Source organism: Antechinus flavipes, chromosome 3 (genome assembly GCF_016432865.1).
Source record: "Antechinus flavipes isolate AdamAnt ecotype Samford, QLD, Australia chromosome 3, AdamAnt_v2, whole genome shotgun sequence".
In the NCBI taxonomy this organism is placed as follows: Eukaryota; Metazoa; Chordata; class Mammalia; order Dasyuromorphia; family Dasyuridae; genus Antechinus; species Antechinus flavipes.
This window is the reverse complement of record NC_067400.1, coordinates 590,443,674-590,692,238: the sequence shown is the minus strand read 5'-3', so window position 1 is coordinate 590,692,238 and position 248,565 is coordinate 590,443,674. Positions and strand designations below refer to the sequence as shown.

Below are 248,565 nucleotides of genomic sequence, written 5' to 3'. Positions count from 1 at the left end.
GAGTATTAAGAGACTTGCCCGTAGTCACATAATTCATACATATGACTTGAACTCAGGTGTTCCTTACTCTGAGGTTCTCTACTACATCAGTGCCTCCTTCTCTCCTAAACTTTTAAGAATAATAAAAATATTTCATTTTTTAAAAATTAAATGAGCAAACATTCCCTTTTAGACCGTCAACCTTAAGATCCTAGGATTCCATTCTTTGTGATCAACTCGCTCAGGAAAGCTCAGAAGACATTGGCACCAAATGTAATAATATTGACACATGGGACAATCATGAGAATCTGTTTCCTAAAAACCAGAGAATACAGAATTTTAGAGCTGGAAGTGCCTTTGGCTGAGCTGGATGAAAGCCTTGGGGAACAGGAGGAGTTCTAGCCTGGGGTCAATGCACTTTAAAATATGAACTGATATTTTGATAATTGTATATCAATATAATTATTTTCCTCTGTAATCTTAAAGTTAGAGAAACTATTCCAAATGTTCATAGGGACTATTTGTATCCAACCAGCGGCAGAGCATTCTGAGCTCATATTGATCCGATCAGCCACAAATACACTATAACTCAATTCTAACATAGTGATGTCATTTTGGTCTTTGAGAACAAAGGACAACAATCAACCATACATTTATCTATGAATTTGAATCGTTGTTCTGAAAAAGGGGTCACAGGCTTCCTGAGAGCATGACACAAAAATGATTAAGACCTGGAGCCATCCTCCTGCCCTCTTAGAAAATGAGAAGAAAGAGAATAACAGTAATCTTAATTTTCTGTACCAAGTTATGGTTTATAAAATACCCTCTCAAAAAGGCCTGTGAAGTCAGTGGTACAAATATCATCCCCATTCTACAGATTCAATCACAGACTCAAAAGAGGCTGGTTACCCTAGCTGGTAATTATCAAAGCCAAATTTGAAACCATCTCTAGGATATTTTCTACTGTCTCTCACCGCCTTTCTTAAAATACCAAGAATTCATGTTTTTCTAGGACTTTTAAGGTTTACAAATCACAATTACTCTTTGAGGTAGGGAAGGACCATTGTCCCCATTTCATATATAAAAAAACTGAGGCTTAGTTGTAATGGCTCACCCAAGGTCACACAGATAGGAAATACCGAATCCCTGACCTCATGGCATAATGGATAAATTGCTGGGTTCGAATCTTGCCCTCTGACACCTACTTGCTCTGTGATCCCGAGCTTCAGTTTGCTGTGTGTATTAGATAGTGCAATGGATAGAATGTTGAATCAGGGGTTAGGGGAACCTGAGCTCAAGAACTCACTAGCTGGGTGACCATTACAAAATGGGATGCTAGCGACACTTAGCTCCAGGTTGCTGCAAGTATAAAATGATATAATATTTATAAAGCCCTTTGCAAACTTTAAAGCACAGTATGGATGCTAATTATTGATTATTATTATAATTCCTTGAGCCTATGACCCACGCTCAGCTTATAACCCTTTCCTTGATAATATTTATGGTCCATGAGTGGGGTTTTGTTAGGCTAGTAAATCCTAATAGAAAAGGAAAGGGGAAAACTAACTTGGGAGCTTATGAAAGCAATTAGAATTATCCAGAAAATGCCTGGGGTTAATAGGATTCTGTGAGTAGGACAAGTGAGAAAAATAGAACTACAAACAGTTTCTTGGCATAGAACTCAGACAGGGAAATCAGAAACTAAATTAGAGAGGTTCCCTGCTGGCTAAGAGAGATTTTATTAAATAGAGCAGCCACTGAGATCTCAGTGAGTAGCCCATATGAACAGCAACTTTAAAAAAAAAAAAAGTCCTTTCAGTGCCTTTTTCTTTTACATCATAATTATTTTTATATACACTGCCTACTCCTTCATCCCATCCTCAATCAAACTCTCTATTCCTACAAAGAAAAAGTTACCCAAAATCCACCAACCCATTGATGATGCATGCAATATTCTTTCCCAATTATCCTCCACTCTAAAGAAGAGGAAGGAGTTGTTTCATCTTCTGGTCCTCTGGATCATGATTGGACATTGCAATTTACTTTTTCTTTAGTTTCTGGATTTTGTCTTCACCTACTGTGTTTATGTTTTTGTCTCATTGTTTCTCCTGGCTCTACTTATTTCACTTTGTAGCAGTTCAAACAAACCTTCCCATGGTTCTCTGAATTCACACATACTTCTTATAGTGCAGAAATGTTCTATTATTTTTATATTCTGCAATTTATTGAGCTATCTCCCCAAATCAATAGATACTCACTTCATTTCCAATTTTTTGCTTCTACAAAGTTGTTCGGTTTGGGGGGAGTCTTTTGGAGGTAATTGGATTTATGTGACTTGTCTAGGGTCACACTATGACAGATTTGAATTTAGGTTCTCGTGCCTCCAGGATCAGTGGGCTGAGTCACCCACTTGTCCCACTTCCACAAAGTGTTACTATGCATATTTTGATATGTATGGGGCCTTTCTGCCTTATACCTCATTGGTGTCTACTCCCAGCCATGGGATTTCCCTTCTATTATGAACAATTGAGTCAATAATGACTTTTACAGGTAGAAAACGTTGACTAAGAAGCACCCCAAGAAGCCATTTTGTGTAGATTGAGGGTAGGTGAGATCTTCTCCCTGGTTCTGTAACTTTAGACAAGTCACCCCTCAGAGCCTTACTTATAAGGCTACACTGGACTTCGGTTGCCCCTTCCAGCTCTGTGATACTGGATCTCCCATGATGCAGGGTCCATGGAATCCCAGCATATTCCTAAGAATGGTCCAAATCTTTCTTAAGGAGCTGGGATCTCACCTCCAGCGAAGTAAGGTGTATCCCTTCAGGCATTTTCTGGATAATTCTAGCTATCACAGGCTTCCTCCTTAGTCATTTTCCCTTGTATGATGATTTCCCTACGTGCCTTTCCTTTCCTTTCCTGACTCCTCATCCATGTCCTGTAGGTTGACGTCAAGGGTTCCACCCAACATTTTCCAGGAAACCAGTGGAATGGCCATCTAGCTATCAAACCTCACCATATGATCAACCTATTTTTTCTTCCCATCATACATCTTGATAATATTTTACCTCTAATCTACCCATAATTTGATAATACTGTGATCTCAACCACCATTTATTAACTATAACATTGAGTAAGATACTTCTTGCTGTCTCAGTTTATTCATTTGTAAAATGATAGGGTGGGATTGGATGGTTTCTGAGATCCATTCCCACTCTGTGATCCCATTCTCAGATATTCTGCAGTCTGTTCATATTTACCATTTGCTTCTTCATTTCCCTCTTGAAGACTATAGATTAATCCTAGTAGGTTTTTTAGCATTTAAATTTTTATAAAGCTCCTTTTCTCTAAGGACCCTGTGAGGTGGAGAGTATTATCTTCTCTTGGATGAGGAAATGGAAACTCAGAAAAAAGTAGCTTATCTAGAGTCACACATCAGAGATTCGGAAACTAGAATTCAAATCCAGGACTCCTGAATTCCTTATTCCCAGTCTAGAGCTCTCCCCACTCCCTTATGCTGCCTTTTTTTGTATTTTCTGATGAGTTCTCATAAGGATGAAGGAGTAAGTAAATTGTAACCCAGCAAAAATCTCTCTTCTCCTGTATAAAGAAATCTTTAAACAACAGAGACCTCATACCATTGAATTCTACTTCCTACCTGTGTGGAATCTCCCCACCCCATAAAATGAGGAGGTTGGGCTCTACAGATGGGGAAACCAAGGCCCAGAAAATGGAAGTGATTTAGCCAAGATCGTACAGGTCAAAAGTGGCTGAGCAAGGGTTGGAATGCTGGGCCTTGTCTCTTGACCTCTGCAATAATCCAGTGATGAAATACAGGTAAAAAATGAATTTTTCCAAGTGATAGGACTGAAGGAGTCAGAAGCCCTAGGATGGTTTTCCTATGGGTGCCATAATGCAATTCAAGCATCGCTCCACACAAGATGAAGCATCAGAGGGCCTGACCTTACTCCCTGGCCCACTGAACTTGAAGAAAAACCAGTTTGTAAAAATTTGACCTTGGGCAAATTGGAGTTCGGTCACATAGCAAAAGGAATCTTCTAGTTAAAGCAAATGATTCAACACAATTTCTTGCGGTGGTAAGCTGAGCTTTCATCTACTCTGACCTGGAGTCAAATAATTCAGCTTAGAATTGGGGAAATAAAAATAGCCCTGTAGAGAGGTATTCTAGGTGAGGAAGATAAGCTGAAGAAGCCATATTTGAAAAGGAGCATTGCTGCTTGTTATGTGTCGTTAAGCAAACCATTTTATCTCGGCAGGTGTCAGTTTCCCCATCTGTAAAATGGGTATATCTAAGATCCCTATTTCAAGCAGGAAAGGCTTCTATAAGTCTTCAAACCCAAGCCAATTGGAAGTAAGCCTTCTGTTTCCTGTTATCTTCAGGACCTTCCTTAACTTGGGATCCATAAAGATATTTTAAGTACTTCAGTTTCCCCTGATTTGAAATGGGGTGATCCTGATTTCATACTTCCTTTAGAGAAGGATATTGAGTGGATAAAATGAAAACACAGCTTGTATCAACTGGGAAGTAAATCACGGGAGGGAAGAATTTCTTTCTTTCTTTTATATTATAGCTTTTTATTGACAAAACATATGCATAATTTTTCAACATTGACCTTTGCAAACACTTCTGTTCCAACTTTTCCCCTCCTTGAGGGAAGAATTTCTAAGAAGGATTGTTTAATCTGACCCAACCCTGCCCACTGAACTTCATTTCCCCAATGTTGCCAATAATAGCTGCCTTTCCCCACCCTCCAAGTACACGAACATTCCCACTTTCTGGCTTTGTTCTTGCTGTCCTCTGCCCTCTCAGAACTTCCTTCTCCTCCCCTTAATCTGAATATTCATTTCCCACATCATGACCGATATAAACATCTACTTGCTCCATCTAGCATCAAAATTGAAGCTTCAATGATTCTGTTATCTCTAGAACAAAATAGAAAATCATCTTTTTAGCAGTTGAAACTCCAGGGTGCTCGTAACACATTTCAGACAAATTAACTGTCCTTCATACTTGGTACCAGCCTTCCTCATCTTCGCCCCCTGGGAGAAACGGGCTCTGGCCTCCAATTCAGAGGATTTACCTGATTCCCATCCACCACTAACCCACCTCCCAAAATGATTTTTATATATTCTGTATTTTCTTATCTGTGTGCATATGTGAGACTTGTACTGTTTTTGTCTGGATCTTTGGAATCTCCGACAATACCTGGCACATAGTAGACCCTCAATTAAAGGTTTATTGGATTGACTTAAACGTCTGAAGTTAATCAGCCCCACACAATTAAAGATTTAATTGGGTGCTTTCATGTCCCAGTAGGAACCACATCTTCCTTGCTTCCATTTCCCAAAAAGCATCTAGTTTCCTGGTCTGGGAACACTCTCAAGAAATATTATTTGAGGGTTTTTTATTTGGCCCTCTGCCCAGATATTGCTTACTTGGTTTTGATGCCCAAGAAATAACAAGAAAAGTTCATATAATAGAATCCCACTCCCATTTCCTTGATCAAATCTTTTTCAGAAACAGCATGGTATACAAAATTCCCTTCATGGCATGGGGGTTGATGGGGTGCTGAATTTGGAGTCAGAAATGATGGGTTCAAATCTGACTATATATACTTATCAGATGCACAGTTATGGAAAAGTCATTTAATCTTTGTCCCTCACAACTTCCTCATCTGCAAAATGGGGGGATAGTGTAGTTCCAGTGGGGATCTATAGCCTCTAAGATCCCTTTCCGTTCTAAATTTGTGATATGATGATAAACAATTAACAAGTGTTTATTAAGCACCTACTATGTGCTAGGTCATTTGCTAAGCACTGGGAAATCAAAGAAAGGGGAAAAACAAGATCTCTGTCCTCTAGGAGTTTGCATGCTAGTTAACACTTATATACTACCTACTATGTGCCAAGCACTGTGTTAAGCAGTTAACAATTTGATCCTTACAATAACCCTGTAAGGGATGCTATCATAACCTTCATTTTATAAATGAGGAACCAGAAGCAAACTGAGGTTGTGACTTGTCCGAGATCACACAGGCAGTGAGACTGGATTGGAACTCATCTTAACACAGGGACACATAGTAGGTGCTATATAAAAGTTATTGTTATATTATTCCTGAATCTAGGCCCAGTGTTCTATCTGATACAAGACCCAGGTATTTATTTCCACTCTTGAGATTGCTCTAGTAATTGTTAAGAATTTGTCAGAAATTTTCAGCCTGGCTATGACCTTAAATCTAACTCTCTTGTTATGAGCTCTAGGCAGAATAGAGTAAATCCAAGCCATCTCTCAGTAGGAGATTTACAAGAGGGACTATTTTTCCCTCACCCACACTAGGCTGCTTAACAAATATTTCTTGGATTAAATAAGATTAAATCGAATTCCCTAATTTCAAATCCTTGAAGACAGCTCTCTTGTCCCATGACACTCAGCTGCTGGGAGGTCCCTTGTCTGGAAGGACAGACCCTCCCTCTGAGACCCAATACCTGGATGAACTGTACTAGCCTTAACGTTACCTTGGCCCTGTTCCCCCGGCTGATAGAAATCACTGAGCAAATATGGCCCCATAAGACCAAACCAGTTCTGCGCTGCATAACTGGAAAGGTGAGAAGGGACAAAGCTAGACCTGGAAATAGAAAATCAATAGGACCACAAACCTAATAAAGGCAGTAGGTGAAGTGCCCTTGTACGAATCAGTCCATGAGTTTGTTGTTACATTAAAAGTGCTAACAAGGCCCATTCAGCCTAGACCAAGCCTGTGTTCCCCATCTGTCTCTTCCTAGGCAAACAACCACCATTCTCATTCATGCGCTCATCCCTTACCTGGACCGTTGACTCCTAACTGGTCTCCTGCTTCCAGTCTCCCTTCTCTGATCTTTGCTCAATGGAGCAGCTACATTTATATTGCTATAGCACCACTCCCCTGCTCAAAAAGCTTCAGTGGCTCCCTACTACAAGGCCAAAATAAAACTACTCAGTTCACCATTCAGAGCCCTTTACGGTCTGTTTCTACTCTATGTTTCTGAGCTGTTAGCTCATTATTCCTCCTCCTCATTCATTTTATATTTCAGCCAAACTGGCCCATTTACCATTCCCTACACAATATTTCATCTCCTATTTTCTGATCTTCAAAGAGGCTTTCACCAACATCCTCCTTCCTCATTTCTGCTTCTTGTTATCCCTAATTGTAAGCACTATTTATTATATGTTGTGGGTATTAAATCATTTTTCAGTCATGTCAGATTATGACCCAACCCATGTAACATTACACATACATACATATATAAAAATACATGTTCTGTATCCTCCTGGAAATCTGCCAGCCCAACCCACTTGGAAATACCTTCTGTTTCCCATTATCTTCAGGATCTTCCTTAACTTGGGATCCTTAAAACCTATGAGAACATATGAGCCTAGCACATAGTAGGTGCTTAATAAATGCTTGGTAACTGTTTATCACAAATTTAGAGCAGAATGGGATCTTAGAGGCTATAGATCCCAACTGGAACTACCCTCCTCCTCCATTTTGCAGATGAGGAAGTTGTGAGGGACAAAGGATAAATCTGTGCTTCAATTTCCCCAGATTATAATTAGGACTATTATTCCTAATCCTGGTAGCCATTAGTGCTCCCCACCCCCCTCAGCACATTACTTTCAGTCAATTTATAAATAAGCAAACTCATTTATAGAATTCACAGTAGGCATTTTACTTGGCACTCAGGAAACAAAGGTAAAGACCAAAATCTAGTTATTCTCTCCACCTTTCACCTTTATTATAACCTTTAGAGCCAAATAGAGCGAGTCTAATCCACTTTCCAATAGGAGGTATTGAGTCATTTTTTTGGTCATGTCCAATTCTTTGTTTTGTTCACAAATTTTGCCATTTCTGTCTCTAGCTCACTTTATAGATGAGAAAACTGAGGTAAATAAGGTAAAATAGTCCAATCACACAGTCTTCCTGAGTCCAGGCTCGGTACTCTGTCCATTATGCCCTCTAGCTGCCCTAATTATGTTGTTATTGATAATAAAGATCCAAGGAGATTTGTACATCAACTTCACGTAGCCCTCTAGGTTCCCCATTTTTGCCTAGCCTGGGAAAGTGAAACTGCTCCCAGAAGAATAACTATAGACAATACAGACCTGGTACCACTTCCCTACTCCCTATAGCTCACAGATATTAGGGGCTTGTAATTTTATACTGAGATATGGAGATAGATGCTCCAACATAGAGTAAATATGTTTCTATTATCAGGTAGCGTAGTAGATGGATTACTGGAGGTCCAGCCAAGAAAACATGAGTTCAAATCCAGCCTCAGATGCTTTCTCAGTGTCTGACTCTGGACAAGTCACCCAATGTTTGTCTGCTTCCATTTTCTCACTTGCAAAATGGTGATAATGATAGCACTTCCCTCCCAGGGCTGTTATGAGAATTAAATGAGACAATATTTGTAAAGTGCTTTGTAAGTCTTAAAATGACATGGAAATGCTAGTTGTGTTTATTATTAATACACCAATCATGAATAAGTCAAATAAATCTAATCAGAGAACTTGATCCATGAATATTCATCAATCACTCCAGCCATCTCCATCTGCCTATTCTTTTTCTCAGATGGATAAGGGTCCTTATCTAACTGGCCAGGATGGGATGTTAAAACAAAAAGTTAAAATTGAAAAAGATCTTGAAATATTGAAATATAGCTTTACTATGGGCTGGAAGAGACCTTAAAGATGGTCTAATCCCACCCAAACAGATGTGACCAAGCTCACATGACTGGTTATGAATGGAGGATGGAGAATCCTGGCCTTCTAACATAGGACCCATGCTTTTTCCATAACATATCATCCATCTAAGGATTTATGGGCAGGATGGAAATTCAAATTAAGACCCAGCTCAGGGGGTTGGTGATCTTTGTGCTTCAAATTTCCAAAACTAATCAGTCCTTGCTGAGGTCAAAAAACCTTTGCTAAGAAAAGAAAAAAGGAAAAGGGAAAAAAAAAAGTTCTCTTATAGAGAACTCTGAAAAAGCTAAGAAGAACTTGGCAAAAGAGAAAGAGACTATCTTAGGGACAGTGTGGGAGAAGAAAATAACTGAAAATATTTAGGCTAATGAAATGTTTCCATGGAAAGAACATTGGTTCATCAAAGAGCCAGGATATAAAATAAGCCCACATAAATAATCTGTGATTCTGTATTTACTAATAAAAACCCAACAGAAAAAGAAAGAAAGAAAAATTATATTCAAAATAATTATAGAACATACAAAATATTTGAGACTCTACCCTCCAAGACACCCAGGAACTATATAGATATAACTACAAAACACTCCTTATACAAATAAAGATAGAGCCAAATAGAGAAATATTAATTGTTCATATCTTGATTGAACCAATATAATAAAAATGACCATACCAACTTAACTTTATTTATTTAGTGCCATCCCAATCAAACTACCAAAGAATGACATTGTAGTTAGAAAAAATAATAAAATTTATCTGCAAAAATAAAAGATCAAGAATATTAAAGGAAAAAGGACTACCTAGGGCTATCAGATATCAAGTTATTCTACATAGCTGCAATCATCAAAACAATTTCATTCTGGTTAGGAAATAGAAAGTGGATCGGGATTCAAATTCCAATATATTACTCACTACTTATGTCAACATAAGTGAATCAATCATCTCATCTCTCTCTATCTCAATTTACTCATCTGTAAAATGAGAGAATTGAACTAAATAAACTCTGAGGGCCTTCTTGGGAATCTATGGTTTCCTATCTAAATCTAAATGATATATAAAAATTAAGTTTTAAAAAACAAACATTTTTGAATGGAAAACACAAGAGTACCTAGGATGTTTGTGTGGCAAGTTTTCACACCATGTCTCCTAGGATTTCCTTTCACTTTTCCTGGCTGTTTCCAAACTTTGACTCCATATATATTAATTTTTCTAGCTTTTCTTTATGGACTGTCATCCCCCTTTCTGTTGTAAACACCTTGAGGTAGATACTGACTTGTTGGCTTATTTTTGGATCCCCACACTAAATATGGTGTCCAGGACACAATAAGTGCTTAATACATGTTTTAAATGCAATCATAATTGCCTGGTTGAGACATTTAAGGTCAGTTGCAAATATTGCTCTGTAAAAACTGCTAATAAAATAGAAGGAGGCACTATAGTTTTTGCTTTATGTGTGGGCCATTTAACAGCTTGCTGCTTAGGGCTACAGGTATGCCTCATTATAAGAAATACTTGTTATTGTTCAGTCATTCCAGTCATGCCTTATGCTCTATGACCCCATTTGGGGTTTTCTTGGCAGAGGCACTGGAATGGTTTGCCATTTCCTCCTCCAGCTCATTTTACAGATGAGGAAACTGAGGCAGAGTGAAGTGACTTGCTCAGGGAGAAAAATACTAACCTACAAAAATCTGAACTTGGACAAATTTCTAGGTAATTATTGATTTGTCTAATTATTAGGTGATTTGACATAAAATTACATTCATGGTGAGCTGTATAATTCTTCATTACTTTCTAATCAACAAAGATTTTAGTTTAAATAGAATCATTAAAATCTGAAACATGAAAATTGCATTTTCATGAAAAAGTATGAAAACTATGACAAATATAGTCATTGCTAGAGAAGCTGCTGGTGAGGACTCTCAGGAGCTGACATCCAATTGACCCCTGGTTACTTGCTACCTCTGTGACTTTGGGCTAATCACCTCACCTCTCTTCAGGTGTTTTAATTAGTAAGAAGAGGAGACTTGACTAGAATTCTTAGGTCCCTGCAGGAAAGGAGGAGAGACCCATGGGCCTTGGTAGAGAGAAATAATGGAAAGAGGGAGAATGGAAAGGACACTAAATTTGGGGTCTAAGAAGTTCTATTCAAATCCCAATTCTGCTGCTTTCTACTTGTGTTGCCTTGAATAAGTCCCTTCATACCTCTGGCCTTCAAGGGTAAAATTAGGAGGCTGACCTCCAAAATCCCTCTTGGCTTTAAATGCATAACCCTGAGATTCAAATGAGAAAAAATCATGGCAGGCAGCAAGTGACCCAGAAACCCCAGGAAGATGGAAGAAGCCCAGGATGAATAAAAAAGGGGTCTGGACATCAAAGGAGCTTCTCCAAAGGGGAGATTCCTGCTGATCCATCAATCAGACAGGCAATGAACCAAAAGGCATTTATTAAGCGCTTACTGTGTACCAGGCACTGTGCTGAGCCTGAAGATACAAAGAAAAAAAGTCAAAAACATGGTCCCTGTCCTCAAGTAGATCATATTCTAATAGGATAAACACACATGCACATGCATACAGAGATGCACACACAGAAACACAAGCACACACATGTATAAATTTAATATGCCTAAATATATATGTACAAGATATACATATATGTGTATATTGTATATATACAGGCACATAAATTTAATATGCCTAAATAAATATATTTATGTACAAGATATATATATAGTACATATATGTATGCAGGTATATGTGTATATGCATATAAATAAATTTAATATGCCTAAATATAGGTACAAGATATGGATATACACAAACTTATATGTATTATATTGTATATATACAGACACATAAATTTAATAGGTCTAAACATATATGTGTGTACAAAATATATATGCTACATATATATATGCATATATGTAAATTTAATATGCCTAAATATATATGCATACAAGATATAGATATACACTATACACAACATATATAAATATGGATATATATACATATGTAGATATACACACATATGTAAAATAATATGCCTAAATATATATGTATAAAATATAGGAATACATAAATATATAAATCTCTCTATATCTTTAAACTTCTCTATATTTTCTTATCTATATCTATATAAATTTAAAATCTCCATTTCTATATAAATAGATCCACTATGTATAAATATAAATCTCTGTACATATAGATTATATAGACTATCTCTGCATCTTTCTATATAGATATGTATCTCAGTATATATTCATCTATACATTCATATTTTTATATTTAGATATATCTATATCTCTTTATATAGAACTATCAACATATCTATATCTATATATCCGCATCTCTATGTAGATTTATTTCTTTCTAAATTTATCTCTTTATCTCTATAAATAGGTCTAGCTATATTTCTATAGATACCTCCATCAGAGTTAGATCTATATGTTTATTTATAGGTCTATTTATATATCTATAATTTTCTATCTAGATATATATGTATCTATTTCTATGTATGTGTATTTCTATTTCTACGTATTCTTTCTATGTAGATATTTCTATATGGATATATATCAATGTTTCTGTATTTCTATATAAAAAACTAAAGATCTATCTACCTACCTGTTTCTGTGTAGATAGGTCTCTTTATCTCTCGCTCTATCACTGGATAAATCTGTCAAAAGATAGATGGGAAGTAAGTAATCCCGTATGGAAGACACTAGGTCCTGGGGTGAGGGGGAGGGCATTTGAGCTAAGTCTCCAAGGTAGCAAGGATCTGAAGAAGGATGGCATTCCCAATTAAGGCCTTTGTGGCCTTGGAGAATAGGTTTCTTAACTACCAGGTTATAGACTGGGGAGTTCAGGAAACTAACGGAGTTACCAAGCAAATGAGGAAAGAGTCCAAAGTGCGTCAGAGAGCAAAATTAATGAGCACGTGAGCTAGAGTAAGGACACAGCACTGGCCCTTCCAGCCCCCCAAGATCTCTCCGGCATCCCTGTTAACTGTTCCCCAGGATGCCTTTCCCACAATCAGAGTCTGCTTCTTTTTGCTATAAAAGCGCCAAAGCTCAGCCTCGAGACATAAATAGGACTTTAAAACCAGTGGAATGATTCAGGAAATTCTCAATGTTTTCTATCGAGTGAATTCATGGCAGCCTCTGTAGATTAGGAAGGAAGACAAGAAGAAATGGGGAATTATGGAAGTCAAACTAAGTGGTCAGTCAGTCAACAAGCATTTTATCTAAGAGCCTACGAAATGCCAGGCACTGTGCAGAGTGCCGGGGACGCAAAAGAAAAATTAATTCCTGTAGTCTAGTAGAAGAGACAGCATACAAATATCTATGTACGAGCAAGCCATGGACATGATACATGGAAGGTAATCAATAGAGGGAACACACTAGGACTAAGGGAGATTGGGAAAGGGTTTGTGCACAAGGTAGATTTTAGCAGAAGGAAGCCAGAAGGGAGACCATTTCAGGACTGTGAAAATGTCCAGGGTCAGAGAATTTCCAAGAGACCAGTTTCCTCCCAAGAAGCCCCATCCAATCCATCATTTAATTCAATCCAATTCAATAAGCCTTACAAAAAGATCAAAAGAGCTCTCAAGGGGCTTCCATTCTAGCCTAGGTATAAGTAAGTAAATGTTTTTCATTCGTTCATAAGATCATAGCTGGGGACCTCGGAAGCCGTATAGATCAACCTTCTCGTACACAGGAGGAAAACATGGGCTTACAGGCTGTGATATACTAAAGTTAACATAGGTATGTTAGTATAAGGGGCAGAATTTGAACTTGGGCCTTCTAACCTTGGAGCTATCTTCTTTCCATTATTCCACTCATTCATTCACTCACTCATCCTTTCCTTCCCTCCCTTCCTCTTTCTTTTTTCTTCCTTTTTTTCCCCTGAGGTAATTGGGATTAAGTGACTTGCCCAGGGTCACCCAGCTAGGACGTGTTAAGAGTCTGAGATCAGATTTGAACTCAGGTCCTCCTTTCTTCAAGACTGGTGCTCTATCCACTAAGCCACCTAGCTGCCTCTCTCCTTTCTTTTTTCTTTCTCTTTCCTCCCTTATTTCTATCATTCACTCTCTACTTATTTAAATTCCTAGTTTCAATACTACATAGGAAGAGATCATCTGAGTAGTCCAACAGCCTCTCTACTACTCTATCCACTGTCCACTATGCTTCCCTGGTAGACAGTGCATTGGTTACAATGCTAGACCTGGAATCCCAAAGATCTGATTTCAAACCCAGCTCCAGCCATTTATTAGCTGGGTGACATTAAGCAAGTCATGTGTTTGCCTCAGTTTCCTCATCTTTAAAATGGGAATAATAGCATCTAGCTCCTAGTGTTATTATAAGAATTAAATGAGATATCTGTGCTATATAAGTGTCAGTCACTGTTAACTTTTATCCTGGTTGCCCTTGATTTTCATAGATGTGGAGATTCTCTCCAATCCAATGGTTCAGAGCACAGCTCTTCTTGACCTGAATGGCTCTTATGCACATCCTCCCACCAGTTTGCTAGGTGAGGACCATTTAAAGTGATGCAGCCCTTCCATTCTGTTGACAAATGCACAGATAACAATGGACACACAGCTGGTCTACCAGCTGTCCCTTATCTTCACTCCTCGAGCAATCCATCTCTTTTCTAGTTGCACATTTCTCTGATGACAACTTTTGTACCTCTTGTATTATTTCCCATCAGTAAAGTTCCATGGACCCTCCAAGCCCTTCCTATCACAACTTTGAGTCTTTGATAACTGAGGTGTTTCATAGAGCATTCATGTTAATGCTTGATGGTTTAAACAAACAAACAAAAAAATGAATAAATGAATGAATGGATAAAAAGAACAGAAATAAAGCAGGACTAATTTTTTTTTAATTAAAAGCTGGACTTTTGTTTCAGTAACCATGAAAACATCTGTGCAGTTTCCTAAAAGCAATCTAACCTTTGCTCCTTCTCAAGTTCCATCTTGTCACTTTCGAAGGAAGAAAGAAAAATTACACAGTTATTGAACCTCTCTGTGTGCTCTGCTGGCATGGCAATGAATCGGAAATATGTGTAGACCTCATCTGCAGTGCACTAGACCATGAATAAAGAGGGGGAAATTTCTCTCCTTGGGGTGTAATTTTAAGATGGGATGGATGAGCAAAACCCAGGAATAGAAATTCAAACTTGAAGATAGTCTGGGTGGGAGAATTGTTATTATTATCATTATTTTCATTATTTCATAATCAATATCATCATTATTTTGAAAGTAATTGACTTTACTTGCCTTTTGGTTATCTCAGTGAATTTCTCTGTGTGTATACATATTTATTTATTTATAATTATACAGTATGTAGTTGTATATTAATTAAAATAAAAATTCTTATTGAATATGTATGTATATACACATATTTGTATATATCATATAAAATACATGCATATTAACTAAAATAAAATTAAGATCTTTTCTCTCATATATTAATTAAAATAAAATAAAGGATTCTCTCTCTCTCTCTCTCTCTCTCTCTCTCTCTCTCTCTCTCTCTCTCTCGCTTTCTCTTTTCTGTGTGTCTGTATATGTGTATGTATCACAAGGTCTTTATTTCCTAAACTTATATGGTCAGGTTATTAATAGACCTGAGGGTCCCAAGTGAGCAGTTAAGTTCCATAAATACTCGGCTCTCCATCACTGGCTCCTTCTCAGTAGCTCTGAATCTTGCTATTTCTTGCCTGTTTTCTTTTCCAGAACCACAGAGGTGGAGGGGAGTGGAGGTACTTTGCATTTGGCTGGGCTGAGACTCTGGGGAAGAGAATGTTGAGCCCTGGATGAATTTTAAGATAGAACGTGTGAAGAAAAAGGAGGAATGTATATATTGGGGAGGCGCTGCCTCCCCTACTGATCTGGCGTACAGAGAATTTCCCTGTAACAAGAATATTCTGTCTTAGGAAAAATGAAGCATGTACTATAGTGTAATAAGAGGAGAAATGTGAGGGGAATGTTCAGCATATTGGATCTGGAATCACAAGACCTGGACTGGTGCCCCAGATCTCACATTTATATGAGGGGAAAGGACCTCACCTTGTTAAAGCTCCATTTTCTCACCTCTAACATAATCCTTGATTTAACTAAGAAGATGGAGATCAAAATATGGCCTCTGACCCTGAGTATGTCATATTGAGCAAGTTCCTTCCTATAGCCAAAGGCAACACTCAAATCAGACACCATGTTAGAGACCGGCCACAATCTATATTGGTGAAAGAAAATCCTCTCCTTGGAGTTCTTTACTAAACCAATGAAATTATAGGTCCTCGATAGAGTTGACAACGTGTCTCATGGGGCTGTGGTGAAGAAACTTTTTATACCTTCAGCACTAGACAAATGGAAATTAATGATGAAAGCTCAAATTTCCTAAAAGATAAATAGTAAAAAAGTATGCACAACCAGTTCTCAAAAGAATTCAAGTTATTAGCAGTCATAAAAGACTACTCCAAATCACTCATAGGATGAATGATCATCATCATTATTATAATTATTATTATTATGTCATTGCTTTCTTGCATGAAGAAAGCTCTTTGGACATCTTAAAGCATTTATCTTTATTATCATATAATCACAGACTTTCTGAATTAGAAAAGCCCCAGAGGCCATCTGATTCACCCTACATTTGAATAAGAATCTTGTCTGTTTCATATGCTACAAGGCTTTCCTAGAAAACCTTCAGTAAAGAATTTTACATAGTAGCTGATTTCGTTTTAAAATAACTACAATGGTTGGAAGTTTATCCTAATACCAAAGCCTATCAGAAACTTAGCATTCCTGACACCATTTCCTCCCAATTTTTGGTCATTTTTTATTTAAAGTTTTGAGTGCCAAATTCTATCCCTTTTCCCTCCCTGAGATAGTAGGCAATCAGATGCAAATTTTACATAGGCAATCATGCAAAACATTTCTATATTAGTCATTTTGTACAAGAAGACTCAAATAAAACAAAAAGAGTAGAAAATAGCATGTTTCAGTGTGTATTCAGATAATATCGATTCTTTCAGAAAAAAAAAAAAAAAGAAAAGGACCTATATGTACAAAAATATTTATAGCAGTTCTTTACTGGGGCAAAGAACTAGAAATTGAGGGGATGCTCATTAATTAGGGAATAGTTGAACAAATTGTGGTATGTGATTATGATGGAATACTTGTGCTATAAGAAATGATAAGCAGGATGCTCTCAGCAAAATCTGGAAAGACTTCCATGAATTCATACAAAGTGAAAGATATTGCATACAAATGTATTGTAAGATGATCAGGTGTGAAAGAAGAAATACAATGATCCCAGACAACTTTGAAGGACTTATGATGACAAATGTTGTCCATTCCCAGAGAAAGAACTGATGGTGTTTGAATACATATTGAAGCATACTTTTGGAATTTTCTTAATTTTTCTTGAGGTTTTTTTTGGAGGGGGTCTATGTTTTTTTTTCATAACATAACTATTATGGAAATGTTTTGCCTGACTCTCTATGTATAACCTATATCAAATCACTTGCCTTCTCAATGAAGGGGTTTGGGGAGGGAGGAAGGGAGAGACTTTGGAACTCAAAAGTTTCTTTTTCTTTTTCCCCCAATTAATTGTATTTTTTTTCAATTATATGTAAAAGACAGTTTTCAACATTCATTTTTTTTTTTTTTTTGCTGAGGCAATGGGGTTAAGTGACTTGCCTAGGATCATACAACTAGGAAGTGTTAAGTGACTGAGCTAAGATTTGAACTCATGTCTTCCTGACTTCAGAGCTGGTGCTCTATCCATTGCACCATCTAGCTGCCCCTCAACATTCATTTTTGTAAGATTTTAAGTTCCAGATTTTTCTTTCTCTTTCTTCCTTCCTTACCTTTCTCTCCTCCCCAAGAAAGCACACAATCTTATGTTTTACATGTACAATAATTTTAACCATGTTTCCATATTATCATGTTGTGAAAGAAAAATTAGAACATAAAAGCAAGCAAGAAAAAGCAAACAACAACAAAAAGGCAAAAATATTATGCTTTGATCTGCATTAAATCTCTATAGTTCTCTCTATGTATGCAAATGACATTTTCCATCCAAAGTATATTGGAATCGTTTTGGGCCAATGTGTTGTTGAAAAGAGCTAAATCCATCATAGTTGATCATTGCACAATCTTGTCATTGCTAAAGAGCTAAATCCATCATAGCTGATCATTGAACAATCTTGTTATTGCTATGTACGATGTTCTCCTGAGTCTGGTCACTTCACTCAGAATCATTTCATTTAAGTCATTTCAAGTGTTTTTTTTTTAATCAGCTTGCTCATCATTTCTTATAGAACAAATATATTCCATTACATCCACATACCATAATTTATTCAGCCATTCATCAACTGATGGGAATCCACTAGTTTCCATTTCCTTGCCACTACAAAGAGGGCTGCCACAAACATTTTTGCCCATGTGGATCCTTTTCCTTTTTTCATGATCTCTCTGGGATACAAGCCCAGTAGAAACACTGCTGGATCAAAGAGCGTGCACAGTTTGATAGGCCTTCGGGCACAGTTCCAAATTGCTCTCCAGAAGGTTTGGATCAGTTCACAATTCAACCAACTGTGCATTAAGTCCCAGTTTCCCAATATTCCTCTAACAAACAATATATTTCTTTTTTCACATTAGCCACTCTGATGGGTATGAGATGGCACCTCAGAGTTGGTTTTAACATGGTCTTTGATTTGGACATTTTTTCATATGACTATAAATAGCTTGAATTCCGTTGTCTAAAATTGCTTGTTCATATCTTTTGACCATTTAGCAACTGAGGAATTACAAATTTAATTTGGTTCTCTATCTTTGAGAAATAAGGTTTTTATGAGAGATATTTGTTGCAAACTTTTTTCTCAATTTTCCTGCTGCCACGCTTAAAGGAATGCTCTGAAATTCTTGCTCTAGATGTAAGCTTTTGCTTCCATCTTCTGGATGTCTTTTATAAATTTAACTTGATCAGTGAGTGCTTTGTGTATCAACATCAGTTTTTTTTTTTCAGAAGACTCCCATTTTAGTCAACATTGGCAACATTTTCCTTTGAATTTTTCCAAAATCCATTATCGAAGATTTCTCATTTATTCTAAATTAATATTTCTGGAAGAATTTTAGTCCATGGTATCCCATCTATACTTCCTCTGAATTCTCTGAAATCTTTCTCTCCCAAATCTAGGATAGCTGTCGTACGATTCCTCTATCATAAATCCTCAGACAGGCTTAGATGGACTGGTTGTAAATTGCAAAAAGAAAATATTTTTAGTTTTATCTTTGTTTTTTCATTGCCTTATATATAATGGGCATTCGAAATTGTTCATTAAATGAATGAATGAAAGTCACTTTCTCCCAAGGTTCTAATCATTTCCACTCCACTAACCAGTTCAATTTTATTGATGAGAAACAGATACAAAATAGAATATTCCCCCCTGATGGTTCTTCTACTTTCTGAAGGATTAAATTATCTTTAAGGCATGTCAAGAAATTATTGTCTTTTTTTTTTTTTTAGCAGAGAGAGCCCTAGCAGACACCTAAATCATTGAAGTTTCCATCATTTTTATATACCATGTGTGTGATTTTTCCTAAACTCATTTATTTCTGTCTCCACTGATCTTCATCTAAATCCTTTCAGCCATTTCTTCTCCCTTATTAGATTTCCTTACATGAAAATATACATATAAACACGTATAGAGAATATATATACATATATGAAAATTATGTTTACATAAATATACTTGTATACATGTAGAATCCTGTAGGGCCGTGAATTCCTCTCCGAGGGAAATTTGGAGGCCCCTCCTGCCCCATCAAAGGGATATTTCTCCAGCAAGGGAGAAAATTTGATACCAAAGAATGAGACTGGGAGCTCCAATATAATTTAAAAAGTCATTTAATAATTATCTGGGTTACTTTCATAGGGGCTGTCTGGGGTGGTAGCCAGACTATTGAGTGGTTCCCTGGAAAGACCCTGAAAAAGTCCCATGGTAATTATAGAAATCAGACAAAGGGAGGACAAACTATAGAGCATCATTGTATACATTATTGTGGTTTTGCTGATGTTTTGATTTGCTGCTTGGGAACTGAGCTTGATTCCCAGAACCCAAGTACAAGGTTAGTGCCGGTGGTTAGATCTTCAGACACTCAAGATCATGTGCTGCTTGATTTGAGTGGGTTCCCAGATACACATAAGGGTATTTGCTGGAAACTATGACCTTTAATGTGCCTTTCACCCCGATCGGGACCCCACATTTCACTCTGAAGTCCTTGTTATGACTTTCACCAATCAAAACCCCACAATACCTATTTAAGTCCTGAGTGAAATATCTCGAGGTAGACACTCCTCCTCCCCCCACCATTCAATCTCTGGGTTGTCCCCCTGACCGCAAACTACTCTCACACAAACAAGTCTGAAATCCTAATGAAATTATACTGAGACTTTCTCAAAGTTCCAAGAGCAATCTTGTGGAAAAATACACTCTTTCTACTAATCACTATAGTTCCCAAGTCCCTACCAGAATGCTTATTTATTTGTTTTATTTACCCCAAATTTATTATTTACCTCAAATCACCCACTCACAGTGATAATGTTTTAGTTTTTTTTTTTTTTTATTCAGTCAGTCACACAGCTAGTAAGCATCCAAGGCCAGTTTTGAACTCGGCTCCTCCTGATTCCAAGGCTGGTGCTTTATTCACTGTACCACCTTGTTGCCCCTTTGTCTATCTTAAATATGATTATTTACTTAGCAATAAGGTAAAAGCAATAATTCTATCACAGTCACTCATAATAGAAAAAAGGCAGGAATAATAAATAGATCATAGTCCACAAATAAGCCTGGGTCATACACTGTCACCAGTATCATGGGTATTTCAGGGAGACAATGGGCAAATAGAAACCTGGCGGAGAAGCACAGATGTGCAGAAAATCCATTTGCTCAGGGTGACTCACAGCATGGAAATGCAAATTTTGATATCCCTTTTCTGTGTCAGTAACTGTTTTTATAAAAGTTCCTTCGTGATCATAATATCTATTGAATAGATGTTTTCACCGTTCAGCAGAGTTGATACATGCTGTGCTTGACTAACCCTTCACTGGTCATTCCATCCCCACCAAACTAGTCAATGTACTGGGAGACTTCTCTGATGTTCTGCTTTTTAGTTGTTCCTCTACTTAGTGAATTTACTCCTCAAGCAGCAACATAGAATCCACTACTTCCAATTTTAGCTTTAGCTTTTGCCTATAGATGCCATGATATTAATCTTTTTTGGGGAAAAAAGGTGATGATTTATATTCTAAAGTTTACACAATCCACTCCAACTCTGTTCCTGTTAATGTTGAACACTGTACATAAAGTCACTGATGTGATGGATAATTGCAGAATTGTTTTTTTTCCCACCTTTTTATTTTTTGCTATAAGGGATGGCTCTCTGAAAAGGAATAGAGATTGTGAATAGAAACTGATATAGAAACAGAAGATATCAATGATTTTTCAAAAAGAAAGCACACACAAAAAAACAAATTTGCTCCAGAAAAAAAAATAGGAAAACATGCCTCCCTCTGTTCTTTGCAAAGATGACAGGCCACTGGTATGGAATATGTATTTACTTACACATTCTACTGCTGTATTGGTTAGTTTCATAAAATTACTATTTTTTATTTTTTATCTGTTGTCACCAGAGATGACTAACTAGGTAAAAAGAAGGCATGAAGTTAGAGGGGAGTAAAATGAAAGAGATAGAGACAGAATCAGACAGACAGATGGGCACAGAGAGACAGAGACAGAGAGAGACAGAGAGAAGGAGAGAGGGAGGGAGAGAGAGAGACAGATAGAGAAACAGATAAAAAAAGAAAGAAAATAAGAAAATAAAAAAGAAAGAAAGAAAGAAAGAAAGAAAGAAAGAAAGAAAGAAAGAAAGAAAGAAAGAAAGAAAGGAAGGAAGGAAGGAAGGAAGGAAGGAAGGAAGGAAGGAAGGAAGGAAGGAAGGAAGGAAGGAAGGAAGGAAGGAAGGAAGGAAGGAAAGAAGAAAGAAAGAAAGAAAGAAAGAAAGAAAGAAAGAAAGAAAGAAAGAAAGAAAGAAAGAAAGAAAGAAAGAAAGAAAGAAAGAAAGAAAGAAAGAAAGAAAGAAGGGAGATTTGGAGAGAAAGAGAGAAAGAGGAGGAAGAAAGAAAGATCAGCTAAAAAAGATTTTTTAAAGAAAAAAATGACTTTTTAAGTATCTTCCAGCTCTAATCCCTATGGATTTTAGCTTCTTTTTAGCTGTTAATACCTAATACCCTTATAATTTGCAGAGAAAAGAAATGCAGTGTAACATAACTTGAAAACTTTTTATGTTGTGTTAACATAACATTTTGAAAAAGTGACTCAAATGACCTCCCTACTGTCCTTCTCTAATTCAGAAAGATTACTGACCCTGGAGTCAAAGGACCTGATTTCAAATCCTTCCTCTGGTATTTGTGGCCTCTGTGATCTTGAGAAAGGATTCTGTTCTCCAAGCCTCAATCTTTTCATCAGTAAAATGAAAGAATTGGCATAAAATTATAAAACCTTATACAACATCTGACCAGTGCCTTTCTTTTACAGATTTGGAAACTAAGACTCAGAGATTTAATGACTTGCCCAGAGTCACACAGCCAATAAACATCAGAGGTGAATTTGAACCCACGTCACCCCGATTAGAATACAAGTCTAGCTTGCTGTCCGTTATGGCTCACCCATTATATCTCTAAAGTCAATGACTTATGAGGCTATTTCCCATCATACAACTATGCTCCCATCACCCTTGAGCATCTTTATGACAAGGTCATGACACTGAGCTTTCCGAAGCTCTGCTAGAAGAGGGAGGTTCTGGCTGATCGTACCAGGCTGGAGAGGTTTTAGTTCTCAACCCAACAGTTGCTCTAGAAGAGTGTGGGACTATCCACACTGATGAAATTACAAATCTTGGAAGAAGCGAAGAAGAATCAACTTTTCTCGAGAATTTGTCAGATTTGGAGCTGAATGGGACTACACAAGCCATCTGGCACAATTCTCTTACTTTACAGATGGGGAAACTGAGACCAAGAGTGATTTTAAATAATTTACCTAAAGTCACTTGGGTAAGAAGTTGAAGAACTAGGATTTTAATTCAGAGCTAGCATTCATTCTGTTGGACCTTCCTCTGCTCCCTATCTTATTTCAGGATACATCTTCAAAAAAAATTGATGACATCTTGAGAAGTTCTGAACCAGAATTGAGACTCCACATGGAGAAACAACCTAGAATTGTTCTGGAACCAGGAAGCTTTGGACTGACATCTTGGATATGAAATCAATCCATCAGTTACTCAACAAGCATCATTTCTGGGGATACACAGAAGACAAAAGACAATCCCTGCTCACCAAGAGCTTGAGATTTTAAAACATCAATTATTTACAAACAAAATAGATGATGTAGAAACTGGAGATATTCAATAGTGAGAAAGCACTGGCATTAGGAGGGCTAGGGAAAGGCTTACTGGAGAAAGTAGGTCTTTAGCTGGGACTTGAAGGCAGCCAGAGAAAGCAGGAAATATATGAATGCTATGGAATATTATTGTTCTATAAGAAACGACCAGCAGAATGATTTCAGAAAGGGCTGGAGAGACTTGCATGGACTGATGCTGAGTGAAGTGAATAGAACCAAGAGAACTCCTTTAAAACAACAAGATTATGTGTTGATCAACTCTGGTGGACTTGGCTCTTTTCAACAATGAGGTGATTCAGGCCAGTTCCAATAGACTTGTGATGGAGAGAGTAATCTGCATTCAGAAACTATGGGGGCTGAATGTAGATCATAATGTTGTATTTTCACTTTTTTGTTGTTGCTGTTTCCTTGCTTTTTTTTTTTTTTCCTTTTTTGAGGCAATTGGGGTTAAGTGACACAGCTAGGAAGTGTTAAGTGTTTGAGGTCACATTTGAACCCAGGTCCTCCTGACTTCAGGGCTGGTGCTCTCTCCACTACACCAACTAATTGCCCCATTTTCCTCCTTTTTGATCTGATTTTTCTTGTGTAGCATAATTGTGGAAATATGTATAGAAGAACTGCACATATTTAACATATAGTGGAATCCTTGCCATCTAGGGAGGGAGTGGGGGGAAGAGAGAAAAAAAATTGGAACCCGAAGTTTTGCAAGGGTGAATGTTGAAAACTATCTTTGCATGTAATTGGAAAATAAAAAGCTATTATTTTTTAAAGCATTTATAGGCAGGTTACTCTCACTATCTTAGCCACAAACTCCAGGACGGCCTGCCTACGCTCAGCTGCCTCCTTGGACACCGGAGATCCGTGTTTGTGTCTTGGTTGCTTTGGGTAAAGCACCCCAGAGACCTGAAATCCCCGAAGTGAGCCGGAGGCAGGCGGGATCTGAGGACTCTGCTCAGAGGGTGCGGCAGGGGCAGGCCCACAGAGAGCTGAGCGGGAAGAAGGAGCTGAGGGGCAGGTGGACCACAGGTTTGCAGTCTCGGGGAGTTCGCTGCAAAGGGCAGCGTCTGCTGGAGTCAGGGCGATCGCAGCTCCCCCTTCCCCCCGACTTTCTAGCCTCAGAAGAGCAAAGTTTAGCGCTCGAAGGACAGCGATCAGTAAGCTGGAATTGTTGGGGCACTTAGAGACATCGCTTGAGGTTCAGAGAGGTCGCGGACTTGGCCGAGGTCGCCCTAACACAGGGTTCCGAGTGGGGTTCCAGCCCAGCCGCCCGCCCTCCCAAGCCCAGCGCTCTCCCCCCTGCCCGGAGCTGGGGCTGGTATTGTCGGCCCCGCCTTTCCCCGAGCCAGGCGCTGCCGGGGCGCCCTGGGCTCTGGCCTTGGAGCCGGGGCCCGGCTCCGCGCTGCCTTCAGCGAATCTCCCGGCTGGAGCAGCAGAGCCGGCTCCCCTCCCTGCCTTCTTCCTTTGGAAGCCTGGACTGGCCGGTCTTCAGCCAGTTGCCATGGAGACCGCCGTACACAGGACAGCGGCACGCGGGGCTCGCGGCTGGTCATCTGCCTCTGAACCTGAGCAGCGCCCCTCAGTCCGGCTCCCCTTCTCCTCTCCACGGAGGGTGAGACGCCTCCTCCAGCCCCGTGAGTAGAGGGCGGACGGGGGAGGGGAAAGGAGGGCTGGAAGGGGCGCAGGAAGCGTCGGAGGAGAGAGGCCCGGTCCACCCCTCGGGGACCCCTGCACCTCGACCAGGTCCGGGCCCTTCCGTACACACGGAGGATCCCCAGCCACCCCACCCAGTCCCACCTCTCCCCGGGGCTCGGGGCTCGCCAGCGTTCTCCAACGGACCCTGCAGCGGGAAGCTTAATCTTTGGCCCAATCGGACTGGTGTTTCCCATCCGCCCTAAATTTGGTTCATTCATTCATTCTTTCCTGTCATTCTCTGTCAGTGGTCAATAAACGTCTACTAAGCACCTTCTATGTGCCAGGCACTGTGCTAAATGCTGGGATCACAAAGAAAGACAAAACCAGCTTTCCTTCCCTCAAAGAGCTTACACTCTAATGGAGGAGATAGTGAATAATTAAGCAACATTTATTAAGCACCTACTATGTGCCAAGCACTGTGCTAAATGCTGGGGATACAAAGAAGGGGAAAGCCAGCTTTCCTTCCCTCAAAGACCTTACATTCTAATGGAGGAGATAGTGAATAATTAAGCAACATTTATTAAGCACCTACTGTGTGCCAGGCACTGTGCTAAATGCTGGAATTACAAAGAAAGGCAAAACCAGCTTTCCTTCCTTCAAAGAGCTTACACTCTAATGGAGGAGATAATGAATAATAAAGCAATATTTATTAAACACCTACTATGTGCCAGGCACTGTACTAAATGCTGGGGATACAAAGAAGGGGAAAGCCAGCTTTCCTTCTCTCAAAGACCTTACACTCTAATGGAGGAGATAATGAATAATAAAGCAATATTTATTAAGCACCTACTGTGTGCCAGGCACTGTGCTAAGTGCTAGGGATACTAAGAAGGGGAAAGCCAGCTTTCCTTCCCTCAAAGAGCTTACACTGGAGATAATGAATAATAAAGCAATATTTATTAAGCACCTACTATGTGCCAAGCACTGTGCTAAATGGGATACAAAGAAGGGGAAAGCCAGCTTTCCTTCCCTCAAAGACCTTACATTCTAATGGAGGAGATAGTGAATAATTAAGCAACATTTATTAAGCACCTACTGTGTGCCAGGCACTGTGCTAAGGGCTGGGGATACAAAGAAAGGCAAAGCTAGCTTTCCTTCCTTCAAAGACCTTACATTCTAATGGAGGAGATAATGAATAATAAAGCAATATTTATTAAACACCTACTATGTGCCAGGCACTGTGCTGGGGATACAAAGAAAGACAAAGCCAGCCTTCCTTCCTTCAAAGAGCTTACATTCTAATAGAGAAGATAATGAGTAAATAAGCAATATTTATTAAGCACCTACTATGTGCCAGGCACTGTGCTAAGTGTTGGGGATACAAAGAAAGACACAAATCAGTTCCAATCTTTCTGGAGCTCAGAGTTTACTGGAGGAGAAAATACAAACTCTAAACAGACAAAATATAGTCAATATGAAATGAAAATGTTCAAGGTAGGGAGGTTAGACTCTAAGCTTTTGGGAGGCAAGCATTTTATCATTTTCCATCTTTATGTTCCCAAAACCTAGTAGAGTGCCCAGTTTGAGAGGTGATAGAGGAAGAGGAGGGAGATTATTTGGGATCCTGGATTTAAACTGAAAAACTCTTTGTATAGTGAGAACAGTGCTGGATTTGGAGACACTGGGTTCAAAATCCCAGCTCTGCCTCCTTGCTAGTTGGACAAAGGATTTCTCCTCCCTGGGCCTCAATTTTCTCAATTGTAAAATAAGGGAGTTGGCCTAAATGATCCTTAAGGTTATTTTTTCAGCTGTGAATTTATAGTTGTATATTCTGGGCTCCAGCAACAACGATCAGCCGCTCTTCTGTGATGTATAATTTTAGAGACTCACCCTGAGGGCACTGAGAGGATACGTTCCATCCATCATCACCTAGCCAGTATAGACAGGGGGAGGAGGAGGGAAACAGAATTCGAACTCAGTATATATAGTGTATGTTTAATAAATGTTTGCTAACTTGAATGTTTGACATGAGCAAACATTTATTACTAAGCACCTACCTGCTCCAGATACAGTACCCATGGGAGACGGGTGTAAAGTTTGCATTGTGTAGTTGATAGGATTCAAGGGCTTCTGATTCTAGGCTGTTTACCTTCAGCCTCAATCTGTGCTTAAATTACTGTATTTTTCTTTCCCTTTCATCCTTCCTTGAAAACAAGCTTGACTGTTTGGAAATTAAATAACACCTCTTTAGTCCCCTTCTGGGGAAATGTGAAATGAATCCATTCACTTGGCTTGGCATAGCAAGTGGGCCATATGGTCTGGAAGATAATTTGTGTAAAAACTATTTCCATTTGTTGTCTTTAGGTAAAAACTGGCAAACACTATTTAGTTTATGGATTCTATTTCACAATATTTTGAGGTAGGCTATTGCTCAATACAAAACAGAATTCCAACCTATTAATAGTATGGACAACTCATTTCTAAGATACTTACTAAGTGAGTTTTTCATTAGTCAAGATTCATTTTTATTGTAAATATTTAGTCATTGTCTGAATCTTTGTGACCCTATTTGGGGTTTTCTTGGCAAAGGTGCTGCAATGATTTACCTTTTTTTTCTCTAGCTCATTTGACAGACAAAGAAACTGAGGCAAACAGGACTAAGTGACTTGTCCAGAGTCATACAGCTAGTAGTGTCTGAAGTTGGATTTGAACTCAGGTCCTCCCGACTCCAGGCCCAAAGCTGAATCACCTCACTTTCCAAACTCTACTTTTACAGTTGAGGATTTTGACTGGACCAAATGCTTCTGAGTCAAGTTCCATTTCCTTTCCTAGAATTTATTAAATACTTACTTTGTACCAGATTTTTGGTTTAGTTTTTTTCCATTTCCAGTCCAATTTTTCCAGATCCCACTTGGGATCATGAGAGAAAACTCTTGGAAAAATACTAGAAAATTGGTTTGCCGATTCCTTCTCCAACTTTGTGCCAGACACTGCATAAAGCGTAACCTGATTATAATCAGTGTTCAAACCCTAATTCCAACATAGGTTCCATTGGACCACTTATAGTCGTGGAGTAGCTTAGCATGCGGAAATTACAAATTATAGATCCCCATAAGATCCTTTCAAAATCATCTATACCAGAGCTTTTTCCACTCTCTTTTTGCCCCAGAAACTTTTATTTGACCCTGGGTATATAAGTATATAAAGTAGGTATACAAATCAAACATTTACTCATAATAAACTATAATTTCATGATACCCACATTCAATTATGAGACTCCATCTGGTGCCATAGTCCTCAGTTTAAGAAGCTGGGATCTAGTCTAACCCCCTCAGCTATAATACAGATGAGATTGATATAGAGAGAGAGTTGAAATAATTTACTGGAATCTGAACCCAGAGCCTTTGACTCCTTGGTGGTATAATCCATTGAACCATTGGAATTAGGAATTAAATCCTGGAGTTAGGAACACCAGAATAGACGCTTACTAACTGTGTGAATCTGGAAAATCATTAAATCTCTGTTTGCCTCCATGAACTCATCAGTAAAATGGAGATAATAATAGCATCTGCCTCCCAGGGTTGTTGTGAGGATCGAATGAGAAAATTTTGATGTGCCTTGTGAATCTTGAAGCACTGTATAAAAGCTAGTTATTATTATTGCCCAGGGTCACATAAGCAATAAGTAATAAGTATTTTACTTTAAATGTACTATCCTTTCCCCTTTACTGTAATGAAGTTAAACCAGCTTCCCATCTTCACAAAGCTGACATGTGTCTTCCTGTATTGAAGGCTGGCACTCTATACAGTCCACTACATAATTATACTTCTCTTTCTTTTTCCTTTTTCTTTCTTTCTTTCTTTCTTTCTTTCTTTTTTTTCTGAGGCAATTGGGTTTAAATGATTTACCCAGGTCACACAGCCAGGAAGTGTTAAGTGTCTGAGACCAGATTTGAACTGGGTCCTCCTGACTTCAGGGCTGGTGCTCTATCCACTTCACCACCTAGCTTCCCTACTTCTCTTTCAATAGAACAGTAAAGGAGAGAAACCCCATGAGAACACTGGCTTTTCAGCAAATGTAGAATCCAGGATTTGCACTGAAAAAATAGAAATTGGGTTTACTTCAGAAGCATGGTTTGGGGATTGATTTTAATGGGCATTTCAGAGGCAAGCAATAGAAAGATAACATCAGACACTGCCTTTTTCTTCCCTCTGATCCTGGTTAGCTGTCACTTCCCCCTTTCTCACGCCTGGTTTTCTAGCATGTGGCAATGAACAGCATAATCCTGACCATCATTCAGTCTTAAGGATTAAAGAAGGGCCTTTCAGAAGTTACAGAAACTTAGTCCTAAAATTCTGAGAGCCTTGATCAAGCTCAGAAAGGCCGAGATTCATTGTCATTAAGCTAGGAAATTTCACAATGGGGAATCAAACCAAATGACTTGCAGAACTAGCATCCTTCAGCTTCAATTAAAATACGAATTTCAGTACATTGTTTGAAAAGCCCTAGAATGAGGAACATGAAGTTTGAGAACATTCTGAGGTATAGAACTCAATACAGTCAAATAGCCCTAAACAAAGCATCTTGGAACACGTCTCTCCCCTCAAAGAATGTGCATTCTACTGAGGAATAGGATCTTTTCAAGTCTAGGTGCTTAATTTTGTTGTTCAGTCATGGCTGACTCTTCCTGACCCATTTGGGGTTTTCTCAGGAAAGATACTGAATGGTTTGCCATTTCCTCCTTCAGCTCATTTGACAGATGAGGAACCTGAGGCAAACAGGATTAAGTGACTTGCCCAGCTAGTCTGAAGCCCGATTTAAACCAGGAAGGTAATTCTTCCTGGCTCTAGATTGTGGCACTATTATCTAGACCTGACACTACTATCTACTGGGACACCTAGATGTCCAATAGACATCTTAAACTTAACATGTCCAAAATAGAACTCATTAGCTTTTCCCATAAAGCTTCCCTCTCCTCCTACCTCCTCTATTACTATTTTTTCTTTTTGGAGGAAATCAAAGTTTAGTGACTTGCCTCAAAGCTTCCCCCTCCTCCTACCTTCTCTATCATTAATTTTTTTGGAGGAAATCAAAGTTAAGTAATTTGCCCAAGATCACACAGCTAGTAAGAATAAGTGTCTAGGGCAAGATTTGAAATCAGGACTCTGTCTTCAGACCCAGTGTTCCATCCACGTGTCATGTAGCTGCCCCTTTAAGTTCTAACTAAAATCCCATCTTCCACAGGAAGTCTTCCCCAATCCCTTTTAATTCTAGGGCCTTCCCTCTGTTAATTATCATATATTTATCCTGATTTGCTTTATATATGTATATATGTATACATATGTATATATGTATATGTATATAACATGTATTTGTTTACATATTGTCTCCTCCATTAGATTGTAAGGGCAGGAACTGTTTTTTTTTGTTTCATTTTGTATTTCTGACAGCTTAGCATGGTGTCTCGCACAGAGTAGGTGCTTAATAAATATTTTATTGATTGATCTCATAATTGACTTAATAAAAAAAAGCTGGATTCTCTAATCTGCTTCTTTTTTCAAAATGTTGTGATAGATTATTTTGGTTGAGGAAAATCTGAACTCATCCAGATAGGTAGCTGAAAAGGGCAAAAGGATTTTAACAGATAAATAATGTATTTATAATGACACATAAGTAATAATAATAAAGGGCAGGTATTATTATGAAGACCAATTATGTGTTGCAGTGAATAGAGTGCCAGGCCTGGAGTCAGGAGTTCCAATCTAACCTCAAACACTTATTAACTGAATGATCCTGGGTATGTTACTTAAAAGTGCCTCAGTTTCTTGCCCTGCAAAACTGGCTGGAGAAAGAAATAGCAAGCCACTCCAATACCTTTGCCAAGAAAAGCCCAAAATGTGGTTACAAAGAGTCAGGCACAACTGAAAAATGACTCAAATCAAATTATTATGAAATTGGTTAAGACCTCTCAGAACCCCTGAAAGGATTTCAGGGACTGCCAGAGGTCTATAGACCACATTTTGAGTACCTCTGCCCTATCTTATATTATACCAAGAAAACTAAGTCACAAATTCCCCCTTCCTTAACAACTTCAATAAATATTAAACTCTGCTCTAGACTCATAAATATTACTGTACAGTAGCTTCCATTTAGCCCAAGTAGTATATTACTGAGTAATTTCAAGACTTCTTTTTTCTAACTAAATTAATTTTTTAATGAAAATTTTGTAGGAAGAACAGCAATCATGAAAGCTTTTTTAAAATGTTCCGAAGGCTTTATTTTCCTGAGAAGATACACTACCATTGGAAGGCATGAAAATTCTGACATTGTTTTAAAGGTAAGACACCCTTCCCACCCACCTCCCAAAAAGTTTCCATACAGTATATATTCCCTTAGAAATAACCCCTTTCCTTTAGGGATTTAGTCCCTAACCTACTAATTAATTCCTGAATTTAACCATTTTTAATTGGAACATTTGCATCTTTTCTGATTGTGATGGGTAGCCTGGCCAATAAGGGTCAAGTCATTAGTCCTCCATTATATTAGTAAGCTCTGTGAGCATGGATGGAGAATAGGGGAGATGGGGACCTTTGATTTAATCAATATGGAGACCTTGGATTCTCATAGATTTAGAACTAGGAGAAACCTTAGTGAGGGTCAGTTCTAAGCTCTTCATTTTATAGCAGAGACTGAATGAGAGACAGTCAAGGATTTGGATTAAACCAGAATTGAGATTTAAGCACTGGCTCTCTGACCCCAAATGGATCCCTCAGGCTACTGAAGGACCTTGGACAATGGGAGGCCGTAGAAGTCATTAAATCCAAACTCACTTTTTGGATAAAGAAACTAAGGCCCAGAAAAGGGCCAATTGGGTCAATTTACCATCCAAGGTGCCATAGCTAGAAAGGGGCAGATCTGAGATCTGAACACAGGTTCCTTCACTCCAAATCCAATGTTCTTCCCACTATAATACGCTGCCTCTCAGTTGCTTTGATCTATTCACTTTTCCTAAATTCATTTTTTTTGGAAGCACCATTACTAGGACAGTGAGGTGGTACAGAGCACCAGGAATCAGGAGGATGTGAGTTCAACTCCAGCCTCAGACACTTACTATCTGTGTCACCCTGAAGGAGAACTTAACCCAATTCCCTTGCAAAAATTACAACACACCTTTACCTACTATCTCCATAATCCTAACTGGTATAGAGATTTATTCCTTACAGATTGGAGCCAAAACCAGATCCATCTTATTTTATTTATAATAATTCACATGCCTGTGGTACCTTAAAAAGCCTACAAAACATTTTCCCACAACAACCATAGGAGGTTGGAATGCAACATGTTCACTTTCCTCATCTATAAAATGGGAATAATCATAGCATCTAGTTCCCAGGGTTTTTCTGAGGATCAAATGAGAAGAAGGCTTTGTAAATCTTAAAGCATTTATACAAATGCTGGATAGATATGCCAACATATATTATAAATATATAATGAAATATATGATATGTGATACAACAATATATTTTGTGACATGATATAATGTAGTATAAAATAATATGATACCCATTTTATAGATAAACAATGAGGCTAAATTGGATTGAGCCTTATTCAAGTTTCCATAGTTTGTAAGAGAAGAGACTTGAATCCAGGTCTTCTGACTTTTAAGCCCATTTCTCATTCTATCACCCCATGATGCTTCATTTATTAAAGGGAGATAGGGAGTTCAGATTTTTTTATTTCACTGGTCTAGGGAATTCTGGAGTTGGGAATTTTCTCAGTCACTGCAGATCTGCATTTTATCTCTGTGTTTTTCTGTTAGAGACCATTCAGAAGTGTTGAGAGGGTAAGTGATTACATTCAGAGTCTGCAGCCAGTATTGTGAGCAGAATTAAAACTCAGGGCCTTCCTGACTTCATAACAGCTGTCTATTCATTTCTATACCTTCATTTCTATACCTATTCCAAGACTTCCTCTCTTATTTCTAGTTTCTAAAGTATTAAAAGAACCTCAGGCAAAAGCTATCTCATTTCCACGAGGGTTTCAATAACAAGAACCAGTTAAACAGGCAATGATGCATTCCAGAACAAAAAATTTTAAAAGGAGTGTTCTATTAAAAAAAAAGAAAAAGAAAAAGAAATGAGGGAGCAATTTTTGTCTTTTCTCCTTTTCATAGCAGGTGATAGTTTTTAAGTAAAATGGTAGACCAGACTGGGGAGCCATACCCCTTTTGAAAAATAAAGATTAGTCACTTGTCGCTTAGGAGATGGTGACGGCGGAGAAATCTCAGGGGCATTCAGGATGGTGGCAGCCACCTAGGGATGTTAATGAGATGTTTTGAAATGGCAGCTATTAGGGGAAATCTTTCCACTAAACATGGGAAATTGAGACGTACTCAGTACAAGAAAAGGTAAAACAGCATCCGGCCCCATGTTTCTAGTGTGGGAAGCAGGGGCCAGCACCAGCCACAAAAACACTGCTTCAAGAAAAAGGGGAGTTTGCATTTTTGGGAGGAGGCAGATGATGATAGATGTGACATGGCCCTCTTGATTCCAGACAGTGTTTTTTCTTTTCAAATATCTTCCAAAGAGAGTATTCATGGCCTCGCAGGTCCGCCCTGGGACAGCTCTTTTCTCGAAGTAGAAATGGATTGGAAAAAGAAGATGCTGTTCACAACAGTGGATTTGTTTGGCAAATTAGTAGCTGTATTTCTATCAGGGTTCTCGTGCTCCTCTCAGAATAGCCAGGTGAAAGGTATCTTATATAGATTTCAATAAAGGTGTCCTGCTTGTCTCCCTTGAGAGAAAGTAAGCTCTTTGAGGGCAAGAACGGGTTCATTTTTGTTTTTGTTTCTCCAGAGCAGTTCCTGGAAGAGAGGACCAACCAGCTGATGTGTTGGTTTATAAAAAATCTTTTCCTGAATCCTCTTCTTCTGTCTCTGTCTCTATCTCTGTCTCTCTCTTGTTCTCTGTCTCTGTCTGTTTCTGTCTCTGTTTCTCTATCTGTCTGTCTGTCGTTGTCTTTGTCTCTTTTGCTGATAGTTTTCTTCTTTCTATTATCTCTAGTCTGTCATATATATACATATATACACATACGTATATATATGTGTGTTTTTTGTATATAGCTGTTCAGATTTTGTCTCCATAATTATACTATTAATTTGATTTGGTTTTGGCATTTGTTTATTTGGAGGGTTTTTTTTTTTTTTTTTTGCTTTTCCTTGTATCCCCAGCCCTTAGAACTGTCCAGCACAAAGGAAGTCCTTAAAGATGCTTGTGGACTTGATCGGACTTATTCTCTCCTCTGACAGATCATAACCTGACTACAATTTACTCATTAAATCATAGAATTGGAAGGGAACTGAGAGGCCAGCTAGTCCAACTCTGTTATTTAAAGATGAAGAAACCAAGGTTCAGGGAAGTTTTTACTTTCTCAGGATCATATAGGGAGTAAGCATCAGAGGCAGGATTTGAACTCAGGTCTTTTGCTTGGACACAATATGTTTTCTCTCAGGCTGTGCTGTAGAGAAGGCTGGAAAGCATCTTAGCGGGAGCATATGGTCCCACTACCTCATTTTATAGCTGAGGAATAAAGTGTAAATGACTTGCCCGTGATCATTTAGCTAATAAGTTTCTGAGGTCAAGTCTTTTTTATTCCAGACATCACCTTATCTACTGTACCCCACCAGCTCTGGATATTACTGTTATTGTCATAAAACTAGCTGTATGTATCTATATGGCAACTTAAGGCTTACAAAACACTTTACAAACATTATCTCATGATTCAGGCCAGTTCCAATGATCTTGTGATAAAAAGAGCCATCTGCACCCAGAGAAAGGATTATGGGAACTGAGTGTGCATCACAGCAATTCTTTTTGTTGTTCGCTTGCATCTTGTTTTCTTTTTCATTTTTTTCCTTTTTGATCTGATTTTTCTTGTGCAGCAGGATAAATGTGGAGATACATATAGAAGAATTGCCCACATTTAACATATATTGGATTACTTACTGTCTAGGGAAGGGAATAGGGGAAAGGAAGAAAAATTTAGAACACAACATTTTGTAAGGGTGAATGTTGAAAATTATCCATGTATATATTTTGAAAATAAAAAGCTTTAATTAAAAAAAAAGTTATGTCATCTGATTCTCACAACAGACTTTAAGAGGGAGTTACAGCACAAGTTACTACCTTCATTTTACAGATGAGGAAATTGAGACTCAGATACCCCAAATCCCTCATTGCAAATCTTTCCCGATTTCAAATCAGAGCTTGAATTCTTTCCTGAGGTCAAATCCGAACTTGAATTCTTTCCATTACATCATTTTGCTCGTCATCTTGTATTCATACAAATAGTCATGCTTCCTTTCAAGGATTTTGTGTGATAAATGTGATGAGATATGAACACAGATAAGCAGAACACAAATTGGAATATGCTGAGTTCATAAAAGGAAGTTTGTCATTATTCAATCATGTTTGACTCTGTGACCCCATTGGGGGTTCTCGTGGCAAAGATACTAGAGTGATTTGTCACTTTCTTCTCCAGCTCATTTTACAGATGAGGAAACTGAGGCACACAAGAGGAAGTGGCTTGTACGCTACTACATGTCTGAGATTGGATTTGAACTTGGGTCTTGTGTGTGACCCTAGGCAAGTCATGTGCCCAGAGCACCTGGTGCTCTATCTACTATGCCATCTAGCCACCCTATATAAAAGGCATAAAAGGAAAACCAAATAGTAAATAATCCAATGAAAGCAAGATCACTTCCACCTAGGACAGGGAAATCTTTGGGGGAGGAGTCTGTATTTGGGCTTCTCTTTAATCCCATATTGGGTTTTTTTTTTCCTTGCAAGGATAATTAGGAACCTACTCAAGTGTTCTGAAGGCTCAGAAAAGCTGTTTGTTAAATTTTCATTGTGATAATTTACAGCTCAGAAATTAGCAAATGCTACAAACCATGGTTTAATTTATTAGAGGGGTTTTTTAATTATTGTCTAAACTTAAGAAAATGATGGAGAAAAAGCTAATAAAGCCAACAAACTGGAAAAGGTGGCCAGCCTATTTGGAGAGCCAGTTGTTAACATTTACTGAAATACCCCTGGGCCTTCTGCAAACAACCATCATCACAGTGTCTCTTTTTCACCATTCTTTTTGAAGTCTAAAATCCATTAGGGATTCACTTTTTTCTATAAAGGTTGTTGATCATTCTAATCTTCCAGGTTTTTCTTGTATTGTTGAAATTATGAAGAAATAGGTAATGTTTTATTCAGGATTTCTCTGATGATATAACTTCTTAGGGACTCTATTTTTCCTTTGAAAAGAATCACCGATTGTTAGATCTGGGAGAGACCTTAGAATGTAGACTTGGGGGCAGCTGGGTGGCTCAGAGGCTAGAGCACTGGCCCTGGATCAGGACGACCTGAATTCAAACCCTGCCACCTATACTTAACACTTATTAGGCTGGGTGACCCTGGGCAAGTCACTTAACCCTGACTGCCTCACAGAACCCAAAAAAAAACACAGACTTGGGAACAGAAAGGGTCTTTAGAACATAGAATTTCAAAGTAGGAAGGGGCCTTAGAACTTGGGACATCACAACAGGGAGTTTAGCAGTGGTCTAGTTCAACTCTCTCATTTCACAAATGTAAAGTTGAAAAACCCAGAGGAGAGCTATATAGTAACTGGCTCTTCTGATGGTTACCCAGGACCTCCTGACAATAAGTGACAGAGTGAGCTGGAAATCAGCTCTCGTGGGCTCCCAGGCTAGTTCTCTCTCTACTGTCCAGAACATCCCCCTCCATGTTTTAGCACATGGACCAGAACCTAATCCTCCCAAAGAACCCAAGATCAAATCCCACTTCAGACATGTACCTGTTAATGTCATGTTAAGTAACTTTGGGCAAATCACGTCATCTCAGCCTGCCTGTGTTTCCTTTACATAGTCCTCTTTCTCCTTCATATTTCTTTTCTTTCTCCTCCTCCTCCTCTTCCTCTTCCTCCTCTTCCTCTTCCTCCTCTTCCTCTTCTTCCTCCTCTTCCTCTTCCTCCTCCTCCTCTTCCTCCTCCTCCTCCTCTTTCTTCTTCTTCTTCTTCTTCTTCTTCTCCTTCTTCTTCTTCTTCTTCTTCTTCTTCTTCTTCTTCTTCTTCTTTTTCTTCTTTTTCTTCTTTCTCCTTCTCCTCCACTTCTTCTTCTGCTCCTTCCCTTCTCTTTGAGAGAATATATTCTTCTACTAAGATTCTCATTTCTGAAAATTTTTGGAATTTCTCTTTGGAAATTTCCTCTAGAGGCCTTAATGCATTTTTTAAAAAATCTGCAGTACAGACAAATTTCAAAATCATTATCCAAGTGGAACTCATTATCTTCCTCCTCCCTTCCTCCTCTCTTCTGAGCTTACTTGCTACTCTTGGGAACATCACTTACCACTCTGTCAATCATCCTTATGGATTCTTCTTTCTTGCTTACTCCCCATAACCAGACAGATTTCATCTCTCAGCATCATTTTCCCTGCATTTCTTTCCCAAATAATTTCTCTCTACTTATCAGAGGGTCCATAGTTCAGACCCTCAAACCCTCTCGTCAGGACCATTAAAACAGCTTCCTCAGTGCTCTTCCTGCTTCCAGCCTTTCCCCGACTCTAAACCATCCTTCCATCAGCAGCCAAAGAGACTTCCTAAAACACGGGGCAGATCATGTTACTATGCCCATTCTCAATAAACTAATGGCTCCCTATTGACTCTTAGCTCAAATGTCACTTTATATGTAACTCATCCTTTTAAAATTTCTATTTTCTGTGTAGGTTTTAAAATAGACACAATCAGTAGTCCAATAATTTGTTATTGTTGTTCAGCCATTGTTCAATTGGGTCCAATTCTTCGTGACCCCATTTAGGGTTTTCTTGGCAAAGATATTGGAGTGGTTTGCCATTTCCTTCTTTGGCTCATTTTACAGATGAGGAAACCAAGGCAAACAGGGTGGAGCCATTTGCCCAGAGTCACACAGCTAGTAAGTGTCTGAGGTCAGATTTGAACTCAAGTCTTCCTGACTCTGCCCATTGTGCCGCTCAGCTGCCCCATGTCCAATAAAACATATGGAACTAAGTAAATAGACATATATTAGGGATGCATGTCCACAATGGGTTTTTTTTAATTGTCAGTGAGTCAGTCAACAAATATTGTTTTAAGTATTTATTATGTGCCAGACACTGGGTTGAGTGCTGGGAATACAAAGAAAAGGAAAATATGGTTCTAGTCTTCAAGGAACTAATGTTCTAAAAGGGCTAAGATTCCTACTGTTAGACAGTCAGCCAAGTGCTAACTATGTGCCAGTCACTGGACTAAAGAAGGAAGGAAGGGAGAGAGAAGGATAGAAGGAAGAAAGGAAGGAAGGGAGGAAGGAGGGAGGGAAGGAAGAAAGAGAGGAAGGAGGGAGGGAGGGAGGGAAGAAGAGAAAGAGGGAGAGAAAGGAGGGAGGGAGGGAGGGAAGAAGGGAAAGAGGGAGAGAAGGAAGGAGGGAGGGAGGGAAGAAGGAAGGAAGGAAGGGAAGGAGGGAGGGAAAGAAGGAAGGAAAGGAGGAAGGAAGGAAAGAAGGAAGGAAGGAAGGAAGGAAGGAAGAAAGGAAGGAAGGAAGGAAGGAAGGAAGAAAGGAAGGAAGGAAAAAGGAAGGAGGGAGGGAGGGAAGGAGGGGAGAGAAAGAGAGGGAGGGAGGGAGGAAGGAAGGGAGGGAAGGAAGAAGGAAGGAAGGAAGGGAAGAAAGAGGGAGGGAGGAAGGAAGGAAGGAATGGAAGAAAAAGGAAAGAGAGAAGGAAAGGAGGGAAAGAGAAAGGAAGCAAGCTTTATTAAGTGATCACTATGTGCCAGGCATTGTGCTAAGTTCTTTCCAAATATTATCCTGCTTTTTTTTTGTTTGTGTTTGTTTTTTGCTGAGGCAACTGGGGTTAAGTGACTTGCCCAGGATCACCCAGCAAGGAAGTGTTAAGTGTCTGAGGTCAGATTTGAACTCAGGTCCTCCTGACTTCAGGGCTGGTGCTCTATCCACTGCGCCACCTGACTAGCAGGCAAAACAGTTTGAATGTTAATCAGGGGCAATAGGGAGCCCTCTGAAAATTGTTGAGGAGAGGAATGATGTGATCAGATCTATGCATAAGAAAACTAATTCTAGGGCTAGATGATGCAGAAAATAAAGTGCTGGCCCTAAAGTCAAGAGGACCTGAGTTCAAATCCAGCCTCAGATACTTAGCACTTCCTAACTGTGTGATCCTGGGCAAGTCACTTAACCCCAATTGCCTCAGCAAAAATAAATAAATAAATAAATGAATAAATAAATAAATAAATAAATAAATAAATAAATAAATAAAAGAAAAATAATTCTAGTGCCTTCGCTCTGTTAATTATTTCCTATTTATCATGTACATACTTTGTTTTATAGATTTATTTGCATATTTTCTCCGCCATTAGAATGTAAATTTCTTGAGGTCAGGGATTGGTTTTGTATACTTCTCACTTCAAAGAGTGTCTGGCATACAGTAGGCACTTAATAAATGTTTGTTTTATTTATTATTTCTGGCAGTAAGATGAGAAATGGATTAGAGGGGAGAGAGAAAATATTGGAAGGTCAATTAGGTCAATTGGAGGTGAGCAATTAGAACCTGCACTGGAGAGATGATCGTGGGACTAGACAGGAAGGAATGGATACCAGCAGTAATGTCCTGGTAAATGTACAGCTCAACATAGTTTAATCTTTATTATTACTATTTTCTCTGTCACTTCCTTAAGCCTAAACAATAGACAAAACAATCAATTTGTAACATTTGCTACTCTCCCAGGTGTAAATGCCCATATTGAAGATTTGCCAATCTCCATATTGGAAATTTAACAATCAGCCCTTGGAAACGCCTTTGAGCTGGCTGTATAATAATAGTCCCTATATCAAGGACACTGCAGAAATGGCACTGGCAATACTTGGTGACTGACTGTATAGGAAGAGTCGATTATAATCCCAAATCAGTCTCAGGGTCTTTCAATCAGACCTTACATTTTAAACCATTTCTAATTCAGCGCGTTTAAAAATGAAGCCGCCTTTTATAATGAGATTATGAATGCTTCCTTCTCTTCCCTGAGAACTCCTAACTGTCCTCCATCTTCTCGTTAGTGAGAAACTCATGTTTGAAACCGGAAACACCTCAGCAGGAAAGGCAAACTCCCCCAGGGGGCTTTGGGGTGTGTTCCCAGGGGACCTATGGGGCCATTTCAAGTATCTGCAGTCATTGAATTTGAGGAAGAAACAGTGGTAGGAACCGTGCTCCCCCTGGAAAATGGGATCGCCGGCCTAGTCTTGTGGCATTAGCTCAGCCAACTTTGTTATGGGCAGTTACTGAAATGGAGCCTCCAAGTATGATAGCAACCATGTGGAGGCAGCACAGGTATGAAAAGGTGGCAGGGGCAGGGATGGAAATATCAGGAGTCAGGAGATGGGCCACCAGAAGAACCGAGAGGGCCCTGGGAACACAGAATGTCAGAGCTGGGAAGGCCCTTAGAACCCAGGAGGTCAGAGCTGGGAGGGCCCTTAGAACCCAAGATGTCAGAGCTGGGAGGGCCCTTAGAACCCAGGAGGTCAGAGCTGGGAGGGCCCTTAGAACCCAGGAAGTCAGAGCTGGGAGGGCCCTTAGAACCCAGGAGGTCAGAGCTGGGAAGGCCCTTAGAACCCAGGAGGTCAGAGCTGAGAGGGCCCTTAGAACCCAAGAGGTCAGAGCTGGGAGGGCTCTTAGAACACAGAATGTCAGAACTAGGAGGGCTCTTAGAACACAGAATGTCAGAGCTGGAAGGAATCTTAGAACACGGGATGTAAGAGCTTAGAACCCAGAATGCAAGGCAATAACAGAGCTGGGCCCTAGGACTCACACATCCCACTATCCATATCCAGTCCCTTTGGCGTCCTTCCCATGTATTCCAGAGCTCTGGTTTGACAGTTTTAGAAGAGACAGAACCAAATAGTACCTTTCAGAGCAGGGATCTATTGTTGCTAAAATATCGTGTCTCCAGGGAATACGTAACCATAACTTTCAGGAAATGAAATTTCTGATGCCCTCCAGAAAACTGTTTAATCATTATTAGGGCTCCTGATAGGAAAATGGTTCATGATGATAATTTGGTTTTGTGACTTATTCCATTGTGTCTGGAGCTGCCCAGGAAGAGTCTTTATTGCTGGTGTCTTTTACCTATAAGGGAAGATCAGAAGCTTAAGGTGCAGGGACGCAGGGGTGACTGTAGCCGTCTTAGTGCAGGGAGAAGGAAGGAGAAGGCGGTGGACGTTGGTCTTCTAGCTTTAGCTCTCTGGCTAATCTCCATTGCTGTGGGAGCAACAAGCAAGCTTGGGACCCATCTTCTTTACTACATCAGCTACCGATTGGCCCAGCTGGGGCCAGGACCAGCCATCGACCTTGGGCAGTTGCCAACACTTCCAAGACTGAGCTAAGCAAAAACCGGTGCTCACTCTTTGGAACCCAAGGGGCAAACATGCAGGCTATGTAGAAGGGTACCCTAAGGAAACATCATCTCCAATTTCCAGATAAATTCTTCAATAGGCAGAACTTTCCAGGTAACTCTTTAAAACGAGAATGAGATGGAATGAGATAAGATATGGATATCGTTTTGCAAAACTAAAAATATTCCAGAAATTCCAGCTGGGGATATGGTGGGTGATTGGTGGCAGAGAAGTGTCAGTGTTTGGGGGAGGGAGTTTTGATACCGGGAGTTCCCTAGGATGTTGAAGTCATGGTTCCCAAGGCCCCACTTCCCCATCCCTCCAGAAACAATCCTGAAAACCAAGATTCGAAGACTCAAATTTGGAGTTTCTAAATATACACCTCTGTTCCCAAACCAAGTGCTTTCCCCTAGCATAGGAAGTCTTTTTTGTGTCAAGGAACCTTCCTTTGGCAGTATCTGCTGAAGCCCATGCACCCCTCCTCAGAAAAATTTTGAAAAGCATCAAATGTATAAAGAAACCAATTATATTGAAATAAAGGTATCAAAATATTTTTAAATTCATACCCCCTGATGATCAACTATGTTTTAGCTTTTCTCAGCAATACAATGATCCAAGACAATTCCAAAAGCCCCATGATAGAAAATGCCATCCACATCCAGAGAAAGAACTTTGGAGTCTGAAGGCAGATCGAAGCACACTATTTTCACTTCCTTTTGTTTTTCTTTTCCCCTGTGGTTTCTTTCCCTTTTTGTTCCAATTTTTCTTTCACAACATGACTAATGGGAAATACATTTAACATGATTGTATATGTATAACTATATCAGATTGTCTGCCATTTTAGGAAGGGGGGAAGGAATGGAAAGAGGGAGAAAATTTTGAAATTCAACATCTTACAAAACTCAATGTTGAAAACTAGTAATTGGGGAAAATACTATTTAGTGCAAAAAAAATCTCATGTATCCCCTGAAATATGTGGGAAACCCATGGACCCCCAAGTTAAGAACCCATAGCATAGTGAGAATGTGCGGAGAAGTCAAGAGATAAGACTTCCTTTTACTCATCCTGGAATGGATGCTAAACATCCATTTTCCCAAAGAAAGACAGTTCTTTTTCTCCTTCAAATGAAAATACTGCAAAAGCCAAGATATAAGCACAGCCATTGGTTCCATGTGGAAGTCACCATAATTGAAAAACTAATATCCATGAAATCCATCACTCAATGCTCCTTCTCCAAGGTTAGGTCAGGGGATCCACAATCCAGGGCTGGAAGGGGCTTCAGAAGCCACTCAATCCAAGACCCCAGTGTAATACAATGAGGGAATTGAAGGCCCAGGAGAATAAGGGGCCTGCTCAAGATTCCCATAAATAGTTAGCATCCAGAGACAAAATTTCAATCCATATCCTTTGAAGAAATCAGTCTCTCTCCTCTGTCCTGTTGCTGTTCAGTCATTTTGGTGATGTCTGACACGTCATGACTCTATTTGGGATTTTCTTGGCAGAGATACAGGATTACGCTATCATTTCCTTCTCCCACTCATTTTACAGATGGGGAAACTGAGGCAAACAGAGTGAAGTGACTTGACCAGCTTATATTGTTAGGAAGTGTCTAAGCTCAAATTTGAACTCAGGTACTCCTGACTACCAGCGATCTATCCATTGTTCCACCTAGATGTTCTCTCTCCTAAGCTGCTTCAAATTGAATCTGAGCTTTTCCTTCTTTTTATAAAGTGATTCCTGGTTTTCTGGCTAATAGTCTGTGTTCTCTCACTCACTGGCACCTGCTCAAAATGTCCATTTGGAATCAAAGAACATTAGATTTGGAGAGGCCCTTGGGGCATAGAATGTCGGAGCTGGAAAGGGAGCTTGGAATAAGAAATGTCCAAGGGGGAAGGGACCTTAATGATAACAAGAGCTGGCATTTTTATAGCCCTGAAGCTTTGCAAAATACACTGTACAGACATGATCTCATCGGAGCCCCAAGGCCACCCCATGAGAGGGGTTCTATGGGCGGGAAGATTATCTCCATTTCAGAAATGAAAAAACCAAAGCTCCAAATGGTTAGGAGGCTTGAATAATATCTATATCTATATCTATCTATCCATCTGGATAGAAATGGAGATATATAGATATGTATCTAGATGGATAGATAGATAGATAGATAGATAGATAGATAGATAGATAGATAGATAGATAGATAGATAGATATACAGAGCTTATAAATGTTTAGTCTAAGTGGGAGTTGGAGAGTTCCTTACTCCAGGGTGCTTTAGAATACAGATGAAACCTAGAATACAGAATGTTAGCAGAGTTAGAATGCAAAATGTCAGCAGAGATGAAGCCCCTAGAACACAGAATGTCAGCAGAGCTAGAACACAGAATTTTGGCAGAAATGAAGCCCCCAAACACAGACTGTTAGCAGAGTTAGGCTATAGAACATCAGCAAAGCTGGAGAGATACCTAGAACATAGAATTTTCAAGATTAAAAGAACTTTTGGATGGAAAATGTTAGACTTGAGAAAGGCCTTGGAACCTGGATGGGTAGAAGGAAACCCTAGATTGCATGGTTTAGAACTGGAAAATGATTTTAGCCCAATCCTCTTCTCTAACAGATGAGGAGAGAGAGAGAGAGTAAATCTCCAGATTCACCTAATGAATATCAAAGCCAGAGACCACATCTCCTGTCCCCATTCCCCATTCTAGTCTGCCACATTAATGTTTCTTATGATCCATCAACAAACACTTACTAAACACCTGCTGTGTGCTTATTTATAGACAGACATCATTTGTCACACAGAAAGTGTGCTATAGCCTTGGTCCAGCAAGTCATTAAGCTCCCTGGGCTTCATTTTCCTGAGATGGTCCCTTCCAGTTTTAACTCTAGGATTGATACCAGGCACTATTCAATCAACTAATCAGCATTTATTAACCACCTCATATGTACCTGAAACTGTGCCAGGTGATTGTTCCGTCATGTCTGACTCTTCCTGATCCCCTCTGGGTTTTTCTTGGCAGAGATACTGAGTGGTTTACCATTTCTTTCTCCAGCTCATTTTTCAGATAAGGAAATTGAGGCAAACAGGGTTAAATGACTTGACCAGTATCATACTGCTACAAAGTGTGGGGCTATGTTTGAACTCCACTGTACCACTCAGCTGTCTCAAGTTATAATTTATTAATAATCCCAAATCACATTTATGTTACACTTTTAGTGTTTGTAATGCCCTTTGCATGCAAGGATTCCATTGGTATCTCACAATCACTCTGTGAAGTCAGTACCAATAATATCCCCATTTCACAGATGGATAATATAGTGCCATAGAACATGGCCAGTTCTGGGCCAAATGCTCCTATGATTGTGTCTTTTTCTGGTTCCCCAGTTTTTGGTCGCTCTGTTACCAGTCCCCTCTCCTTCACACCCATCTCCCCTCAGCATTATTGGTTTCCTTGTTTTCTGACCTAATTTTTCTCTTTCAGACCCCAGATATTGACAACCACCATGCCCTCATTGAGTTCAATGAAGAGGAAGGCAGCTTCATTCTTCAGGATTTCAATTCCCTCAGTGGGACCTTTGTCAACAACTGCCACATTCAGAACGTAGCGGTGAAACTGAAACCAGGGGATGTCCTGCGGTTTGGATCCAGGGGGCTCACCTATGAACTGGTCGTGGAGTTCCTAACCTCAGTAAGCTTTGCCTCAGCCCCTCCTCCCCTTGCACTGGAAGGATGGATGGATGGATGGATGAATAAGTGAATGAATGAAAAAATGTATTCATCCCTACTATGTGCCAAGCACTTTACTAAGTATGTGAGAATACTAACACAAAAATAAATGCTATTTCTGCTCTCAATGAGCTTGCATTCTTATAAAAGAGGGAGAGAGATGGGGCGGCTAGGTGACACAATGGATGGAGCACCAGTCCTAAAGTCAGGAGGACCTGAGTTCAACTCTGTCCTCAGACACTTAACACTTCCTGGCTGTGTGACCCTAAGCAAGTCACTTAACCCAATTGTCTCAGCAAAAAAAAAAAAAAAAAAAAAAAAAAGAGAGAGACGGAGAGGGAGAAAGGAAGCAGTACATATAGGGGAGTGGTGGCCAGTGGCTAAATTATTTTGGTTGGGAAAGTTACAGGGATGAGGAAAAGACCCACAGAGAGGTTGATTACACAACTCTTCCAGAAGCAATGATAGAATTGATTTGATTATGATTACAAAATTAGAAAGAGGTGAGGGCAGAGCAGAAGGGAGTTTCAAGGCTGAATATGGGGGTAAAAAGTTTGCTTTCGGATCCTGGAGGCATTTTAGCTGTTGAATGAAATGAAACTTAGCAGGAGCTGGAATCTCCATGTAGTAGCTCAACTGAGTCATTTCAGCCATGTCTGACTCTTTATGATCCCATTTGAAGTTTTCTTAGTTTTCAAGATAACTGGAGTAGTTGGCTGTTTCCTTCTCCAGTTCATTTTACAAATGAGGAAACTGAGGCACAAGGAGTGGAATGACTTGTCCAGGGTCATATAGCTAGTAAGTGTCTGAGGCTGGATTAGCACTCATGAAGATGAGTTTTCCTGATTCCAAATCTAGTGCTTTGTGCACTGTGGCTCTCCCAACTGGCCTTGGTTAAGACTATGTAACATCCTTTGTTGTGGACTCGGTATCACCAAATCTAATTGAGTCTTCCTTCTCCCAGGACAGGTACTCTCTCCAATGTACCACCTAACTGCCAATCAAAATATCTAGGAAATAATAAGAGGCAACAGTTGTATGGGAGGAGTGTAAAAGGAAGAGAGTGTCTAAGGAGTCATCAAGTTATGGGATCATGAGTGGATCTGTAAGATTGTTAATTGACACACCCTATGCAGGAACAATGGTACCATGGATTTGATTACTGAGCCCAGGGAAAGAAGTAGAAAGGGAGTTATTGCGAGGGGAGAAGGGAAGAAGTGGTGGATAGCTGTATCCCCTGCAGAGTGCATGACCTTGATGTAGATGGACAACTGGAAGGCAGATGAACACGGGCTTGTGTGCTGGTCAGACGGCTAACTGACAGATTGCCCTTTCTCACTGATCCAGACAATTTGTTCACAAAGCAAAAGATTCTATATTTCCTTCCATTAGTATTCACAACCTGATAAGGTTTCCATGAATAGCATTATAGTTTCTCAAGACACTGGCAGCCACATATCCCAGCTTCTGAGCTGGAAAAGATCTTGGAGGCCATTTAGTCCAATCTTCCCCACCCACCCACTCATCTTACAGAATACTGTAATCAACCAATCAAGAAAAGAAGATAAACCTACTGTTAGAAATTGGTACATCAAGCCACAAATGGGGCGGTCAGATAGCAGGAGTAGGAGGAAGCGATGATAAAGCCTGGAGAAGAGAGAGTTATCCAAAAGGAGAGAGGGGTCAGCAGTGTCAACGACTTGGAGAAATCAAGAAAAATGAGGATTAAGTTGGCAATTGAAGGAGCCCTGGCAGCTTTGGAGAGAGCAATTTTAGTTTAGTTTAGGACAGCTGGGGGGGTGAATCAGGAAAGAGGGAGAAGAGGCAGTTACTATGGGTAGTTTTTTCTTTTTCTTTCTTTTTAAAATTATTTTTTAATTAAAGCCTTTTATTAACAAAACATATGCATGGGTAATTTTTCAACATTGTCTCTTGCAAAACCTTGTATTCCAAATTTTCCCCTCCTTCACCCCCCCTTCCCCTAGATAGCCAGGTCCAATACATTCAATATGTTAAAATATATGTTAAATCCAATATATGAATACATATTTATGCACAAGAAAAATAGGATCAAGAAGGAAAAAAAACTAAGAAAGAAAATAAAATGCAAGCAAACAATAACAAAAAGTGAGAAAATGCTAGGTTGTGGTTCACACTCAGTAATGGGTGTGGACAGCTTTTTCAAGGAGCTTGGCTGAGATAAGAGGGAGATTCCCAGAACTCTAACTTGAGGAGGGTAGTAGGATTAAAAGAACTATTTTAAAAACTGAGGAGACTTGTACATGGTTGTAGATAGCAAGGAAAGAAATAAAGATTGAAAATAAGGAAGAGGATAGAAGAGATAGGAGGTGATGTAATTAAAGGGTATTGGCAAAGAGAGCTCATTGGACAACAAGAAGGGATATTTCTTCATTAGAGACTGGAATAAAAGGGGAGAGTATGAGAGATGGTGTAAGATGTAGAAAAGGGGACCAGGGGAACTCATAAAGTAAATGGCTTTTGTTTTCTCAATAAAGTAGAAGGTGAGGATCTTAGCTGTAGAGATCGGCAGAAGATATTCTGAGACACTTGAAGCAAAAAGAAGGGAACAGCATATAGAATTGTCATTGAGTCATTTCAGTTTTGTACACCTCTTCATGACTCCATTTGGGGTTTTCTTGCCAGAGATAATGGAGTGGTTTGCCATTTCCTTCTCCAGATCATTTTACAGAAGAGGAAACTAAGGCAAATAGGGTGAAGTGACTTGCCCAGAATCACATAATTAATAAGTGCCTGAGTTTGGATTGAACTCATAAAGATGAATCTTCCAGATACAAAGCCCAGTGTTCTGTGCACTATGGCACCATCTAGCTGAATCAATTAGAATCAATTAGATCTGGGTAAGATTAGATAAAATATTTCATTGTAGACCAGTTAGCATCATAAAATCTGATGGGCTTTTATCAATCCTCATCTTTCTTGACTCTGTTGACATCACCAATCACCTTCTTTCTGATCTTTCTTCTCTCTGGGTTTTTGTGACACTTCTCTCCTTTGGTTCTCATACCTACAGGTTGGACAGTTCTTTCTTAGTCTCTTGAGCTGGAGCTTCATTGAGGTCATCCCTACTAATTAAGCATATTCCCTAAAAGTCTGTGATGGGCTTGTCTCTCTGCTCCCTCACTCAACAATCTCATCAGTTTCCATGGTTTTAAACTCTAACCTCAATGCAGAAGGGGAAGTTAGGTGGCACATTGGATAGAATGCTAGAACTTGAGTCAGAAAGACCTGAATTCACATCTAGCCTCAGACACTTACTGACTGTGTGACCCTGGACCAGTTACTTAACCCTGTTTGCCTCAGTTTCCTCATATGTAAAATAAAAAAGATGGAGAAGGAAATGGCAAACCACTCTTTGATATTTTGCTATCTTTGTCAAGAAAAACCCAAATGGGGTCACAAAGAGCAGGACATGACTGAAAACTATGGAGATTCTTGGATTTATTTGTCCAGTCCTGACCTCTCCAGTCTCTCACCTCCAACTGCCTAATGAATATTTTAGACTGGGTATGTGATAGATATCTTAAATTCAATCTATCCAAAACTGAGCTCATTATCTTGACCACCACAACTCCTTCCCCTAGAAAATCCCCCTTTCCTTCTAACTTTCTTATTAAAATCAAAGATGTCACCATCCTCCCATTTAGATCCACAACCTAAGTCATCCTCACACTCTCACCATCACCCCCATATACAATTTGTCAGATCCTCTTACTCCAAAGCCAATTCTTTTCCCTTTTTCTTTCACACTGCATAAAGACAAATCAATTGTATTTAATGGCTCTTTCAATGGTTAGTTAACTCAGGTTTGTGTGCTATATAAAGTGGACTTGCTTTTTCTCAAGTCTGGCCACAAATCTGTGCCTCTGAACGCCACCCAAAGATGGGAAGGCATCATAATGCTCTAGCTCCCTCTTCTGATCATTTCTCAGTGTTTCACTCAATTAACAAAATCCCTTTGTAGTTTAGGTAGGTCCTTTCCTAGGAACACACCATGATAGTATGTCAGAGCTGGAAAGGACCTTAGAGATCACCTATTCTGAGAGGGAAACTGAGGAATAGGGAGAAGGAGGATCCTGTCCAAAGTCACAGGTAGTTGCAGGAGGACTAAAATCCAGGTCATTTGCCACTTCAGAGAATCATATCTCTAAAGCTGAAAGCCCATCCCTCCCTATGATTGACTTGTGCAGAAATGTTGAATGTGATTGGGTAAATGTATAACTGGATCCCTGCCCTCCTGAAGTGTACATATGACACACCTTTTAAAATAGTAATTTATTTCTCCAAATACATGCAAAGATAGTTTTCAATATTCACCTTTGCAAAATCTTATGTTCCAAATTTTTTTCACTCTTTTTTCCCATTCCTCCTCTCCAAGATAGCAATCTGATAAAAGTTAAACATGTGCAATTATTTTATATATATTTCCATATTCATCATGCTGTGCAAGAATTAAAAAATCATATCAAAAGGGAAAAAACACAAGAAAGGAAAAAAACACGCAAATAACAACAACAACAAAATGAAAATACTATGCTTTGATCCACATTCAGTCTCCATAGTTCTCTCTCCATGATGGTACTTTCCATCACAAGATATGACACATTTTTAAATTTAATTTGCAATATTAACATTTCTCCATTAATATCTTAATCAATAAACATTTATTAAGCACCTACTATGTGCTAGATATTGTTCTAAGCCTTAGGGATGCAAAAAGAGACAAAAGCCAGTCTTAAGTCTGGACAAATATCAGAACAATAAATCAAACCCTGATCTGCATATTTGACAGTTTTACAGGGGTAAATGCTCACACTAAAGTTTACTAATAAGCTCTGAGTTTGTCAAGAGCTGGCTCCAGCTCAGTCCTGGATGTTTTCCCAACCTTCATGTGGTTGCTGAACAGATATCCCTTGGGTTCATGTTTTAAGCATCATTTTGGAAAATATTGAGTTTTCTGTTGGCAGGATTCTTGTTCAAATCTGGGTTAAACTAGCTCTCTTTTGCGGTGCTTTCCTACTTTGAGAATATAATAGAATATAAGCTCCTTGAGGCAGGCACTTTTTATTGTCAACCAGTGGATAACACATAATAGGTGATAATTAAACGAAATAGATGAAGGATTAGGTGAATGAATGGGATTCTGGGATTCTCTCCATCCCCTAGCCCAAGTGGCACTACTGGTTCTGGAGTTATTATTTCAATAAGGTCACCAACTTAAATGAACCTAGACTTAAATGAACTCAAATCTTTGGGTTTCTTTCAAGTGCTATAGTTCTTTTTTTTTTTTTTTTTTACATGTTCATATTTTTTTTATTTTTTTTAATTTAATGATTACTTTATAATGACAACATTATTCCTTGCACTCGTTTCTTTTCCGATTTTTTCCCCCTCCCTCCCTCCACCCCCTCCCCTAGATGGCAAGCAGTCCTTTATATGTTGGATATGTTGCAGTATATCCTAGATACAATATATGTTTGCAGAACCGAACAGTTCTCTTGTTGCGTAGGGAGAATTGGATTCAGAAGGTATAAATAATCCGGGAAGAAAAACAAAAATGCAGATAGTTTACATTCGTTTCCCAGTGTTCTTTCTTTGGGTGTAGCTGCTTTTGTCCGTCATTTATCAATTGAAACTCAGGTCTCTTTGTCAAAGAAATCCACTTCCATCAAACTATGTCCTCATACAATATCGTTGTCGAAGTGTATAATGATCTCCTGGTTCTGCTCATTTCACTTAGCATCAGTTCATGTAAGTCTCGCCAGTCCTCTCTGTATTCATCCTGTTGGTCATTTCTTACAGAACAATAATATTCCATAACATTCATATACCACAATTTACCCAGCCATTCTCCAATTGATGGGCATCCATTCATTTTCCAGTTTCTAGCCACTACAAACAGGGCTGCTACAAACATTTTGGCACATACAGGTCCCTTTCCCTTCTTTAGTATTTCTTTGGGATATAAGCCCAATAGAAACACTGCTGGATCAAAGGGTATGCACAATTTGATAATTTTTTGGGCATAATTCCAGATTGCTCTCCAGAATGGTTGGATTCGTTCACAACTCCAATGCATTACTGTCCCAGTTTTCCCGCATCCCCTCCAACATTCATCATTATTTTTTCCTGTCATCTTAGCCAATCTGACAGGTGTGTAGTGGTATCTCAGAGTTGTCTTCATTTGCATTTCTCTGATCAATAATGATTTGGAACACTCTTTCATATGAGTGGTAATAGTTTCAATTTCATCCTCTGAAAATTGTCTGTTCATATCCTTTGACCACTTATCAATTGGAGAATGGCTTGATTTCTTATAAATTTGAGTCAGTTCTCTATATATTTTAGAAATGAGGCCTTTATCAGAACCTTTAACTGTGAAGATGTTTTCCCAGTTTGTTGCTTCCCTTCTAATCTTGTTTGCATTAGTTTTGTTTGTACAAAGGCTTTTTAATTTGATGTAATCAAAATTTTCTATTTTGTGATCAGTAATGGTCTCTAGTTCATCTTTGGTCACAAATTTCTTTCTCCTCCACAAGTCTGAGAGATAAACTATTCTATGTTCCTCTAATTTATTTATAATCTCGTTCTTTATGCCTAGGTCATGGACCCATTTTGATCTTATCTTGGTACATGGTGTTAGGTGTGGGTCCATGCCTAATTTCTGCCATACTAATTTCCAATTATCCCAGCAGTTTTTATCAAATAATGAATTCTTTTCCCAGAAGTTAGGGGCTTTGGGTTTGTCAAACACTAGATTGCTATAGTTGACTATTCTGTCTTGTGAACCTAACCTTTTCCACTGATCCACTAATCTATTTCTTAGCCAATACCAAATGGTTTTGGTGACTGCTGCTTTATAATATAATTTTAGATCAGGTACAGCTAGGCCACCTTCATTTGATTTTTTTTTTCATTAATTCCCTTGAGATTCTCAACTTTTTATTGTTCCATATGAATTTTGTTGTTATTTTTTTCTAGATCATTAAAATATTTTCTTGGAAGTCTGATTGGTATAGCACTAAATAAATAGATTAGTTTAGGGAGTATTGTCATCTTTATTATGTTCGCTCGGCCAATCCAAGAGCACTTAATATTTTTCCAATTATTTAAATCTGACTTTATTTGTGTGGATACTTTTTTATAATTTTGCTCATATAATTCCTGACTTTCCTTTGGTAGATAGATTCCCAAATATTTTATGGTATCAACAGTTATTCTGAATGGAATTTCTCTTTGTATCTCTTGCTGTTGAGTTTTGTTGGAGATGTATAAAAATGCTGAGGATTTATGGGGATTTATTTTGTAGCCAGCTACTTTGCTAAAATTATGAATTATTTCTAATAGCTTTTTAGTAGAATCTCTGGGGTTCTCTAGGTATACCATCATATCATCTGCAAAGAGTGATAGTTTGGTTTCTTCATTGCCTACTCTAATTCCTTTAATATCTTTCTCGACTCTTATTGCTAGGCTAGTGTTTCTAATACGATATTAAATAATAATGGTGATAGAGGGCAACCTTGCTTCACTCCAGATCTTACTGGGAAAGGTTCCAGTTTTTCTCCATTGCATATGATGCTTACTGATGGTTTTAAATATATACTCCTGACTATTTTAAGGAAAAGTCCATTTATTCCTATGCTCTCAAGTGTTTTTATTAGGAATGGATGTTGGATTTTATCAAATGCTTTTTCTGCATCTATTGAGATGATCATATGGTTTTTGTTTGTTTGGTTATTGATATAGTCAATTATGCTAATAGTTTTCCTAATATTGAACCAGCCCTGCATTCCTGGTATAAATCCTACTTGGTCATAGTGTATTATCCTGGGGATGATTTTCTGTAATCTTTTTGCTAATATTTTACTTAAGATTTTAGCATCAATATTCATTAGGAAGATTGGTCTATAATTTTCTTTCTCTGTTTTCAGCCTACCTGGTTTAGGTATCAGTATCATGTCTGTGTCATAAAAGGAGTTTGGTAGGACTCCTTCGATCCCTATTTTTTCAAATAGTTTATTTAGCATTGGAGTTAATTGTTCTTTAAATGTTTGGTAGAATTCACATGTAAATCCATCTGGTCCTGGGGATTTTTTCTTAGGGAGTTGATTGATAGTTTGTTCTATTTCTTTTTCTGAGATGGGACTGTTTAGGATATTTACTTTTTCCTCTGTTAGTTTGGGCAAGCTATATTTTTGGAGGTATTTTTCTATTTCATTTAAGTTGTCGAATTTATTGGCATAAAGTTGAGCAAAGTAACTCCTAATTATTGCTCTAATTTCCTCTTCGTTACTGGTGAGTTCTCCCTTTTCATTTTTAAGACTAACAATTTGATTTTCCTCTTTCCTTTTTTTAATCAGATTTACTAAGGGTTTGTCTATTTTGTTGGTTTTTTCATAGAACCAACTCTTAGTTTTATTAATCATTTCAATAGTTTTTTTTTTACTTTCAATTTTATTGATCTCTCCTTTTATTTTTAGAATTTCAAGTTTAGTGTTTGACTGGGGGTTTTTAATTTGTTCCTTTTCTAGCATTTTTAGTTGCTAACCCAATTCATTGATCTTCTCTTTCTCTATTTTATACAAATAGGCCTCTAGAGATATGAAATTTCCCCTTATTACCGCTTTGGCTGCATCCCATACATTTTGGTATGATGTCTCATTATTATCGTTTTCTTGTGTGAAGTTATTAATTATGTCTATGATTTGCTGTTTCACCCAATCATTCTTTAGCATGAGATTATTTAGTTTCCAATTATTTTTTGGTCTAATTCCCCCTGGTTTTTTGTTGAATGTAATTTTCATTGCATCGTGGTCTGAAAAGGATGCATTTACTATTTCTGCCTTACTGCATTTGAGTTTGAGGTTTTTATGTCCTAATATATGGTCAATTTTTGTATAGGTTCCATGAACTGCTGAAAAGAAAGTGTATTCCTTTCTGTCTCCATTACATTTTCTCCAGAGATCTATCATATCTAACTTTCAAGTGCTATAGTTCTGAGGATATCATTTTAGTAAGGTCACCAATTTAAATGAACCTAAAGTTAAATGAACCCGAATTTTTGTGTTTCCTTCAAGCGCTCTGGTTCTAGAGTTATCATTTCAGTAAGGTCACTGATTTAAATGAACCTAGAGTTAAATGAACCTGAATCTTTGTGTTTCCTTCAAGCGCTCTGGTTCTGGAGTTACCATTTCAGTAAGGTCACCGATTTAAATGAACCTAGAGTTAAATGAACCCGAATCTTTGTGTTTCCTTCAAGCACTATGGTCCTGGAGACCAAGTGCTATGGTTCTAGAGTTAACCATTTCAGTAATGTCACTGATTTAAATGAACTTAGAGCATCAACACAAAATTTTGGAAAGTAAATAATTGGACTCATGAAAGGAAGCAAAAGACTTCATCCTACTCAAAACATACCTAAAGAACACACACAAGTGAATCTTAGTACATTCAACAGTTTTTTAGATTACGGCTCTTGTTTCCACACAGATGGACAGAGTCCTGTATAACAAACATAGATGGCTCAATGGAAAAAGCACTGGATTCAAAGCCTGAGGATCTTGGTTCAAATCCTTCTCATATCACTTTCCCCCTGAATCACTTAGTTCCTGTGGACCTCAGTTTTGACCTGTAAAATGAGCAGGTTGAAGTAGATGGCCTTTGGGTTTCCTTCACTGCTATTATTTATGAGCCCATGATCATTTATTTGACTTTGAAAAGTATAAGTTTCTTGGCTTGTTTTGTAGCTTCATTATATTTCTAATTATTATTAGGTTAGTAAAGTCAAAGAATTTAGCTTCAGAGAACCTAAGACAGAGCAAGAAATAGTGTGGGTAACTGGGGCTGGGGCCCTGGCTCTCATGGATGGGGAGGGAGAGAGGAGAGGGAACAATTCCTCTCTCAGAATCTCAGAAGTTAGCCTTCACCGTGCCTCTACTCTCTCCCAGTCTGGGCTGTTATCCCTCTAGAATCCTACAGCTGTCCTTCTCAAGGCTTCCTTGGTCGGGGCTGGTGCAATGAGCCAAGTGGAGCACTAGCTAGGTGGGACTTCACTCCCTGCCCAGAATGTGCTGCCTTACCAAGGATCCTCTGCCAAATGAGACACCTGGGGTCAGTGGGGAGACTGGCCCCAAATTCAACTTGCCAGTCCTGCTAATATCCTCAGGACCCACCGTTAATTCCCTACCTACTCTTTCTCCTATTTTACTGCTCTCTCTGACAAACTTTTTCTGTTAAAGAGGGTTATTGGGGTTTTTTGGGGGGAGGGTCAATTTCATAAACCTTCATTTCTGTCTACACTTGACTTCAACCATGCACAAGAATATATATATATATATATATATATATATATATATATATAATATATATATATATATATATATATATATATGTATTGCACTGAGGCAATTGGGACTTGTCTAGGGTCACATAGGTAGAAAGTGTTAAGTGTCGGAGACCAGATTTGAACTCAGGTCTTCCTGACTTCAGGGCTGGTGCTCTATCCACTGCCCCAAAAGTTAATATATCTAACACAATCTTTTCCCCACAACAAGCTGAAGTCCAGTTGCCACAGAGGTCAGAGGTTTTAGATGTGGCCTTAGATAAAGGACTTTAAAACAGAGAATGCAAGAACTGGAAAAGTGATCTTAGGAAATAATATATCAGAGCTAGAAAGGACTTTCAAATTCAGAATATTGGAGCTAGGAGAAAGCTTGGAATATGGAAAGTAGGAGCTGGGAGGGACCTTAGGACAGAGAATGCCAGAGCTGGAAGGGAAGGACCTTAGAACACAGTCAGAAACATGAGGCACTTTAGAATACAGGATGACAGAGCTGGGAAGAGACTTAGAGCTCAGTTAATTCCTCCCATCTCATTGTACAGATGTGGTTCCTGAGGCCCAGACTAGAGGTATGGCTTGCCCAAGACTACACATCTTAAAATTCGTAATTAAATTGCACATGCAGAAAACTGAAAGTGGGCCTGAGCTGAGGATGTTTTGTAGTATTTTAAGAATTTTAAAGAGTCCGGTAAATTAGAACCACAACTGAAAAATCTAAAAGTAAGATTCTTTAAATACAGGTCCTGGGTTTTTAAATGACCTGACTGGAGCTAGAGAAAAGGGCCCTGTAGAAGAAAGACACAGAGACAGACACTCACTTGTTAGAGCTTCACTCCCTTCCCTGATATTGTTGTTGTTCAGTCATATTTCAATAGTGTCTGACTCTTATTTTTTTTTTATTTTTGCTGAGGCAATTGGGATGAAGTCACTTACCCAGGGTCACACAGCTAGAAAGTGTTAAGTGTCTGAGACCAGATTTGAACTCAGGTCCTCCTGACTTCAGGGCTAAAGCTCTATCCACTGCACCACAGTGTCTGACTCTTCTGACTCCATTTGGCATTTTCTTAGCAGAGATACTGAACTGATTTGCCATTTCTTTCTCCAAGTGAGGAAACTGAGGCAAACAAGTTAAAGTCACTCAGACACAGTTAATGTGTCTGAGGCTGGATTTGAATTCAGGAATTGGTGAGATCTTCTTGACTCCAGGTCTAGCACTTTGTGCACTAAAGTGCTCCCTAACTTTCCCAGGATCCTTTATACTCTTAAAATTATTGAGAAAACTCTAAAAAGTTTTTGTGTATATGAATGCTATCCACCAATATTTACAGTATTAGAAATTTAAACTTATGGATTTTAAAGTATTGATTTTTAAAGTCATTCTAAGTAATAATAACAATCGCGTTAAATGTTAACATAAACAACAAGTCTTTAATAAAAACAACTATTTTCCAAACAAAATTATAAGTGAGAAAAGCATTGTTTTACATATTTTTGCAAACCTCCTTAAAGTCTGGCATAAGAGAAGGCAGCTGGATCCTCAGAGCTACTCCGGCTGCATCCAATCTGTTGCAATATGTTGTTTTGGTTGAAGTATATGGAGAAATCAGGCCTCACACAGGTAGTTGGGGAAAAGAATATTTTAATAGACAAATAATGTGTCAGTACTTTATGAAAATAATTTTGACCTCATGGACTTTTTGAATAGGTATGGGGAACTCCTAAGTATTTCTTCATTGCATTTGAAAACCACTGCTCTAGCCCTTCTCCCTCCTCCATTTGTTTTTGTTTTTTGTTTTACAGAAGTGGAAACTGAGGCCTTGAGAGGGAAAATGGCTTACCCAAAGGTGGTAAACATCAGAGTTAGGGTCTTTGGGAAGGTGTGCAAAATGGCCCCTTAGATGAGAAACAGCCCATTTCTCATTTCTCATTCATCTTTTCTGCCATTTTGCTGTTGAGAACTATATACCTATGTTGGTCCATTCTGTAAAATTCACCAGTTTTTAATATATCCTTCAAGAACTAGAAAAATATAAATGTTAATTATATGGTTCTTTCCACATGGTGTCCCTGAGAGGAACCAATCTCTTCCAAAATATTCTTCTTTGAGTTTCTTTTCTTTTCTTTAAATACTTGCTTTCTTGTCATATCTGAACAGCTTAGTCCATGAGCTTGAATCAAGGCTTCTAGGACCAACTTTTTTTCTTTTAACTTCTTATCATTTATCTAGTCTGAATGAATACTATCTAAATCTTGTTTCCCTACAAGTAGAGTGGTTAACCAAACTTTTCCATTTGTTGAACAAAGGACCTAGAGGGTCTTTATGTTTTTTGTATTCTTCATACTTTTGGAAGTCTGGGGAAGCCCATGCACACCTTCTCAGAACAGTGTCTTTAAATAGTAGAAGAAAGTATCACAATTCAGATGGAGGTCAGGGCAGTATTTTTCCCCATTTAACTATGACTTTGGGAGGAAGCAGCCCCAAAGGAAGCTTGGTCTTTCTGAGCTTCGGGTTCTTTATGAGTTCATAAATGAGAGCTTAAAATAACTAGCTGTTGACCTAATCCTGAGCCAGTACTCTTAGGCTTCTTTAAGGTTTAACTTCTCTGGGCCTAGTGGGAAAGAGGACTTTGCAAGCAGATTTGGATAAAGGAGAAAACACAATTTTTTTTCTCCCCAAAGCATTTTATGTGATTAAAAAAAAAACCTTCTGGCAATCATAATGGCAGGGAGAAAAGCCCATGGGGACATAGAGTCTCTCCTTGATGACTCGGGGCTTTCCCATCTTAGAAGCTGTCACTGTACAAGGCGAAAACATTCCATTTTTCTTGCTCTCAAACCTGGGATGTGTAAGAAATGATGTTTGCCACAACAAGCAAGCCGTAAAATTATAATTGTTGTTTTTTTAATGCTTTGTGAACTTTTGAAGAAGGAAGCTACAAAAGAACAAGCTTTATTAGGAGCTACTGACCTCCCTTTATGAAGTTCTTGGTGTACACATAGCAATTACACCAACAAGTGAATCATATTCTTCTCTTTTAAAAATAAATGGTAAACATAAATGGAACGCCAACAAAACACAAGCTATCAAAGGAAAGCATGGGCACTAAAGGAGGGGGCAGAGGAGCTGTTATGTAAATGAAATCACGAATCCATGGCAACCAATTCAGTCAACAAATTAAGAGGCATTTATGAAATGCCTACTGCGTGCCCAATGAGCAAAAAGAGAAACAGTCCCTGCCCTCAGAGAGCTTATATTCTAATGGGAAGGGAATGTGCCCACTATGTGCTGGGTACTATGCTAAGCACCTTACAGAAATATTTAATGGAGAGAGAAAATTTAAAATCAGGAAGCTGAAAAGCAAAGTGGAGAAAGTTGTTAGGGATGGTACAGGGTGTCAAAGTCCAGAAAGGCAGAAGCTGTTCTGGTAGGGGGAAAAAATGATGGCCCTCGGTTCCATTTGGTGGCAAAAATTAGAGATAATGTGCTAGCCTGGAGATGAGAGGCTGAATCAGAGAATTTCAGAGTTGGAAGGGGAATCCAACCCAAATCAGAAAAGGAATCCCCTTCAGCACTACAGATTGAGAAGCATCTAGCTTTTGTGTAAAAGTTTTCAACAAAGGGGCTCCATCACATATCAAGGAAGCTATCCCACTTTTAGCCAGCTTTAGTTTTTAGCAGCAGCAGCAAGAGGAGGAAGAGGAGGGAGGAAGAAGAAGAGGAGGAGGAAGAGGAAAAGGAGGAGAAATGGTCAAAAGACCCTTTTCTGGCATGGTTGCTCTCCTTTGGAAGTGCTCATTGGTGTCCTTCCTCAGTTGTAATACCAAGAACTCACTAAAGAGTTCTAGGTGAGATCTGAGGAGAGCAGAGGACATAGACACTTGCTTTGTTCTTGAAAACGAATATTCTCTTCTTGCAGTCTAAGAACATACTAGTTTTTTGGCTGCCATATCACACAGTTGGTTCATTTTCATCTTAGAACCTGTTAAAACCTCCAGATCTTGCTCAGTCCGATTGCTAGCCATAGTACCTTTGACTTACCATCTTGTGCTTGTGAAGTAAAATTTGAAGTCCAAGTGTAAGGCCATATTTTCCCCATAAAATTTCATCTTAGGAGATGCGGTCTATCAAGCCTTTTGTGGAATTTTGACTCTCTCCTTCTTGGTTTGCATCATTTTCTGTCTATTTCATTGTGGCTGTTTTTCAATCATGTGTGACTCTGCACCCCTATTTGGGGTTTTCTTGGCAGAGATCCTGGAGTAGTTGCCATTTCTTTCTCCAGCTCATTTTACAGATGAGGAAACTGAGGCAGAGTGAAGTGACTTGCCCAGGATCACACATCTACAAAGTGTCTAAAGCCAGATTTTAATTCTAGAAAAGAAGTGTTCCTGACTGCAGGCTTGGTCCTCTATCCATTCTGCCATCCAGCTGCTCCTATAATTTAATTGTACTATCATCTGATTCTCATTAATTCATAAATTATGCAACCAATTGACTAAATCAAGTGCCTGTGTTCTTGAGACGGTTTCTTGGAGAAATATTTTTTTAAGTACCTTGGTCTTTTATATAAAGCTAATAGAATCATAGAATATCTGAGTTTGAAAGTCCTTAGAACACAGAATATCAGAGCTGAAAGAACATTAATAATAATAACATTTATCTAGGTTCAAGTTTTCCAAAGCACATTATAAATATTATTTTGTTTTATCTAATTTATCTAATTGTTTATTTATTTGGAACATAGAATTTTGGAACTGGAAGATAGTCTAACCTAAAGGGTCTTTATGTTTTTTGTGTCTTCCACACTTTTGGCAGTCTGGGGAAGCGAGGGACCCTTTCTCAGAACAATGTTTTTAAATAATTGAAGAAAGTACTACATTTCAAATGGAGATCAGGGCAGCATTTTTCCCCATTTAACTTCATAGACTCCCTAAAGTCTATCCCTTAGGTTCCCAGGTTAAGAACACCTGATCTAAATTCCAATAGACGTGAGATAGAAAAAGCCATAAGCCATATGCATCTGTTATGGGACAGAACTCTGAACTTGAAACAAAGGCTTCTTACAAAGTACTAAGTCAGTGGAATTGATAGAGACAACAGTTATCTAATTTAGCATGGTTCTGTATGATTGATTTAATCCTACAAGGAGATGTTATGGGCCAGAACTTGAAACAAGGTACTAAGTGGAATTGAAGAGACAATGGTTAAATCTAGTTTAGAATTGATTTAATCCTACAACAAATAATGGTTTCCTAGTGATATAATGATTGGTGTGTGCTCAGTGTGGGGTATATAAGCGAGAAGCTCTCAGGGCCAAAAGAGACAAGTGCACTAGAAGCTCTTGGAGGCTGAGACAGATGCAGTCCATCTTCCACTTTTAGTGTAGCTGGAGGCTGAAGCACAAACCTTTGGATTCAGGGAGATTCAGAAGCCAGAGAAGGCAGGCGGGAACTCAAGCTCTCGGAACCATGGAGAGAGAAAGGACTCTAAGAAAGCTAACCGGGCCCCAGGAAAGGAGACAAGACTTTGAAAGAAAGAATAAAGGATTTGGACTTTAGCCCCTGGCTGCACTCGTGGTGATTACTGAACTGAAACAAAGACTGCCTCCAGAGACCCCAAGAAAACCTCAGCAGAGAACATTACATTTTAGAGAGAATATTACATGCATCCAGAGACAAAACTATGAAAATCAAATGTGAATCGAAGAATAGTTTTTCTTTTTTTTTTTTTGTTATTTGTTTGCTTTTTCTTTCTCATGTTTTTTTGCTTTTGTTCTAATTTTTCTTTCACAACATGACACATATGGAAATACGTTTAAAAATATTATACATGTATAACCTAGATCAGATTGCTTCCTATCTTGGGGAAGAGGAAAGGAGGGAGAAAAAATTTTGGAACATAAAATCTCACAGAAATAAATGCTGAAAACTATTTTTATATGTATTTGGAAAAATAAAATACTTTTGAGAAAAAAATTTTTAAACACCTGATCTAATCTAATTCTTTTACTTTAATTCAAGAGAAAACTGAAAAGGCCTCATTGAAGATAAAGTTGCACAGCTGACTGGTAGAGAGTCAGGGACAGGGGCTGCTGGGTCTCCTGACTGCCATTTCCTTTCTTTCTGCCCTTTGACACAAACTTGGCTTTTGAGGCAAAACTCCAGATGGAACATGAAGAGCAGATTGGCTCAATCTGTATATTTGTTTCACCTGAGAGCAAGATCTAGCCTCTGCAGTATTGATTTGCCAGATTGTCTCCTTTCCATAGGACCACACAACCCATTGCGTTTTCTAGAGGTAGAAATGGCTACGGGAGGTTGACAGAGGAGGGCATTAACATCAGCACCAGCAATTTGAGGTGACAGCTCCTTTTGACCTCCTCTCAGCTATACATGCTGATGAAGGAGGCTGGGAGAGTGGGGTGGGAGGGCAGGAAAGCTCTGAAAGGAATCTCCCAGATGTTCACTAGTCCTTAGTCCAGCTCTGACTTTTGACCTTTACTAAGCTTTGACTAGAGCTGTTTGACCAGAAATCTTGGCAGAATTGACCCTTTCAGTGTCAGCTCCTCTTTCTGTTCCTTCTCTGCTAAAAGGAACTAAAACTCAGTAAAAAGGTAGAAGAGGAAATGAGGCATGAGGAAGAGATAGTTTGGATGCTGATCAAGCTGTATCATCTAATAACAATTCTTTTCTCTTCCTCGCCCTCCTTCCTCTTCCTCTTGTCCCTCCTTTCTTCACGTTCCTTCCCTCTTTCCATGCTTTTCCTTCCTTCTCCTCCTCCCCATTATCTCATTCTTCTGCCACCACCCTCTTCTTTTCTCTATCTCCATCACCTTCCTTCTCTTCCCTCCCTCTTTTTTCCTCTCCCCTCCCAATTCTGTAATCTAGTTACTGGTTTCCCCTGGAACTGAATTTTTATGATCCCTGGGACTTTCATGGCTGGCTTACTTAATAACTATCAGAGCCGGGACTAAAACAAAAGCCTTCTGGTTCAAGGATAGTTGTCTTCAAGTATTTGAAGAGCTGTTATGTAGGAAAGAGCAGGAAGACTCATCTCCCTGAGTTCAAATCCCACCATCAGACACACTATCTATGGCTCGATCCTAGCATAGTGATGGTATTTTGGTCCACTTCAAGAACAAAGGATAGGAGGGAAGAGTAGGAAATAAGCCAATATATAGCACCTACTATGTGCCAGGCACTGTGCTAAGCACTTTACAATTACATCTCATTTGATCCTCCCAAAAACCCTGGGAAATAGGCTATTATTATCCCCATTTTACAGATGAAAGGGAGACAGAGTCTGGCAGACTTACCCAGAGCCATCTGGTAAGTGTGTAAGGCTTGGTTTTGAACCAAGTCCTTCCTGACTCCAGGCCAGTGTTCTACATACCGAGCCCTCTGGCTACCTCATATTTCTGTTATAGGACATATTCTATGGGACCTCAGGAAATGTCTCTGAGCTCTGTAATAATTCCCCCTCTTTTCTCCCCCACAGGGGCGGTACACATCCTGGCCCAGGATGTTGGAGCAATACCCCAGCCCGGCATTCACCACACAGCTCCCCATCCTCCAAAACCGTCCAGTGAGTGCTCACAGAAGCTTGTCCCAAGAAGTGATGGAAGGCACACAGCCTCGTCCGCCTGTGGAAAAGAGGCCGACTAGTGCCGGAGGAAGAAGGATAGTGACTGTTCCTTCAGATTCTGTTGGCAGATCTCCTGTTAAACAAGGTATCTGATGAAGCTTTCCTGTTCAATGAAGACATTCGCAGCCATTTTTGTGGGTTAATATATATAGGGTGACCCAAAAGTCTTTGTGTACTATGAAGCTCAAATTTTCACAAAGATTTTGGGGTATTTGGTAGTGAGGTTGTGATGATGATTGGATCAGAGAGCCAGCCTTGGAGCCAGAGAGTCCTGGTTTCCTGGTCTGTGTCTGACATCTTCAATGACTCTGTGACTGTGAACATGTGGACACAACCTCTCAGTGTCCCAAGCAGTATTGTAAAAATGCACATTACTGAATAGCGTCAGGTCTGCATTTTCCTTTTGGCCATTTCCCTCCTTCCACTGATAAAACTGCAAATGTGGGTCTAAATGTATATTTTTAACTTGTCATATTGTAATGGAGCCCAGTCCTGACTCTTGTTTCATGACTTCTCCCAGATCTGACATTCAGGCTCTGAATTCCCTCCAAACTCTAACAACTTGTGTTCTGAGTCAGTTCTAACAATGTTGGAGATAAGTTCCTGTCTTGGCCTTCTGATAAGCTACTTAACTATGTTCTAAAGTCTCTCCCAGCTCTAACATCCAATGTTCTGTTTCCTCCCTGTTCTGACCTTCTGTGTTCTAACATCCCTCCCAGTTCTGAGTAGTCCCTGTTTTAAGGATCCCCTCAGCTCTGACATTCAGGGTTCTTAAGGACCCTTGCAATTCTGACATCCAGTATTCTAAGGTTTCTCCCAGCTGTGATATTCTGTGTTCTAAGGGCCCTCCCAGCCCTGGAATTCTCTGTTCTGAGGCCCTCCCAATTCTGACATTCTGTGTTCTAAGGGCATTTCCAACTCTAACACTGTGTTCTAAAGTCTCTCCCAGCTCTGATATTCCCTGTTTGAAGGAACCCTCTAGCTCTGACATTCAGGGTTCTTAGGACCTTTGCAGTTCTGAAGTCCTGTGTTTTAAGGTTCCTCTCAGCTCTAATATCCTATATTCTAAGATCCCCCCAGTTCTGACATCCTGTGTTCTAAGGGCCCTCCCAGCTCTGACATCCTGGGTTCTAAGAGCCCTCCCAGCTCTGACATTCTGGGTTCTAAGTGCCCTCCCAGCTCTAATATTCTGTGTTCTAAGGGCCCTCCCCGCTCTGACATCCTGTGTACTTTCTGACATCCTTTGTTCTGAGATTCCTCTGTGTCCTAAGGGCACTCCCAATTCTAACACTCAGTGTTCTAAAGTCCCTCCCAGTTCTGATACTCCCTGTTTTAAGAATCCCCCCGATTCTGACATTCAGGGTTTTTAAGGCCCTCCTGGTTCTGACATCCTGTGTTCTAAGGGCCCTCTCAGCACTGACACTGTTCTAAAGTCCCTCTTGGCTCTGAACTTCTGTTTTAGGGCCCTCTTAGTTTTGACATTTTTTGTTCTAAGGTCCCTTCCAACCTTAATATTCTATGTTCAAATAATGAGAGTATACCTTTTTTCCTGACTTTCTTTCCTGCTTACTATGGTGTGAAAGAAAATCACCCACATTCTACATTTTAACTAAAATATGTCAAACACACATTTTTATTAGTGTGCAAGCATGTTGTTTTGAGAAACAGTAAGACCAGCATTTTCCCTTAAGGACAACTCTCTAAGCCAAGCAATTTCTAGCTTACATTTTACAGTAACTATGAAACAAAAGAAGATGAAGAAATTCTGCAGCCAGGAAAAATTACATCATTTTCAGGTAGAGTTTCAATTGAATTATTCACCAGAGGGAGCCATGATCATGTGAATGTCAGCTTGGCTCATGGGAAAGGCATTTTGAAATAAATAGACATCTCTTCTCTGGTTTGGCTTACAATAAACTAAGGAATAAAATTTTCTCTGTTTGGTTAACAAAAGGACATTCCCTCCATTGATCTACACACTAATTCTGACTTTCAGGGGAAATAAGTGCAATTCCTGTTTTGAGATGGTTAAGGTAGTAAAGGGCCCTGAAGAATACCAGACTATAAACCCTGTTACAACATCATCTCTTAATAGCCCCACAGAGGACTTATTGTTGCAGGCTTCTCCTATGGTCAGGATAGAGAGAAGAGGCTCCACCAGTGAGGAGCTCAACACCATTACTAGGCAACCCTGGCTGTTAAGAGTTTTCTTTCTGTGCTAAAATCCCAGCTTTCTCTCTCTCTCTCTCTCTCTCTCTCTCTCTCTCTCTCTCTCTCTCTCTCTCTCTCTCTCTCTCTCTCTCTCTCTCTCTCTCTCTCTCTCTCCTTTGTTCCCCTCTCTCTCCCTGCCCCCTCCCAAGAATTTTCTTTCTTTCTGCAAGAATTAAGGTTAATTTCTCATTAACCTCAACAAAGTTGCCCAAAGTCGAATAGTTAGGAAGTGTTAAATTTCTGAGGCTGGGTTTGAACCCAAGTCCTCCTGACTCCAGGACCTATAATCTTGTATTATTATTATTATTATTATTATTATTATTATTATTATAGCTTTTTATTTACAAGATATATGCATGGGTAATTTTTTAGCACTGACAATTGCAAAATCTTTTGTTCCAATTTTTCCCTTCCTTCCCTCCACCCCTACCCCAGATGGCAGGTAAGATCGATGCATGTTAAATATGTTAAAGTATATGTTAAATACAATATATGTATACATGTCCATACAGTTGTTTTGCTGTACAAGAAGAATCAGACTCTGAAATAGTGTACAATTAGCCTGTGAAGGAAATCAAAAATGCAGATGGACAAAAATAGAAGGATTGGGAATTCAATGTAATGGTTCTTAGTCATCTCCCAGAGTTCTTTCGCTGGGTGTAGCTGGTTCAGTTCATTCCTGCTCCATTGAAACTGATTGTTGAAGATGGCCAGGTCCATCAGAATTGATCATCATGGACAGAAGCAGCTACACCCAAAGAAAGAACACTGGGAAATGAATGTAAACTGTTTGCAGTTTTGTTTTTCTTCCCGGGTTATTTTTACCTTCTGAATCCAATTCTTCCTGTGCAACAAGAGAACTGTTCGGCCCTGTACACATATATTGTATCTAGGATATACTGTGACATATCTAACATATATAAGACTGCTTGCCATCTGGGGGAGGGGGTGGAGGAAGGGAGGGAAAGAGTCGGAACAGAAACGAGTGCAAGGGATAATGTTGTAAAGAAGTTTTTTTCAAAATAAAAAAAATTAAAAAAAAGAATTGATCATCATATAGTATCGTTGTTGAAGTATATAATGATCTCCTGGTTCTATTCATTTCACTCAGCATCAGTTCATGTAAGTCTCTCCAGACCTCTCTGTATTCATCCTGCTGTTCATTCCTTACAGAACAATAATATTCCATAACGTTCATATACCGCAATTTACTCAACCATTCTCCAATTGATGGGCATCCCCTCAGTTTCCAGTTTCTGGCCACTACAAACAGGGCTGCTACAAACATCTGTGCACATACAGGTCCCTTTCCCTTCTTTAAGATCTCTCTGGGATATAAGCCCAGTAGTAACACTGCTGGATCAAAGGGTATGTATGGTTTGATAACTTTTTGAGCATAGTTCCAAATCGCTCTCCAGAATGGCTGGATGTGTTCACAATTCCACCAACAATGTATTAGTGTCCCTGTTTTCCCACATCCCCTCCAACATTCCGCATTATCTTTCCCTGTCATTCTAGCCAGTCTGACAGGTGTGTAGTGGTATCTCACAGTTGTCTTAATTTGCATTTCTCTGATTAATAATGACTTGGAGCATCTTTTCATATGGCTAGAAATAGTTTCTATTTCTTCGTCTGAAAATTGTCTGTTCTATCCTTTGACCATTTATCAATTGGAGAAAGGCTTGATTTCGTATAAATTAGAGTCAATTCTCTATATATTTTGGAAATGAGGGAGGGCCTATAATCTATCCACTGCAGCGCCATCTAGTTGCTCCCGGGCAAAGATATTCTTGCATAAGTCCTAGGAGATATACTCCATTCCTACATAGAAGATCATCATTCTTGTGTATAAACTCAAATTCTGTTCTCAATTTTATCTACTTGGCCTGATGCTCACTCCCTTATCCTCATTTCCCATCCAAAGTCCCAACCTTTAACATAAAGGAAAAATGAAAACATCACCTATTCCCCCAAGTTCCTTAGTTTTCTGCCTGGGAGTTTACAGATGCTAGGGAGATTTCCAGGGTTTTTTTTTTTTTTCGTGGTATCATTTGATCTCATATGAATCATCAGAAGTGGGTTGGGGTGGGCGGGCTTGAGAAGGCTTGGCAAGCTGTCTTTGTCATGCTGTGGATTCATGCTCCAGGAAGAAAACGTGCTCCCTATTTGGCTATGTCACATATACATATGGTTGCCTCTTCTGATCATAGGACTTCAGAGTCGGAAGGTCCCTTAAAACAGAAAATATCAGATCTAAAAGGGACCTTAGAACTGATAATGTCAGAAATGGAAGAAACATTGAAGACCATCTATCTAGTTTTCATTTTTGAGATAAACTGATCTCAGATTTCTTTATATCTGTTTATGCCCATTGACCATTCTCATTGCTCTATGGCTCAGGAGATGTCAGCTTTTCTTCATAAAATTAACCTCCAAAGGAAGTTCCACACTTATTGAGGGCATAATGTAGTGTAGCCTTGGATTTGCAGGTTTATGCTCCATTCTGCTATATTTTACCTCAATAATATTAGACAAGTCATGTTCCTCTCTGAGTCAGTTGGTAAATCAATAAACATTTATTAAGCATTTACTATGTGCTGAGCACTATGCTAAGCACTGGAGCTTAAATTTTCTCATTCCTAAAATAAGGTGACTAAAATAGATCAGGAATTCTTAAACTAGGGTTGAAAACTTGTTTATTTTTTTCTTTTTTTAATAATAGCTTTTTATTTTCAAAATACATACAAAAATAGTTTTCAACATTCATCCTTACAAAATCTGTGTTCCAAATTTTTCTCCCTGTCTTCCCCCCACCTCCTCCCTAGCCAACAAGTAATTCAATATAAGTTAAGCATGTGCAATTCTTCTATACATAGTTCCATATTTGTTATGCCACATAAGAAAAATCAAATCAAAAAGGGGAAAAATGAGAAAGAAAAACAAACAAGCAAACAACAACAACAACAAAAGGTGAAAATACTATGTTGTGATCCACATTCAGTCACCACAATCCCTTTTCTGGATGCAGATGGCTTTTTCCATCACAAGACAATTGTAATTGAAGAGATTGTTTAAAAATATTTGGTGACTATTTTAATATAATTGGCTTCCATTGTAACATATATTTTGTTTTGCGCATTTGAGAACATTTGTTTAAGAAGGGATCCATAGGCTTCCCAAGACTGTCAAAGGAGTCCAAGATACAAAAAAGAAGAACCTTTAAAAGAACCTTTAAGCTCTGGGCAGGGGGGCACCCATGAGGTTCCCCTTAAACTTGTAGCTATTCTTCTGAGCTCCTGGTAGGGTTCTAAAGCTGCTTTCTCGTAGTAACCTTCACTCCTGCTGAAGGATACTACTGCCAACTATTGCAGTTCTGGGGATATAGATTTTCTTTAAAAGGCCCAAGACCTCCATTACTCCAAAGTTGACAATGTCCTCCTCTGGTCAAAGTTGAGGGGTGTGGAAAATGGATTCTGAAGTGTCCCTCCCTTTCTGCTCTCCCCTTCCTCACCATTACCAAGCAATTCCCACTTGGGAGCTTGGCAGGAGCCGTTCAGCATTAAGCTACCAGATGCCTGAATGCCTGATTCCAAATTGGCTTACTGGTTTTATACAACCTTTTTCCATAATGACCAAGTCTCCTCAGCTAATCCAAATATGCTTCTGCTTTAATATTACTCCCTTCCAACCAAATATCTGCAAAGATTTCTTTTTTAAAAATTTTTAATAGCTTTTTATTTACAAGTTATATGCATGGGTAATTTTACAGCACTGACAACTGCCAAACTTTTTGTTCCAATTTTTCCCCTCCTTCCTCCTACCCCCTTCCCTAGATGGCAGGATGACCAATACATCTTAAATATATTAATGCATAAATTAAATACAAAATAAGTATACATGACCAAACCATTATTTTTCTGAAAGGATTTCTAAACTGAACAAGGTCTTTTTGTACTGAGCCTAAAATTTTTGTTAGTTGATTGCTTCAATAGAGATCTTGTTCACACTTACTGTATTGGTTCAGTGAAAGTTTTCTTACCTGATAAAGGATGCAGAGATAAGTAGGATGAGGTAGTTGATTGGCTAATTCAGTTGACCTTGCCAAGTTCTGAAACAAATCAAAGCCATGAGCTGAGGAATAAATCTCTACCCCTAGTAGAGAATGGCTTGGAGAGAATAAAGCAAGGGAAATAAATTAGGAAGTTACTGTAATATTCCACTCTGGAGGATGATGGGTGATGGCAGTGTGAGCAGAAGGAAGGGGAGGTAGCCAGGAGATGTTGGAGAGTAAAATCAATAGAACTTGGTAACTGATTAGATGTGGGAAGAGTAAGAGGGAATAGACTCAAGCATTATTCTAAGGCTGGGATAATAGGAGAGCAAACCTGCTACCCTGGGGGAGGTCCAGTGGATTTCCCAACCAGAGAGACCCATGAAAAAGTTTTTATATTTTAGAAGGAAAGATGAAGGAAACAGATGAGGTCATGAGTTGTCAGTGTCCCTTGGTAATCCAGGCACTAAAAGCCATTTCATTCTGGCTCTTTTGCCTTCGTGCCATGGATTCTAATGCAAGGAGGTAAGGACACAAGAAGCTTAAGTCCAGTTTGAGCTAAAATCTCCACAAAGCAGCATCCCTGGATAGGGAATCCTAGAGGTTGCTTTAACTCAACTTAATCAAGAATAATTATCTTAAGAGTAGAAATGTAAGGACATTACTGAAATAATGACATTATAAGGATCATTTAAGGGAGTGACAGTCCATATTATATTTAGTATTAACAATTAATGCCACTATATTCTCTCAATTTTTCCCCTAATTTTTCCTCTATCTCTCTTACTTGATTTTCCAAGTGCCTTTTGAGCTCTTCCATGGCCTGAATTCAATTCTTATTTTTCTTGGAGATTTTAGGATATAGGCGCTTCAACTTTGTCATCAAATTCTGAGTGTGTTTTTTGATACTTTTTGTCACCATAATAAGTTCCAATGGTCAGAAACTTTTTTGTTTGTTTTCTGCTCATTTTCTTAGGCTATTACTTGGCTTTTAACTCTTAAAGTAGGACTCTGTTTCCAAGGTAGAGGGTATACTTTCCCAACTTTAGGGATTTTATGCAGATGTTTTCAGAAACCCTTCTAGGAGTATGACCACAAGCACTCTTTTCTGCCCTGGAGGTGTTAGGTATGTCTCTTCCCTGCCCCCTGCCCTTCACCCCAGCTACTATAGTTGTAAGAGCTAGTGTGCTGGCTGCAGCTGGGGCTCCAATGACAGGGACTTCCCTGGGATTCCCACCCCTTTGCCACAGACCCTCTCCACTGACCTTCTGAGTCCTCTCTGGTGTCCCCCAGCTGAAGTACAGAAACCTCCAGCATTGATGCTAATTCAGAGGTCCCACATCACTGATGCTGGGGTCCAGGCCAGTGCTGGGATCCAGACCGGTTCTGGGGTCCAGGCCAGTGCTGGAGCCAGGGCCAGTCCTGTACTGGGATTGCATGTTGGGTTCCTACTCTGGTTCCATAGACTTTTTCTGCTGATCTTCCAGCTCCTGTTTGGTGGCTCTGAGCTGAGAGATCTGGAAGCCACTAGTAGTTTCCTTGATTCAAGGGCCTGGGCTGGGGCTGGGGCTGGGTTCAGGTCCAGGGCTTCAGGCTGGACTCTCATCTTTTCTGCTGAACTTCTAAGTTGCCTTCAGTTGGAAAATGGTCTGTTATATCTTTTGAAGCATTCTGATGCTCTAAAAAAAATTTTAGAGTCATTATTTAAAAGAATTTAAAACAGTTTTGGGGGAGAGAGAATATGAAGCAATTTGGGCAAGTTCCTGTTTTTCTCCACCATCTTGGCTCCGCTCTTCTGTCATTATATTAACAATAATATTAATAATTTTCTATCAGCCTCTACTCTCATTACTCATGGATTCAACTAGCTTTTGCTGCTTACCTACTGCTTAAGAGAAGGATACTATGTTAGGTATCAGGAATACAAATTTTTTAAATGATACATTCCATGCCCTTTGGAAACATATATTTTCCTAGAAAGAAAAACAACATATACACCTGTTACCTAATTAGGAAACAAAGAATCCAACCATGACTTCTTGGTAAGAGGCAGATACTGAGAGGCAAGCAAATTAGAAGGGTTTCAGATACTCTTAGAAATGTCAGGAACTGATGAGTATTCCACACTGTAGAGAAGGAAGGAAGAGTAAGAATATTTTCAGTGGCATTTAGGGGATAAGGTAGATAGAGCATTGCTTTTGGAGTTAAGAAAACTTGAGTCCAAATCCTACCTTAAGCACTTATTAGCTGTGTGACACTAAATAAATTCTTTAACTTCTATCTGTCTCAGTTTCCTCCTTTATAAAATGAGCAGGAGAAGGAAATGGCAAACCACTCCAGTATCTGGACCAAGAAAACCCCAAATGGGGTCACAAAGAGTCAGATGAGACTGAACAACAAGTGTATTTTTAATTATTGGGTTAAACATTTACATTTTAATCTCATCCCAGAGCATAGTGGTTTTATAGGACATGCAAGTTTGGCACCCCTGGTAGAAAATGGGTTTGGATAGAGAAAGGGAAATTGATTAGGAAGCTACTGTAATATTCCACTCTGGAGGATGATGGGTGATGATGGTATAAGCAGAGGGAAGGGGAGATAGCCAAGAGATGTTGGAGAGTAAATTCAGTAGGACTTGGTAACTAATTAGATGTTGGGACAATAAAAGGGAGTAAAGATTTGAGAATGATTTTGAGATTGGGAAACTAAGAAATTAGGAAATGGGTCGTATTTTTCAGGGAAGAGTATGGCAATATTTGGACATAAGATCATAGGATCATAAATTTAGAACTGAAAGGGACCTTATGATCATTGAATCCAAACTTCTCATTAAAAATGAGGAAATAAAAAATAGAGAAAGGCTTGCCTGTGGCTCCAGAGTTTATTTAGTATGTGAGATAGGATTTGAATTCAGGACATCATGGCTTCAAGTCAGGTGTCCTGTCTATTATGTCATCTTCCTTTCGAGTTTGATGCTGTCTCTTTATGTTGAGTTTGAGATGCTCATGGACCATATGTCTGAGCAGAGATATCCAGCAGATAGCTGACAATGTGGCTTTAGATGCCAGGAGAGGCAAGTGGTTCTTCGTGTTTAATCTCTCTAACACCTAGAACGATGTTTGGTATATAGCGAATGTTTAATAAATGCTTGTTGATTGATACATGGATGGATATAGTGAACTTTCATGATGCAAAAACTAATTACATTTTTGTTTGTCCTTTATGAATTGCCATATATCAGTCTGGACAACTGGAGAGTCGATCTGGTCATCTGATGAAGGTTTCTTGAACCCAGAACAATGCTCTACAACACCCCATGAAAAGGTGAGGCTCCTGAGAGAAAGGTTCTGCTGAGCATTGGTTGAAGCTCCATAGAAAATGCCCCCCTCTGCTCCAATGGGCATATCATAGTTGTACCACCTTTTTTTGATGTAGATAAGAGACTATGTGAGAGAAAGCAAGAGAGAAAAAAGACAAGAAAATGAGAGATGGAAGGAAGAAGGGAAATGGAAGGAGAGAGAGTAAGATGGAAAAAAGTGAAGGGAGGGGGAAAAAGAGAAGGAGAGAGGAAAGAAAAGGAGGCAGGGGAAAAAGGATAAGAAGAAGGGATAGAGGAAAAGAGATAGAGACAGAAGTACAACAGCAAGTCCCAGTGATATTCATTTCATGTTGACAATAATAGAGCATTATAAAATACTGGAATATAGGAGGATTGAGGGGTTGCAAGAAGGCAAATTTAGGCTCAATATGAATTTTTTTCATCCCTAAACTTTGAGAGATAGTGAGCTCCTTGGGGTAATGATGACAATGATGATTGTGATAGGAGTAGTGATATTTATATAACGCTTTAAAGTTTGCAAAACTTCCATAGTTTTCTCCCTCGATCCAAACATTGAGTGACCACTGAAGAGTGATACATGTTCTAGTCCTCTTCAACCAGAAGGCTAAAAAAAATACTAAAGCTCTCCCTTTGAAGTCCTGAAGATTTCACAAGACTCAGCAGGGGAGGGAAGAGGGAGGAAAGACTCACTAGAATGGTCAACAGCAGTATGCTGAAAATAGAGTTTGGACCAATCCTGGGAACCCTGGACAGAGATGATGGCAACCAGCCAAAGTCCAGCAGCTATCTGGAGGCCCTTAAAGTCTTGATAGAGCTAAGAGATGGATGTAAAGTCGTAGTATGTTCCAGGGATGAGGTGGAAGGAACATAGTAATGGAGTCTTTGGGAAAACATGGAGATAAAAAATGAAATGCCATTTCTAAGAGATAGCTATTGGTTCAGTTGGAGTGTAAAAAGCGTGAATAAGAATAATCCATTCAATCAGTCTTTTATAGTAAGAATGATGTCAAAGTGAGTTTAGGAAGGTTTGAAGATAGATTGGGGGGAGGCTTATATTTCTAGTACAAGGCTTTAGGGGCTGTGAAGAAAAGATTTAGGATTATGACTTTCAAAACCAGATAACATCTTAGCCAGGGGATTGTACCCAGAGAAGAGACCAGAAAAAAGTTTTCTATACTCAAGGATTGGGGGCTGAAGGAGATGATTCAAATGCTTGGGAAGTAAAGCCAAGAAGCCAGACATGTCGGCTACATTCTGGGATGGTGGTGTATGCTGATAATTTTCCTAATTATCCTAATGGGTCAAGCCTAAATGGTTTGTGCCCCAATCCCTCTCCTATCACTATAATAAATCATTTGAGTTGTAAAATTCCCTATGGAGGAGGAACATGCAGAATCAAGTCATCCATCCCAAATGTGGTCAAAGGAGCATAATAGTTTTTACCTCTTCCATCTCTTCCTAGGCAGTGACATTGGAAATGAGCAGCAGTGAAGCTAAGGGGCCTTTGGGCAGAGGATTATGGACTTCTGAGCTAAAAGGCAATTTAGAGGCCATTTAGCCCAACAGTGTCATTTAATTGATAGGAGGGGGGAAGTAATAATGATAATAATAATGATGATGATGATGATAACTAACAAAGCACTCTACAAACATGATCTCATGTGATGCTCATAACATTATTATTGTCCCAGTTTTACAGATAAGAAAATAGAAGTAGACAGCAGTTAAATGACATTGCCCAAGATCATACAGGTGATTTGAAATCACATCTTTTTGGCTTCAGACCAGCCTTTATATTCTCTATGGTGATCACCTAGCAAGGGAAGTGATTTCCTCAAAATCACTCTGGAATCCAAGCTCAGGCTACACAAATTCAGCATTCTTCTTACTACACAATTTAGTAGCTAGGTGGTGCAATGGAAAGGCTCTGGGCTGAATTCAAATTCAGCACCGGGCACTTTGTGTAATCATAGACAGACAAGTCAATAAAAACAGAAACAAAAGACTGTCTGCCTCAGTTTTCTCAACTGTAAAATGGGGATAATAATAATACCTTCTTCCCAGAGTTGTTGGAAAGATCAGATAAGATAACAATTGTAAAACCCTTAATGCTGTGCCTGATACACAGCAGGCATTATATAAATATTAGCTATTAGGTAACATATTGGATAGAGTGCTGGGTCTGGAGTCAGGAAAACCTGAGTTCAAAGACAGTCTCAGACATTTACTAACTTTGTGACTCTGGGCAAGTCACTTTACCCAGTTTGCCTTAATTTTTTCAATTGTCAAACGAGCTAGAAAAGGCAATGGCAAACTATTTCAGTATCTTTGCCAAGAAAATTCCAAATGAGGTCATGAATAGTTGAACAAGACTGAAAAAAAATGGGAAAAAAATATCATTTGACTCCTAGGATTTTTGTCTCAAGTCCCTTTAAGAAAAGGATACTAGCAATGGTTAACAAGGGAGAGCTCTGATCTTCCTGACAGAAACCAGGGGTTTATTGATGGCAGAGACCTAGCAGGATCTAATTCTAATATTGGCCAAGGTGCTGATGCTTTCATCTGACCATAGAGGGCAGCCAAATATTCTCCTTCAGACCAAAAGGGAACTTGTTTAGACTGGAATGATCTCTGTGAAAATGGCTGCTACATGTTACACAACAGATTTTGGCAAAGGTATAGGGTTTTTTGGTTTGTTTTTTCATTGTCTAAACTTTGCTGATAATTTCTGGTCAGATTTTATTTTGTTGTTGCTTTGGAAACCTACCAGATTAATAGGTTAGAGATAAAATGGGATGCTGTGGGTGGGACACATTTAATCAGGCAGTTAAATGGCTTAATGGGTAGATGGTAGATGGTAGGATCAGGAAAACCTTAAGATCAGGGTACGTACGCATTCTGATATTACAAACTGAGTGGCTCTAGACAAGTCATTTACTTCTCTCAAAGCATTAACTTTCTCATCTGTAAATTGGAGATAAGAATAATTCTTCACTCTGTGCCTTACTGCTTATATGAGATTGAACAAATCATTTCCCCCAAAAAGGAGGCTTTATTATTATTTTTTTTTTTTTACATAAAATGGTGGAGCAGGAGCAGATGGTTGTCAAGGTCACTTCTAGTTCTAAAACTATGATCTCGTTATCCTGTGTCTACTTCAAGATTCCTTCTGGTTCTAAATTTTTGAGCCCAATAATCTATATGTAATAAAGGGATGAGGCAAGGGTTGGGAACAACATATAAGTGTCAAAGTAGATAGAGAGCAGGACTTGGAGTCAGGAAGAAACATCTTCCTGAGTTGAAATCTGGCTTCAGACACTCCCTGGCTGTGTGGTTCTGAGCAAATCACTTCACCCTGTTTGTTTCAGCTTCCTCATCTGTCAAATGAGCTAGAGAAAGAAATGGCAAACTTTGTGGCTGTGTGATCCTAGGCAAGTAACTTAACCCTGTTTGCCCCAATTTTCTAATCTATCAAATGAGTTAGAGAAGGAAATGGCAAACCACTCTAGGATCTTTGTCAAGAAAAACCCAAATGGGATCACCAAGAGTCAGACATAACTGACTACCAGGGGAGGATAAAAATGAGATAATAATAGTAATAATAATAATAATAATAATAATATATGGTGCTCTGCAAATTTTAAAGTACTATATAATTGTCAGTAATTATAATATAATTATTATTATATTCTTGTTTTCCTTTCAGTGACTAGTCAGATGCCTTATGAGGTAAAAAGCATTTATTAAGCACTTACAATGTGCCCTGCAGGTATTGTGCTCATCCTTTCCCCAATTTCCTGCAGGTTCCCAACCTCACCCTTCCTCATAATGAATCAGTTACCAAGTCCTTTGCATACTACTCTACAGCATCTCTTAGGTAGTGCCCCTTCTGTTCACTCACATGACCGTCACCCATCATTCTTAGGTTTGGACTCATCCTACCATAACCTTCCAATTACTCTCTCTTATTTTGTTTTCTCAGTCTTCCAAGCCATCCTCTACCAGAGGTCCTACATGGGTAAAACTTCCATGCTCTGGGACTGGATTAAAATGGGAATGTTTAACAAAATAAATAAAAATACAACATAGATAAATGGGGGCCCAAATATAAGCAAAAAGACAGTCCCTATTCTCAAGGAAATTACATTCTAATGAGGAAGATACACAAAAGAAAGCTGAAAAATAGTTGGGGAAGCTCATAGTTTTGAAGTTGAGAAAGTCAGTGGCAGAGTCAGGAAGGTAATGAAGGCTGGCCAACCTGGGCCTCTCTCCAAAATGGAGGCCCCAAGAAGAACTCATTAATGAAGAGAACCAGATTAGTCTTAATATATATTTGGGCTAATAATATTAATAGCTAGTAATTATATAGCACCTACTATGTGTTAGGCATTATGCTAAGCACTTTACAGTTATTACATTTGATTTTTGTAACAACCTTGAGAGGTGTTATTATTATTTCCATTTACAGTTGAGGAAACTGAGGCAAACAAAGGTTAAGTAATTTGCTTAAGTGCCTGAGGCTAGATTTGTACTCATGTTTTTCCGACTCTGGGTCCTGTTGCTGTCATTGCATCCATGGTTTAAATCTTGAAAGTAAATAGCAAACCAAATCTTCTCTGATCCTTTTAACTTTCTTAAAACCTCTTTAGGGTCAAGTCATGCAAGTGAGTCAATCCCACGTGGCCAAAATACCCCATCTGGAAACCCAACTCATTGACCTCTCACACCTGGATCAGTCCCACCAGATCAATTTGTCATCCCTGGATCAGACTCAGCTGGTCACCATTGCCAATGAACTCAGCACCCAAGATGACATCATTCAGCACCTGGGAGAAGAAGTCAGTCGCCTCTCGAGCTTCGAGATGGAATCCAAACACAAAGACGCCATGATCGCCAATCTCCAAAATGAAGTGGCTACCATGTCTCAGAGGCTGATGAAAGTACAGGCAGCACGCAACCGAAATGACAAGGAGATGGGTCAGAAGCTAGAGCGCCTGGATCAGGACATTGATAACAAAAAGTCTGAGATTGAATCCTTGAAAGAGCAGGTATTTTATAAGGATGGCCACACTTAGAGGAGTGGGTATTAACTTGTTTGTTTTTAAGTCCAGATATATAGAAATGTTTCCATAGTGAAAGCAAAGCAGAGTGTTAAGGCCAGATAACTTAAGTCCATCAAAACTCATAATTATTACGTCATTTAGATGAAAACTTTCCCCTCCCCTCCCCGCAAGTGTTTGCCTCATCCCTTTCCTTTGACACATAAATGCAGAGCTGAAAAACCATTGAGAAGATACCATCTAGATCAGCAAGGGGGTGACTAGATCCTATTAAGAAACCCTATAGACACAGAGTGGTTCAGAAAGCCACATAACTAAATGATCTAAGCTCATATTATATTTGTATTTATTTTCTCAATTAGTTCCCAATTACATTTTAATCTGGTTCTTCAAATGTCGCAGGTCACATGGCCATCAGCTACATGTTTGATTTTATTGTTCTTGTCTAGTCATTTTTCGGTCATGTTCAACTCTTGATGACCACACTTGGGGTTTTCTTGACAAACATACTGGAGTAGCTTGCCGTTTTTCTCCAGTTCATTTTACAGATGAGGAAACTGAGTAAAATGACTTGCCCAGGTTCACACAGCTAGTAAGAGTCTGAGGTTAAATTTGAACTCAGCTCTCCCTGACTCCAGGTATAGTGTTCGCTCTACTATGGCGCCACCTAGTGGCATGTTTGTCATCTCTGCTTTAGTTCTATCTCTTCTTGATACCTAGCCTTAATCACTGATGGGTGTTGCCTCAGTCAGACTAAGACCTGTCCAAGATTTTAGCTGAAAAAGTCTGCATCCGAGGCCATCTCCAGTCATCTTGATCTATATCTGATCACTGGACCTAGATGGCTCTGAAGGAGAAAGTGAAGCAGGTGACCTTGCACAGCCCTCCCTCACTTAAATCTAATTCACTCGTATGTCATGGTATCACCTCCCTGATGTCATGGTCCTCTTCCAGAACAAAACAAGCAACAACAATAAGTTCTATTTATTCATTTTACAGATGAGTAAAGTAAGCCATTGAGGGATTAAATTGTTTTCTTGTGGTCACACAATTTGCAAATAGCACAGCCAACATTCAAGCCCAGATTCTGAAACTTAAATGCAATGCTTGTTCCATAAAACTAAAGCCTGGCTTTGCATCTCAGTCCTGCTACTTATTAGCTATGTGATCTTGGGTGAATTTTCTCTCTCTAAACATCAACATTTTTATCTCTAAAATGAGGGTGAAATATTTGCATTATTGATTTGACAAGGTTGTTCAATTTAATCATCATTTATTAAGCACCTACTATATACTAAAAGACAGAGGCAGCTGGATGCCATAGTACATAGAGGGTCAGTCCTGGAATTGGGAAGATCCATCATCCTGAGTTCAAATCTGGCCTCAGAAACTTCCTAGCTATGTGACCCTGGGTAAGTCACGTCACTCTGTTTGCCTCAGTTTCCTTATCTGTAAAATGAACTGGAGGAGAAAGTGGAAAACCACTGCAGTACTTTTGACAAGAAAACTGCAAAGTGGTCCATAAAGAGTTGGACACAACTGAACAACAATAATGTAACATAGTCCTGACATTACTTTTATATGTTTTATATGTTCAGAATGAGCAGAGTATGGTTAAGAGAGCTAAAGAAAAACAAAAAGGGCTTTTTAGATGTTGCAGTTTTTAGCTACATCAGAAGAAAAAGGAGGAACATAAAAAAGATGGGCCTGCCGCTTGAGTTGGATAAAATGATGACAGTTGACAACCAGTTGAGATTAGATTTGCTCAATTCCAATTTTCATTTTCCCTAGCATAGAGAATTACCTTTTCCCTGGAAATGACAGAACAAAAATGGTCAATAGGGAACTGATTGCCAAGCTAAATAAGGAGAACAAGGAGCTCCTGACCTCCCTTGATGAATTTAGGTCATCTTTTTGAAATAAATTACATCCTTGGGTTCTAATAAAACTTAAAGTTGTGATTACTGAGTCATTGAAAGTAATCTCCAAGAGATCATGGAAAATAGGAGAAATATAGCAAGATTAGAGAAAATTGCATGTTGCTTTTCTTCAGGAAGAAAGAGAACAGGTTTACACTGGTAAAACAGTTAGCTTAATTTTGATTCCTATGGAAACTCTAGAACAAATCATTAAAGGATTAGTTAAGGAACATATTGACTAGGAATACATAATTACAGATGGCCTTCAACAATGAATGATCATGGCAGACTAACTTCATTTCCGGTTATGACAGGATTTACTGAAGTGGTTAATCAAGTGAAGACTATAGATATAGATTTTTTCAATTTTCAGCAAAATTTGATAAAGTATTTCATACTATCATTGTGAGAAATTTGGAGAGATAAAGCATGGGTGATAATGCAATCAGATAGATTTGGAACTAGTTGAATGCTTAAACTCAAAGAATGGTTATTGGATGCAATATCGACTGGGCAAGAGATCTCCATTGGAATGTCCCAGGGATCTGTGTTTGGCCCCATGCTAACATTTTTATTCATGATTTGAATAAAGTCATAGATGGCATGCTCATTCAATTTGCAGATGGCACCAAAAGATGAGATAATGAACACACTGTATGACAGAGTCAGGAGCCAAAAAGATCTTGATTGTTAAGGCACTGGGTTGAATCTAATTAAAAGAAATTCAGTGGGGATTAATATAACTTTTATATTTGAATTTTAAAAATTAACATCATAGTACAGAGTGGGGGAGATAAATGTGTGATCTTGGGTTTCATCGAGAAATAGAGCTTCCAGGAATAAGGACTGAACATAGCTGTATGACCATGGGCAAGTCACTTCACCCTGTTTGCCTCCGTTTCCTCATCTGTCAATTGAGCTGGAAAAGGAAATGGCAAAATACTCCAGTATCTTTGCCAAGAAAACCCAAGATTATTTGCCAAGATTATTCAGAGTCATACATGACTAAAACAATTGAACAACAATAAGATCCATCAATACTATGGCCTATTCAAATCAGGGAATTGTGTTCAGTTCTGAAAGCCACAGATTTAGAAGAACATTACTAAGGTAGAGTAGTAGTTTTTAAACTTTTTGTCTTATACTTTTAAACATTGAGAACTCCAAAGAGCTTTATTTTTTACTTTATTTTTATGAGTTCTGTCTGTTGACATTTACTATATAACAATATTATTGTGAAAATAGTTCATGGAAGCACTGAAAAGGTCTTCAGGGTCCCCATGGATCCTCAGATCACACTCTAGAAACACTGAGCTAGAGAACATGTAGAGGAGTTCATTTAGGATGGTGAAAGCCCTCAAACCATGCCATGTAAAAAATGCTAAAGGATGTAGGGGTTCTTAACCCCTAAAGACTTGGGGGAGTCATCATAATTTTCTTCAAGTATTTGAAGGGTTGATATGGGGAGGAAGTATTTTACTTGTTCCATTTAGCACCAGAAGGAGAAATCAGAAGCAGTGAGCAGAAACTGAAGAGTCTAGTTTAGCCTTAACAGTAGGGAAAAAAGTTCCTAAATTCAACATTGTCCAAAAGTGGAATGGATTGCCTGGAAAGTGGTGGGTTCTCCCTCACTGGAGGTTTTCATACAGGGAATGGATTTCATTCTTCAGCTAAGTTACAACAGAGATTCCTTTCTGTAGATTGGAGGCGATAGCTTCAGTGGTTCCTTCTAACTCTCAAATTCGATGGTTCTATGATTTTGGGATCCCCCTTCTTGTTAGTACAGTCTCCTTAGCAGGGGTCCTCAAACTACGGCCCACAGGCCAAATGCGGCAGCTGAGGACGATTATCCCCCTCACCCAGGATTATGAAATTTCTTTATTTAAAGGCCCACAAAACAAAGTTTTTGTTTTTACTATAGTCCGGCTCTCCAACAGTCTGAGGGACAGTGAACTGGCCCCCTATTTAAAAAGTTTGAGCACCCCTGCCTTAGGGTATCATGTGTGAGACACTTAATATAATGCACGGACATTTCCAGGTTTCCAGGCAGAGGTTCACTCTGCCATGTCAGCAGTCTAATTCCATTCATGGTTGCCTTAAAGTCTATATAAGATGGCCATATGTCCCTATATTACTCATCCAGCAAGAGTTAAAAAGCTGTTATCCACAAGATGGCGTCCTCTATGACCCTCCTCAGCTATTCTCTTATGAGAACAGTCCAAAGTACTACAATTTTTCGACTGGTCACCAGAGGACACCCAGATATAAATATCTAGCTTTGGTTGACTAAGATAGAGAGATTGGACTGCTTGAGGACGGAATGTAATATTACCAAGAGTATATTTTAAAATGGAATCTACAGCTCTAAAGTCTGAGCTTTCCTTGCTTTGGTCACGATCCTCTGCCCTTGTAGGACTAAGTCCACAAAATACCATGAGCATGTAGCATATTAAACATAATAAAAATGGAAAGGGGTTAAAGAATCCTGCGTGAAATTATCCCTCTCTTCATTATTGTTCAGTCATTTCAGTCGTGCCTGATTCTTTGTAGTTTTGGGTTTTTCTAGGTAAAGAAACTGGAGTGGTTTGTCATATTCATTGAACAGCTCATTTGATAGATGAGGAAATTGAGGCAAACTAGGCAAAGTGACTTATTCGGGTTCATGTAACTTGTGTCCGAGGACAAATTTGAGCTCTGGAAGATGAGTCTTCCTTACACTTGATGCACTATGGCTTCACCTTGCTGCTCTGTCCAGCTCTAGCCATCTTCCAGACTTTACCAGTCGCACCTTCTGAGCTTCAGGAAAAGTCACTGAACCATCAACACTTGAAGCTGATGGAAGAGAATGAGGAGATAAATGTTTGTGTATGTAACGTCACCTCCAATTCCTGGATCATAGCTGGAAGATCTTAGGGAAAGCAGAACAATGAATGAAAATAACAATGAATGAAAGGGGTTACCTTGCTCCCCCATCAATATGGTGCTTAATTGATTCCAGTTTTGAGACTTAGGATTCATGCTTCTCTCTTCTGTGTTTGAGAATTTGGGAATCTAAACTAATCCCTCGCAGCCCCGGTGGCCGACCAATTTAATCTTGGACCTCAGCTTCAGAGACCACCGTAACCAACATAATCCCAGTTCCAGAAGCTCTGGGTCACCTTATGGACGACCAACAGTTCGAGAGCAACAACCGCTGCTTCCCAGGCTCCATCACACCTGAAGACCAGGAAGTTCAAATCTCAAAGAAATTGAAAGAGAAGAAAACTCCATTTGTGGACCCCGAATATAGACCTCATACTTCTCTCTTCAATCATGACTGGTACAAATTTCCATTGCCCAAGTGTCCTGGTGAGAGGAGAAGGACAAACTTAAGAAATTGTTTTATTGCTTTCTTTCTTCCCAAATCTTCATAGTCCTTCACTTAGTGACCATTTAAGAAGGTTAGGTGTGAAAACAGGAATATCTATCTGCACACACACACACACACACACACACACTCATGCACACACATACACATATATAGATATAAATACTTATTTATGTACAGATCATATCCCCCTAATAGAATATAAGCTCCATAAGGGCAGGAACTTTCTTTTCCCTAGAAGATAACATGGCACAGTAGATGAAATGATGACTTAAAACCATAAAGACTCAATTTCAGATCCCAGCTCACATACAGTAACTATATAATCCTGGGTAAAACTAACCTCCTTAAGCCTCAGTTTCTTCATCTGTAAAATGGAAGTAGTGGAATTTCTCATAGCTACCTTAGAAGGTTATTGAGGGAATTAAATGACTTGATGATATATGTAAATTTTAAAACCCTATGTAAATTCCATTATAGTATTATTTCATTTTTATATACCTAGCACAAAGAAGTGCTTACTGAATGTTTGTGGGGTTCCATGATTCTTTCAGGGAATATTTTCCATATAATGTCCCCTAATTGTGGGCATCCCCCAAGACTCTTTTTCTGCATCCTCTTTTCTCTTAATATCTTCTCAATGATTCTGACAGCTCTCATGGGTTGCAAATTACTAATCTCCCTGCTGAGCTTCAGAGACATGAATTACAAACTGCCTGCTGAATATCTTTTTCCCCCTGAGGCAATTGGGGTTAAGTGACTTGCCCAGGGTCACCCCACTAGGAAGTGTTAAGTGTCTGAGGCCAGATTTGAACTCAGGTCCTCCTGACTTCAGGGCTAGTGCTCTACCCACTACACCACCTAGCTGCCCCTGACTGCTGACTATCTTAAACTGTTTCCCATAAGCCTCTCAAGCTCACCTTATCCAAAATAAACATCTCTGCCTCAGTTTCCTCATTAGTAAAAATGAGAATAATTGTACCTCTCTCCCAGAGTTGCTATGAGAAGCAAATGAGAAAATATTTGTCAAGCCTTTGCAAACTTGAAAAGCCCTATATATGTTAGCAATTATTATCATTATTATTAGCCAAATTGGTATTTTTCCTGTTTTTCATACATGATACTCCATCTTCTGAATCTATACCTTTATACTAGCTATCCCCCCTCACCTCTACCACTTACTTTCAAAATTTAGTTCAAGAGATACGTTCTTCTTAAAGGATTTTTTCCTGATTCTCTCAGCAACTAATACCTCCCCCATCAAAAAGAAAAAACTACCTTGGATGCCCACATAAGCACTATATTATATGTGTACTACACACATACATACATACATCTATACACACACATATATGTAGGTAAACATACTCTCCATTCTTAGAATGTAATTTCTTTGAAGTCAAGGATTATTTATTTTTGTCTTTAAATCTACAGTGCCTGACTCAGCAACCACAAAGCACACAATCAGTATTTAATAAATGCTTATTTATTGATTAATCCAATGATTGATTAGATTAGATTGGAGTGGAATGAGATGAAAATCGCTGCTGCCATCCAGGTCAAAAAGAGCCTTAACAACAAAACCCAGATCCAACCTTCCCTGAATCCTTTTATTCTCTGAAAATTCTTTAGAACCAAAGTATATTAGTGCACATGGAGCTGTCCCAACCTGTTGGTAACTCACAGCCCGAGCAGCCACAGCTGGTCAGCGACCCCAGTGGAGTCAGCACCCAAGATGACATCATCCAGCATGTGGAACAAGAAACCAGCAGCCACTGGGGCTGCAAAATGGAACCCAAACACAAAGACACCATGATGGCCAATCTCCAAAATGAAGTGGCTGCCGTGTCTCAGAAGCCAAAGTCATTACAGACATTACAGACCAGAATGAAGTCAAGTTATGTCTCATTCTCCTCGAATGGGACAAGGATGACAAAAAGGCTGAGAGCTAATCCTTGAAAGTACAAGGATTTTGTAAGGATGGAAAGAATTGGAGGATTGGGCTGTTAGGGTTATCTATTTAAATCCAGGTAACAAAGGCATGTCATATTTAAAACCAGAGAGGGATGTTAGGGTCGGTCATTCAGATAATTTAGGCTTCTTGAAATTCTGAAGCAGTTAGACAATTCAGGTAAGAGCCAATATTTCCCCACACCGAACCATTTTGATCATTGTTCCCACCCTGTCTTTTGGAACATAGATTTAGAGCAGCTGAAAAAGAAATGTAATTCTGTCCATCCATTTTACAGATGGGGGGAAAAAGACCTAATGATGAAATCAATAAAATGTGATATTTTAAATCTTAGTCAAAAGGCTGAGAAACCTTTGGAGTTTAAGCACCAATACCCAGTGGATTGACTATGATCACTTAGTATTTTTTGTTTTCGGTTTAAAAAGTACTGATATTCTGAACCTTTTGGAAAGGGACATTTCCTGGGTTTATTTATATGAAAGATGCAGAGCTGGAAAAGGGCCCTAAAATTCATATAATTATAGCTAGAAGGACATTAAAGGTCAAGAATTTAATTTCTTCATTCTACCAGAGAGGAAACAGATCCAGAAAAATGACTTGTCCACAGTTATATAGATAGCAAACAGCAGAGATAGGGTCCTCTCAAGTTGGTACTGGTACCAACTCACTGCACCATACTGCCTTTGCTTTGGGTGGTGGGGAATAATCCAAGTGTTTGACCTAAGTAAGGATTTCACTTTGGTTTCTTTATAAAAACTTTTTATAAATTTAATTTCTTCTTAGGGTCTCCTTGCCACCTAGTTGACTCAGTAAAGCTGATAAGATCTATTATTTGATGATGGCAAGATCAGCAGTGTTCAGAGCAGAATACTGAATATTCAAGGGCAGCTGGACGGTGCAGTATATAGAATGGGGTCCTGGAATCAAGAGGAGTTGAGTTCATTTATGACCTCAGACACTTATTAGTTGTATAACCCTACAGAAGTTACTATCCTGTTTGCCTCAGTTTCCTCATGTGCCAAATAGGCTAAAGAAAGAAATTGCAATCACTCTAGTATCTTTGTCAAGAAAACCCCTCATGGGGTCACAAAGAGTCAGACACGACTGAACAACAAATCTCCTGATTGCACATTGAGTTCAATCCAATATACATGCTAGTTATTAAGTGCAAGGCACATAATGAATATTCAGTAAATATTTTGAGTTGGCTTTGAACTGCATCCCTTCATTTCCTCCCCAAAGTTCTGAGTCTCAGCTAGGAACAGCGCTGGCCCTCGATGGCAAGAGTAGTAAGCAAAGGATTCTCTCCATTTCAAGCTGCTAGATTATACATCTGGCCACTGGACCCAGATGGCTTTGGAGGGGAAAGTGAGGCAGGTGACCTTGCCCAGCCTCCCTCCCTCAAATCCAATTCATTTGCATGTCATGGCAGCCCCTTCCTGATGTCATGGTGCTCTTTGATAAGGAAGGACAATTAGATAATAGGATGTAGCAGCTAAATGGCGCCATAGAACACAAAGTGCTGGGCCTGGAGTCAGGAAATCTCATCTTCCTGAGTTCCAATTCAGCCTCAGATATTTCCTAACCATGTGACTCATCTTGTTTGCCTCAGTTTCCTCATTTGTCAAATGAGCTAGAGAAGTAAATGGCAAACCCTTCCAGCATCTCTGCCAGGAAAACCTCAGTTGATATCATAGAGTCAGACTTGACTGAAAGAGCTAAATAATAACTAAAGGTAATATAATGAATTCTGAAGATTATTGCTAATGGGATTTCTTAAGACAAGTTTCCTTAGTGTGGAGTCCTTGAGGAAGATCTAGAACTAACTAGTTTAGGACTTGGTACAAGAGGGTGAAACAGCATCCAGGATAAACAGTACTGCTCAAACGTCTCAAATCAGTTATGGGCAAGGGCAAGGCCTTGGCTCTGGCCAAGGTGGGGAAATGCTCCGGACATAACCTATGGTGGAGAGACAGAGGCCATAACACTCATCATACCCCTGCTGGGGAAGCCAGAGAAAGGACAGAGCCAGGAACTCAGTTTTCACGCTGACTAAATTTTAGCATCCTGTTATAATTATCCAGCCTCCACACCCTAGTTATAACTATGCCCTGAATCTAAAAGAGACTCTCCTTCTTAAAATTTAGATATTTATTTGCATCAATTTAGATTAAAATTTAGATCAAATTATTTTGATGTAAATAATTTAGATGTAGATTAGATATGTTTGCTTTGTTTTATTTTTCTTTTTAAAATTGCCATTTTTAAATACATCCATTGGTAGGAGATATTTTTACCTCTGAGTGTGACATTGCACATCTGCTTTAAGTGAGGGGAAGGGAGGGACAAGATTGTGCCTATGTCTGTGCCTCTGTCCTCTGGTTCTCAAAATTTCTCCTTCCCACTGCATAATTTAAAGGATTGTGCGCATCCTGTGTCCTAGAAATGCACAAGCCCAGTCTATTACACATTACCTTTCCTGACATCACAGCTGTCTGGTTTAAAAGAAAAAAGAAAAGAAAAGAAAAGGGCTTGAGAGGGAGATGACACAGGATCAGTTTCTGTAATCAGATATAGCAAAATTTGCCAGATCATCCCACCCCACATCCTCCCCTTCCTCCTTTCCTCCCCTTCCCCATCCTCCACCACTGCCCTCAGCAAATCAAAGGGGAAAGAGAAGTTTCTATTGTTTGTATCTATTAGAGTCTCTTCTAAAATGAACAGAACATCTCCCAATGATTAAAAGTCAGACTGGAGAGTGTCCTTAGCCTTTATTGAAAGGACACTCACTAGTGCCACCTCCAAGAAAGGAGACAAGAAGACCCTGATTCAAGGAATTCATATTTTGCTTATTAGACTTTTACTGCCTCTGTGACCTAGGACAAGTCAGCCTCTGTCAGCCTCAGTTTTCTCATTTGTAAAATGGGGATAATAATAGCACAATAATCCACCTTGCTGGGATTGTTGTAAGGATCAAGTAGATCAACATTTGCAAAATGCAAGTCTTTACATGTAAAGAAACACTAGCTTTTAATTATCTCTGCCTCAGTTTCCTCATCTGTAAAATAGGGATAATACTAGTACCTCCCTCCTGAGGTTATTGTAAGGATCAAATGAGTCAATATTTGAAAAGTGCAAGCCTTAACATGTAAAGCACACTTGCTATTAATCACCTTGTCTCCGTTTCTTCATCTGTAAAATAGGGATAATAATAGCATCTCTCTCCTGTTGTGAGGATCAAATGAATTGATATTACCCCATGCCATTTAGGGCTGTAGAGATGAAAACAAGATTTCTTAGAACTAGTATCCACAGTTGGTTTATAATTTAAGGCTATTTATATGACCGCATACCATTACCATCTCATATGGCACTAGCTCAGTGTCTGGAGCAAGACAGTCTACTGAACAGAAGCTCATTCTTCCTGAAATAACAAACATGTGTTACATGGACTTGAATTTTAGACTTAATGTTTTCTAGGTGAGGTCCCCGTGAAAGTGTTTACAGAATGATGTTTTGTTCCAGATCTTCCAGTGATAAACGAGTTTTCATTTGTTTGTACATCTTAAGTAATTCAGTCTCCTGAATCTCAATTTTCTCATCTTAAAAAAAAAAAAAAAAGATTAGATTAGGGGTTCTTAGTTTTTTTTTTTTTTGTCCTGGACCCCTTTGGTAAGGTTTAGTGAAACTTTTGGACTCTTTCTCAGAATCATGTTTTTTTTAAATATATATATATATATTCCACATGATTGCAAAGGAAGTCAAATATATTAAAATATAATCATTTAAAATTTCTTTTTAAAACCAAGGTCACCGATATCAACCTGGACTAGAAGAGCTCTGAGGTTCCTTTCAGTTCTAAATCTATGGTCCTATGATTTCTCTATTTAATCTCTGAGAGAAACATGAAATGAATTTTGATCATTTTCCTGGCTTGGGTTGTCAGCCCTTGTGGGTGAGTGAGCAAAGAGCTATTTGCAAGCTTGGTTCTAGGAAAAGTGAATTTATATTACCTGTCACCTAATCTTGAACTTGTCTTTGACTCAGACAATGTCAGTATTATTCCAGAGACTAACAGCTGGACTTTTGTTGAAAGATCAATGGTACTGTGGGGATAGATTCCAGAGTAAAACAGCCGCAGTGACAGCTGTGCTTGTATCCCTCTGAGGACATAAAGAAATGACTCATGTGTCAATTAAATATAGAATGGAAAAGTTCTCTGTAGGAAAAAGAGGAGAAAAATAGAGAATCATAGACTCTCAAAGTTAAAGGAACAGAGGTCATGTTATCCCTGAATATAGCTCGCCTCAATGGTATATCTAAGAAATAGATATTGTAGTGTTGGATTTACTCCATGGGTAGTCATTGTAGTGTTAGGTGTACCTAACAGGTAGTCATTGTAGTGTTGGGTGTATCTAACAGGTAGTTATTATAGTATTAGGTGTACCCAACAGGTAGTCATTGTAGTGTTGGATGTATCTAACAGGTAGTTATTATAGTATTAGGTGTACCCAACAGGTAGTCATTGTAGTGCTGGGTGTATCCTACAGGTAGTTATTATAGTATTAGGTGTACCCAACAGGTAGTCATTGTAGTGTTGGATATATCTAACAGGTAGTTGTTATAGTATTATGTGTACCCAACAGGTAGTCATTGTAGTGCTGGGTGTATCCTACAGGTAGTTATTATAGTATTAGGTGTACCCAACAGGTAGTCATTGTAGTGTTGGATATATCTAACAGGTAGTTGTTATAGTATTATGTGTACCCAACAGGTAGTCATTATAGTGGTGGGTTTATCCTACAGGTAGTTATTATAGTATTATGTGTACCCAACAGGTAGTCATTATAGTGGTGGGTATATCCTACAGGTAGTTATTGTAGTATTATGTGTACCCAAAAGGTAGTCATTGTTGTGTTGGGTGTATCCTACAGGTAGTTATTTTAGTATTATGTGTACCTAACAGGTAGTCATTGTAGTGTTGGATGTATCTAGCAGGTAGTTGTTATAGTATTACGTGTACCCAACAGGTAGTCATTGTAGTGTTGGATGTATCTAACAGGTAGTTGTCATAGTATTACATGTACCCAACAGGTAGTCATTGTAGTGCTGGGTATATCCTATAGGCAGTTATTATAGCATTAGATGTACCCAACAGATAGTCACTGTAATGTTGGATATACTCCATGGGTAGTCATTATAGTATTAGGTGTACCTAACAGGTAGTCATTGTTGGATGTATCTAACAGGTAGTTGTTATAGTATTACATGTACCCAACAGGTAGTCATTGTGATGTTGGGTATATCCAGTAGGTAGTTATTGTAGTGCTAGGTATACTAAGTAGTAGTCAGCCTCTGACTGAGGACCTCCAGTGAGTAGGGAATCCACTTTCTCCCAAAACATCCATTCTACTTTTGTGATAGCTTGAAATTATTTGGAAGTTCTTCCTTTTGAGATGAAATTGACTATTTGGCATCTTCTAACCCTTTCCTGGTTCTGCCCCCAAGACCAAACAGGACCAATATAATCCCTCTTCTACATGACAGCCTTCAAACATTTGAAGACAAGTATCATGTGATCCCTACACCACCTCCTCTCCAGATGAACTCTACCTATTTCCTTCAACTAACGCTCATGGCACAACCTTTCACCATCCCAGTTGCCCAGTTCTCTAGCTTATCAATACCCTTTCAAACATATGATTCTCAGAATTCCAATAATATTCCAGATGTAGCCTGACTAGGGCAGAAGATAGCACCGTATAAATTCCCTCTTTCTGGATGCTACGGTGCTATTCATGAGCCCTAGGATGTCACTAACCAAGAGGCAGCAATAGAGACTTGACCTTGGAATCAGAAAGACCTGGAGAAAAATGTTCAGACAATACTCTTTAAGACTTAAGTTGCGGAATATAGACAGTTCTTTCTTCATATAAATTTGCCTTATGCAAAGTTGATCTTACATAAAGAATTCTAAAAGAAATCTGCTTTCCCCCAAAACACCTATGTTAACATCACTGTACAATACTGTGCTCTCTACTCCTGTCCGTCTGCTCAGGGCTTTATAGCTTCCCGTCCTTCACCAAAATAAAATTTCGTATATATGTCCACACACATATACATGTGTATATATGCAGATATTTGTGTGTACATATGAGAACATATATATGTATATATAATGTGTGTGAATAAGTTTTCCACATGAAAGCAGATGATGAGCTGAGAGAGTGTCAGTACCTGAGCTGCCATTTGGAGACTTGACTTGAGACATCAGAAGCTGAGAAGAGACCCTTTGCCCTGCTCCATCCATTCCCCAACATGCCCACTCCCAGTGTCTTGCTTTTGTGGGTCTGTGTGTGGTACTGTGTCTTTCCCCACCTCCGCTATCACACGTCCTCTCCATGTCCTATCTCCACTTCTCCCCTCCTCTCACTCCATGTTCTTTCTCTCAGTTCTGACCAGGCCCACCCATGGCTGGCCCTCTCCTGCTCTCTCCTTGAAGACATCCAATCCCTGTGCTGATATAGGACAAATTCAAATTATATAAAAAATCACTTTATGTAAAAATCTACAGAATGATCCACTTAGGTAAAGGCAGAACTGTCTATAGTTATTCATCTGCATTTGTAGAAGGATTTTTGAGTTCCCTGCATCAATGAAATCCCAGGAGTGGATAAAAAGAAATTAACTTATTTTAAAAGCACATTAAAAGCATATAATAATTTATATACAATAGTGTCTTGAAGTTTGCCAAGTATTTCAAAATATTATTTCCTTTTATCTTCACCATGATTCTGAGAAATAATGGCTATTATTAGAATAATAATATCATATAAACTTGCTCAGAGTCACGCAGCTAATTAGTATTTGAGACAGAAATTAAACTCAGTTCTCTCCAACTCTAGGTCTGGCCTCCTGGCCATTGTACCATCTAAATGTCATATCTGTTGATTTATTATCTGAAATAGAAAAATCTATGATGCAAAGTTTCCGAGTAAAATGATTTATTTGCGAGGCTAGAAAGTGCCAACAAATCAAGTCTACCAACTCCTCAGTAGTCAGAGACAACTGACAGATTTACAGAGCTCATTATTATAATAGAAAAAGAGAAGTTACAAGTCTCAGAAATCTTGGGAAATTTATTATAAACATAATTCAATTGGACAAGGCAGGTCACTTGCCTTGTGGTTAGGCTAGGTACCTTTTGAAGCAAATTGCGTGTATTGTGGTTTTTGTTGTTCAGTCACTTCAATCTTGTTCCACTCTTTATGACCCATTTGGGGTTTTCCTGGCAAAAATCCTAGTGTGATATTCCATTTCCTTCTCTAGTGAATCAATCCATTTTGTCAGGCAATCAGAGGTTAAGTGATTTGCCCGGGATGGCAGAGCTAGGAAGTGTCTGAGTCTGTATTTTGATATACCCCTGCCAACATTTGGAGTGTGGGCGTGTTGGGGGGGTGTAGCAGGTGTGACAACTACTAAATCTAGTATTTTCTAACAGATTAGAATTTCTGTCTATCATCCTGCCTGTCAGAGTGAGATTGCCTTAGAAATCTTGTTCTGTAGCCAGACATTTGTGGTTAGGAATGCTGCTTTTATGGTACGTGTGGATTAACTAATATTATTTCTGCAGCTGTTGGAAAGAGGAACTTACTTTAGGGAACTAAAGAAAGGAGGAACTTGTCCACTTAAACAAAAAAAAAGATCTTAGTCTTTAGAAAAAATCATTTAAAAACTACTTTAAAATATGTATATTTTACATTATCTACTAATAACTAATAATAAAACCTATTAATCTATTAATTTCTTCATATCAAAGTATAGACTCATATTTAGCTTGCAGTTCATTCATACCCCCAGTTCTCATTCTCAAGAACTATTGTTTAACACGCTATTTGTCCTCTGTTCTCACAGACAACCATGACATCAGGAAGGTGATACTGGAGGCCTAGATTTAGGAAGGTTCATCTTCCTGAATTCAAATCTAACCTCAGATATTTACTAGTTATGTAACCCCTGGCTAATCATTTTACCCTGTTTGCCTCAGTTTCCTCATTTGTAAAAATGAGTTGGAGAAGGAAATGGCAAACTACCCCAGTGTCTCTGTCACGAAAACTTTACATGGGATCTCAAAGAGTTGGGCACAACTAAAAATGACCAAATAACAACACATTTCTACATTTTCAAGAAATAACCTATTAGGAGGGACGTTGACAAGCTAAGGTCCAACTAGCTGAAAGAAATCATGATATTGTGTGTATATATATCAAATGGCTTACCATTATAGGAAGAGGAGAGAAGGAAAGGAAGGAGAAAATTGGAAACTCTAAATTTTGTAAAAATGAATGTAATTAATGTAATTACATATAATTGAAAAAATTAGGTTTTTTTTTCAAATTATGATTGAGAAAAACTCAAAACTTGTAATAAAAATATATTGTTAGAAATAAGATAATTAGCCTAAATAAGAGGAGACTTGGGGAAAGATTTTCAATATTTCCAAGCACTTAAAAAGCTATCACATGGAAAGAGGAACAGATTTGTTCTGGTTGGTTTTGAGGAAGAAAAGCTAGGAGCATGGAGGAAAGTTTTGGGGACCCAGATTTTGGCTGAAATTCCCAATATTCAGGACATTCCAAAAATAGAAAGGATTGAATTCCTCATCACTGGAAGTATTCAAGCAAAGACTGGATGAATCATCAGGGATGGTCCAGAGGACATTTATCCAGGGCTTACAGAGCTGGACTAGGTGTACTTTACAACCCTTTCCAACTCTGTGATTCTCAATACATTTATAATAGCGTGACTTATGAAAACCTTGCCTGTTTCTACTCCCCACTGGCTGGATCTGAGAAACTCAACCTCTTCTCCCCAACTGGAGAATAATTACCCCAAGCTGTGGTAAGTCTGGGAGCAGGACAGGCAGGGATGAGGTCAGCAGCCCCGTTTCTGACTTTGTGTTGACTCCCACAGATCAACGGCCTCCAAAAAGGATACAGTGGTATATTGTATCAGACCCTCACTGAGAGAAACGTGGAGATTGCAAATCTGAAAGCCGAAGGGGAGAATTTAAAGAAAGAACAAGCATTGCATGCAGGTAAATTTAGTCTGAAGACAAGGAGGTGGGGGAAGAATAGTAGAAGAGACCAGGCTGTCTCAACCCATTGATATGTCTCACCACTGCAGTCATGGACTGAGAAGAGGCAGAATTGTAACAAGGGTGAGGCAACAAGAACTTTTCCCCAGGGCTGAAAAATTTTAGGAGGACTGACTGTACTTTTACCCTAGAAGGTAGAAACAACTGAGTTTCGAACCTAGTTGGCAGGAGTAATTAGTTAAAGTAGCAAACTGTTAAATGATGCTTTCTTTCTTGCAGCACTTAACCCAGGTTGGGCTGCTTCCCAATTTAACCCAGTTTTGCTCTTTTATATAACAAGTGTCCTCTCCAGAATGTGTACAGTCCAATGTCCTGCAGTCTCATTTTCTTCCACCATGAGCCCAACCTAGAAATCCCAGAGCTCACTGAGCCTCACAATGGCCCTGACAGGTAGATAAGACAAACATTTTAAGGATGAAGTGGTCAAGTAACTTGGCCATGTCTAAAAAGCTAATACAAAGATGTGATTCAAACCCATTTCTTCCAGCAAAGTAACTTGTCTGAGATCTCATCAAGTTAGTGCTAGAGTCCAGGTCTCCTGACTTCTAACTGGGTCTCCTACAAAGTAAGCAAGGCTGCCTCTATCTCAGGCTTTCAGAGCTCACGGATTTCTCCCTTCTCCTTTGGGGCTGGCCCTTCTCTACTGCAGAGCAGCTCAGGTGAGCATTGACCTAGCAGAAGAAACCTCAAGTATATATGGAATATACTTTTAAATGCCTCGGCTGGTTTCCAGGATGCTCTCACTGGACATCTAACAATTGGCTCTCAAAAGCCAGCATGAGCCAGTACCAGGATGCCTCTGAGAAAGGCTGTGTGAATGGAGAGGAGACAGATGGGAAAGCTGATAAAGAATCAGCAACATTTGGTCACTTGCATGTAACCTGATGCTTTTGATCATGGTCCTTTCTTAAGTGTTCCCCAGAGCCTGGCGCAGTGACCCGTACTTAGGCAGCTGCTTAAGAAATCGCTGTTGGGTCAGCTGTTGATTTCTCCCTAACCCAAGCCCCCTTGATCCTTTTGTGGCTAGGTTCCAGCTCACCCTTTGACTCTGGGTCAAGAATACCCCTCTTTCAAATTCTCTGATTCAGAAATACCTTCCTTGCCTCCTTCCCTTTTTATACCAAACAGAAGGGATTCTTTGTTTACCCTCTTCTCTGTTGCCTACTGACAGCCATCTGTTCAGCTCCCCTCAGCTGTCCTTGTGATTTCTACTGTCCTATTACCCAAACTGCCTCTGCAGAGCCAAGGTAAAAAAAAAAGAATTCCTATACTGGTAGTAGTTAGGCTGCTAGGTGGTGCGGTGAATAGAGCTCTAGCTTGGACTTCATTCATCATGTCCAACTCTTCATGACCCCATTTGGAGATTTGGGGGGTTGGGTTTTTTTTGGGGGGGGCAAAGAAACTGCCATTTCCTTCTCCAACTGGATGAAGAACTGAGGCAGACAGGTTTAAGTGACATGACCAGGGTCACACAGCTAGAAAATATATGAGGTTCTTCCTAAAGGAAGAGGAGTCTTCCTACAGTCTTGCCAGCTAGCTATCTCCTGGAGTCATGAAGACTTGAGTTGAAATCCAGCTTCAGACACTAAACTAGCCGTGTGAACCTCTGTTTGCCTCATTTTTCTATATAAGAGTGGAGTAATATCATAGCACCTACCTTATAGGGTTATTGTGATTATCAAATGAGATGATATTTGTAAAGTGCTTAGCCAGTGCCTGGCACATAGTAGGTACTACACCAATGCAGCAGAAGTAACAGCAGCAGCAGCAGTAGTAGTAAGAGAGTTCTAGATCTGGAAGGAAAGAATCTAAGTTCAAATCTTGGCTCTCTACCCTATGTAACTTCCAAAAAAGTATCTGACTTTCCCAAGCCTCAGTTTCCTCATCTATAAAATTCAGAGATTAGATCAAATGATCTCTTAAACTCTTTCTGGTGCAACATCTATATTCCTATGAAATATCACCCACATCCTTAAACTGAAATGGATTCAAAAAGGAAAACATAAATAAAAGTATATGGGAAAAATACTACTGATTAGAAGTCACCTTGAGTGGTTTATTATACAAACATACTTTGGGAAGAAAGTGAAATTTATTTGCAAATCAATGAGATTTCCCTTCAAAGTCTTAAATTAAGGGGATTTTGTTTGTTGGTTAGTTTACATTCCCACTCACCCCCTCACTTCCTGAGCATTAGGGGAACATGGTGGGAAAAATACAGGATTTGGACCGGGAAGACTTGGACTTCAATCACAGCTTTTTCATTTACCTTGATCCTCACCTGTGATTTAGGATAGGGAACTCCCGGTGAGAAAACTTCCTTTACCAATGTGAAGCAGCACTTACTCTGAGGCTGATCATCTTAGAGTGTTTCCTGGGACAATGAGAAGTTAAATGACTTGCAAGAGTAGTTAGCCAGCAAGTAGTAAAAGCAGGACTTACATCCAAATCATCCTAACACTGAAGTCAGTTTTTTCTCCACTATACTTCAGTGCCTCCTCACTGAGTAAGAATTAAAGAATTGGGAAAAAGCATTTCCTTTTTCTGGGCCTCAGTTTCCTTCTCTGTAAGAATAAGAGAACTAGTAAAAAAAAAATGTCTGGTTAAAAAAAAGAGAGCTCTAAGATCCTACAAGACCCTAAATCTAGTGATTTAGTGATCGTTTAGTGATTTAGGATTATTAGAATTTACAATATCTCTATGCCTGTCTTCCTCCTTCTGTCTGCCCATCACCCATCTTTCTCCCACCACAGCACCTAGCCGCCCCTAAAATTTTTAAAAGTTCACAGCTTGGGACAGCTAGGTGGTGCAGTAGATAGAGCAGCAGCCCTGAAGTCAGGAGGACCTGACTTCAAATCTGGCCTCAGACATTTAACACTTCCAAGGCAGGTCACTTAACCCCAAGTGCCTCAGGAAAAAAAAAAAGTTCACAGATGGTAGAACATTAACCTTGAAGTAAGGAAGATCTGAATTCAAATGTGGTCTCAGACATGTGACATTTCCTCTGGGCAAGTCACTTAATCCCAATTGCCTTCCCCCAACCCCCGAAAAGTTCACAGATGTTTAGACTGCCAGTTGCCCAGCAAATGCTAAGCTATATTAGCAGTTTCTTGACTAGGAGTCCTGGCTTTGAAGGCCCACCACTCACAAAGTACTTGAGATCACTGTATTCTGTCTCCGAGGAAGTGCCCTTGATTACCCAGAGAACAAAATGAGCAGGACAGAAATTCCTTGTATTACTAACCTAGTACTCCCAGGCACTGTGTCTGAACATCTGGCCAGATGTTTAGACTGAGGGGAGTAGGGGTTCATATCTCCAGAATGGGACCTGTTATAATCAACTTGGACTTGGAGGAATCGTTCTGGGCGGGGTCTCCTGAGATTATCCCCAGGGAGCCCAAATCAGGTTCTAACTAGCTTCTAAATGGCCTTCACCCTGGTGTGGGAGAGCCACAAAACCCTCTCTGCCACACACAGCCACCTGCTGCCAGCCCAGCCAATGCTCTCTGCCATAGAACCCTGGCTCTGCAGGAGAAGCTCTGCCCTAGAAGGCCATGCCAGCTCCTCTCAAGAAAGGGACAGAATGGTCATAGATAATTTCATGGTCTCCTTCTGCATTCTCCATCTAGAAGGAGACAAGGCAGCAACCAAGGGCAAATGAATGCTTCAGGGCTTCTGCTATAGCAAGGCTATAATTCCCTTTTACATCATCTTAACTTTATCATGAACCGAGAATCTGAGCCCTTGGAAAGATAATAATATCAACAACAATAATAATAACTAACATTTATATAATGCTTACCATGTGCCAGGCACAACAATACTGAGAAGTAGGTTCTATTATTATCATTCCCATTTTACAGAGGAGGAAACTGAGGCAAACAGTGGATGAGTGACTTGCCTAGGGCAGCTAATAAGTTTACAAGGGTGAATTTGAAAACAGGTCTTCAGACTCAAGGGCTAGTATTGTATCCATTCCACTTTATCACCTTTGGGACCAGTCTCTCCACCAAAGTAGAATACAGCTTGTCTATAACTTGGTAAAGAAGTCTTAAGATCATGCATTTAGCCCTAGAAGGAACCCCAAATGGAGAAACTGAGGCTCAGCAAGCGAAAATGACTTGTTGAGGTCAGTGAGTGGCCAAACTGGGATTCACACCTACTTCTTCTAACTCTGCTATCTCCAGGTGAGACTGTTTGCGCTCTCCCTTCTGGCCAAATGAATGTCTGTTTTATTATTAGACATCTTCCTTGGGAAAGTTTACCATCTGTTCTGGTAATCTGATGTGGAATCGGTTGATCTCCATCTCTCAGGCTGTGATTGTGGGGGCAACCTCATGCTTGATTGTCAGGAGACACTGATTTTCCAGTATTTGGAGCTTCGGAAATCCAGTAAGCCTGAATAATGCTCTGAGCGCATAAACATTTAAAATTCATGCTCTGGAGGAGCAAATGTGCTAAAAGCAAGGGCTGTCTTAGGGATCTGTGGGAAGTGAGAGTAAGTAGGGTCTGAAGGAAGAGGTCCAATGGACAGAAGGGGTGTGAGATCTGCAGAGCAGGACAACAAGCTGAAGGGGAAGCCGGATAGGGACAGTGTCCCATGATTTGCCATGTCTGGTGAGCTGGGAGGATATGGGGACTCTCAAGGATAGACATTCTGGACAGTCCTATTCATTGGGTCTTTCCACAAGGCTTCTGCTAGGAAGGACGGCTCATCCAATTTACTCAAACTCAGTCAGGGCCAGAGCAGAGAAGGCTCAAACTAAGCTATCCGAGGGTGAGATTCAGATCTTATTTTTATTCTGTTTTTATTGTTCGGATGTGTCCAACTCTTCATGACCTTATATGGGGTTTTCTTGGCAAAGCTATTGGAGGGGTTTGCCATTTCTTTCTTCAATGGATTAAGACAGTGGTTAAGTGACTTGCCCAGAGTCATATAGCTAGTGGCCAAATTTGAATTCAGGTCTTCCTGACTCCAAATCAGAGCTCTATCCACTGAGCCATCTACCTGCCTCCACTTACTGGGTAATCTTCCCTCAAACTCCTCTTCTGCCTCTCCAATCATTCATTTATCCATTCATTAAACAAACATTAAAACAAAGCATGTACTTTGATGATGGAAGCAAACATTAGTCATTACTAAGATGATTGGAGTTGTGCTATATACTAGAGGTGGGAAAAAAAAAGAAAGCACAGGAAAGGGGAATAATTGACACAAAGGCACAGAGAATGGAAATTCAATGAGTACAATTCAAATTTTCCAGTAATGGAGTAGGTTGCCTTAGGAGATGTTGGGTTCCTTCATCTAAGAGATCTCCAAAGGAAGGCTCAAAGACCTCTTGCAAGATGTGCCACCGAGGATCACTTTTATATGTGAGTTGGACTAATGGCAACCATGATGTCTTCAATCTCTCAAATTTTGTGACTCTCATACTGAAAGCCAAAATAAATAGTCTGGATTTTAGAATTGTGAAAGAAACTAAAATAGGGAGAAGCCAAATTGTGAAGGATTTTAAGTGTCAAAATAAGAGTTTGGATTTTTTTCTTACTGGCAAGAGGAGCCATTGGAGATTCTTGAGGAAAGGAGATTAGTAACTGGTCAGTTACTAATCCTGTTGAAGAGAACACAGAACTAGACCCATAAGGGCACTTAATAAATATTAGAGGTATCAATCTTAAAGCATCATTCATACAAGTATGTGTTGATGTAAGTTATCACATTCTTATTATTTATTGAAATGATTTGGGTCTCGGTTCAATTTAACAAATATTTAATAAATTACTCACTATACACAGTGCATTGTCCAAGGTCCTGGTGGGGAGACTCAAAGCTTTGTTTGAACAAAGGCCTTGCTCTCAAAGAGCTTAGATTCTCAAAAAGGGATGACACAAGAGATAATTCTAATACCCAATATTACATTATCAGTGCATTAGAAAATGAGGAAAAGGTCTGAAATACTTCAGTAGCCTCCCAACTGATCTTCTTGCCCCAAATTTCTCTCCACTCAGCTGCCAAAGTGATCTTCCTGAAGTTTACATCTGACCAGATTTCTCTCCTACTCCATAAATTCTCCTGGTCCCCAACTGCCTTCAAGATCAAAAACATGCTCTCTTAAAATCCTTCACATCCTTCTCAGTCTTCATAGACATTATTTCCCTTCCTAAACCCAACAGGACAATTCAACTGACAATACCATTCCTCAAACACTACATCTTTGCACTAGTAGACTATCTTCCATTCTCCACCATCTCTTAGAATCCCTTACTTCAAGACTCAGCCTGTGATTCTACTTCTCCATATATAGCCTTTCTTGAAACTAGGAGTCTCACTCCCAGAACTACCTCCTACTTGTTCTGCATATACTTATTTGCATACATATTATCTCTTCTAATGGACCATAAGCCCTTGCTTCTGAAAGCAAGGGCTATTCTGTTTTGATCTTTATATATCCGACACCTAGCAAAGTACCTGGACAGAGACATTTAATAAATGCTTACTGATTGACTGGGGGTGGGAAGGAGATTTGCAGTTACTGACTCAGGCAGGTAGGGTCAGGGAAGTCCCAGGGAAGGGACATTTGAGCCGGGATTTCACAGAACTATAGAAATTCATTATTGGGTAGGACCATAGCAGATGACTGGTAGAATTCATATCCAAACAAGGATCCTCACTGCCATAATACCTGAGAAGGACTCATTCAGCCTGTAATTTGAAGATCCAATGGGAATCCCATTACTTCCTGAGACAGCCTATTCCACTAATTGTTAGGGGGGAAAAAATCTTCCAACATTTAACTTAAATATGCTTTTCCATATTTTTTACCTGTTACCTTTTATAAGAGGATCCTGGCTTTTCACTCAGAGTTCATTAAGTCTAACCTATTTTACAGATAAGAAAACTGAGTCACAAAAAAAGTTAAGTGATTTGACTGGGCTCATAGGGCTAATAAGTGTTGAAGGCAGGATTTGAACCCAGATTCCAAAAAGGATATATGGGAATTCAACGGGCAAATGGGGAGAGGAGGAATTCCAGGCACAATGTGAGCTGAAGCATGAGGTTATCCCAGAGGACTAGAGGTAGTCAGGAGACTCTAGGTCTTTTTAGAAGTCTTCTAGTTCAATCCCACTTTATAGATGAGGAAAATGAAGCATAGAGAGGTGAAGTGACCCAGCCAAGATCACCCAGAGATTATTTGGCAGAGTCAGAATGTTAACTTCCTAAGCTATAAAATAAATAGGAATCCCTTGAGTGTCATTGACTGGAAGAGTAACATGATCCAATCTCTGCCCAAGGAAGATGAGTATGATAAAGGGATGAAGCTTGGAGAAAGACAAACCTATTATAAAAGTCTAGCAGGTGGTCATGAAGGGCAATCCTAAAAGGAGGGTATTAGATACTAGGACTGGAAAAGAGGGGATCGAGGAGACATCGGAAGGGCAAAATCTCAGCAGCAACACTTTGACTCCAGCCACTCTCTTTCACAGAGCTGGTAGCCAATTTGCAAAACGACATCGGATTAAAGGACAGCATGGTCCACAAACTAAGGCAGGAGGTGGACAAACTGAAGAGTGAAAACCAAGAAAAGGAGTATCAGCTTTCGGCCATCAATTCCAGGGTGAATGAATAGATGGGTGGATGGATGGATGGATGGATGAAGTGCTGTTATCACTTCATTAACTGGGTTGTGGGAAAAAATGTAGCCTGAGTCTGCCAGAGGTAGAACCATCTTGATCCCTCTTTCTTAAGTGCGAAGGTTTAATTGGCAGGTTGGGTAATGTTACCACTGGTCAGATGATGCAAGCTCCAACTTACCCTGATGAATAATTCCCTGATAAGAGAGAGACTCCTAACTGAACTCTTCTGTCCCAACATGTTCTTCATGCCCCAGAATTGGTCCTCCCAAAGCAGATAGCCATTCCCTTTCTGGTTTGGGCGGGGGGCAGAATTTTTTCTTTAATTTGTTTTGTTTTGGGTTTTTGAGTGGCAAAGCCACTCTCATAAACAAGACATATAGAAATGTCAGATCTGAGGAGGATCTTAAATAGGGAGTATTAGGGCTGGAAGGAACCTTAGAACACAGACTGCCAGAGCTGGGAGGAGGCTCATCAGGACTTCAATGAACTTGGACATAGAATGCCAGGAACAAACGGGCTTCAGAACACAAAATGTCAGAGCTGGGAGGGTCAATAGAACATGTCAGGGTTGGAGGGACCTTAGAACACAGAGCACCAGAAATGGAAGATGCTTTAGGACACAGAATGTCAGGAGTGAGAGGAGTCTTAGAACATGCAATGTCAGGGAGAGGAGGAACCCTAGAACAACATCTAGTCCAAACCACTCCTTTTACAAAGAAGGAAACCAAGACCAGAGAAAGGGAAGGGGATAGCTTTTATAATCTATAAGTGGAAGAAACACAATCTGAACCTTGATTTTTCTGACTCTAAATCCTATGTTCTTCCATTGGACCCCATTGCCTCTTTGGCAATGTTCAGATTGCAGGATTTGATAGGTGGCTTGTTATTTTTCCCATTACTGCGTTTTCCCTACCTTTCCTTGTACTTCATCCTCTCCTGAAGTCCTACTCTCATGATCCTTTGAGGTGAGAACTTGTTTCTGAACCCTCCAAACCTATACAATTTCTACCAAGCTGGAACACCTTTGAGTATAGATCCAGTAATGGAGTATATGTTTGTCCTTCAAAGACTAGACCAGCACAGAACAGAGGCTCATCATTAGATGACTTTTTTTGTCACTAGGATCTCAATTCAAATCCTGGCTTTCCCACTTACCAGCTGTTTGACCCGGGGGAATCACTTAACTAGTGTTTGCCTCAGTTCCCCCACCTATAAAATGGGGGTGAATAGCACCTATCTTCCAAGTTTGTTGTGAAGATCAAATAAGAATATCTGTTAAATACTTACCACAGTGGCAGCACATAATAGGTGCTTAACAAATATTTGTTTCCTCCTCAATCACCTAATCTCTTTGGTCTTGGTTTCCTCATCTGTAAAATGAGAGTCATTGGACTAGGTACCTTCCAGCTCTGTTTGTGATACTGTGATTCAGAGGTGGGATATAACTATGAGCCACTACTACTTATACAGATGTTCAAGGGAGACATGGAGAAGCTAGGAGCTGCATAGACCACCCATGAGATCAGCAGCTTTTAAAATGTTGAAGGGTGAAAGTATCAATCCTCCCATCTCTCCGATCCCCCTGAATTGGGCAGGATGCTTCATTTCCTTTGATCTAGAATTGCCCTTTCCTGGATAAATAAGCTCTGAATGGAGCATGAGTCATGCTTTTTTTTTAATCCAGCACCATGGAGAGGGAAATTTATTGTTCAGTCCTTTCAGACATATCTAAGTCTTTGTGACCCCATTTCGGCTTTTCTTGGCAGAGATAATGGACTGGTTTAATCATTTCCTTCTTCAGCTCATTTTGTAGATAAGGAAACTGAGGCAAGCAGGGTTAAGTGACTTCCATAGGGTCATACAACTAGTAAATGTCTCAAGCCAGATTCGAATTTAGGAAGAGCCTTCCTGACTCCAGGCCCAGCACTATGGCTCTACCCAACTGCCTTGGAGAGAGGAATACTCAATCAATACGGCCCTCTCCCTGCCATTTTTCCTGAAGTCTATCCTAATAAGCCCATCTGCTGCCCTTGTGTCCCGAACAACCTTCCACTCCAACATAAACATGCAGAGAAAATTTCCCTTTGTCTGAGACAGGCCTGAGGGAAGTCATTGAGTCATAAGATTTATACTCGGAGGAGGCCCTCAGAGACTCACAAAATCACAGAATATGAGAATGGGAAGGAAGCTTAGCTGCCATTGAATCCAACCCCTCAGCAAAAACAGTTCCCCCAACATCCCTGATGGGTGGGCATCCAATCTTTGATCGAAGGTGTCCAAAGGGACTTACTGAAGCTCATGTGGCTAGTAAATTGGAGAGCCCATCACCTGGCCAAGCAGCCCATTGCATTCTGGAACAGTCTCGATTGTTAGAAATCTTTTCCAAACCTAAATTACCCTTTTTGTAACTTTCTTCCATGGCACTTAGGTCTGCCCTCCAGGGGAAAGCAGGAAAAGCTGAGTCCTTCTTCCACATGACTACCTGGCAAATACTCTCTTTCCTCATGGGATCCTAAATCTCGACTGAGAGAGGGGACCTCAGAGGCCATTCAGTCCCAATTCTTTCATTTTATAGAGAAGGAAACAAAGGCCCAGAGAAAGAAAATTCTCCTAAGATCATGTAGGTAGTAAGAAGACCTGGAATTTGAACACAGTTCTTCAGAGTCCAAATCTAGTATTCTCCTTCCCTAGATAATAGTGCCTGAGGCTGCCCTCAGATCCAGCATTTCTATAGTGCTCTAAGGTATCCAGAGCATTGTATTTATGGTAACTCATTCGACCCTCACTACAACATTGAGAGGTTAATACTATTATCATTCCCATTGTACAGATGAAGAAATTGAGCCCAAGAGAAGTCAAATGGCTGACTGTAGCTTACTCAGCTAGTGAGTGTCTAAAGCCAAAGATTAGACACTCAGGTCCAGACTGAGCATTCTATCCCCTGTGCCTCCTGGCTGCCTTAGGAATACCCCTCCTGGATTTAGAGACAAAGGAACTGTGTCAAATCCTAACTTGACTACACATGAATCACATGACCTTGTGGAAGTCATTTCACCTCAAAGTAATCCCCAGTTTCCTTATCTGTGAAATAAACAGGCTGGACTAATTGATGTGGCGCAGTAGAACTAGCTGTAGAATTTAAGAACCTGAGTCCATGGAATCATGTAAATTTAAAGCCAAAAGTCTAGTTCAACCCTCCACTCCTTTTCCAGATTAGTAAACTGGGGCCCAGAAAGATTAAGTGATGTGAGATCAAGAGTGTGCTGGTAAATATTTAACAACCAATTCTCAGTGAGTTTGGAGGTAGTATATTTGGATACATTTTTAAGCTTAATCTTCGTTATTAACATTTTTATCACAACTCTTTCTTAAGTTTAGATAATTTTTTAAAAACAGCACCATTAAGTCAAGCTCTGATTTGTAGCATGAGCTAATTTCCAAGGTATCACTTGTCCCTTATAAGCCAGGTCCAGCACACGCTAGCTTTGGATCATACAGTCACAGCTTTAAGGCAAGAAGAAACTTCCCAGGTCATCTCCAAATGTCCTCATTTACTGAGGCACAGAAAGATAAACTAATTTGCTCAAAGTCGCACAAGGGCTAAGTAGCAGGCCTGGGATTTGAATGCAGCTCCTCAGACCTGCCCTGATACTTTCTTTCTGTATGGCCATAGCCAAGTCCCTCCAAATCCAGGATTCCTTCTACTTTGACACAAGGAGAGGGAAGCCCAAAGCCCTGTTTGCTCTTTATGATGAAAGGGGAGCCTGAGGCAGATTTTTTTTGTATATCTCAACTTTTTGGACTTGGGTGAAAGAAGCTGGATGATGATGCTTGGCCAATTGGGCTTGAGGTGACAGCAAAAATGCAGGATTGGGGCAGGTAGTTGGTGCTGTGGACAGAGCACCAGCCCTGAAGTCAAGAGGATCTGAGTTCAAATGTGACCTCAGACACTTAACACTTCCTGGCTGTGTGACCCTGGGCAAGTCACTGAACCCCAATTGCCTCAGCAAAAAAAAAAAAAAAAAAAAAATTTGCAGGACTTCCTTAGCTAAGCATAAGGGATCTTGAGTCCAGGAGTCACCATTTATTTGCTTAAGGAATCCTTTTTAGGAGCGAAAGAGAGAGGGAAAGAGAAGTCAAAATCAAGAAGTAGCCCTGATACTTTCTTCCTTGTTTTCTCTCTGCCACAGTATACACAACTGAAAGAGGACTTGAAGGAAGATGAGCTGGAAGCCAAAGACAAAGAACTAAAAGCATGCAAAAGTGTGAGTTGAGTCTCCTGGCTTGCTGAATAGTGATGGTTATGTCAATCAATCAGTCAATAGCATTTACTAAATTTCTACTATGTGCCAAGCACCACGCTAGTCATGGTAAACATGTATTAAATGATTACTATGTCATTGTAGTGGTCAATCAATAAATATTAATGCGCCTACTATGTGCGCTCATCATACTAATCATTTAACAAATATTAAGCACTACTACATGCAGGCATTGTATCCATATACATTTATTAAATGCCAATTTTGTGCCTCTGCACCAGTCTATCAGTAAACATTTATTAAGCACCTACTATGTGTTGGGCAGTGTGACAAGCATTGGAAAATACCAAAAAAATCAAAAGATGGCCCTGTTCTCGAGTTCTTAATTTAATAGAGAAGACAAGCAAACAATTGTGTGCAAACAAATGTAAAGGGTTAATGTAGAAAGGATCATCAGAAGGAAAGTACCAGAGTTGAAAGGAATGAGGAAAGTGAGGATGATCTTAGTGGCTGCTTCACAGCTGGAGAATATCTAGAGAAAAGTAAGTTGTATGACAAATGACCTTAAGATCCTGTCCCCTGAGAACAGGATTGTTAGGGAAGACAGATTTATATGAATGTTAAACTCTTGATGCTAGATGAATGTCAGCTATAATTATCATTATGCAAATCTGAAGTAGGAAATCATGGTTAGTTTAGTATTTTGATTCACTTCCTTAGTCCTTCTTCTGTTCAATTTAATTTAACAAATAATTATCATTTACTAGTATTAATATCACCTACTATACACAGGATCCTAGGACCAGCAATATGTATACAAAAATGAAAAATAAGAGAGCCCCTGTCCTTGTGAAATTTCACTATAATTTTACAAGCTTTAATCAAGTTCCTATTACGGGCTTCTGGGTTCTGGGATAGGAGCTAGGAGTAGATAATGAGAAAAAAAATTGAATATCTCCTCTAAATAGGGTCTGACCCAAGGAGGCTCTGAAGAAGTTATCATCTCTTTATTCATGGAAGACAGTCCCCAAGATCTTATCAGTGTAGAATGTCAGATTCAGTGAATTGTTGGGTTTTTTTTAAATTGATAATTATTTTTCAATATAACTGGTTGGTTTCTATGTTTTAAAACCTTGATTCTGAGAAGGAACAAATAAATAAAAGCTACTGCCTTTAGGAATCCAGGATACAATAAAAATGTTAAGACCCTCTGAATCCGCTTTTTTGTGAGCTTCTACATCATCTTGTTATTTCCAGATCCCTTTTAGACAATCTACCACAAAGCAATGTCTCTCCCATCTTTATTTGTCAAGTCAATTTTGGGGAACCAAATATATGACTTTACAATTATCCTTATGGTATTTCATCCTATTAGATTCAGCTCAAGTTTATAGTTTAGTGAGATCATTTCAGGTCCTGACTCTTGTCATCCAATGCATTGCTTCTTCCTCTCAGTTTTATGTCATTCATATGTTCAATAAAAATATTCTCCATGTCTTTATCCAAGTCATTAAAAGATACTAATTGATTATAGAGCAAGTCACTTGATCATTATGGGTCTCAGTTTCCTCATCTGCAACAAGAAAGCTTTGAATATGATGGTTAAGATTACCTCTAACTCTATGATAAATGGTGCTAGGTTAGACTTAACACCTTTGAAACTTGCCTCCACAGAACACTTTCCAACATTAAATCATTAATGAATATTTTTTGAGGCCAGATATTCATCCAAATTCTGAAATATGACTAACTATTCAGCCACAAAGCCTGTGCTCTGCATCTTGGGTAGGGGCAAATGAAGAAGTTTCATTTATTAAGCACCTATTATAGACCAGGCACTGTGCTAAGCAATTCTATCTTACAAATTCTATCTCATTTGATCCTCACAATAATCCAAGGAAGTAGATGGTATTATAATTGCACTTTTACAGCTGAAGAAACTGAGGCAGAGAGAAATTAAATGAGTATTGCTCAGCATCATACAGCTAGGTAAGTGTAAGAAGTGGGACTTGAACTCAAGTCCCTTACTTCCTTCAGGCACAGCATTTTATCCACCTTGCCACTTTGCTATTTAGAATTAGGCTATCCTTCAGCACCAGGATAGCAACAGACTGTAAAAATCTGCCTCAGATGATCCTCATATGTCTTGGTCTCAAGTCTGGCCATTCACTTCTACACACTCTTCAATTTAGCAATGAGCTTTTGACACTGTTTTCTCAGCATGTTTTCTCACTAGAGTAGAAAACAATAAAAACCATAATCCCTTGTGTTTTGGAAACCATGCTTTTGTAATTTCAACTCAACACTCTGTTAGGTTTCCCTCATCATGCCTATTGAGATTATGGTCCACTAAACCCTCTAGATTTTTCTTGTGCAAACCTATATCTAGCCATCTTGCAATAAGAAGTTAGCATTTTGAAAGCAAGTGTGAGACTTTTTATTCATCTCTATTAAATTCCATATTATTTGATTGAGTTTATAATTCCATTTTCTAAAAAGTTTTTGGATCTCCATCCTGTCACGTAAAGTAACTATTATTCCCAGCTTCTTGCCATTGCCATAATCAATTTTCTCATCCAAGTCATAGATCAAAATGTTGATGACAACAGGTCCTAAGATGTTGGGATGTGGGGTGAACTCTCCTGCTTGCACCCTAGAAATCTGTTTCAGATGCTGTTGCATCCAACTGAAAGCACGACTCCTAAAGTTGCATAGCTTATTTTTTCCATCATCAGGACATAGGCCAACAGGAAGAAGTTGGGGAAATCTATGCATGATCAGGGAAAAACAAACAAACAAAAAACTGTCTTCTCTTTCTTGAAAAATTAAAAGACAATGGATATCATGGAAAGAGCCCTAAATTTGGCATTTAAGAGAATCTGGACTCAAATCCTCTCTCACTCTCTTATTACTTCACTTCATTTTCCCTAAATGTAAAATGAGGGGAACTAGAATAGCTCTAAATTTGGGATCCTCTTTTTCATAGCTTGTGGTAGTTCCCAGCTTCAAAGGAAGAATGGAACCTATGAATTATAAGGTCAATAGATTTTAGAATTAGAAGATGCTTCCATCTTCTATCAACCAGATTTGGAGTTAGAATGGCTTCAACCCTGGTTCTGACATTTATTGCATATGTGTAATTGAGCAACAGCTCAGTTTCTTCATCTGTAAGATGGGAATAATAGCATCTGCCTCCTAGAGTTTATGTGAGGTTCAAATGAGATAATAATTATAAATACTTAGCATAATGCTGGGCATAGTATATGCTTACTAAATGTTTTTGTTGTTCAGTCTTTTTTCATTTGTATCTGACTCTTTGTGACCCTTTTGATGTTTTCTCAGCAAAGATACTGGGGTGGTTTACTATTTCCCTCTCCAGCTCATTTGGCAGATAAGGAAACTGAGGAAAACAGGGCTAAGTGACTGATGAAATTATTTCCCATGAACAGCTCCTAAATGTCAGAATTGGAATTCAAAGCCAAGTTTTCCTGACTTCAGGTCCAAGGCCTTTTCCACTGCCTTGAGCCTCTGCAAAAATTCAAGCACTGTGAGATGACTTAGCTATTACCATCATGACTTTGATAAAACTTTTGGTCTTGAATTTAAGTAATGCAACAAGACTGGCTTTCTCCAGTTATGCCTAAGGGAATATATCACCTTATATATAAGGTAGAATGCCTTTATTTATACGGAGTCAAATTGGAAGACACTTATTTTGTATGGGGTCAAACTTGAAGATGAATTTGGGTTTGCAAGGGTCAAGTCAACAAACATTTATTAAATGCTCACTAAATGTCAGGCAGGATGCTAAGCAGTAGGGATACAAATACAAGCAGGAATAAAGACTCTGCCCACAATAAATTTATACTCTAATGGAGGAAGACAACACAGGAAGGTGAAGAAGAGGAGGAGAAATCACATTGGAAGGTGATTCCATCTTTATGGAATCAAATAGGAAGCTATTTTCTGTGTGGTCTAGGATTAAATTTGATGATTCTTTTGTGTCATACAGGGCTAACCTGGAAGATAGGGGTGCTTCCCTTCACTCCTCTCTTTTCTCATCTCTTTCAGCAAATCAAAGACCTTGAGCAGCAAATGAAAGACCTGGGGGAACAGCTCCAAAAGAGCTGCGATGAGCAAAACCTCATCTCCAAGACACTGAAAGAAAAGAACAAGGTAACTTCTTTTCCCCCTCATCCCATGGAAACCAAGCTTTCTTCCCTTCTCATTTTATGCCTTCTACCTAGAATGGAAGAGAGCTGGGGATAGAGGCTCCATCTCTGGCTCCATAATTGACTACCTCAATAACGCCAGAAAAAAAAATCCTTATCCGTTGACTAGCTTGAGTCTCCGTGCTATCAGTGGGAGCCCTGGAAAATGGCCCCTGTGGGGGTGAAAAAATTCTAGGGCAGGGGATGGTTTAGAATGTTCCAAAAGGGTCTTTTTTTGTTGGGAACAATTGCTGGCTTCAATTGTTCCCCAGCCCATGATACAACCCTCTGGGTTGATCTTAACTTAGCCTGGTTCTGATTCCCTTTTTGGATATGGACTCTCCATTGTGAAAAAACTCTCAAGTCCTACTTCCATCACCCGGATCTTTTTGAAATTAAATCCCATAGCATAGTATGATATGGGATGGTATGAGTAGAGTTTGGCATGGTATAATAGAGTATTATAAGGCAATCTGGTATGGTATAGTATAGTATAATTATAACATATAGGGAACTACATGATGAAGTGGATAGAATACTAACCCTGGAGTCAGGAAAACTTCCCTTTGTGGGTTCAAATCTGGCCTCAGAGACTTACTAATAGTGTCACTTAAGCAAGTCACTTCTCTCTGTTCGCCTTAGTTTCCTCAACTCTATAATAAGCTGAAGAAGGAATTGGCAAATCACTCTATTATCTTGGCCAAGAAAACCCCAAATAGGGTCATGCAGAATCAGACATGACTGAAAATGAACAACAACATTATATTATATTGTGTGATACTGTAAAGTATAATACAGTATAGTTATGGTATGTTATAGTATTGGTATAGTATACTTATGGCATGATATAGTACATCTGGTATAATAAAGTACAATTTAACATAATGATAATTAAATATTTCTTGGAAATTTCTCTTAAGAATCTCCCAAACTTATTATGGATAATAGCCTTTACAATGTGTCCTCCATATAGATAGAAAAATATCATCCTCTGTAGGATTTAGGAGTAGCTCTCCTTAATCTCTAGCACCATTCCAGTTCTAACAATTATGTTCTAATTTTTTTCTGGATCTAATATTCTATAAAATTCTAATCCTAAATTCTATGAAGTTACCTCCCAGCTCAAACATCCTGTTTTCTAAAGCCTTCCCAGCTCTGATATTCTATGTCCTCTGGTCCTTTTCAGCTCTCACTTTCTGTTTTCTAAAATTCCTTCCAATTCTAACCATCAATATTCTAAAATCCTTCCTAACTCTGGCATCCTATCCCATGTTCTAGTGTTTCCTCCAGTTGTAGCATTCTGCTCTGGAGATTCTGGAGTCAGAGGATCTGAGTTCAATGGCCACCTCTGATGTCAATTTAGACAGCTCACATCCAAAGAAAGAACACTGGGAAACGAATGTGAACTATTTGCATTTTTGTTTTTCTTCCCGGGTTATTTTTACCTTCTGAATCCAATTCTCCCTGTGCAACAAGAGAACTGTTCGGTTCTGTGCACATATACTGTATCTAGGATATACTGCAACATATTTAACATCTATAGGACTGCTTGCCATCTAGGGGAGGGGGTGGAGGAGGGAGGAGAAAAATCAGAACAGAAGCGAGTGCAAGGGATAATGTTGTAAAAAAATTACTCTGGCATGGATTCTGTCAATAAAAAGTTATAATAAAATAAAATAAAATAATTTAGACAGCTCCTTTCATTTCCTTGAGCCTCATTTTGAGATCTATAAAATGAGAGAATTGGCTTCTGAGGTCTTTTTTTCAGTTCTTGATTCCAGAATCCTATGATCTGTTTTTCTGGCTCAGATATTCAGACAACTTACTAAAACTCTCTGGGCCTCAGTTTCCCCATTTTTGAAGTGAGAAGTGTTCAAGTGGGTTGTGTTGGACAGATAACTGGATTTGAAATCAGAGAACCTGATCTTGGCGAAGTAATTTCCTTTCACGGGTCCGCTCTGTTTTCCTATACTTAGAACGAGTGGGTTGGACTAATGATTGTCTACAGGCTCTCAGTCTAATGATGGATGCCCTTCCACTTAGAAATCAAAGGTTCCATGGTAGCGGAGTCCAGTCTGCATGAGCCAGAGAATGATCAGCAGAGGGCAGCATCACACACCACCTTAGGACACCATTGGCAAGAAGCTTTGGGAACCATTTATTTCAGATTAAAGATATGGCTGGTTCAATCTGAGTCTTCTTTGTGGCTCATGAGATGGAAGATAACCAACAACCAAACATTTGATTGTTAAAATCCTACTTTGCTGTCTAGATTGTTTAATAAGCCATATGTTCTTAGAGATCTAAGAGCAAAGGACTTGGGGGAGGTTGGGAAAGGGAAGGAGAGCAGGGTTCAAGTCTAAGCTTCACTTTTCCACAAGTCAGAGTGACCTAAAGTTACGTTACCCCTGTGGGCTTCAGTTGCTTCCCCAGTAAAATGAAACCAAGATTTATGCACCATGGCTCCCCGATGTCCGCTATTAGGGAAAAAATCTCCTTAAACCATGATAAAAATAGGAACTGGTAGAAACAATGATTAGCTTACACGAATTTTTTAAGTTATCCAGAATGAAGCCATAGTTAGTGATTACCCCAAAGAGGAAAGCTGGGAAGGGGAAAGGCAAGGGCAAGGTCCTGTTTCCAAAAGGTCCTGTTTGTAGGCACCAGAGAAGGAATCAATAGAGAAGGAGAGGTTGGGCAAGTTTATAAATTGTTCTAGTCTCAGTTTCCTCCTCTTTGAAATGAGAGGGGAGTAAAACTCAGTGACCCCAGAGTAGTGAGATGGGAAGAGACCTGGGTTTGGAATCAAGAGCTGATCTCTGGCACTTTCTCCCTGTGTGACATTGGGCAAATCAGTTTCATTCTCTGGGTCTTAGTTTCTCCATATAGAAAATGGATTTCAGGCTACCTCATCCATGTATATTCACCCCTGACTCCAAGAAGCCGCGTATTAGAAAATCCTTTCATCATTTCAGGCTGAAGAGAAGCTGCAGGATGATTCCAAGAAGAAATTAATGCAGCTTCGAGAGATGGGGTGCAGAGAGCGCCTTATTAAAGACAATTTGGACAAAGCAGTGTGTCAGGTAGGGAGGTGCCAGGATACCAGGCATTCACCTGGCAGTGTTAAATATTTAAATTTTTCTGAATATAGATACTCTACAGAACAGCTGGTGAGAAGCATGTTTGTGAGAAAGAACAGAGTGAATGAATCATAGATGAGTCATGCTGAATCACGGGATGTCAGAACAAAAAAGTCCTTCGAACAGAGAATGTTAAACCTGGGAGGGATCTCAGTGCACAGAATGTTAGAGCTGGAGGCAGCATGGCACAAGTGCACAAGAATGTCACATTTGAGATCAGAAGCCCTAGGTTCAAATCTCTGTCCTGCTACTTACTAGCTGCATGAATCACCTGGCTTCCCTGGATTTCCCCATCTCTAAAATAAAGGGGTTAAAGTAGATGGCATCTGACCAAAATTGGTTCTAGCTCTATTGATAATGTCCGTGTTAAGGGGACCTTAGAACCCAGGATGTCAGAGCTGAGAGGGCCTTTGGAACCCAGGAGGTCAGAGCTGGGAGGGTCCTTAGAACCCAGGAGGTCAGAGCTGGGAGGGTCCTTAGAACCCAGGAGGTCAGAGCTGGAAGATCCCTTAGAACCCAGGAGGTCAGAGCTGGGAGGGCCCTTAGAACCCAGAATGTCAGAGCTGGGTGGGTCCTTAGAACCCAGAATGTCAGAGCTGGGAGGGTCCTTAGAACCCAGGAGGTCAGAGCTGGAAGATCCCTTAGAACCCAGGAGGTCAGAGCTGGGAGGGCCCTTAGAACCCAGAAAGTCAGAGCTGGGAGGGCCCTTAGAACCCAGGAGGTCAGAGCTGGGAGGGTCCTTAGAACCCAGGAGGTCAGAGCTGGGAGGGCCCTTAGAACCCAGGAGGTCAGAGCTGGGAGGGTCCTTAGAACCCAGGAGGTCAGAGCTGAGAGGGCCCTTAGAACCCAGGAGGTCAGAGCTGGGAGGGTCCTTAGAACCCAGGAGATCAGAACTAGGAATGACCTTAGAACACAGGATGTGAGAGCTGCGAAAGCCCTGAGAACCTAGAATGTCAGATCTGGGAGGGACTTTAGAGCAGAGAGTGTCAGAACAGAGATCTGAGCTAGAAGAAATCTTAGATCATAGAATGTTAGATTGTAAGGAAACTTGAGATCATGCAGACTCATTTTACCTATAATCCATGGCTTAGTGTTTTCCTAAGAAGATTGAGTCCAAACCTGATAATTATTGAAAGGATAATTTTCTCTTTTGTTCTATTACCCTCGAGACGGAGTTACTACTGAAAAATCTCCAAATATAGCTCATGGCTAGGTTTCCATAAATTTGAATAAAGAGTTCTCAGATCCTATATGAGTATTCAAGGAAACAAATGCATATGGGGAGAAGGCCATCTTTATTTCATCCTTTAGGAGGTAAAATTGCAGACAAAGGTGAGCCAGTAAACAGGTATGGGGAAAAAACGCAAGGCGCTCACAAGTAATCCATTAACTCCCCTCATCCAGAAACAAAATTTGGAGTCACCACGAATGCAAACCTCAGAGATTGTCCCTCGTTCCTTCAGAGTCCCCAGACTCATATTGCTATTACGTGGTTTAGACTCTCTCCCAATCACAAACTTACTTTGAGACTTTGTTGAGCAAGTAGCCTACACCCCAACCCTCCCTAGGAAAAGCAGCACAGTTAGGCAAACATTAATTTCTTAGTTTCATTCTTGTAGTCAAAATTTTGAATGCAATATAAGGCCTTCTTTTCAGTAGAGGCCGATACAGGCGTCAATTTTTCCTAAGGGTTCTTAGGACAGTAAATGGCCTTCTCCAAAAGAAACTCTTAAATCATGTTGAGAGTCTAGGTACTGGGGACACTTGCAAAAAGTCTTCTCTGACGAAATAACAGGTTATCTCGAATCCTCTGCCTCAGCGCTCCCATGACTAATAAGACACATTCATTTCCAGAGAATGGAAGCTAAGCGATTATGTCACTCAGTGCGAGGTTTCTCTTGGCTATGTCTCACTTCCTGATATAAGATATAGTCACAATCACATTCATGATAATCAACATTTACGTAGTGTCTAGTATGGCAAGGCATTGTGAGAAATGCTTTATGATTACTATTTCATTTGATCCTCTGAGATAAAACTCTGGGAGGTAGATGCTATTATTATCCCCTCTTACAGATGAGGAAACTGAGGAAAGCATGGTTATGTGACTTGACTAGGATAACACAGCTAAGGCCAGATTGATGAGGGTCAGGAATGGAGGTAAAAGTAGGAGGTCAGCCAAACTTAAAGGGACCTAATCACCAACTACTTCTCCCTCCATGACAAGAGTCTTAGAATTATAAGAGGTTCAGTTCTCAAGAAATCAAATTAATAGAGACTTAAGCATCTGAGTAGCTTGAATGTGCTTGAATGGAGGTTCTAAACCCTTTGGTGCTTTAGATGGCCACCTTGGAAGGAGACTAGAGTCCAGAAGAAGTTGCTGAGGGCTGTCTCCTGGGATGATACTTCAGAATGGCTCAAGGGACATAATCACCTTGGGGAGACCATAGGCCACCAGAGTCTAGGAACCTTAGAATATCTCAAATATCTTGACGTCAGAGTCAGTGGTGGCCAGCATTAACTTCTTGCTCAATCATCAAAGGACTGGGTGCCTGCTAACGTCAACTCTTGAAAGTCTTGAAAGTCTAGCTTCCCTGGATTTCCCCATCTCTAAAATGAGGGGGTCGAAGTAGATGGCATCTGACCAAAACTGGTTCTAGCTCTATTGAAAATGTTAGTGTTGAGGGGGCCTTAGAACACAGGATGTCAGAGATGGGAAAACCCTTAGAACAGATTATGTCAGGATTGGGAGGGTCCTGAGAACTTAGAATGTCAGAAACTAAGAAATAGGGAATGTGAGAGCTAGGCAAATAGCTAGCTCTAACTCAAGTTCTGAGACTCCTATTTCTTCTGGTCCTCCCATCCTACACACCTCAATCTTACTCACTCAAATTAAGTCTACAATTCTCTAGAGATTCTCTTCCATTATACTCCACCTTTTAAAATCTTCATTACTGTTAATAAATTCCCCTTGATCTTAGAGATTCCCACTTCTCTCTTTTTCTAATTTCTTGAGCTATTGAGATCAAGTGAAAACAAATTAAGATCAAATAAATAATTATTTATAAAATCCTTAGCATAGTACCTGGCACATAGTAGGTGCTTAACAAATACTTAAAAAAAAAAAATGGAACCTTGGTTTTGCCCCGAAGATGTTGAATCTATGACTTAAGACCAAATGTTTTTTGAATCATGGCCCTCAACACAGTAGGCTAAGGATTGTATTATATTTCCTAAATTTTTCATCTATTTCCTCCACTGGTCCATATAATCTGTAGCAGTGTATCAAACTTAGAAAGAAACAGAAACCACTAAATTATGAATAAGGAACCCTGGGATCCATATATTGACTTGGAAAACCACTTATCAATCTTAACTATGCTTTATTGTATTCTTAATTATATCGTTGAACATTTGCCAGTGACATTTTAATTTGGTTTGGGCAACACTTGGGAGTTTTGCAGGTCAGATGGAGTCCATGAGTTACATGTTTGACGCATCTGGTCTGTAATATATTTCTATAGCAAGATAGCTTTTTCCTCTCAGTCAGTCAGGTAGTATTTATTAAGCACCAGCCATGCTGCATAATGGAGATACAAAGAAATGCAAAAATAAATAAATAAATAAAAATAAAGAAGCAGTTTCTAGTCTCAAGAATCTCAAGTTCCTGTTCACAATCTGGTGAGGAAAACAACTAATTACAAAGGAGATATATACAGGGAAAATTGGAGGTGGTCTCTAAGGGAAGGCACGAAGAATAAGGAGGCCTGGGAAAGACTTCTTGAAGAAGGTGGGATTTTAGCTGTGAACTGAAGGAAACCAAGAGATGGAGATGAAAAAAAAGCATTCTAGGCCTGGGGGACAGCCTAGAATCAGAACATGTGGTGTTTCACCCAAAGCATAACAAAGAGATTAGTGTCCCTGGACTACAGTGTGTATATGGAAGGAAGTAAGCTATAATAAGATCGGAAAGTAGAGGAGCCAGGTTAAAAGCCAAACAGAGAATTTTTATTTGGTCATAGTAGGACCATAAGGAGCCCCTGAAGTTTATTGAGTGGGAGTTATAAGATCTGGTCTACATTTTTGTAGTTGGTCAGTCATTTCAGAATCTTCCTGATCCCATTTGGGGTTTTAAAGGGGCAAAAATGCTGGAGTGGTTTGCCATTTCCTTCTCTGGTTCATTTTTACAGATAAAGAAACTGAGGCAAACAAGGTTAAGTTTTTCCTCAAGATCACGTTAGTTGGCGTTTGAAACTAGATTTGAACTCGGGGTCCTTCTGCCTTCAGGTCTGCCTCTCTATCTACTTAACTGCATTAAGGCTTACCTTTAGTAAAATTTAGTAAAATTAATTTGACAGCTCACTGGAGTATGGGGGAAGACTTGAGGCAGACAGACCCACCTGCAGGCTTTTACAGTAATTCAGTCATGAAGTGATGGAGACAGTGTCAGAAGAGACAAGGGAGTATTCAATAGATGTCACAAAGGTAAAGTTGACAGGCTTGACAACAAATTAGTTGTATTGATCTTCACCCAAATGTTCTTTTTATCCTACAATTGTATTCTATAGTCCCTCTCCACACTTTTGTTTTTACCTGCCCATTTTTTTTCAGTCAGCTAGACATGACTGAAATGACAATAAAACTGTCCACTCATGGGTCATCCCCCCTCCCTCCATCAAGCTTCAGTGAAACCTATGAAACCAAATTTACCTTTTTGAATTAAGACTTTTAGCTTACTTTCTTTGTTAGTTGACATTTGGTGTAATTGTGGATGGATGGATGGGTGGATGGGTGGATGGGTGGATGGATGAGTGCGTGGATGGATGGATGGATAGATAGATAGATAAATGGATGACTGCAGTAGATGGATATGGATAAGTGGATGATAGATATAGATATATACATATATAAATATATATGATATATACATATATTTAAAACTATTGATTTTATTACTGTTTTTTTCCTTAGATTTTCATTTTCTTTGCATTACCAGATCTCTCTCTCTTTTATTCTTCTTCCCATATTTTAACTATATGACATCTTACTCAGCAGGAAACTTTGCTTTTCAATCTAAACCACTTTTGATTATATTTATAAGGCACCAGGCATGTATATTTTTAGCACTCATTTAGGTTCAGCACATTTCTAGCCAAGAGACCACAGTAATTTCTGTTTATTAAATCATAGTACAGAAATCTGAATTGTGTCCTTAGATGCCATTTTCTTTAGCAGCTTTTCCCTTCCATCCTGTAGCAGGTAAACCAACTGAGTGACTAGGAGAAGGAGAAGTTCTAGGAGGGTAGAGAGGAGGTCACCTGAATGCCTCCCTCTCGATTGCTTAGTCTGGGACAAAAGCTGTTTTGCCCATCCCTCATGAGTGAATCACTCATGTCCTGATGAATTTTTTTAAAGGCATAAGCAGCAGAAACTGGATGTATAGGACAACTGTCCTGGGCATTCATTTTTTAATTCCTGTTTAATTTGTCTACCTTTCCTGCCTTATATATGGCTGCAGTTCTTGCTGAGATAAAATGTTATAGGAAGAAATAGTACTAGTCCTACTTACAGATGGGAAAACTGAGGTTCACCTAGCCAGCGAGTACCAGACCTGGGATTCAGCTTCAGGCCCCCTGATTTCGAGGCAAGTGCCCTTTCAGTTGGTGTCCTCTCCCTCACACTTCTGCCCCATCCTAAACATGAAAGCAGCCCCAGAGACTGCCTGGCAACGCAGCTGAATGAGTGGCTCCAGACCTCCATGCTTATTACCCGACTCACTATAGCGAACAGCTTAGTCTTTTGGCTGACAAGGTCATGGACATCTCCAGTGAATAATTGCCTGGAAGTCCCATTCACAGCCATTGTTCCCATCTCAGAACACGTCTGGCAGTCCCATGGGACAATTAAGTCAGGCAGAAGGGCCTCCCAGTCAATTAAGGCCGGCTTTCTGTTTCCTTCTGGGGTCCCCGCCTTCTCACAGTGGGCAGCCCGAGATTTTTCCGAGGCCTTGCCCCGGGCTTGCGCAAGGGGAGACGGCAGATTGTGGACAGCTGACTGTCTCCAGCCTGATGGTCACTCTTTCTGCTTCAGCTGGAACATTTCCGAAGTCAAATCATCGAAGCCATTTATGGCCGAGGGAAACTTCCCCAGTCCAGGATCGTCACCAATCAGCAGGTGAGTCCCACTTCTCAACCGCCTCTCCTTCGCAGCTTGTCAAGCGTGAGTGACTGCAGATCCCATCCTGACAGCATATGTCCCCGTCTGTGAGGCTGGCACATCACTTTCTCCCTGTCACCACAGTGAAAAGATTTGTTTTGATTTTGTGAAATTTCTGGTATTAAAGCAAAAGCCTGGATGTTCTCACAACATTTCCATGAAGTACTCATCTGATTCCTTTGAGACCAGGTGTCAATCACATGTGATTCACCTAAGTAATTTTCCTTCAAGGAAACGCCTTGATATAAGATTTTTTTTGAAGAAGGGAAGTGCAGGGAAGAGGTCTCAGATCTTCTATTTCATTGGGATAGGAAACTTCCAAAGTAGAAACTCACTCTACCAATTCAGGTGGGCATTTGAAAAATAATCTTTTTTATTTGTTATTTTATTCATATGTGTGTGTGCATTATTTATTAGTCTTTGTCACATATTTTATTTTTCCCCAATTACATGTAAAAACAATTTTTAACATTTGTTTTTAAATTTGGGGATTCCAAATTCTCCCCCTTCCTTCCCAACTCCCTCATTGAGAAGGCAAACAATTTATACATGTATAGTCATGCAAACAATTCTCTGTATTTGTCTTATGAAACTTGTAATCTTAGAGCAGGGATTCTTTACTCCTTGGACAATCTAGTGAACTTGATTTCTCAAAATGCTTTCAAATGCTTAACATAAAAATATATAAATCTTTGAAGGAAATCAATTAAACTGAAATACATTTATAATTTTTTTTAAATTCATGGGCCCCAAATTAAGAATCCCTCTTTTATTAACTGCTACGATGGGGTTAGGTGACTTGTAGAGGATCACATAGTTGTCACTGCATAACAGTTTGGATTTGAACACGTTTTCTTAATTCTGGGGCCTTTAAAAGTCTGCATCTCTTAATACTTCAACCAGATCTGGTCTTCTCACTTAGTTTATCCTTGGGATTTATGGTGTGGCTGGTTGACCACAATTCCAGCTGTTATTTACTCCTATTCTCCTGTCCCATCTCTGTAGGTTCTAATGGCATATTCTCCTCTCCTAGTAGTTTAGGCCGGAAAGTTCCCCACAATCCAAAAAAAGAACTATGGAGATTGAAAGTAAATCAGCACATGCTACGTTCACATCTTTTTTCTGATTTTTTTTCCTCTTCCATGACTTTTCCCTTTTGTTCTGATTTTTCTCATCCAACATGATTCATAAAGAAATGTATTTTTTTCTTTTTTTTTTTTAGAAATGTATATTTAAAAATAAAGTTACACATTAAAAAGAAAGTTCACCACACTCAAGTCCTGTCCAAAGAACTGGGCCTTAGGGCAGAGATGCTGTATACAATTCCCTATGTGCACATGGATTCTAGTTGCTGCCTTCTAACTGTCTGACCACTGATCATGTCTGTGATCACTCATGTTCTGTCCTGCCATTGAGTTTTATGGCTCCAATAAACATCCTACTAACTCTGCAATAAGGCAAAGATAGACAGAGGTCAAATATAAGGCAGTGAGCTTTCGTAAGGCTAGAAATCTCCTGGTGTTATTCCAGGCGCCAACATGCTTCAGCCAGACATGCTCCATTTGGAGCCAGAGGTTCTGGGTTCTGACTCAGGCTGTGGGACTGTGGGCAGGTCGCTTATCTCTGGGCCTCAGTTTCCTTCCCTGCAACAAGGAAGCAACTAGATTTATCGGTCAAATAGCACTGACGTATGGCCTCCTGAGATCGGAAGATCTCAAACCCTCCACAGGATTCTATGAAACGCCACCTTTAGAATCTCCTGCAAAACCTACCTCCATTGTCTTCTTGAATCTTGTACTCCTACCATTACTAATAACTGACCCCCACCCAAATATTTCTTTGTAACAGATAAAAGTAGCTCATTCAAATACGGCTAGGCACAATGGGGCAGCTAGGGGGCACCATAGTGCATCATGCTCCCAACCTGCCATTATGAAAACTGATCTTCCTGAGTTCAAATCTGACCTCAGACACTTACTAGCTGTGTGATTCAGGGCAAGTCACAACCCTGTCTGCCTCCATTTCTTCCTCTGTAAAATGATCCGGAGAAGGAAATGGCTAACCAATCCAATATCTTTGACGAGATATTGACAAATGGGGTCATAAAGAGTGAGAAATAACTGAACGACATCAAGAGCAGTCTTGATTCCAAAGGACCAGTGGTGATCAGTATCTCTCGCTCCTCTTGTTGGAGAGATAGTGGGTTATATGTAGCATTTGCAGGCTGTTGCATATACTGTCAGATGTGGTCATTCTGATAGCCTGCCACTTTGTATTTCTGAGAAGTGATCATTATTAGTCTTCTGGAATCAAGGTTAGTCTTGACATGTAATCTCAACTCTGGTGTCATTTCATGTTGCCTCTCCAATAATAACTCATCAGAATATTTCTATAGTTTTTCAATCTACCCAGTAGCCTCCTCTTCATATTAACTCCATGTGAAGTATATAGTAGAAGAATTGTTCCCATTTTCCAAGAGAGGAAACAGGCTCAGAAAAATTATGGGATCATCGACCCAGATCTGGACGGGACTTCCAAAAACATCAAATCCAACTTGCTCATTTTACAAAGAAGAAAAAAAAAACTCAAGAAGACTCATAATGTTAGATCTAGAACAGGAAGAAAACTTAAAAGCCATTGTTGGGTATGTTTCAGTAAAGCGTGTACGTGGCGGAAAATTGTAAATAATTATATGTAAATACTACTTTGTCTAACATACTTTGGGTTAAACGACCCTTTGGCCTACCCCATGTATTCTTCTCCTTTGCCCTGCCACGTTGCAGGCTACTCCGAACTAGTTATCAATCTTTTAAGTAAACATCCTGTCCTTCCGGCCATTTTTCTGCCATGTACACACTTTACTGACATGTACCCAACAAGCCATCAAAGCCAATTCCTTCATTTTACAGAAGAGGAAACTGAGGCTGAGGAAATAAGGAAAAGTGAATCATCTAAGTTAATGCAGGTAGTATCAAAAATAGTGGTCAAACATAATAAAAAATTTAGAACAGGAAGGAATGTTTCCTCCAATGTCAGTGATGAGCAAACTGAGGCCTAGTGAAGCCATGTAAATGGCCTAATAGCTGGTAAATAACAGAGCCATAATTGGAACCCAAATCCTCTGAGCCTCCATCTAGAACTCTTTTTACTATATACATTACCTTTCAACAGATAATTCATTTGTTATCTCTTTAGAGTTTATAAGATACTTTCACAACTATCTTCCTAGGAGGGATAGAGTGAAAATATTATTCTCATTTTATAGAGATAGAAATTAAGCTTCAAAAGGGAAAGGGACTTGCCCATGAATACATAAGTTGATTAATCAGTATGAGAGCCCAGTCTACGGTTTTTCCAGTGATGAGTCATGAATCCATGCCAAGCCATGGGATTGAAATTACCTTTTCCCCAGCATTCCTCAGTTTTCACACTTGCTTTCACACTTCTATCAGAGCTGCTCCAACTTAGCCCATTTTTTTGATGGTTGTTTGTTCTTTCCCACAACCAGCTGGTAGAAACCATCTCCCATGTCATCGAGGACAACTTCAAATTGCAGAAGAAAAATATCACCACGAATAAGAGCAGCTGGTCCAATGACATCAGTAAGGAGGAGCTCTTGGTCCAACTGGGAAAGCTGAAGGCCTTCTTGGAGGACTGCCAGGTCACTTGTGCACTTTAGTAAATGCCAAGTTAGTTTAGTTTTTGCTCTTCTTGTTTTGAAAATCATCCTGCTCTAGAGTAGGAGGGATTTGTGGGACATATTGTGCAGTTCTTATATAAGCTTATTGCCCCTAGAGCAATTAAAAATGTCAGAACTGGGAGGGAGCTTAGAACACAGAATATCAGAGCTGGGGAAAACACTAGAACATAGAATATAAGAACTAGGAAGGAGCATGGAACACAGAAAATCAAAACTAAGAAGACTCTTAAAACACTAAGGTCAAAGTTGGAAAGGAACTTAGAACACAGAATGTCAGAGCTGGAAAAGACCTTACTTAGAACACAGAATATTAGAGGAAAATGACAGAGAATGTCAGAACTATTAGAGGCCTTAGAACAGAAAATATCTGAGAAAGACCTTAGAACACAGAATATCTGTGCTGGGAGGGAGCTTAGAATACAGAATATCAAAGTTGGAAGGGCTCTTAAAACACAGGATGTCAGTGCTGGAGGGCCCTTAGACCCAAGATTATAAGAGCTATAAGGACTCTTAGGACACAGAATGTCAATGCTGGAGAGCCCTTAGAACACAGATTATAAGAGCTAGAAGGACCCTTAGAACACAGAATGTCAGAGTGAGGAGAGCTTAGAAAATAAGACATCAGGAAAATATAGGGAAGAAGCATTTATATAGTACCCACTATATAAATATAGTGCCAGGTACTATGCTAAGTGCTTTTACGAATGTTACCTCATTTGATCCTCACAACAACTCTGAAAAGTAGGGAATGTTATTATCCTGATGTTATAGCTGAGGAAATTGAGGCAGAAGTAAAGTGACCTGCCCAAGGTTATATGGCTAGCTAGTACATATCTGTGACTCTAATAGAACTCCAGCCTTCCTGACTCCAAAAACAACTACTGATGTTTATACAGTATTCTAAGGATTACAAAGGGCTTTGCTTAGATCATACAGTCCTCCCTGGCACTTTCCTTTTATAGAAAAGGAAACTGATACCCATAAAGGGATAATTATTTGCAAAATTTTATAGTAAGTAACAGAACCAATACTTATGCCCAGACCTTCTAACTCTCAATCTCATATTCTTTATGCTATGGCACATTATATGTGTTTGAGACAAATTGCCCAAAGTCAGGCCTGACCTGACCCTACTGTATGAGGTTGTTCTCTACCCCAACAGCTTCCATTTCTGGCCCCCATCCCCAGCCAGCCCTCAAGTCTCACCTTTGCCAAGGCTCAACACATTTCCTTGAGCTAACCGCTGCTGATAATATTTCACTCAAACATCATTTTCTTCACCTGAATAACAACTTATTAAGAAAAGTGGTAAGAACAGAAAAAGATAATATTTGGAGTCAAGTTCACAGTCCCATGATGATCTCTGTACCTTTAACTGGGCTTCTTCCCCTGTAAAGTGATGGAGTTAGACTTAAATGATCATTAAGACTCCTTTCAATTCTTAAATCCCATGCTTGCATTCCCCAGCTATTCAGACATGATCTGCCCTCAAATGGTCACTGTGACCCAGAATAACCCTGAGACTCTGCTGCTATTATATGTATTTTCCCTCATCAGATGGATTTGTCTGGAAAGAGAAAATGAAAGTGCCTTCCAAAAATCTACAATCCCTGCATTAAGTGGATTTGTCTGTCGTACAGATGGGTCGGTGCCACCTTGGCAAAGTTTTGATATCTTACAGCGGTGGAAGGGCAGCTTATGTGAGTTCACTCTGAAAGCCAGAATGTGTGACTACCCAAACAGGGTGAAGGCACACTCTCATCCTGCCCTTGATTTTATTTTTGGCACCAATCCCCGCAGTGGTCTGCCTCAGCAGCAAAAAATTGAGAATTTTCCAATTATGCCAAATTGGCATCATGTTCGCAAGTCTAGGAACTAGGCTGAACTTTCTGTCAATGGGCATTTTGATGTAGCAGCTGGTAGACCACTGGATAGAGAGCTGATGTCTCTGATGTCAACTAATTTTGTGATCTTGAGCAAGTTCCTTTAATCTCCCTTAGACCTCTGTTTCCTTATTTAGAATGTGATGGGAAGATGGGAAGAGAGAAGAATAATAATTCACAGGGTTATTGTGAGGATTGAATGAGGTAATATTTACAGTGTCTCCAAAATGTTTTAGTTCATAAAACTATCAAAGATTAATAACAAAAACTTTGTAAAAACTAAACTATATATGTTAGTGGTGGGGGGATGTTGTTGATAATAATGATATACAAAAATGATAAGATTTGGTCCTAGTTTTTGAAACCAAATCTAGTATGGAAATTGATTTTGGAAATCCCTAACTTCCCTTAACCTTCCTGGATTTCAGTTTCCTGATCTGTATAATGAGGCATTTAAATCAGATAACCTATGAGATCCCTTTCATCTCTCAAGCTATGAGCCCATAAGCTTTTTATATATTCTGTGTTCCTGGCAACCTGGTCCCTTCTGCATGGCCCAAGCATTTACTCATTCTCTTATCTTTGCCCAAGTTACTGCATGTGCTTAGAGTGGCCTCCCTTTCTCCCCCTTTGCCCCTAATATCCTTATTATTACTATGTTATGATTATGATTATCACTATTGTTGTTATTGAAAATAACAATAATTATATTATACAGTTATATAATTTGTTATATTAAAGTATGTAAAATAACATATAACATAATAATATGACTATAACCTATGTTTTATTATGTGACATGAATTATTGTTTGTTATATAGTATGTTATAATACATTGTTATTATGGATTAGTATATAGTATATAAAAATGGTATGTTATAATACAATGTTATTATGGATTAGTATATATATATATATATATATATATATAGTATATAGTATATAGTAAATGTTATGTTATAATACATTGTTATTATTTAATAATAATGGCCAGAATGTACACGATGCTCAGAAATTTGCAAAGCATTATACAATGTCATCTGACTAACTTCACACTGGTCCTTCAAGAAGGGTGCAGGTGTCATTGTCCCCATTTGGCCAAGTATAGAATCTGAGACTTAGTAAAGTTAAATGATTTGCCCACGGCTACACAGTTAATAAGGCCTAACAAAGTGTTGTGTGGGCCCAGCTCATGCTCCTTCTCCAGGAAATCTTTCCTGATTGCCCCCTGGTCATTTATAACACCCCTCCCTCAGAACATACCTAACATTTTCTTACTACTGTCTCTGCACTTCTCATAAAATGCTGAGTATTAAAAATTATAGCATTCAGTGAGGGCAAGGCTGTGTCTTACCTGAAACGAGAGCATCCCCTAAGACCTTTGTATAAAACAGACATTTAAGAAATGGTTTTTTGTATGAATAAATGTGTTCAAGGGAGGTGGTCTAATATGACCATCATAAGCTAAAACCCAGCATGGATAAAGGACAAGAAAGTCATAGAGAAATTTAATATAATTAGTCAGGGATCGCCCTCCCACGCCCCTTAACCAGACTGCATATTTGCCACCGTTATAGGTAGAGGAAGGGTGAGCAAAATGGAGAAGGCCATTCTCCAGGAATTCTTTGGGGGTCCTTTGAGTCCTGTCCCATCCATAACTTCTGCTGTCTCTCATCATCTTACCTTTTTCAGATTTGCTTGAGATTGTCTTGCTGTAGCAATGACTTGAGAAAGCAGCTCATTCACCTTCAGAAGTTCTCCGTGGATGCCTCTGTGATGTGGCTGCACAAAGTGATTGTGGAGATCCTGCAGGTGGTGGTGCTCTGGGTGGAGAAGTTTGAGCATCTCCTGAAGGATGTGGGCATTGAGCTGTCTCACTCCGACAAAGGTCCTTGAGCCTGCTGGATCTGCTGGCTTTTCTTCCCTATCTTTATTTCATCCTATCAGTTCTAATTTTGATGAATCACTAAAGTGAACCAATCAATCAATCAGTAGCACCTCCTATGTGCCAGGCACTGGAGCTACAAAAACAAAAATGAAACTATCCCCAGATCAAGAGGACATAGAATGACCATAGGATCATGGATTTAGAACTGAAAGCTACTGGGTCCAGTCTCCTCATTTTTATCAAGCATTTATTCCACTCCCTCCTGCTTTTCCACCTGTCCCAAGAAAGAAAAACAAAATCCTTGAAACAAATCAAGCAAAAAAAAAAAAAATTCCAGTATTGTCCATGTCCAGAAATGTCTCATTCTGCATGTTTACTCCACTCTATCATCTCCAGCTCTGACATCTTCTGTTCTAAGGACCCTCCCAGCTCTGGCAATTTTTGATCTAAGAGCCCTCCCAGCTCTGACATCCTGTGTTCTATCCAAGTTCTGATATTCTGTCTTCTAAGGGTCCTCCCAGCTCTGACAGTTTTTGTTCTAAGAGCCCTCCCAGCTCTGACATCTTGTGTTCTAAGGGCCCTTCCTGCTCTGACATTTTTTTGTTCTAAGAATCCTTCCACTCTGACATACTGCGTTCTAGGGCCCTCCCAGCTCTGATATTCTGTGTTCCAAGGTTCCTTCCAGCTCTGACATTTTTTGTTCTAAGAGCCCTCCCAACTCTGACATTCTGGGTTCTAGGGGCTCTCTCAGCTGACATTCTGGGTTCTATCCCAATTCTGATATTCTGTGTTCCAAGGCCCTTTCCAGCTCTGACACTTTTTGTCCTAAGAGCCCTCCCAACTCTGACATTCTGGGTTCTAGGGGCTCTCTCAGCTCTGACATTCTGGGTTCTATCCCAATTCTGATATTCTGTGTTTCCAACTCTGACAGTTTTTGTTCAAAGAGCCCTTCCAGCTCTGACATTCTGGGATCTAGAGGCCCTCCAAGCTCTGACATTTTGTATTCTAAGGATTTTTCTAGTTCTAACATTCTATATTTTCTAAGATATATCCTATTTATAATAGTCTATATCCCTCACAGCTTTACCATTCTGTGCTCTACAGTTACAGCTGGAACATTCAATGATCTAAGGCCACCTTCCAAATCTAAAGTATTATATTCTAAGATCTCTTCCAGTTCTAGTGACATTCTTTAGTCCCATGAAATCCTATTGGGAAAGGAAAGACTTTGGCAGCATATTCTACACAATCTCTTTCTCTTATCTCATTTTGCTTCTATAGTCTATTGTACTTTCCAATCCCTGGTTTTCCCTAATACTTTTGGAAATCTAAAATCATTTTAATGGTTAGAGTGAAATTCTCCTGCATTTCCCCAAAGGAACCTAGTTCAAACTGAATCCAATTGAAATAACTACGTGTCACCCATACCTGTAAAGAAAAGCTAGTGATGTTGAGTTTTAACATTAAAGCATCAGAATTCCAGTAGGGTTAGAATTATGAGAGACTATATTATCTTCTTATAATTGCTTAACTCTGAGAAGGCACAAGATAAAAGACTGAGGATAATGGAGATAACAAGCTGAGCTTAATGTTCCATTACTCTTTATTTCATCAGCCTAGACAGAATATTGGTGTCCAAATAAGATTTATTTTCCAGGATTGGTTATTATTATGCCAAATTCCCAACCTAGAAAAGAGAAATAAGCCATAAAGTGCCCTCTAGAATGGATGAGTCTACTTTGGCTCAAATAAGGAAAAACTTCCCAACATTGAGCTGCCCCAAAATGGAAGAGGCTGCCTTGGGGAAGAGCAACTTTCTCTTCACTAAATGACCCCTTGTAAGGACAAGACAGTTGTTTCATAAGTTAGTATAGATGCCTCTTTGAACTCCTTATCTAGTCAGTCTCCCCAGAAGTAGTCCCTCCAAACTTGAATCTCTCAGGCTGCTCTGTTTAATCTCCTGCACATACTTTGATGAAATCATAAAAATCAAAGGATGTTAAATCTGGGCAGGAGTTGAAGGAACATTTAGTTCAGTTCTCTCACATTATCGAGGAGAAAATTGAGACCCAGAGAGAAGTGACTTTCCCAAGAAGTGACTCATAGAAAGTGAGGGACAGAATGCCCATCGCATGAATCTTAAGTCATATTCTCTTGCCTGCTCTACTACCATCTCTCAAAGTCATTTTTATTTATACCCATGCTTTCTCTGTAGGAGACCAGAAATCCCTTGTGGTTAGGAAGCAGTATCATCTTTACCTTGTGTCTCCAGTGCCTTGTACATACACTCAGAGCTTCCTAAATGTATTTTTAACTTAGCTGAATTGATCAGGGACTGACTCTTGTAACATACTTCCTGTTAAAGAGAGCAGCAGCAGAGGAGTTCACCAGCACCAATACTAATAAGCACTTACTGAGTTTCTGCCATATGAAAAACCTTGTGAAAGTTTCTGGTGACACAAAGAGAGCTCAATCATAGGAAATACATTCTGGAGATGCTTGGAGTAAGCTCATGTAAAACTTATTCCCAACCCAAAAATACATTAAGTAGCTGCTGGTCTTCCTTTAAAAAAAATTTTTTTTTCAATTCAGAAAAAAAAAAATCTCTTTGGGGGAAGCTAGGTGGTGCAGTAGATAGAGCACCAGCCCTGTAGTTAGGAGGACCTGAGTTCAAATCAGGTCTCAGACACTTAACACTTCCTAGCTGTGTGACCTAGGCAAGTCACTTAGCCCCAAATGCCTCAGCAAAAATATACATACATATATATTTCCTTCTCCCTCTAACCTTCCTCAACTGAAAAAGAAGAAAAAGAAAGTCCTGGTAACATATAAGCATAATTAAGCAAAACAAATTCCCTACCTTAGCCATGATCAAAAAATACACATCTTACTTTTCACCGAGTCTATCACCTCTCATCAGGAAGTCTATAGCATCCCCTTTTTCAATGCTCACTTAAGTCTTCTGATTATACAATCAGTCAATATGTGTGAAGGACTTCCACAATAGCTGGTACAAAGTAGATGCTTAAGAATTGCTTGGTCCCTCCCATTTCTCCCATCAGACTTAAAGCTGGGAAGAACCGGAGAGCCCGTCTGATTGTAGGATGGTGATATGTAGAGCTGAAAGGAGCCCTGAGAAGTCATTTAGTGCAGTTCCTCATTTTATAGATGAGGAATAGAAATTAAATGGCTTTCCCAAGATCACACGTGTAATCAGGTGGCAGAGTGGGATCCAAATCCAGTCCTCTTATTCCAAATTCCAGAATGCATTCCACTGGACCACACAAGGCGATCTCCAGTCCCCATTTTATACTTGAGAAAATCCTGACAGTAGTTAATGGCAGAGTTGGGATTCAAGTCTAGGGCCTCTGGTTGGCACTAATCTCTTGCTTCTAGAAAGAGAAAGTCTTAGAAACTATTCCAACTTTGCTACCTATTCATCCCCTATTGAATGTGGTCCAAATTCCCATTTGGGAGGGAGACACCAGCAATGGCAGCAGCCAATTAGAGAAAGGGGAAAGGGCCGCAGTGGGAGAACATGGAACCTATGGCAGGCGAGCCAGTGACTCTCTGAAACCCTAGGTCCTAAGTTTTAGGACCTCACAGAACACTCCAGAAGCTTATGAGGGAATTAGGGCCTGTGCAAAGGAAGGTCCTGGAGGTCAGGGATTCTTATGGTTGTTATTTTATATTCTCTTTAGTTACTGATAAAGCCTTTGGATTTCTCATTAATTTTTTTTAATTTGTAATTTTATATTTATAAAAAGTATAAAATTTTATATAAAATGCATAATTTTATGTAAAATATACAATTATACACTTAATTTATAATTGAAGGAAATTATAAATTTCAGTTAGGGGTTAATGAAAATTTAAAGGTTATTTTTTTAATTAGCCAAGTTCATCGATCCCCTGAAATCTGGTCTGGGAAGCCAGGTTATAAACTCCTGCTATAAGAGATATTTTTCTAATATGTCCTGCAGAAGTCAAAATAATAGTCAATGTTGTGGGTGTAAGTGACCCTATGGATAGAAATCACAGGAAGGTAGATCAGGAATCCAAATAAGGAAGAGTCTCCTAATAGTGCGGTTCAACAGTTGAATTAGAATACTTCAGTAGATAGTAAGCCCCCAGTTACTGGAGAAGACTGTCACCTGCCAGTAACCCTAAATTAGAGTCAAAGTGATTGAGCCTTCTTTCTCCCTTATGTCAACTAAGTACATCTATTGACAAATCCCAAACATCTCTTTCACAGAGAGGTTTGGAAAGTTCAACAGCCCCCTCACTGCACTAACTCTGTGATCTTGGGCCTCTCCCTGCTCTTACAGTCTGTGTTCTAAGGGCTCTCCCAGCTGGGATGTTTGTGTTCTAAGAGCTGTTCCAGTTCTGACATCCTATGTTCTAAAGAGACCTCCCAGCTCTGATATTCTATATTCTAAGAGCCCTGTTCTGACGTTCTCTGTTCTAAACTCCTTCCCAGCTCTGACATCTCGGGTTCTAAGGGCCCTCCTGGCTCTGACATCCTGGGTTCTAAGGGCCCTCCCAGCTCTGACATCCTGGGTTCTAATGGCTCTCCCAGCTCTGATATTCTGGGCTCTAAGGTCCTTCTCGTTCTAACATTCTTTGTCCTAAGGTTCCCTCCAGTCCTAATATTCTATGTTTTAAGGGCCCTCCCAGCTCTGACATGTTGTGTTCTAAGGCTCCTTCCAGCCTTGATATTCTATATTTTGAGGTGCTTTCCTACTGTGACATCCTAGACTCCGAGGACTTGCCAAGCTGTGCCAGTCTAGTTCTCCATCCTCTCCTAGATCTAGTATTCTGCATTCCAAGATCCCTTTTGTCTCTGAAACCTTAAACCTTTGCAATTCAAGCCTAGCTAAGTCCTAGCCTGCTTGTCCCCAGAAGGGCTGTTACTGAGGGATGGATTTGGGGTTTACAATTCCCATCCCCTCAGCTATAGAAGAGCTGCACACTGCATTGGCAGAAGGGATACTCTTTCCAATGAAACCTCAGCTGTTTGGGGCATTGATAGATATATTGCCAAGCAATGGAGAGCCCATCCTCTGCCTTTAATGTGGGAAAAGATAGTTTATCCTTACTCAGAGTCTTGACAATTGTCCTGCAGGGAATAGATAGATTTTCTTCATTTTCCTACTCTTGATCATGTTTTGGGTTAGCCCAGACGTCACGGCAAAGCCAAAAGTGACTCATCCTGTGTGTTATCCTGGGTTCAAATCCTGCTCACATCCTGGGCATACCCCTTAATCCCTCAGTAGTCTAGCCAACTTTTTGAGACTATACAATTTAGAAGGAGGTGCTGATTTGCACTGGTAGACAGATTTTCCCACCTAGGAGTTCTTACATCAGTGAAATCAAAGGCCAAGTCTGCCTCACCATTTCACCTCTGCCTCAGTTTCCTCATCCATAAACATACATACACACACACACACACACACACACACACACACACAGAATATTAGGTACTCTATTGAGAAATCCCCCCTGAAAATTAATGATACTAATTGTCTTATTTTACATCTTCCTGAAGGATTGTCCACATATTTGACTAAGTTTCTGGAAAATCATAAGAAAATTGCAAAGAAGAACCAGGAACTCCAGGTAATGCTGCATTTTTGTTTCATTTTAATTCATTTCAGATGGCAACTATACTACTTAGCATTGGTGCGATCCCTTGGATGTTTGGAGCTTTTCAATGACTTAGCTAGTGAAGCTACTCCCTCCCACATGAGAGACCGAAAAGGGGATCCATAGGATGGGGTTGGGGCAGGGAGAATATTATACAACTCTGCCCAAGAGACTTGCAGACATGTATTCAGCCCCATCATTTGAAAGAGGTGGAACTAAAGCCCAGATGATGAATGACATCTGTCTGTAGCTGGATAACAATCTGAGGATAAAACTAAGCCCAGCCATCACCTTGTCCCAAGACCAGGGTCCTTTCTGCTATACTTGCTCTGGAAATAGACCTGCCCCCCAAAATCAATCTGTGTGTGTGTCTCTGTATCTGTCTATCTCTGAATCTTTTTGCCTCTCTGTTTCTGTTTCTTTCTATCTCTCTGTGTGTACCTCTATGTCTGTTTCTCTCTGTCTGTCTCTCTCTGTCTCTGTTTCTGTTTTTTTCTCTGCCTCTCTTTCTGAATCTCTCTGTGTCTCTCTGTCTCTCTCCTCTGTGTGTGTCTCTCTGTCTCTATATCTGTCTCTCTTTCACACACATACACACACACACACACACACACACACACACACAGAATATTAGGTACTCTATTGAGAAATCCCCCCTGAAAATTAATGATACTAATTGTCTTATTTTACATCTTCCTGAAGGATTGTCCACATATTTGACTAAGTTTCTGGAAAATCATAAGAAAATTGCAAAGAAGAACCAGGAACTCCAGGTAATGCTGCATTTTTGTTTCATTTTAATTCATTTCAGATGGCAACTATACTACTTAGCATTGGTGCGATCCCTTGGATGTTTGGAGCTTTTCAATGACTTAGCTAGTGAAGCTACTCCCTCCCACATGAGAGACCGAAAAGGGGATCCATAGGATGGGGTTGGGGCAGGGAGAATATTATACAACTCTGCCCAAGAGACTTGCAGACATGTATTCAGCCCCATCATTTGAAAGAGGTGGAACTAAAGCCCAGATGATGAATGACATCTGTCTGTAGCTGGATAACAATCTGAGGATAAAACTAAGCCCAGCCATCACCTTGTCCCAAGACCAGGGTCCTTTCTGCTATACTTGCTCTGGAAATAGACCTGCCCCCCAAAATCAATCTGTGTGTGTGTCTCTGTATCTGTCTATCTCTGAATCTTTTTGCCTCTCTGTTTCTGTTTCTTTCTATCTCTCTGTGTGTACCTCTATGTCTGTTTCTCTCTGTCTGTCTCTCTCTGTCTCTGTTTCTGTTTTTTTCTCTGCCTCTCTTTCTGAATCTCTCTGTGTCTCTCTGTCTCTCTCCTCTGTGTGTGTCTCTCTGTCTCTATATCTGTCTCTCTTTCACACACATACACACACACACACACACACACACACACACACACACACACACACACACTAACAAAACCAGGAATCATTCCCTCTGTGCTGGTTACCTGGTAGGAAGCTCAGCTTGAACCATGGCACAATTTGCTGTGTGCTCTACCTGGGCCATGGTACTTCTTCCTCCTGGGCTCATGACCTGCACTGGCTCCATTCTCCTCCAGGCGGATGTCAAAAAACTACAGGAGACTCACCATTCCCTGCTGCACAAGATGAAACAACAAGGCTCGGAGCATGAGAGACAGATAAAGGAACAGATCAAGCAGTTGCAGGAAAAGCTGGAAGAGGAAAACCGGGTAAAGTCATTTCTTTATTATTACTTTTATCCTTTTTGACCAACTTGGCTGAGAGCTTTTCCTCCTTATAATCCAGGATTTGTCCTTAGGTGAAGAATCTGTGTACGTTGTACTTCGATCTGATGCTGTGATCGGTAATAAGGCTAAATTAGACTGCAAGCTCTTCGAGGGCAGCAACTGCCTTTTGCCTTTTTTTTGTGTCCCCAGGACTTAGCACATAGTGTTTAATAAACATTGACCCACTAATTAACTGTGGTCAGGAGTTCTTAAACAACTGATTGTGGGATTGAGAGCTGAAACCTAGAGTCCAGTCCCATCACTTTAGACATGAAATAGCCAAATCCCACACAGGGAAATCTACTTCCCTCAAACAAAGAGAGATTAAGTGGTAGCGACAGGATTTGGATGAAGATATTCAGATTCCAAGACTAATGTTCTTTCCACTAATTCCTAGCATAAAAAGTCAAGAAAAGCAGGTGAAGGGAAAGTGTAATTCCAGTGACACTTGGCCAACTGAATCTCAAGAACAGAGTTAGGAGGGTCTTTAAAGTACATCCAATGCAATCTTTCAGTGGATTGAAAGCACTGGGCCTGCAGTCAGGAAGGAAGTGAATTGAAATCCACCCTCAGATACTTAATAACTGTATAACTCTGGCCAAGTCTGCCTCACCATGTCACCTCTGCCTCAGTTTCCTCATCCATAAAATGGGGAAAATAGCATCTACCTTACAGGAATTTTTTTGTGAGGATCAAATAAGGTCAATGTAAAACATTTAGGACAGTCCCTGGGACACTGTAAAAGATGGATGGATAGATAGATGTCAATTACTGTAAATGTTAGCTATCATCAATATTTGTTATTATTATTATTACAATGTGGGTCATGGGATTTTGAGTTTAGAGTCCATCTAATCCAACATCTTCACTTTCCTGAGTAAGAAACCAAGCTCCATTAAATAATTAAATTGATTATTTTAAAATGTCCCTGATGCCAAATAGGTGGGAGATAACAAAGCCAGAATTCAAATTCAGATCTTCTGATGAAAAATCCAACCACTAATAATAATTCATAATTCATAATAATAATAATAATACCTACCATTGTTATAGCACTTACTAAGTGCCCGTCATTGTGCTAATCACTTTATAATTATTGTCTCATCTGATCCTCACAATACCATGAGATATAGGTGCTATTATCATCCCAATTTTACAGATGAGGAAACTGAGGCAAACAAAGGTGAAATGGCTCACCTAGGGTCACAGTCAGTAACTACCTGAGAGAGGATTTGAATTCAAGTCCTCCTGACTCTAGAGCTGGCCCTCTATCTGCTGTATCACCTAGCTGCTGTCTGAAGGAGCCCATAATCTCTTCCAATTCTAAATTTTCTAAGTGACATGTCACTTAAAAGTCTTTAAATATACCCAAAAGTCCTCATGAGAAAAAAAAATCACAAAACTTTGTTTTCCTCCTTTAACTAAACCTTCTTTTCTATGAGTGTCAGCATTGTTGGGGGGCTGAGATTTAAGCTGCCCTTTATTCAGTCTAATTATATTTTTTGGTTCAATTGAGAATAAAACAGCACAATTATTATTCACTCCGACATACAGTATCTAGACCACATAACAGGTCCAATAGGCTTCTTGTGAGCTGGCCTGGAAGCTAGCCACAATTTATAACATTGTTTCCGTGGATAAAAAAAGTGTTCTCAAAGCCAAACAACTCACTTATTAACCAATTATAGAAACACAAGCTGGGAATAAGTGAAAAGGGCCTGGAGTTAATTCCTTCTACCCCTTGCAGGGAAAAAGTAGGAACAACCTAACCAGTTTTCCCTGCTTTTTACCCACCTCCCACACTGGAAGACTCTGCATTTTTTCCATATTCACAGTGGTGATTCCCACATTTCAGTGACTGCATTAAGCAACTTGACTTGAATACATTCGCTGGCAAGTTGCCTCCTTAATTAAGAGTGGTTTAGACAAGTATTTCCACCATTCTTTTTTATAAACAAAGCTGGGCAGGCATCCGGGTAACTTTGCTCCCCTTTCTAAGAATGGTGTGACTGTGACTATATTCTAGAAAGAAAAAAAAAAACTATTCTGATATTGGGTTCTACTCCTGTCTTGTCCCCTGTCACTGACTCCCCACGGATCTCAGTGGCTTGTCAAGTAAGGGATTGGAACAGATGACCCCCCCCCATCCCTTAAAATCTGATATTCTTTTCTAGCATTCTATTGTAATGCCAGAGAAACTGAGGCAAGATAGAGATTAGAGAGCATTTAATATTTTATTTGAAAGGGAGAGATTTACTGGGACCAAATGGATCCATGATTTGGTCCCAGGGCTGAATGAGACTATCATTTCCAAGAATCCAGCAAGCAATGTGAGTTCTCAATGACCTATCTACACGTGGCTCAGATTCAGGGGATAGCCTGAGGCAGGGGTGGAGACAGAGTATTGAGAGAGGGAATGGTACTCTGACAAGGTGGGGTGAGCCGCAGGAGATGGGATGACATAATAGGGGGAGACACCCTGGAGATGGGGAGAGGCATCTTGATAAGATGGTATCTGATATTCTAATAGCTTGGGATGGGGAGAGACATTCTGATATTCTAAAATATAAGATCTTTTATCCTTATCAAATATTCTGATTAAGGGGGGGGGCAGTGGTTTTGCAGGATTGAGCAGAACAATTAGGGAAACTGAGGCAGGACAATTTAGGGAGACTGAGTCAGGATAATTAGGGAAACTGAGTCAGGATAATAAAAGAACTGTGGCACAACACTATGTTCTGGGACCCACTGAAAATGTAAGGTTTTAAGATATTACTGATATTACTATTTGTTTTTTTTTTCAAAGTCTCTCCCAACTCTGACATTCTAAGACCTTAGGACTCACATTTACATCCTAATAGTTTAAGTCCTGAAGTCTGCATAATACTCTATGTTCTAACATTCTGTGTTATCAGTGCCCTCCCATCTCTGCCACTCTGTGTTCTAAAGATGCTCTCAGCTCTGACACTGTCTCCTAAGAGTCCCTCAATTCAGAGAGTAATGACCTTCATTTGCTTCTTCCTCCATAGTGTATTTACCCTCCCTTTTTCCTAAGTAAAAGCTCCTGATTGACTTTCAGGTTTGGAAGAACCATATGATCGAAGAAAAGAATCAAGCTAAGACTGCTATGGAAGAAGAGAAGAAAAAAGTCCAAGATCTTGAGAATCACTTAAAAAAGCTGAAAAAGGTAGGAGACAGAGACAGGGCAGGAGAGACATCCAGCAGCAGAAGCCTGCCTGAGGATTAACGGCATGGGAATTCCAGGTCTCCAGGCTTTGTTTGGGATAAAAGAGGGGTCTTTTGGACATAGGGAGGATGGCTTGGCAAATGGAGGACTGGGCTGGGAGTTGGGATAATGTGGGTTCAAATCTAACCTCTAACACATAAGAGCTGTGTGATCCAGGACTGGTCATTTTACCTCAGTCTCCCCATCTATCATATGTGAAGAATAGCACCTCTGTATTTAAACTCTAGACTGTTGTGAGATTCTATGAGGTGTTTTATGGACTTGAAAGCCTTTGTGTAGGTTTGTTTGTTTTTCCAGCCTTCCCTGATGTAGGGAGAGCTTGGTAAGGAATTCCCCCTATTAATGGAAATAGTATAATGACTAATATATTTGTGTAGCACTTTAAGGCAGTTAAGTAATGCTATGATGCACAAAACACAGGGCTTGGACTCAGGAAGACCTGAATTCAAATCCAGCCACAGATAACTGACTAGTTATGTGACCCTGGATAAGTCATTCAAACCAGAACTTCTTAAACTTTTTTCAGTCTCAAACTCTTTTCATCAGACTCCAGGAATATAAGCATATAAAACAAGCATGCAAATCAAACATTTCCTGATAATGAATCATAATTTTGAGATTCACACATTGAGTTATAAGACTCCATGCGGGATCATGACCCACAGTTTAATAAGCTTTGATTTAAACTCTTGTCTGCCTCAGTTTCCTCATCTATGAAATGGGGATAAAAATAATATATACTTCATAGGGTGGTTGTGAGAATCAAATTCAATAATAATTATAAAGCTCTGGCACATAATGCTAGCTATTGTGTTTATTACTATTATTAAAATTTATAAAATACTTAACATGATCTAAATTCATACAGCATTTTAAAGTTTATAAATTCTTTACATAATAATTCTACATCATTCTTTAACATAATAATTATATCTACTATTCCTGTAGCATTTTAGGATTTGCTTTACATATACCATCAAACTTGATACTTACACAAAGCTTGGGAGATGCTATTATTATTTTCTCCATTTTATAAATGAGGAAACTCAGTTTGAGCCACATTGACTTGTTGAGGGTCACACAACAGGTAAATTTCTGAGGTAGAATTTGAACCTGGGGCATCCTGTCTCCAAATCCAGCATGCTATCCACTGTGCCACCCAGCTGCCTCAATTATAATCTTAGTGAGTTGCCTGGAGTTAAAAGATATTAAAAGACTAGAGTCGAGTTCTGTGTCGGGGTAACACTTGAACCCAGGACTTCCCAAGTCCAAAGCTCCTTTTTTGAAGAGCACTCTGCCTGTAAGCAATTATTTCTTATAATTAATCATAGCTTTTATTAGCTAATCATTCCAAACTTTGTATAGGAATAGGGAGATAGACAGGGTAGATCATCTAGTCCCAGCACAGTCTAACAGTGACAACTGTGTCGATCCTCTGTCAGATTTCTTCAGATTGCCCACAAGCACCATTAACATCGCCCCTGACCCTCAAAGCATCTTGCAGGTTAGTTTCCCAAATGTATCACAGAAGAAAGGACAAACCAGTAATGGTTTACAATCCGCCATAGACACACCCAGACCTTGATATATGATATATCCCTATATCACAAAGGGAAAGGATGCAAGAGGCATCTTTGCAGTGTGAATGGAAGGTTGGGCTTTGGAGTTGGGAAGAGCCGTATTCAAGTCCTGCCTCTGAGGACTGTGTGATCCAGGCAACTCTTGGTAAGAGGCTGTTTTTCATCAGTGGAGGGAGTTTTCATACTGGGAATCCCCCATCCCAGGTGTTTTATTACTTTGTGTCAAGCAGAGGGTGACAGGTCTCAACTCTCCTGAGTGAAGCCAGAATCAGATTAAAATGTAATCAGGAAATATTAAAAATAAATAAATAAAAATACAGTCAAACATTTTGTCGTTATTGTTAGTCAACTTCATGTCCTACTTTTCATGATCCCTTTTGAGATTTTCATGGCAAAGTCACAAAAGGGATTTGTCATCTCCAGCGCATGTTACAGATGAGGAAACTGAGGCAAACAGGGTGAAGTGACTTGTCTGGGATCACACAGCCAGTAACTGTCCAAGGCCAAGTTGAACTAGATCTTCATGATTCCAGGCCTAGGGCTTTATTCACTGTACCACCTAATTGCTACAGTAAAACAGATAATCCTAATATATGGTTTTCTAAATCAATATGCCATCGAGATTTTTACATAGGTTTTAGCCATCCCATCTCTGAACTTGACACTGCTATATAATACGAATATACTACTACTATATAATAGGAATGAAATCATAGGTCTGGATATGATAACTAGCATTTTTATGTTTACTATGCACCAAACACTTTATATCATCTTTTCCTCACAACACCCATAAGAGGTAGGAGCAATTATTATCTATTATCTTCATTTTACAGATGAAGAAACTGAGATTAAGAGATATTAAGACCTGCCCACAGTTACTAGGATCTGAGGCCAGATTTGCACTTGAGTTTCCCAACTCCAAGTCAAGCAGTCTAATCATTGTCCTACTTAGCTCCCTAGTAAACAAATCAGGGGAAATGGGGTGGCCCAAACAATACTCTGGGATGTTGGCTTGAGAGTGAGCATGGGGAGGTTGGTTAAGGCAATTGGGGTTAAGTCATTTGGCCATGGTTACATAGCTAGTAACATGCCAGATTCCCCCTGTTTTTTCCAATTGGTGAATCTATCTCATCCTCCCATTGATGTAGTTTTTCTTTCCTTCCCACTCCTGCTTGTTCTTGTCCATATCCTTCCTTGACAATCTGCTTGATGTCATGGAGGAAAGGGAGTCTTCAGACAATTCCAAAAGACTCATGATAAAAAACACTGTCCATATTCAGAGAAAGAACTGTGGAGTCTGAATGCATATCAAAGCAAACTATTTTCATCTTGTTTTTTTTTTCTCATTTTTTTCCCCTTTTGTTCTGATTTTTCTTTCACAACATGACTAATGTGGAAATATGCTTTAAAAAGAAAAGAAAAGGAAGCTTTCTTAGTTTCTTATGATGTCTTATGAGGAGCCATAGGGCCATTATATTGTCAGCATGCACCTAATATTCATTATATTTTGTCTACGGCATTCCCTCCTATGTGCATCAATTAACATTCTTAATATGCTCCAGCTGCTTAAAGCTCACCGTGCATCGTTCCCTGGTCCTTTGGATCATTGGTAAAGATCCTAGCATTCCAAGATCCTCATCCATAAAGCAGCCTGGTTTTTAAAACTGGTGTTTAAAAGCTAGTCATTTGCTGCAGGAAACAGTTTGAGACTGTTGGAAATACTGTGCAATTTCCCAAATGGATAACTCCCCTCCTGCCATTTAATTCTAGGATATACAGAGCCTGCCTGATGTGTTTCTGCTGATCACTGACTGATTAGATTCTTTGTCCAACTACACACATTATAATCTGGGCCAGTGATGTCAGATTCAAACATAAACGGGACCATTAAATTATACATAAGGACCCCTGCTATCCACATAGTGACTCAGTTTTAGAATGTAATATTTTATGTTTTTATTATTGTAATCATTTTCATTTTATTATTTATTTGTTATCATTTATTCATTTTATCAAATATTTCCCTTTTACATTTTAATCAGGTTAAAGCCACACTCAGCGGCTGCTCTGGACGATGAGCATTCTTCATCCACTTGGTTTTTCCTGTATGCGAGGTTCAGCCATTCTCCTTTGAGTGGCCATGGAGTTCACAATCAATCACTCCATAATTTTTTTAATTAACTGAGAAGAGCAATTCTCTTCTCCCTTTTCCTCCCAATTCCATTCCTTCTCCCCATCCTCAGCTTTTGTAGTGAAACTGAAGTATCTACATAAAAATAGAATAGAGCTCAACACATCCATACAGAATAGGAAAAAGTCAAAGGCATTTTGTTTATTTGGTGTTGATTGTCTCCTCTAGGAAGTGGAATCTAAATCCAAAGAAGGGGGAGTTTTAAGCTCTCACTTAAATGAAGCACTGACTATGGTAGAAGAGAGCCAACGGACAAAGTCCGAAGACCAGAAAGAAAAAGAATCCCTCGCTCTGAGTTTGAGCAAAGCTTTGGCAGAACTCAGTGAAGCCAGAAAGAAACAAGTATGTTCTGATTTTACTATGGCTAGAGAAACGCTTCTTCAATGCTCTCTCTCCCACTTACTCTCCTATTTCTCTGACTGAGCCTTCTTAGGCTCCTTAACTGGTTCTTCTTTTTTTTTTTTCCTCTCCTCTTCTACCTTCTCCTCTTCTTCCTCCTCCTCCTCTTCCTCTATCTCTTAGTCTTCCTCCTTTTCTTCTTTCTCCTCCTCATTCTCTTTGATAAGGGTTAAATGATTTGCCGGTGGTTACATAGCTAATAAGTGTCTGATGCCAGAGCTTCCTAACTCCAGACTAGTGCTCTATCCATTCTACCATCTAGGTGCCCCTCTTTCACTGGGTCTTCAAAATGCTCCTTTTCCAGTTATACATTCTCCACTTCTTACCTTTCCCATCAAACAACAAACTACCTCCTGATTCCAAAATTGAATAATTTTAAGTGGTTATTATTCATTTCTTCAGGACCAGTGATTTTATTGGGATAGGGCAACAGGTCTCAAAGTGTGGTCTGGGCTCCCTTATGGGTCCCAGAGACCCTTTCAAAGAGGCAGTGAGGTCAAAGCTATTTTCATAATATCACTGAGAGTGCCCCCAGTCAACTTGCTAAAACATTTTAACTTACAGATGAGTTGCCAGACTGATTTAGGGAAGGGAATTTTCACATAAGCAATTCTGATAGCCTCATCATATTCTTCTTCATCATTTTCATCATCAATTGTAATGTGACACAATTGTGATGAATGCTCAGGATATTAGATCAAGAGTCGGAGGCTTTCTCTTCTCACACCCTCATTTTTTAGAGGGGAAACTAAGGCACGGGGAGACAAGGGAATTGTAAGGCCAGGCTCTTCACTGACCACTCTCACTCTCCTCTTTCGTCCTAGATCCTTCTGGGGGAACAACTTTTGGAGCAGCAGGAAGCCTTCAAAATAATGGAGGGAGAGAAAGACCTGCAGAAAAAAGACCTGGAGGTGGAGATTATCCAATACAAGGAGCAAGTTAAGCAGCATTCGCAGACCATCGTAATGCTAGAGGAGAGGCTACAGAAGGTGAACCAGCAGAACAAGGACATCGAAGAGAAGATTGTGACCCTCAAGGAAAATATACCAGGTAAGCCATATCCTTCAATTGGACAGACTTTTATGAAGGACCAACTATTCATCCAGCCACTGGATGGCTCAGTGGTTAGAGGACCAGGCCTGGAGTCAGAAAGGAATTCGGGACTCAGACACTTGCTAGATAAGTCACTTACCCTCTATCACTCTCAATTTCCTCTTGTAAAATAGGGATAATAATAGTGCCTATTTTCTAAGACTGCAGTGAAGATCAAATGAGATTATATTTGTAAAATTGCTTCAGGAGATCTAGATAGCACAGGTGATTGAGCACTGTCCTGGAGTCAGGAAGACCCGAGTCCAAATTTGATCTGATACTTATTAGTGGTGTGATCCTGGGCAAGTATTTAACCCCATTGCTTCCAAAAACAAACAAATAAATAAAAAGTGTTTAGCACAATGCCCAATACATAATGGGTGTTATATAAATGTTTGCTATTATTATTATTAAGATAATTATAAAGTATTTAGCACAATTCCTAACATATAGTAGGTGCTTTATAAATGTTAGCTATTATTGTTATTACTGAGATAGTAATTGTAAAGCATTTACCACAGTGCCTGACATACAGTAGGTACTATATAAATATTAGCAAATATTATTATTATTATTATTATTGTTGAAATAATAATTGTAAAGCATTTAGCAAAGTGCTGCCACAAAGTAGGTGTTATATAAATGTTAGCTATTATTATTATTATTGAGACAAAAATTGTAAAGCATTTAACACAGTGCCTGACACATAGGTTTTATGTAAATGCTAGCTATCATTATTATAAAAATGAAAAATCATACAATCCTTGCTCTCAAGGAGTCTGTGGTCTGCTGGCCCTTGTCTATGTGCACAGAAAAGCAGAAGCCAAAGTAGAGTATGATTGGACTGTTGGGGTGGGGGGTAAGGATAGGGTAGGAAGCTACTAGAGAAAAATCCAGGCAAAGTACTCTGGAAAAATTGGAAAAATTTTCTGGGTAGTTGGAATCCCAGAAGACTTCAGGACATGGGTAGCACTTCCAACTGGGCCTCAACGGTAGGGAAGGATTTCAGCAGGTAAAGATGAGCAGGGAGCCTTCTGGAGGCAAGGGCAATGGCCTGCTCCAACATCTAGAAGCAGAACATGGCAGGTTGAGATTAGGAGATGGCAAGTAGTCTCCTATGACTAACACAGAGTTTAGGAAGGGAGAGAATGTAACACAAATTTCCCTGTTGCCTCAGGGCTAGGCAGAGCTTGTCCAGAAGAGGTAAGCCAGGGAATAGACATGGAATAAAAGATCATGAAATAAGACTGGATAAGTAGATGAAGCCAGACCATGGAGGATTATAAATGTCAGGATATGACTGGTATTTTTCTTAATCATAATAAATAGGACATTTCTGAAGGGTTCTGAGCCAGTAAGTGCTGTGATCAAAGATACATGCACTAGAAAACATGTTATGTCAACCCCTATTGTCAAGAATAGTTTGGAGAAGAAAGAGCCTGATTGGTCAGGGAGTCTGGTTAGAAGGCCAGTAAGATAAATTAAGAGGTAGGAAGACCTGAATAAGATAGTGGTCATTGCGAGTAGGAAAAAAAAAAAAATGAGATGAATGCAGAAAGGACTGGTGAGATAGAATCAACAGGAATTAGAAATTGTTTGGTTATAGAATAGATTAATAGAACAGGGAGAAGAAGAGTCAAAAATGATTTCAGTGTTTGGGGTCTCAGTTACAGCCTCTCGGTTTTTCTCAGAGATAGGTAAGTTTGAAGAATGGGAATGATTGGAGAGAAGATATTGAATCCAGTTGGATACATGTTGAATTTGAGGTGATTGAGATGATCAAAATGGACGTGTGTAGAAGACAGTTGGTAAGGCAGGATTATAGCTCAGGAGTAAGATTACAGAGAGCCACAGAATAGACATAGGAGGAGAGAGCACTTTGGATGCTTGGGGCAACAGCATGAAGAAGAATTAACTTTTCTGCCAAACATTTTGAGCCGGGAGGGAAGGATGGAGGGAGGGAGAGAGGGAAGGAGGAAGGGAGAAAAATATAAAGAAAATCAGCACAGATATGATCATTGGACCAACAAGACCTGATGATATCAAGAAGAAAGCCTATAAAAGAGGGCTCAATATATCCATACCTATTACGTGGTGAATAATTGATAATCATTGGCTCATAGAACTAGAATTGGAAAGTACCTCTGAGGCCATTGATTCTGATCCTTCATTTCACAGATAAGGAAACAGGACCATAAAGAGGAAATAATTTACTTAAGTTCACACAATTAGAAAGGGATACAACAAAGGAAACTAAGAAGAAATTATAAAGATAAGTAGAAAATAAGGAGAGAGTCATATCATGGAAGTCAAGGGCAAAGACACCTATTAAAGAGGAGGGAATAAAAAAGCACCAGAAAGCCCAAGAAGGATGAGAATTGAGAAGGAATCTAGAAAACCTTACTAAAGTTGATGAAGCATTGGACCAGGAAATGAAAACCATAGGGTTAATCCTCAGTTAGAGATGTTGGACTAAAGTTTGGGGGAGAAATTTGTAGTGAATATAAAGAATACCAGCAAAAAAGAAATGGTCGGTAATGCTATGCTGCTGCTTTCATGCTCACCAATCAGAAGAAAAAAATAAAAAACAATGTGCTGTTTTTTTCCCCTGAAGGAGATCATTCTTGTGAACCCAGTTGTATTCCAGTGACAGAACAATCTTAGGATCTCTTTGTCACCATAATTTAAGAAGAAAAATGTTCCTAATGACTTGGGACATCTTTTGTACAAAACCAGAGAGCCAGAGAATAGACATAGGAGGAGAGAGCACTTTAGATGCTTGGGGCAACAGCATGAAGAGGAATTATCTTTTCTGCCAAACATTTTGAGCCGGATGACTTTTTTTCACTGTCAACTATTTGCTATTGTGGCAAATGAATTTTCAGAAACCAGCTGGGATTCATCCCCCTCTTGCAAAAAGGAAAGAAGAAAGTGGAAACTATGACTTATGGAAGAATTCTTAACCAAAGAAGGGTTAGAGGTGATCATGAAAGAGAAAGTGGAAATTTTTGATTACATACAATATAAAAAAGAAAAGAAACTTTTGCACAAACAAAATTAATGCAGCAAGGAAAGAAGGGAAAATGTCTATTGAGGGTAATATTTGCATGCAATTATTTGATAAAAGAAGTCTGCTATCCTAAATATTTTGGGAATGGATGCAAATATCTAAAACCAAGAGCCATCCCCCATAAGATAAGTGGTGAAGAAATATGAGCAAATAAATTATAAGTTATCAAACCCATTCAAAAAATGCTTAAACACATTAACAAGAAGAATGCAAAATAAGCATCATCCATTTGCATCCTGAAAAGTGACAAAGATGGCAAAAGAACAAGTAATCAATATTGGAAAGATGACATGTTATTCATGCCATGAATTGGTTCGATTGTTCTAAAATTTTAATTTAGAATTAAATGAGAAAAGTAACTAAATTGCTCTATACTTTGACCCAAAAAGATCCCACTATTGCTCGTGGACCCCAAAAAAATCATAGACAGATCTACATGCATATTCATGTTACATTCATAGCAGTACTTTTCTAATAGAAAAAAAAACATTATAAACAAAGTGGGTGGTCATAAATTGGGGAATGGCTAAATAAACTATGGTATATGAATATAATGGAGATAAGACATTACAACTAGAGAAATACAGGAAGCTTTATATAAATGGATGCAGAGAAAAGTAAGCAGAACCAAGAGAAGAATACACAAAATTATAATACTGTGAGGAAAAAAAAGAACATTCAAATGAAACCAAGTTCAGAGTAATTATAGTACTGACCAATCTTGGTGTCAGAAACACAGCACTCTCCTTATGGTATTGAGGTGGGGAACTTTGGATAAAGGATGCTACATATGTTGATACAATCATGGTATTGGTGTTCCTTAATTGTTTTTCTTTGTTACAACAGAGAACTCATTGAATGAGTAGAATGTATGCAGAAATGTCTGTGATATAAAAAAAATTAATAAAATAATCTTTATTATTTAAGAAATAATAAAAATAAATAAAAACAAGAAGGAAAGAAACTCTGATTTGGAGAACACCAAATGTTCCCAATATTCATGAAGACCATACCAATTTTATCTGAAGTCAGAGATCATTAAAAGTTGTTGGGAGAGGAATCTGAATGCCAGAACCCTGGAATCAGGTGCTTATTTTGCCAGTGTTCAGTTGTTTAACTAAACAGGGCTTAACACATAATGAAATATCAGTATGGTGATCAAGCATTAATGAGATCAAGTCAACAAGTATTTATTAAGCACCTACTGGATTCCAAGTCCAAGGGCCTCAGTTTGTGGTGTTCTCTTCTTTTCTAAATTATAATGGTTCTCTCTTGGAGCAGGTTTCTTGGGGAGGTTTTCTGGAGGCAGCTTAGTTTCAGTTCAAAGTAATAATCGCTTCAAATACAGCCAGGAGTTAAAATCCAATCTTTTATTGTCTCTTCCAAAATAGCCTGGTAAGCTTTCCTTGGTTCTGACAGCTTTTGTTGCTAGTCCTTTGCCTCTGCCTCTGCCAGCTTCAGCCTCTCCTCTTCTGAATCCCCAGTTCTGTCCAACTGCAGTCTCTAGCTACTCAACTCACTTCTCACTTCTCAACCTCTTCAAGTCTCTTGACTGAAACTCTAAGAACTCTTATATGATCTCTTAAAGGTGTGAAACCAAAGGTTGATTCCTCCTCTGAGAGAGTGGGATTGTGGGAGGTGTAAATACTGAATCCTGAAATCTCCCAAACTTGTGAACTAATGTGTGAACTCTCAAAGGTGTAAACGTAAGCATTGTTTCTATCAATGCCAGTGATTTAACACCTTGTAAGGATTCTAACATCTCCTGCTTTCTTTTGATTTGGAACATAAGGTGGTCATGACCTCCCTGACTTCTTAAGGAGGTAAGAACCCCAAAAAGAAGGTGATCATGCCTTCCCTGACTGCTCAAAAAAGTGAAAACACTATCAAAAGAAGGTGGTCACACCTTCCCTGACATTTCAGGAAAGGAGATTAAAACACCAAAGGAAATGGGAAATCAAATCAGATTAGCAGGTTTCTAAAGGGCTCACTTGAAACAGATATACATAAATCCATCAGTGTGGGAGGTATTACACATAATTACATAAATGACATAAGCACATAGCAATATAACACAGGCTAGTAGTAATGTAACAAATAACATGAATCAACATGAGAATTTATACATGTCCATAAGTCCTAGAAATAGTCCAAAAGGAATTATTAGTTCATGTGCCAGGAATCCAATAATTCCTGCAAGCTTTGAAGAACTGCAATAGTCTCATCAACAATTATTCATCTCAAGGAATCCAATGATTCCTGCTATTTTTTAAGTACTGCAACAGTCTTATCTTGTGTTAGGGAATCCAATGATTCCTGAAGATTTTCAAGTCTTGCAACAGTCTTTATTAACAATATTTCATCTCAAGGAATTCAATGATTCCTGCTAGGTTTTGTTCTTAGATCTTTTCCTTTGTTTCCAGATTTTTCTCTTTTTCCGTTTCTCTTTGATGGACAAGGCAAATATGGCTCATTGGCACCCATCTCATTCCTTCCTCTTCCCAAAGCAATTAACCTATCTGGTCCCTTCTATTTACCACTCTTGGGATTTCTCATCATCATCTGGCAATTACATTGGAGCTGTTTGCACTGGACACTACCCTGTTGGGTTAAAAAGCCTGTATGCTCCTCAATTATAATGCCTTTCTGCCATGTGATTACTTTTAGGCTGATTGATCATATCACAATCCTGACCTTCTGGGTGTAACTTCAGCTGCCATCACGACCCACCTGTCTTTTGATTGATATCTTGGAGCTGGGCCCTTCCTCTCACTTCCCTGGGTCAATCTACATTCCAAGGCCCAGTGGAAGCCTTGGTTGCATTTTGGATATGAGATTTTAGGTTTTCTCGCACTCTATCTCTGTACCTACACTGAACTCTAAAATGTCCTATTTTTCCACACTGAAAAAATCGATGACTTTCTCTATAAGTCCCTTGCCAAGAGGGACCCTGTCTTCCCATGTTCATCATAGTCTGGGCATAATAAGCATTTGTACCAACTGTGGCACAATATCTTATACTCTCCTCTAAAGGAGTATCTTTGTGTAGTCGCCATATAATTCTTTTTCAAATCTCATTAGCATTTTCCTTAGCCAGATGTCTGGTCATTATTTCTGTAGCTGCATTCTCTCCAATGGTTTTTGTTACAGTTGTTTGCAAACATCCCACAAAATCTGCAAAAGATTCATTGGGACCTTGCTCTATTTTTGTGAAGGCTTCCCCTCAATCTTTTTGTCCTGGGAGGGAACCCCAAGCTTTTATTGCAGCCTTAGAAATTTGCTCATACACTGTTATGGGATAATCAATCTGTTCTGAATTCTCTCCATACTGACCTTCACCAGCTAGTTGGTCAAAAGCTATTTGTACATTAATTCCAGTTTGCCTCTTTCGTTGAGCTTGAATCCTACATAATTCATGATATTCTGAAAGCCACAATAAGTTTTGTCTGGGTTCTAAACATGTCCTAGCTATGGATTTCCAATCACTCAGGGTTCAGATTTCATAAAACAAACTATCTAGTAACATTTTAACATAAGAGGATGTAGCCCTATAAAGAGTGCAACCCTTTTTCAAATCCTTAATTTTTTCCAAATTAAAAGGAGTGTATCTTCTCTTGTTTTGACCTGAAGAGTCAAGCTCTTCAATCACAGGATATGCATTTATAAAATCAGATACGTCTTGCTCTTCATTTTTCGCCTTAATTAATGCCTTTTCTAATCTTGTCACAGGCTCCTTGATAGGTGGTTCTGATTGCATTATTGATCTCTCCCTTCTCCTCTCTCTACCCATGAAGGGTTAATTGAGGGGGGAGGGTCATGAAATGTGGAATGATCTAATTTCTCCTTTTGGGAATTCTTATCTGATTCTTCATCCTTTTCACCTAGTTTAGTTGGCACCTCCCCTTCCTGCTCTTTCTTCTTTTTCCTTATTCTAACACTTATATACTTTGCTAAAGCCAGTTGTATTAGATTAGATGTATTGAGTGCATTTTTGGAAATTGAGTTTGGATTAGAATTGTAGTATTCACTAGCTGCTCTCCTACTAATTTCCACTCTTCTAGATCCAATTCTTTTTCCAGAGAACCAAGGAAATGTGTACTTTACAGTTTCTAAAAGTTCAGTGATCTGTTCCAAAATTATAATCAAACCTTGGCTTTCCATAATCTTGACAATGCTTGCTAAACATTTTCCTTGAACTGGAAAAGCAGGCTGTTTTCTAAACATCCGTCCCATTTTAACTGAAATACTATTTTAGCTCTTTAACAAAATTTCTTTGTTGTATTCACCCTCATTTCTGAGTTGAGGAGACTTTTCCACTGAGATCAGGATTTTTTTCTGTCCCACGTTGGGCGCCAAAATGTGGTGTTCTCTTCTTTTCTAAACTATAATGGTTCTCTCTGGGAGCAGGTTTCTTGGGGAGGTTTTCTGGAGGCAGCCTTAATTTCAGTTCAAAGTAATAATCGCCTCAAATACAGCCAGGAGTTAAAATCCAATCTTTTATTGTCTCTTCCAAAATAGCCTGGTAAGCTTTCCTTGGTTCTGACAGCTCTTGTTGCTAGTCCTTTGACTCTGTCTCTGCCAGTTTCAGCCTCTCCTCTTCTGAATCCCCAGTTCTGCCTGACTGCTGTCTCTAGCTTCTCAATCTCCTCAACTCACTTCTCACTTCTCAATCTCTTCAAGTCTCTTGACTGAAGCTCAAAGAGCTTCTTTTATATGATCTCTTATAGGTATGAACCCAAAGGTTGACTCCTCCTCTGAGAGAGTGGGATTGTGGGAGATATAAACTTGTGAATCTATACTGAATCCTGAAACCTCCCAAACTTGTGAACTAATGTGTGAGCTAATGTGTGAACTCTCAAAGGGGTAAACATAAGCATTGTTTCTATCAATTCCAGATTGTATCAATTCCTTACACCTTGTAAGGATTCTAACATCAGTTGAAATCATTTCTGTCATTTATTAGCTGTGTGATCTGGCAAGTGATATCACTTCTCTGGGCCTCAGTTTCCCCATCTGTAAAACAAATCATCCTCTTTCCATTGGCATCAGAAGATAGTGTGAATAAAGTGCTTTGAAAATTTTAAACATTCTGTTATGGGAGCAACCCGCTAGTGGCTGCTGGGGATCTACTTTTGTCCAGCACAATAGATCTCTTCATGTGAGAGGATGATAACGAAACAAGGAGCTGAAAAGCAGTTGCATTCTCTGACTTCTCTCCTCTTCCCTCTTGTCTCCAATTTATTTCATTCCCAATCCACAAGCAACATCTGATTCAGTAAAGGCTTATTTGCCATTCCTTCAGGGGTGTTATGATTCACAGCTGTGGGGGCTTTTGGAGAATTGACCTGCCCCTTCACACTTAGGCATGGTCCTTAACAATTCTAGAATTGGGAGGGGCAATTATGCCATAAGAGGCAGTGTGGAAGCCAGAAAGTCTTGGATTCAAGTCCTAGTTCTAATACAAACTGACTTTATGACCCTGGACAAGTTACTTAACTTGATGCAGCTCAATGATGCAATGGCCAGAGCAATGGGCATGGAGTCCAGAAAACCTGAGTTCAAATCTAATCTCAGATACTTACTAGATTTGTGACCCTGTTAGGCATTTCATTTAGCCTTGTTTTTTTCATTTATAAAATGGGGATAATAGCACCAACCTCTCAGAGTTGTTATGAGGATCAAAAGGAGATAATATTGGCAAAGTGCTTTACTAGGGTTCTTGGCACATAGTAGGCACTATATAGATGCTAGCTATCATTATTATTACTATTATTATCATTATTGTTATTATTTTTAAGCAATCAACTATGTGGCTCAGTGATAAAGCTCTGGTCTTGGAACTAGAAAAACTTATCATTGTGAGTTCAAATCTGATCTCAGATACTTTCTAACCATGTAACCCTGAACAAATCATATAACCCTGTTTGCTTCAGTTTCCTCATCTGCAAAATGCGCTCTATATGGCAAAGAATTCCTTCCCCAAAAAAGGATCACAAAGAGTTGGATTCAGCTAAAATGATTCAACAACAATAATTCATTAAAACTTTAAGTTGCTGAGATGTTACCAACCTTCATTGCTAGAGGAATTTCCAGTATTGGCGAAATCCTAGATATAGTATTTTGGGGGGTTTTGAAGGCAATTGGGTGGTTACTTGCCCAGGATGACACAGCTGGTAAATACCGGAGACCAGATTTGACCTGGTGCTCTATCCACTGTGCCATTCAGCTGTCCCATAGGTATAGTCTTTATCCTATTGTAACCATGATTCATTTTTGTCTGTTTGACTTTTATATCCCAGTGCCTGGCCAAATGCCTGATGCAAATGAAGAGCTAAATAAATGTGCTTAGAGTGGTTGATTGATTGATTAGTAATTAGATCACTTGGTTAGAATATTGTTTCTAAATCTTAGAAGCATCTTTAAAAAAAAAAAAACAAATCTGCAAAAAAATATTATCCCAAACCCTTAATTTAAAAAACAAATAAACTTATGCTGTAATAGGAAGAGCACCAATTCAGTCAGAGGTCCCAGCCTAAAAGTGTCTACTCTCTGCTGTGTGACCTTGGCCGAGAGGACTCTCTTAGCCTCAGTTTCCTCATTTGTAGCATGAAGAACAGCTTCCTTTCAAATTCTCATGATTCCTTTATCTGGCTTTTCCCCTTCCCTCTTGTCCTTTCTAATTCAAATCCCTGTCTCCTGAGTCACAAATAACCTCAGGACCAAGATTGCAAAAGTCAAAAAATTTAGGTATAGTTTAGAGTCCAGAGACAGAAGGGACCTCAGAAGGCAAGGAATCCAAACTCCATATTTATAGATGAGAAAATGGGGGAGATGAAGTGACTTATCCACAGTCATACAGTTAATAACTATCAGGAAGATTTGAACTCAGATTGTTCAGAGCTGGAGTTCTTTCTATTGTGCCATACCACTACATCAATAAAAGAAAATTCCCGACTTAAATGTAGATGTCCTCTCAGCAGCTTTCTTCACTATGAGCCAAAGACCAAGATCTACCTTTGAACCCAGGTCAGTCACCTCTCCAATATGCCATAGGTCACAAAGGGCAACAGGTGGCAGAGTGGGCACTACAGAATAGCCCAAATTCATCCCCACTATTAGAAAAAAGAAATCCTGGTGGCCATTCTTTCTCCTTTGTAATAATCCTAATACCCATCATTTATAAAGCACTTTAATATCTGCAAAATACTTTACATATATCTCCCTGATCCCCACAACAATCCAGGGAGGTAAGGTCTATTATTATGTCCACTTTACAGATGAGAAAACTGAGACAGATTTGTCCTGACTCACACAACTAATAAGACAGAATTTGAACTCAAATGTCCTTGAGAGTCATCTAGGGTCCTATCAGCTCTATTACTGAGTCACAGAACAAAATGGGATTTCTCAGAGTTTTCCAGCTCTCTCCTTAGCTTCTCTATTCTTCTCTACCCCTGAACTTGGTTACTTCAATATTCTTTCAAACATTCTGATTTCCATGGACAACAGTCTCCTCCCTCTTTCCTTTCATTTCATTCACGCACAGTCCCAGAATCATACTCCAGCTGCATGGTCCTTGGCAAGTCCCTTAAAGTAGGCAACCTATTCCTGCCTCAGTTTCCTCATCTAAACAAAAGGGATAATTAATTGGACCTACCTCCCCGGATTGTTGTGAGGACAAAATGAGATAATATTAAGGTAATATTTACAAAGCACCTGACAAACCTTAAAGTGTTACATAAATGTTGTCACCATTAACAATAATTATATGATCCATCTTTTTGTTAATTGTAACTAATCACACTGTTGTAACTAATTATATTATTATATTGTTGATTTTAATTTATTTTATCATAACTAATAATTAGATTGTTAATGTTATTGATTATGATTAATTATATCATAATTAATAGTTACATTATTAATTATGATTAATTACATCATCAATAGTTATATCATTCATTTTATTGTTGATTGTAATTAATTATATTGTAGTTAATTATTTTATTGTTAATCTTATTGTTAATTGTAACTGTGTTATTCTAGCTAATAATTTTTTATTCTTATTTATTATTTATTGTGGTTAATTATACTAGTGATTATACTACTAATTTTATTATATTTAATTATATTATGGTTGTTCATGTTGTTAATTTTATTCTTAATTCTAAGTAATTATATTATAGTTAATTATACTATTGATTTTATTAGTAATTATAATCAACTATATTAGTAATTGTATTAGTAATTTATTATAAATTAAACTTAATTGTGGTTAATATTTATATTATTAATATAATAAATAATAATGTTGAATTCAAGATCACCCAAAGATGTTTAAAAACACTATTCTCAAGGAACTCTCCAGTTCTCTCATCCGGCTGTCACCTGGCTGTCTTGCCATCTTTCCCTGTGCCTCAGTGCTCCTAAACCTGCTCTTGGTCCTCAGTGTGATCTTTGGATCTTCCACTCCCAGTACTGGCCCAGTCTGTCACCTCTACTCTTGCTTCCATTTTGTCTCTTCCCAGTTTTGGCCCTGTTGTCCATCAGTTCAATGCCGCACTGCCTTCTTTTCTTGGCGTCCTTCTCCAATCCCCTTTCTCCTTGCTGCTCATGACTTGTCAAATTCCATACCTGGAGTACTTGCCTTTTTTTTTCTATTGCAAGAAAAAAATCATCTGAAACAGCTGGAAGAACAAGGACTCTGGAGTCAGAAGCTTTATCCCTCCCTCTTTCCTCCAAAGACTTACCCTTACAGATATTCCCTGTGCTCTAATTGTTCATTCCTCCCTTTCTTCTTCCTTTCAGTCGCTCCCTCACCATATGGTTTCTGATGTCATCACCCAACTGAAACTACTCCGACCTTTTAATTGCCAAACTTCAGTCCCAATATTCCCATACTCTTCTGTAGCATTTGATGCTTTCCCTGCAAACTCTCCTCTCTTACTTTTTTCACCTGGATTTCCTCTTACCAATCTGATCTCTCCTCAGTCTCTTTGCTGGCCTGTCATCCATGGCATGCCCCCTAACTGTGAGTGTTTCCCAACATTCTGTTTTGTTCTCCTTTTTCTTCTGCCTTCGTATTCTCTCTTTTTCAGTAGCCTCATAAGCTCCCTTGGGTTTAATGATGGATATAATATAACTCCTAGATCTCTATATTCAGCTCCAAACTTCAGCTCCATATTGCCAATTTCTAAGTGAATGTCCCAGAGACATCTTAAATTCAATATGTCCCAAACTAAATCCATTATCTTTTCCCTTAAAACCATCCCCTTTTCCATATGTTTTTATTTCTTTCAAAGCTTCCACCATCTTTCCAAAATCCCAAATTCGATTTTGTTTGTTTGTTTCTAGGATTTTTCATCCTTCTTTTAAAAAATTTTTTGTTAAAGCTTTTTATTTACAAAACATATTCATGGGTAATTTTTCAACCTTGATCCTTACAAAACTTTCTGTTCCAAATTTTTCCTTCCTTCCCCCCACCTCCTCTCCTAAATGGCAGGTAGTCTAATACATGTTAAATATGTTAAGATATATGTTAAATCCAACATATGGATATGTATTTATACATAATTGGATCAAGAAGGAAAAAAACCTGAGAGAAAACAAAATGCAAGCAAACAGCAGAAAGAGTGGAAATGCTATACTATAATTTACATTCAGTTCACACAGTCCTCTCTCTAGGTGGCTCTCTTTATCACTGAAGAATTGAAACTTATTTGAATCTTCCCTTTGTTAAAGAGAGCCATGTCCATCAGAATTGATCATTGTATAGTCTTGTTGCTGAGTTCTGCTCATTTCACTCAGCATCAATTCATGTAAGTCTCTCCAGACCTCTATGAAATCATCCTGATGGTCATACCTTACAGAACAATAATATTCCATAACATTCATATACCACAATTCAGCCATTCTCCAGTTGATGGGCATCCACTCAGTTTCCAGTTCCTTGCCACTACAAAAAGGACTGCCACAAACATTCTTGCACAGGTGAGTCCCTTTCCCTTCTTTAAGATCTCTTTGGGATATAAACCCAGTAGAAACATTGCTGGGTCAAAGCGAAAATGCCAAATTCTTAACCACAGTACTTCCACCTTTCCTTCACCCCACATGTCTACAAGGGTTGCCAAATCTTGCTTTTTCTACCATTACAACATCCTTCATATCTAATCCCTTCTCTGCCATCTTAATTTAGCTCTCATCACCTTGCATCTACATTAGTAACAGTTTCCTAATTGGACTCAATGCCCTAAGTCTTTCCATGACAGTTCATCCTACACACTGCTACCAAAAGAACTTTCCTTAACACAGACCTGGTTGTACAACATCCCTATTCAATCAATTTTAGTGATTTCTTCTAGGATACAACGTAAAGTCTTCTGCTTAGATTTTATACACTCTGACCTCAACCTAAATTACTACATTCATGAATATTACCCATACTCCTACACTCCATGATCCATTCAAACAGGTTCAAACCATGTTCTTTACACACAACTCTTCTTCTCCTGCCTCCCTGCCCTGGTCATCCCTCTTGCCCAATATGCCCTCCCTCTTTATTTCTGCCCCATACTCTCCTTCTTCCTTTAATATGTAGCTCAAGTCTTATCTTTGGCATGAAGCCTCTTCTCATCTCCCTCAATTATCATTGCCCCCCCTTACCAAGCTACCTTGTATTTGACTCTTCTTATATATATGCCCACATAGTGGGCACTTGATAAACATTTAATTGATTAATATATGTTGTTATTAATGTTTATGTTTCTGCTGTATCTATTCTTATAGGTACTTTGTGGCATTTAAAAAGGTTCAAGAGATAAAATTTCTGAATAATTTAACTATTTTTTGTTGGGATACGGGCGTCACCTGCCAGTGGCTGCTGGAGGTCTAAACTCAGAGCTGTAGAATGGATCTCTTCATGTAAGAGGATGATGATGACGATGATGATGATTATACAAGGAGATTGAGAGACAGTTGCTGTTCTTTGACCTCTCTCCTCTTCCCTCTGCCTCCAATTTATTTCATTCCCAATCCACAAAGAACACCTGTGTCAGTAAAGTTGCTTTGCAACTATTTCAAGTGTTATGATTCACAGCTGTGGAGGCTCTTGGAGAATTGACCTGCCCCATCACTTAGGCATTTTTTTAAAAAAAATACAATTTTTTTTATTAATAATGCCAGCATGTCTATTAATAAAAGGATGGTCATTTGGCCATCTCTGTTAGACCAGAGCTTCTTAAACTTTTTTTCACTCATGATCCCTTTTTGTCCAAGAAATTCTTACATGATCCCAGATATGTAGGTATATAAAATAGAAATACAAATCAAACATTTGCTGATAATAAATCATATTTCATCATTCCTACATTCAGCTACAAGACCCCATATGGGTTCTCAACTCATGCTATGAGAAGTTGGGTCCTAAGCCAAATACCCCTCCTGATAGTTCGTTCACAGTTGGAAGAGCTGATGTTTCTGAGGATGGTTATTAATTCTGGTTCCTTTGCAATTAGTGATGGAATTAATATTATCATGAGAGGGTGAGCTGAATTACAATGAGGATATTGGAGTACATGATTTGAATCACCCAAATCTTGGTCAAAGAAGCTTATCAATTTCTTTATCATGTGAAAAAAGAGATGTTCCATATTTTCCCAGACCTGTCTAAGCAAACACAATGTAACTGGAATGCACCCATTATTCCAAACCTAGGATCCCTTATATTGTTTTTGATTAGATTTCAGCCATCCTGGCTGGGTAAATCTATGAGAAAGATTTCCGATACTAATTTACTTCTGGATGAAGAAGCAGAAAAGGGAAAAAACCTTTATTCTGATTCAATTAGTTATTGGCAAATGTAAGAAATAATTATTTCTCATACTCCTTTCCCTCATTACAATGTAAATTTCTTATGAATAGGGACTGCTTCATTCATCATATTGTACCTGCAACCCAAGTTCCAGGAACATAGTGAGCACTTGATAAACGTTTAATTGATTAATTGCCTTCTCCTCTGCTGTCTAAAATAATAAATAAAATAAAATAAAAATAAAAAATAATTTTAAAGATACCCAGGGTCTTCATATCTAGGTCTCCCCATTTTTAAAATAAAAATAAAATCCTTCATTAGCCCTGTCATTCCCCCAAACTATTCTTTCTCTCCTCCCTTTGAAAGCCAAACTCCTAGAAAATAAGGACAGCAAGCATTTATATAGTACTTTAATTTGCAAAGTGCTTTTATATGTTATCTCATTAAAAGCTTAGGACACTCATTACCTTCCTTTCCTATCATCTTGTTAATTTCTCAGTCCTCTGTAATCTTGCTTCAAGCATCAGTATTCAATTAAAAGCACTCTCTTCAAAATTGATCATTAGTCTTTTAATCAGCACATTAAATGGCCTTCTTCTCAGTCTGCTTTCTTCTCTGTTTCCCTGAAGCATTTAACACTGTTGATCATCTTGATTTTGAACATTCTCTTTTCTGTGGGTTTTCATGACTTTGCTCTTTCTTGCTTCTTCTACTTACCCAGATGTCCCATCTTCTTTGCTGGATGATTGCCCATGTTCCACCCCTTAACTATGTGTGTAGCCTGGAACTTTTACTTATCTTATCAGTTCCCATGGTTTTGATTATTATCTCATGGTGAATGACTGAAAGATCGATTAATAGCAATTGGCTCTAATCTCACTCTTCTAGGGTTTGACTAGCCCTCTTTCCTCTTCATGGTTCTAGGGATATTCCTGAGAGGTTGGGGAGTCTTTCTCTAATACTATTGACTTAAGTTTCCCTTCTGGTATCTTCCCCTGCCACTGTTAACTACCACTTCAGCTCCATTTAATCAATTAGCATTGATTAGTTGTTATAAAGAAGTATTTGCTTAGAAGTTATGATAATAACAAAAATACAAACATTTTCCCCCAGTAGCTGGGGGACACATTCTCTCCCATACAAGTCAATCTCTATAAAAATTAGCCTCAGACTTAAATTTTTACATCGCACTGGTCCCTTCTTCACTGCCTTTCCCAAAAAAGTTTAGATTTAAATGTAGGCTAGATGAGTCCCTATCTTAGTTATTGATGGGCTATGTCCCAAATGCTGTTTCTTGCTCCATAGAGCATTAATGCTGAACTGGCTGCAAAACCCAGCTTGAGATTCACTCTTAGACCTCTCACTCCCATCTCTTTCTTCTAAAACAAGAACAGACTCTGATTGAGGTCCACATGTCAAAATTACATAGGGAGGACCCATTCCAGCATAATTCTTTTTTCTTACCAGAACGTTGCCAGGCAGAAATTGAATCACAAAAGAAGAAAGAGATTCCCTTTTGAATGTACCCCAAATTCTAGCTAGGGAGCTACTCAGAGAAATTCCCTTTCACTAGTTAGCAGACAAGAACCAGTTAAAGAATGTCCACACGCATTCTGAAGTCCACATAGGGATTGCATCAACCACAATACTGTACATGCTCATAAGGACTGGTCCCATTGGCTAATCCCACATTACATATATAGCCAATCCTATTCTGGCCCCTGAAATCCAATGTCACATAGCCAACTACCCTCTGGATATTGCCAACTGAATGTCCCATTGATATCTCAATTCAACATGTCCAAACAGAACTCATCTTTCCCTTAATTATACTTCCCTCTTTTATTGGAAGACATCATCTCCCTCCCTGTCACTAATGTTTGCAACCATGGATATATCTTCACCTCTTCATACTCTTTCACCTCCCTTAGTAAATTGTTTGCCAAATCTTGTCATTTTGTCTTGTCTCCCTTTTCTCCATTCATCCAACCACAAATTTAGAGTAAGAGGGACTGGTACAATCCCTCATTACCTTTCACCTCTTTGCAATCACCTTCTGACTTGCTTTTACACTCCTGATCTCTGCACTGTCTAGTCCTTCCTCTGTACAGCTGCCAAAAGGTCACTTCTAAAGCATAGTTCTGACCATGTCATCTCCCAGCTCAAAAATTCCAGTGACTCCTTGGTACTTATCAGATAAATTCTTCCACTCAGTATATAAAGCCCTTCACATTCTAACTCCAATCTACCTTTCCTGGATTTATTATACATCATTTCCCTCTAAACACTCATCTTGTAGACAAATGGTGTGCTCACTGTTCTGTTCCTCCCATTCCATCTCTCAACCTTGGGCCTTGGAACAGGTTGTTTCCCATCCCAGAAATCCAATCGCTCCTCAGTGTAGGACACTGGAAAGAGCTCTAGAATCAAAGAACCTAGATTTGGTTCTCCCTTCTGATTTTATTGTTGTTCAGTGGTATTCTTTATAACCTTTTTTGAAAATACAGGAGTGTTCTTGGCAAAGATATTAGAGTGTTTGGCCATTTCCTTCTCTAATTAATTTTATAGATGAGGAAACTGAGACAAGGGCAGCTAAGTGGTGTAGTGAATAGAATGCCAGGCCTAGAGTCAGAAAGGCTAATCTTCCTGAGTTCAAATCTGGCCTCAGACATGTACTAGCTATGTGACTCTGGGCAAGACATCTAACTCCGTTTGTCTCAGTTTCCTTATCTGTTAAAAATGAACTAGTGAAGAAAATGACCACCTATTCCAGTATCTTTGCCAAGAAAATCCAAGCGCAGCCACAAAGAGTCAGACATGACTAAATAACAATAAACTGAGATAAACAAGATTAAGTGATTCACCCACAGTCACCCAGATAGTGTCAGAAGCCAAATTTGAACTCAGGAAGGAGAGTCTTCCTGGTACTAGGCCTGGTGCTCTATCTGTTGTGCCACCTAGCTGTATCCCTTACCCCTCCTACCTCTGATAGCAGCTCCAAACCATGCTGCTTCCTTCTATTCTAGCTTTCCTTCTCACAAGAAACTTGGACTCTATCCTAGACTCTTCTTAGTGAGTTTTAATATTTTCTCACCTAGAACTTCATTTCTTAGTCACTGGTCCCAAATGTCCACAATTCTGTGTTTCTTGAATTTAACCCCAATTTCTTAGCTCCCTCTTTATGTGTTATTATTGCTTCCCACAGAAGAATTCGAGTTCTTTGGGGCTAGCTTGCTTGCTTGTATTTGTACACCTAGTACTTACTACAGTACCTGCCAAAGATTAAATACTTCATAAATACTATATTCTCTTTCTAAATACTTACTTATTTATCTACCTATCTACTGTTATGTGATCTTGGACAAGTGACTAAACCTCCCTGAGCATTGGTATATAAAATAAATAAATAAAATAAAAATTTATACATAAAATAAATAAATAATAAAACAAATAAAAATAAAATAAAAGAATTAGAATGGATAATTTTTGAGATCCTGACTAGGATCAGAAAACAAAACATCTATATAGATTCAATTTTGAAATGCTCCCCAAAGAAATGAAATCATAATTTAAATGGGTGGAGGAATATTAAGTGTTCATGGATGGACCATGCCAATATCAAAGTTAAAGTTTTAATGCTATACTAATAAAACTGTCAAAGGAATGGTTTATAGAACTCAATTTTTGTTCAGTTATTTTTTAGTCATGTCTAGCTCTTTATGAGTTTGAAAACTCCAAACTCTTTTTTTTTTGAGGGGGTTGACTCAGTTTGTAAGTGTCTGAGCTTGGATTTAAATTCAGATCTTCTTGACTCCAAGCCTAGTACTCTGTACATTGTGCTCCTAAGCTGCTCTAAAATAATAATAATAAAATTCAACTAGAGACATAAAAGATTAAGAACATTAAAGGAACAGTGAAAAAGAGGTAGGGTTGAAAGAGGAAGAGGCTTCTAGACTTTTAATTAAATTAGAAAGCAACAATTATCAAAATCAGTTGGTACTAGTTAAAAAACAAAGAGATGAACACCAGAAAACCAGAAATAATGGAACTGAATAATCCAATATTCTATAAACTAGAAAACTCAAGTTATTTAGAAAAGAGCTTCTTATTTCATAAAAATGTCTATACCCTTTGTCTCAGAAATTTCCCTACTAGGCAACCGGAAAGGTTGCTGATAAGAAGAAAGTCCTCATATATACCAAAACATTTATAGCAGCTATTTTTGTGGAAGCAAAGAATTGTAAACAAAATAGAAAGTCATAATTTGGGGAATAACTAATGGTTGTACACAAATGTGATGAAATATCACTGTTCTATAAGAAATGACAAATATGATGGCTACAGAGAAGGCTGGGTAGACCAACAAAACCTGATTCACAATGAAGAAATCAATGTCCATTATGACTGCAGAAGTGGGAATAAGCCCCAAACCATCAAAAATGAGGGTACAAAATTACAAAAGATAATCCTGGCTCCAAAATGAAAGAGGGACAGTCATCTTCAACTCCATTCCTTTGCAAAGCTGGGAGTTCCATAGTTTGGAACATTGTGCATATTTTCTGATTTTGGGGGGGAGTGTATTGATCAGTTTTGTTGCTCTCTCTCCCTCTCTCTTTGTCTGTGTATTTCTGTCTCTCTCTCTATGTGTCTCTCTGTCTCTCTTTCCCTAATTTCTCTGTCTCTCTTTCCTTTCTCCCTCTCCCTGTCTCTCTCTCTCCATCTCTCCCCTTCTCTTCTTACCTCCCCTTCTCTCTCTCCCTCTCCCTTCCTCTCTCCTTTCCTTCCCCTCCTCTTTATCTCTCTCCTTTCTCTCTCTGTCCCTCTGTCTCTCTCTTTTTCAAAAATATTAATTGTTATATGAATTAATTTTCTATAAGAAGGAAGGGAAAGAGTTAATGGGAGAAATTTTGTGAAAAAGACTGACAATATCAATAAAAATTTATTTTAAAAAAAGAATTCCTACTTAAGTCTTTCAGTTCAAGTGCTTCCTTTTAGTTCCTACTTCTTCTCTCTATTATTTTGCATATATTTTCTATTTATTGTTTCTTAATAAAATATGAGCTCCTATATTTTATGGCAAGAACTGTTTAATTTTTTTTCTGTGTCCCTAGTACCTTGCATAGTGCCTGGCATACAGATGACCTTTAATAAATGCATGTTGTTGTTGAACAGCATTGTAGAGTGAGGAGTCACCAAACCACATTATTAAAATAAGATTCTTCTCATTTTCCTGTTCCTGGTTTATCCATTCCTGTTTTGATCAGGCTCCAACTCAGACTTAGTGGCCTGTTGCTTATCCACTGGTAGGATCTGGCCCTCAAGACATATCTACTTGCCTATAATTTTTCCTATTACCTGTTCTCACAGCTTACTTTCACCAGCCATTAGGCCTCACTGCCAAAAATAGCCCATCTGAAACCAAGACAGAATCAGCTTCCTTCCAATATGATAGCCCCATTCTCAGCTCTACCTACAATATGAATATGGGTGATAGAACTATGACTTCCAGGAATAAGTAGGCAACATTCCCTCCATTCTCTTCCCTGGTCTTAGCACATCTTGAGAATTATGATTGGTTCTAGGTACTACATCTTATTTGAGGAAGGACACTTCAGAGAAGAATAAAGTAGGAGGTGAGAATATTGGACACCATATCCTAAAAAGAAGAGTTGAAGACATTAGAATAATTTAACCTGAAAAAAAAAAGGTTTGGGGGTGGAAAAAGGGGACTGATGACTATTCTTAAATATCTGAAGGACTTTTATGTGGGAGGGGGAGAATTACATTTGTTCTGATTGGACCCATAGGGAAGAACTGAGAACACTGGACAAACACTGAGAACAAAATTATAGAGACGCAGATATTTAGGCTAAATGCTAAAGAAAAACTTTCTACAAATGAGAGCTGTCCAAAAGCCATTTGGGCTACCTAGTCATTTTCCCATCATTAGAGATTATCAAGTAAAAACTGGATAATCAATTATCAAAGATGTTATAGAGTCTAGAATTTTTCTTCAGGTTAGCTGATCTCAAGGGTATCTTCCACCTCTGTTATTTTCTGATTTGTGTGATAATTAAAATCATTATTTTTTTAATAGCTCAAAAGAAAATACATAAAGATGTATTACTAAAGACTCTTGCTGCTGGAAAGTCATATGACCATCTAATGTAAGTAATCCTTAGGAGTATTATAGTTTATTTTTCTATGTTAGTTCAAGCCCCCATTCTGGGATATGAAAGTTCATAAAAAGATTTCTAGTTTGTGAGAAATAGGCCAAGTTTTAGTTTGCTAAATATTTAATTTGTTAACCCTTTCTTGTATTCCAGTCAATTAAACATTTAAACAATTTATACTGTAGCATCAAAGTAAGGTATACTGTAACATCAATGTTTGGTGCTCCATTTTAGAAACAGAAATTAGACAGAGTTCCTACTCTTGAGAAGTGTGTGCACTAAGAAAAGAAATTAAAAAGATAAGATGGTCTCTCCTGACACTGGGAGTAGCATTCTCCATAGGAAAATTCCCAGTATGTGTAGAGAAACACTAGAGAACACCAGCAGAGAAGCACATATTTTAAGGCCTTTCCCAGCTCTACATGTTTTAAAATCCTTTCTGGCTGTAAATATCATGACTCTATTCTGAGAAAGCTCCTAGTAAAGGAAGAGATTGTAGAGGATGAGATTAGCCAGAAGGTTAAAAAATAAAATAAGACTCCTTAACATTGTCTGATCTTTATGTTTGGGTTTAGAACCAAATTCCAGTCACTGAATAGACCGATCACTCCTTGATTTTCAAAAGAGATATCAATTTTTTCAATTTACATCAGTTTTCCCATTTGCCCAACTCAAGGTCCAACTTTTTATTTTGCAGAATATGTGGAATTATCTCTCATGCAGAACCACTTCACTCCAGATAATCATTACAGTTCAATAACAAAGCTGTCTTTTCCCACTTCTATTGTTAGCTGTGTAATAAACCTCATCCCTAAGTTTCCTAAAGTTTGAAGAAGTGGGATCAATTGATGTGAATTTAGACACTCATATCACCTCTCTGGACCTCATTTTTCCTTTTTATAAAATGGTAGGATTATATATACCTATGTAAATAGGTAGAGATTATAATTTCTAAAACTCCATCTAAATCTGATATTCCATGTCCTAAGATGCCTCCCAGATCTGGGGTCCTTGGTTCTATGACCATTACAATGACAAAAATTGCTTCAAGTTCCATTATTTCATATAATAAGACCCCCCCCTCCCATCTCTGACAGTCTGTGTCCTAAGTTGCAACTTTGCTCTGATGTTCTATGTTCTAACTCCCTTCTAAATTTAAATATTTTGTATTCTAAGATCCCTTCCAGCTTTGATATTCTCTGCCTTTCCATTCCATGAAGAGTTTTTCTGCCTTCTTTTCCAATGGTTATCAATATTTTCTCAGTATGATACCATATAACTTGCTCTATTTAGTAAAATACACACACACACACACACACACACACACACACACGCACGCACGCACACACACACACACACACACATGCCCTGAAGTCTTCATCAAGCTCTTAAAAAAATCAGTCTTCCAAACCTTGCCTGGAGACAGATTTTTTTCATAGAAAATCACATGGGACTGGGTCTGATCTAACCATTTCATTCATTTAAGGGAAGAATTCTTGGTTGCCCAAAAACAGCTTATCTCTCAGCACGAGCTCATCGTTGCCCTGAAAACAGAACTTTCCAAATTCCACACCAAGATGTCTACAACAAAAGGTATTTCACATATTCCATCATTCAACTGAATATCCCAACATGCCATAAAGATAAAGAAAAGCAAAATGCTTTCTTTGTATATGAAAATTCCAAAACTAAAAAGCCTTTAATGAAATGTTTTCTTGTTTTCATGGTGAGGATTTAACTTATACAGTCTTGTGAATAGAATTCTCGGACTCAAGACTGAGGGACCTCAGGGAAAATTCTATACAATGAATGTTTCCATTATATCAACACCTAAATTACAAATGTTTGCCAGTACTCCTGAAGGAAGCATCTCATTGGAGATAATTGGTGATGCTTTGCTTCCTGCATCTGAACTCCAGTTTCCTCACATATAAAATGTGAGAGTTGGTCCCTTTGAGACTTAGGTTCCAAAGTCTTCTGCCAAGCATGATAGTTTATAATTCCCCTTTTAGTTCTAACAATCTATGCTCTAAGGGCCCTCTCAGCTCTGACATTTTATGTTCTAAAGGCCTTCCCAACTCTGACAGTCTGTGTTTTAAGGGCTCTCCCAGCTCTGACCTTCCAATCTTTCATGTTTCTCTTAGGACAATTTCTATCCAGCTTTAAATGCTATGGTTTGCCTCTAGGTAAAAATTCTTGAAGAGAAATCTTTAAATGTTTTTATAGGAAATGCAGTCTAGGCTTGAAGCAGTTCTATAAATCACAGTATTATAGATTCTTAGTAAAGTCCAGAAAGAAGTCCTATCCTCACCCTACCCCTCAGGCTTTAAGCTATTAGGCCATCTCTCTATCCCTCTAGTTCAGAGATGATGGTTTTATTTGTTTTATGATACAACCCTATTGTTTAAGGGAAAGAAAGTCAGGGAAATGTGCCTTCTGTCCTTAAGCAAGCAGAAGGTCCAATACTTTTTATCTTGTGGTTAAACCAGTTCTTAAAGTTGGATGGGTGAGGGCAAGTAGGGAGGAGCAGGAAGAAAAGCACTCTCTCGTTTCTGTGCCGATGCCAAAAGTTCTGAACCAGCTCCTTCCCCCTCTTTCTCTTCCTCTTTGTCTCCCTGCTTGTTTTTCCATCTCTCCTTTTTTGCATCCCTCTTCCTCTATATCTCTCCGTTCCCTTCTCTTCTGTCTATTTTTCCTTCATCTTCCTTCCCCACCTCTTTTTTTTTCTTTCAGTCCTGATAGTCAGAAGTCCCTGTGGAAAGGGGTAAAGGAGCCTGGTGAGGTGAAAGGGACAGACTCTCATGTTAGTGCCCAGCCATTGGCTTTCCCCAGCTTCAACTTTGGGGGGGGGGGGGTTTAAACTTTTTCTGACCTTTGGTCTCCTGAATCTGGGTCTATATCTGTAGAAAATCCACCAAATCATTTCTGGCTGGAGTCCACTAATATGAACGACTTTTTCTTTCAGTTGTGTAAAATAAAACTATTTTTAGAGGGCCCTTAAACACAGAATGTCAGGGCTGATAGGGCCCTAAGAACAACAGATGTCAGAGCTGGGAGGGCCTTTAGAACACAAAACCAATATGATAAGTCACTTAATTCTTTTGGACTTCAGTTTCCACATCTGTAAAAAGAGGAAATTTAGAATAGGAGACCTCTAAGGTCCTGTCTAGCTCTAGATCTGGGATTTTATGATTCCCTGGATAGCCTTTAAATTGAATTTCTGCCCATTCTGTCATTGTGGGCTAGACAGATTCTCATGCTATCCATCTACCAGTTCTCAGACATGAGTCTTCTTGCCCCTTTCAGCTGATTTTGATGAGCAGCTAAAAACAGAATTGAAGCAGAATCTCTTCCTGATTCAGCAACGGGAGCAGGAGTTGAGTGAGCTGAAGGAGAAGTTGATTCAGATGTCTAACCTGCTGGAGAAAAAGAACAAAGAGATTGAAAACTTAAAGGCTTCTCTAAGGTATATCCCCTAGCTAAAGCTCCCATGGAAGACAGCCCCACAGGAGATACTATGAAGTCCTTGGAGTTTTAAGAAGTGCCCCCTTACACTAATACATTATTGGTGGAATTGTGAATACATCCAACCGTTCTGGAGAGCAATTCAGAACTATGCTCAAAAAGTTATCAAACTGTGCATACCCTTTGTTCCAGCAGTGCTACTACTGGGCTTATATCCCAAAGAGATACTAAAGAAGGGAAAGGGACCTGTATGTGCCAAAATGTTTGTGGCAGCCCTGTTTGTAGTGGCCAGAAACTGGAAACTGAGTAGATGCCCATCAGTTGGAGATTGGCTGAATAAATTGTGACATATGAATATTATGGAATATTATTGTTCAGTAAGAAATGGCCAACAGGATGATTTCAAAAAGGCCTGGAGAGATTTATACGAACTGATGCTGAGTGAAATGAGCAGGACCAGGGAGATCATTATATACTTCAACAACAATACTGTATGATAATCAATTCTGATGGACCTGGCCATCTTCAGCAATGAGATGAACCAAATCAGTTCCAATGGAGCAGTAATGAACTGAACCAGCTACACCCAGCGAAAGAACTCTGGGAGATGACTAAGAACCACTACATAGAATTCTCAGTCCCTATATTTTTGCCTGCCTGCATTTTGGATTTCCTTCACAGGCTAATTGCACAATGTTTCAGAGTCCTATTCTTTTTGTATAGCAAAATAACTGTTTGGACATGTATACTTATTTTGTGTTTAATTTATATTCTAATATATTTAACATGCATTGGTCATCCTGCCATCTAAGGGAGGGCGTGGGGGGAAAGAAGGGGAAAAATTGGAACAAAAGATTTGGCGATTGTCAATGCTATAAAATTACCCATGCATATAACTTGTAAATAAAAAGCTATTAAAGTTAAAAAAAAGAAGTGCCCCCTTGGCTCACCAACATGCCTGAGGGAAGGGGGTGAGGGATAGTAGGAAGAGATCTCTGGCACAACACTTGCTATGGGCCAGAATCACAAATGTAAAATAAAATGATTCCTGCTTTCAAGGAACTTCCACTCTCCTGAACATTAGACACCTTCAGTTTTGAATGGAAATAAAATTTTTTGTCCACTCTTACCTAGGTCTACCAAAGTTCATCAAAGGGGTCTACAATTCTCTAAATTTAATGCAATTGCTCAATATTAAAAAGCTCCTCTCATTCCCTCTGGCTATAGAAACTCCGCCCCTGTAGAAACTAAAAGCTGCTGCATTATGTGTGATGTGGGGATACAAGTGGACAATAATGAAAAAGAAATGTATATCTTGAATCAAGAGGTGAGTAGCCCTACTGCATGATCTGCTACTGGTGGGAACCCAAAGGTATAGAGGATGAGTTCTTGCTTAGTGATTTCTATCACCTACCATTCAGTCTAATTCAACAAATATTCAAAGCATCGACTATACATAAAAAATGCTCATGTTCTTCATGACTCTCCAAGTCCAGGGGATGTTGTCTCTACTCCTTGGGCAGTCTGATAAAGACTCGGAATCATGTTTTAAATGCATAAAATAAAACACAGCATATTACAAAAAAAAACCAATCATGCTGAAATTCAGTTATCAGATGGAAAATGGAGGTAAAGAAATAGATGAAATAAAGAAATAGAAATTGAGATATATATTTATAGACATAGAGACAGACAGACACAGAGAGAGAGAGACAGAATTATACATACATATATATATATATATATATATATATATATATATATATATATATGTAGTTCTCAGTCTCCAGTTTAAGAATCAATAGTGTCCTATCTCACCAGTCCCAGCAATACTTTTAATATATTTTGTAATTATTTATCTCTGTATATGCTGTTCCCTCTTCCAGACTCCATTAGAATCCAAGCATTTAAAGGATAGGATCATTGGATCATAGATTTAAACCTGAAAGGAACATTAGAGACTGACTAATACAAATCTCCCACCCCACCGTATTTCACAGAAAAGGAAACTGGCATCCAGAAAAGAATCATAGGGTGCTGGACCTAGAGCTAGATCCAATTTCTGAGAATATTTTGTACAATTCCTTTATTTTCCAGATGAAAAAATGGGAGCCCAGAGATGTGTCTGGGTCACATGGGTAGTAAGTGATTGACAGGAGATTTGAATCCTAGTCCTCTGAATCCAGAGCAACTTTTTTCTCAAATATCACTCCTACTCTTTTTTATCATCTTATTTCCCAGCACTTAAGAGAGCCTAACACTAACATAGTAGGTGGTTAGTAAACACTAGCTATGTTGCTTAAAAAGAATTGAGAATACAAAAATGAGAAATGCCCTACTTCTAAGGAGTTCACTTAAGAAAGAAAGTGAATGAGAGAGAGATGCCCCAAAATAAAGGCATTTGTGCACTATATTGTCCCTAATTAAGGGAATCAGGGAAGATTTCTTGGAGGAAAGATGGCAGCTGAGCTGGTCCTTGATGATAGAGAAGAGGGCAAAAAAAAAAAAAAAATAGAAACAAGAGCAAGGAGGGGAAAGCCATTCCAGTTATGAGTAAAATGACCGTGACCAAAGGCAGAAGCAAGAATGGACAAAAGGAGAAGAGAAGCCAGTGGTTATTGTAGTCTATCTAGATCACAGAAAACATGGAAGCAGACTTGTGGAGTGGTCAGAGAGCTGTTTTCAAAGCCAGAAAGGGCTGAGTTCTAGTCCGGCTTCTGACATGTGTCCAGGTAAGTCATTTAACATCCCAACATTCTAGGAGACTCTATAGGTAGTTATGCACCCAGTATCACTGAAATCCTAAGACCAATCCTTATACCCTTATTTAGTACATTTACTTATGTGTTGGGGGAAAAAAAGGAGTGGATGACACCATGGAAAAGTGAATCTTGGAGTTGGAGAACCTGGTTCCCTAAAGTGATTTTGGAAAAATCATTTTTTCTTATGTGGAACTCAGTTTCCTTTTCTGTACAATTTGGGTTTGATTTTATCCAAATCCCTCCCAGCTCTGAAGCTGTGATCCTAGAAAACCTCAGAGGTCCTTCCAATGCCAAGATTCTTTGCTTAGGAGAAGTGGGGTAATGAGAGAAAGTCAGGAAAACAGAATTGGAAAGATCTCCATTGCAAGGTGACACACAGATCCCACTGCTGGGCATGTGATGCAAAAAATTGTCCTTAATAAGCTAACTGGAGGATGCAGTCCCATCCTAAGGCATCAGCTTTCTCAGCCACAGCTAGGGAAGAGAAATGTTTATTTCCCAGTCTGGTTAGATTGAATGGAAATCAAGGCACCTAAAATAAAACCTTTTGAGTCAACATTGAGAAGCCAGACCAAATGTCTCAATCAGATTTCTCAATTTTCTCTTTGGCGTCTTTCCTCTGACCTCCACAGCTACTAGGGGGTAGGGACCGCCTCTGCCAATGCTTGTCATGGGAGCTAGAATGAAAAGCAATGCTTCATTTCACTTTCTCAAAGCTAATTTGAGATGGAGAAAGTACTTAAAATCTAGCCATAGCTCTGGGGCTCAGCTCTAACAACCTGGCTACCCCCACCCTCGCTTTACCCTGGAGCAAATAGGGAGGAGGGTTGGAAGGAGAGGAAAGGGGGGAAGGGAGAAATGGGAAGCAAAAAAGAAAAATATTTTCTAATTCTGGATTTCAAACTCGTTCCCCTGCCTGCTTTCTAAGGCAAACCAGGCTAAGAGGCTTGAATAGAATATCAGAAAATCTTTAAAAGAAATTCCCTTAAGGATATGAGAAGCAAAGTAAAGTGATAAATGGTGTTGAATCCAGAAGACTGACAAATCATTTAACCTCTCTTTACCTCAGTTTCTTCATCTGTAAAATGAGAATAATGATAGCATTTACCTCGCAAGGTCATTGTGAGGATAATATTTGTCAAGTTCTACAGATTTTCTCTGGGCAAGACACTTAATCACTGTCTACCTCAACTTCCTCATCTGTCAAATGGGAATAATAATAACACTTACCTTCCAAGGTTATTGTGAGAATAATATTTATAAAGTACTTTACAGACTTTATTATTCTATTATGACTCTAGGCAAGACACTTAATCACTGTCTGCTTCAGTTTCTTCATCTGTAAAATGGAAATGGTAACAGTACCTACCTCCCAGGATTATTGTGAGGATAATATTTGTAAAGCACTTTGCAGGCTTTTTTATAATTGAGCAAATCACTTTCCTTTCTTTGGGCCTCAATTTCCTTTTCTGTACAGTTTATGTTCAATTGCATCCATATCCCTTCCACCTCTGTAACCATGTGGCCTTGAGCAATCCATTCTTACTCTTTTTGATATGTTTCTCCTCTATAAAATGAGGTACCCTCTCAGGCCCCTTCCAGCCCCAAAACATATCATCCAGATATGTTACAACTATCCGGAAACAGGAATTTTAGTGGAAAAACTCCCAGAGGCTGGAAGCTCTGAGTTCGAGTCCTTACCTTGACACTAAGTGTCTTATGTGACTTTGAGACAATTCCCCTCTGGGCTGTGTCTCATTTTCCCCTCTAAAGTTGGAAGGGTCCGAAGCAATCCCTATGGACTCCAAAGCAATCCCAATAGCAAATTCCAATATTTTTGCAGGAAACAACATCTGCAACCAAAAAAAGAACTTTTGACTGAATGTAAATCAACACATGCACTGCTTTTTTTTGCCTCCCCTCCCCCCCCTTCCCGCTATGGTTTTTCCCTTTTGCTCTGATTTTTCTCTTCCAGTATGATTCATAAAACAATATGTATTAACATTAATTTTTTTTTAATTGGAAAGGGGTTGGATTAAATGGCTGACAAGATTTCTGCCAGGTCATGCTATGAATCTGTTAAGATCTCACTGAGCAATCATCCTTATCCCCACCCAGAGTCTTCCCTCTCCAGTTAGATTGCATGCTTTTTGAAAGCAGAGTCTGTGTTTTGTCCCTTTTCGTTATCTCCAACATAAAGAAGAAATTTAATACGGATTTAATTGAAAAGATGGATAACATTATAGGCAGCAACCATGTTGTTGTTGTTATTGTTCAGTCATTTCAGTTATGTCTAATTCTTCATGACTCATCTTGGCAAAGATGTTAGAGTGGTTTGCCATTTTTTTGTCCAATTCATTTTACAGCTGAAGAAACTTAGGCACACAGGGTGATGACTTGCCCAGTATCATACAGCTAGGGTCTGAGGTTGGGTTTGAGGTTTGTTTTCCTAACTCCAAGCCCAGTGTTCTATCCACTGAATCACCCACCTGCCCGATTACTTATTGAATTGACTTGATCATATGGAAAACGTTATAGACAACCATGTGGATCTCTTATTGTCTAATCAATAAGCATTTATTAAGCATCTTACATTGTGCTAAGCTCTGGGGATTCAAAGAAAGGTAAATGACAATCCTTGTCCTCAAAGAACTCCTAATCTAATGGGAGAGACAATATATAAATAACAATGTATAAAACTATGTACAGGAAAATTATATATAATGAAGGGAAAACACCATAATTAAGAAGAATGGGGGAAAGGGATTTTTTTCTTGAAGAAGATGGAATTTTAGCCAGGGCTTAAATGAAGTCAGGAATAGGAAGAAGAGTTAAGAAAGGAGAGTATAAAGTCTTCAGAAGAAAGCCATCGGTGGAAGGAGCACAGAATTTGGGATCAAAGGACATGGGTTCAAATCTCGTTTATGAAAGCTTTAATATCAATATGCCTCATTTTCCTCATTTGTAAGAGAGAGTTCGACTTGAAAAGCCACATAGAAAAGTAAAAACAGCACTGACTCTGGAGTCTGAGGACTTGGGTTCCAATACTCTCTGATGTTTCCATCTTGTGTGATTTGGGGCAAATCACAGCCTTCTGGGATCTTAGTTTACCTTTTCTGCAAAATTAGTGGATTGGAATGAATGATTTTGAAGTTCCCATCCAACTCTCAAATCCTGTGATTACAGAAGAAAAGAATTGAGATACTGTGAAGAGTTTGACAGACTGAGAACATAGGAATAAATGATGAGTTGAGATCAGATTCAAAAGAAATCATTTTTAGGTACTTGAAACCCTTGAGGATTTTCTGTGTTGAGTTATCTGTTCTTCCAGTCTTGCCATATTCCTATACTGTCCCTGACCTAGCGTGTTCCTAATTGTGGCTTGAAAAAACTAATGCTAACTGTCTAGGTTTCAGATCTTGCCTTAGCAACCTGACTCTATTTGTGTTCTGGATCTTGGCTCAAGAAATTTAATCTTAATTGTCTATGTTCTAGACCTTGGCTTACCATCCTAGTCCTGACCACCTATGTTCTATATTTTTAACCTTCCTAATTCTGACCATCCATATTGATGTTGGTTTAACCATCCTGCTTCTGGCCACCCATGTTCTAGATGTTGGCTTAGTCATTCTGGCCCTGCCTACCAATGTTCTAGGTCTTCTTTTAGCTTTCCTAGTTTTGTCTATCCATGTTCTAGACCTTGGCTTAGCTATTCTGGTTCTGTTCAACCTTGTTCTAACCTTGGTTGTCCACTTGACTCAGATCCATTGATGCTGTCTTTGTATAACATATTGATTTTAACCCTAGATTATAGACAGTGCTTTGACTTCTTTCATTCCTACCATAATGATACATGAGGAAGGACTGGCATCCTTCCTGCTAGTGAGATTTCTTTCATCTTTCATGGGCCAATAGAATAAATATACTTGGCAACCATTTACACCAATGGAGTGCCCAATAATGATATATAAGAAGCTATAATAAGCTATATTAGTGTTCCAGGTACTTTAGATGCCTAGTCCTGTCCCTTTATTTTTCAGTTGAGCCAGAGAAATGATAGAATTTTCTCCAAGATCATATGGGTGATTAATGGTGAAGACTGAATTTGTCTATTTAAAAAGCTCCTCTTAGATGGGGATTTAGTGTGACTTTTCAAAGCAAGGAAGTAGAATCACAACAAACAGAATCTTTGGAAGAGCTTAGAAGGGGAAAAAAAGATAGAGAAAAATTTAATTTAAGACTAAAAGTGAGGACTGAGAGGAAGAGTATTTAGCACATTGGGGCTGACGCCAAAAGTTCAGGAACAATTCCTGTTTTTTCCTTCCTTCTTTTCCAACTCTGGGCTCTCCTTTCCTCCCTCCTTACCCAATCTCTCCATGTGTATTCCTTCTCCTTTACCTCCTCTCACCCCTACCAAAGTCAGAAGAAAAGCCCTTTCCCATGGTCAGGAATGAGAGGGTCTGATCAGATTCAGAGCAATGAATGGAAGAGAACCCCTAGCTGTTACTTTTTCTCCATTTCCAACTTCAGTGGTTTAAACACTTTTTTGCTCTTTGGTTCCATCCCCCCTCCAGATCAACAACTATTCCTTTAAAAGATCTGGGTCATTTCAGGTTAGAATTACCCAAGATGAATGATTTTTCCTTTTGGCTGAGTGAAAGAAAACCAAGTTTCCAGGATGCCTGTTAAGTCACTTAACAGGCTAGTTTCTCCCCCTGAATAGGGGCTGGGTAAAACTTCAGCATGGTGGTTCATTGGATTGAGTGCAGGGCCTGAATCAGGAAGAACTGAGTTAAAATATGGCTTCAGACTCTTGCTAGCTTTGTGACCTTGAGTAATTCACTTAACCCATATTTGCCTAAATGAGTCCACTGTCTTGGCCAAGAAAACCCTAAAGGCAATATTGGCCCTAAAAAGTCAGGCAAAATTGAACAGCAGCAACAACCTCATCCATCCAGTGGGCAAGCAGAGCAGGGGTAAGGTCATTGTTCAAGAGGCAGGCTTTTGCCGAAGACATTGGTCCAAAGTATTGTGGGATGAAGGCTCCATGTTTCAGTCCCAAAAGAATGGAGACTGCAATCATCCACCAAAATAGGTAAATTGAGGCTCAGAAAACCTGGGATAGTCAATGGGGATTAAAATAAAATATCAGTAGCATTTTCAGGGAAGAGAATTGTTTTCTCAGCATCGTACCTATGGCCATCTGCCTTGAGACTTAAGGTTTCTCCACCTCATTCCCACTCCCCCATAAAAGAGTCCTGCTTTTTTAGGGTTATAGAAGTGAGAGCATCAAGTCCAAACCCCTCATTCTATAGAGTAGAAAACTGGAATTTAGAGTGGGAAAAAAATTTGATCAAGATCAGACAGCCATCCTTGAACCCAAGACCTCTTGACTTAATGCAAGCTAAGAATTTCACCCTTTATTCACCCTTTATCCTTCCTTGAGCTAACCAAAGTAATGGATGTGTGTTCAGTTAGGTCAACTCTTCATGACAATTTCTCGGCAAAGATAGTGAAATGGTTTGCCATTTCCTTCTCCAGCTTATTTGACAGATGAGAAAATTGAGGCAAACATGGTAAAGTGACTTGCCCAGGGTCACATAGTTAGGATGTATCTGAGGTTTCTATTCACTGGGCCACCTAACTGCCCCAAGAAAGGGAGGAGAATAAGTATGGTGCTAAGAGCTTTACAAATATTATCTCTTGAGATCTTCCCACTACCTTTGGGAAGTAAACACAATTATCCCTATTTTACAGGTGAGAAAACTGAGGCAGAGTTCAAATGACTTGCCCAAAGTCATACTGATAGTAAAGGTCTGAGGCTGGATTTGAACTCAACTCTTCCTGACCCTAATCCTAGCATTCTAACCACTGTGCCATCTATTTGTCAGCTAACACATGAGTTCAAATCCAGCCTCAGACACTTACTAGCTATGTGACCCTGAGTTTCTCTTTACTAGCTTTGATCCTGAGTTTGTCTGTGCCTCAATTTTCTTATGTCTAAAATAAGAAGATTGGATTTGATGATCTCAAAGATCCATTCACAGTTTCTCTGCCTCCAAACCAAAGCTTTTGTCCCTCTGCTGAACTGCATCCCCCCACGAGCCCTAGAATGGCAGCACAGAGCCTCCTTTTGGTGCCCTTCATGATGCCAACCTGCTGTCTCAGCTTGAGCCTTTCCCTTCCTCTAAAGTGCCTGCAATGCTATTCTTGGTATACTCAGGGACAGTGTGTCTCCTATGAAGTGGGACTGTTGTGACTTCTTGGAGAGTGAGAGAATTCTCATCTAGAATAAAGTCGATCTCTTCATAATTCCAAAAAACAGGTTTCATCCTTCATTGAACTAGGGACTAAATGCAAAGGGCTCCGACATGAGGAAACCATTCTGCGCCAGAAAAAGGGCCTGTGTGAACTACGGGAGCGAATCAAGGAACTGGAAAAGATCCCAGACTCAAGTAAGTTTCCCTCTGTTCCTTCTCTGAGTCCTCCTGGATATATACTCCTCCTTTCATTTCAAGGTGCAAATACTTTTTTTCAGCAGAGCTGTGACTTCGTGAACATGGGTACTCCCTTCACTAGTGTCTAACACAATGTATTCCTTGCTTTTCCATCCTATGCTATTCTCCCCACCCCAGTCCATTTTAATAGTATTTTATTTTTCCAATTACATATAAAGATAGTTTTCAACATTCATTTTTGTAAGATTTTGAGTTCCAAATTTTTTTCTCTCTCCCTTTCTTACCTCCCCTCTCTCCAAGACAGCAAGCAATCTGATATAGTTTATACATGTACAATCATTTTTAACATATCTCCATATTGCTCATGTAGAACAAAAGGGGAAAATGCATAAGAAAGAAAAAAACAAAATTTTATTTTTTTATTAAAGCTTTTTTATTTTCAAAACATATGCATGGATAATTTTTCAACACTGACCCTTGCATACCCTTGTGTTCCAAATTTCCCTTCCTTCCCCTACCCCCTCCCGTAGATGGCAAGCAATCCTATATATGTTATACATGTTAAAATATATGTTAAATCCAATATGTGCAAACATATTTATATAATTCTCTTGCTACACAAGAAAAATGAGATCAAAAATGAAAGAAAATGAATAAGGAAACAAATTGCAAACAACAACAACAAAAAGAGTGAAAATGCTATGTTGTGATCCACACTCAGTTTTCACAATCCTCTCTCTGGGTGCAGATGGCTCTTTTCATCACAAGATCATTGGAACTGGCCTCATTCATCTAGATCAATGCTGAAAAGAGCCACGTCCATCAGAATTGATTATCATATAATCTTGTTACCGTGTACAATGATCTCCTGATTCTGCTCATTTCACTTAGCATCAGTTCATGCAAATCTCTCTAGGTCTCTCTGAAATCATCCTGCTCATTACAAAACATGTTTTAATCTTCATTCAGTCTCCATAATTCTTTCTACCGATGTGGATGGCATTTTCCATCCCAAGTCTATTGGAATGATCTTAGATCACTGTAATGCTGAGAACAATCATAATTGATCATCACATAATCTTGTTACTGTTTACATTGTTCTGGTTCTGCTCACTTCATTGAGCATCAGTTTATATAAGTCTTCCAGGCTTTTCCAAAATCAGTCTGCTCATCATTTCTTTTCCTTTTCCCTGAGGCAATTGGGATTAAGTGAATTGCCCAGGGTCACAAAGGTAGGAAGTGTTGAGTGTCCGAGACCAGATTTGAACTCAGGTCCTCCTGACTTCAGGGCTCTATCCAGGGCTGGTGCTCTATCCACTACACCATGTAGCTGCCCCTGCTCATCATTTCTTACAGAACAATAGTATTGGTAATATTCTCTATAAAATGAATTATTCTCTGGTTCAGTTTTCCTGGGGTCTCTGGAGGCAGCCTTCATTTCAGTTCAGTAATCACCACATGAGTAGCCAGAGGTTAAAGTCCAAATACTTTATTGTCTCTTTCCAAGTCTTGTCTCCTTCACTTGGGGCTCGGCTAGTTTTCTGGTGGCCTTTTGGATCTTGGTTTCAGTGGAGAAGCAACAGAGGAGAGCCTGCTACCACTTCTCTGTCTTCCTAGTTCTGATTCTGACTGAGTTTATCCAAGCTTACATGCTCTCTTATCAAAAGTGTGAGTCTTGTGGAACTATATTAAGTACTAAGTACATATACTGAACTAGAGAACTGTTAAGTACCATGCTAAATTAGATAACTATTGTCTCTATCAATTCCACTGACTTAATACCTTGTAAAAATCCTTTGTTTCAAGTTCAGAGTTCTGGCCCATAACAAGTATTCCATCATTTAATACTATTTTTAATCATGTTGGGGCGTTTTTTTTCATTAAGCCTCCCAGCCAGTGGACTTTCTTCTTGTCACAATCCATTTACACTGTCCAATGGTCCTGTTGAAATTAAACCCATTCTGTTTAGCCCCAAAGGATCAAATTTAGGGCAGTGAACTAGGAACAAACTAAGAATTCCATGAACTAGAAATTGAGAGATCAATCAATCAAGAAGATGATTATTATTATTATTAGAGACTGGATCTCCCTATCTCTCTCTGACTAGAAATGCAATGACCACTCACAGGCTCAATCCCGATTGTCATAAAAGCTCCATTCTTCCAACTAAGGCCAATTCATACCCCTCTTCTACCTTCTACTTTTGGCAGCCTGATCTCCCTCTGTATCCAGGACCATCATCAGTCACCTTGATATGATTCTGGAGGAGAGAATAAGGCTGACAACTTTGCCCAACTCTGTCTCCCATATTCAATTCACTTACAAGTCAAGACATCATTTTCATGATCCCATTGGTACTTTTCCAGAATAAAGAATGAACAACAACAACATCCCTCTGCTCCTGGATGTTTATCATATTGGGACAGAACTTAATTCAGACACCCATTTTGGCTTTTGACCTACTGCGTGTTGTCCCTCAGGACTTTAGAGCTTAACCAATCTCCCTAGCCTACATAGCCCCAGAAGCAGAGGATTTATAGCTATGAATCCCTACTCTAGCTCAATAGACATTTGTGAGGAAGTCAGTCACTTAGAACCTACTATGTGCCAGGTACTGAAGACATGAATGAAACATTCTTTGTCCCCGAAGAGCTTATATTCCATCAGGACAACATTTGTATATCTAGAGCAGGAGCAAAGAATGTCCAGTCCGCTGACCATATAAGGCTCTCAAAATCATTCACTAAGGCAACTGTGGGAAATGATAAGCTGAGCTGGGTACCACCTCTCACTGATTGGATTTTATAATTTAATAATTTTGTATGACTGCAAAGATCCCTTAGCAGAAAAAGGTCTCCCACCCCTGATCTAGAGTAATATAAAATAGATACACAACACTGACCCCATATTGATAAAAATCATAGATCCTAAGACCATTAGGAAATGTGACTTCAGAGTAAGCATAAGTAGAAGCATCATGTGTGCTAGAAATTGGGCCAGAAGTTTGGGGAAAATAGGAAGGAAGAAAGGAAGGAAGGAAGGAAGGAAAGAAGGAAGGAAGGAAGGAAGAAGGAAGGAAGGAAGGAAGGAAGGAAGGAAGGAAGGAAGGAAGGAAGGAAGGAAGGAAGGAAGGAAGGAAGGAAGGAAGGAAGGAGGAAGGAAGGAAGGAAGGAAGGAAAAAAGGAAGGAAGGAAGGAAAAAAGGAAGGAAGGAAGGAAGGAAGGAAGGAAGGAAGGAAGGAAGGAAGGAAGGAAGGAAGGAAGGAAGGAAGGAAGGAAGGAAGAAAGGAAGGAAGGAAGGAAGGAAGGAAGAGAAGGAAGAAGGAAAGAAAGAGTGTATTGTGTATTATGTATTATGGCTATCATTCACAGCCCAGGTCAGTAATACAATTCACCACTGATTTCATGATTATAACTTGCTTATTTGTTGTTGTTCAGTCTTTTCAGTCATGTCCAACTCATTGCGATGCCATTTGAGATTTTCTTGGCAAAGACACTGGATGGTTTACTATTTTCCTCATCAGCTCATTTTGCAGATGAGGAAACTGAGGCAAACAGGGTGAAGTGTTTACCCAGGGTCACCCAGCTAGTAAGTGTTTGAGGCTGGATTTGGATTCAGATCTTTCTGACTCCAGATCCGGAGCTCAGTTCACTGAACTGCCTAGCTGCACCTAAGCCACTTGTCTTTTTCTATAATTGGAGTATTTGAATCAGAAGCAGGATATTTATTGTTAATTCTCGGAATACAGGCTAGCCTGGATGGCATTTCTGATCCTTTTCACCACAGATGATTATGTGAATGCTTTCAATCTTTCTAGAAAAAGATTCTTTACACTGTGCATCTTTACACTGAGATTGTATTCTGGAGCAGAGGAGAACAAATGAAAAATTGCCCTTTTCATTAAATTAAAATCTTGCCCTTGAATGTATTCTGTCTTTTCCCAGGTGCCAGAGATGCTGGGATGGATCCAGTTCCAGAACCTAAGAAACCCAAACTGGGAAAAAATGCCAGAATGGGGGAGAAGGACCCAAATTTATCGTGTCTGCCAAACATCGATCTCAAAGTGGGAAGCAAACCAATTCACATTTTGGTAGGCCTGGGAGTCACGGAAAATATAAATCCAAACTGAGGCTATAAAACCTAGATGAGACCATAGCCCATGACTCATAGAGTCCTCTGTGCCCTGTGAGAGCTAGAGGAGAGGACAGAGTTTTAGTTTTAGAATCAGCAGAACTGATTTGAACCCCAGCTTTGCTACTTATTAGCAATGTGAATTTGAAAAAAGTCATTTCTCATGGCCTCCATTTCACCATCTCTAAAATGAGGGGTTGGACTCTGATACTTCCTAGCACGTGACTCTGGGCAAGTACGTGAGCATTATATGCTTCTAGGACATGGAGCTTTGGTGACAAGAAAGCTGGATTGGAAATCAAAGGTCCTGGATTCAGATCCTAACTCTGTCACTTAATGACTTTGTGATCTTGAAGTCCTTTCCCTCTCTGGGTCTCAGTTTTTCTTCTGCAGTGTGAGGAGGTTGTACTAGCTGACATCTGAGCTCTGTTCTAACTCCAAATAAATGTGATCCTGTGACCCAGTGACCTATAAAGCCAAACTAGGTTGAGAATCTGTGGTGGTAAAGGGAATTCCTATATAGGGAGTTCCCCAAAACTACAATCTATTAGAAGGTATGTAGAATCATATAACAGAGGTTGTCTAAACATTATCTTTGGGACACGGGAAGAGGTTGTTTTCATTTAATAGTATTTTATTTTTTCCAATCACATGTAAAGATAGCCTTCACCATTCACTCCTGTAAGATTTTGAGTTCCAGTTTTTTCTCTCCTTTCCTTCTCTTTTCTCTCCCCAAGACAGTGAACAATCCAATATAGATAATACACGTACGTATTTCTATATCAGTCATATTGTGAACAAAAAAATCTAAAAACAAAAGGGAAAAAATACAGGCAAGACCTCCCCCCCTCCAAAAAAAAAAGGTGAAAATAGAATGCTTCGATCCACATTCAGACTCCCTAGTTCTGTCTCTATCCCAAGTCTATTGAAATTGTTTTGGATCACTTGAGAAAAGCTAAGTCTCATAGTTTATTATCACACAATCTTGCTGTTACTGTGTACAATGTTCCCCTGGTTCTGCTCACTTCAGCATCAATTAAGAAGCATTATCTCAAAGGAGAAAGTGCTGCTTTGCTATTTTATAACTATATATCTGTAATTTTGGAGCAAATCATGGCATTGTCTGACACAGTGTAACCTCTTAATGAGCGCTGTTTGCTCCTAACTTGAGTATCCTTGCCCTGCCTCCCTCACAGAGTTGTTGGGAGAGGGAATTACATTGTAAATGGTAAAACCCAAGCAGAATCTGAACTGGCTTTATAACCTAGTTGAGTGATCCTTCCAATGAGAAAGCCAAGAGAGATAATCTCTAAATCTCTTTTCAGCCTTCCATTCTGAGATCCCAGGATTATACGAATATAGCCACTCTGCTACAACATTTAGTTCAGAGCCATCCTTTCCCTTCATTCAATCTTTTTATAAGATGTCTCAATGGCTGATAATTTAGGCAAAGAAACACCCTGGGTGTTTAACATTCCCATAGAGAATCCTTAAACCCAGATTTTGTTTTCAGAAGATTTAGCAGGGTAATTTGTGGTCATTAGGATTAGCTGATTAGTCGAATTTTCCAGTCAGGCAGCTTTGGTTATTTAACCAGGCAGATGCTGAGGTGTTTAAAATATATATATATCCCTCAATATACCACTGAGACAACTGATTTGTCTTAGGAAGTTCTGAAAATTTAAAGCTGAAAATGACCTGGGAGATATCCAGTTTACTCACTTTTTACAAAGGAAGAAACTGAGACCTGGAGAATAGAATGGTCTGATAGGACCATAGATAAAGAACCAGAAGGCTTAAACTGGAACGTGGCCCAGCTTTACTACATGTTTAATCCACAGCAAGTGACTAACTTTTTAAGCCTCACTATTCTTATCTGCAAAGTAAACAGGCAGTATTAAATGACCTCTGCTATGACATTCTAAAACTATAATCCTCTGAATAATAGCTAACATTTGTTACACAATAAAGTTTACAAAGCATTTGTATGTAAAAATTAATCTTAATTAATCTCTTTACACTCCTATGAAATAGGTAGTGTTATTATCCCCCTGTTATAGATGAGGAAACTGAGGCAGAAAGAAGATAAGTGAATTGACCAGAATCATACAGCTTGCAAGTGTATGAGGCAAAATTGGAATCTAGATATTCCTGACTCTAGGTTCAGCACTCTGTAAACCATGCCAAACTTTAGAGTCAGGAAGTTTCAAACTCAGGTCTTCTGGTTCTAAATGTAAAGCACTCTCCATGTCCCATATGGATACTGTCAGATCAACAGTTGTGACCATAAGTGTACTCTAATCTTTATGACTCAAATAAATCCACTTGATATTATGCTTTTGCCATTAAGAAGTATAAAAATGCATTTTGAAAAATGTTTTATTTAAATTTGGGGATATAAAAATATATTATTTATATTTGAGAATAACAGAGGTTATCTAAGAATAGAGAATGGAACCAAATTCCAGGATTTGGGAAACTTTCTAGTAACCCTGCAGTTCCAGCCCTTTTATTCAAAAAGTTCAAATTAAATATCAAAATGGATTTTTTTTTAATTCTTCTCATTTCAGCCCCCAAGTCAGTTTTCCAGCTCAGCTGCAGAGAAGTCAGCAAGGCTGAATTTGACTGAAACCCTAGACCTCAGTGAGAAACTGGTATGTGAAAAATATATATATTAAACACCTGCTAGAACTATGGAATTAATATTGGACACAGGACATTTCAACTTAAATTTATTTGCCATTGGAAGATAATATTTTTAAAGGGCTTTAATTGGATTCAGGAAATTTGGATCCAAATCTAGCACTGCCAGCTCCAGTGTAAGCTTGTACAAGTCACTTAATTCTCTCCAAACTTTGGTTTCATCATCTGTAACATGTGGGTGATGAGAATAATCAGTTGCCACCATCAAATAAGCTAATATATATATATATATGAAGAAAACATAAATAAAGGAAGACCCAAGTAAAAGAAATATTCAGGGGTCTTGGATGGAATATTACCATAGAATATTACCAAAATAGTACTAGGCAAGACAATAACAAAATCCATTTAAAAAAAATAGGAACACAGAATCTCAAGATATATATATATATATATATATATGAAAGCAGGAACTAATGGGACATAGAATTATCCTGCTTCAATCTCTAATGTTGAGTTATTATCATTAAAAGCATTTGGTATATATCAAACAATTTTTAAAAGTAGGTCAATGAACAGACCAGAAAAACAAAAATGCTTGTTTAAACCAAGAGTATAATTTACCTAGAACTGTTTGAAGAGAACTAGTGGGAAAAGTAGAAGTGGCTTTCCAGAAACGTGTTTAAATTGGCACTTTATATCATATAACACAATAAAACCCAAATGGTTACTCAATCTACTTGTAAAAGATCATGAAAGAAAGAAAAAGAGACAGAAACTAAGAAAAAAGATGAAGGTACGCAAAAGAAAGCAAAACAATGTTTAAAACAATGACTAGAGAAAGAATTCTTTACTAAAGAATGAATAGAAGTGATAAGAGACGAAAGCAGACTTTTGATTATACAACAAAAAAATTTTAACTATTGCAGAAACAAAACCAATGCAGATAGAATAAGAAGAAAAAACATGAGAGAGGGAATTCCATCAAGTATCAAAAGTAGAGAAGAATAGGATTCTTTTAATGTTTGTGGTAGAATACATGACTGCTGAGGTTCCTTCTAGCTCTCAGATTCTGGGATCACTGATAAAAACCTTATATCCATGATATGTAAGGAATCAATCAATTGATCAATAAGATCAAAAACCATTTACCTATGGATAAGTAGTCAAAAGATATGAACAATTTTATTTTCTTTCTCTTTTTTTATAAGGCATTCTGGACTGAGTGACTTGTCCAGGGTCATATAGCTAGCTAGCTAGTAAGTGTCTGAAGACAAATTTAACTTCAGGATGAGTTCTCTACTGCTTTACCTAACTTCCCCTGATATGAGCAGTTTAAAAAAAAAATAGAAATTATCCATGAATATGTGAAAACATGTGCCAAATCATTAATTGTAAGAGAGATACAAACTAAAACAAACCTAAGCTTTCACCTAACACCCAGAAAATTAGCAAAAATGAAAAAAGTTGGAAATGTTTCATGCCGAATGGAGCTATAGAAAAACAGACACAGAAATATCATTTTGTTGGATTTCTGATGGGCAAGTTATTCTGGAAAACAGCTAGAAAATATGAGAAAATTGACTAAACAGAATATACTTTTCACTCTGTGATCCCACAACCAGACAAACATACCCAGCTAAAGAAATTAAAGATAGAAAAAAGGTTCAAAATGTGCCAAAGATGTCTATAACAATCAATCAGCAAGCATTGATTAAGCATTGACTATTTCTAGAGACTGTTCAGTCACTGTTTGATGCTAGATATAAAAAGAAAAAAAATAGAAAAAATTTCTGCCATCAAGCTTCAAGAGAAGCTTACATTCTCTCATGAATCCCCTTTTCTGTACTTTCTCAGCTGAAAAACTTGCTTCAGATTTTACCAAAAAAATCAAGGTTATTTGCCATGAGCTCTTTCTTCTTCTTTCCTCTTTATCTCATTTCAGATGTTTTCTTTCTCCTCCTTCATTCTATCATTCATATTATGAGGTGACCCTTCTCCTTGCCAAGGCAAGCTCCTTTACCTTCATGAGTGATCCAGTCTAGTTTTTTGGACTGCCTTCTCTACTCTTTCAGTTTTTCTTTATTCTCTCCATATCTACTGGCTACTTCCCTACTATCTATAAACAATTTATGTCATCCCTTATAGACCCATTTGAATTCTAAAAAAAAAAAAATCTACCCATTTCTACTATTTGCCATTCTATATCTCTTCTGCCTTTTGTGGCTAAAGTCCTTATGAAGGTTGTCTGCAGTAGATAACTCTACATTCTCTCTTCTTGCTCTCTATTTTCTGCTTCAAAGTTACCAATTACATCTAAATTGCCAAACCCAATGGCCTTTTTTTGATCCTCTTTTTCTTAACCTCTTTGGAACTTTTGACAATAGTGTTAATCACCCTCTTCTCCTCCTTGATACTCTTTTCTAACTAGATTTTGGGACACCACTCTCTCCTGGTTCTCCTATCTCTTCACCCTGTCTCTTCAGCGTCCCTTTTACTAGATTCCTCCAAGACAATATACTGAGACTTCTCTTCACCCACCATACTCTTTAACTTGAGGAATCTCACAACTCCCATGGTTTTAATTATCATTTCTATGCTGATGATTCTCAGATCTCAGACATATTTGTCCAGCTCTTACCTCATTTCTGACTTCTGGTCTTACATCTATTAGACATCTAGAACTGGATGTCCAATAGGTATCTTAACATGTCCCAAATTGAACTTTCCTCTCTTAATTAATTTATTACTACCAAGGGTACCACCATCTTCTCAGTTATCCAGGATAGCAAAATGCCATCCTTGACTCATCACTCTCTTTCACCCCTCTTGTCATATCCAACCACTGGTAAAGTCTTGTAATTTTTACCTTCATTGACATAACTTGTGTATGCCTTTCCCTAAGTCGGATTCTACAACCACCCTGGTCCAGGCCCTCATCACTTCATATGTGGACTATTACAAGAGCCAGATGCTGAGACTGCCAGCCTAAACTGTCTCCCCATTCCAATCCAGCCTCCATTCAGCTGTCAAGCTGATTTTCCTAAAATGCAGATCTAACCATCTCATTCTCTCATTCAATAAGCTCTAGTAGCTCTCTATTAATTATATAATAAAATCTAAAATCTTCTAGCCCTTTATAACCTGACCCCTTTTCACCTTCCTAGTCACCTTCATTCTTCCTCCCTTCTCTATATCCTTCTATCCAATGACACTGACCCACTCACTGTTCTTTGCATTCCCTCTTCCATCTCCAAGCACTTTTTTTGAATTAAAAATGTCATTTTTTTTAAATCCCCAGTATCACTTCCACAACTTATATGGCAATATACCTGATGTCATTTAAAGAAAAAGAATAGACAAAGTTACAACACATGAAAGACCTTAGGGATGTACATCTAATTGACACTACATGGCATTAATCAATAACTACACTTTTTACAAACTGAGACTATGACAGAGCTAGAAGAAGTTTAGTTTTTAAGCTGACTGTTTCATCATTCCTCCTATGACAGATTTTTACGATTCCTCTAAGGCACTTGGGATGACTGTCTCAAAGTAACCTGCAGCTTTTCTGACAGCTCCTCACTTTTTCTTCTGCTAAGAACTATAGCTCTCTTGTGTTGAGTTTTTTGAACCTTCTGCTATCATAGCTACCACTCCTACCATCAGATCCATAACCACCACCATAAGAACTGCCTGAGTTTCTTCCACCAAAACTGTCTCCTGTCATGGTTTCAGAATGTGATCAGTGCTGCCCATTAGAATTTTTAGTCATTATGTTGAGATTGGGAAGGGGGACCTCAAAAGTTTGGGGTCCCAGATCGGTGTCACGAGGTGTCTCAAAAGAATTTGCAGGCTTGAATTCTCTCCTAGTCAAGGGGCAAAGTGTTGGAATCTTTACAAACTGCTAACTCATTAGAGTTGATAGATTATTGATCTGATCTTACAAGAAGATGTTTTGGGCCAGAAACTGAAACAAGGTACTAAGTAGAACTAATTGATACAATGCTTGTGTTCACATCTTTACTCATTGGTTCACAAGTATGGGAGTTCACAAAGAATTTGTAACACTATTACAAAAGGGAGCTAGAATTCTAAGGGAATTCAGCAGTGAAACAGAAGCAAGGAGACACATTTAACCAGCTTTCTAGCATTGATAAGCTAATTCTGTGGCTTTGTAGGTAAGAAGGAATTTGGTTTTCGTTCATCAGATTATAAGTCAGACTATTGTCTCAGGAGTTTGATCTGTGGGAGTTTCCTGAGGCTAGAAGCTATCTGGCTAAGGAGTGTCAAAATCAGACAGATTGGGCATGGAAGTTTTCTGAGGCAGAAAATCTAGAATCACTGACTTATTGGAACAGAAGCCCCCCTAAAATCAGGGGATCACAAAATCATATTACATCAAGTATAACCATATATTTGTGATATATAATTATATATTTCTAATCATTATAGTCCCCACAGCACCACCAAAATTTCCTCCTACATTGTAGCCACCATATCCACTGCCTTGGTTTCCATATCTTCCACCATCCCATAAGCCCCTCTTGTCACTTACTACTTATTAGTTATCACTTACTTACTATACCCAGGACCACTTCCATAGTTTCTACCATCTCCATCAAATCCACCTCTGCCATCTCCTGCTGCCACCATCACTACCATCACTACCTCTCCCACCAAAGTTTCTACCACAGTTTCCACCACCACTCTCAAGCAGTACACCATCTGAGTGGGAAATGACCTGAGCCATCACTATGACCTCTTTGTAAGCCAGAAGCTTACATCCAAAAGGGCCTTTTCACTTTACAATTATGCCCATTAATAGTATGTTATTTCTGAACAATTTTGTCTCTGGTATCATGATTATAAAAAATTATAAAAGCAAATTCTCTTTTTTCTACTCTGTCAATCTTCCATAACTTCTATAGTTTCAAAATTGCCATATTTTTCAAAAAATAGTCTCTTAAATTTTATTCTTCTGCATCTTCTTTAATACTATGGGCAAACATTATCTTCCTGGTTAGATGTGAATGAGATTTTATAGAACCCTCTCTAGAAACAGCTCTTTGGTTCCATTACACGCCCATCTACCTTATGTGGCTGAGCACACATTGTTGCTTTTACCTCTTTTACACAAGAATAAATCACAAAACCAAAGCCTCTGGAACATTTTGTTTGGGGAATCTCTCATCACCACACAATCTGTGAAAATGTTTTCAAAGTGTTCTCTCAAACTATTATCCAGTTTCAAAACTCAAACCACCAATAAACGGTTTTCTCAACTGTTCTGATTCCTTTGGATTTCACCATCCTATTTCACCATCATTTTGAGACCAGACTCATTGAGGCTAACTTGGGTTCAATATGGAATCCTCCAGGCAATTTTACTAACCCTGCCTTACTCCACCCCTCTCATGCCTGGAATGCTTCCCTTCCTTATCTCCAATCCATAGCTTACCCAGCTTCTTTTAAGTTTCAGGGAAAGTCCTATTTTCTGCAGGACTTACACATGCAAAAATGTTTGTGGCGGTTCTTTTTGTAGTGACAAGAAATTGGAAACTGAGTGGATGCCCATCAGTTGGAGAATGGCTGAATAAATGATGGTATATGAATGTTATGGAATATTATTTTCTATAACAAATGATCAGCAAGATGATTTCAGAAAAGCCTGGAGAGACTTACATGAACTGATGCTGCGTGAAATGAGCAGAACCAGGAGATCAGTGTATATGGCAACAGCAAGATTAGAGAGGAGTGTGGGAACTGAGGGCAGATCATAATATAACATTCTCAGTCTTTTTGTTGGTTTGCTTGTGTTTTGTTTTCTTTCTCATTTTTTCCTATCTGATCTGATTTTTCTTGTGCAGCATAATAATTGTGGAAATATGTATAGAAGAACTATACATGTTTAACATATATTGGATTATTTGCCATCAGGGGAAGGGTAGGGGGAAGAGAGGGAAACAATTTGGAGCACAAGGTTTTGCAGGGATGAATGTTGAAAATTATCTTTGCATGTGTTTTGAAAATAAAAGGCTTTAATAAGAAGAAGAAAAGAAAAAGAAAGCAGAATCCAAGAAAAAGAAAAACAAAGAACCCTTTCCCAGCATTTTCCTTTTGAGATTACCACATTGATCTATCCTGCACATATCTTGTTTAAACATAGTTGTTTGTAAGTTGTCTTCCCACTGAGATGGTGTACTGCTTGAGATCAAGGACTGTTTTTAAAAGTCTTTCTTTGTATCTCCAATGTTTAGCACTTAGAGTGGGTACTTAATGAATGCTAGCTAGCTGACTTTCAGACCCTAGAAATAATAGGAGCCACTGATATTTATAAAGTAGAAAAATGACATTGTCAGACTTTGTTTTAGAATTTTCCCTCTGGCAATTTTGGATTAGAGAAAGGAAAGTCTTGAGATAGAGAAATCAGACCAATTAAGGAACTATTGCTATAGTCCCATGAGGAGGTGAACTAGGGTAATGGCTTCATGAGACAAGATGCAAGAAGTATTGAAGAGGCTGAATCAGCAAGATTTGGCAACTGCTAAGAAGTAAGGAAGTGAGGTTCAATGAAGAATGATGTTAAGGTTGAGAACCTACAGGACTAGAATAATGGTGGATCCCTCAATAGAAATATGAAAATTTGGAAGAGTGGATTAGAGCACTGGATCAGCACTGGGGCAGCAGACTTGAATGGGTAGCAACACTTTTGTGGTAGCAAACAACTAGAAACAGCCTGGGTGCCCACCTAGGGGGAGATGATTTAACAAACTGTACTACATAAAAATAATGGAATTTTATTGTGTCATAAGAAATGAATAATGAAGGAATTCAGGAGAAGCAGGAACAATCTATAGTAATTGGAACAGAACACAAAACCAAACTAAACCCAAATAATTGAGAGAACAATACACATGCTATCTACAGTAATGTAAACCAAAAGGATGCCAGACTCTGAGTAATTGTCAAAACTAATGTTGGTTTTGGAGAACAGATAGTGATCATAGCAACCTCCTCTCCTCAAAGGGCTGCCAAGGCAGAAAGTCAAATGTTTGTGAGTCACAGTCACTGAGGCTTTTGTTATAGAATGTCAGAGCTGGAAAGGCCCTTAGAACAAAGCAGGTCAGATTTGGGAGGGCCCTTAGAACAGAGCAGGTCAGAGCTGGGAGAGATCTTAGAACATAGGCCATGATTGAGGACTTAGAACAGATTGTCAGAGCTGGGAACATAGAATACAAAAATATCAGTGATGATGTCAGTGATGGAAGGGGTCTGAGTATCCTGTATGTGGGATCCAGAGCGGGTTGTAGAATATTGATTGTCAAAACTGGGAAGAGACATTAAATTATGTTTCTGGGCCAGCAGTTTACAGTTGCCCAAACTGTGGCCTAGAGAGACAAAGTAACTTATCTACTGGAGATCACACAGTGTTTCATAGCCAAGCCAGGCCAAGCATCCAATTTTACTGACTCCCAGCCTACCATTGTTTTCCCTACAACATAACTGATCTGTGAGTTTTGTGTTTGCCTCCTAGGGAAATGCTAATAATTAAATTAAACAAATGAATGAATGAATAACTAAATAGATAAATTAATGAATAAGCAAATAAATGAATAATGGTAATACTGCTAAAGGATGATGGTGAATTTCCCCTTCCAAAGGGCTTTAAAATTTGCTCTTACTTGTCTCATATCAGTCCTAAAAGGCAGATAGTAGAAGAATTATTGTCCTCATTTTATGATGAGAAAGTTGAGGCTGAGAATAATGGGTAAATGGTTTGCCCAAGATCACATAAATGAATAGTTTGGGAGTCAAGACTCAAATCTAGGGCTCCTGCTCCTGAATTTAGGAATTTTCCCATTTATTTGGGACTAGGTCAGCTAGGTGGCTCAATGAATAGAACAGTGAGCCTGGTATCAGGAAGAATTGAGTTCAAATCCAGCATCCAATGCTTATTAGCTGTGTGACTCTGGGCAAGCCACTTTACATAGTTTGCCTCAATTTCCTCATCTGTCAAATGATCAGGAGAAGGAAATGACAAGCCACTCCAGTGTCTCTTTCCAAAAAAATTCCAAATGTGGTCACAAAGAGTTGGACATGACTAAAAGTACTGAACAACTTTAACACTAATGAAAAAGGGAACTATAAATTATTACCGATTCCACAATTCAGCAGATATTTAAATATCTCTGAAGTGTCAGGTGACAGGGATATCAAAACAAAAAAAAGTTTGTGTTTCTGGAGGAAGGAGGAGGAATAAAACTTATATAAAAAATCATTATTCTCTAAGAAAAATTTAGTAAAGTATCAATGTTACCAAGTGGTGAAATCAAGACTGTATTCCTGGTAGAGAGAAAGTTTGTGCAAAAGGGAGACAGGGAAATGAAATTCTTGCGCTGGGAGCAGCTTGTATGAATGCGGAGATCAGAAATGGAATATCAAGTCTGGAAAACAATCAGCAGCCTAATTTGACTGGGAATGTTGAATAGCATGAAATAAGGTTGGATCGGTTAATAGAATCCAAATTTTGGAAGATCTCAAATGCCAAAATGAAGTTAGTATTTTTTCTTATAGGCAATAGGGAGCCACTGAGGGAAAAACCTGGACCTGTTCTTAAAGAAGATCTTTCTGGCAGCCATGATAATGTTTAATGTGCCAGTTCTCGCATCTGTCTGCCTTATGTAATAGCTGAAAATGTGAGACAAATCTGAATATACTTAGCACAGTCCCTGGCATATAGAAGATGCTTAATAAATGTTTATTGACAGACTAATAAATAAAAATCCCAAAAGTAGCATGCAAGTTCCTCGAAGGCAGGGATTCTGTTGTCATTGTTGCTGTCTTTGCATCTGTACCATCTGCATAAAAGTTAAATAAAGTGACAACATATACTTTGTCATACTTCTTTTTCAATCTTCAATCAACCTTGTTTATTTAACTTATATGCAGAATTCACCCTGTGAAACGGGAGGCTGGACCAATCAAAAGCTGGAATTAAGGTTGCCAGGAGGAATATCAACAATCTTAGACATGCAGACAATACCAATCTGATGCAGAAAGTGAAGAAAAATTAAAAGGTCCTTTGGTGAGGTGAAAGAAGAGAATGTAAAAGCTGGCTTGAAGCTTTAAAAAAAAAAAAAAAAACAGCAAAACAACAAAACACTAAGATCTTAGCAACTGGCTCCATTACTTCCTAGCAAACAGGGAGAAGTAATAAGAGCAGTGTCAGATTTTATATTCTTGGGCTCAAAGATCATTGTAGACAGTGACTGTAGTGATGAAATTAAAAGACATTTGCGCCTTGGAAGGAAAGTTCTGGCAAATCTAGATGGCATTTTAAAAAGCAGACATCACCTTGCTGATAAAGGTCAAAACTGTGGTTATTCCAGTAGTAATATTTGGCTGAGAGTTGGACTATATGGAAAATGGTACCGCAGAATCGACACTTTTGAATTGTGCTGAAGAAGACTTTTGAGAATCCCTTGGCTAGCAAGGAATTCAAATCAGTTAATGCTTAAAGAAATTAATTTAGATTATTGTTCTAGAAGAAATGATCAGCAGAATGATTTCAGAAAGACCTGGAGAAACTTACATGAACTGATGCTGAGTGAAGTGAATAGAGAACATTCTACAGAGCAACAATAAAATTATACAACAACCAATTCTGATGGACATGGCTCTTTTTAACAATGAGGTGATTCAGGCCAATTCCAATAGACTTAGGATGGAAAATGCCCTCTGCATCCAGAGTGAGGAAATGAATGTGGATCACAACATAGTATTTTCACCTTTTTTGTTGTTGTTTGCTTACATTTGGGTTTTTTCTCATTTTTTTCTCCTTTTTGATCTGATTCTTTCTTGTTCAGCATGATAATTGTGGAAATGTGTATAAAAGAATTACATATGTTTAACACATATTGGATTACTTACTTTGGGGGGGAAGGGAGAAAAAAATTGTAACACTAGGTTTTGTAAGGGTGAAGGATAAAAACTATCTGCATATATTTTAAAAATAAGAAGTTAATATTTAAAAATGAAAAAAATTAATTCAGGCTATTCACTGGAAGGTCAAAAACTGAAAGTAAAGCTTAAATACTTTGGCCACATAATGAAAGGATGAGAATCATTGGAAAAGCCATGATGGTGGGAAAGAATGACAGCAAAAGGAAAAGGGGACAGCAGAAAATGAGATGGATAGGTAGTGTCATGGGAACAATGAAGACGAACTTGGACAGATTTTGGGAGATAGTGGTGGAGGGGTAGTAGGGTCTGGCATGCTGTGGTTTATGGGGTCATGAAGAGTTGCACATGACAGAGCAACTAAACAATTAACAACAGTAGCATCTTTAGTCTAGAACTCAACTATTCAGATCTACCATTTCAAAGATGACAATATTTGTAGATATCAATAATAATAGTAAAAATATTAGCATTTATATAGTGCTTTTACAGTTTTCATGGGGATAGATAAATTATTTTTTACAATAACCCTGCAAAGAACATGCTATTAATATTATTCACATTTACAGATAATAACAATAATAGCTGGCATTTATATAGTACTCTAAAGTTCATAAATCTATTACTATTATTCACATTTATAGATAATAACAATAATAGCTGGCATTTATATAGTACTCTAAAGTTTATAAATCATTATATATATATATACACATATCATATCATTTCATCCTCTCAACAACCCCAGGAGGTAGGTTCTCTTATTAACCATTTACAGATAAGGAAACTGAGATTGAGAGAGGTTATATGATTTTTTCTAAGGCCACACAGCTAATATATATTTAAGGCAAGATTTCAACTCAGGTCTCCTGACTCTAAATTCTGGACTCTATCCATCATGTCACCCTTGTTTGCTGAATATACCTGAATTGAAAATTGGACTTTTGGGATAGCCAAGTGGCACATAGTAGTTAGAGCACCCGCTCTGAAGTCAGGAGGACCTGAGTTCAAATCTGGCCTCAGACATTTAACTGTGTGACCCTGGGCAAGTCACTTAACCCCAATTGCCTCAGGGAAAAAAATTAAAAATTGAACTTTTTTTAAAGTCATTATCATCCCTCAACCAAATCCTTAATCAACAAACTGCTTTCCTCCATAGTATATGGACATGAGTAAAACCCTCAGCAGCCTAATGAACATCAAGGATATGTCAGGACACATATCTATGAAATACGTGTCCCAGAAGGAGCGGGATAGGATCTACCAGCTTCGTCAGAGAGACCTAGACCTGGTGTTTGAAAAGATCAGCCAACTCAAGAATCGGCTGGATCGCAAGGAGGAGCTTTTGAAAGAATATGAGAAAAATAATGAGGTGCTCAGGTACCCTGAAAGTCTTTTTTCTTGGGGAAACACATACACATACACACATGTAGAATATGGGCTATTGGGCCATATAGGTGTTGGGTAAAGATAAGAGAGATCACTTGCAAATACTGAATGAATACAATGAGATAGATTTTAACTTTGCTGTCTTCTGTGGTGCCAGTTTGGATGCCAGCCCTCCCTGAACTGGGCATCCCCTCCACTGCCTAGCCACATCCTGTATCTCTCCTTGACCTATGCCCTACCTTAAATATCCCATTTGAAAAACTGTAAGGGAAGAACCATCCGGAACCAGAGAGAGGACTGTAGGGACTGAGTGTGGATCACAACGTAGTATTTTCACCTTTTTTGTTTTTGTTTGCTTGCATTTTGTTTTCTTTCTTGCTTTTTTCCCTTTTTGATCTGATTTTTTTTTTCTTGTGCAGCATGATAATTGTGAAACTATGTACACATGTTTAACATTTATTGGATCACTTGCTGTCTAAGGGAAAGGTAGGAAAGGAAGGAGAAAGAAAAAACACAAGGTTTTGAAAGAGTGATTATTGAAAATTATCTATGCATAGCTTCTGAAAATAAAAAGCTTTAAAAAAGAAAAACTATAAGGAATTTGAAGACAGAGACAATCTCACTTTTGTCTTTGGCCTCTTCCCCAACCCCACCTACACAATCTCTGGCATCCAATAGGTGCTGGTAAAATAGAATTTTACCCTTTTTTTGGGACCATGTATTCCTCTGGCAGTCTGGTGAAGTCTATGGACCCCTCCTCTTAATAACATTTTAAAATAATTGAAGGAAATGTTGAATTTCATTTAGAGGTTACTGAAAATAAAAATTTTTTTTTCTCCAACCAAGTTTACACAATTCCTTAACTATCTCTACATAATCACCAAAAGGGCCCTAGTTTAAGAATATTTGTGATAAAGGTCAATAGTATTTTATTTTCCAAATACAGGTCAAGACAGTTTTCAACATTCATTTTCTGAAAGACTTTGTGTTCTAAATTTTTCTCCCTCCCCTCTGTGCAATTCTTTTAAACATATTTCCATATTTGTCATGTTGTACAAGAAAAACAAGACCAAAAAGGGGGGGGCGGGGGACAAGAGAAATAAAAATAAATAAATAAGCACTCAAAAAAAAATATTATACTTTGATCCACATTCAGCCTCTATAGTTGTGGCTCTTTCCATCACAAGTCCATTGGAATTGCCTTGATAAAGATGTAATCAACAAGCTAGAAGATCCATTCTTCCTCTTTAAATAAATTAGAAAGATCAGCACTACTTTAGAGTGAGCATCATTTCCAAATTCACTTCTTCTTCTAATCAATCAATAGGCATTTATTAAGTTCCCACTATGTCAAAGTACAGCCAGAGACACCCTTAGCCTTCTGTACCATTTCTCACACATAAGTCATATCTTGCAATACTCATACTCACCATGCAAGAGTATAATCTTCCACTCTCAACTCCCCAAAGGAAGTTGCCTTCCTGGAGGGCTCTTATGAGAAAAAAGCCAAAATTATCTTCTAAAGAAAATTGAATATAAGTTCAACACCAAAAAGTTTAACCTAAACTATGAGTCTGGGCAGCCCAGTGATTTATAGGGGAGAAAAGAGCAGAGAAGGAGGACCTGTTGGAGGAATCCTCAAACATTAAAAGCTAAAAGGATCATAGAACCCAGAATATGAAATCTGGGAGGAACCCAAAGGTAGAGAATATCAAAGCTGAGAAGAGAGCTCATAATAGAAAGCATCAGAACCGGGACACACTTTAGAACTTAAAATGTTAATGGTGGGAGGAACCTCAGATATCGAATAGCATAACAGAAAGGGACCGTAGAATAGAAAATGGCAGAACTGGGAAAAATCTGAAAACAAAAATGTCTGAACCTAATTTCACTGATAATGGGAATTCCAGGGCACCATGAATCAGTTATTCATCAGTAATTCATAGTCTCTGTGGCCTGGAGCCCTGGGATGTTAGGTGACTCATCCAGACATCATAGTATCATCCTTCTAAGGAGGGGCCCTGGAGACCAACCTTCTTCTCACTTTACCTGAAGCCAAGAGAGTGACTTGTCAAAAGTCACACAGGTTATAAGTAATAATAGGCATACGTACATATATGTGTTATATATTTATATAAAACTTATGATGTGCCAAGCATTGTACTAAACATTTGCAATTATTCTCTTTTTTGGTCCTCACAACAATCTTAGAGAGGTAGGTGTGATTTCCCCACTTTACAGATGGGGAAAGTAAGGGAAAGAGTAAGTAACATGCCTAAGAGAAGGTATGATTATTATCTTTATTTTGTACAAGGGAAAACTGAGACAGCAGTTAAGTAACTGAAACAGCAGTTAAGTAACTTATCCAGGAGGTAATTATTATCTCCATTTTGCAGATGGGGAAACTGAAGCAAACAGAGGTTAAGTAACTTGCTCAGAGTCAGTTACTAACTGTCTGAGACTGGATTTGAAAATTCAAGTCTTCTAGTATCCAAACCCGGCACTCTATCCTCTCAACTAACAGCTCCTTACTCCTAGCTAGTCAATAGCAAGGATTTAAACTCAGTCTTCTGATTTTAATTCCAGTACTCCTCTCTGCCTCCACATGGCTATTCTTTGTCAAAGACTGGACTCAAATCTTGTTTTTCATACTCCAAGATCAACCCCCCATCCTTAGCTAAGTGGCAAGATCTTAGAGTCAGGAAGATCAGATATTTAGTAGATAAATTAGTAGATATTTAATAGATAAATAAGTAGATATTTAGTGGATAAATCACTAACCTCTCTGTGCCTCCATTTCTTCATCTGTAAAATGAAGATAATCCATTAACAGTATTCACCCCCCTGTGGTTGTTGTAAGGACCAAATGAGATGATAATTATAAAGCACGAAGTACTACTGGCACACCATAGACACTCTATAAAGGCTTATTCCCTTCAATTCTACCTTAGTAGAGGATCGAATTCTGAGGCAGTCTATAGAATATATATTTTTGTTGCTTGAGAAAGTGATGCAGATTTGTCATCATCATCAATGCTGTTGTTATTACCCTAGCCCCCAGTTCATTATAAAACCATTCAATTGGCCCCGTGCCATACTACAACACACAGAGGCCTTCCTAGGAAAACACTTGGGAGGCGATAACTACAGGAAAGGAGAAGAAAGAGACTTTGCTTCTCTCTTTGAGCAGGCAGAATAAAGTGCCCGTGCAGGAGTACCAGGAACAGGTGAGTAAACTAGAAGATGAAATCTACAAGGAGACAGAAGAGAAAGCTCTGCTAAAAGAAGCCCTGGAGAGGGCTGAGCACCAGCTCAGCCTGGAGAAGAGGATGAACCGCTCCATCAAGCAGCAAAAGGTCAGTGGCCAATGCCTCTATCATACTTTGAAAGGGTCAGAGCACATGGGTTCAAATCCTGCCTCTGGCACTTGCTAGCCGGGGACCATCCTGCTGTAAAATAATGAGCTCTAAAGTAACTTCTCGCTCTACCCATGATCTTCTGGCAGACTCAAATCTTGGTTCTCCTACGTTTGAAGTCTTGGACCAGACCCTTCCCCTGTTAGAACCTTTGGCTTTTCCTCCAGCAAATGAAGCTGGTGGATGGAACTTGATACCTCAAAACCACATAATTTTAAGACTAATGAAGTGTGTGACCTTGGGCAAGGTACTCCCTCACTCAGCCTCAGTTCTGTCACCTGTAATTTGAGGTTTGGGGACTATATGTTTCCTTCCAACTCTGATGGTTTCTGAACCTAAGAAGTAAAACCTCCAGCTGTGCTCAGTGATGCTCCCCATGCTGGAGCAGATTAAGAGGCAGGATCAGGGAGGCAGCTGAGGCAGGAGGCGTCCTAAAATTAGGACGACCTGAGTTCAAATCTGGTCTTGGACACTTAACACTTCCTAGCTGTGTCATCCTGGGCAAGTCACTTAACCCCAAGTGCCTCAGCAAAAGAAAAAAGAAAAAAAAGAAGAAGAAACAGGGTTAGGGACATTAAAAGATGTTTATCTCATAGTGCAGCAGCTGGCTCATTTTGTTAGGAAGTAAAGATATATCCAAAAAAAGCTCTCCCAGGTTGCTCAATCATGTATAAATTCCCAGTTCTATTTTAGCCTTATCAGGAGACAGTTTCCTGGAGATGGGAAGATCGGGGATTCTTTACCTAAGATCCGTAGATAGATTTGAACATGATCATGCGGATGCAGAAGAAAAGTATATCACTATTTTACCTGCTAGTAGCCTTCAGTTTTTTATTGTGAGCATTTATGTTTCAGGGTTTTATTATTTTATTGATTACAATAACTACTCAAAAGTTATGGAGAAAAATGGGAATAGAGCAGATTGATCTTAAAAGTATGTCCTAGGTTTTCAGGAAACCAGCTGTTAGATATCTGTCATCACACCATGGTCTCTACTTCACCTCTGAAAGACATCTCTAAGGGAGAATGTGTATCTTTATGTATTTAAAAAAAAAAAAAAGGTGGTCCATGGCAATCCCAGTAACCTTTGGATAGAAAATGCAATCTGCATCCAGAAAGAGAACTATGGTGATTGAATGTAAATCAACACTATTTTTTCCTGGTTTTTTTTCCCTTCTGTTGTGGTTTTTCTCTTTTGTTTTGATTTTTCTCTCCCAACATGATTCCTAAAGAAATGTGTATTTAAAAAGTTAACATATCTGTAAAAAATAAAATAAAATACATATATGGGGGGGGAATAGATTTGAGATGGTGGATGTAAAATGGGCAAGTGGGTGAGCCTAGAGGCTACCAGTATCCCAAGAAGTTCACAGATATGCTGAAGGTAGCCATAGATTGGGAAACACTGATCCGCTCTTGTTTTCCCCCAGGAACGGTTAGAGGAGCAGGAGCAGAAGAGCTTAAAGGAAATGCCCCCTTTCACCTGCACAACGAAAGAGAGGCATGAACGGGTACGATGATTAGGAATGTTATTAGATGGATTCTAGCTCCTAAAGACCAGCCACATACCTTTCAAGCTATTGGTTACACTGAAGTAAAAATCCAGACTGTTCCTGAATAAAGGGAGGAAGAGGAGAGGGAGATCTTCCTGGGGGGTCAGGGAAAAGCAGTTCATAGGATCCTCCATTTAGACTTTGAAGGGACCTTAGAGGTCATATGGCCTCTGTATCTTGATTTTACAGCTGAGGAAATGTAAGCATAAAGAGGTTAAGGGACTAGGGTCATATAACTAGTGTCTAAGGCAAAATGTGAATTCAGGTCTTAGTGACTTCAAGTTCAGTCTTCTAGATCTACTATGATCTACCTGAATTCAAATCAACTCAGCACTTAATGATCACCTACTTTATACAAGGAACAAATACAATAATCTCTTCCTTGAAAGAGCTTATAACCTATATATACACAGATAAGTAAATATAAAGAATATACAGTGATACCTCAGCCCTCATTTGCCCCCAAACGCTTTGAATTTGGTATTTGATGCATTTTTATGAGAAAAGAAAGGCATCGGCACTTCTCATTTGCTCAGCATTCACCTCACCTGATGGTTGTTTTGGTCGAGCAGTAGGGATGTGAGGTTGGCCAGATGTAACACCCCCACTGATGCTGCTGCTATTGCCCTCCACTGTAGGTAGCTTCTCCCCAGTGAAAGTGAAGGTGGTAGTGAGCAGGACTATCAGGTTGGAGCCCATAATGCTGAGGTTGTGAGCATTCATGGACAGGTCACAGGGTGGTTCCTATAGGACAATGTAGGTTATATATAGTCTTCCAGATCCCAAAATAGGAGTACTAGAAGCGATACTGCAGGAGGAAGAGGAGCAAAAGCAGGAACAGCAGCCAGTGGCCTGAGCAACAGCAAGGAGAGCCCAGCTAAAGGCAGTGACAGATGTGGGGTGAGGGGAGAGTACAAGAGTCAGGATTCCTCTCAGAAAGTGAGCTGGGGCAAGAAAGGGAAAGGCCAGCTGGGTTGAGCTGGCTTATTTCTCCACAGTTGGAAGATACTCTTGCCCCTTTCAGGACTTGGGAAGGGAAGGATCATTAGATTGAGGACGTAAGATGCACTCCTTATGAGAAAAAGTCACTCATCATGCCTTCTGGAACCAATTAAGGATGAGTACTGAGGTACACTGTACAAACTATTGTTGAATTGTTTCAGTCATATCCGAATCTCCATGAGCCCCTTTTGGGGTTTTTCTGGCAGAGATACTAAAATGGTTTGCTGTTTCCTGCTCCAGTTCATTTTACAGATGAGGAAACTGAGGCAAACTGGGTTAAGTGATTTGTTTAGGGTCACATAGCTCCCAAGTGTCTGAGGCCACATTTGGACTCGGGTCTTCCTGACTTCAGACTCAGTATTTTATCTACTTCATCACTAACAAGTAATACAGAGTACATTAAAGAGGAAACAGTAATAACAAAAGACTTGGGAAAAATCTCATTGACTAGTGGGCTTAGCTTGAAGGAAACTAATGGAAAGACCACAAGTCCAGTAATGAATAAAAAGATGAAGTATGTTAGAAATTGACTTTTAGATAAAAAGAGCAATATTGCATATTATGGTGTTGCTATCTTTGTTATTTTCACAGTGGTCTACAAAAATTTTATCCACACAATAACCCTGTAAGGAAAATGGTACCCTTAATATTATGCCCATTTTGCAAATGAGAATACTGACACTCATCTGCCCAATCTAACTTTGGTACTAGCACTTAGGTGAATACATTTGGATAGACCAGTATCTGATAAAAGTCCTTGGGATTTTTTTTTTTTTTGCTTTATGTCCCCTCTCCCTTCCCTCTCCCCCAGCATTAATACATACTTATTTATTGACTTGAACCCAGAACAAATGACTCCAAACCCAATGAATGTGTGCTTCTCCCAGAAATGAGAGGGAGAAGCCATAGGAGAAGAGTTACTGAGAATAGAAGGGCAGTAGCTGTGAACCTTCGCCAACTTTGGCTCCATAAGGAAAGAAGGTGCTAAGTTTCACTGTCCTTCTAAGGGAGAGACAGGGTTAGAGAGGAAGAGAAGTAACTCTTCCTGCATGCACCTTGGTCTGCAAGTCATTGCAGGGGTTGAAAGAGTTTTGATCAGCTGTTACCCCTCCACAAGGCTGCTTGTAATACAATTCCCAATCAGATCCAGTCAAAAAAAGAATTTAGAACTAGAAGAGACCCAATGTCCTCTTGCTTCCTTACCTGGTAGTTGCACCAAATGAAAGGAAGTTTTCCCAAAAAAATATACTCCGAAAACATTTTTTTAAAAAATCAGTATTCTGGAGTAGTAATAAAAGATAGGAGAGTTCTATGGAAAGGTCACTGGCTGGGACTTCAGAAGCCCAAGGTTCAAAACCCACCTTGGATGCTCATATCTGTGTGAGATACTTAAGTAAATCATTCAACCACCCTAAGCTTCAGTTTTTGCAAAAGCTGGGAGCCTCTGAGACTCTACCAATTCTACATGTATGAGCCAGAATGTGAACATGTATTCACAAAAGGAGACTGAACTTGGAGACAATAAGACCCGAGTTCAATCATTTATCTCCTGGGTGCAAGTAGAATTGGGAAAATCTTGGGATTTTTCAGAACATCTGTGTCTCTTAGACCACAAACCAACGTCACAAGTACAAGATGGAGGAGAAGACAATTCATTTGAAAAAGATCAGGAGACTAAATGGATTGCATTGATGAGGCAATACCAGAATATGCTAACTATAAAAACCTGTGAGATCATAGAAGACATTAAGAAAGGCATGGCTTACTTAAATAGGATTATGATGAGTCCGCTGTCTTCTACCTGGGTCGGAACATTTCTGGAGTATTGTGTTGAGACATGGAGATTTAGAAACAGCATTACTAAATCAGAGAATGGATGAAGGAAGTTAACAAGGATAATGAAGAGCTTGAAATCAAGTCATAAATGGATCAGTTGAAGGAAATCTCTGGGAGAAGGAAATCATGAGTCTTCAAGTATTTGAAGCATTTTTTCCATGTTGAAGAGAGATTCAACTTGTTTGCTGGTCCCAGAGGACAGAGATAAGAGAAGGGATAGAAATTTAGATTTAGTATAAGTAAGAAAATTTCCTAATCACTAGAGTCATCCAAACAAGAGATGAACTGCCTCTCAAAATAATGAGTTCCTCTTGGAGGTCTTCAAGCAAAGGCTGAGTGATTCCTTCTCTTGAAAGAGCTTTTCAGAAAGAGCTCTGAATTTAGAGTTAAGGAGCCTGGGGTCAAATCTCATTTCTGCTACTTACTACCTGCAGGTCTTTGGGCAAGCCTCTGAATCTGTTTTCTCCTCTAAAATGAGGCAGTTGGACTAAAGAGCCTCTAAGGTATCATTCTCTGTGTGTAGTAGAAGGAATCCTTAGGGCCAGTGAGGACCTGAATTCTAACTCTGGCTTCAAGGCTTGAAAAAAATACTATTCTTAGTACAATTCTTCCCCTTCCTTCCCCTCCTCCACAAAAAAAGAATTTTCCTGTTTGAGATAAATAGGAACATAATTCAACAATCACTAAATAAGCCTAGTTTTATCACTGGAAAGCAGTCAGAAGTGATCATCCACTAAGTCTAGATTCTGCTAAAACTCTCTTCCATGTGGTTTTTTTGGTTGTTGCGAGATTGTGTGTGTGTGTGTGTGTGTGTGTGTGTGTGTGTGTTTTCCTGGAAGATACTATCTTTCCCATGACTGAAGTCCCATGGATTGTCTAAATTAGACTTGCAAGAAGGAAACATTTCCTGTCCAAGAGAGGAATGAGCTGACCCAGAAAGGAAAGGAGGAGGGACTCTTCACTCCTGGAGGTTATCAAGAGAGGTCTGTGGATATCTTGTCATGGTTCTTATAGAGAGGATTCTTACTGATGTATGGGTTAGACTGGATGAATCAAGATCCCTTGTCCCTTGGAAATTGGGTGGAATGTTTCCACCCAGCAGCTGCAAGACCAGAGAATTCCCTCCAGAGTTTCCACTCTCCAGGTAGCTGGCAACCCATGTGAGAACAGGAGAGATGTAATATAAATGTTTGCAAAAGCAGCAAGATCCTTCAAAATTAATTTCTTAAAGTATTTTGTTTATTTTTCCAAATACATGCAAAGAGATTTTCAACATTTACCTTTTCAAAACCTTGTATTCCAAATTTTTCTCCCTCCCTTCCCAATACAGCAAGCAATCCCATCAAAAAGAACTTTTTTAAAAGGTTGTTCATTTTATTTTTTAATTCACTATGTGAGGGGGGAGGGGGGAGTCAAGATGGCAGAGACTAGATAATACATTACTTTCTCTCCCACCCTTTTTAAAAATTTATTTATTTTACATTTACAGAATAAAACAAGCATTTTCATAACATAGTATAAATTTTTTAAAAGATACTTGCTCATGAAATTGCAACTATGTACAATTTGCTGTTTCTTTTAAATGTACAATATGTAAATTTCTTTTTTCCCTTTCTTCCTTCCCTCCTCCAAGCTTACCTAAGAGATAGCCATTAATAGATACAAATAGGTTTGTGTGTGTGTGTGTGTGAAATTATATTTTTTGTCCCATCCTCAGCCTAAAAAAAAAAATAAATAAGATAAGCAAATAAATCAATAAATAAAAGATAATAAGTAAGTAAATAAAAAAATAAAACCCTCGTGACAATGATAGCAGTCAAGCAAAAATGAATCCCCACATTGGCCACCTCCATTGCTTCAACACAGTGATCAAAATAACCATTTCCTTTTGGGGACCTTGGCTCAATAAAACAAGAACTTACTTTGCAATCGGAGTAAATCTCTGGGCCGTTGGGAAAGAGTCCAAAGGGAATATTTGCTTAAACAAAAGTCTTGTTGAGTCCAAAGTTGTAGCTGCAGCCACTGGTTTAGAGGAGCTGGTGGGTGAAGGCTCCTGCATACACTGGCCCTCTGGCCAAGCCTTATGGCCAGTGCCTCCTCTGGAACTTAACTGTCTGGATACCTCCAAGCCAGAGCCCAAAAGCCCCTGCCATAGACAAGAGTTACTGCTCCTGGCACTCGGCACTGTCTCCAAAGCAGGCTCAGCAACAGCCTTTTCTGAAGAGTCTGGCAGAGACTCTGTGAGCAAGCATGAGGAAGAGAGGGACATGGCAGGGGGAGGAGAAGGAGAAGGAGGAGGAGAAGGGGGCCAGAGGACACCTGAAGTGTCCCTGCTTTTAGGTATTCTTCTGCTTGGGCCTGAGCTGATGGGGGATGCCCAAGGATAGCTTCCCACTTCTTGCTGGCTCCTGCCAGCCTGGAGCTGTCCCTGCCCTGGAGGTGGCCCCCAGAGGTGCCCTGCAAAAGAACTTCCAGCTCACCCATTCAGGAATCTCTTTTTCAGACCTGAATTCACTTTCCAAAAATATAGAATGCCAAAGTTAAAATGGGCCTTAGGACAATGTCAGAACCAGAAGGGACCTTAGAACTCAGGATGTCAGAGCTAAGAGAACCCTTAGGACACAGAGTCAGAATGGCTCTTAGAACCCAAGATATCAGAGGTGAGAGGGTCTTTAGAACACAGAATGTCAGAGTTGGGAGGACCCTTAGAACATAAAAGGTCAGAACCAGAAGGGGCCTTAGAACTCAGGATGTCAGAGCTGGGATAGAACTTTGAACCAATATCAGAGATGAGATGATCTTCAGAATCCACAATGTCAGAGCTGGAGGAATATTAAAACAGAAGGTTTATGTTCAAAGGGATGCTAATGACCTCCTTTAAAAAGGTTTTAAAGGAGAATGCATTTGAGAGATCTGAGCATTCAGCTTCAGCTTCTGGTAGTCAGTGGCTTGGTCGCTAAGTGGTTATTCCAGAAACAGGAAGGCCTAGTTGAAGCTCTGCCTCTGATACCCTGTGACAGTATTTCCATGGGCATTTCATCTCTCAATGGTCTAGTCCAGTAGTGTCAAACTCAGTTAAAAAACAAACAAACAAACAAACAAAAAAAAAAAACCAGGGTCTTATTATAGGCACATAAGGATCCCTGCTGCCACATATTGTCTGAGAAAACCACATGTTAACATCATCTATGTTATATTGTATTTTTATTTAGTTTATTAAATATTTCCCAATTTCACTGCAATCTATTTTGGGCTGCCCTTGGAACATTAGAACATTGCATCTGACATTGAAAGCTGCAGCCAAGTGTCCACCTGCATTGACAAAGAGGGCTTCCTCATCCAGGAATTCTCCTCACTTAACAAAAAATGAATTTTTTGGTTTTTCTTATAATAATAGCTTTTTATTTTTCAGAATACATACAACATGCAAAGATAGCTTTCAACATTCACCCCTGCAAAACCTTGTGCTCCAAATTTTTCTCCCTCCCCCTAGACAGAAAGCAATCCACTACAGGCTGAACATGTACAATTCTTCTAAACATATTTCTACATTTATCATGCTGCACAAAAAAAAAAAAAATAGATCAAAAAGGGGAAAAACCGAGAAAGAAAAAAACAAGCAAGCAAACAACAATAGCAACAAAGGTGAAAATACTATGTTGTAATCCACACTCATGCCCACAGTCCTCTCTCTGGATGCAGATGGCTCTCTCCATCATAGGAATTGGCCTGAATCACCTCATTATTGAAAAGACCCAAGTTCATCAGAATTGATCATCTTATAATCTTGTTGCTTTGTACAATGTTCTTTTGGTTCTACTCACTTAACTCAGCATCAGTTCATGTAAGTCTCTCCAGGCCTCTCTAAAATCATCCTGCTGATTGTTTCTTAGAGAACAATAATATTCCATAATATTCATATACCACAACTTATTCATCTATTCCCCAAATGCTGGCATCCACTCAGTTTCCAGTTCTTTGCCACTACAAAAAGGGCCGGAGCTGATGGGTGATGCCTAAGGACAGATTATAAACTGTTTTGTGGATGTGGATCATTTTCCCATTTTTATGATCTCCTTGGGGTACAGGTCTGGTAGAGACACTATTGGATTCAAGGCTATGCACAGTATGATAGCCCTTTGGGCATAGTTCCAAATTGTTTTCCAGAATGGTTGGATCAGGAAAAAGATGAATTTTTTGAAAAAGTATTCCAGTCCCCAGGTCTGGAAGGTAAGTAAAAGTAGCAACTAAATTTTACTGGTGTTCTTTCTTTTATTCCAGAAGCCAGTATACGCTGAAATGTTGAAGAGCAAAGTTACTGAACCACCTTCTATGGTGAGTTAGAGATTGATCACTAATGAAAAAAAGGCTGGCACATCCCCAACAACTCAATGAGCCATTTATGGGATAACAGAGATAAGAGTGAGAAAGCACACATTCCTAGAGGGCATTTCCCAAAAAGGTCTTTTACACTTAATACTCAGGGCTCCCAAATGCCAAATATTAGAGTTTTAGACTTGGAAAACACTTGACATATGATTTAATCCAACTCCTTCATTTTGCAGTTGAGGAAATAAGAGACCCAGAGAGTGAAGCTACATAAATAATAAGAAAGTAAGAAAAGCAGAATTTGAATTTGAATTCAGGAAAGCACACCAGTGCTTTCTTCACTATACTACAAAGGTATAAACCTACAAAGATATAGGCTCATTCTCCCTCCCTCAGCTTCTGGTTACAAAAAAAAAACGGAAACAAAAGCACTCATAAATAATTGTAGAATCATAAATTTGGAAATGGAAGAGACCTCCCAGCCTTTGAGTCCAATACTCTCATTTTACAAATGAGGAAACTGAGGCTCATGGCTGAAATGATTCTCCCAGGATCTCACAGTTATTCATTCCCTTCACAGTGTCCAAGGGTAGTATTTGAACTAAAATCTTCCTGATTCCAAGACTGGGAATCAAGGGAGAGAATAGGAAGGAATAAACATTTATATAGCACCTATTATGTGACAGATGCTGGACTATGTACTTTGTAACTATTATCTCATTTGTAATGCCTTGGACAACTATGTGGTACAGGCATAGAGATATGGGCTGGAATCAGGAAGACTCAATTTTCTGAATTCAAATCCAGTCTCAGACACTCCCAAGCTCTATGATCCTGGGCAAGTCACTTCACCTGGTTTGCCTCAGTTTCCTCATCTCTCAAATGAGCTGGAGAAGGAAATGGCAAACCACACTATTATCTCTGCCAAGAAAACCCCACCAGCTCATAAAGAGTCAGACATGAAAGAATAACAAGGCCAAAGACATTATATCATGCTTGACTTGAGGAGAAATTGCCTAGTTCAATCCTCTCATTTTTGCAGATGAGGAAGCTGTGGCCCAGAGAATGTGATTTCAGAAGGTCATATAACCTCTAAAGGTGGAGTGTGAGAAACACAAGACATTCTGTCCCCAGATTCAGAACTGTCTAGGACTTAAAGTAGGAAGTACCTTCTCAGCCAAAACACCATTGCACTGAAGTGTGAGCGTGTGCAGAGGCAGGCTCTTGGCTGAGGTCTTTTTCTGGGTCTTTATACCCTTTTGCAAGAGTGGTGTGATCCATCCATCCATCCACACACACATGTGAGAGACATAGGCAGATGGGAAGTGACAGGCTGCTTCAAGTCTGGATCTAGACCAAATGGTGATGGAGGATTATACAACAGATAATGATTGATGTGCTTTACAAAGATTGGCCCCAAGAAGCTGTTCTGGCCTGGCCAGGAGAGAGAAGGAGATTCCTAGAACTTCAGGCTCTTTCTAAGCTTGACCAAATGGGAACCATCTACATCATGGTCTTGGAGAGAGCCCGGAAGTTAGAGGGGAGGCAGTGTGGTTTTAGGGAAAGAGCCACAAGATCTGGCTCCAAATCTGTTTCTGCCCTTTACTAGCTGGATAAGTCATTTCTCTCCAGGCCCCAGTTTCCTCAATTATAAACTAGATTGGATTAGATTTCAAGATTTTTTGTTCTTTGAACTCCTTTCATCAGCACCCACAAGTGTGTTGTGACCCCTGTGGGGTTATTTGATTTCTGATATTCTGCTTAGATTTATTAAGTGTTTACAATAACTGCAATGATAACTTTTGGCCCAAAAGTTCCAAATTAAAATTTACCTTGTATGATTATAATTAAGATGTTTGAATACACTCTGAGGATAAGTTACCAACACAATTAGGAGGAGATGGGAAATTGTAGAGTCACAGACTTGGAAGGGACCTCAACAACCCCTTTGTTTATAGATGAGGAAATGAAAAGAGAAGGTGACTTATCCAATGTTACAGAGGCAGTGAGGAGCCAACGAGGAATTTGAACTCAGCCCTCTTTCTAATGATTAACTCACGTTTACCTATTGAATACAGAAAGTCCAAGACCTGGCACATTGTTGGTGACTTCTAGTAGGATTGTATTGGAACTTAGGGATAGGTAAACCATTTTCACCACATTAACCTGGTGAGAGGCATATTTCCCACATTTTATAGCCAAGCAAACACTCCAACCAAGCAAGACTACTCAACATTTCCCATGTGTTCCTACCCTCTTCCATCCCTGAGCATTCACTGCATACTGTCTCTTGTCCTAGAATCCACTTCCTCTTCCCTGCCTTTAGAAGTCTTTCTTTGCTTTCAAGGCTTTACTTTCTTCTCTGTAAAGCCTTCCAAGATGATCCCAGATATTCATGTCCTCTCCCTCCAGAGCTCTCCTTAATTAGGTAGTACAATGGGTAAAACACTGGACCTGGAGTCAGGAAAATCAGAGTTCAAATCCAGTTTCTGGCACTTACTATTTCTGTGGTACTGGGCAAATCACCTTACCTCTATTTGCCTCCGTTTCCTGATCTATAAAATAAGACTCGTAATAACATCTACTCCCAAGGTCATTTTTAAATCAAAAGAGATAATCATTGTAAAACACTTAGTGCCTGACACATAATTTTGTTGTTGCTGCTCAGAAATTTCTATGGTGATACTATTTGGGATTTTCCTTGGCAAAGATACTGGAGTGATTTTCCTTCTCCAGCTCATTTTATAGATGAGGAAACCAAGGTAAACTGGGTTAAGTGACTTGTTTTGGATCACACAGCTTCTAAGTGTCTAAGACCACATTTGGACTCAGGTCTTCCTGACTCCAGACTCAATACTCTATCTACTGCATCACCACTAAATAATACAAATACAAATACAAAGTACATTTAAGAGGAAACAGCAATAACAAAAGAAAGACTTGGAAAAGGTCTCATGGACTACAGGTCACCTTGAAGGAAACTTAATGGAAAAACCAAAGCCCAGAAATGAAGTAGATCAGAAATTGGCTTTTGGATGGAAATGGCAATATTACATATTGTTGTGTTGCTGCTGCTGACACCTTTGTTATTTCTACAGTGACTTACAAAATTTTTTTCCACACAATAAATGAAAATGGTACCATTAATATTATGCCCATTTTGCAAATTAGCATACTGAGGCTAATCTGCCCAGTCTACATTTTGACAGACATGTCTGATAGAATATAAGGTCATTGGAAATTTTTTTTTTGCTTTCTATCCCCTCTTCCTCCCTCCTCCCACCCCCCAGCATTAATACATACTTATTGATTGATTTGAACCTAGAGCAACTGACTCCAAAGCCAATGAATGTGTGCTTCTCCCAGAAATGAGAGGGAGGAGATTTGGGAGAAGAGTTACTGAGAAGAGAAAGGTAGTACCTGTGAACCTTAGCCACCTTTGGCCCCGGAAAGCCTTTATCAAGTAGGGGCAATGTTAGGGAGGATGAGAAGTTCCTCTTCCTGCATGCACCTTGGTCTGGAAATCATTACAAGAGAGAAATCCTTGGGTCAGAAAGGGTTTTGATCAGCTATTACCCACTCCACAAGGCTGCTTGTAATACAATTCCCAATCAGACCCAGTCAAAGAAAGAATTTAGAACTAGAAGAGACCCAATGTCCTCTTGCTTCCTTACTTGGTAATTGCACCAAGTGAAAGGAAGGTTTCCCAAAAAAACATATGCCAAAAAAAATTTTTTTTAAAATCAGAATTCTGTAATGGCAATAAAAACAATAGGGTACCATGGAAAGGTCATTGGCTGTGAATTCAGAAACCCGGGTTTCAAAACTCATTTTGGAGACTAATACATGGGTGAACTATTTAAGTAAATCAGTTAACTTAAGTCTCAGTTTCCTCATAAGCTAGGTAGCCTCTGAGACTCTGCCATTTTGAGATCTGTGAGTCAAAATGTGAGCATGTATCCAGAAAAGAGAATGGATTGAAGTCAGTAAGACTTGAGTTCAATTATATGCCTTCTGGGTGCCAATAAAATTGAGAAAATCCAGTATTTTTCAGAACATCTGTGTCTCTTAAGCCACAAATCAACTTCCCAAGTACAAGATGGAGATGACAATTCATGTGAAAAAGATCCAGGAGTCATGCATACTATGAGGCAATACCAGAATATGCTAACTATGAAAACATGTGAGATCTTAGGAGACATTAAGGAAAGTATAGTCACCCTTTTAGGGTTGTGATGAGCTCAGTCTTCTACCTGGGTCAGAACATTTTTAGAGTATTGTATTGAGAGCTAGAGATTTAAAAGCAACATCACTAAATGAAAGAATGGATGGAGAAAGTCAAACAAGGATAATAAAGAGCCTGAGATCAAGCCACAAATAGATCAGTTGAAGGAACTGGGCTGATCTCTCTGGGAGAAGGAAGTCAAGAGTCTTCAAGTATTTGAAGCACTTTTTTTTATGTGGAAGAGAGATTCAACTTGTTCTCTTTGTCCCCAGAGGACAGAGATAGGAGCAGGGTTAGAAATTTAGGCTATGACTAGAGCTGTCCAAACATGAGATGAATTGCCTCTGAAGATAATGAGTTCCTCATCTTTGGAGGTCTTCAAGAATAGATTGAGTGACTCTCAGGTGAGAGAGCTTTTCAGAAAGAGCTCTGAATTTAGAGTTAGGGTACCTGAGGTCAAATCTCATTTGTGCTACTTACTACCTGCTGGTCTTGGGGCAAGCCTCTGAATCTCAGTTTCCTCCTCTGAAATGAGGTAGTTGGACTAAAGAGCTCCTAAGGCATCATCTTCTGTGCGTGGTAGAAGGAATCGTTGTCCAGATATAAGTTGAACCAAAGGTCCAACTGAGGTTCTGAGGTTCAAAAGGCTTAGAAAAAATACTATTCTTAGTACAAGTCTTCTCCTTCCCCCCTTTCCGGCCTCCACAAAAAGAATTTTCCTCTTTCTGATATATAGGAATATAATTCAACAATCACTAAGTAAACCTAGTTCCATCACTGGAAAGCAGTCAGAAGTAATCCTCAACTAAGTCCAGATTCTGCTAAAACTCTCTTCCATGTGGTTTGTTGTTGTTGTTGTTGTTGTGTGTGTTGTGTGTGATTTTTCTGGAAGATACTTTCTTTCCCATAACTGAAATCCATGGATTGTCTAAATTAGACTTGTTAGAAGGAAACGCTTCCTGTCCAAGAGAGGAATGAGCTGACCCAAAAAGGAAAGGAGCCACTCCTGGAGGTCTGTGGATATCTTGTTATGGTTCTTATAGAGAGGATTCTTATGGATGTATGAATCAGACTGGATGAATCAAGATCCTTTGGCCCTTGAAAATTTGGTGGAATGTTTTTACCTAGCAGCTGCAGGACCCAGAAAATTCCCTCCAGAGTTTCCACTCTCAGGTCACTGGAAATCATGGGTGGGGTGAGGTTTGGAAGGGAGGAGAAGTAGGGAGAAGGGGAGCTGCAGGAATCCAACATGATGTTTGTAAAAACAGTGGGATCTCCCACAATGAACTTTTTGAAATAGTATTTTATTTTTTCTGAATATATACAAAGATAAGTTTTCAACATTCACCTTTGCAAAACCTTGTGTTATAAATTTTTCTCCTTCTCTCTTGCCTATCCTTTTTCCAAGACAGCAAACTAATCAAAATGAACTTTTTTAAAAAAAGTTTTTCATTTTATTTTTCAATTTATTATTTTCTCTCCCTCCCAGCCTTACACTTAAATTTTTTTAATTTATTTTATTTTTAATTAATATAACAAAATAAAATTTTTCATAACAGGTATAAGGGTTTTTTAAGAAAAGACATTTGTACATGAAATGGCAAATATACTGCTCCTTTTAAATATACAACAAAGTTATTAACATGTAAATTTCTTTTTTCCCTTTCTTTCTTCCCTCCCCCAATCTTTATCCAAGAGATGGCCACCATTAAATACCAATAGGGTGAGTGTATGTGTGTGTGTGTGTGAAAATTATATTTATTATACCACCTCAGCCACAGAATCTTAAAAAATAAATAAATAAATAAAGCCCTTATGACAATGATAGCAGTCAAGCAAAAATGAATCCCCACATTGGCCACCTCCATTGCTTCAACACAGTGATCAAAATAACCATTTCCTTTTGAGGACTTAGCTCAATAAAACAAGAACTTACTTTGCAACCGTAGCAACTCTCTGGGTCATTGGGAAGGAGTCCAAAAGGAATATTTGCTTAAACAAAAGTCTTGTTGAGTCCAAAGTTGTAGCTGCAGCCACTGGTTTAGAGGAGCTGGTGGGTGAAGGCTCCTGCATACACTGGCCCTCTGGCCAAGCCTTATGGCCAGTGCCTCCTCTGGAACTTAACTGTCTGGATACCTCCAAGCCAGAGCCCAAAAGCCCCTTGCCATAGACAAGAGTTACTGCTCCTGGCACTCGGCACTGTCTCCAAAGCAGGCTCAGCAACAGCCTTTTCTGAAGAGTCTGGCAGAGACTCTGTGAGCAAGCATGAGGAAGAGAGGGACATGGCAGGGGGAGGAGAAGGAGGAGGAGAAGGGCCAGAAGGCATCTTCTGGGTCCCTGCTTTTAGGTATTTTTCTGCTTGGGCCTGAGCTGATGGGGGATGCCCAAGGATAGTTTCCCACTTCCTGCTGGCTCCTGCCAGCCTGGAGCTATCCCTGCCCTGGAGGTGGCCCCCAGAGGTGCCCTGCAAGAGAATTTCCAGCTCACCCATTCAGGAATCTTTTTTTCAGACCTGAATTCACTTTCAGAGAATAGAGCTGGGAGTGCTTTTGAGTATAGAATGTCAAAGTTAAAATGGTCCTTAAGACAGAATGTCAGAACCAGAAAGGGCTTTAGAACTCAGGATGTTAGAGCTAAGAGAACTCTTAGGACACAGAATGTCAAGAGTTGGAATGGCTCTTAGAACCCAGAATATCAGAGGTGAGAGGGTCTTTAGAACACAAAATGTCAGAATTGGGAGGACCCTTAGAACATAAAAGATCAAAACTGAGAAGGAGCTTAGAATTGTTGTGATCCATGAAAGAAAAAGACCAAATTGATAACAGATTTTTTAATAACTTACAATACTTGGAGGATGCATAGAAATATATCTGAATAACAACTCAACTAGGTTTTCCTATAGGAAATAAACAAAAAAACAAAAATGGTTACTCTATTCTAATTGGCTACTATTGACAAGGTATTTTTATTAACAGGATACAGAAATATTTGACAGTAAATACATTGTCATCATTATGAAACTTTTATTTTGAAAAAAATAGAGTGATATGTGGTAAGAATTTGAATGAGATAGTGATAAAATATAATCCAATTATGAAATGGGACACAGGGTGTGGGGTGTTTTCCCCCCAAGCAGACATATGTTATGCTTTTTCCTTTTCTCCTGTGACTTTTAAAAGCCAAGATCATATCACTTTAGTTCATAGAGGAATTCCATTTCAGAACCCAGAACATCAGAGCTGAGAGGGCCCACAGAAAATAAAATATCAGTGGGAGGGCCCTTAGAACACAGGATGACAGAGCTGAGAGGACCCTTAGAACATAGGATGTCAGAACTGGGAGGGCCTTTAGAACCCAGGAGATCAGAGCTGGGAGAGCCTTTAGAACCCAGGATGTCAGAGCTGAGAGGACCCTTAGAACCCAGAATGTCAGAGCTGGGAGGGCCCTTAGAACCCAGGATATCAGAGCTGGGAGGGTCCTTAGAACATAGAATGTCAGAGCTGGGAGGGCCCTTAGAACCCAGAATGTCAGAGCTGGGAGGGCCCTTAGAACCCAGGATGTCAGAGCTAAGAGGACCCTTAGAACACAGGATATCAGAACTGGGAGGACCCTTAGAACACAGGATATCAGAGCTGCGAGGGTCCATGGAGGAGGGCTGTTAGGACACATTGTTAGATTTGAGAGGGCTTGGAACAAAAGATGTGTGTTAAGGGACTCTAACGACCTCCTTTAAAAAGGTTTTAAAGGAGAATGCATTTGAGAGATCTGAGCAACCAGTTTCAGCTTTTGGCAATCAGTGACTTGGTGGCTAAGTGCCCATCCCAGAAACAGGAAGGTCCAATTTAAATCCTGTCTCTGACATCTCTTGACAATGTTATCATGTGCATTTCACATCTCAGGGATCTAGATTAATGGTGTCAAACTCAATAAAAAACAGGGATTGATTAAAGGTACATAAGGATCCTTGCTGGCCACATATTATCTGAGAAAACCACATGTTAACATCATCCTTATTTTATTGTATTTGTACTTATTTTGTTAAGTATTTCCAAATTCCATTTCAATCTGTTTTGGGCTGCCCTCGGAATATCGGAACATTACATCGCACACTAGAACCTGCAGCAAAGTGTCCACCTGCATTGACAGAGAAGACTTTCTCATTCAGGAATTCTCTTCACTTTTAATTTTAAAAAATTTTTTTAAGTATTCCATTTTCCAAGTTTGGAAGGTAAGTAAAAGAAGCAGCTAAGTATTACTGGTGTTCTTTCTGTTTTCCAGAAGCCAGTATACGTTGAAATGTTGAAGAGCAAAGTTACTGACTCAACTTCTACGGTGAGTTAGCGATTGATCACTAATGAAAAAAAGGCTGGCACATCCTCAACAACTCAATGAGCTATTTGTGGGATGGCAGAGACAAGAATGAGCTGGCACACATTTCTAGAGAGTATTTCTAGAAGAGCTTTCTAGCAATGAATACTCAAAGCTCCCAAACACCAAATATTAAGAGTTTATGACTCATTTAATCCAATTCCTTCATCTTGCAATTGAGGAAATAGAGACTCAGTGAGTTAAGCCACATAGTAAGAAAAGCAGAATTTGAATTCAGGTCCTTGGACTCCACAGCAATGCTCTCTCCCCTATACTAACCTACCTAATAGAATCAAAGAACACTAAAGATAGGAAGGAACCGATAAAGGAGACTCACTGTCCCTCCCTTACCTCAGGCTTCCTTTTATAAAAAGAGAAAACAAAAGCAATCATAAATAATTGTGGATCATAAGTTGGAAGATGGAAGGGACTTTTCAGACCTTTGAATTCAATACTCTCCTTTTACAGATGAGGAGTGACTCTCCCAGGGTCTCACAGTTACCCGTTCCCTTCACAGTGTCCAAGGGTAGTATTTGAACTAAAATCTTCCTGATTCCAAGACTGGGAATCAAGGGAGAGAATAGGAAGGAATAAACATTTACATAGCACCTATTATGTGCTAGATACTGGACTAAGTGCTTTGCAAATATTATCTCATTTGTAATTCCCTGGACAACTACTGGTACAGGCATAGAGAGCTGGGCCTAGAATCAGGAAGACTCATTTTCCTGAATTCAAATCCAGTCTCAGACACTCCCAAGCTCTATGATCCTGGGCAAGTCACTTCACCTGGTTTGCCTCAGTTTCCTCATCTCTCAAATGAGCTGGAGAAGGAAATGGCAAACCACTCTATTGTCTCTGCTGAGAAAACCCCAAGTTGGCTCATAAAGAGTCAGACATTAAAGAATAACAAGGCCAAAGACATTATATCATGCTTGACTTGAGGAGAAATTGCCTAGTTCAATCCTCTCATTTTTGCAGATGAGGAAGCTATGGCCCAGAGAATGTGATTTCAGAAGGTCATATAACCTCTAAAGGTGGAGTCTGAGAAACACAAGACATTCTGTCCCCAGATTCAGAACTGTCTAGGACTTAAAGTAGGAAGTACCTTCTCAGCCAAAACACCATTGCACTGAAGTGTGAGCGTGTGCAGAGGCAGGCTCTTGGCTGAGGTCTTTTTCTGGGTCTTTATACCCTTTTGCAAGAGTGGTGTGATCCATCCATCCATCCACACACACATGTGAGAGACAGAGGCAGATGGGAACTGGCAGGCTGCTTCAAATCTGGACCCAGACCAAATGGTGATGGAGGATTATGCAACAGATAATGATTGATGTGCTTTACAAAGATTGGCCCCAAGAAGCTGTTCTGGCCTGGCCAGGAGAGAGAAGGAGATTCCTAGAACTTCAGGCTCTTTCTAAGCTTGGCCAAATGGGTACCATATATGTCATGGCCTTGTAGAGAGCCCTTAAGTTAGAGGGGAGGCAGTGTGGTTTTAGGGAAAGAGCCATAGGATCTGGCTCCAAATCTTGTTTCTGCCCTTTACTAGCTGGATAAGTCAATTCTCTCTAGGCCCCAATTTCCTCAATTATAAACTAGATTGGATTAGATTTCACAATTTTTTGTTCTTTGAACCCCTTTCCTCAGCAACCACAAAGGTGTTGTGACCCCTATGGAGTTATTTAATTTATGATATTCTGCTTAGATTTGTTCATTAAATATTTACAATAACCGCAATGATAGCTTTGTCCCCATAAGTTCCAAATTAAAACTTACAGTGTATGATTATAATTGTAAAACGTTGTTCTACCTATCATTGCAGAAACATGCACATACTGCTTCAAATATGCATATTCTTGTTGTCACCAAGGAAAAAAACATTTGTGATATAATTGACCAATTATTTCATGCTTCAAGAGTGATTAAAGACTTTTTAGCTCAAATTCCTTTGACCATCCCATTGGGCCCAAATCCCTAAATGGGAACCACTGCATTAGATGAATAAGGGCTTTTTCAGAGTTACATCTCTGATGGACTGAGTTAGAATCCACCCAATTTCTCCAATTCAATTTGTCCTTTAGCAAGCATTTATTAAGTGCCTACTGTGTGCTAGGTACTATGCTAAGCATTGAATTCATAAATCCAAAACCAGTCCTTTACATCAAGGAGCAACCATTCTAATGAAGGAAATGACAGATACTATAGTATTTTGGCATCCTGCATTGTGGTATCATGGCAAAAGCCCTGAATTTGGACTCAGGGAACTAGCATTCTAATTCTGAATTAAAGACTTTCCGACCTAATTGCTCTTGAGCTAAGAACGTGGGTCTTCCTCTGCAAAGTGAGGGGTCAGCCTGGGTAATTTCTAAGGACCTGCTAGATCTAAATGGCATGATCTCTAGAACTTGAGGCAAAAGTCCAGTCATCATGTTTCAAAGCCAACTTTGGCCTTCAAACACTACTAATGTGTGGTATAAGATACTCAATATATTCCAAGGATAGCTTACCAACACAATGAGGAGGAGATGGAATACTATAGGGTTACAGATCCTTTGTTTGTGAATAAAGAAATGCAGAAATGAGGTGACTTAGTCAATGTCATAGAGGTAGCCAAGGAGGGATTTGAACCCAGATTCTGAGTTCCTCTCTTCCCCAGCCCTCTTTCCATTGATTAACTCTCATTATCTACAGGACCCATAGAGTCCAAGACCTGCCACATTGTTGATGCTTACTGGATTCTAGTAGGATTGTATTGGAACGTAAAGATGTGCAAACCATTTTCAGCACATTAATCTGGTGAGATGCAAAGCACAGGTCTCACCGTTCTCCATACTTTATAGACAAGCAAACAGTCCAACCAAACAATGTTTCCCTTGTGATCCTCCCATCCTCTTCCATCTCTGGGCATTTACTGCAGACTATCCCCAGTCCTGGAATGTATTCTCTCCTCTCTGCCTTTGGGAGTCTTTCTATGCTTTCAAGGCTTAGCCCAAGGGACTTCTCTGTGAAGCCTTCCCAGGTGACCCCAGGTATTAATGTCCCTCTTTCCAGAACTCTCCTGAGGTAGGTAGTGCAGTGGATAGAGCACTGGGCCTGGAATCAGGAAAACTTGAGTTTAAATTCAATTTCAGAAATTTACTAGCTGTATGATACTAAGGAAGTCAATTTTAATCTCTATTTGCCTTAGTTTCCTCATCTGTAAAATGGGATTCCTAATAATACCTACCTCCCAGGGTTGTTGTAAAGATCAAATGAGATAATAATTCTAAAGCAGTTAGTGCCTGGTATGCTTTTATTGTTGTTCAGTCATTTCCATGGTGACCCCATTTGAGATTTCCTTGGCAACAATACAGGAATGGTTTGCCATTTCCTTCTCCAGCTCATTTTACAGATGAGGGAACTGAGGCAAACTGAGTTAAGTGATTTGTCCAGGGTCACATAGCTCCTAAGTATCTGAGATCACATTTGGACTCAAGTCTTCCTGACTCCAGGTCTGAACACTCTTTCCACTATACCACCCAGTTGTCCACTTGACAAATCATATTGCTCCTACCTCTGATGTTTATTGCCTACGTGATCTTGAATCAAGTTGCTTAACTCCCAAACTTCAATTTCCTCATGTAGAAAATGAGAGGTTTCAATGAGATGGCCTTGGAGGTTTCATTCTATATTTAGGATCCCATGATTGTTTGAAATAAATAATTTAGCCACATGACTAATACATATTGAAGCTGTGGTTCCAACCAAGGTCACAGGTTTAATAAAGGTTTGCCATCTCACACAGCAGCCATGGCATCCTGGCAAGCAGACTAGACTGAGAGTCAGAGGAGCTGAGTTCAAATATCAGCTTGTTTTCCTTCCTCCTTGTTTGACACTGTAAATTTCCATTTCATTGTTTTTAAAATGACATTGTCTCTAAAACGATCTCCAATGTGCCTCCTAGTTGTATGGTTTCTCCCTCTAACTTAAACATCAGAAAGTTTTACAGCTAAAAGGAATTTTGAGCTCACAAAATTCTGGATTTAAGATCTTAGCTCTAGTAAGAAGGGACCTCCTATGTGTGGTCTAAGCCCCTCATTTTATGAGCAAGGAAACAAGCCAGGATTACCTAAGTAATGCCAAAGGTGGGAAATGAGGTTTGGAGTCCAGAAAACCTACCTCCCGTAGGTCTTTGATACTTATTACTTGCATAACCATTCTTCAGTAGAATCTAAGCTTCCTGGGGGCAGGCAGCTTTGGCTTTGTTTTTTTTTTTTTTTTGGGGGGGGGTTGTTGTTTTTTGTCATTGCATCTCCAATGCTCACAGACCTTCAACTAAAAGGAACCTAATAAATGCTTGTTGATTAGTTGGTCTATCATTTAACTTCAAGTCTTAGTTAACAAGCATTTATTAACCACTTACAGGATGACTGTGAGAATAAAATGAAAAAATATATTTAAACATATTAAAATAAAATGGCAAATCTTTTTAAAATAAGTTAAATATATCATAATTATGTAACATTAAATATATTTTAATAATGTGATTTTTATATTAAAATGTATGTGTTTGTAAAAACTTTTGAAATTGGAGAGGCTTAGGTTCAAATCCTACCTCTGACACTTATTAGCTGTGTGACCCTAGGCAAATCATCCCACCATCTTCAGCTTCCCTGTCTGTAAGGTAAAACAAATTAGATAATTTTGAAGAACCTAGCTCAAAAAAAAAAATTTAACTCATATAAATGTCAGTTCATGTGGCTATTTTAATGATCCACTAATCATTCTTGTATAATACATTATCAATGCATTTTAGTAATAAAATCTCCAGTTTGGGTGAAGCCCCCTATTTTTAAAAAATAGTATTTCATTTTTCCAAATATATGCAAAGCTAGTTTTCAACATTCACTTTTGCAAAACCTCGTATTCTAAATGTTTCTCCATCTCTCCCCTCTTCCTTCTCCCAAGACAGTAAGTAATTCACTATAGGTTAAGTATGTGCAGTTCTTCTAAACATATTTCCATATTCATTGTGCTGCAGAAAAATCAGATCAAGGGGGGAGGGGGGGAACCACAAGAAAGAAAAAACAAACAATAACAAAATATTATGCTTTGGTCCATATTCGGTCTCTATAATTCTCTCTCTGGATGCAGATGGCACTTTCCATTTTAAGTCTATTGAAATTGCCTTGATTACTTCATTGTTGAAAAGAGCCAAGTCCAGCACATAATCTTGTTGCTACTATGTACAATGTTTTCTTGGTTCTGCTCACTTCACTTAGCATCAGTTCATGTAAATATTCCCAGGCTTTTCTGAAATCAGCCTGCTCATCATTTCTTATAGAACAATAATATTCCATTACTTTAATACACTATAACTTATTCAGCCATTCCCCAATTGATAGGCATTCACTCAATTTCAATTCTTTGCCACTATAAAAAAGGCTGCTATAAACATTTGTGTACATGTGGGTCCTTTTCCCTCTATTATGATCTCTTTGGGATATAGACCCAATAGAGGAACTCCTGGATAAAATTGTACGCACAGTTATATAGCTCTTTGAGATGTCCCCTATTTGTCATTACTAATAGCTATTTTTGGTCAAGATTTCTCACTCCTTTCCTGGTGGCTGAATTTAGAAGATCTTATCAGATGTGAATTTGTACCTACTGATTGCTGTGTACGTTGTTTAGCTGCTATTTTTTTTTCATTCTCAAAGTTAACACCTGTGGTTTCAAATATCACTCACTGTTGTCTGATCAGCAATTTCTGGTTACTTTGCTGTTGATGTTCAAACACAATTGCACAAACTTTGCATTTCTCCATTTTCTGGAATTTCCCCCTCCCAGCTGGCCAGCCTCTTCTTATCTCCCCCTTTCCATTTGTCACTAGACCAATTACTAACAGCTACCATACACAGAGTTCCTGTACAGATACAGATATAGTATTTGGACTTTTTCTAAAGGAGCTCTCAGGTGCCAAAAGGGAATTCAGATGCTATCTAATCCAATCTGCATCTAAATGATTATACAAGGCTTCCTGAACTCTAAATCCTTTTATACTACACACACACACACACACACACACACACACTCACATACATACACACTAACTGTGTGACCCTGAACAAGTCACTTAATCTCTATCTGAATTTCTTCAATAGTAAAATGAGGATACTAATAGAACCTACCTCATCAAGTTGACCTTGGATCAAATGAGATAATAAAGTATATAGTAGGTACTTAATCAATGTTTATTTCCTTTCCCTCCCCTCTGGTCCAATCTCAAAAAGAACTAGAATAAGGAATGGGCAGACTCATAAAATATAATAAGAATAATAAGCCTGAAGATCTTGGCAGCTCAGTTGCTTAATGGATAAAGTGCTGGATCAAAGGGTAGGCACAGTGTTCAGATCCAGTCAGCTGTACCAAGTCTTCAAGCTGAGGTTGGATCACCCCTGTTAGAGAAGGGTATTGGTGAGATTATTATTCAGATTCCTATCTTTCTAGATTTCCAGCACTTTGTTTTCCTTAACTCAAACTATATTCGAGACAAATGGTTACATAAGGATAAAGCTACTTTTGTATCTAGTATAGGACACTTCTACATTCTAGACAAATGGTTACAGATAGAATTACTTGTATCTAGTACAGGACACTTCTTTACTAACTCCAGGTCTTTATGTTGGCTGTCCCCATGCTTGAATTCCTAACTCCTTTCAAGACCTAGTTCTATTAAGAAAGAAAGAGAGAAAGAAAGAGAAAAAAAAGAGACAGAGAAAGAAAGAGAGGAAGGAAGGAAAGAGAAGGAAGGAAGGAAGGAAGGAAGGAAGGAAGGAAGGAAGGAAGGAAGGAAGGAAGGAAGGAAGGAAGGAAGGAAAGAAGAAAAAGAAAAAAGAAAGAAAGAAAGAAAAAAGGGAGGAAGGAAGATAATTCTTGCCCTCAAGGAATTTATGTTCTTCTAATAAGAAGCAGCAGTATATACTCAGATTAAAAAAAAAATTTGTACATAGTATATACAAAATAATTTCTGGGAGGTAGAGGAGTATTAGAAATTGAAGGAGTTCTAGAAATGTCTTCTCTCTTTTCTTTCCTTCTTTCTTTTTTCCTTCCTTCTTTCCTTCCTTTCCCTCTTTCTTCCTTCCTTTCTTTCTTATAGTTCCAATATCTAATCCAGGGACTGGAATATAATAGGTACTTAATAAATTCTTATTGAATTAATGGATTCGTTATAGTTGGATTGGATGGCTTTGAGGTCTCTTCCAAGTCTGAGATTCTGAGCTTCCATGAGGTCATTCATTCAAAGTCATACAAAGAATTGAGGATAGAATCAGGACAAGAACTGTGTCTCTAACCTATCAGTCTAGAAGTCTTCTCACTAGACAGCCATATGGTGATTCCATCTGGGACTAATCTAAGGCAAAATGGGCTTAGGGAGAGAGGACTATGAGGTCAGGAATAGGCTGCTGTAAGAAATCATGGCTACCTCCAGATATTGGCATCCTGGGACACACCTTAGGCTAGTTATAGCTCTGAGTCCTGGTCACTGAAAATGAGTGGGAAAGGTTGAATGCTATTTAAAGATTTTCATGAGTAATAATGACTATGTCTTTGTTTATGTGTTAAAGCTGAGGGCCAAAAAGATCACCTCCAAGACAGACCAGGAGAAAGAACTACCAAACAAAGAACCACCACATAGAGCCTTCCTGGAAATCCTCTTCTCTAAAACAAACTATAGTGATTAATAAAATTGTGCCCCACTACACTTTTCAAATCACAAGCCCCTTGGAGCCTTCTCTGGACAGATGTGGAATGCTGCTCCTAGATCTCTGAATCTCACCTAGAATTGGCTTCTCCTCCCTCCCCTAGGACTTGCATTTTGCACAAGACCAAATTTCAGAATGTGTGGGGGAAAAGACACGGGTGTGTGTGTGTGTGTGTGTGTGTGTGTGTGTGTGTGTGTGTATGTGTGTGTGTTTAATACCTTCAGATGAATGTGTGACATCCCCCAAATCAAAATCATTAATGCAGAATCCAGGGTCTTGAGTAGAAAGATGATGCAATGCATTGTTTGGATTACGGCCAAGTGGAGGCTCCCCCTAGCCCTCTACCCCTCTTCTCCAGTAAATCCTTTAGTGGACCACAGGGCAAAAAGTCCTGTGGTTCTGGCAACTCTTGTTCTGAGCTGCCTCCATATGATAGGATGGGACTTTGGGCTGCCAAGGGAGGGAGTGTTAAACATTGAATTCTGAGTTCATAGAAATAAATTTAGAAAAACTTAGTTCATAAACCAAGCCAAAAGTCCTCAGGAACAAATTGAGTTCTCATGGACGAAAAAGTCAAGGGCATTATTGTCAGTTAAACCCATTTTCATTATGCTAAGAATACCTGTTCTTTTCTTCAGTTGCTTTTCCCTTCATTCGACACTTTCTCAACTCTCTTTTCAATCCCTTTGTCATGTCTCTTTTATAAATGTCTTTCAATTTATAACAAAGGTGGCTAAACCCATCAAGAGTGAGAATTCACTGCTGTCATTGACCACAATAAAATTATTTTTCAAGATTTTAGTAGTCAATGCCTTTATTATACTATGTAGTACCTGAGGATGCCTATTCTCCATTTCCAAGTGGGTTGCACTAGTTTTCTTAGATTTGAAATACTTTATTCACATCTAGTCAAGAATCATAGTTTGTGAGCCCCTACCAATGTGTTTACTTTTACCAGTCAACCAATGGATACAATTAGTTGAAAACAAGGTATTTAATGAAGAAACATACTAAGAAAATTAGGAATAGCAGATTCTTCTCATAAACCTAAGACACATTTTTCCACAAATATATATCCCCCTAGTGGAACAGGTCCACACACACGTACAATACATGTGAACAATGAGCATGTATTTAGAGGCAATTCCTGTGATGTTTTAGGGCTGTCACTGCTGTTTGGGGATATCATTGTAACTATTCCTCTTGGTCTAGTAAGGCTGGGCTACATAGTCTTAAGGGTGTTACTTTCTGCTGGCCTCAGCTGATTGATGCTTAATGGTTCCCTGCTAGTGCCATGATTATCACTGGTCATACTTGGCACAGTACTAATAGGTAAAAGGCTATAACTTCTATATAACTGGCTTCAACTGCAGATCTCAGCTGAATGGCTACTATTCTCAAGAGAAGGAAGAAGAATGGGTTTTGCCATCTCTCCTTTAAATTAGAACCCAGACACTTCCTAGCTGTGTGACCCTGGGCAAGTCACTTAATCCCAATTGCTTCAGCAATAAAGATAGATGATAGATAGATAGATAGATGAATGAATGAATAAATAATAAATGAATGAATGAATGAATGGAAGGAAGGAGACCCCCTAGCCGTACCAACTCACACTACACTACAAAGCTGCAATCATTAGTTATTTAGTAATAGATAAGAAATAGGTTTATCAGTAGAACAAATTAAATACATGACATACAGAAGCAAGCTAACCTAGTAGCCTATCACTTATTAAACCCAAAATATTAGTGTGTTAATTTTTCACAAAAATTGCTGAAACCTGCCAACAATCTGGTAAAAATTGGGATTAAACCAACAATGAATGCAATATCTGAATAGATACTTGTGTTTTAAATAACAAAGGCTACTTCAGTCATGTCGGACACTTCATGACCCTGACTGGGGTTTTCTTGGCAGAGATATTTGTATGGTTTGCCATTTTCTTTCCCAGTTCATTTTATAAATAAGGAAACTGAGGCAAAAAAGTTAAATAACTTTCCCAGGGCCACACAGCCAATAAGGGTCTGAGGTCAAATTTAAACCCAGTAAGATGAGTCTTCCTGAACCCAGGCTCGTAGTTTAACCATTAGTCCCTTAACCACCTTTGTTAAGGATCATATCATAAATTAGAGGAGCAAAATAGAAATCATCTTTCAGTTCTTTGAGTAAGAGAGTTTATAGCCAATTGAGGGATAGAAAAGATCACAAGATGAAACCCAATTTTGATTATAAAAAACATAAAAGTTTGGCACACACATACACACCCAACATAGCTAAGATTAGAAGGGAAAGAGTTAACTAGGAAAAATCTTTGCAGCAAATTTCTGAGATAAAGATTTCATTTCTAAGATATATAAAGAACTGATTGAAATTGATTAGAATAACACCCATTCCACAACAAATAAATGATCAAAGGATATGAATAAGCAATTCTCAAAGAAGAAAATCCAAGCTACTTATAGCCATAGGAAAAAAAGTTCCAAATAGCTAATTACAAAAATTCAAATTAAAGCAACTCTGAGAAACCACATACCCATGAAATTTACAAAGCTGATATAAAAAGGGGGAAATGACAAATGGAGGGGCTATGGGGAAAAAGGCACAATATTACATGATTGGTAGAACTGTGAATTAGGACAAAAAAATATAGAACTATGCTCCAAAAAGCCACTAAACTGTGCAAAACCTTTGACTCACTTGCCATTAGTAGTCCTATAAACCAAGCAGATAAAAGAATAAGAAAAAAGTACTATGTGTGCAAAAATATTTATAGCTGCTCTTTTTATAGTGGCAAAGAACTGGACATTAAATGTGTGCCCGTGGTTGAGAAGTGGCTAAATATATTATGACAGAATATAATGAGATGGTTTCAGAGAACCCTGAGAGAACTTGTATGAACTTATGCAGAATGAAATGAACAGACCACAATAGCAATTTATATTACAATAATATATTGTAAAAATGAACAATTTTGAAAGACTTTAAAACCACGACCAACACAATAATCAAGCATGATTCAAGAGCACTGATGATGAAAAATGCTACTCTCCTCCTGGCAGAGAGGAAGTGATATAAATATATAGAATGAGACACAATTTTGGATATAGCTGATATTGGAATTTGTTTTGCATAGCTTTGCAAATTTATTATATGGATGAGAGAGAAAGACAGACATAGAAAGAGGGAAGGAAGGAAGGAAGGAAGGAAGGAAGGAAGGAAGGAAGAGGGAGAAAGGAGGAAGGGAGGGAGGGAGGAAGAAAGGAGGAAGGAAGGAAGGAAGGAGGAAGGAAGGAAAGAAGAAAGGAAGGAAGGAAGGGAGGGAACAAGGGAGGGAGGGAGGGAGGAGAGAGGGAAGAATGGAGGAGAGAGGGAAGAATGGAGGGAGAGAGGGAAGGAGGGAAGGAGGAAGAAAGGAGGAAGTGAGAAAGGGAACAAGAGAGGAAGAGTGAAAGGAAAAAGGAAAAGGAAGGAAGGGGAAAAGGAAAGCAAAAAAAGGAAGCAAGAAAGGAAGGGGAAAGAAAGTAAGGCAAGAAAGAAAGAAAAGAAGGAAGGAAAAAGAAAGGAAAGAAGGAAGGAAGGAAGGAAGATAGGAAGGAAGGTAGGAACATAGGAAGGAAGAAAGAAGGAAGGAAGGGAGGGAGCAAGGGAGGAAGGGAGGGAGGGAGAGAGGGAAGAATGGAGGGAGGGAGGAAGAAAGGAGGAAGCAAAAAAGGGAGCAAGGGAGGAAGAGTGAAAGGAAAAAGGAAAAGGGAAGGAAAGGGAAAAGGAAGGAAGACAAAAAAGGAAGCAAGGAGGAAGAAGGAAAAGGAAGGGGAAAGGAAGGAAGGCAAGAAAGGAAGGAAGGAAGGAAGAGGGAGAAAGGAGGAAGGGAGGGAGAAAGGGAAGGAGGGAGGAAGATAGAGAAGAATGGAGGGAGGGAGGGAAGGAGGAAGGAAGGAGGGAGGAAGAAAAGAAGGGAGGAAGGGAGCAAGGGAGTAAGGAGGAAGAGTGAAAGGAAAAAGGGAAAGGGAAGGAAGGGGAAAGGAAGGCAAAAAAGGAAGCAAGGGAGGAAGAGTGAAAGGAAAAAGGGAAAGGGAAGGAAGGGGAAAGGAAGGCAAAAAAGTAAGCAAGGGAGGAAGAGGAAAAGGGAAAAGGAAGGGGAAAGGAAGGAAGGAAGGAAGGAAGGAAGGAAGGAAGGAAGGAAGGAAGGAAGGAAGGAAGGAAGGAAGAAGGAAAGTTAGGATCTAACAGACAGACCAGACCCTAACAGACCCAGGATCAGAATACAGAAAAATCCTTAGCTGATTTTTTTCTGTGTAAGACAGTTTGTTAGTCCTCAGAGCTTTGGCTGTGGTAAGCTTTTCCTTTCTGAAAGGACAACCTTAACTCTAGAGCCAAGTTCTTTTGGAATCTAGAATAGCCAGTCATCTAAGTATGACCCACAAGAATAAAGTTTATTTTTTTTAACTTCCACTTGTTACTTGCCAAAGTCAGTGTATCTGTTCTAAAATTCTTTCTGACTTAGTTGGAAAAGCTTTGCAGACTCCATCTTAGGCCCCTAAACTCCACCCGTTCTGCAGTGTCTTAGGGGCTACTCTTCAACCAAATCACTGAGAACCGTTTTTATCTAAGGCTGCCTGATATTTTCATTCCTAAGATTCTTTTGGTCTTTCACCAAATGAATGAGGAGTGAGGGTGCAGTAGAAAAGACAAAAGGAAAAAAAATAATAACTCTCAAATGGAACAACTTCAGGGTCTACTTCTAGCCTTATGTCAACCCCTTTTCCAAATACCTAACTTTTTGGTGTATAGGGTGGCCCATAGGTGTCAGCCAGTCCATGAACACAGAAAGATAAGAGAGTCCCTTCCCTTTAGAAACTCATAATGTAATGGAGAGACAGTATGCAAACAATGAAAAACAAGCTCTATACAGGATAAATTGGATATTCTCAATAGAGAGAAGGTTGTAAAATTAAGGATTGGGAAAGACTTCTTGTAGATGAGATTTTAGTTGGAATTTGAAAAAAGCCAGTACCTGTCTTTGAGCTATCATCTAAAACTCAGTAATTTGATAGATCTCCATCTCATTGGTATGGGTACTAATCCCACTGGTATAGACAACAACCTCTGTGCCACCATCGATGCTTTGTCATCTTATGGAATTCTTGTCCAGATTCTTCATAAATCCTTCCTAGAAAATTAACCTGGGGCAGCTAGGTGCTGAATTATATAGAGGGCCAGGTCTGGAATAAGAAAAAGTTCAAATCCAGCCTCAGACATTTATTGGCTGAGTGATCCTGGCCAAGTCACTTCACCATGTTTGCCTCAGTTTCCTCATCTGTAAATCATGCTGAAGAAAGAAATGGCAAACCACTCCAATGGGTCAGAATGAGTTGTACATAACTAAACAACAGTTGTGTTTTTATTTTAGTAAATGTCTCCCAATTATATTTTAATCTGTGTTTTTATTTTAGTAAATGTTTCCCAATTATATTTTAATCTAGTTCAGACTGTGCTTATGCCCTGAAAACCATGGGTACTTCTGTATAAAGAACGGTTTGAGATGGAGAGAGAGCTGAATCAGAGATACCAGTTGGAGGGCAATCGAAATAGTCTAAATGAAAAGTGATAAGCATTTTTTTTTCTTTAAGAAATGGTCAATGGTGGGCAGTGGGGATTCATGTCTATGTCTACGAAGAGCCCTTCTTTGAAAAAACAGGTTTTACTTGAGCCAACTGATAAACCTTGACTGAGACTTGTTACTATTGAAAAAGGAGGAAATGCCTCTGAAAATGAATTGCTAATACTCTCTCAGTCTTCAGTTTCTTCTTTGTTTTTATGCTAACACAACAAAGTGTGTTTGAAAAAGACTTATAAGATGGCATCCTTCCCTCCTTCTCCCCACTTTTGTTTGCAGAGGTGGGCGACTATGGGTATGAAAAGCTACAGACTTTTTCAAAATGCTTGTTAGTTTTGTTATCCTATTTTCTCCTTCAACTTCATTCTTTCTGGTAAAGGGGAGCTCTCTGGAAGGGAAGTTAGGATAGATGCACTGGAAAATATAAGTCAATTTGATTTTTTTAGGATAGCACTAAAATTTTATTTTAAAAGAAAAAAGTTATCACCTTTGGGCCCAATTCCCCCAGGCTTTCTTCAAAGAGTCTACACAGACTGAAAAACTAGAGGCTCCTATGAACAAGAGGAAGATGTGAAATAGGTCCCGGGCACTGGTAGAACAGTTCAGCCTATCATTTTGGCCCCATTTCCATCAAGATGTGCAGCTCATTTCCATCTGTGCCATGTCCTGAGTTATTTTGAGCCAGCGTGTGACCTCATGTGCCTCATGATTTGTTTTGAAGGTTTCCTAACCCATCTGTTCCCCTGAGCATCTTTGCAGCATCCCTTCCCTGAGATGGGATGGGCCAGGCTTTCTTTCCTGGACCCAGACTGCACTTCCTCCAGAGGGGTTTCTTTCATGCAGGCACTTAGGAGAATTCAAGGGCATAAATTATATTCTCAGATGAGACTCTCACTAAGCACTGCCAAGCCCAGAAAGGTTCCTTGGACAGAGAAATTACATTTGCAGGGAAGTTTTTGGTCTTCCTTGGTAATCATTACAAAGTAAAACAGGACTATTCCTCTCATCTCTCTGGCTCTGGTCCACAAGCTTCAGCAAAGAGTGGCCATAAATATCCATTTGACAAAATTTGGGAGCATTTAATCATTTAAAAAAACAGAACACCTCTTAGGTCCTTTTCAAGCAAGCTCTGATGACTGAGAGGTACATGATATCAACCATCACATGATGTGAGGAATAAAAACTACCCTTGAGAATCCAAATGCAGGATACAGACTAACCTTGGAAATCAAATGGGCACAGAGGCTGCCCTTGGAAATCCAAATAAGGATTAGAAACTACCCTTGGGAATTCAAATGGGGCATAGAGGTTACCCTTGGGAATGCAGGTGGGAGATAGAGACACCCCAAATGGGGGACAGAGGTTACCCTTGGGAATCCAAATGGGGGGTAGAAGCTATCCTTGGGAATTCAAATGGGGGATAGAAGCTATCCTTGGGTATCCAAATGGGGGATATTTATCCTTGGGAATCCAAATGGGAGATAGAGGATATCCTTGGGAATCCAAATGAGTGATAGAGGTTGCTCTTGGAAATCCAAATGGAACATAGAGACTAACCTTGGAAATCCAAATGGGGGATAGAGGCTGCCCTTGGGAATCCAAATGGAGCATGGAGCCTACTCCTAAGAATCAAAATGGGAGACAAGAACCTACTCTTGAAACCAGAAGTTCTGGTGTCCAGGACTTGATCTGTTCTTTACTAACTGTGTGACTATGAAAATTAGTTGCTACTTCTCTGAGCCTCGGTGTACGCATATACAAAATATGGACAATTTTTTTTTTTTTACAACTGACCTACAAGACAATTGGAGGAAAATCCCTTTTAAAGGATTCAAGGTCTGTAGATCTGAGTTCAAGTTTCAGCTCTGACACATTGGTCAAGTCACTTAAATACTCTGAGTTTCAGTTTCCATGCTTAGAAAATGAGGAGGGTGAATATCTAGCTATAAGATCCTCTGCAGTTATAAAATGCTATGTAAATGTGATTTTTAAATCAGTATTATTGCTGTCATTATTATTATTACCGTTTGGGTATGCTTTCCAACTAAAGCCTAGCTTTGTTTAAATCTTTATAATATCTGAAAATATCAAACGATGAGGCTCTTTGGAGAATTTAGATGTGCCCCAATACTTTCCTCTTAATGTAGGCCCAAGTCCTATCAGATACTGTGGCCACTCTTGGCAAGAGAGGTGAGTTCACTTAATATGGTTGTTTTCTTGAAGCTCTTGTTAACTTTTGGATAGAGTCATATGGCTGGGTTGGGCAGGGTGGAGCAGAAGGTGTCAAATTTGCAATTTCCTAAGAGTGCCTAGGCTCCTGTGAGCTGAGGAGAAAGGTGGGGGCGGTTGTTCCTTAGAGTGTGCAAGTGTGATCACAGGATGTTCAAAGCATCCATGAGTTATAGGATGAGAAGTCAAAGAGAAAACAGTACATTTCTATACTGTCTTCTACAGAACTACCTTTGGAGTAAATGCGAAAGTGACATGGTTATTAAACCCAGAGGAAACTGTGCAATCAAATCGTCAAATCAATAAACGTCAATTAAGCACCTACTATGTAGCAAACATTACAACTATTAAGCACCTAGTATATGTTGTGGAAACTATATGGTTCAGTGGATAGAGCATTGGGTCTGGAGTCTGAAAGACCTGAGTTTAAATCTGGCCTGAGATAATACTAACTTTGTGACCCTGAATAAGTCACTTAACTCGTTTGCCTTAGTCTACTGGAGAAGGAAATAGCAAGCCACACCAGTATTAGCAGATCTTGCTGAAGAACACACCATGGACTATATTGGTGTGCTATGGTCCAAAGAGTGCTAGGTCACAAAGAGTCAGACATGATTTAAAACAATAATAACAATAAATGTATTAAGCACTGTGCTAACATTCAGGTTCTTAAAAAAAAAAAAAATACAAGAACAGTACCTGCCCTCAGTGAGCTCACAATCTAAAGTACAAAACAACATGTACAAAAATGCCATAGACTGAATAAATTGAGGAGAGTCGATAGAGGTGATGCATTAGCATTAAGTGAAATTGGAAAAGCCTTCTTGGAGAAAGCAAAAATTTAACTGGGACTTGAAGATAGCTAAGAGAAAGAGATGACAAGAGAAAGCATTCTAGTAGCAGGGGGGACAATCAGGAAAAATGTCAAGAGTAGGGACATGGTGTGTCAAATTCAAGAAACAGCAAGGTGACCAGTATCACTGGATTGAAGAGATAGGAACAGAGGAAAAGAGATAAGATATAAAAAGACTGGGAAAAGTAGAAAGAAGCCAGGTTATGAAGATTTTTGAACACCAAACAAATGATTTTATATTTCATACTGAAGGTAAGAAGTCACTGTCATTAATATAAACCAAAAGATTGTTGATTAATTCGAGTCAATAAGCATTTATTAAATGTTCCTCACATGCTAAGTGCAGGAAATATAAATGAGCATAAAGAAAGACAAGATTCTGCCCTCAAGAAGCTTACATTCTAGTGGGAAAGACAATCCATAAGAAACTGAAAAGAGTAGGGGGGTGAGAAGAGAAACGGAGAGATAATAGAAAAAGGCCAAAGAAACAAGAGTGCTGTCTGCAAAGGAATGACGATGTAGATGGCCCCTTAAAATGGTGGTTCTGGAATGAACCAGCCAATCAAAAAGAGTAAGGTACTTCCAGTGTGTAAAGTCCCCGAGGTGGACTGAGTTGTAAGGCAAAGAGATTCTGTGGTATGATAGTGTGAGTCCAGAGAGTTGGGGGGGGGAGGGCAGCCTGTGATTAACAAAGGTCTGATCACTAAAGATATAGCCTTGATTCAGAACATCCCAGGGCTAGCCCACGTAGATCATGCTGCTGGTCTATGGGTCTGAAGCCTCCTGGCAAATTGACTTTGCTAGCCAAGCAGTCAGGATAGTTTCCATGTCTTTTAAGGGAATGTACCCTAACCTTTGAGAACTAGGGCTTATAGAAAAGCTAGCCTATGCCATGTGGGGAGACTCTGGTAGACAATATTCTATCTACTTCATATAATGAATACTATCCTAGATTTGGAGTTAGGTAAAACTGGGTTCAGATCATCTTGGCTGTGTGATCCTGAGCAAGTCTTTTAAAGTTTCTGAGTCTTTATTTCCTCATCTGCAAAAATGGAATAATAACAGCACCTCCCTCAAAGAGCTGTTTTGAGGAGAAAACGAGCAATGTTGAGAAAAGTAAGCTCTTCTCATTCTATACTTTACTACAATATTTACATTTCTTGAAGATTTTTAGATCATAGATTTAAAGGTAGAAAGAACCTTACAAGTCAGATGATCCACACAGCCCACTCTCCTTTCATTTTACAGATAAAATTAAATAATTTACCCAAGATCCCACAGCAGTCAGTCTCAGAGGAGGGATGTCCTCTAGGTCTGAATCCAGCATTCTTTGCTCCATTCTTTGCAAGCCTGCTGGTGTTAGCCCACTATCAAGGTACTGAGTCTCTTTGACATCAAATGTCACCTCATCTCAGTACTTTTGAGTGTTTGATAACCACTCCCAAGTCAGAGAGATGACTGCCCTTTGACACTTTCAGGTAGAGTAATTCACGACCCCCTATTCAGATCTTATCCTATGCTGAAAACATGGTCTGCTTTTCCAGTCCAAGCCATAGCTAGAAGTGATTCACTTGAAAGGGGATAAGCATCATTTTCAGAAAGAGTTGTTATGGTATCCAAGACAACCACCAAGAGGATTTCTGCAGATAGAATTGCTTCTGGTGACCTCCAGAGAGGTGTACGCCTGCTTCATGTAGCCCTTGCTCTCCTCCCCCTTCTGAATGTCTGGTGGGAGCTGTACATCATTTCTTTCCCCTCCTTCCAATCTGCTAATGCTGTACTGGGCATCAGGGATCCAGGAAAAGAGAGATGAATTCCTGAATCCACCAATATTCAAATCCCAACCTGAGACCTATCTCTGACTCCCAGGATCCCTTTCTTCCCTTCACTAACCCTCCTTAACCTGCTTTACCCAGGGCTTCCCACAGATTAAAATTAGTGTTGATGATGATTAATTAGTAAGCTAGTGTTTGTAAAGTGCTAAGTGAAGTGTTAATTTTATTAGCAAATAGCTCCTTCACTGCTTTCCTAATCCCAGCTTGATTCTTTGCCTTGGAGTGGGGGCGAGAGCTTCCTAGGATGATACCATCACAGAATAATAAAATCTATTTTGGGAAAGGACCTATGGATATCTAGCTCAGGACCTTAGAGGTCAATAGATCATAAACCTAGAGCTAAAGGAGACCTTGGAGGCCAAACTGAGGCCCTGAGAAATAAATGTACTCATTCCATTTCACATGGCTAGGAGAAGGGAATAAATATTTATATAGCACCTACTAACTGCTGGGCATTGTGTCAAGTGCTATATAAATATCTGATCTTCACAAGATCCATGATATACTGGTACTGTAATTGGTCCCATTTAACAGTTGAGGGGAATTGAGGTTAGATGACTTTCACAGAGTCACACGGCTAATAAGTCGCTGAGACTAGCTTAGAATTCAGCTCTTTCTGAGTCCAGGCCCAGTGTTCTATCCACTTCGTGGTTAACTATACCTAGCTTCGTCCAATGCAGGTCTTCGTGCCTTTGGGTCTAGTACTTTCCCACTGATCTCAGAAGCCTTCTAATCCATTCCCCATCCAAACAGGAATCCCTCCCACAATATTACTAACAAAAAATCATCTGTTTTCTACTCAAAGACTTCCCAAGATGAGTAATTTAATACCCCTTTCTTTGGAAAGAGACCACCCACCTAATCCATGCTCTGGATTCCTACCTAAAAGCTTATTTTTGCTTTTCTCCTTCATTGCACCCGTTTTCTACCCAACCCAATGAAGACAACACAGGGACATGAGAACTGGCTTTTGAATATTGGAGGGACTGTTATATGGAACAAGGCTGCTTAAACTTTCTCCCTTCACAACCCCTATTCATCTGAAAATCTTTTATGTGATCATAGGTATATAGGAGTATAAAACAAGTATACAAATCAAGCATTTATTGATAAGAAATCATAATTTCACAACCCTCCCACACTCACAAGGACTTATCTGGAGTTAAGAACCACAATTTAAGAAGATGGGATGTTAAAGGTGATTTTATGACATCACTTTTATGCTTTTCTTTCTGACCAATTCTGCTCTCTCTCCTTTCCTGGGGTCATCAGCAATATCAGCCCCCATAACTTAAGGCTCTCTTCTGGACTCTCTTCTCTCTTTAAGAATTATTTCTCTTGGTGACCTCAGCTCCTAGAGATTTAATGATCATTTCATTAGACTCATATAGACTCACAGATCTATACAACCAACCTCCAGCCAAATCTTGGCCCCTAGAAGACTGAGCAAGGGCAACAGGTGACAGCCAAAGCAGGGAAAAAATAAAAAATCCCTAATGATCAGAGCTGTCCAAAAGGTTTGGTAGCTCAGCAGGTAGGGGGACCCCCCTCCCAATGGAAGTCTTTAAGCAAAGGCTGGACTCATCACTTGTTGGGCATGGTGTGAAGGACTGATTTAGGCGTGGATTGGAAAAGTTAGGCACTGAGAGTCCTTCCAAGTTTCGTAAATTAACTGTTGTTGTTCTTAGCATGACTTCATCTCCCTCTCCCAAAAAATAGCTATTTGAGAGTGGATGTGGGAGGACAAGGAACATAAGTCAGTGATGACTAAGTACTGGAAGGTTCTCACAACTGGTGTTTGGTTCACCCCTGTCTCTTTGAAAACTCTGTGTGTGTGTGTGTGTGTGTGTGTGTTTCCTGGAAGGCAGTTCCTTTCATAATGCTTAGAGAATCTAAATCACCTGCTTCCATTTGAAGCCAGAGCTTAAGGCCCAGAATTCTGAGGGTAATTCCCTTTTATGATTCCCACTAGCTGCTAATGTTTCCCTTGCTCCACCCCACCCCCAAATGTCCCTGTGTCTATTTTGTCTATATTTGGATATGCCCACAGTCAGACTGTAACTAGACTCCTCTAGGGTAAGGATGATTTATTTTTGTCTTTGTATCCCCCAGGATCTACCATAGTGACTGGCACACAGTAGGTGATTAATAAATGCATGTTTTATGTATTAATTGAACAATTGATAAGATTCCCTAACAGTTATTTCCTAATATTTTTTAGACTTCCCATGATCCCTTGGTATCTGCCAGTTATTTTTCATGCTTTTCTTTTTCCTTTGCCTCAATCTTGGCAACATGAGCTTATGGAGTAGATAACATCTTCACAGTCAGATCTGAGTTCAGATTTTAGTCCTGACACTTTCTTGACATTACACAGACTAATTGGCAAAGTTAGAATTCAAATTCAGACTAAGTTCAAGGCTCTTCTCATTGAAATGATCTACTTGATAAATGCTCAATGAATTGAATTGAGTTTTGTAATTGTAAAAGACTTTAGAAATGGAAACTATTCCTATTCCTTCCCTTCTCTTTTATTTGTGACATCACAGAATTAGTATGTTGGTAAATATTTAACAACCAGCTTTCCAAGGGGGATAGCACATAACCATGGCCCACTTTAAAATGTTAACCACATTCTTAACAGTTTCTTTGCCATTTTCTTAATTTAGGAAAATGACAAAAAAAATCAAATCAAGTCATGATTTGCAGCATTTGTAGATTTTAGTAATGTTCAACACTCCATGACCCCATTTGGGAGTTTCTTGGCAAAAATACTGGTATACATTACCATTTCCTTCTCTAAATCACTTTACAGATTATAAAACTGTGGTAACCAAAGTCAAGTGACTTGCTCAGGGTCACATTTGAGCTTAGGAAGATGAGCCTTCCTGACTGCAAGCCTGGCACTCTACACTGTGCACCTAGCAGCCTGATTTAATTATCAGCTCTCACAAGCCCGTTCAAGCTGGCTGTAGCACATGTCTGCATTGTGGCCATTCCTTAAGTCTGTCAACACTCCCAAGAGATTAAAGTCCAAATAAAATGTAGAACCGATGTCTTATGTCAACGTGGGGCAAGAACAGGGTAGACACAGTCAAGGTCCTAAGTCCACAGACACTTGTATAGATAACACAAGCTCTCCCACATGCTATCCACAGGGCCCCAAACTCAATACCCAAGAATAAGAGATATTCTTATGAATTATTCAGGGAAGCGGCTGCAGAGGGGAAGAATCTTCCGACTTAAATCTGGCTTTCTGAGTACCAATTCTCCAGAATCCTGAATGGAGCGTTTGTTTCTCTTTGGCCAAGTCCTATTGGCACTTTGTGGATGGCCTGGCTCATTTCCCCATGGACATGTTTCTGCAAAAGACCCTTAAAGATTACTGTTTAAACACTTGAGTCTCTATAAATGGCTCCCAGTACAATGTCACCAAAAAAATCCCTGGATTTGAAGCCAAAAGTCCTGAATTCACATTATCCACCTCCTGAACATCCTTTAACTTCATTGGACCTCGCCTCTCTTATCTATAAATGAAAGGGCAAGACTTAGTGATCTCTGAAGTCTCTTCCAGCTCTAGATCTGGGATTCTATCCTAACGAGCCCTGTTGCTGAGAACATTTTTGAAGATATTATATAAGGTGTTACCTCCTCCAATAAGTTTTCTCTGATCACCTGAATTAAAAGAGAATTCTTCCCTGTTGAGTTCTTCCTGTGCACTTCTCACATTTTAACTCTGAATTACAACTTTTTGGTGAGTGTTTTATTCTCTCTAAATCTGTAACCTCCTTGAGAATAGGGGCTATCTTCTTTTCATCTCAGTGATCCCAGCACTTAAAACAATGTCCTGCATAAAGTAGGTATTTAATAATAGAATATAGGAACTGGAAGTGACTTTAGACTGTATGTCAACTGACTAGACCTTTTGCATTTTATATATGTGGAAACTGAGGCCAAGAAAGGTGAAATGATTGCTCTAAAATTGCTTGGCAAGAGAAGGAAAGAGAATAAAAGCTTGTAAGGGAAGAAAAGAGAGACAGAGATAGGCAGAGAGACAGTGAGAGAGAGAGACAGAAAGGAGAGAGATAGACACACATAGAGACAAAGACAGAGAAAGATAAAGAGACAGAGAGAAGAGGGAGGAGAAAGGGAAGAGATTGGAGAGGGGAAGAGAGAAAGAACAAAGAGAGAAAAGGAATGACAGTCACAATAACCTAAGTCATTGTAAAGGAATCCCCTCCCTCCATTCCTAGTTGAAATTATTTTGCATTTTAGATAGATGGAGATACACACACACACATATTAGCTATGTCCATTTTGTCCCCCTCTCTGAGAATGGAAGCTCCATTGGGGGGGTTCATTTATATAGCTAGCACCCAGGACAGCACCTGACATATAGTAGATACCTAATAAATACTGACTGAATTGAAATGAATAACCAGAAGAACTATAGCTAGTCTATAGACTTTTAAAATTTTATAAAGATGTATATATGTATAAATATATATATATATATTGCCTCATTCCATCCTCACAAGGGCCCTTTGCAAATATACATCCAGGTGAAATTTTTGCAGAACTCATTATACTTATTTTTCAGATGAGGAAACTGACTCAAAGAGTTTAAATGGCTTACTCCCAAAGAATGGGAGAATCTTGTTGGTAAATAACTACATTATTCTAATAAAATGCACTAAAAATAGTCATGTTAGTGAAATTTATGGATTGAAGAAAAATCATGAGAAGACATGAGAAAACAAGGATGAGATAGAAAGGGAAGAAAGCATTATAATGCATCTGAAAATCTGAAACAGACTCTCTTACCAAAACTCTTACTAAACTCTTTCATTTTGAACTTTAAAAAAAAAGTGCTAATGATTCAGTGAAAGACAAGCTAATTGGTCTCCAAAAATATACAGAAATTCTGAATTGAATTGATTTTTTAATCAATGAAGCTGCAGAATGTTCAGGGAACTCTTTGAGAAGCATATCTCGTTCAAATCACAGCGCCCACAAGGAGCTCACCATTCCATTTATAAAAATTAATCAACAAACTTAATCTCTGTGAATCCAGATTCTCATTTCTGCTCTCAATCAAATTCAGAGCAAGGGTCAATCTGCTGGCTAAATGTGATCTGTGGGCATCTCTCTCAAAAACTATACCTAGAATATAACTGTTGGTTGACAAGAAACAAAATCAAAGTTCTCAGTAATTCTGATAAATATTTAACGATTGTAAGACACTTAAAATTTTTGTTATGTACTAAATAAAGTTTTCTTTATGAAAAAAACACATTTTTATTCTCCTTCTCTCGTGCATATATGTGGTACACTATAGAATTTCTTCCATGTTGAAGAGGGGTTATGGAAAAGTTTACTGAAAATCATGGCATAGGGGCACTGAAAAGGATTAGGATTCCCTGATCTAAACACTCTACAGAGCCCAGACCCTTTACAGAATCCTTATATTTCATCTCCTGCAGCACTCTGTTCCCATCTCAAACATCCCTGTAACATTTCACACTGAAAAAAGTCTTATTACTTGGAGGCTCCACTGTGGGCCTGATAATTAGCTGAGATAAGTGGAGGGTCACTGGATTATTGAAGGCATAATTCCCATTCATTAGCTCTATTTCAAATTTGTGGTTGCTTCTAAGAACAGAAAGATAGCCTCATTCTCCAAAAACTGTTTGGGGTTTTTTTTCTTTCTTTTTTTAAGCCTGAGTCTTCATACCCTGCTGTGCCTTTCACAGCTGTTTAATCAAGACTTAGTGGAAAACACAGCACTTCTAGCTGGTTTTGGATGTTCTCTAGTAATGTTCATTTTGCATATTTTGGCATCTTCTTTTTGCTTGGTCCTTTGCACCATCAAACCTCCAAAGATGATGCTCTGTGATACTTTAATCCATCCAGCTTTAGACCTCCTGCCAAGGATCAAAAGGTGTCCCAGTCATTAAGTGCAAGTTCATAAAATTCAATTATATCCAGCTGTTCCCAGAAAACCAAGCCATTCTTTTTTTCCCCATCTGAGGCAATTGGGGTTAAGTGACTTGCCCAGGGTCACATAGCTAAGAAGTGTTAAGTGTCTGAGTTGGATTTGAACTCAGATCCTCCTGACTTCAGGGCTCTATTCACTGTGCCACCCAGCTGTCCCTAACCAGGCCATTCTTTCAGAGGTCCACCCCAACTGTTTTCTTGACATCTACTCTGCAGCTGAAGGTATGAAGGCATCTTCTTTCTCTCCATCTCTTTACCTCTTTCTCTGACTATAATTAGATCATTATTATCTCTGCTTCTGGAAAAGTCATGTCAATCAGCTTCCCAATGGTTCTCTACCAACCAACCAAACCAAAACACTCTTCACTGGCCAACCAATGCCCCTGTTAGAATATAAAGGGGGCAGTTAGGAGGCACCATCATACACAGAGTGCTGTGTCTGGAATCTGGAAGATTCACTTTCCTAAATTCAAATTCAGCCTCAGAGACACTTATCTACTGTATGATCCTGTCACTTCACCCTGTCGAGCTCAGTTTCCTCATCTGTAAAATGAGCTGGGGAAGGAAATAACAAAACACTCCAATATCTTTGCCAAGAAAACCCCAGATGGGGGTTACAAGGAGTCAGATATGACTGAAATGCCTGAACAACGTTAGAATATAAGCTCCTCAAGGGTAGTAAGTATCTCCTCTCATATTTTACTTAAAATTCTGCACATGCTAAGGTATAATGATTGCTTTTCATTCATTTAAACATACTCAAACTGCCCAAATGCTAGATTCCAAACTTTTACACACACACACCTTTTGATTTTTCAAACAGCTGAGTTCAAATACCCGAGTACCTATGAACTCAAGTGTTCCCTTCAATGACAAGTCCATGTATATCTCTTGTCCTCCGGTATATCACTTGATCTCGTTCTACTATATGATACTGGCTTCCTTTCTCAATTTACTTTGCATTTGTTGAGGTTCCTCAGGAGGAATGTATCCATCTAAAGATGAGCCAGTCCATACACAAACCAGCTCAATGGATCTGCCTAGATGCAAATAAAAGTTTGATTCAATATTTTTAAAGATTTCTTAAATAAAAGGAACTTTTGCTAGTGAAAAACAGCATATTATCACATCATATATTTCATACGTTTGCTATAGGTACTAGGGGGTTTCCTGAGATCACAATACTATCATTGGGTTATCTGCCCATCCATTTTTTTTCCAATCTTATTTCATATTTTTCTTTTATAATAACATTTCATGATCTGCTACTACTGCCTGTTCATTCCAACAAAGGCCTCTCTGTTCCCCTCTAATGAGACAATGTAAAGCACTGAGCATAGTACTTGGTACATTTTTATTGTTTTTCAATCCTGTCTGACTCTTCATGACCCCATTTGGGGTTTTCTTGGCAGAGATACTGGAGCAGTTTGCCATTTCCTTCTCCAGTTCATTTTACAGATGAGGAAATTGAAGCAAAACAGGATTAAGTGACTTGCCCAAAGTCACACAGCTACTAAGTAATGTGAAGTCAGATTTGAACTCAGGGAGATGAGTTTTTCTTGATACCAAGCCCAGCATTCTATCCCACTGATCACCCAGCTACTTTATTTCCTATATAATTTTGGATAAATTATTTAACCTTCTGGGTCTCCGTTTCCTTCTCTGTAGAATAAAGGAATTATACCAATGATCTCTAAGTTCCTTTAAAGTTATATATCTGTCATTTATGTTCTGAAGATCATCATTGTCTATTACCACATATTACTTGATAAGAACGACTCCCCAGGCAATGCAAAGAACTTGCAATTGGGATCATCTGCGTGCTTAGACCTTAAACAAGCAGAAGAGCTCTTCTATGTCTCATATATATATCATGCCTTCAGCATATGTTGATGATGCTGGGATTTTTTTTTAAGCTTTTTGTTTTCTTTTTGCTTTTTTTTTCTAGTTTGGTGGAGTTAAGAGAAAATTTTAGTAGGTAGGAGAGACAAAGAGAGTTTTGAGGAGAAAGATATCTCTCTTCCAACTTTCTTGTCAGACTTAGGCAATCAGAGTTCTTGAGAGGGGGAAAGGGCTGACGTGGGAAGGATTGATGAAAGAAATTGCCAGTGGGGAAGTGACTGGGCTTGGCAACTAAGACCTTCAGGGCAAGACTTTTTTTTTTTTTTATCCTTAATATATCCTTAAGGTCTAAAGTAGTATTTTATACATAGCTAGTTAGCTAGCTGCTACTGAGTAAATGTTGATATAAGGCCCTTCTAGGATTTGAGATAGTGCAGGTAAAAGCAGTACACACACACACACACACACACACACACACACACGCCCACTCCAAGTGTCCAGCCCAAGGTGGCAATGTGGAAGAAAAACAGTTAAGAGCCAGGAAAACTGCAGAACCATTATATCTAAGCTGTTACCACATTAGTTTATGAATGGACAAAGAGAGCTGAGTGGGAGAACGACCTGCATATGCAATAGAATGCATATATCAGGAATAAAACATGGGACCACCAAGAGATCATGAAAAGGGAAAAGGACCCACATGTGGTGGCAAAGAATTGGAAATGGAGAGAATAGGATATCAACTGGGGAATGGCTGAACAAGTTGTGGTATAAGAACATAATGAAATATTGTTCTGTAAGAAATGATCAGCAGGATGATTTCAGAAAAACCTGGAGAGACTTATATGAACTGATACTGAGTGAATCGAGCAGAACCAAGAGATCATTGTACATGGCAATAGCAACAATGTTCAATGATCAATTATGATTGATTTAAGCTCTTCTGAACAACGCAACATTATCCAAAACAATTCCAAAGGACTTGTGATGCGAAATGCTATCCACATCCAGAGAAAGAATTGTAGAGTCTGAATGCAGATAGAAGCATACCATTTTCACTTTTCCCCCCTTTCTCCTGGTTTCCCACTTTTGTTCTGCTTCTTCTATCGCAACATGACTAATGTGAAAATATGGTTAACATGATTGCACCTGTATAGCCTATATCAGATTGCTTGCTGTCTTGGAGGGAAAAGAGGGAGAAAAAGCTCAAACTCAAAATCTTACAAAGATGAATGTTGAAATCTTTACATGTAATTTGAAATATATATTTATGTATGTATATTTAAAGAATCATGGATCTGGAGATGGAAGGAACCTGAGAGAACAAGTGGTTCACTTCCTCTAATTTTACAGAGTAGAAAACTGAGAAACTAGGGAACTTAACTGCTTTGCTAAGGTCACACAGATAGCAACATCAGAGGTGTGATTTGAATCTAGGTCTTCTGATCAGAATGAGATACTCTTTCCTGTGTAGCCTAGAGCTTTCAGGGCTGGCTCTCTATTGAGGAAGCTAACTTAAGAATCACATGGCTAGGGAATTGAATCCCAGTTCCAGCAACAACTGTCCCTAACAATATGGGGAAAATCATTCTCGTTTTTAGGGTCATGAATTTTAGAAGCCTGGATCCAATTTGGCAAATAACAGGATGCTTTGGAGACAAAATAATGTGTGTGTTCCTGCATCAGTTGTTATAACACCATCTGCCCCACCAGAACATTCTTCGCCCTGTTCTCCACGAAGCACATAACACAAAATAAAAAGGAAGCAACCCAGCATCTGTCTTCAAGTATCTGAAGATTTGCTCTTCTGAGCCCCAGAAGGCAATACTGGAAATAAAGGAGGGTGGGGGGCGGTGAGGAGTAGCTGGAGGGAGACAGATTTAAGCCTGTGTAACAAATGGACTGTCTGGGGAGTTAATGGATTCCTCCTCACTGAGATCTTCAGGCAAAGATCGAGATACGGGGTCAGAGGGTGATTGAGGGGGATTCTTGTTCAGGCTTTGATTGTTCTAGATGGCCTCTGAGATCCCGTCCAAGTTCTGGCTGGCTATTTCAGTGCTCAACACCTCTTTACCTAAATCACACCGGGCTGAAGAGGGAAGAGAGGACTGGAGAAGGTTGCCCCAATCCCCCTTCAGCCATAACCCTCTCAGCCCCCTCCCCATTCCCCACCCCCACACCTTCCTTACTTCCTCCCCCAGCAAGCAATTAATTCTCCTAAGCCATCCATCTGTTGGCTGCGGCCTTGGGACAGAACTGGTTGCTTCCCCATTCCCACCACCTTTCACCCCCATATGTTAAGTTTCATTTTGGAGACGATGCCAATTTCTGCCTCCAGTCCACCCAGCCCACCCCTCCTAGCTGTTCTTCCATTTTGACTGAAGCCAGAAGCCCCTGCTGTGTCTGAGCCCCGGTTCCTGCCTCCCTGGGTCCTCTCTTCCATCACCTCTCTCTCCCGCCGCCACCCCCCCTTCCCGGATCCTGCAGTGAGAACCGCCTGACCAGTTGACATCAAGTCGTCTCCATGGTAACGTGCCGATGTCACAAACATAGGATGATGACTTCACTGCAGGGGATCCCGGAGAAAGGGGTGGGGGGAATAAGGGGAAGATAATTCAGGTCCAAGCTCTTGATCCTGCACCCTTATTGCTTATCCCTCCTGGGAAACTGTTCGGGAGGATAGGGTTGGGAACTACGTTGGAGAAATCTTAACCCTCTATCCTTTTCCCCTCACTTCCCCCAGCCCGACCTGTCCCGTTTAGCTGGCTCAGCTTGGATAGTGACTCCAACTTGCCTTGGGGGATGGGAAGAATTGGGGGAAGGGAAGTTTGGAACCCAAGACTTTGCTCCCAAGCCACCTTCCCAAGCCTTGGCAGGGAGGTCAGCGCCCTCGAAACCTCAGTCCGGCCACGGAATAAATAAATGATGTCTCTTAAAAAAAAATAGAGAGAGCATCCCTCCCAGCGGCCCTCCAGAGCAGCCACCTCGGCGGGGCGGGGACGAAGGAGGAATGGGGCGGGGGGCGCCGGCTAGCTGCGCAGCCCCAAGTCCCACCTTAAGAGGCGGTGCCTGGCGCTGGGGAGTGTCAGGAAGAGGAAGAGGCTAGGGAGCCGAGCGGGAGGCTGAGTGAACGAGCGAGCGAGAAGCGAGCTAGCCAGTGGCCGTGCCGGAGCGGCCAGTCCAACGGCGCGCCAGAGAGAGCAGCTCCGCGCCGCGCCGCGCAAGCAGCCGCCCGCGCAGCCATAGCCGGCCCCCCCAGTCCCCCAGCCCTGCCAGCAGCCCCGCTCGGCGAGGCGCGGCCAGACCTCCGGCCACAATGGCCACCGACGAGCTGGCCACCAAGCTGAACCGGCGGCTGCAGATCGAGGACGGCGGCGAGGGCTCCGATCACGAGCAGGGGCAGGAGCAGCGGCCGCAGTCCGGGCTCAATGGGGCCGCGGCCGGAGCAGGGCCCGGGGCAGCGGACGAGTCCGGGGATCCGCTGGCCAGCGCCGACTGCGAGCTCAGCGCCAAGCTGCAGCGGCGCGCGGACCTCAATTTGGGGATCGGCGAGCCTGTGTCCCCCAGCCGGAGGGTCTTCAACCCCTACACCGAGTTCAAGGAGTTCTCCAGGAAGCAGATCAAGGACATGGAGAAGATGTTTAAGCAGTGAGTGTATTCCTTGAGCCCCACGTCCCCCCTCCTCCTAACTCACGCACTGGGGTCAGGTGCCTCCTCCCCCCACCTCCAGCCCTTCTCGGAATCACGGATTTTCAGAACTTGAAGTGTCCTTAGGGTCATCTACTTAGGGGCCTTTGCTTTTACACATAGGGAAACTGAGGCCCAGACTTTCCCAAGATCCTTCATTTCTCATCCCCCACCTCCCCAAACCGTGCCTTCATACTCTGCAGTTCTGTATCCCATTCTATGTGCTCCCACCCTAAGAATCTCTCTCCCGGTCTCCTGAAAATCTTCCTCCTGGGCCCTGGAGTGAAAAGGCTCCATTTACGGTTCCCCTTTAAACCTTCTCTAAGATTACCTATCCCCAATCCCTACTTCTTGCTTATAAGGTAGGAAAAAAAACACAACACCAGTCCCCCCTCCCCTTTGAAAACTCCCCTTAAGACTCAAATCTCTCTCCCTGCCTCTATCCCAAGCCCTCAGCTAGCTTCTCCCTCTCCTCCCTTATCCCCTCTTCAGGCCTTGGCTACCGGGGCTTCTAAAAGAAAAACAGGCTGGCCCCAAAGAAAGTTCCCAGGGAATAGGAAGCCTGCAGAGCAGGTACAGGCTGGAGGCTGCCCTCATGGGCCCTGGGAATGAGAAGGGCAAATGGCTTCCAGGAACATTGGCTCCGGATGATGGAATGGTCCTGATGGTTGAACTGTGGCCCAGAAATCTTTGGGTTGGAGAGAGAGTGTTTGGGGAGGTGAAGTGTAGAGAGGGATGTGAGACAGCTTGGAGGCAATGAGCCTCCAGTCTGAGCTCTGACTTTGGTCGGCTCGAGGAGGTGCCTGCAGTAAGGTTGGCAACTGTCTCTGTGCCAGGAGCGGGATGGGGGCAGCATCAGGAGACTGTCTCTGTCATTTAGCAGCCAGCCCCATCAGAAATCCAAACTCACAGCAGGACTGGATTCTGTTCTGTTTCTGCAAATGCTCTTCCCCCAGCTCTCCCACCCCCAATTTCACAACTTCTCTCCCTTCTGCTTTTCTCTCCTGATACTGAAACTTTTGACTTCATGATAAGGCTGTGTGGTATAATGGGAATCTCTGAGACCTGGCTCTCCCAGGATTGAGATCTCAGAATTCTGGTTAACCATCAGCTGCTTATCTTTATTTCTCTAGGCTTCTTTTTTCCTCAATAAAATTGGGGAGGGTCCCCAAGAGGTCCTTAGTCAGAGGGCTTCCATTCCAGCTCCACCTTTGACTAGTTTTATGACCTTGAGCAAGAAGAAATTGGGAGACTGTTAGGAGACTAAGGTCCTCTTCCAGATCTAAATGCTGTGATCCCCATGATCCTTTTCATTCTAATAGCTGACTAGGAGACAGGAATTTGATCTCATTCCAGCCTTAGGAATTTCTCTAGGATAAGTTTCCCCTTCCTTTCCCCCCTAGTCTCAGAAGATTTGGATGATCTTCTGGAGCTATTGGATGGATCTGAAGTATCTGAGCCCAGTTCTCCTTGTCCTGAAGGTTCCATGGCTACATGAGAGATGGGTGTATATGTATGTTCTCCATTGAGTAAAGTTGAGATATAAGGGCATAGGGAGGGGACTGGTCTGACTTTTGTGACCCATTTGGGGTTTTTGTGGCACTGGAGTGATTTGCCATTTCCTTCTCCAGCTCATTTTACAGATAAGGAAACTGAGGCAAACAGAGTAAATGACTTGCCCAGAGTTATATAGCTAATAAGTATGTGAAGCTGGATTTGAATTCAGGAAGATGTTTTCCTGACTCCAGACCTAGCACTCCATTCATTGTGCCACCTAGTAGAACAATGACTCCCAAACTTTTTTTTCCTGAGGTAATTGGATTTAAGTGGCTTGCCTGCTCCCAAGGTCACACAGCTGAGCAGTTTTAAGTGTCTGAGACCACATTTGAACTCGGGTCCTCCTCTCTTCAGGGCTGGTGCTCTATCCACTGCACCACCTAACTGCCCCAAGCCTTCTCTCAGGTCCTTTTTTAGCATTTGATTCCTTGGAAAGCTCAGGAAACATTTCTTTGGAGGCTAAACCTTTGGGTATCTGATTCCATGTCCTTTAATTATAAAAAGCCCCGGGGTTTAGACAAGTCAGGACCTGAGTCACAAGGTGTTGCTTACGTTGACCTTGGACAGCTTTCTCTGCAAGATGAAAGGATCTAGATGAGCTCCAAGATCCTCTTTCCACTCTAAATGTTACCTTCCCATGATTCTTTACGACTTCCCTGCTAATTTACCCTATTTCATGTCCTGCAGCCAATGCCACACAGCCCTGCCCTAAATCTTTCCAAAGTTCCTTCCTTTCTGGCCTTCCCTTCCTGTTCTGGCCCTGAAAGACATGCCCCCCAGGAAATTTCCAACCTTTACAACCCCATCTAGAAAATCCTCATCCACAGGACATAACTTCAATAGAATGGAAACCTGCCCACCTCCTAGCTGGGTGGAACTGATACAAGCCCTGTAGGCTCCCCGTTTGGGAGAAGAAATGATTAGAGCTGAGGCCTTCTAGGGAATCAGCCATAGGCTCGTCTTGGGCTCTGGCTCAAGCAGGTTTAGTATTCAAGGAAAACAAGGCACCACTGTGCCAGCCCAGACCGGCCGTCCCCAGGCTGTTGAGCAGTAACTAACCAGCTCCTGCTGAAGACAAAACCCCATTCTGCTCCTGACACTGAGGCCCAGTGAACTCCTGGGTCCCAGCCCATCTAGCCTCCAAATCCTTCCACTGATCCCACCCAGGATGGAGATTTCCTCCAGCCCCCCCCCAACCTGCACACACACCCTCCCCTCCTCGGCTCCCTTATTTGATGGGATGAGAACATGAGTCAGAGGTAGGAATCTAAATCTATCCTCCCTTCCCTGAACCTCAGTTTCATCTTTTCAATAAGGAAGTTAGAATAACCCAGACCGGCCTCCACAGTCTCTATTCTAAGGTTCCTCCTGGCTCGGACATTTTCTGTTCTAAATGTTCTAAATACCCTTCCCGCGTAGTTGGGACATTCTCTTTTCTAAGGAGCTCTCGCCTCTTATCCACAGGGATCTTTCCCTACGCAGAGCTGCCTCGTGAGCTCTGGGTAGATGAGTCAAAATCAGCCCCAGATCGTCTTCCTTCCCCTCTGGGCTGTGTAGGACAGCCTCACCTGCTGCATTCTGATTTTTCCTGAGGTTACCAATTTCTCAAGACCGTAGTGT

At 39.4% G+C, this 248,565-nt stretch overlaps 3 protein-coding genes and 1 pseudogene across 5 annotated transcripts in view; 3 read left to right on the top strand and 1 right to left on the bottom strand.

The window, feature by feature from the left end:
* The first annotated feature begins 23,880 nt into the window (after positions 1-23,880).
* On the top strand, positions 23,881-110,427 carry LOC127557530 (forkhead-associated domain-containing protein 1-like). Its single transcript, XM_051990843.1, has 11 exons — positions 23,881-24,829; positions 31,061-31,167; positions 44,782-44,988; positions 62,900-63,131; positions 72,550-72,632; positions 77,298-77,696; positions 93,940-94,063; positions 101,609-101,739; positions 105,949-106,023; positions 110,092-110,196; positions 110,383-110,427. The coding sequence occupies exons 1-11, from the start codon at positions 24,697-24,699 to the stop codon at positions 110,425-110,427; spliced, it is 1,641 nt and encodes a 546-aa protein (XP_051846803.1). The 5' UTR covers positions 23,881-24,696.
* Positions 110,428-112,969: 2,542 nt separating this feature from the next.
* Positions 112,970-224,403, top strand: LOC127555843 (forkhead-associated domain-containing protein 1-like). 2 transcript variants are annotated; one of them, XM_051988501.1, is made up of 22 exons: positions 112,970-113,314; positions 119,462-119,545; positions 123,096-123,248; positions 126,864-127,059; positions 133,405-133,475; positions 134,288-134,419; positions 137,556-137,663; positions 141,666-141,839; positions 142,721-142,946; positions 163,965-164,034; positions 165,527-165,633; positions 167,347-167,506; positions 168,733-168,832; positions 176,593-176,722; positions 180,670-180,815; positions 183,427-183,510; positions 194,625-194,845; positions 198,045-198,210; positions 199,701-199,781; positions 206,943-206,996; positions 215,494-215,547; positions 223,191-224,403. In XM_051988501.1, exons 1-22 carry the CDS (start codon positions 113,246-113,248, stop codon positions 223,305-223,307), a joined length of 2,703 nt encoding a protein of 900 aa, XP_051844461.1. In that variant the 5' UTR covers positions 112,970-113,245; the 3' UTR covers positions 223,308-224,403. The 2 variants fall into 2 exon arrangements, with proteins under 2 accessions (XP_051844461.1, XP_051844462.1); XM_051988502.1 differs by lacking the exon at positions 133,405-133,475 and adding an exon at positions 132,608-132,678.
* Positions 188,284-193,781, bottom strand: LOC127553451 (heterogeneous nuclear ribonucleoprotein A3-like; annotated as a pseudogene).
* A 19,942-nt stretch (positions 224,404-244,345) lies between the features above and the next one.
* EFHD2 (EF-hand domain family member D2) overlaps positions 244,346-248,565 on the top strand; it is a 21,891-nt gene continuing 17,671 nt past the window's right edge. Inside the window, exon 1 of one of the 2 annotated variants that reach the window (XM_051988499.1) lies at positions 244,346-245,349. In XM_051988499.1, coding sequence (XP_051844459.1) covers positions 245,018-245,349 — 332 coding nt within the window. In that variant the 5' untranslated portion in view covers positions 244,346-245,017. The remainder of the gene's footprint in view (positions 245,350-248,565) is intronic. The other variant, XM_051988500.1, reaches the window with a different exon arrangement.

Coding starts and splice junctions, on each gene's coding strand:
- LOC127555843 (XM_051988501.1), top strand. CDS start 113,246: ATGCAGCTTCGAGAGATGGGGTGCAGAGAGCGCCTTATTAAAGACAAT. Junction 194,846..198,044: donor AAAAATAATGAGGTGCTCAG/GTACCCTGAAAG, acceptor CTCTTTGAGCAG/GCAGAATAAAGTGCCCGTGC. Junction 198,211..199,700: donor GCTCCATCAAGCAGCAAAAG/GTCAGTGGCCAA, acceptor GTTTTCCCCCAG/GAACGGTTAGAGGAGCAGGA.
- LOC127557530 (XM_051990843.1), top strand. CDS start 24,697: ATGGAGACCGCCGTACACAGGACAGCGGCACGCGGGGCTCGCGGCTGG. Junction 44,989..62,899: donor TCGTGGAGTTCCTAACCTCA/GTAAGCTTTGCC, acceptor TCTCCCCCACAG/GGGCGGTACACATCCTGGCC. Junction 106,024..110,091: donor AACTAAAAGCATGCAAAAGT/GTGAGTTGAGTC, acceptor CATCTCTTTCAG/CAAATCAAAGACCTTGAGCA.